Source organism: Spermophilus citellus (genome assembly GCF_964194105.1).
Source record: "Spermophilus citellus genome assembly, chromosome: 3".
NCBI lineage: Eukaryota > Metazoa > Chordata > Mammalia > Rodentia > Sciuridae > Spermophilus > Spermophilus citellus.
In genome coordinates, this window is record NC_138184.1 from 133,798,514 (window position 1) to 134,066,441 (window position 267,928).

The following is a 267,928-nucleotide window of genomic DNA, read 5'->3' on the forward strand; positions in this document are numbered from 1 at the left end:
AAGTTAAAAAATTAGTTTTGTGCTTTTCTGTCAAAAATATGAAAGAAGTTCAGTAAGTGGATTTCACATCAGCAGTCTATGTCTGGGGAAAACTCAAACAGATGGTCTTTGAAATATTAGTTAGTGAGACATATAATAGGAATCCAAAGGATGCATAATTTTTTTTTCTCAATTATTCAAAAATCATCACATTACAACATTTAATAGTTTTTTTTTTTAAATGGCATCTCTTGATATTTACAAAGACCTTTCATGACAATTTCAAAGGTTTCAATAGCCAAGCTATTTTATTTTAGCATATTTTTTCTAAGGAAATATTCACAAACCAGACAATGGTATGTTAATTAGATATATTTGAAGAATACTACAAAAGAATGATCAAATAAATTATGATTTTTTCATAGGATACATTTATATTATATACTATTAAAATAATGTCTTATTTTATAATGTTATTGGAAAATGATGTTGAAATGTGCATAACAGAAGAAAGCAGATGGCAACACTTAATGATGTGATTTTTTGTTTGGGAAAAATCCTTTAAACACAGAGAAAGATGGGAAAGAAAGGAGAGGAGAAGAAAAAAAACATGCAACAATGATGACTTAAATGGGGGCATTATTGATAACTTTTGAATTTCATTTTAAATATATAATATACAATTTGTATTTTTCTAATTGTATATCATTAACATGCCTTATTTTGGAATTAGGAAAAGTAATGTTTTTGTAATTAGGTCTGGTGGTGAATGCTTATAATCCCAGCAGCTCATGGGGAGGAGGCAGGAAGATTGCAGGTTCAAAGCCAGCCTCTGCAACTTAGGTTGTAAGCAACCTAGTAAGACCTTGTCTCAAAATAAAAAATAAAAATTGCTGGGATGTGGCTCAGTGCTTTTGCTCAGTTGGATCTTAATTGTTCCTTGTAGGCCCAGGTGTTAAAGGATTGGTCCCCAACAAGCACTAGTGAAAGGTGATGGAACCTTCCAGAGGGGTGGCCTAGTGTAAGGTTTTTGGGTCATTTAGGATTTACCCTTGAAGGGATAGGGGTACCTTGTCCCTTTCTTCTTCCTCTCTTTAGCTCCCTGGTGATGAGGTGAGGGGTTTGCTCTGCCACATACTTCTGCCATGGTGCGCTGCTCTGCCACAGGCCCAAAAGCAATGGGGCCAACTGGTCATGGGCTAGGACCTAGAAAACTGTGTGTCAAAATAACCCTTTTCTATTCATAAAATGATTAGCCTAGGCATTTTTTTTAATAGTGATGCAAGGCAAGTTTCCAACAAGCTGTGTCTTGAAGTAGCATTTAGAACACAAGAAGGTAACAGGTTTCAGTGGGTACAATTTTTGTAAAGCTAAGTTGAAAAATAAACTGAGGATTTCCAATATTGTTAAAGGTAACATTGTTATTATTTTTGCTATTCTGGAGAGAAAGCTAATTAAAGAAAGGCTAAGACTGAAACTTATAGTCAGTAGAATAATATGGCATAATTTTGTTTGTTACTGGCTGTTAGGAAAGACCTATAGGCTAAAATGGTAACAATCTAAGAAGGAATGAAAGTTAAAGATTGGGGGAAATAAAAAGTCCTAACTAATTAAAAGGGAGACAAGGCTATTTATTTTTAGCCTTGTCTTTCCAGTTTCCTGAATTTAGAAATGTTATTTTTAATGAAAAATATTGAATCCATTCATATTATTTAAAAATGAGATAAGGTTATTATTATGAACAAAAGGCTCTAATTTTTTGAGTTAGTGTATTTTTCAGTGCTGTGAACAAAGTATCTGACAACAACCACTTAGAGGAGGAAAGACTTATTTTGACTCACAGTTTCAGGAAATTCAGTCCATGGTCAACTTACTCCAAGGTGGAAACATTATGGTAGATGGGCATGGCTGTGCAGGACAGCAGGGAGTGGGAGGAGTAGAGAGAGAGGGAGAAGCCAAGGATAATATACAGTCCCTAAGGGTGTGCCCACAGTGACCCACTTCCTTCAGCCACACCTACCTTTCTCCAGTTACCACCCTGTATAGTCCATTCAAATTATCAATCTATCAAATGAATTAACCCATTGATGAAGTTACAGCTCTCCTGATCCGATCTTTGCCCAAAAGCCCTCCTCTGAACCTTGCTGCACTGGGGATGATGTTTTTTAACACACAAGCCTTTGTGGGGACAGTCCAGATCTAAATCACAACAATTAGTAAACTATTCACATCTATACAGCAAACTATGAGACAGATTTTTAATTTTTTTAATTGTAGATGGACACACTACCTTTATCTTGTTTACTTATTTTTATGTGGTGCTGAGGCTCGAACCCAGTGCCTCACACATGCTAGGCAAGCACTCTACCCCTGAGCCACAACCCAAGCCCCTTGAGACATATATTTAAAGCCAGCAAACCACTCTACAAATATAAGTCATTTGGTCTGGTTTCTGAAGTCTATTAACAATTTTAGGGTCTATAAACAGAATAAGAAGTTGAATCTTTGGGGCTGGGGTCGTGGTTCAGTGGTAGTGTGCTTGCCTAGCATGTGTGAGGCACTGGGTTTGATTCTCAGCACCACATATAAATAAATAAAATAAAGGTCCATCAACCACTAAAAAATATTTTTAAAAAAGAAGTTGAATCTTTATCTCCATAGCTTGCAGCTGGGTGAGGGTGAACTGATAGTGTGCATGAAAGAAGTAGGTGATTTAATATGGAAACAAGGACTGTTAGGATGTACATTTTCCAAACTTTATTCTATATACTTATCACCTGGAAATATTATTAAAATTCGGATACTTGTTCAACAGGTTTCTCAAAGTGCCCAGAATTATTCATTTCTAACAAGCTCTCTTGTGCTCTGTGAAGTGCACTTTGGGTTGCAGGAGGCTACAGATATCCTGGATAAGGATATCCCTTATTCACATGTGCATTTCATTTGCCTGCGGACCTAGCATGAACCTGCTAGTCTGTAGTTGGTAGGTTTCATCTTTACATACCTGGGACTCTTTTTACTTTTTCGGTCTGTCCAAAAGGAAACAACGAAAGACACAATGCTCATAATATCTTATTATAATCAAGATAGTACACTGAATGGGGGATAGACCCAGACTCTGGGTTGAATGAGTAGAGGAAAGTCTGCAGCAAACTTTGGCTGCCTCTTTAGTCATAAAAAGAAAGATCACTGAATATTCTTCATTCCAGAATGAAGACCAGGAGTACACAAATGGTCTCCAGCTTTGCTTGTTTGGGCTGCCACTGTGTGTTCTCCACCAGGTTTCCAAAGCACAAGCTGTGTTGCAAATGAAAGAGATGAGTCCTTTGGACAAGTCGTGGAGAAGACTCATCAAGGGAGTTCCAGTTGCCCAAAAGGAGACTAGAGCAAATTTAACAAAGACATCAGGAAGCAGCAGCCTTGGCAAGAGGCTGATTCACAGGAGATCTCTTTTTGAAGATTTTCAACTGGCCCCCATCCCAAATTCTAACATCAACACAGGGCCAGGTTGCAGGGGCCTTGGAGAAAAATACAGATCAGCTGGCCTCAGAGGTCAGGTGGGGGTTAAGAGCCCTGGCAGTTTAGAAGGAGACAGAAAGGTCAGGACCTGGTCAGACTCTGGAGTCCTCAAAACTTTAGGGACCACATACTGTTATGGGGCAAGAAAAACAAAATTGGGGGAGAATAAGAAAAAAAATCTTGTTCTGGATTTCAGTGGCTATTTTCTCAGTATTTAATCATTCTTTCTCTAGAGGTGCTGCAGCCTGACTTCTTACCAAAATAAAATTGAGCAATAAAACAAAAGCACCCTGGAGGGAAAACAGTGGTAATAATCTTTTTTTCCTTCCTTATCCCCATCACAGTTGTTTCACCAAAGCAGAGGAGATTGCCAATTTGAAGAAGCTGTAGTCCTAGAAGTTTCTGGGTGAGTCTAGCTCATAATGGAAAAGGGGAAAAATGACAGTTTGTGAATAAAGTCAGAAAAGTAGAATAGCCAGGCTTATTTGTATTTCCTGTGGAGAATGGACTGATGGATTCCACAGTATCTTTGGTTTATACAAAGGTCTTTCTGGGATTTGGAGTCCATTACGAGCAATGTTTGGTTCTGGACTATTTTGCAACAGATGTGGGAAATTCTTGGATTGGGCAGGTTGATGTTTAGGGCATTGGGTGATTACCCATGGATATCTAAATGCTTTGGGAGCATCCACCTTCATTCCCTTGTGGCTGATTAGCAGATGGGAAGATTGACCCCAGTAAGTTCTGGAGGATGTTTGGGCCCTTGGGAGAAGACACATGTTTGAAAGATGATATCATCCTGGCTCCTGAGCCATTGAGTAGTCATGAGTCAAACATGTGACAGGTAGAGATTTGGGGAAGTCAGAGTCAATGTGGCACAGGGAAAAAAGGATAATGAGGCATCCTCCACAAGCTGCTACTTGTGATGCCTTCTGCTAGTTATCAGTTTCTCAAGTGGATGGAAAGTAGAAAATGTGTGTCTTTGGATAAGATATTGCAGATTCTTGAGGATTAAGAAAGAGAGTTAATAATGTCCAAAAACACAAAGAGGAGAATCAGTTTTTCCACAAGATCAAAGTAATGCAATAGTTTTACAGATTTTACCAAGGACAAATTTATTTTCTTTAATATTTACCTATAAGTGGTACTCAACAAAAATTAAACAATAGTGATTAACTTTTTCCATTGTTCACCTGTCAGAAGATGTTTACTTAAAGTAGCAAACAGTAGGAACTAAATGTTTGTTGGAGTATACCTTGTTCTGACTTTCCTTTGCAAATATTACTTTATATTCACTTAAAATATTTAAAAACACTAGGGCAACAATTTTAGACTAATCATCATTTTATAATTACAGAGTATTTGACATCAGAAAAGGCCAAACTCTAACCCTAGTTCAGCCTCTTACTAGCTGTGGGACCACAGAGCTACAATGTTCTGCAAATGCAGTTAATGGTAGGGATTTTTAGAAGGATTAAATGAGATAATTCATGCAAAATCCAGGGTCTGATATATATGAAGTGCTTAGTAACCACAATAATAACCTCGGAAACTAGAACTACAGTAAAATAAATCATAGCATTAACAATGGTTCTGTACAGACTCTCCAAAGCAGGACTCCGCAGAGGTTGCATAGTTGAGGCCAAACCAGTTTTCCAAGTTAGATAGGCCGGCCAGGCGCCGGGCGGCTAGAACTACATTTCCCAGCAGGCCTCGAGGCCAGCGTCGGGGGTTTCCTCTCATTTCCGGGTCGGTCATGTGACCGTCCGGCGACACCATGGCGGAAGCAGAAGAGCAGGTAAAGGCTGCTGGTGCTACTTCAGGGCTCTAGGGAGCGAGAGACAAGAGTGAGGTGGTAGAGGGCGCGGAGTTGGGCGTGTTGGTTTGCTGGAGGGTGAGGCGGACCCCTGGCAAGGCGAGGAAGGGCGGCGAAAATTCCTTTCAGGGAGCAGAGTGAGGGGGTGGTCGCCTGTCCCTGGGAGGGCTCCTGGTGCGAGGTGAAGCGCGCGGACACACCCCCGCGTTTAGGAGGTGTTCTAGCCGTGGGCCTGTTCTCTGGCCTGTACTCCGGAAAATTTTGACATAATGGCAGGCCAGGCAGCCTCATGTGCCTGTGGGAGGCTTAAGAGATTTTTTTGAGGTCAGGTGACTGAAATTTAGATTGCTTTCTATTCGAATAGCACAGTGAAAGGTAGGAGAGAGTAGATGATAAGTTTTGTATGTACTGAGTTTAGGTAAAGAGTTGAGGCATTGTTGCGGTGCAGCAGGGATTAAAGGTACCTTTCTGGGGCAAAAATGCCCAGGCTCCAAATCTAGATCCTGTTCTTACTAAGTGTGTGACTTTAGGCTATTTAACTTTCAAATATACGATGGAGATAATAATTGCACCCTCCTTAGAACGTGGATTTAGGTGGAATGCGTTATTTCACAAAGTTAAAGTGCTTAGAACTGTTGGGCTAGTGGGATTATTTGTTGCCAGCAATGATAATCAGATGTTCAATCAACAGCTGGCAACATGGTACTGGAGTTTTGGGTATTTACTAATGATGAGAATATGCATTGTTTTCATAAAGCAATAGTGGTGGGTACACATTAGGTTAAAAGACAAAATCAAAATGACAGAAAAGAAAGATGACTTAGGCTAGAATTGGGAGCAGTCACTTAAATTTCCATTTCCAGTGTCCTTTCAGTTTCGTACTATTTTTCCTCACAAATTGACAGGGCCATCAATTGCTCTGATGCCTCTAAAAAGTAATGTAATGATGAGCTGTTTAGTACCATAAAATACATTGATATGGTTCACTAATTTTAACTGTTTGCCTCATACTTGCATTTCATAATGAAAAATTCTTACATTTGATATATCCCAATAACTAAGAAATTTTACTAGGAAGAAGTATGACTTGGTTGGTCATTGTGATAACAAGAGAATCTCTTACACTTAAACTTCCCTTTTCCATTCTGGGCAAGTCAGAAGAAAACACTTATTAAGAACATATCATTTCATGACTATCATTTTTCTGTTTGATTAGTGGTGTGATTGTTTTTCACCTTGTTAATCTTCATTTCATGTTGAAATATCTTTATTCCTTGGTTTGATATAAAAGCAAAAACAAGCAAACAAACAGATTCTTAATTTCTTAGATATGTGTAAGAGAAGTGGAGAGAATTGCCCATAGTATTTACCACTGTTGTGCAGAAGACAAGTTTGGTAATGCTATCTCATAAATATATATATATATATATATATATATATATATATGTATGTGTGTGTGTGTGTGTGTGTGTGTGTGTGTGTGTGTGTGTGAATGCTTCACATTTCTACATTACTTTCAAGTTTAAAAAAACCCTTAACATGGCCTTTGGTCTTTCTGATATATGCTAGAGCAAACACTTCCTATTTCAAGCCTTCTAATGGCTTCCCATTTCATGCTGAGGAAAAGACAATGCCCTTCCCCAGTAGACTTGATGTCTTGCAGGTCCTTGTCCTAGCCACTCCTTGCCTTCTTTCTCTGATTTCATTTTCCACTGTTTTTCCTTCCCTTCTATCACCTTGCACGAATCACATTGGCTTTCTTACTGTTCTTTCAACAAGCTAAGCATGTTCCTACCTCAGGGCCTTTGCTAATGCTCTTCCTTTAGGATTCCTGGTATTCACAGGACTTTCTTCTTCACTTCTTTGGGGACTTGGTCTAAGTGTTCTTTTTGACTGAGACCTTCCTCAACATTCTTTGAAACCTCCTCCCTGCATTATTTTTCTTTGTAATACTCATTATCATTTGACATGCTGAGTTTTAAAATTTCTATTTACTATTTCTGTACATTCACTATTAGAATATAAGCTATCTGACAATGATTAGTTCATGACTATATGCCTGAACTAGACTATTATTTGATATTTAATAAATAATGTGCTAACTGGTTAAACTTTACAGCTGAGCCAGTTGAAACTCAGTCAACTTGAGGAATTTTCTCAGATGAACTTTCTCATTATAGTAAATCCTTTGTGATCTTTAGTCATCTATCTCAAAAGTTCATGATGTTTTACTAGAGCACCCTGCTGTTTAAAATATATGCAAGAATCAAAATCTTTTAATCTTTTTAAGAATCATATGAAGTAGAATTTGCCTTTATTATCTTAGGGATTTTGCTTCAAGTCGTCATTCCACCTTGGATGCTTTAATAGAGTAACCACTGAAGTGGGTATTTGCTCCTCAGTGGTGTCACTGTTTTTCCTAAAAAGACAGTAGTCTATTGTCAGTGACAGAAGCAAGTATTCACAGATTTTTCTAGTTTTTAAACACAGCTAGCAAATAATTGTACCTGTACTGGCAATTCTTTACGGATTAAAAGTGGTTAGGCTTTTTGCACTGTGCATGATGGGTGTATTTTGTATTTCATTGTAGGGAATCACTGAAATCTGATAGAAGGTCTTTTTTATACAATTTTTGGAAGACTAAAATGTACCAAAATGGAACAATTTAAATTTAATAATTGTTTTATTCTGACACCTTGAAGAGCCTTTATGAAAATCCTGAATGTTTTTCCTCTTCCTGAATTCTTTAGGAATTAAATATGTATTAAGTGAATTATCATTGTAAGTTATAAAGGAGGGCAAAGGAAGGTATTTTTCTTGTTACTGTGCCCTATAAATGCAAACAGCTCTCCAAATGAGTAAGAAAACTGAACCTCTTGGCATTAACTTTCCTCAGTGTTTGCTGTATTCTTTGATTATTGTTCCCATCCTTAATTTTATGGATAACCAAAATAGTGGCATCTGTGCTGAGTGAGTTAAACAGTTCAGAGAGTCTAAAACTAAAATCACTTTTTGGGTATGAATGAACATATGTTTTTAAATCTTTGGGAAATTCTTGCTTTTGCTGATATAGTAAAGGTAGTTTGCAAAATAACCACGTTTTTATTTTACAGTTCACAGAAAGAACTAATATGCTGCACTCTGCCTGGAAATCTTCTAACCAGCAGTTTTGCTTGGCTCCAAAATGATTTATAGTTGGCCTTCATAATCACAGATGCCCACCAGAATTTGTCCATACCTCTCTTATGAATAACATTCTGCTTGAAGTCTGGTTGTTTGTGTATTTGTCTTATCTCTCCTACAGATTGCTGAGTCCTCAAGAACAGGAACAAGAGCTTACTCATGTCTGTATTTCCCATAGGGCTAGTATTTTCCAGATGCTGGGTGCTTAATAAAATGCTTAAATGAATTTACTAGGGGAAGATCCCTTTCCAATTGTCACATTGTAAATGAGGTTCAGTAGAATTTGTGTGAATATATTTTCTTACTGAGACTTTGGAATGCTATTAATACAGATACATTCTTTACTCTTGCCAGGTACCGTTTTTCATCTTCCCTACTCATCCAACCTGGAGGCTGGTCCATTAAAGTATTTAAGCAATCAAACCATCTATTTCTTGACTAGATTAGAGAGTTTGTACTTTGGATACTCCTTCTAAATCTTAGAAAGTAGGAAAATTCTGTCTTAATTGTGGACTGTTTATAGGTTATCACATTTCCACGATCATGAATGCTCTCATGTTTGAGTTTTCTTGTCTGTAAGTTGGGAATGTTATATAAGTGGAAGAAACGATTTATAGTAGAGGGGGTGGAGAGAGAAGGGGAGGGGAGGGCAGGGGAGGGGAGGGGGGATAGTGGAGAATGGGATAGACAGCAGAATACATCAGTCACTAGAATGGCAATATGTAAATCAATGGAAATGTAACTGATGTGACACAGCAATCTGTATACGGGGTAAAGGTGGGAGTTCATAACCCACTTGAATCAATCTGTGAAATATGGTATGTCAAGAACTATGTAATGTTTTGAACAACCAACAATAAAATAAAAAAAAACAACTATGCAACATCGAGAAGGAAGAGCATAAATGCATATATGAATGTATAAATATTTATAATATTTACTTAAATAAGGCAAAATTACTTTTACAAAAAAAAGATTCTTGTGAATATGAAATGAGATAAAAGTATGTTAAGGTGGCTGGGTTGAAAAGGTTACTGTACAAATAGGGTAAAATTAATCATTCAAACCTGGACTAGGCTCAATTTTTTTTTTCTTACAGTTTGGCCTAGATATATCTTTTAGAGGCAGCGTTACCAATAACTAAAGGAAAAGCAAAGCCTATACAAGAAGTTACAAAAGCACAAAATCAACACATCTTTAAGGGTCCACTCTTTACTATTGTATAACTAAAGTTTAGTCACTATCATATAACTAAACCTTAGCTGGATGTACTTATTGCCTAGTGTACTTTCCTGCTCATCTTCATCTGGGTTGGTTGGCTGGAGGCCTTGTCACCAGCTGAATATTAATGGTCTACCCAGCATCCTCCACATTACTGCCTTTCAGGAGGAATGCTTATCTAATCAGGGGCTTCTGTATCATGTAACTCCCCATTCATGGCTGCTCATTCATAGAGGCCTTGGTTTGTTCTTGATGCCAGATCCTCTGGAGTGTTATTTTCTTAACAAATCCAGGCTCTTATTTTTGATCTACTGAATCAGAACCTGGAATCTGGGTATATTAGTGGGTATTAGCTAACTTCCCAGACTGATGATTTGATGCAAAGTCAGATTGGAGCCTGGGTCACCGAGCTTGACCCTTTCTCCATGCTGCAGCATATATTATTGGTTTTTATTTGCAGAATAAGATGGGTGTGCTAGGTGAGCCCAGTGGACTGAACCCGGATGTAATCTAAGTCTCCATTCTTTTGACAGCTCCCTAGTTACTCTTTCCTTTTTCCTACATAAACAGCCCATTCTCTGGTTGCCCCACACTGGCTCTTTGAACTGTTGATATGAAGTACATATAACACAAACTATTTCCTCCTTCCTGTGCATGTCAGACATTGGGATCTATAACAGTCCTCTTTCTTGTTAAGCCCAGGTGGGGCACAGTCTTTGTTGGAAAGGGATAGAAAGTGACAGTACCTTGTTGAGTGTCTCATGTCTATTATCCAGGTGCAGTCTGATTTTTTGGGGTCAGATCTCTGCTCTGTTTCTTTGTAGAGCAGGTTAGTCCTTCTGCGCATTTGGAGCTGGCCTTTCTTATTCTTCAGCCTCTCGTGTCTCTTTCAAATTCTCTTATATTCTTTCCTAACAAACAGTATGTGTACACCCTTAAAATTCTGGGAATCCCATAAATCCCCCAGGGGTGGAGGTGTCCTGGTTTCTCTGTCTCTTGGACTTCCTCTTAATCCCTCCTAACTCTTAGGCCAGCTGTACTGTCTTCTCCCAGACCCCTGCTATTAGACTTGTGCTGATAGAAGATTAGTCTTGGGGTTGGTTGTAAGCTTTTCCTACAGGGGTCTTCTGAGAGCCCAGGGGGCTCTGCTTGGTTAACATTTTATTGGATGTGCTCTGTCATCAATGGCAAACATATGTTGAGCTGATATGTTGGGTAGCATAGTATGAGACAAAGAGGCCAAAGCTTTATGAATTATCTACAGTGTATTTAAAATAATTGCTATTTGAACAAGTCAGTTAATATTAGGGGCTAGCAGAGGATATGAGAAGAAACAGTGTAGGAGGCCAGATCTGGACTTGTGGCTTGGGTTTATTGGATGCAGTTATGTGAAGGAGGAGAGACCTTGGTTGGGTTGTGAAAGAAAGTAAAGATTTAAAAATAGCCAGTAATTTTAAAACCTTAAACCTCACCTTGGCAACATGAAAATATACTACATAAAAAACAAGTTTTGATGTTGAAATAAGAGTGAGGGTCCTTGGCTTGACTGCCTGGCATTCCTGAGATTCCCTCTGCTGGTTGCACTGAACTTTGAGAGGATACTGGGAATTAGGAAACTATTAGGATGAGTGCCAAGTTGGGCCAAGGGCTTTCTAAGTGGAGGATGGGCTGTAAGGAAAGCCTCAGCAAGGATCACAAATTCAGGGCAGAGAGGTGGTAATGACCAGAGTGGGGAGGATGGCAGTGGTCTGAGGTTTAAGTGCGTTCCATCTTAGATATTACTGTTCAGCTTCAACTGAGGTTATGTGGAAATATGGATACTATGTCGACATAGTCTGATTTCCATGAAACCATAAATACAGATTTTTCTATGAAAGTCTTTAAAACACATCACCAGTCCAAACAAAATACCTGTATTCCATATTCAGGCTTCATACAGTTTTGCCACTTCTCTCATTGAGATGTAAGCATGTGATATCTCAGCAAGAGGTCACCTAGTGTTGCTGGTGAGTGTAGCTTTTTGGAGGGAGTGGGAAGTGAGGCTAAAAGTCTCTTGGGGGTCAGACTGTAAAAAGCTTTGACTACCTTGCTGGAGAATCTGAATTCATTCTTTAGACTGGGAAACTACTGAGGGTTCTTTGAGAAGGACAGTGACACGCTGATCTGTGCTTTGGGAAGATAATATAGATGGCAGGTAAAGTATATTAGAGGGGTCAGAGGTCACAGAGAATTAAGATCAAGTTCTTGATGATTCAGTTTCAAGGGTTGCTTTGCAAATGAATGGTAAATTATTAAATTTAGCTTTCAGCCTGTTACTCAGAATTTGTCCAGCTATACATTTATGTCACTGGGAGTCTTTTAGCACATTACTTTTGCTTCAGCCAAAATAGCACAGTTTTTTTTTAAATTGTGGAAATTTATGTAGCACAAAAGTTGCCATTTTAACCATTTTTAAGTGTATGATTCAGTGGCATTAAGTGCATTTGTGTTTTTGTGCATCCATCACCACTTTCCTTCCCTAGAACTTTTCATCATTAGAAATTGAATCTGTACCCATTATACATTAACTCCCCATTACCCCTTCCTCGCACCCCTCTGCTTAACTTCTGTCTTATATTTGCAGAGTCAGAATTATATAATATTTGTTTTTTTGTGTGTGCCATATTCCACATAGAGAACAGAACAATTTTATAACATTTTCATGATTCATAGTTAAGATTCTTTGGAAGCTGAAACATATTTGAAAATCATGAACTCTTTCTAAATATATAACTTTTCTCAGGGTTCGGACTTGTTGCTTAGATCCCTTATTGGGGTACGTATTATGCTTTCTTGTTTACCTGTCTATAAGGACATTAAAGAGAGGATTGGTGAATGAAAGTAGCAGAGAAATAACAGGCCAGGATAATTTCTGAAATCACTCATGCATTGCTTTGGTAGGATTGTGGATAAAAGTGTAATTTTTTTTTTTTTTGAGGCCACATCTATGGCCTGGAGGTTTATGCTAATGCTAAGTGTAGGTCTTAGTTTGCCATAGAGTAAATCTTCGCTATTGATGCCACTTGCCACTGGAATCTCTCAGAGCCTGGTTTTCCCTGAAAATGCAGGTCTCCGAGAACTGCAAGCCTCGAAGTATTAGACTCTGGTATTGCATTCTTTCTGGTGTGTAGCAAGAGTGTAATTAGATTTTGAATCTCTGCGTTGACATTGCTGGTTGGGGATTTATGTTTTTTTATTTGATGAAGAATAGGAATTGACATTTACTCATTTACATTTTGTGCATATCTTAATTAATTCCAAATAAAAATTTCCTTGGGTTTAAAGAGAATTAAGTATCTTTTTAGAGTTCTAGATATGGGAAATGAGAATGTAGATGTAGGATGCTATGTTACAAAGGTGCAGATGGTTAAAACATTTAACATTATGAGAAATGCATAATAGATGTTCAATAAAGAAGTCAGAATAGCAACTGCTTTTTAAAAATCTTACAGTGCTTTTTTTTTTAAGTAGCAGGAATTAAACGAGGTGCTTAACCACTGAGCCACATTCCCGCCACTGCTCCCCCCTCCCTTTTTGTATTTTATTTAGAGTCTGGGTCTCACTGAGTTGTTTAGAGCCTTGCTAAGTTACTGAGGCTGGCTTTGAACTCATGATCCTTCTGCCTTTAAGGTGTACAACATGACATTAGAGATGCATATATAGTAAAATAGTTACTATAGTAAAACAAATTAATATGTTAATAATCTTACAGAGGTAATTCATTTTGTCCCCTGTAGCAAAAACAGCTATTAGCAAAAATCCTGAATACAATAATATACTATTACTATCTGTAGTCCTCATGTTGTATATTAGAGTTTTAGACTTGTTCATCCTGCATATCTGCTACTTTTTATCCTTTGATCTATATCTGTCCTTCCCCTGGTAACCACTGTTTTATTCTCTGTCTCTGTATATTTGCCTTTTTTTCCCCTTTAAGATTCCACACATAAGTGAGACCATGCAATATTTTTCTATTTCAGGCTTATTTCACTTAGCATAATGTCCTCCAGCTCTATCCATGCTTTAGCAAATGGCAGGATTTCTTCTTTCTTGAAGTCCTGAATAATATCACCTCCCCTCCCTCCCTCCCTCCCTCCCTCCCTCTCCCTCCCTCCCTCCCCCTCCCTCCCTCCCTCTCTCTCTCTCTCTCTCTCTCTCTCTCTCTTTCTGTGTGTGTGTGTGTGTGTGTGTGTGTGTTGCATATTACAGTTTCTTTATCCATTCATCTATTGGCAGACACAGATTGTTTCTTATCTTGGTTAGTGTGGATCATGCTATAATGAACATGGGATTGCAGATATCTTTATGAGGCAATGGATTTCATTTCCTTGGGTGTTTAAGCAAGATGAAATGCTGGGTTACACAGTAATTCTATTTTTAATTATTATTTTTTTTGGTACTGGAGACTGACTGCAGGGGTACTTAACCACTGAGATACCTCTCCATCCCCCTTTTTTTTAAGTTACTTTTTTTTTTTAGTTGTAGATGGATACAATTGCTTTGTTTTATTTATTTATTTTTATGTAGTGCTGAGGATAGAACCCAGTGCTTCACACATGCTAGGCACACTTTACCTCACACTTTGCCATTGAGCCACAACCCAGCCCCACTATCCTTTTAAAAAAATTATTTATTTATTCAAACTTGTTATATGTGACAGCAGAATGCATTTAAATTCTTAGTACACATATAGAGCACAATGTTTTATGTCTCTGGTTGTACACAAAGTAGAGTCACACCATTCGTGTCTTCATACATGTACTTAGGATAATGATGACAATCTCATTCCACCATCTTTCCTCCCCCATGCCCCTTCCCTTCCCTTTGCCATATCTAAAGTTCCTCCATTCCTCCCAAGTTCCCCCCCACCCCCTTTCCCATTATGGATCAGCATCCACATATCAGAGAAAACATTCAGCCTTTGGTTTTTTGGGATTGGCTTACTTCACTTAGCATGATATTCTCCAGCTCCATCAATTTACCTACGAATGTCATGATTTTATTCTCTTTTAATGCTGAATAATATTCCATTCATTAATATCTATTCATTTGTTGAAGGGCATCTATGTTGGTTCCACAATTTAGCCCCCATTCCTCTGTATTTTTTATTTTAAGACAGGGTCTTGCTAAGTTTCTTAGGGCCTCACTAAATTGCCGAGGCTGGCTTTGAACTTCTGATACTCCTGCCTTAGCCTCTCAAGCTGCTGGGCATTACAGGTGTGTACACTGCACCCGGCTGTTTTTAATTTCTTAATAATCAAATTCTCTTTCTTAATGGAACAGAATTTAATAATTTCTTAATGACCAAATTCTCTTCCATAATGGAAATCTCTATTTCCACCATCAGTATTTTCTCTACATCCTTGTCGACACTGATTATCTTTTGTCTTTCTAATAATAGTTGTCCCTTCTGGATGGGAGGTGATATCTCATAGTGGTTTTGATTTGTATTTCCCTTATAATTAGTAATTTTGAGGACCTTTTCATACACCTGTTGGCTGTTTTTATATCTTTGGAGAAATGTCTATAAATGTCCTCTTTTTAACTGGATTATGTTTTTGTTTTTGTTTTGCTGTTGAGTTGTATAGTTCTTTATAAAAATATGTGGCTTGCACATATTTTTTTCCAGTCCATAGGCTGCCTTTTTATTTTGTTGATTGTTTCCTTTTGCTGTGCAGAAGCTTTTTAGTTTGATGCAATCCCATTATTTTTAGTTTTGTAGCTTGAGCTTTTGGTATGATATCTAAGAAAGCATTGCCAAGGCCAACATCAGGGAGCTTTTCCCTGTGTTTTCTTCTGGTAGTTTAATGGATTTAGGTCTTGTTAATTTGATTTGATTTTTGGGAGGAGTGTAAGGTAAGGCTCCAATTTATCATTTTGCATGAGGAAGTCCAGTTTTTCTAGCACCATTATTGAAGAGACTGTCTTTTTCCTATTGTGTCTTCTTGGTGCCTTTGTGGAAAATTAGTTGACTGTGTGTGCTTGGATTTATTTCTGGGTTCTCTATTTTGTTAGAATAGTGACTATTAATATTAAAAATAGAATGTGCCCCAAAGAGAAGGACTAAGGTGACAAGAGGCCAAAAACCTGGAAGTGGATGGTTATTGCAGAGGATAAGAGGTAGAAATGTACATGTCATTATCTGGGGAACAGTCAAGTGGCAGAAGAGTTGGATTTTTCATGTGTCGTGGTGGTGCTAAGAACAAAAAGTTATTGTGTAGGATTGTAGCTCTAAATTAATAAGAACTTTTAAAGATTTCGATTAAATTAAACAGGCTGCATTGGGATTTAGAGGAGATTCCAATATTCATCATGGTTAACAAGATACCAGAAATACAATTCTTAATTTTATTATCTCATAATAGTAACATTTGTCCTATTTTACAGATGGTTTTCAAGTGCAGGGACTGTATTTTCTGTAAAATTGTATTCCAGAGGTTGCCTGCCACCAACCAAGCTCTTGCTGATTTTTGATGTATGAAATAAAAATGTTTCTAAACATCAGATCTGTATTTATCCTGCTGTCAAGCTTGAATTGAGTAATATATGCGCCTGACTTTAAAATGTTCTTTTTTTCTTGAAAAAATATTAGTTAGATGTGAAATGACCTTGCCCTTTTTTTTGTTTTTTCTTTGTTTATTTCATGGATTGTTGTAAAATGCTTACATTCGGTGTCAGCATATTAGTTGTAACCTTTTATTGCTATTGATATCTATAAGTACGTTAAGTAAATCTTCATTTTGCTGACCTCTTTGAGGATGCATGGCATCAGCAGATTCTCTCTTTCAGTGGACAGGTGAGAGATTAGCAGGATCAAGTCAATTTTTCCCTCTTTGCTTTGTTTCCTTCAGAGCAGCAAGATTCATTGTCTAGCAAGGAGGAAACTGTGCTAAATGGCAGAACTTGTCTTAGAGTTAATGGTTTAAAGAGTGCATGTAAATTACACACTGTCTGCTAGGTACCACTGCAGGGGGATTCTTTTTTAAATACTGTTTTAGCATTTTGATTCAGCCAGGTTAATAGCATCATAATTAATAACACAAGAGGTTTTCAGTGTAAGTAATTGGCTTGTAGATAATTTGAGATGAAGGTTTACTCTTCCCTTCCAAGATCAGTGAGGCACTTTTGCTGGATGGATTTCCATTGTTAGCTAGGGAAAGTGTCTTCCAGGTCCTCTGGTGACAGATTCTAGGGTAATTAGTTTACCTGCTGACTGCTTGAGGGAGGTCAACGGAAGTGTGGACCACTAGAACCCTTAAGTAAACCATCTTTGGCCTGCCTAGGTGTGAAGTTGAGGGGGGCATAGGGGAGTAGGAGCATGTCGAGGGTCTGTTAAAGTGTGGTTGCAAATACCCTTCCAAAAAGAGATTAGAGATGGGGATATGAAGACTCCTTCCCCTGACGAATGCTTTTTATTCTTTTGTCATGTCTTCTGATCATTTCCCTCTCTATCTTTGTAGGAAACTGGGTCTCTTGAAGAATCTACTGATGAGTCTGAGGTAAGGTGATAATTCAAGGAGCCCTAGGATTTGTCACTACCATGTCCTACCCTTGTGCTTGTTCTGCTTTGCTCAGTGGGACATTTCCTGGTGCTGGGGGTAGGGGTGATGAGGGCTATACAGTAGAGACTGGGGGAGAAGCATGCCTGTTGTCTTCAAAAGTCTAAATGGATTAGCTTAAGAAATAGACAGGGAAAGGAATAAAAAGTTTTTCTTTCATTGCAAAGCGTGTGGACAAAGCACAGAAGCATGTGGACACTGGGAAAATTGATGTCAGGCTTTAAAAACTAATTTCAACACTGTGACGTCTTTTTAAAAAAATTATCCAGTATAGGTTTTGCAGTATTCTGTTTTTTTCTTCTTTTTTTACATGGTGCTGGGGATTTAACCCAGGGCCTTGTACATGCTAGGTAAGCATTCTCCACGGAGCTACAGTCCTTGCTCTAATATTTATTTTTTACCTATTCTTTTGATGACTATGAGGTACTTATTGGTGTAATTCCTGAATCATTGAAATTATAGTTTATTTCTTAAAATAAAAAAGGAAACTATGAAGGAGTTATGTTAAAGATTATATCTTGAGAATAAAGTCATTCTTTTTAAAAAGTGAGAGTTTTTAAAAAATCCTTCCTTTTCAAAAATATGCATAAGAAGTAAGTTTAAGCATAATACAAATTAATTAGTGTATCAATTTTATAGGTGGACTAATATATTATTTTTAAATATAGTATTTTTTTTCCTTTCAATATTTCATTTAGTTCAGGGAAATGAAAAAGCATCCGTGTTGACCTGCTGGAAATTCACACTGACGTGACTATAGCTGCAATTGTTTATTAAATTGGGATTTTTGTTGCATATTGTTTTTATATGAGTTTTGTTTGCATTTTCAGGGAAAATGTGGGCTTATGCTTAATTTCTAGAAAACGTTATATATATTATACCATTTTCTAGCTATAGTTCTTAACATTATGTAGGATTTCTGTTCCTGTGGGGCTGCAGATAAGGTATTTCTGAGTGTGCTTATAGATAGGGTATAGCATTATTAATTACTGAAAGTACTGAAAACTTTTAAGATTACCGTTTTTAGATTTGGAAATCTGTAACTAACAACTAACCTTGTGTTCTTAGAACCATTGGTATAGAATCATGTGGTATTTGGGATCTGTCCAGGAATTTGATTTCATAGGTGAGGAGAATGGTGGCAGGAACCCAAATCTAAATCTTGCCACATGTTCTACAGATATGAAATGAATCAACAAGAACAAATAAGAGTACATGTAAGTCAGGCCTCTAGTATAATTAGGAAATAGGGAGTGTTACGGATTTTAATACAAGTGGGGGAATAAACCCCAGGAAACCAGCAGAGCCAGCTCTGGAGTTGATGCTGGAGCTGAGAGTCAGGTGGAGATGGGGTAGAAGTGCAGAGTGCAGCTGAGCACTCAGTGGTGGCAGAATACAGATAAAAATCACCCTTAGTGGGCTGAGGATGTGGCTCAAGCGGTAACATGCTCGCCTGGCATGCATGGGGTGCTGGGTTCGATCCTCAGCACCACATAAAATAAAATAAAGATGTTGTGTCCACCGAAAACTGAAAAATAAAAATATTAAAAATTCTCTCTCTCTCTCTCTCTCTCTCTCTCTCTCTCTCTCTCTCTCTGAGTGGGAAAATGTCCCAAAACATTGGAGATCTGAGATGTGGTGTACGTGGAAATTTGAAGGAAAGGGCTTGAAAGTGCTTGGAACTAAGTGCGGGATGGTGCTAATTCTGGGAGAGATGGAGGAGGTGTTCTTTAGAGGCTTGGTAGTTAAGGAAAAGGACAAAGCAGAGAGAATTAAGGGTGACTACAGATAGAGTATCCTAAGATCAGAACTACCTACTCTACTCCCACAAAAAACGAAAGTTCCATTTATTTAAAAGAAACTCTTCATTGTATCTACGTAACTCAGAAAACTAGTAAACCACCCAGAATCCTCATCCCCTTCTCAGGAGCATCTGTTGTTGCTGTCTAGGAACACCCGAGACTTTGAAAATGAACTGAAATTGTAGGTAACATCCATATGAAGTTCTTATAGGAAGAAGGCAAAGTGAGAATACAGCTTTTTTATGTAGCATAAAGCAGTAATGTGTTCCCCTTTTATAAAAGTTGAGTCTCATTAAACAGGCATTTCAAAATATGATCATTGACCTTAAATCTGAAATTAAAAAACTCAGAATAGAAATGGACAAAAAAAAACTAGGAAGTTAAGAAATGAGAGTTGACCCAACTGTGGAAAGAAATGAAACCAAGTTCAGACTTTATACATTTAGTAAGTCTGTTTGTGGCTGAACTGTGGGAGAAATTATCTTAGGTTTCTTTACTTAGTTTAAACCACTTTCCACTTCCAGAGGTGATATTTTTAAGATACCAGTTAATCTGCCAAAGAATCCTTCTCTATTCCTCTCTCTCTCTCTCTCCTTTCCAACATGTTTTATAACTTTTAGGTCAGGCATTTCCTCTATATACTTCTTTATTATTCAAGTACTTGGATAATTTTCAGTTCTGAGAGCAGTAATGTGTAGTGTTTTCAACCATGTGTTTTAACAATTTGTTTATCATTTTATGAACTGATGCATTTTATCTAAACTGGGCTTTTATATTAGGAAGACCATTGTTTTAGATTTATCTAAAGTTCTCATTTTAATGTATGTCTGAGAAGTATTTTCTGTCCCAAATTGTCCATATGTTTTTCACTAATCTTGAAAACTCCAACCAACTGAAATGAAATTGCTAAGAGTAGTGTAATTAATGTAATGAAAATGTGTATATGTCTGCATATAAAAATTTAAGAATTTTAACTTGCACTTTGCAGTTAAAGGAGAAATTCAGAACTGTATTATAAACATGATAGCTAAGCATGTCACTTAAGAGACTCCATAGTTAAGGGTCCTACATTTATCTTAATACTTTAATTAATTGTGGCAAATTTTGTAGGATAACTAAACAAGTCCTCCTATCTAGGCTTTTTTGAATATTAGATGGTGTACTGTTTCTTCCATCTTGATATGAGCCAATTTCTTAGATAGTGTTTTGTTTTTGAACAGCATAACAAAGAAGCATATTATCTTTAAAAGGATTTCTTTTCCATTTTGAAGCACTAAGATCTTTTTAATACTTAGGGATGATTGCTGTTAGTGGGACAAGGCAAGAGCAGAGAGGAGTGGATGGATATTCAGGAATGGTTTTAGTTGGAATATTTAAGAGTGAATATGCTGGGAACCTTGGAAGATGAGTCAGGGCAGGAGTCTTCAGGAAGGAGGAAAAGTATTTGCAGAGACAGTGTTGTGCCATTGTATGTATATTTGCCAACCATGAGGCACTCAGTGTGCCGGGAATGTAGGAGGAAGATGGAAATGAGACTGGTAGAATATATGAAGGTAAGATTTGAAAGCTCCTAATGGATCAAATCTGGCAGTGTGGACTTGATTCTATGGATATCAGGGAGCTATCCAAAGGCTTGATTTTTGGGGAGAGATGAAGGCTGGTAACAGGTGACCTAGAAGGAGAGACCATGGCAGGAAGACCATTTGGGTGGTTCTCATGGAAGTCCCGGTAAGAGGTAGGAGTGTGCAGGGCCTGGGCAAAAAGGTAGCAGAAGACAAAGAGGAGCTGCCTTCAAGGAGCTTCTTCTCAAGTTCAGTCAATAGGAAATTTAGGATGGTGTGTGAAAGGTGAGCTAGATCGAAGAGTCAAGAAGATTCCAAATATCCAGCTCAGCTGTGTTGTAGGGAACTGAATCTAATATTAGGCAGTTAAAGGAAAAATATATTCTCAGCCCAAATTTTAAACTTAAAGACTGATTTCTCAACATGTTAAAAGTGGTACTTTTTAATCCATTGGTATCTTTTTTTTTATAATGGTTTTGCTCATGCTGGAACAAATTAGAAGCTCTCATATTAAATATATTTTCAAACAAAAGGAAGTGAGCAAACTAATTTATGGAATTTTATTTTACTTTAAAAGCCTATAAGTCACTGCTTGTAGAGGCACTTTTTGAGCCCTATTTGGGGAAGAGATGATGTAGTGGAAGGGGTAATATGTTGGGAGTCTTTTCTGATAATGATGATCATTACAAAAATGATCATGTATTTAGTGTAGAAAACAGTGCTTGGCCCTTTGGTAGATTCTAGGTGTATCAATCAGCCCTGTGAGTTGGCCTTGATGATTGCTTTTGTATTACAGATTGCTGTGGTTTGAATGTGCTCCCCAAAGTTCATGTGTTAGAAACTTAATCCCCTGTGCACAGTGTTGATAGGTAAGACCTTTAAGCGGTCGTTAACGTTGTAAGGGCTCTGCCCTCTTGAATGGATATATCATTGCAGAGAGAGGATGTGCGGTAAAATTTTGTTTAAATCCTCTCTTGCTGTCTCTTGTTTGGGTGCTTGCCATGTGATGCCTTCTGTCATGTTATGGTGCATCAAGAAGGCCCACAGTAACATATATACCTAAATAAAATAAATTAAAAAAAAAAGAAGGCCCACAGCAGATGCAGCCCCTCTATCTTCGACTTCCCAGCCTCCAGAGCTGGGAGCCAAATAAACTTTGTGTACAAATTACCAAGTCTGGTATTCTGTTAATAGCAGCACAAAACAGACCAAGACACAGATGAAGAAACAGACTCAGAGTGTTAACTTGCTGAAAGTCCCTGGCTGGTAAGTGGATTCGAATCTAGCAGTCTTAATCGAAAGCCCGGGCTCCTAACCTCTAGTTATAGTAGGCTTACTGACTTCACTGTGATTCTATAATTTTATTCCAGACTATCTGTGTACCTTCATAGACATGGACAGGATTAAAACCCTGGAACTCCTGTCTGTATAAAGTGAAGTATTGTGGAGCATTTACTGTGTGCCACGTGTTGTACTGGGTGCTTTACATAAATTGTCTTATTTAATATGAACCAAGATGCCATCAGATAGTATATTTGACAGGAGAAGCTCGTTATGCTAAAGTAATCATCAGTTCCAAAATTGTCGTGACTTAACAGATTTATTTCTGAGTAGAATCAGTAGTACGAAGAGCTAACATTGAGGCACCAATAATATGGAAATGTCATTGTTGCCTGAAGGATCTTTTCTGTTTATGGAACATAGTGACCTGTATGATACATCAGTCATAGAGTCTGAAACTAAAGCATCGCTGCTTCATGGATATATGTATTTTAAAAAATCCTGATTACTTTGAATGACTTCTTGGTACATTATATATTTTAGAAGTATGTCCCATCTTAGAAGAATTTAGTGTGTTGTACAAACAACTTTGTTGTAGAAGCATCAGATTGTTAGCCTAACCTTTCAAGATTATGCTTGACCAGCAAAGGGAAGGATGAAAAGGGGAAACAATATTAGGCTAAAGAGAGGAAGGCAAGGAGAGAGAAGAGTACCAGATGGACACTGAAGTGTTTGAGATCCACATTGTACCAGGTAAGGATTCCAGGGACCTTTTATGATTCTTGAATGCAACTGGATGGCTAAACTAAGGCTTATAATGTCTACGATCGGTTCCATTGAAGCAAAAATTCACGTACATATGTTGCATTACCCAGCCCCTGGGCAAAGGCTTGTAATAACAAAACAGTTAATTAGTACCACTCTATCTTTATAATTTTTGTTATCCTTATTAATAAACATGCCTCCTTAACAGATTTCTATTTAGATCTGGTTTAGTCCTTCCAAATACCACAGTTTGGAGGCCATGAATATGTTCAGTATATAAATTTTACTAAAACCAAATGGACTGACAGCTGAAGCTATTAAAATAAACCCAGGTGCTATTTCTGTTGAATGAAAAATTAAATTTAAAATAAAATGCAGCTTCTAGGTACATCAGCCACTAGGAGAATCCTTTATCAGTTTTGTTAAAATGAAAATCAGTCATTGTGAGAAATCAGGAGAGAGCTTTTTTAATCAGAAAGTGCATCACACAAAAATAATTTATTTATCTCACCTGGTGGGTAGAACATTATGAATCATTTATTGAAACTTAAATTGATTCTTTACATGTATTAATTTTAATAAACAAATTTATAGCAACTAAAATGGTAATGTACCCTATTATGAGATCGATTGCTGAGAAAAATGGAGCATGGGGTTATAATGTTATAGCCTTCCAGATAGCTCTCAGATTAAAAACTTGCTCTTTTATTTAATGAGCTATTAATATTAACAGGTTCTGCTGCTTATTGCATCATTCAGGCATGGATAAACATTCCCTTTGAAGCATATATTATAAAAATTATCCATTTGGAAACTTAGTAGAAACTTTCTGGTTGTAAAATTTTTTGAATCTGTATTTCTGTCATTTGTTAGAGATTGAAAGGTGAATGTTTCCCTCTGTGATAGACCTTTGAACAAAATTCATAATTTCACTGCCTGGGAGAAAAATTATTTTAGACAATATAAGATTGATCCTTTGATTTATTCAACAAATATTCTTAATACTAGGATACTATGGTACATTAGTATTTGATAAGGAAAGTAGACAGTAAGCAAAAATATTTTACAGATAGATGAGGTGGTAATACATATTGTAGACTAAAAGAAATAACATTGATTAAGTGGTATATGGAGTAGGTTGAGAAGTTACAGTTTTTTCTTCAGTGGTTAGGGCTTCTCTGATAAGATACAGTTGTGTCCTTATTTTGAAGGTGGTGAAGCTGGAACTTTGAGAGGTCTTTTTTTCAAACAGGTCTGATTCAGATTGAGAATTGTTTGACTACAGACTGTGTCCTCAAAAGAATCATGCTTTAATTAGGAACCAGCAAATGAGAACTGTCTTTTACCTTTAGATTTGGCTTTGGGCATCTAACACAATAACCTACCAATTTTAGCCCCCCTAATCCTCATGTCATTAGTAACAGGTATAATTATGAATTTCCAATGATATTTGTGTCTTACCTTTGGAACCTGTGAATATGGCATGTTCCAAGGCAGGGAGGAAGTAAGGTTGCTGTCAGGTAACTCTTAAGATAGATTGTCCTGCATTATCTGGGCAAGATAATCCTCAGGGTAACAGCGAGGATCTTTACAGATGATAGAGGGAGACAGGAGAACAGTTCATATGATGTGGGAAGGATCTGGCCTGCCTTTGTTGGCTTTGAAGGTGGAGGGAGGACCCATAGCCAAGGTCAAGGTGGGCAGGTGGCCTTCCAGAACCTGGAAAAGGTAAGAAATGGTTTCTCTTCTAAAGCTTCTGGAGGAGTTTTACATAGCAGACATCCTGATGTTAGCCCCAGGCAGTCTTGTTAGACCAGCAACTACAGAATTGTAAGATAACAAATTTGTGTTTTTTCAAGCCACTAAGTTTGTGGTCAGTAATAGGAATCCAATGCAGTAAGTAATTTGATTGGCTCACCTTGTCCTCTTAGCAATTTCATTTGGCTTTATTTCTCAGAATTTGGGAAGTCAAATATATCAAAGCAAAGGAAAATAAGAGAAAATGATTGTAATGAAACTGGTAACCTTGTGGGGGAGCTATATTTATAAAAACATACATGTCTTTTCTGATGACTATTTATTGATGTTGTTTAAATGATGATCTCACTGACAATTAGTGCCTGATTCTGCACTGTAGATGTTTTAAGCCATTCTCTGCAGGTTCAAGAAATCCTGTGACACATCTAAATAGCATGTAGGACTCTTTTCTTCCATGAGCTGTTTGGTTTTTAGTGCAAGTGGCTTTAAAGACAGATAGTCCCAGACATCTGTGTCATCTCATTTCTTGCATTAAAATATGACTGTTTTCTTCAAAGACCTCAGTGGATTAAATAAATCTCTCAGAATAGTATCACAGAAAGACAGGAGTGAGGAAACTTCTGATAGAGCTTAAGGTTTTAGTCTGTGGTCATTTTTTCCTTCACCAGGGATTGGGCAGTTTTGAGGCATTTTGTCTAAGACTATTTTTAGTCTTTGCAAGGGTCCAGGATAGGCTCCAGGCTTAGTAAATAGACTAGTGTAATAGTCTCTTTCCCCTTGTTTATAACAAGGTTCACACTTAGATATGTTTGAAAACTTTATTTACTTATTGGTGCTAGGGATGGAAACCGGGGTTTTGTACATTCTAGGCAAGTACTTTATCTCTGAGCTACACTTGAGCTGAAAACATTCTTTTTAATGATGCAATAAAATCAAAGGCAACATGTCTTCATTTTTTGTAAGAAGTTTAAAACAAAGAGGTAATTATATTAGATGTGTTACTGTTTGTTCAATTTTGTGTTCTTGTAGTGTGATAGGAAATCAGTTTAGAAGGAAGGATATGAGTTCTGCAGTTTAAACTTTGGTCTACAACACATATAATAGTAATATTTTGGGGAACTGACATTCAGTGAATATTACCAGACACTGTGCTTTGTGCTTTGTGAACATTTGTTACATTTAATTCTTATAGCAATTCCCAGAAATACATATTATTTTTCCTTTTCATAAAAAGTGAGGTAACTCAGGCTTTAAGTAACTAGCTTAGTATATATAGGCTGCATGTGGTACAAATTGCATGTGGCATAGGAAAACATTATTTGAGTTAATTTTATGACTGGTACTTAGTTATTCACTTCATTTAATTTTTTACTATCTTAGTAGGCATTTGAATAATTTTTGCTTCCTTCTTTGCCTATCTCTGCTTTTCACTCTTCTTCCCTTCCTCTTTCTTTTTTAAAAAATGACATTAGTGAACTTTATCAAAATATTTGTTGTTCCTTACTTCTTATCTCTATTACAACATCTTCTGATTTTTTTCCTATTATTTTGAACGCTTTCTTGAAAAATGTGTTTCAGCATAGGAATCTGGGCAATGACTCTTCTTGAGCTCTGGTGAAGTGCCCTTTGCGGTACTCCATGGGGCAGTAGCCCTAGGAAGAAGTCAGAATAGAAGCTGGAGGAGTGAATGTAGCTGGTCATTCTCACCTCTTGTGAGAGCTGGGTGCTGCTGCCCATTGTGCTAGTGAATGAAGCAGCAGAACCTCCCTGAGAAACTTGTGGAAAGGTAAGCACAGCATCTAGCCAGCTGACCTTGCACCTGGCCCCCGCTGCCGCCTTTTCCCTGGATGCAGGCTCCCTGTTCCTTTTTCTGGGTGGTTTCATTTACCTTCAGAGTTTCTCACTTCGGGGTATGGAGTTTGAAATCTCTTTGCTCTCATTTTTATGCTGTCTTCAGGGCTGATTTGGGGGGAGGAAGCTCGCAGCTCAGGGTAGCTGTCTTGGCAGAACTGTGTTTTGTTCTTTCATTACTCATATCATCTTCGAATAAGACCATACAACAGTGATCTATTTATTATCTTTTCTGTTTTCTTGTCTTTTGACGTGGCTAAAATTTCTAAATTGGTTTTGAAAGAAGTGAAAGTGATAGTTGGCACCTCTGGGTTGTTTTCTGTGGATGATGGGAATGCTTCTCTTACTTCATTAAGTATCATATCTTGTTGGCTTTTGATTTCAAATTGCATTCCCAGCTCTTAATTCTAGGCTCTTTGAGAAGGAAACCTTTTTTTTTTAAACTTATTAAAAGCTTTTTTTTTTTTTTCAGAAGCAAGTGTTTCTGAAAGTGTTTATAAATGTTGCCCGAGTCTCTATCACATTGCCTTATGATTTTTGTTTTTTGAACTATCAAATTATAATGTCAGATAATTTAATATCTAGTGTTTTCATTTCTACAATACTTGATCTTAAATGTTTCCTATTAATATAGGTTCAGTTTGATTTTTGTGAGAGTCTATGTAAAGCATTTACATTTAAATTTTTACATGAGATGATTGAACCGTAAGTGTTTAGGAAATGTGTGCTTCTTTCCTTTGGTGTACTCCAAGAGTTGTGATATTAGGGTTATACCAAATTTTCCAAAATGAATTGAGAAGTTTTTATATGACCCTGTTATGGGACAGTTTAAGTAACTTGTGTTCTTTGAAGGTTTTTAATAGAACTGGTATCTAACACAGTCTGGGCAGGTTCCTTGCTGTAGGAGACAGGTAGTACTCTGATGACTTTCATTTTTCTCAGTTTATTCTGTGATTATCTTACTTGATTTGTCTTTGAAAAAGTACTGTTAGTCAACTTTCTATTACTGTGACAAAATACTCGAGATAATCAGTTTGTAAGCAGAACATTTTATTTTGGCTCATGATTTCACAGGTTTCAGCCCATGATTGCTCAACTCTGTTTCTTTTGTGCCTGTGGTGGCATAGTATATCATAGTGGGAACATGTGGCAGAGGGAGCTTGTTCATCTCATGGCAGCTGGAAGCATAAAGAGGGGGATGAGAAGGGGCCAGGGTGACAATATCCCCTTTAAAGGTACACTCCCAGTGATCTAACTTCCTTCTGTTAGTCCTCTCTCTAAAAGGTTACACAAACTCCTAAAGCACCACAGATTGGCAACCAAGCCACATGGCCTTTGGGGAACATTCAGGATCAAAATTATAGCAAGTACTAATGCTTGGAGACTTACTAATGTTTCTGTTATCTGGTTTATTAATTTACTTTTGCTTTTACCTTTATTATGTCTGCAGTGCCCACCTTACTGCCATCAGAGTTCCATTAATTTTGAAGCTCTTAAGGTTGGAAACCTAGGCCATAGATAATGCAGTGTCCAGTTGGTGTAGGGTTTAGAGTCTCTAATTGATGAAGAAAGTTGTAGAAAAGTGGTATGGAGATAAAGGGGGCAGAGGCTGCAGGCATAGTTCCTACTTCCTGGAGAATAGGCCTTAAGGGGTAGAATGGGTGTCTTCTGGTAGAATTGAGCAGGCTCTAAGTGTAGACACAGAGGGTTGGTAGGTTGGCTAGAAAGCAGCTGTCTTTTGTTCATGTAGTTTGTTTTCTTAAAACAAATCAGAGTGTGCAATGAATTCACATTCAACAAATGCATCACTTTCTCCTTGATTTGTTTGGCAGTGGTTTAATTTTTATTGCTATTGTAAGTTTTTGCCTATTTCTGTTTCTTCATGAAAAGTACTGAGAAATTCTAGAAGACTTTGGTGGGAGGGTCTAACAAGGTACTTCTTTGCACTTGGTATATGGAATGTGTAGTCAGACTTGCTTGAGAAGTATTTAAATCTCCTCTAAATAATTTCAAGAACTCTAATATTTTTCTTTTTCATATAACATTTTACAGATTAGAAATAAATATATTTTTTTCCTGAAGTTTGAGTTTGCAGGACTTCTATTTGCTTCTTCCACTGGAAGATGCTAGAGTTTCATTTTTGTAAATTTATCTATAGTTCCAATTTACACTACCCTTAGAATAGCCACCTGCTTCTGTTTGGTTGCCTCCACCTTCTCACCCCTCTTCTTGCAGTTCCTTTGGTTGACAGTCTCTGATTTGGAGTGTGGAAATCTAAATGAGAATGTCTTAGAAAAGCTGCTTACTAAAACACTGTGCTGTTACAACAGACGTTTGTTTTCACTGGTCTTTATTAGGTACCCACAGTTTTGTTAGGTGAAGTTCAGAACAATGAAAAGGCATAAACCCTGCTTCTAAGGATCTTGTGATCACCAAGGGATATTGGGAAGAAAGGAAAAGTGGGTTATGTTGGCTTTAGTGGCGGAAATTGTCCACCTGAATGGCATATCTTGAAGATTTGTGAGGTTATTCCATATGGCTGGAAGGAAATGAAAAGCTTATTTGCTTTTCTGATTTTTTTCCCCTCCTCTATATATTCTTATCGCTTTCCCAATATAAAATAAATGATGAGAGTTGATCTTGTTTATGGTATGTGGCTTAGGGCATGGGAATCTTCACCTTATTTTTTTCCTCCTTGAATTGAACATGAAATTCTGATACTACAGGGCAAAGGAGAGACCAGGGTTTATGAAGACTGCATATCTTGTGAATCTTAAGTAGAGCTCTTCAATTATTACAGGCTCAACTTTTTCTCACTTTTCGGGTCCAAGTGTTATGGTAAGGAAAGCAGCTCTGAGAGATAAGAATCATAGTTCACCCGATAAAAAGTTTTGAAGAAGATGTTGAAAAATACCTTCGAAAGTAGCATTTTTTTTAAATAACACATATGATGTATTTGTTTTAGAAAATTTAGGAAATATTGGCTATAGTTCAGAATAGTGAATTTTTATTTGTTGTTATCCTCTCTGTCTCCTTTAATGGTCCCTGTGATGTGTGTCCTATTATTATCATCCCTGTTCTACAGGTAAAGAACCTGAAGCATAGAGAGGTTACTGTTTTGGTGTTTATTATTCTAATTTCCTGCATGTATACACATAGATTTCTTTAGTAGAATTTGGATTATGCAAAACAGGTTTGTGACCTATTTTTCACCTAACAAGACATTATGAAACTCTTCCCTTTGCTATTAAATTATCCTTGGAAATAAGTTTTAATGTCTGTGTAATATTTTATTTTGTGAAGTTAATTTAACTCAAAGTTTCTAATTTTGGCACTATTGGCCTTTGGGCTGGATAATTTTGTATTCTGGGTCTTGTGTGTCATAGGTTGTTTAGCTTCATAATTGACCTCCATTCGTTGCACCTTTTCTCCACCCCCCCCACCCAGTTGTGACAACAAAAATAACTCTGGATGTTGTCAAATAAGCAATGTAAATGTTCTGGGGGACAGAATCACCTCCAGTTGAGAACCATTTAGACATATGTATTTTTCACTTTAAAAAGTAATATGTAGATATAAGTAAACTCATGGTGAATTTTCTATTGGAAAAAGTAGACTCGTGCCATTCAGATTACATTTATCAGCTAATTTATCTACTTTCTTAATAATATGTTTTTCCATAATAGCAATATTGTTTGAAAGTTGAAAGTTTAACAACATAATTTACATTCATATAAGAATGTAATTGCTTATCTGTCAGCAGTCTGATGGAATGGTATCCTGGGAGCTTTGACCACAGTTGTTTGATTGTAGATGAGTTCCATTATCTCCATGTCACTTTCCTAAAAAGTTTGGTCATTGAGGCAGCTATAATACCTTGTGTTATTAATGGAAACCAAAAGTTACTCCTTCAGCTTGTTTATGTAGTTTTCTTGATATGTTTTGACACTTTAGAAGGATTTATAAAGCTGTCTTTCCTAGCAGATACTCATCTTTTTGTATAAATAAAATGTCCTTTCTGTAATAGAACTATAGCATACAATAATTAATAGTCACAGAAAAACTAGTTGAAGTCATTAGTCCTCAAATTATTTTGAGCCTGACCTTCAGTGTTGTTTTCCGCATCTTGCAATCCCCCCCCCCCCCATGATGGATCATTTTTACCTTTTTTTTTTCCCTCCCACCATGGATATCTTAACCTCTCTGACTATGGGATATATTTGGAGATGTCCTATATTGTGCATATACATTAAATGGTAACATTATAATTTTAAATGTGTATATCCAATGTGTAGTTTTTGTCTAATTTGCCTTTGTTGATAATATCCTGTGGTAGTGATCAGATCTGTTGTTTACAATGTTGTTAGTTGTGTTTTCAAGATTCAGATTGTGCTTTGACTGACATATAGCATTAATTTCAACTATGCATTAAAAAAAACTTTCTTATTTGTATGTTGCACCAACTGATTTTATTTTTCTGTTCTTCTTTGGTTATCTCTAACAAATAGTAACTGAAAAGAAATGTTAGTATGTCATGGGGCTTTTGGGATGTGAATAATTTGCAAAGAGAATATTTAAAAATGCCAGTTTTCTAAAATTCAAATGTTCTGATAGTGGATTTTGATGGCTATTTTTATATATTAAACTTATAAGGTTGACTACCAATTTTGAGTATTTCATTCTCCTTAAGGTAATTACAGTTCTAGAGAGAATGTCCTAGAGGAAGAAAGCCTTTATTTTATACCTTCATACCCATGGTTGATTATTGATTTGCTTTTTATTAACACTTGGTTTTTTTTTTTTCCCCTTTTACTGAGGAAGTTCAAACTGCAGGAGTGCTTTTTTCCCCCCCTAAACAATGAGAATTTCTTTTGAGGATGTTAGTGTTTCCCTATTGTATCTAGCTTTAAAAATATTGGATATTTATTAAAAGGATTTGCCCCTAGTTAGATGTAGTTGATGACATGAAACCAAGTAAACCATTCATCTGATTAAAATTCCTGGTGGTTCAGCTGAGGTCTTTCTCCAAGGGGAGGCTGGTTTGGGAAAGGCCATCTCAGTGTAGTGAGATTGCCAATTGTCTTTGCTGTGCTCGACTGGTGGTGTTTCTACTGTCTTAATATAGGCTTTGTAGGACATCTTACTGTTTCCTTCAGTGCATTTGTATCATTTTATTTTGTCAAAATATGACTGAATTTATTGAAAAAGTAGTATCCAGAAATAAACATATAATTTCTACATAAATAGGAATAATAAAAAATGTAATAAAAAATGTAATGACCTTTGTTTTAACCTCTAGATTTCATATGCCATATGTTTTTTACAAGTAAAACTCAAGTCTTTATTTGAACTATGAACAGTGTTATTAAGTCGGGTAAATTGTACTGATGTGTGAAAGGAAGGTATTGGTAAAATTAAAACAAGACGAAAAATGTAGAATCCGTTGGTTATAAACACTAAAAAAGAAAAGAGACCTTTTTTTGGTACACAAACTTACAATTACTAGGTGAAAAGCAAAATGCAGTATTCTTTGTCATATACAAGTCCATGTTATGTAGCAAGACTTCCTCCATGAAAATTTACCCTGTGGGAACAAATTAACAACAGTAACAAATTGCTGAGCAGTTTTTCAGACAGAAATCTTTAATTGTTTTAATTTGTTAAGCTCCAAAGTAATTTTCCCCCCTATAAGTTCAAAACTCAGTAAGAGTGACAGTGATATGACATTTATTTTCAGATAGTGTTCTAGAACTTCATAGGAAGGTTTAAAGGATTTGTCTTTAATTAAAAGTGCTATACACTTAGTAAAAATCCATGTTAGTTGAGGAATTGATTCTTTTTAAAGGAAAGCTGCAAATTTTTCTTGTATGGGTAAATGTCACTCTGTTCATATCTTTGCTTAGCTGCAAGTCAGGACTTGTTCTATTCCACTAGGTTGTCATAGTAACGCAGTTAACTGTCATCTCAACTCAGACTGTTGATGGTTTTATTTGTAGGTTTGTAAGATTATTAAAATTTAACAAAAATTATTGATTTGCTTTTTATTAACACTGGGTTGTTTACCATGGAAGTTCAACTGCATGAAGGCTTTATTTCTGTTTAAAACTTTTTTAAAAAAATGAAAGTGAAACTCTATTAAATCTACTTAATTTAAAATTTTTATTTTATTGAAAATGTGGTATATAGGGTGGTGTAGCAGAATAACCTCTGTGAATTGTATTTTTGAATCACTTTGTTTTCTTTGTTTACAGCAAGGAGGAAAAAAAACTTTAAAAATTCACCTTTAGGTTGCTTTTAACTTAACATAAAGATACCTGTCAGAAAAGCATGAAATGGTACATCAAGTGCCTAATATTAGAATTTTCATTTTATTTATGGTTTTGAAACCTTGCAAGAATGCTTCAGTGAACTGTGTTGTGAAAGTATTTATTTTTGTATATTTATGTGAGAGAAATTATTTAGTTTTCACTTATAAATAAGACAGGCAAACCTTATTTACAGTAACTTTATCTAATGGTCCGTGGATGAGTGCTTTTATGCAAAATAGTCAAGAGGCTAGAATTAACTTTTCACATTGGATGCACATTTGATGTCCAGACATGAGCAACATGTGGCACCTTATTATAAAGACTAACATTTAGGATTCAATTTGTATTTAACACATTTGCTTCTGAATGCACACATCATCTGTGTCACATTTAATGTTAACTTTGTAATGATTTCTGTTTCTTCCTTGTAGACACATAAGTAGAAGTGTTTATTTGTTGCTTTTTGTTATTTTCCTTTTTCAGGTTGGTTTAGACTAGAGTAATTAGTGCTTTCATATTTTATATTAAAAACAGAAGTTTGGAATGGCATAGCTACTTGGGTTGTGTAGATTATCATGGGGTATCTTTTTATCAAATGTGAAGATCCTTTGGATAACTGTGTTTATAATACTTCCCTTTTGTTGCTGTTAGTTGTTCTTAGAGAGGCAATATATGTCTTTGATTGTAATAATCTGTTCCTAAATAAACAACTGTTGGCTTATAAATATTTCTATTATATTTATGACAGCTTATCAGAACACATGGAATAATGATTTCTTTTTTGAAACGGGTTTGTTGTTCTTAACATTTGATTACTGTTCTTGTAGCTAAACTCTGTGATAGCTCCCAGTGATCTTCAGCTCCTGTTATTCATGTCCTTGTGTCCTTCCCTCTCATACTGAATCATGGCTGACCTATATGATCAATAGAATAGTGTAGAAATGACAGTACATACCCTCTGAAGCTAGGCCATATAAAACACAAGACTTTCATTTTGTTCTTTGGGTCCACTCACTGGGATAGAAGCAGCCTGTCATGTTCTGATGACATTCAGGCAGACCTACCCAGAAGCCTGTAAGCAAGGAGCTGAGAAGCCTTGTTCTAACAGCCAGTGCCATTTTGCCAGACATTTAAGTGAGCCATCTTGGAAACAGATACTCTAACTTCAGTCAGGTCCTCCTGTGATTGTTGCCTCAGCTGACATCTTGCCTGCAACCTTTAGACAGATCTTGAGAGGACCAACCAGCTAAGCCACTGCTGAATTGCTTGCCCATAGAAACTGTAAAAATACATATTTATTACTGTTTTAAATCAGTAAGTTTTGGCATAAGTTGTGATGCAGTAATTGATAACTAATGCATCTGCTAAAGAAGCAATTTTAAAACATTTCTTTCCAGTCACATTGTTTATAGTTGTAAGCATGGCAATTACAGAAGCTTTTGTTGTGTATAGAGTCATCTTTGTAGGAGACTGGGTAGTATGTCATATAAGGCATTGACTTAGTATTTATAACTGAATTTGGTTTTCGGCTTTGTCTCTATCCACTGTTTTGAGGAAATTAAAACTTATGGTAGTCAGTTATTATTATTATTTTTTTTACTGAAACTCTGTCCATGGGATAATTCCACTTAATTTTATAGTGTTTTTTCCTCCCCCCCCCCTCTCTCTTTCTAGGATGAAATAGCTGATTTTAAACTTTTAGCATGATGCTTATTACCTATCCTTTCCAATTTTAAACAAATTAACCCCTTTCTAAGTAAAACTGCAGTTCTTTGCCACAGAGGTAAGGATTTCTGTGAGCACTGGAGTTTGCAGTTTCTCCCTAAGGTGTCATTTCTGTCTCATAATCTTCAATAGGCAGAGCAGTTATTACTCTAGAAGTCATTTTTCTTTTGCCTAGTCTTTTTTTTTTTTTTTTAATCATGTGTTTTAGGTGTGATTTCTTTCATGTTTATCCTGCTTGGGGTTGCAGAGTCTCTTGAATTTGTTGGTATATATCTTAGCAATTTGGAATATTCTCAGTTGATATATCTTTTAAGTGTTGCTCCTGCTCTTTGCAATTTTTCCTTATCCTTCTGAGACTATAATAAAAGTATATTATCAAATAATTATGTTTTTTAAAAGTCTTAATTTTGTAATATGTTAGACAAATTACATGCATTATATACTCTTTCAGACAATAAATGTTTTTAAAGTATTAGACATTTTTTGTTGTGTTTCACATGTCTCTTCCAGTATCTTTTTAAAAATCCATTTGTCCTCTGGACTTCCAAAGGAAACTACAAGTGGTTGGAAAATGCATTAAAGAATGTGTGACCCATGGAACACAACGAAAAGGTTTAACATACCCTTTAAAACATTTATTGTCTAAAAGAGCTTTATTTTTATGTTTCTGTGTCACTAATCTTTTCTGATTTGCTAAACTTCCATTAAACTGGTTAGTGACTCTTTAATTTCAGTTGTAAAATTTTCATTTCTCTTTTTAGAGATTACAGTTTTTGAAAATTTCTTTTTATCAGTTTTCTCATTTCTTCTGTTTTGTTTTTGTTTGTTTTGAACATACAATGACAAATACCCTTTTACTGCTAACTATAATATCTGGGTCTTACTCTTGGGTTTATTTATTTATTTATTTATTTATTTATTTATTTTCTCTCTCTCTCTCTTTCTTCCCCTCCCCCCCTCTCTCTCTTTTAACTTTAATTCTATGTAATGTGGTACTGAAGATCAAACCCAGTGCCTCACAGGTTGGGCAGGTGCTCTACCTTAGCCCTTTTGGGTTTATTTTTACATTGTGTTTTCTTCTTGATTTTTGGTTATTTTGTCTTGTGGCATGCCTGATAATTGAACCTTTGGAATTTTAAGTGAAAAACTGTAGAGGCATGCGTGCATGTGTGTGTGTGTGTGTGTGTGTGTGTGTGTGTGTGTGTGTTTAAATGAAAGTGGAGTCTCTCTTTCCTTTAGTCTGTAGATACATCTGTAGATAGGTTGGGAGTTATGTTCCCTGATTATAATCAGAGATTAAAGTAAGTCAGAGCTCCATGGATATTTTATTAGTTTTAAGGTCCCCTAAGGACCAGGATTTCCAACAGTGAGTGTGTGGTATTTATGAGGACCATTTCCTGATGATTCCAGACCTCTAATTCGTGTCTTCTTAGTACATCAAAGCAAATGGTTTGGCTTTTTAGCTTCACACCCTATATAGCTTTAGAAAATAAAAGTTGTCTTATAGGGAAAAGTGACTATGTAACAAGCTCAGTTCTCTCCCCTTCTCTTCCACTGGAATCATGGCCTCTCAAATCTCCAAACTTTTCCATGTATCCCATGAGCACCAAAAGATTTGCTGCTTTTCCTACCCCCAGCAGTGGCTATTTTCCCTGCCAGAGCTTGGGTTCATAGACCCTTTTCCTATACCCAGAATTGGTGAATGTTTCCAGGAAGATGGTGTCTATAGAATTCCAGCTCACCTCTCTGGTTTCTCCACCACCCTACAATCTTGACTCTTCTGGCAAGGTTGCCTCAGTAGGTTTTTGATTCCTGGAACAGTTAATATATATATTATCAAGACTTTGTAGTTATTCTGGGTGGGGGCATTGATGTATCTCAAGGTACTTTAATAGCAGCTGCATAATGAATACTCTGCAGTTATTTTCAAAGTAAATATCAGTGAATAGATTACTTTCATGAATTTCTATTTAGTCTGGCTTTATGCTGTCATAGTTTTTGATATGTGAACATTTTTTTGTTTGTCATTACTGAGGTAAAATTAATTTTTTTCTGGATCATTATTGTAATAATTTTTATGACTATCCTTGATTTATTATCCATGTTCATTATAGTCAATATTGATTACTAAATTTATTCCTTAACTATGAGGATGAAGAGTATCTCATGATGCTGTACCAAACAGTAAGCTTGAAAATAGAAAGTGACAATATCACTCTAAGTCTGTAATTCCTGTTTTCAGCTTTTGAACTTACTCTAGAGATGAAGTTGATACACCCAGTTGGCAAAAGGAAACATGAAGATCTTAACCTTCAGGTGTAGTTGTAGTTATTGATAAAATGGGTGAGGGGATTATCTCTTGTTTGCCCTTAGGAAGTGTGTGTTGAGAGTTTCAAAACAAACAAATCTGCAACAGCTGTCATTTTTCTCTGCTTTTTATGAAGGAAGAAGAGAGTGAAGAGGAACCCAAACTGAAGTATGAAAGGCTTTCCAATGGGGTAACTGAAATTCTTCAGAAGGATGCAGCTAGCTGCATGACAGTCCATGATAAGGTAAGGTGCACTTTCAGAGGATTCTTGTTTGTGTTGGTAGTTTGCACTTTGGAGTCCTGAAGTTTGTGGGGTGGTTTTTTACAGTGATTGTATCTCCCAGCTGCTCCTCCTCTCTTATTCTTCACTGACAACAAAACTAGCACCTAGGTATTTTAAACACACATACACACACACACACACACACACACACACACATTCTTATGGTGTATCAAGTAGAATTTAGAAAATGATGTGAAGATTTTATATGATTTTGAGAACTCCATCAGTCAGTTCCTGAAATCATAAAGATTAGATTAGGAACACATTAAGGGTAGAAACAGGGTGAATATTCATTCTCTTGTTTTATCAGTGTTTTTATAAAAGAAGAGTTTCCATTGGAGGTCTTAGGAATCAGTAGAAATGCCAGCGATTGCTCTTTATACATTATACAAACATATAAATATATCTTATATATGGATTCCTGGTATAACAAAATTCCCACCCACTTTTTCAGTTCAGACTAGATACTGGAGAGCACCTTTAGCCTATTCTTAGATTATAACAGTCTTTGTTTTGCTTGGAATAGGGCATACTATGGTATTGCAACCATTTGTTTTTTCCTGTGAGTTTATGAGTGGGTCTTCGCCTTTTTTTGCAAGGAAACTCCTGACCTCTGATCCATCTACTTACTTTTTTGCTGTTACCAGCAGTGTTGTCTCCTTCTCCTGCTTGCTGCATACCTAATTCCTTTTTGCTTCAGATTTTATAAGCCTGTATTCATTATATAGTGTACTAGACTCCCTCTTCTCTCTTGTTTTACCAGAAATCGCCTCCTCTGAGGTGCCTGCCATTTGGCTACAGCAACGGGGTTACCCCTTCCCCTTGCTTCTTTCCCCCAACTTCTTGTCCCTGTTATTCACTCATTAAAGACTGGACTTGCAGTTCTTCATCCTTATTTAATTCCATTGTTTTTCACCTCCTTCTATTTCATCCCCTTCTGTTAAGGCCACATTCTGCACGGTGTAGATACCTAGAACTTGAGCATCTGTAGTCTTCATTACACTCTCTGTTGACTCCTTTTGCCCTTCAGGCTTTCGCATTCATTTTCCTACCACCTTGTTCTGTGACTTTTAGAGTCCCAATTTTTAATCCCATTTTTTCTTTTTCGTTTCTGACTGCATGAAATGATTAATTATTCAAACTCTCAGTGTGTTCCCTTATCTCACATCCCATCTTCGCATTGTGCCCCTCAGCCATATTCTCAACACTGAATTAGTGCCATGACCAAGGCAGCTAGTATTCGTAGGGTCTCACATGGTGAGGTAAATTTGTCAAAATTTGTCACTGAAAATTGCTATTATTCCATCAGCTTATTTAGTTGTCAGTTCTCCTGTCCTTTCGCTCTCAGAAGATGATGTCACTTCTATTTAAGAAAATTGAAACCATGAGGCACAATTGGCCTCAGTTCCTGACTCCTTTCCCACCTCATCCAGGTCTATACCCCATCTTTACCCACAGGAGGTTTTCTTTCTCCAGTTCAAGGATCTTTTTATCTACTTTTCTTAGTTACTGCAGTTCATTTCCTCCCTTCAATACTAGCCTCAGGTAACCACTAATCTAATTTCAGTCTCTATAGATTTGCCTATTGTGGATATTTCAGATGAATGCCTTCATATATTATTTGGTCTCTCGTGTTGACTTGTTTCAGTTGGCATGTGTTTTTGAAGTTCATCCGTGATGTACCTTATTTAATTCTTATTTATATATTAGTCATACTTCATTCCTTTTTATTGCTGAATAGTATTCTGTTGTGTGGATGTACCAGTCTTGTCTATAAATTTACCAGTTGGTATACAGTTTACTGATTTTAAATTGTGACTCTCACCTCTTCTCAAAATGTCTTTAGCTTGACACCCCTCTTATTATTTTCTTGGTAATTTCTGATATTCCTTCTGTTTCTTTCATTCTCTTTTGCATCTACCTTTTCCCTGCATGTTGCTTTTTCCAAGATTTGGTTCATTATCCACATTTCTCATATTTTTATCTTCTCTTTGTTTTGAATTGCAAGACTTCTGTGGCTACCTGCACACTGACCTCACCAGAACAGCATGAGTATGTTATCTAGGTGCTTTCTAAACATTTCTGCCTTTTGTCTCTTTTTACTTGAACCTCAGCGTGTCTATAATGAATTCATCTTCTTTTCCTTCTAAACTTCCATCTAGTTTTTGTTCTCTGTACCATTTGGTGGCATCACCATTTCCTTTGTCACCTAAGCCAAAGGTGACTTCTCCCCCTTTCCTGAAGCCATTTTTTGAGTCATTCCCTAAGTCTGGCAATATTTTCTTTCCTGCTGTGTTATAGGCTCTCTTCTTTAACTGCCTGAACTTGGATAACAGGGAGATCTCTTGTACCTCTTATTTTACCTCTTTAAATACATCTGCCTCCTGGTTGCCAGGATGAAGTGTTAAAAATACAGATTTGTATGGTTTTCATCATTTACTAAATAAAATCAGAGCTTGGTGTGGAATGTAAGGCCTTCTGAGATCTTGTGCTCTGTGTTTAATTGGTCTTGTATCATCCCACTTTGTGCCATAAGTGTGGTGCTGTGGTAGCAACACTTGGGGATTTTTACTCACAATACCCTTTTGCCCAGCTCACTGGCTAGAATCCACTGCCTGAACCCTTTTCTTCCATCAGTCTAGGCATTTCTCATTTCTTCCTTGTTAATGTACATATATAAATGAATCTGTTTTCCTTCAGATTGCCTTTATTCCAGTTCACTCATAACACTTCTATAAAAGAAATCTTTTAGAAATTCCACTGTGATCATGTTGTCCTGCTCAAAATTCTTAATTGGCTTCCTGATGTCTTAATGTTTTTCACTAACACCTTGTTTTCCTCTACATATCTACCTTTTATCTCTATAAATATTCAAATGATTCTAGCCAACCATTCTATCCTTATCACCTCTCTATCTGGGCATGAGTTTGATGCTTCATCTATGTACAATGGCACATAATTTCTTGATTTTTGTCCTTTTATTGTGTGCTGTGCCTTTGAGTAGGTTGTATCTGTTCTGCCGAAAATGGTGTTTAGCACCATCCTACACTGTTGGCTTCTGTTATTTAATTTCTACTTCAGGTTTAGCACAGCTGATACTTCCTGTGTTCCATAAGGTCTTACAGATACTTCCATTTTAAGCATACTCATTAAATTTAATTGCAATTAATCAATTTTTATTTATATTTCCCTCAGTGTACCATAACCTTTAAGTCACATTGCTCGTTGTCTTAAGAACATTATAGTACTTTTTCTGTATTTGTTGAATGAACCATTGAATGACTGAGATGGAGAACACAGTTTGCCACTTTTTAACATCTTACTTACAAATCAACTTGGCCAGAGAGCTAATGGTTGGGAACAGTAATCAATGTTGACTTTTAGATTTTGAACTCTTAATCTGAGGTCCATGTGTCTATCAAGAGAATTCTGATCAAATTAAGAGCATTTTAGTATTATTTTTATTTTATTTTTGTGGTGCTAGAGACTGAACCTAGGGTCTTAAGCATGCTACACAATGCTTTATTGCTGAGTTACACCCCCAGCACCATATTTTAGCTTTCACTTCTCGCCCTAACTCTATAGTCCTTGCCTTAACTCTATAGTCCTTCACTATAGGATGGGAAATCTCAAGGGAAGTCAGAACTTACTTCCTCATGTGTAATTGAAGGCCCTTTCAGTTTTAAACTTTGAATACTATAAAACACTATGAGAAAGGTAGATGATATTATGGAACAGACCCAATTTGAAATGTTTCTTTTGTGACGTTCACAGGATGGCTTACCACCTCTTCTACTTGTTTACCTACATAGTTCAGTCTTGCAAAGTAAAAGCAGTTAGGCCTGGATTTTGGAGAATGGGATGCCCAATCTGATAACATATAAAGTGAATCAAGATTCTGTAATTAAACATTAAGGGGGCTAATGAAATTATATTTGTTCTTTGTTCATCCTAGATTTTAAGTGCTTTTGGTCTAAAAAGAAGGAAACAAACAAAACTCAATATATATAAAAGCTTAAGGCTTTTTAATGGCTAGAAAGAGTAAAATATGAAAGATTTGCATTTATTTTCTGTCACATTTGTATTCAATTTGCCATTTTGCATTTTTTTGTTTTATTTTATTGAAGGCATTAGCAGATGAATATGACTCTTTCATAATTTTAGTAATATGATCAGCCTATTAAACTTTTTTTGAAGAGCACATAGTTGTTTATTTCTAAAAGGAAGTAGCAAGATGATGATTAAATGTTTTCCTAAACAAAAAGTAGCTTGTCATAAAAAAATCACATTAAAAAATGTATTCTAAAGTAATTTTACTTTTAGGTTGAAACTATAAAATCAAAATAATTATTTTGTTTTCTTTGTATCTTAAGTATTAAATGAATAAAATTAGTAATTTGGGGAGATGGGGGAAGAATTAATATGTGAGTAAAATACTCCGTATAGAACCTCTTAAAACTTTCATAAAATAAAGTGCAATTAGAAGTTCAAAAATGGTCTTTACAATGGTGTCAGAGAATGACACAGTATTAAAGCATTTTAAGGATCCAACCTCCCTTAGTTTCCTAACAAACTAAATACAGTATTTATGAGGAGAATCAATACTGTGAGATACTTGGGGTGCGGGGAGCTTTTAAGACCCATTCTTTTACCACAGAGAGCCTTAGAATGGAGTATTGTTTGTTTTCAGTTAGTATTTTGTATAGTGGTTTTCTGTTCAAATATTGTCAGTAGTGTCACTGTAGAGATAAAATTATAACCATTTGCATCCTCTGTTTCTGGTTAGAATGTTGTTTTGCTTTGGAGAAAACATTCCTATTTGGTTTAAATATTCAGACTAATTTCCCCTCAGAATTACCTCTAACCCTTTTCCCTTCCAGTGCCCAAGCATCCTGTTTTCACCAGGCTCGCTGTCTGCCCTGGATGACTAATCGTCCTGGCACCTGGTGCATTCAGGCAGGCCTGTGCAGCGGAATCGTCATACCTAGTTATGTCTGCACACCTGATGTTTTATTAACCAGTATTGATTTTTTTACCCGGGGGACTTTTTTCTTCCTGAAAAAAGGCAACCTTGCAGGAGTGAAAGGCATTGCAGGGGATGAATTTCTAATGAACCCCTTCTTTCCCTTTTTGTGACTCTTCTTTAATGTAGCTTCATATTTTAAGTGCCTGAACTGAAATTTCATTTTAAGCAATTCCATTTTGATAAATCCTTTTAAATCTTGACTTTCTGTAAGGTTATTTTTTAAAGATTGTGCTGCTTGACTGAAATGCTTAGTAGTGCCTGTAAATTTGAGCATTTCATTATAGGCTGCAATGAAGCATGCTCACATGCAATGAAATACAGAGAATTTTGGACTTCTTGAGTAATGCTTAAAGAAATAAAAAGGAAGAGAAATCTCATGTCATATTTCAGGTAGTCCTCAAGTTTCTTCTAGATCATTTAGGATCAGTTCAAAGAAGTAAAGAAACAGTGCAAGTTATGAAGTAGCCTGATATCATAAAATGAATATGTAGCCCAACAGTTATTTAGTGACAGAAGAGGATTTTCTGCATTAGAATATAAACATTTATATTCAATATTTATAGTAATTCTTTTAGAGACATCCTAAAGCTAAGTGATAGTAAAGTACCTCTGAGGTTTTTCGTCCCTCAATATGGGATGGATTATCCATTCAAAAAATAAAATTTCGTTGTTTGTATGCATTTTTGTATTGAACTTATATGATAGCATAGATTTACACATTTGCCATAAATTAGGGGGAGTTTCTTAATCATTCCCTTCTGACTTTGTATTCAGCCATAGGTTGGTTGTGCTTTCACGGCTGCATTTTTAATTTACTGCCTCAGTCCATCAGGCATTGTGTACAGACTGCATACACACCATTAGTTGTCAGTAGATGAGGGTCCTCATGAGTCATTCTGACAGCTAGCTTGCACTATCACAATAAAATAGGTCCTGTTCTGTCATTTCTCTGAAACTGGAAACAAGCCTTCTCCAAGGAATGTATATCTTCTGAGATATTACAGATCATTTATGCATTAATCATCATCATTTTGAAAATGGTTTTATTACTAATTCTTTATTAATAATACATTAATTAACTGGCCCTTCTGTTCTATTTACAGTTTTTGGCACTGGGCACACATTATGGCAAGGTTTATTTACTTGATGTCCAGGGAAACATCACTCAGAAGTTTGATGTAGTAAGTATATGGTATAAAATAATGTATGTGTTAAACTTTATGCTCAAAATTTGTGCTCTAGAGTACTAGTTTTAGCATTTTGTTTTAAGAGCATAAAGAGGATCTTTATCAATTAAAACAGAGAGCTAAGAGTATAAATTTAAATTTTATAGTATATGCTAAAAATTTTATAATTGAACCTGTAGAGGAAAAGATCTGTATGTGTGTATATACATGTACACATATAAACACATTACATAATTTGACTGGGATTTCTTATGTATATTTTGACTGGGTATCTTTTATATGTTAACTCCATGTAAAATCTATTTGTATGAATATTATTAATTATTATTTTTTAATTAATTAAAGTCATTCATTTGACCGCAAATGGAACATTTAGAATACTCTGATGTGTGTTCTTTTAAAATTTTAACAAAGTGTCCAGGTGAATTGTTATTAGACCCAAAAAAATACTGCTATTGTTAGTTCATAGTGCTAGTTTATATACCCTGAGAGTTTGTGGAAGCCTTAAAGTATGAACTCCCTCAGTTGGTGACTGATATCACTTGGAAGCACATGATTTGTCATTTTATTGAGATACTACAAATAACTGAAAATTGATTGATCATCTTGCTAGATCAGTTTATCTCTTCTGAATATATAGAGCTAAAATATTTTGTGTGAGTGTTCTGAGGTTTGATCTTAAAAGTTTTGTAGATTGAAAGCAAAGCTTTTTATTTTTTTTAAATTATGATTTGGAATCATTGAGGATAAAGGAAATGTTGAATTTGAAGCTTGATGTTTAAAGTATACCTTAAAAGAATCTATAACTTCCATTTTTGTGTGAATATTAATATTTTGGGTTGAATAAGATGCTCATATTGGGGTCAGAAATTACTTTTTGAAAAAAAAAGGAGCACCTGTTGAAAGATTCATCCTAAGCTACTAATGTAATTTACAAAGAGGCTGCAGTTTCTAAAGGATCGTGTGTGGAAAGGAAAAGGAATGCCTTGTTTTGCTTAAAAGAAATGGAACCACAGAATGGTGATAGAATCTTTGGAGTAGCCCAGAAAGGGAAACAGGCCTACTAATCATACTGACACCTCAGGGAAATTGTGGCTTCTTCTTCTGCTTTCGCATCCCTTTCAGGCAATAGGCATATACTTTTGACCCTCTCTCATCTACCTCCTGCACAGTGTACATACCAGCATACATCTTGATATCCTAAACATCTGGTGTTTCAGTTACCAACCACTAAAATGTGTAACTGGGCCAGAGCGCGTGCGCGCGTGTGTGTGTGTGTGTGAGTGTGTGTGTGTGTGTGTGTGTGTGTGAGAGAGAGAGAGAGAGAGAGAGAGAGAGAGAGAGAGAAAGAGAAAGAGATGCTATGCTTGTTTCTTCATCTTTAAAAAAGAGTTTGCCTATATGATCTCTTAAATTTTCTGCTACAGTTTAATTATTTCTCAGAAGTTCTGCTGCCAAGTAAGTCTTTTTAAAAGTGTTGTATAGAAGTTGCAGTGCTTGCTTGCTAAGAGTTGAGGTACGTACTGTTGTTGTATTTCTGAAAAGCAATCCTTGTGTCTCTTCAGTGCATACTTTTAATTATAGCTTCTCTGAAGTAAGTTTTATGTCAGGTTATCCTATATGCATTTCTTTCAGATGATTTATGATATACGTAAATTTTCCCTAACCTTCAGTCCCTCGCCCCCACTCCCAGTCCTGCTTGTATGACATCTTTGAAATTAAGCTCTTTATAGCATTTCACCATTTTTTGTCAGGGGAGGATGACTGGTGCTATTTTTGTTTCTTTGTTTACCCAAGAAGTTGATAGTTCACTGTGGGAAAGTTTTACATAAGGCTAAGTCTTCTTGATGATCAGTATCATATTAAATGACTTTAAAGTGATGTTTCAGATTTCCATTGTCTTTTGAAAGAAGTCTAAATCTTGGGCTTCTTATCTATGAAAATTTCCCCTTTATTCCTTTTTCTCCCCCTGTTTCCGATGATGTGGTTGCTTTGTAGGCCTCTGTCTCATTACTCTTTTAAAAAGGAAATCTTTTCTAAAAACTGAATTTGTGAATTTTCTTTGAATTTAATGATTGCCATATTTAATCAAGAACTTCTGTCTTTATTGGAATAAACACAATGAAAAACAAGGATTTTAAAAAATTAATGAACAGACACTCCTGACTTTAGTTTTTAGTTCTAGGTAAAAAAAGTAATTTAAACTAATTAACAGTAGACAAAATAATAATACTTTACATTTGCACAACTTTTTCCCCAAGAAATATCATCCTAACTCATCCATTGTTTATATAGTTTAGATTCCAGTAATAGAATTATGAAGCAGTAGTTCCTAACCCTTGTTGATCAATAGGGTTTTGTTTTTACAGAAGGTACCATAAGTTTTGATAGAGGGTACTATTATTAAGGAATCACTATTTAAAAAGGTTTCCTAGGGGATTCTATTGTTTGAATGTGGATGAAATCATTGCACCAGAAAGTCTCTTAACTTTACATAAAATATATGTGATATAAAAAAAGAAATAACTAAACAAATCATTCTGCATGTTGAAGAAGGATATGTTTTTCTATTAAGATTTTGAGAGAAATGCTGTTTAGCAGAATCTGCTAAAAGTGAGCCTATGCACTTCTAGGTACATGTTCAAGAAAAATGCATGCCGTGCAGATGTCCACAAGAAACATAGAAGGTTAATGTGACTTATTTCATAACAGCTGCAAAGTAGAAACAACCCAAATGTCCATCAATAGTGGAATGGGTACATAAATTGTGATGTGTTCTTAGCATTCAAAAGAATAGACTATCTAGTCAGGCATGGTGGCACACGCCTATAATCCCCACTACTGGGAGACTGAGGCAGGCGTGTGGCAGGTTCAAAACTAGCCCTCACAACTTAGTGAGACCCTGTCTCAAAATAAGAGATAAATAAGTAAAAAGGGCTGGGAATATAGCTTAGTGGTAAAGCACCCTGGGGTTCAATCCCTAGTAATGTCAAAAAGAATATGTAATGACATGATATATTTCACAGATTTGACATAAACTGAACAAGCCAGACACTCATATGTATTTGTTATGTGATAACTTTTATATACTATGCTAGAAAAGGCAAAACTGACTCTAATGATAAGAGATCAGATAACAGTTTGACCTGGGAGAAGAGAGGATAGAGAGTGCTGAAAATACTGACTCAATGGCTTCCCAGATATATACAAATATAAAATACATAGGTATATTTGAGTTCTATCTCAGTAGCACACATACACGTGTACATATCACTGTGCATGTTTATGTGTCTTTGGCGGACCTTGGGCATGGCTCAAATTATCCCTGACTGTTGAAGTAACCCCTTCTACTACATGCTTATAAATACCATTGCCTTTCCTAGGTTTTTATCCTGTTCCAATATCTTTATGTAAATGAGTTATGCCACTGAGTTAGTCTGTATTCATCTGTGACTGTTCTCTTATTGATTATGATTAAGAATGACAACTTCTTTAACAAAAAAATGCCCAATAAACCTCTGACTCTGTTAGCATGAAGCTTTATTATGGATGTTATCATTCATGTTTCAGTGTATTTGAAAGAATATTTAGCATATATGTTAATTAAAATGCTATAGACATAATTTTTTGAGATTGACTAGATATAACTTAATGTTAATCCAAAATTACTTGATAAAGTTTTACTTAACTCACAGTAAAATTAAAATAAGCCTAACTGTCACATATAATAGCTCAAATTTCTAAGAAATTATATATAATAATACAGGTCAAGCTATATTCTCCTGGATAATTGTTGTCTTAATTGCTTATACAGAATATAATTATTACTTCAAAATTCTTAGAGAATCCCAAATTCCTTTAGAATTCCCATATGATATTTATGCCTATATAGTCTCATTAATTATAGTAGTTACTTTTTCTTTAAAAGCCTTCATTTTTCTTAAATATAAATGTATAGTTTTTAAAAGTTATTAATTAAAACTTAAGTAATTAGGAGTACTTACTTTGAACCAATGATAAAATTATTGTGCCATCTCTCTATTGAAATTTTGGAGCATTTTATCTTATGATTTAAATGTTAATTCCTTTAAGTATGCTCCTGGAAGAGCAAAGAGCTTCATTGATTAAGCCAAATTTCTGCCATTTACCTTTATGTCTTTTTCTTCCTTTGGTAGAAAGAGAAGATGACAAGCTTTGCTGTTATGACAGGAGATATTAAATGAATACTGTTAAACAGGATGATTACAAAAGGAAAGGGATAAGAGAAAAAATCGGCTTATTGGATATTTTATGTTAAGATAAATATCAAATATTTGAAATTAATCTCTTAAGAGGAGGGTTGAGGAGTTTCCTTGAACTCTAGGTTGCAGTCTATTGGTATTCCTATTTTTTAAAAAATTTAGGATTAAATTTACAGACTCCATTCCTTAGTTGTTAATTGATCTTTGTGTTCATATGCTAACAAAATTCCAGAATTCCTTAATTCATAGGATTTGTTTTAACTCACTCCTCCTAGGTCCCTTTGCTTCTGGTCACCCTTTCCAGCCCAGTCTTCAGCCTAATCATTGTGTCTCCAATATTCCATGGCTCCTCATGACTTCCCAGATACAGTCCTAATTAGCTAAGCATTCCAAACCCTGGTCATGGCCAGGAACTACCTTTCCAATATCCAATATCTAGTTTCGTCCCTCTCTAGTATTTATCTTCTGATTATTGCCCTCAGCATGCTTGCTCCTAAGCTTTTAATCATGTCTTTTTCCCTAGAATGCCCTTCTTCAGTTAAATTTTATTCTTTCTGTGAAGTTCTTTCCCTGGATTATTGTCCTGAGGTGTTTTCTTGCTCTGAACTCCTGTATAGTTATCATTTCACATGTAGTATTGCTCCTTGTCCTGTCAGTTGGAGCTTCCTGTTCAGGTCTTAGAGGGCAGGGGCTATGTCTTCTGCTATGCTCCTTCCCTCTTCTTCCTTCTTGTTTCTCTGGGGGAAACAAGATATTGGATAATATAATTTTGAATCATACCCATAAATGATGTGGGTTTTTTTTTTTTTTTTTTTGGTCATTATTCAGCCTTTCAGGAGGACCCATGGGAGCCAGGTCTTTGCTCTCTTATGTATTAGTCACTCAAGAGTTCCTTACGATATTTATAATTAGAAGCTTTTATATTGTTATAACATAACAATAATGTTATCTCCTGTAGACTGAATTGTGTCATCATCCCTTCTCCCTTCCTAATTCATATATTAAAGTCCTAACCTCTAATGTGATAACATTTGGAGATGGGACCTTTAAGATGTGATTAGGTTTAGATGAGGTCATTAGGGTGGGGTTTTCATGATGCTATTAATGTACTTATAGGAATAGATACCAGAATGCTCCTCCTACAAGCCCCAGGAGGCTGCAGTCTGTAAGCCATGAAGAGAGAGCCCTTACTGGAAACCACCATGGTCTAGGATTTTCAGCTTCTAGAACTATGAGAAAATAAATCTCCTTTGTTTAAGTCACCCTATTTTTGTTGTTGTTGCTGTTGTTGCTGTTGTTATGGAAGCTCAAGCTACTGTGAGATCTCAACCTTAAATTCTACTTTGGAAAGAGAACCCTCTTTTTCAGCAGTATACATAACAAGTTACTAATGAATACTCAGACCTTTCCTAGTTGCTATGAGTAATTCATGAAATCTTCAGAGTTTAGAAGCTGAGACTTTGAAAGATCATTCTGGATAGAAAATGTGCCAAGTAAGGAAGTCTGAGCTTGAGTTCTGGTTATGTGCTTCATGTCCACTCCCTCTCCCATCCTCCTCTCCTGGTGCACTCAACACCTCCTTGGCATGAGTTGGCATTCTTATTAAGTCACGACCCTAACCTGAGTAAAAGGATATTTTTGTGACTAGTGTGTGAATGACCATGGCTTCATTTTTCTCTGTGGACATTGGGACTCAGCCATTGTTCAAATTGCACCCTGACCTTTTGTTGCTTTATTTGGCTTAGAATTCATCTCTAATATAAATGAGTTCCTAGTATCTTTGTATTGATATATAAATATTTGGAGGATCACCCATTTTTTTCTTCAAATTTCATCAAGGAAATACTTTTATTCCCTAAAAGTTTAATGTTACCTTTAAGCTTCTTAAATTGCATTTTTAATATTCTTACACACCTCTTTTATATTTTGTATGACTTAATCGTCTCCTCTGTGTTACCTCCATTAGAGTATATGGTATATTTATTGAGATTCTTTCACTAATTTCATTCTCCTCATGGAAAGCTAGCTTCTTGAGGACAGTTGCTTAGTATAATTTGTCTTGCTGTCCTTAGTTCTCAGCATAAATGCTTGGTAGAATTAATAGAAGTGAATAATAGATAGAATTTGGCTAAACTGTTAAGTGTGAATTTGGCTAAACTGTTAAGTGCTTGGCGCATGCCTATAACTGCAGCAACTCAGGAGGCTGAGGCAGGAGGAGTGCAAATTCAAGGCTACCTTCAGCAACTTAGAAAGGCCTTAAGCAACTTAGTGATACCCTGTCTTAAAATTAAAAAAAAAAAAAAAGCACAGGTATGTGGCTGAGTGGTTAAGTGTCACTGGGTTTAATCCCTGATACCTCAATGCCCCCCAAAATAATTTGGTTGAACTAATACAGTCATATGCTACATAATGACATTTCAATTAATGATGGACTACATGTACTACCATGGTCCCATAAGATTATATCTCCCAGTGATGTTGTAATCAACTTAGTTTATGTAAATATACTCTGTAATGTTGGTCCAATCATGCAGTTTCATAACACATTTTTCAAAGTGAATCTCTGTTGTTAGCAGCAAAAGACTATAATCCCAAGTCTGAAAAATTCCATGTCTTTACAATTTTCCAGATAATCAAAGTTTTACATTTTCCTTTCTGACATTGTAGTTATTGTGTGTATGTTATGGGAAATCATATGGACATGACCAACTCTTTGAGAGTTAAGACAGATATCATGCAAAAATTATTCTCTGAACAGTCCAGCTTTTTCATAAAATTGTGGCCATTGTGATGTTGGAGTAACTGCTCATTGAAAGACTCTTTGGAACAGATCTAAAAACTTAAACTACCTATTCTTGAGCAAAGATATGCTGCATTACATTTGATCTAACAGTACTTGCTTATCAAACTCAAGCAAGTATCATCAATAGTGTGCTAGTCAAAATGTGGCATCATTAATTGGGAAGCATAGCCTGTATCTTTTGATATGATTAAAATGGTACATTGTTGGCCCAAATGTGCCAGTGCCTGTAATGCTTGTCTAAGACTGATTGACAGGTTTCAGATTCTCCTGTGGTTAAAGAACCTGTTTTCTATATTTGGGCACAGTATTTGAGTGATAAGAGATGTGTCAAATGAGTTGAGAATTACTTAAATGGGAATCATTCTAACTCTGATAAATGATGCCAAGGAAATTCATATTTCCAATTTCCTGCATTAAAAATAATCTCAAGTTTGTGGAATAAGTATTTATAAGTAGTTTGATAACTTTGGTAGCATCTATACATCTAAGTGGCTGTGAAAGCTTATTTAGAGTTAAGGATTCTTCTCTCATTTAAAGTGTCATACTTACTTTACAGAATATTGTATATCTCTGACCTTTTTGTGATAACTGCATTTGGACAAATCTCTCTTAAATAGCTAAAATGTAATATTTTTTCACTAAAGGAAATTACCCTGGTATTTCGCATATTTCAAAGTCAGGGTTGAAATAATTTTTAACTATTGAGAGCATGACTTTGAACAGAATGGTAGACTAAGGCTTATTGTCTGAAACATGTAGATTTATTTCCTTTTTCAGGACAGAGTGCTGTCAGTTCTGATAGTTCTTTTTGAGGATTCAGGCACTTTTGTCAAGTAAGACTATGAAAAGGCTTATGAACAAGGCTGAGACTGGGGAGAACCTATAGAAACTGAAATTTAAGGTGAATTTTGAAAGACGAATGCCTTCAGGAGTAGCTATTATATCTTAACACTTTAGCTTTTTTAAAAAATTTAATTGATAGGAAGAAGAAATATTAACATTGGGTAAAGTGGAATAATGTATACCACTAAATAGACTTGTTAGGATGGCTTTAATTACAAAAACTTACCGTATCATTAGTGGAGATACAGAGAGACTGGAACTCTTACACACTGCTGGTGAGTATGTAAAAATAGTATAACCACTTTGGAAAACAGTTTGGCACGTTTTTAACATAGTAAATATAAACCTGTCGTACATTCCAGCCTTTTCACACTTAGAAACTGAAAGCATATATATATATATTAACATGATATCAATATTCATATCAGTTTTATTCATAATAATCCTAAGCTGGAGACAATCTATGTGTCTACCTGTAGGTAAACAGAATGTGTTATATTCATATAATGGCATTGTACTCATCAATAGAAGGAATGAACTATTGATTCATGCAGTAACTTGGGTGAATTTCAACTTTATCATGATAAGTTAAAGAAACCAAATCATGCCACATATTATAAAATTACATTTATAGAATTATGGAAAATGCAAATAAATACATTGTGACAGAAAGCAGATCAATGGTTGCCTAGAGTTTCATCTCCGAGAAAGAATCAAGTGCTCTGAGTGGTAGTCTGAAAATCTTACTCCTTGTGGAAAAAATTATTTATATTAGGGCATTTTAGGTGGCTCCGTGACAGAAATGATGTGAGACCTACCATGATTATACAAGAAAAGTTTCTCAAAGTATAAAGTGTGTCTTTTATTGCTTGGAGTTGTCTAAGAACCAACTTTTCAGTGGTCTGTATACTTAATGAATGATCCTAAATCCTGTAATAAAACTAGGATGAGCATCCTTGGGTGAGTTGGGAAATCTTGTGACTGACTTTCTTTATGAGGTGAAGTCTCTAGGTCAGATGCTATCAAGGTTTTACTACAGATTGTTACATTTCCCTACAATTAGCTTATACTGAATTATATTCCTGTCAGCACTATTTGAAAGGGTATGCTATGTCTTGTCACCAACACTGGCTTCTGTCATTCAAAAATTCATTGCCAGTTAGAATTCTAGAAAATGAGAAATTTATTGATTTAGTTTGCATTTTTCTGGTTACTAATGAGACTGTTTACTTTTGAGAATTGTTCATATACTTTGTTTTAGTATATGTGTGAAGTTCTAAATTGATTTGTAAAAAATTCATTGCTTACAAGCAGAAACAACAACATTGAAAAAGTAACAACATTGATCAGGGTGACTCATATAATGGCTCAAAATTAGAAAAATTAAGTCACTAAGTCAAATTTAACCCTTGCCAATCTTTCTACTATAAATTAAAACATTCACAATTTACTTTTAGGAAAACATCCACTTTCACACTATATTAATATTTTAAATTTAAACGTTATTGTTTTCATATGCTTGTACACTTGTTTTGATTATTTAAGTTCTATAAAAGCTGTAATCATAAGATGTTTTACCAAGTTTTCAGAGTATATTTATTTTTGTTAAAATGTTACTTATATAATGAACTCCTACAGATCAATAAGGAAAACCCAAACAAAACCAGAATGAAATTGGGTAAACAATATGAACAGGCAGTTCTCAGAAGAACACTGAATGCCCAATAGCTACATGAAAAGATGTTCAGTTTCTGTAGTAATCACAGAATCATAAGGGAAACATGAAGTAAAACAATAAGATACCATTTTATACCTATCAGTTTGGCAAAGCTTTTAAATGTCTAATTAATACCAGATACTAGGATTGGGAGCTCTCCTCCAGGGCAGCATATGAAGTATGGATAATACTTTTCTTTGAAAAGTGAAAAATATCTTCTAGTCTGTGACTTTCTTTTTCATTTATGGCCTTTGCAATTCAGAAATTTTTAAATTTCAATGTAGTTGTTATGGTTTAGATCTATAAATGCTTCCCCTGCCCCAAACAAAAACTTGTTTTTTGAAACCATAATCCTCAAAGTGAGAATGTTCATAGGTTGGATGATTAGATTATGAGAGCTATAACCTCATCAGTGGATTAATTGGCTTGATGGATTAATAATTTGAATGGACTTCAAGGTGGTAACTATAGGCAGGTGGGGCGTGAGTGAAGGAATTAGGTCACTGGGGCATGCCCTTGGACTATATCTTGTCCTTGGCTCCTCTCTTACTTTCTCTGCTTTCTGGCTGCCATGAGCCAACAGCTTTCTTCTGCCACACCCTTCCACCATGATATTCTGTTTTACTTCAGGCCCAGAACAATGGAGTTGGCCCATGATAAGCTGAACCTCTGAAGCCATTTTTCCAAAATGAACTTTTCCTTCTCTCAGTTGTTCTTGTCATTTATTTTGATCACAGTGATGAAAAACTGACTAAAACATCTTATTTATAGTTTTTAATTTTTTATGTTTTCTGAGGGAAAATTGGGTTTTACTTTTATTAAAATATCCCATGTTGTGAAGTTATCTTTCTGGGTTTTCTTCTAAAATTTTTAAAGTTTTGCTTTTTATGTTAAGTTTTCACTTTTCCTCAAGCAAAATATTCTCACGGTACTATGAGAAATATTTTTGCTTGATATTATGACACAGAATAAAATTCTTGACTTGCTGGGAAAAGCTTACAGTAGTCCTCCCTTATACATGTGAGAAAGATTTCAAGACCTCCACTGTATGCCTGAACCTATGGATAGGACTAAATTCTATTTGTAGTATATTTTTTCTTTACATACATATCTGTGATAAAGTTTAACTTATGAATTAAGTACAGTAAGAGATTAGCAACAACAATAAAGTAACAATTATAGCAATACACTGTTAAGAAAATTACCAAATCACTACTCTTGTCCTTTGGAACTATTATTATTAAGTAAAATAAAGCTCATTTGAACACAGGCACTGTGATCTCTTAACCAAGATGGCTACTAAGTGACTAACAGGCTGGTAGTGTGTACAGTACAGTTGTGCTGGACAAAGGGATGATTCACATCCTGGGTGGGATGAGATTTTATCACCTTACTCAGAGCAGCATACAATATAAAACTTATGGATTATTTCTAGAATTTTCCCTTTAATAATTTCAGACTACAGTTGACTACAAGTGACTAAAACCTGTATAAGAGAGGACCAGTATATGCAAAAATTTGCAACTCATTGAGCATACTGATTTTCTGTTTTATTTCCTTACCTCCATTTCTTCCCTTTACTACATTGCCTTATTGGAAACCCACTAGCCAAAAATGGGTGTAGAAAGAGAGGTGTTGATGGAATGATTCCAGATGAAGTGCTGACAGGGCAATAATGTCCAGCAGAAGGGTGATCGGGCTCAGGTGGCAGGTGTAGACGTGCTGCTTAAGTTAGATAGCACAGGGTACAGGCCAGGCTTAGAGTCAGAATCCTGCTTTCCAGCCTTTGCCTTGTATTTGTTTAGTTTGGGCAAGTTAAGTAATAACCTCTTTTTTTTTTCATTTTCTTTATGTATATATGGATTACAGTCACACCTCTCATTTGTACGACAATTTGGGATATTATGAGAGCCAATACATGTTATATATGTAGTGCAAGACTTAGTAAGTTAATCGTTATCTGAGCCTCATTTACTGCAGGCATTTCCCATGGTTTCTGAAGAACTGTTAGTTTTTAATTCATTCATATGGTTGGTTTTAATAATGTCCATTTTATATAAAACAGGTAAAAGGGAAAAAAAGAGAAGTTTCTGTGATTCACTCACATTCACTGCCTGCTTCATTAGAGCCTGTGTTTATTTGGGAGGGGTAGGTAACCTGGCACAAATCACTTGGCACAAATAATGTTAAGAAAATGCTTACTTAAATCAGTAGTTTTTAAAAATCATTTGCACTGTAGATCTAGTGAGTCGACTTCAGGAATTTCTTCTAAATGTAGAGATGTTGAAACTTGGTTTACAAGAATTTTCTTTTGAGAATTTTTTGAGAGATGTTGGTCTTCTCAAGGAATGGTTTAAATGGGGGAATTGATAAAGCAGTGTTTTTATACCAGAGAGCATTATAACAATATGTTTTGTGGTAAATACTGCTGGATTTCCCGGGCATGGCGGCGCATGCCTGAATCCCAGCAGCCCAGGAGGCTGAGGCAGGGAGATCATGAGTTCAAAGCCAGCCTCAGCAAAAGCCGGGTGCCAAGCAACTCAGTGACACCCTGTCTCTAAATAAAATACAAAGTAGGGCTGGGGATGTGGCTCAATGGTTGAATGTCCCTGAGTTCAATGCCCTGTGTCACCCCACCCCCAAATTTAAAAATTATAGCTAAATTTGTGAAGTGTTATGTAACTTCCCTTCATCTTGTGTTGGAAAAATAAATAAGGGATTTTTTCCTTAACAACTTAATCTCAATTATTTAAATTGATGCATTGCCTGTTTAACTTTTAGATAAACAAAGTTCATTAGCATTGCAACTGCTGTTATTAAGTTAAAAATAGAAGTGAGAAAAATAAGAGAGACTGTGTTTACTGCAAACAGATTTTTTTTTTGGGAAGTGTTGGGCTTCTAAAACTCATTTTTAAAGAATAGTAATGTACTTTTTCCCCCCTTTCTACTTACCTGGTCTCAGGGGGTGACAACTCTATTTCTGTTGCCTTGCTTCTTATGGAAAGCACTTATTATTCTCTTTAGTGAGTTTTAAGTTCTGGAATTGTAGGATTAGATATCCTGTAGATTAGCAGTCTTGGGGCCATGTCCAACTGTAGAGGCTGCTGTATTTACCATGTCTGTCTGTCACTAAACCCATCAAAGTTTATTTTTATGCTTAATATTAAAAATAATTCAGATTTGTTGAGTTGTATGATATAAGAAAACATCTATGTTGTGAGTTACTGTTGTACCTTCTCTGTTGCGTTCTGGCTCCACAGGCTGACAGCACTAAGCTGCTCCCTACACAGTCCTGCCAAGGGACAATTCTTTTAATTAGACAGCATATCTTGTTTCTTTTCAGTGGGACCTAGGGGGACTACAAAGTAAAGTCTCCTATTCTTTTTTTCAACCTTATTACTTGAGCCAAGGAAAAAAATCACTGTGACTGATTGCAAAATCTATGTTTTCCAGATCCCTGATAAATATTATCTCTTCAGAAGGCCCTATTTTCTTTGCTTCTTAGTGTTTATTTCCATCTCTGTGACTTTTATCTTCTGACATCTGCCTCCCATCATTCCCTGTATTTCCTTCTGATGCTTTATTTAGCCTATTCTTTCCTTAGCTAGTTTTTTATATTGCCCTAACTCTTGTTCAATTCTTGATTGAATCTCACTTGGGGTATTATACTAAAACCCAGCTGATCTTCCTTCCTAATGTCTCTTCAAATATTTCCTGCCCAAGTAGTCTTCCTAAACAGTATTGAGATTTTGTCACTTCACCAAAGACAATCAAGTGATGCCTCTGCCTGTGGAATAGAGCAGCTCTTCTGTGCAGCGCTCAGGACTCCTGTCTTCAGCCTTGACAGTATTGTCCCTCCTCATGGCCTATACTGTGCCCATACTTTGTCCTTTAGCTCTGCTGGAATGTGCTTTCTGTCTCTACCCATGGAACTGCCCAGTATCCCGTCTTGTCTGTCACATCATCCTTAGTCCCTCCATGCAGAAGAATATGCATTTGGTGTTTGATAGTTGCTTCTTATTCCTTCAGGAAATATCTCAGAAGAAGATTTTCTAATGTTATAAAGATTATTTTCCCTTAAATTCTCTTTATATCATTTGGAGTGTTTTGGTAATATTAGTTGCTTTTTTCATTACATGCAGTTATTAGTGAATTTGTCTCCTTCCTTATTCTCTTGCAACAATCTGATAACTTAGTGACTGCCTTTCTTTTTGTCATTTTTTCCATCTTTGGTAGTTATATGTATAACTGAAGAGAATATTTGTGCAGTTTAAGAACAAATAATTTTCATCATATTTTACATATATCACAATTTTGAAAACTGTCAGTATTATTTTATTTCAGGTTATTTATATATGAAAAAAAGGTTTATTTTTAAACATCCTTTTAGCTTTGGTATTCTAGTAGAGTAGATTGTTTCACAATTACATCAAAACCAAGTGCAATGTTTTGGTATATTCTCAGAAATTTTTCATTGAAACTGAATATTAGGAAGAGAAATTTTTGTTCGTTCCTTATGCTGTTTTTGAGACTGATTTTGATTTTCATAGAAGGTCCTGTTAGTTTTCCTCTTATTTGCCAAACTTACTATTGTAGGAAAACATTCAAGGCATCATGGGGAAACCAGCATGCAACTTGTCCAAGATGTTCATCTGAACTGTTAAGGAAATTTACTTTCCTCTCATTTGCAACAGGATGTGGCTATCACAAGTTCAGGGGAAATGAGCTCTAACTCTGGATTCACTATTCATCCTCCTACTGCAGAGGACAACTGCAGGGTTTTAGCATCCCAGAAGGTCCCTGTCTCAACCTTGAGTAGTATTTCAGGGATTCATTAATGAGGGCAAGGCCTCTATTTATTTTGTTTACCTCTCAGTACCTGGTATCCAGTTCAGTCCCAGGCGTGTGAATAAAAGAGGAAACATTCACCAAAAGCCTGTTTTTGTTGTTGCTCTTTATTTTCTTGTAGTAATGCTTTGTAATCAGTGCCCAGCTTGTGAATAACTGTCTGGATATGTGTTTACTGTCTGGTGTCACATGCAAGGCCAGTTCCTACTATTGTTCACGGGGATGTGTCAGGCACAGGCAGAAGCAGATGAAGTTTAACAGAAGGAAAACACCTCTAGGAATCAGCAGTATGCCAGCTTCTTAGGAGGCAATCCCTTCCAAATCCTCACTGTGCTTTTAAAGGTTGTTAGGATTTAGAAAACGAACATCCATCTAATAAGTCTTCCATAGATGGAAAGGCTGTTTCTGTGCCCCTGCTGCTGCTGAGTTGTGTCGTTCTGGCAGGGCACAGCAGCAGGGTGAGTGTCTGAGCCTTTTACTAGTCAGCTGTACACACAGGGCTCTTGGTCTTGGGCTCCAGGTAGGGACAGCAACTTAGAGTATTAGGGGTCAAGGGAGGTTGTAAATGCCTGTAGTCTCATAAATTTACAGCATCTAAGTCAAACTCAGTGTGCCCTTATGGGGAGGTAGTTAAAATCTCTTGGTTAAAGGATATTTTTATTATATTTTAATTAATTAATTTATATATATTTATTTTTGTGGTTCTAGAGATTAAACCCAGCTATTCTAATGTTCTGCCACTGAGCTGGGAGTCCAGCCTGGAGGACATGTTTAAAGAATAAGAGAAGAAGCATTTAGGAGTATTTCAGTGATTAGCAAAAACTGATTTTAAGCATTCTTACAAATGCAGAAAAATTAAACTCAAATGTTAACTTAAAACAGTGATGACACAATGAATAGGCAAAATTACCTTATTTTTCTTTCCAAACAAGATGCCTCTTCTACAGAACTTGTTTCTAATCTTTCAATTCCCAAATGAGTTGATTTCGATTATTTGCAGGATATTAAAGTTTAAATCAAGGACATTTATTTTCTAGTAGTGTAATTTGATTTTTAGGTCATTAGAATGGAAGTTATACTTACGTAGCAAGTTAAAGTTATCTAATAATTAATTTTTTTCTTATCAAATAACATTCTTATAGTAGACATTAGAGAATATAAACAGGGCTACCTGGAGATACATATAAACAGTGTACCAGCGTACTTTGGTCATTTTGTATATTCACATCACCTTTGTAGCATTGGGGGAGAGTGCCAATGAACCATAAAGCTACTTTTCTTTAACTACCACAGCTTTGAAATCACAGGAAAGGAATCATCTACAGTTCAGTAGTTTGTAATATTTGGGGAGCATTTGTAAATTCCTGGACTACAATCACAGCAGACATCTCCTCAAATGATAGACAAGGAACTATTAAAATAGCAATATTGGTATGTTCAATTTTTAACTACCATATAACTTAGTCAAACAGTTTTCACTTAGAAATCAGTTTTGCTTTTAAAAATAGGGGTGGATTTCTGAAAGTATAAATTGATAATACTTGATGACTAGTAGAATAAAAGGATATTTCTGTCAGCTCATCATGTAGAATTTTATATGTAACATATAGCCAGCTGTGCTACATTTCATCACCTATATCTTCTGTTTGTTCAAAGCAGTAAATAAAGAATAAGCTGGCTGCTTTTCATATTTCCTAATTATTTCTCAGGTTGAAATGAATTGCTACGTATAAAGAAAGCATTTTTCCCCATCTGCATAAATAGCAGCTTCTGTTAAAAGTTGAAATATCACTTAAAGAGCCTCAAATTAATGTAGTTATTCAATCTTAAGAGAGGCAGAATCATGTGTAAAACCTTATAAGAAGATACATTTCTTGAATGTTTATGTTAATTTTGAAATATAGTTAGCATCCCAGGGACATGGTTGCCACAGTGGACTGTCAGCTTCTCTTCAGCTGTTCAAGCCTAATATTGAACATTGAAAACATTGGGTCCCAAGAGAGCAGAGGCATATCGGAAGTTAACTCTTTCCATTGAACTATTTTTGAGGCTTTACATTCTTTAAATTTTCTTATTTTTAAGAAAGTAACATGACAAATTTCCATTTCTGTTTTCATCTCTTCTACTCTTCAGTTGCCTTCTAACAGAGCTTTTGTTTATGTATTTATCTATTTTCTGGTTACATGAGGTGTACCTTAAATTTTGAAAGAATGATTCTCACCTCTTCAACTTCCTTGAGCTTTTCTTCTGCCAGCTGCTTAGTTTGAAGTAGAATTTTTCTCTTGTGGGGCTTACAGGGAGGTGGTAGAGATGGGCAACAAAGCGAGTTATTCTTCTGAAATGAGGAGAGAGGGTGATGTGGAAAAACATGAGAGGCATGTCCCAACCAGCAAAAAAGAAGTTAGATACCTTCCCAGAAGAGTGGATGCTTGCATTTAATCTTACAGGAAAAGAAGGACTTTTCTAGGTGGGGGAAGATGAAGAGGTGATTGTTCATTGCTTATTTTAGGCCAAAGAAATAGAGTTAAAGAGAACATTTCAAAAAATCAGATGGCTAGAATCTTCTGGATCCTTTGGTTCTGACTAGAAATGAGCCTGGTGAGGTAAGTGGAGTCAGATAATGAAGAACGATTTTATCAATATGATGACCATGTATTTTAATTACTCAAATTAGGATTTGAAGGCAAAAGGGTCTCTGTTAATAATTTTCCTTATGTCTGGTAGTATAGTTTAATGGTAGAGCACATACTTGGTATGTGAAAGGCCCTGGGTTCAATCCCCAGCACCAGAAAAGAAAAGAAATAAAATTACTCATAGATAGCAATCATGAGCAGACACTGCTAAAGGTAAATGTGATGTATAGTCTCTATTTGAAAGAGTTAAGAAGGTTCTTCTTTAAAAAGAGTAGTAACATATCTAATTTGTTTATAGAAGGATGACCTTGTGATTGGCAGTGTGGAGAAGGTGAAGATGAAGAGTATGTGGGGGGGGACATGCATGTGGGCTTGTTTGGGAAAGTGATATAAATTATGAGACCATCTGCCACAGCAGTAGTGAAAGGATAAATTTGAAAGACATTAAGACAGGTGGAATGGTAAGACTTGGTCATCTTGGATTGCTTGTGTGGTGTGTGAGGGAGGAAAATGGTTCTGGGATGCCTCTTAGTACTCTGACTTAAATGTCTTAAGTGGACTGACAGTTATTTGGTGAAACTGAGAGTACAGAAGACACAAAGCTGAAGAACATTTGTGGTATATGAAAATACATCCCTGCAGTGAGATCTGAGCTAAAGTGAAGTGAATACTGATAATTAAGAGGCAGGCTAAAGAAAGATTATAACTTAGAATGGTGACTGAGAAGTTGTGACTAAATGGCAGGAGGGAAATGAGAAATAGGTATGATGGAAGCCAGTGGAGAAGCGTTTCACATGCCAGAGAGTCATGAGAACTGAAGGACATTCATTGACTTTGAAACTAGGAAGGTGTTGGTGACCCTTCCCTAATAACTTTGGTGGCCTAATTTAGGCAGAAGACTGTTCATATTGTGTTATTTAACACACTTAAGGAATGAAGAGATAGTCAGTCAGTTCTTTGTATAGTTTATTGTGGTGTTGAAGATGTTTTTTCTATCTCCACTTATTTAACGTTTATAACATATAGAATTTAATACTGTTTTGAACTCAGACAAGGAATAAATCATTTTTTGTAGGATTTCCCCTCATCTCTTTCTGTAATATTTGTCATGCTTGTTAGTTTAAAATCTGAAGTCTCCCATCTCCATTTTTTAAGGAGAAACTTGTAGTAATTGTCTTTAATTTTCTCCCAAGCAATATACTGTGGGTTCATGTCTTCATAGCTTCTTGCAGGGATGGAACTGGTGTGCTAGGAAAATATGATGTATTTAAGTTTTTGTTATTTGGACCAAAAATAACAAAAAGTGTCCATATTGTGTGTTTCTTCTTTTGTTCAGCAGTGTTTATGTAGCTCATGGTGGTAAATTCAACAGTGAAGAGCAGTTGTTATTAATTACTAAGGGAAGAGAAAGTTGGTTAGCAAGGGAAGTTGTCACAAAGCAGTCAAGTCATGGAAGGCTGAATGAGTTCCCATTTCCCTGGGAATTTCTTGGCAACCTTGGGGAGAATAGTTGGCAATGAGGCAGGGACAGCCATTGGCTCTGGTACAATGAGTGACTCAGCACCCTGGGGCCCAGGGGCAGTGAGTGGGTAGCTCTCCTGAAGAACTGGTTAGAACCCATACATCTCCTTTTGCTTTTACTCAACCCATATTGGGACTTTCAGGAAAACTTCACAAAAGTTTTCTAGCTTTAAGATTGCTTGTTATTAAATTTATTCCCTTTCTTGAATCAAAGAAGGATTTAATGCCAGAGATGAAATCATATAGCAGCTGAGAAGGTTTGAGAGTTTAAAGGATGGGCTGTTTGGGCTTTAAAGTAAGTCAGTGAAAAATTAATATTTTGTTTTGTGGGTTTCTAGAATACCTGTGATCAGGTATATTTTTCATAGGCTAAGTCCAGATGGAGGTCTTGCCTATCTCTAGGGTGTATCATCAGTGGAGAGTAAAATAAGCAGTAAGATGGGCTTTTCCCAAGTATGAAAGAACAGACGTTTGCTTTTCACACATGGAATGTAAGTGCGGCTTGCTCGCTAACTGTGACTAAAGAGCATGAAGCTGCATTGGCAACCATGTGGGTGTTGGGATTGCTAACTAGTGGATCTCTGTGAGCAGAAAAATGAAATCCTATCTTCTGTTTCTTATTCATTCTACCCTGTGTCCATGGGGATGCAGCATTTGTGAAGGAATCAATTATCCATTTGTTAGTCAGAGGAGCCTTACAAATTATACATTAGCAGATTGATTTCTTAGGTTCACCATTGGGGGACTGATAGCTTAAGGTGGGATGATGAGGAGTGTCAGGGGAAAAGAAGTTGCCACAAAGAACACCATTAAAAGCAGCTTTTGAAATGACTGTGAATTTATTCCTAATTGAAGAGCTGGCATAATCCATACTAAGTGTATTTATTTCAAGCATTTTATATTAGGTAATTGATTATCACATGAGGTGTACATATTGGTAATTTTGCCTTTTCTTTAAATTTAAGATCTTGAGACCACCTGTAGTGGACTTGGGTTTAGAAGGTATGTGCTGGTTCTCACCCCCTCCTGCTTACTCGAACTTCTTCTTTTTTTTTTTTTATTCCATTAAGGAAACATTTTTGTATGTTCTATGGTGTCAGCTTGACATTATTGATTTTTGAACAGACTCTGTTGTATTGTCCAGAATTCCAAACATGGCTCCATTAGGAATAAAATTGTAGCTAATGGAAAATACAGCTGAGGCACTTCTCTCTGGTCTTCTTTGGTCCCTTTCCTTTTTCCACATCTACTCCAGTAACCCATTTTTGCAAACACATGCCCCAAATTGTATGTTTAGATGTGACATTTTCTGATTCTCAGCTGTTAGGCTGAAAGGTATAGGAAATCAGTCATTGAAGAAACACAAAATCCTGCACTGTCAAATTTCCTTCCAAGTTTATGGACATCCTACAGCCAGCCTTTCTGTTGTTTCTTTGTTTCCAGTATAGAGAAACAACTGCCCAAATATGTCAGGCATTTTGTTCCTGGCTATGGGAGGAATGATTACAGATGCCATGCCAGTTGCAAGTACCATTTACAGTAACAGTTGTAACATTGAAATCCTTTTGTTTATTTGTCCTTTATTAAATAATGTGGAGCTGTTATAAAAATGGAATATGCATAGTGATGGTACTCATATCATTCAAAATAAAAATTTGTGGAATAGTGCCCTAGAATGATGGTTTTAAAAATTAATATTGATATTGGGGTTTTTTTGTTTTTTAATTAATGAGTGTGCTCCTTAACCCTGTTTTAAAAATATTTATTTTCTGATTACACACACACAAAATACTTGTAGAAAGCTAACTAAAACATAGAGGGTAAAACCAATGCTAGTATTTTGGAGTATCTACTCCAGTCACATATGTGATATGCACATATCTATAAATAAGGTAATTCTGTAAACATTGGATCATATTTAAGTAGAGTTAGCCAGATTTCAAGGTTTGAGAGTACAGTTCTCCAGGTTGCCAAGTCTACCCAACTGCAATTTCTGAGGATTCCCGAAACCTTCCACATGTTTGTTTGGTAAAGGACACACCAAACTCACACACTCATGTGTCAGGATTTTTATTGAGACTTTGTTATGTGGGCATGATTGACACATTATCCATGTGGTTGATATCAGCTTCCAGGTTGACTGATAACCATGACTCAAAGTCCCAAACCTAAATCACACGATTGTTCTTTTCTGCATGGCCAGTCCTCATTCTAAGACTTTTGGAGGTAGGAAGGCCCCCTCTAATGTCAGGTGAGGCCAGCTATCTGACTTAAACCAAGACATTTCTATCAGTTATGACAGGGATTACTTCCTAGAAGCCAAGGGAAAGACCAGACTTCTCTCTGGACAAAGCCAAATATTTTATGACATAGTACCTTTTTTAAAAAAATACTTTTAATTAATTAATTAAATTTAATTAATTAATTTTTTAGAGAGAGTGAGAGAGACAGAATTTTTTAATGTTTATTTTTTAGTTTTCGGCGGACACAACATCAACATCTTTGTTTGTATGTGGTGCTGGAGGATCGAACCCGGGCCGCACACATGCCAGGCGAGCACGCTACCGCTTGAGCCACATCCCCAGCCCTTAATTTATTTATTTTTATGTGGTGCTGAGGATCAAATCCAGGGTCTCGCACGTGCAAGGCGAGCACTCTACCACTGAGCCACAATCCCAACCTGCTTTTTTAAATTATATTTTTTAATACTTAGATTCCTTGCTGTTAGAAATTTAGGTGGTTTTCATTTCTTAATATCTTATAAAAGAAAAGCACTTTTCCTTGGTTATGATATGTGATGTATATCTTTAAGAATTTGATACACTGCCAAATACCTTTCAGAAACTTTTCAAATTTGAATCACCATCATGAGCGTTAGAGTGTTATTTTTGCACTTCCTTGATTGAACTAGATGTGTAAAATTTCTTTGCTGATTCCATAAGTACAATATCTCATTTTTTAGTTTTTAGTTTTTGGTACATTATTTGTTATGAGTGAGTTCAACTCTTTGTAACGTACAATTTATATTAATTCTTTTGCAAGTTGAGTGTTTACTTGGTTTGATTTTAGTGAGTAAAAAATTCAGATTTCTTCAAAGGCCACTCTAAAGAAAAATTTAAGTTGTATAATAAATTATAAATCTTTTTCAGTTTACATGATAAAGGGTAAATATTTTTAATCTATGATAATTTTCTATGAATCAATTTAAAAGTTATAGACATCTCAGTAGGAAAATTGTCTCTTTATTCATGCCTAGAGCCTACAATTTAAGATTACAGTTTTTACTGATGTATTAACTAGCTTCTCTCTTCAGTTGGTTTAAAATAGTCTAAGAAATAGAAGATATTTGTACTTTGACTTCAAAATAGAGAAGGAAGTAGATATAGCACATAGTCTTCTGCTGAATAGCTCACTTTCTAAACGGGTCAATGTGATTGTATTGATTTTGTGAGAAACATAATTCAAGTGTGATTTATAATAATTTAAAGGTAATCACTAATAAAATAAAAGTAGAATGAATAGCATTTAATTCCTGCCTATAAAAAAGAAAAGAATTTGAGTATTATAGCAAAAGAATAAAAATGAAATGGGAAAACATAATTCTAAAATCTATGAAATAATGTAGTAACTAGAGCTGTGTTAAATAGGTCAGATATTCTTACAATAAAAAGCCTCAGCATTGGACATATTACATCAAAAAGATGTGAGGAAATATATATCATAAAAATCAAACAAAAATTAAGCCTGTTGGCAATAGAAACAGAATAAACGTAGAGTTTAAAGCAAAAGAACATTAACCAGTAGAAGGCATATTGTATTGATTTTGTTTACAAGTTAAAAGGAAAATATAACAGTTAAACCCTTTGATATGCCAAATTGTGTAGCATTTAGTATAAAAACCAAACTTCATTTTAAATTCAAGGAGAAATGGACAAAACTATAAGAAGTTTTTAAATTTAAAACGTTTTTAATTAGTCTGATCGATGAAGAAAACAGTAAAGAAATATATAGAGACATTAAATGATACAAATAACATGGTTTTTAAAATGTACATTTATCCAGAAGTAAAGAATATGAATTATTTTAAAGCTATGATATCTTCGGTTACAAAGAATGTTCTAGTCAGCTTTTTCACTGCTGTAATGTAAAGACTTGACAGGAACAGTTTTAAGAAGTAAAAGTTTATTTGGGGACTCATACTTTCAGAGGTCTTAGTTCATCCAAGGCCAGCTCAATTCCTTGGGGCTTTAGGTATGACAGAAGAGTTTGGCAGAGGAAAGCAACTAGGAACAAGGCACCAGAAAGCAGAGAGAGCTGTCTGCTCCACAAGGATAAAATATATACACCAAAGCACATCTCTAGGGATCCACCTCCTCTAGCCACACCCTGCCTACTTACATAGTTACTACTCAGTTAATCCCTGTCAGGCAATTGATTAATGGATTGATTAGGTTAAGGTTATTGTAACCCAGTCATAACCTCTAAATATTCTTGCATTGCTCATACAATAGCTTTTGGAGGATACCTCATATCTCCACCATAACAAAGAGACATCATTAAATTTTTGAAATATAAAAATTATATAACCACACTAGAATGTCCACCCCACCCTCCCGGCTCTCCACCGTTCTAGGGATCAAACTAAGGCCTTGCTAGCCAAGTGCTCTACAACTGAGCTATACTCCCAACCCTTAGAATTTATTAATGACATAGGTAAATAAGCAGCTATAGCAGCCCTCTGTTATTCATGTTTTTGTTCTTCTTTGGTCAGCTGTCCAAAAGAAAACATTAGATGGAATGTACTAGAAACAAATAATTTATAATTGATCGTTGTTCTGAGTTGTGTAATGAAATCTCTTGCTATCTTACCTGGAGTGTGAATCATTCCTTTATCTAGCATATCCTTGTTGTATATGCTACGTGCCTGTTAGTCACTTAGTAGCTGTTTTGGCATCAGATCTTCTGTTTCAGTACCAGCGTTTATAAATAGGATTTGGTATCCACTGGATGTCTTAGACTGAATCCTCTACAGATAAGGGGATTATAACATTGACATCCTTGGAAATGAAACTAAATAAAATGACTTCTCAAAGCAGAAGTGATTATTATAATTACACATTATTTTCTGGTCTTTGTTTTGTGGCCAGTGATAAATGGAAAAGTATTATGCACAAATTCTGCACAAATAGACCTGGCAGCCCTTCTGGATCACAGTTTTCTCCCTTCCCTAGAGGCAGTCACTGTGTTGACTTTTACAGTAAAAATTTTTAAATTTTCTTTTTTTGTTTTACACCCTGTGCGTGCTCCCCCACATGTGTAATATTGTTTTGTCTATTTGTGTTAATTGGATTGTGCATGTCAGGAAGGAGCCAAGAATGCTTACTGTCATTGCTGTACTTAGAATGAAATTGTCAAACAAGGTAAGACCTAAAGGGAAAAGTATAAAACTTTGTTCAACGACATTGAAGAAAATCTAAGTAAATAGAGGAATGCTGTGTGTTTATGGATTAGAAGAATCAGTACCATTAACAAAAGGTAAGGTCTCAACAGTCTACTATTAAGTGCAGTACAATTTATTTGCTAACCACTGATAAATACCCTTTATGAGACTGACAAATTTTTCTCCTTGTATGCTAGGAGTTTACTACTTTCTGCATTTATTGAGAGGACCTGTGATTTTTGTCTTTTATTAATGTAGAAAAGTATACTGACTTGAGCATATTTACACACATCTATAATCCCAGTGACCTGGGAGGCTGAGCAGGAAGATCCCATGTTTGAGCCAGCCTAGGTAACAGTGAGACCCTTTTTCAAAACAAAATTTTAAAATAAAGGGCTGGGAATGTAGTTCAGTGGTAGAGTGCTCCTGGGTTTAATTCCCAGTACCAACAAAACAAAATACACACACACACACACACACACACACACACACACACACAGATTGATATCTCTCTGTTAAACCAGCTTTTTATTTCTAGGATAAACTAGCTTTGTTAATAGTTTTTTTGGGAATTTTTCCTTTTGTTTTCTGAAGAGCAAATGTGAAATCATTACAAGCATAGGGTAAACAAATGCAAAGGCTGGTGAAACAACAAAAGGTCATCATAATTGTAATAGAGAGAAGGAGGGGGAAGAAGCAATAGGTCAGAAGTTGGAGGGAGGGCGGGAGCCAGATCATTTGTAACTACAGATCATACTAAAAAGTTTGGCTTTAATCTTGAGATGGGGGGGCCACTGGAGAGTTTTAAACAAAGTAGTAACATCTTCTGAACCAGTTAACAGTGTCACTTTGGGAAAGTTAGGGCAGGGCAAGGTCAACTATTGAGGAGACTCTTATGATAATCCATACAAGAATGATAGTGATTTGGACCAGGATGGCAACTTAGGGATAGTGAAATGTGGTTGAAGTCTTGATAAATTTTGTCTGAAGAGGTGATAGAATTTCTGACAGATATGATAGAGAGTGGGAAAGAAAGATATAGAAATGACTCCACGGTGTTTGCCTTGGGGAACTGGAAAATGTAGAAGTCATTAACTGAGATGGGGAGCACATCAGGAAGATCCCCTTCAGAAGGAAATATGAAGATCTTAGGTTTGGTTATACTTTAGATGAAATGCCTATTAGGCATCCAAATACAGTTATAAAATCACAGTCATATATTGTTCTGGAATAGGGAGAGATAAGGTCTGTAGATATAAATTTAGGAGTCATTTTATCGTCTGTAACAAAGAATACCAACATTGAGTACAGATGTAAAAGAGGAGAGACACAAAACTATTAGATATGGAAATCAGGAGAGGAAGAATATCCAGCAAAAGAGACAGAGCAGCCAGAAATTTAAAAGAAAACCAGACAAATGTGGTATCATGGAAGTAAAGAGAAGGGCATATCAGTACGTTAAATGCTCCTTTTGGATTAAGTAAGTTTCAATTGAATAGTGACCATTATCTTTAACAGTTTTGGGTCATTTTATCTTAAAATTTATATGGAAGAATGAATATTTGATAAAGCCAAGCAAAATAGTGGAAACTGAGACAGGAGCTTACCTTACTAGATGTCAGGACATACTATATGCAATCTGTTTAATTAAATCAGTGTTGAATTGGTATAAAAAATGGACAGAGAGATCATTCTTAAAAATGGAGAAGGGGGCTGGGGATGTGGCTCAAGCGGTAGCGCGCTCGCCTGGCATGCGTGCGGCCCGGGTTCGATCCTCAGCACCACATACCAACAAAGATGTTGTGTCCGCCGAGAACTGAAAAATAAATATTAAAAATCTCTCTCTCTCTCTCTCTCACTCTCTCTCCTCTCTCACTCTCTCTTTAAAAAAAATGGAGAAGGTTTTCTCTGTATATGAATATTTATTATATGATAAACATAGTTCTCTTCAGGAGTAGATCAGGATAGATTATTTAATAACTGGGGCTAGCCTAACTGGGTATCCATTTGGCAGAAAATAAAATGAATCCCAAAAGGATTTAAGGCATAAATATAATAAATAAAGCAGTAACCATCTTTGGAGAAAAGGAGAAAACAAATATAATGTCTGGGTGAATATAAAACAAGAAACATGTTAATAGAAAAATAATGAGCCAACATTTTAGAGGAGAGCAAATCAATTGACCAATAGACTAAGAAAAACACCTTAAGTATATTAGTAGTCAGGTAAATGAATCAATGAATATTGATCATTGGTAGAAAAATAAGTTTAAAAAATCTTCTGTTGCTAGCAGAGACAGGAGGGAAAGGGGATTTTCATACTTTAAATGGAGTTGAGTTTTTTTTCCCCTGTAATATTGCTAATGTGATGGTATAATTTTCTATCCAGGGAGAAACATGTGTTGTAATGAAGGTTCAGCCACTTAGTACCCTGGCTTTAGACCACCTACATAAAGTCTTTTAGCTTCATTTTCCTAGTGAGATGAAGGTCATCATCCTTAGCTGATCACTTCTAAAGCCGAATGTCAGATAATGTGTCATTCAGAACTTTGGATAGGACAAAGAGGAGAGAGGGGAAGAGAGGGACCAGGGGATAGGAAAGATGATGGAATGAGATGGACATCATTACCCCAAGTACATGTATGAAGACAGGAATGGTGTGATTCTACTTTATGTACAACCAGAGAAATGAAAAATTATGCTTCATAAGTGTACTATGAATTGAAATGCCTTCTGCTGTCATGTATAACAAATTAGAATAAGTAAATAAATTTTTAAAAATGTGATTCAGAGAATGTTAGGACAGGCCCTGAACCTTCAGTAATGGAGTCCAAGAACAAGTAGGTAACTTTTGACATGTGTAAGGAAAGAAAAGTTACTTATAACTTGCAGAAAGAAAAAAAAAAGTGGTGGGTGGGTGGGGGAGAAGATCTCATGATGAAGGCTTGATTTCTTGGTTGCATTCAGCACTAGGTCTCAGTTTTGTAGGTATAACAGCACTGCCCAATAGAATGCTCTTGTGATGAGGAAGATGTTGTGATCCATGTGTTTTCCAGTATGGTAGACACTGGTCACATGACTTTTGAGCAGTTAACATGTTACAACTAAGTAACTGAATTTTTAAATTTTAAGGAATTTAACGTACAATTTAAATTGTCACATGTAGATAGTATTATAGTGAAGAGGACAAAAAAAATCTAGTCTACATGCACCTATTGTAATTTGAAACAGATCATAAAAGGTTGCTGTTTAAAGTACAATCAGAGCTATATGGGATTTGTACTTGAAGAGAGTAAAAAGGATATTAAAATGTTGTTTGGACTCTCTGTTGTGAGTCTTTGCTGTGGGCTTCATAATGGACCACATACCTGTCTTCAAGGAGCTTTCCTTTTCTAACATTCTAGGAACTTTAAAAAAGTGAGCTTATTTTTCATGGACTGCATCACTAGAGTGTTGCTTGTGCCATGATTTAGGGATCCAGATGTGAAGGATTCTGTGCCAGCTGTCTCATCCTATACATGGGAATGTCTCTCAGCAGCATCTTTCAATGTGTAAGAAATAACATTTTGGCTGATACTTTAAATACACGAAACAGAAAATATGGAAAAAGTTGGGGTTTCTGCACTTATTACATGACTGTGAAACAAAGGTGTATTTTACTGTATTTATTTGCAAAATAGAATACATCTCTGACTCATGGATTAAACTAATAAACAACTTATATCACTTAAATTTTACAAAGAGCAAAGGTATTTGATTATTGATAGATGGTTTCCTGAAGTTTTATGTGTCCTTTTTGTTTGTTTTTTATAGAGTCCTGTGAAGATAAATCAGATTAGCCTGGATGAAAGCGGAGAACACATGGGCGTGTGTTCAGAGGATGGCAAGGTATGGTGAGGACAGGGTCCTGTCCCAAGTTCCTGGTCCAGCACTGAGTGCTTTGATTTTATCCGACCCCAGGTGATCGGAAATGCATTCTGCTTACTATATACCTGCATTAAGAGAACCCTGATTATTCTTTTGAATATTGGACTTGCTTCCGATTGCTTATTATTAAAGTAAAATATATTTTGCACAAATGTGCCTTAGGAAATGTAATTACAAGAATGTCAATAATATAACTAGTATTAAGCTGATTAACAGCTGTCGCAGGGTGACGTGTCACCTTAATCATTACTTCTATGCCACTTATACCTCAGTGACTAGTCTGCAGTTCCTGCAAGACAGTAGCTTAATGCCTTTCTGCCATAAATCCACAAAATTGGATTTTGTGGGCATGATTTCTGTAGGCTGGTGGTTTTCATTTTCACACACAAGTTATGAATGTTTCTCTTGAATTATAGAATCTTTTGATAAGCAATCATAGTTTATCAGAAGAATAAAGTGTCTTACAATGGCCACATTAAATAAATGTAAAATCAATATATGTACAGTTTTCTAAAAACCTGGCACCTACTTCCTTGACCGAGGACATACATCATTTGTGCAGTGTATAACTAACAATTATCAGTGCTTCTTGCTGATGTTGAGCTGTGACATTTAGTGGTTGCAGTGATTGATTTTTCACTTATAAGAATGTCTTTTTTGTTTTTAAGTCGATGGAAGTCTTTTCTAATGTTGGTTTGCAATGATAAAATTCTAATGCACAGTGTATTTAAGCTACTTTTCTACAATAACAGTTTAAGAAGAGACTGCATTAAGAATCATTATAGAACCTTACGTATTCCCTACTGAATAGAGATTTCCTAATCTAATTTTGTATTTTTATGGGCTTTAAATTCAGTGGGCCATTAAGATGAGTAAATTAAAAACAATATACTCAGTAAAAAGAGTTATAACCATTTGTATCTATTAACAATGTTATACTTATTAATCTATTAATAAAAGCAACGTGAAATCCTTTTGACATATGAGAATGCATTTTGTATATCGAAGTCTAATGTTGCCCAAAGAGTCTTTTGAAACAGTAATTGGAATACTAGTGCTTTTCAAAAAGCACTGTCAAATTTTCCAGTACTTTGTGAAATTCTGAGATGAACGTAGTTGTCAGAGGAGAGGAGGAAAGAGTTAGTTTGTGCAGAAATTGAGAAAAATCATCCACACTATTGAAACACTTTTATGTTCATGTATTTGCAAAGAAAGTTAATTTTCATGTTGTTTTGTTAAATGCAAAACATTTATTTCAGATTGATAACCAGTTTAATTTGATGAAAGAGAATATTTAAGGTTTTAATTGCATATAGAGTTTTCGCTAAGATATTTTAGGAATTTTCAGAAATGTTGAAGAATTACTGTGAAAATGGAATATTTTAACTACTTCATCTGCTGCATAGTGACATGACCCCAAGATATCTCATGGTACCCTTGTTAATAAACACCTTTGTTTGCCTATTTTAGTAAAGTTTATGACTGCCATATTTTCATATCTACCCATGATGTATTTTAAAAAATGGTTTTCTCACATTTTATTAGCATTAATAGAACGAAAAGTAAATCTTCAGAGTGCACATGTTTATTTTAGCCAGTCATTATCATAGGTTAATGAGTGTTGTGAAAATTGAGAAACTAATACAGAATGATACACTAATGTGAGTAATGATGATTAAAGCCAAGGATGTTTACAAAGATAAATCCCAGCTATCCAGTCTCAATGCATCTTTTGTTTAAAATATTTTGTTGTTGTTGTTGTAGTTGGACATAATACCTTTATTTTATTTATTTATTTTTATGTGATGCTGAGGATCAAACCTAGGGCCTTGCACATGCTAGGCAGGCACTCTACTGCTGAGTCACAAGTCCAGACACCCTAATGCATCTTTAAATGACTGTTGCGATCTTTGCTTTTTGAGTGTATTAAGATAAATAGTTATTTATCTTTATTTTGAAGATAACCTTTGATATTTGCATTTATTTTTGAAGTCATATTTCTAAGAGTTGGTTAAAATTTACCCTGTTTGCTCACAGGGACTCATTTCTGTTCTTTTTTCCCCATGACTTCTCTGTAGTTGTATTCTAAATTTTGAAATACACAAATGCATTTATCTTATGTGTATGTGTCTACATATATATTCAGTTTCATTTTACTGGCATATTATTATAGGTTTACTTTCAGGATGAAGACATACAGGGTTTCTCATCTCTTGCATATATTCCCTTTAGTATTATAAAATTCTGGGTCAAAATCTTTTCTTTCCAAATTTTGGAGATGTTACTCTAATTTTTCTGACACTTTGTAGGCCTTGGAGCTTGAATAATAATAATAATAATAATAATAATAATAATAATAATAGGCTTGTCTAATAATAACAATAAGAAGAAACAGCAATAATAAATGGTCCTAAAATTCATTTTGGCACTTTATGTCTAGTTTTGGTCTCTTTTCATTAATTTTGTCTGGAACTTTGTAAATCCTTTTGATCCATATACTAAAGTATTGTTTTCATTTCAGGAAAGTTTACCTCAGTTATAATTTTGATTATTACTTCAGTTCCATTTGTTTTCATTTCTTCAAAGAAATTCAATAATACAAGGCTGGAGGCAGTATTGCTTAGAGGCCAAGTGCAAAGCTGTGTTCAGCTTTTTGGGCTGGTATTCCTACTCTGCTGCCCTGAGGTGTGTGCATTGCTTGGCTTCCCAGTTCCTCCATTGCTTCAGCTGGACAGGGCGTGCAAAAGGAGACCTTCATGGAAATGTCATGAGGTGCCACTCAATTACAAATCACCTTTTTTTTTTTTTTTTTTTTGGCCATTTATTTCCTCTTTGTAGCCTACCTAGCCTGTTTCCCTTTTCTATTATGGTACTTAAATTTTTCCATGCAAAAGGTAGAATGGATAAGTACTGTTAACCCTCTCCCCCCCCTTTTCTTTTTTTGGAAAACACACAGATTGTAAGAAGAAGTGGTCATATTACATAATAAGTTAAATTCACACTTTGCTCTCTCATTGGTTTTATCCTTTGATTTCTCTGTAGTCAGAAACAGATTTTCTACTTATTACTTTGCTGTTTTGCTTTTCTTCCAGTGTCAATTTTGTTCCTTATTGCTTTGTGGAATATATTTTTATTCTATTTTGCATTTTTAATTTTCCTGGAATCTCTCTTCTGGCTCTATTTTCGTATCAACCTGATATGTAATTTAAAAAACAACAACAATTATGACTTCTTATATGCCTTCGAGTATTGGACAGTACTGCCTAGTGGTTAGGAATGGAATAATGTGGTCTCTTTTTAGTTGTATGACATCAGATAAGTGATTTATGTCTCTTTGTGCCTCACTCTCTTTCCTCCCCTATAAATAGGGATTATCACAATACCTACTTTATGATAATTTGGACGACTAAATGAGTTCATATCTGTAAATTACTTGGATATTACTGGTACAGAAGAAACAGTAATTGTTAGTTATCACTGAAGTTATCATTATCATCACCCTGTTTTTCTGTTGGGGTTTCCAAATAGTTTTCTAATTTTTCTTTGGCTAGTGGTTACCATTACATCATCTTTAAAAGCATAATTTTTCTCTGAGTCTTTGGAGTAGTGTTCTACAGTTTTTTAAATAGATTGTGTATTTTTTGTTTCTTTTGTTTTATCTATTTCATAACAGGGAGGAGAGCTCTTCCTGATTCCATGTTAGCAACAGATTCAGTGCCTGACTTTTTCTTGGCCCTGCCTGATTTATTTTGGGTGTTAGAGAATCACCTTCTTAGATTGACAACAGGGGTCTTCAAATGAGCCTGATTTCCTTTGACTGGAGTAATTCAGTGAAGGCAGCCCTCCCTGGAGAAGTGGAAGGCTCCCCTGTTATCACTCCCTGCTCCCTGATTTTCTACCTGGGCGGACTGTATGAAAACCAGCAATCTCTCCTGCGAGGGTCATGTTCACTACTGCTCAAGATGTAATGAAAGCTTGCATGGGCACCCCTGTTCTCATTCTTGACCTATTTTTATTTGGAAGCTGGGGTTTGAGAGAGGTTGTTAGGAGGAAATGTGAACCAGAGGGGTTGTATGGTGTTCTGGCCATTTTGGTCATAGTTCCTCTATGTCCAGTGGGGTATGGCATGGTTTTTTAGTTGACAAATATATAGAATTCCATGCTAAAGTAGAGAAAGACTATACATATTCCTTCCTGTTCCATTAGGGTTAGGTTTTATTTATTAAGGCAGTAAAACATATTACATACCCCCTGTGGTACTTATGTGGCTCTCTCTGTAGTTCATAAGAATTCTTCTAAGATTTTGCTAGAGATTTGCTATAAAGCCATTTGTCATTAATGTTTTTTCTTCATTAGGTATTTTTGTGGCAAATTGATAGGGCTGCTCTAGGGGATACCATTATCAAAAGGGTCCTCTATGTTGTAACCTTTAATTTTCTGATTCTTAGCTGAGATCTCCTGGAAGCCAAAACTGTCTGGGCTATCATTGAAGAGATTCCCTTCACAGAAAAGTTTGATTTTTGCCAACAAAATGGCCAAATAAATAAAGAAAGAGACAGAAAGGAAATGACTCAATCATTTTGGACTATGTTAACTTTAGTAGTCTAATTTGTGACCAGTTAGTTTGGGATATTACGTTAGTGAAGTGAACCACAACATTGACACTTTTATAAATCACCATAATACTGACACTGATTTTTTAAAATGAAATTTGTCTTGTGAAGTTGCAGTGTTTCCTTATGAAAATAGAATATAAGAGCAATGGAGGTAAATGTTATTCAGTTAAGCATAGTATTAGAAACTATCCTGTGTAGTTACTCCTCCAGTGGTGGCATTTTTGCTTCTGGCTAGTTCTCAAGAATAGTGATGAATAACAATTCCTGTTTTCTAAGAATGTCTTTGGCTTTGTTCTTTTCTCCTCTTCTCTCTCTCTCTATCCATACATATTTGTATCTTCAATATGGATTCATAATTTTTAAAAGGACATTTATCCCTAGGAATTCATGATACTGTTGGATCCACAATCCTAGTATTTATCTGCTTGTGTACTGATGTGTCAGTTTTCTTCAGTAGGCCTATGCATCATTTGTTTACATCTCATATTTTTCTGCACAATGGAAATTCCTTATTCTTGAAAATATCTTTACACATCTATAGGCAAAAGGAAGTTTATCCATTTGAATGAGTAGTCTTAATTTATTTTCAACTTCTTTGAGTTGCCTTAATTCAAATTCTGACATTCACACTCTCTATTTAAGGCTTTTGAATGTTGGTTTTTGTTGTTTTTGTTCTCTTCTGTTCTTCTAATACGGTGTGTGAAAAATTATCTTTATTTGCAAATTTTAAGCTATCTTATTAAGATATAAATATAATATAAAGATATCATGTAGAAGAATGGGCTTTAGAGTACTTGGGTTCTGGTCCCAACTCCTATGCTTATGATTGTTATAACCTTAGGCAAGTCATTTAATTTACTGAAGAATCATCTGTTAAACAAGCACATTGGTGTTTGATCTTATCCCTGGCAGTGTGGCTGTGAGGATCAAATGAGATAGAATAAGATCTCCAACCATAGCAATGTAGTGTCCATTATGAACCTTTAAAAATATAACTTTAGGGCTGGGGTTATGGCTCATTGGTAGAGCGTTCTCCAAGCATGTGAGAGGCCCAGGGTTCAGTCCTCAGTACCACATAAAAATACATAAGTAAAATAAAGGTATTGTATCCAACTACAACTAAAAAATAAATAAATAATGAGAAAAAAATCACTTTAAAAGTTTGATTTGCTATGGTGGGATCCAGCCATTTGTATCCATGGATTTTTACATGTTTAATCAGGTTTGAAAACCGTGGAAATAAAGCATATTAAAACATTTAGGGATGTAAGGTGGTAGGAGTATAAGGCTTGACATAAGACTGTGTTGTGACATTATTGTGCTGAGAAGGAATCAATTGTTAGAAGGGAAGTTCATCTTACAACTTCAGTAGTAGTTCATACTGAGGACACTTCACTAAGGGGGCCACTTGTTGATTCCCTTCACTAAGATTCAGGTGATACAAGACCTTCTTACCCAGTTTTCTTAGAGTTTTGGGGATCTGTCAAGTTAAATTTCCCATGGTGAAGTCAAACCCTGAATGCAAATCTTCCCTTTTCTTACTTCTTAACCACTATTTTGTAACAAATTCAGTATATCCTGTACTTGTACATTTATATAAAAACAATGACTTTATACACTCTGAACAATGAGACATAAAGTGGTAGTAGGCATATCTGTGTTTGCCATGTCAAGAATACATATTTACCCTGAGGTTTTCTCTTAGAATGTATTCTTGACATGGCAAAAAGAGACAACTTCAAGGTAAATCAAATTCCCTCTGGGTTACATTGTATCATATGCTATTACTGGAACTCAAATAACATACCTGCACAAATATATGAAAGCAATAGTCGCAAAATGAGTGGAACATCTTGAAGATTTTATCTGTTAATGCATGAAGCTTTCTCCAAAAATCATATAATATGAGTGAATTTTTTTGCTTGTGACTTGAAAGAATGAACCCCTTGCAATTTACTTAAAATTAAAACAAGAAGAAATTGAAAGCTTGGATAGTCTTATATCTATATAAAAATTAAATTTGTTAATAAAAACTTCATAGAGAACTCTTATTTAGCATGTTTGTGCTACTGTAACAGCATAGCTTAGACTGGGTTATTTTTAAATGACAAAAACTTATTCCTCACAGATCTGGAGGCTGGTGAGTCTAATATAAAGGTACTGATTCAGTGTTATGAGGGCTGCTTTCTCTGCTTCCAACGTGGTACCTTGTCACTGTGTTTTCATAGCAGAAGGATGAATATTCTATTGTTACATGGTAGAAGGCAGAAGGAATAAGGGTCTAGCTAATACCCTTGATTCCTTTTATAAAGGAACTAATAACCCACCCATGAGGGCACAGCCCTCCTGAAAGTAATACCTCTTAACACTATCACCTTGAGGGTTAGATTTCAGCATAAAAAATTTGGGCGGCACAAGCATTCAGACCTTGTTTGAAGCAAAGCCATTAGACACAAAGGACTTCACTGATGAATTCCTCCAAAATTTAAAGAAAAAAATAACAACATTACCCTGGAGACTAGAAGAACGAACATGTCTCAAGTATTGGGAAATAGTTCCCATTGGCCCTAATACTGTTACTTAGTTCCAGGTCTTTAAGATCTCCTGAAATTATCATCCTCTATTGGCAAGTACATAAATTGATTAAAATAAGTTTATGAAGTGGTTTGGCTGTCTATTATGTGAATGTGTTTGCAACCTATGATGTAGCATTTCCATCCCAAGTTATACACCCTTTATAGATGTGCACAAAAGTGTACCAAAGTATTTGTAATGAGTGTTCTTCAGCGTATTATTCATAATAGCCCCAATCTGGGAACGTCCCGAGTGGTCATTAGTGGAAGGGATACATGAATTATAGCCATACATTTAAATACCATACACCAATGACAGTGAACCAGCTACTACTATATGTAACAATATGGATAAATCCCATGGGGAAAATTTAAATGAAGAAGCCAGTGGAGTAGTTCATAATTCCACTTATATAAAATTCAAACACCAGCATGACTTATCCATGGTGATGTATTCTAGGATAGTGGTTAATTTGAAGGTAGTATTAGTCAGGAAAGGGCACAGAGGGTTTTCATGGGTTCTGTTTCTTGATTTGACTGATGGTTGGCAGGTTAGATTGATGTCATAAAAAAAATGTGTCAAGCTGTAAATTAATTTTTTGTATCCTTTACAGTGTATATATTATACCTCAGATTTCCTTTTCATTTTTTGTTGCTATGGTCTAATTAAAGGACTCATAAAAATCATAAAAATATGAACAAAGTAGTCTGAAACAACTTTAAGGTAGGCACTGATAAGTGGGAACTTAAATATTTCATTTATACACTCTAGATTTAGCATAAGATTGAAAATGAAGTGCAGTTCACCTAACCTTTTACCACATTGATCTACGTGGCTGATATATACCTGTATATGTATATGATATATATATGTATATATATATATACACACACATATGCACATGCTCCCTTTTCCTTTAAGGGATAAAATAATACTTCCTTTAGGATAACTTATGGGAAGTTCATAAAAGAATATCAGTAACCTGTTTATATCTACTTCATTTTTGAAGGTTGGCATCCATTTAATAAATTTGTAATGAGTGAAGGGAATTTTGTCCATAGGATGCTTATGAAAGCTTAATAGCAATAGAGTGCTCTCACCCTTATGGGATTGTTTACCCTGAGAATTTAATAGTGATGGTAGGGTATTAGAATTATTAAATGTTCTACTTTTGTTATTTTTAGTTGCTATTATAATTGAATAGTATGTATTCTCACTGACTCAGCAGTCTTTTCTATTGTCATGTTGAACTAACATGATCTATTTAATTTTTAGGTTCAGGTATTTGGATTATATTCTGGAGAAGAATTTCATGAGACTTTTGACTGTCCTATTAAAGTAAGTTTTTAATCTTTCTGAGGTTTTCTCATCATGATATGCTGATACCATTTGGATGTTGTGAAACGAGAGCAGGATGTACATTAAGAGACTGTTATGTGTCTATCTTCAGGGAGTTTTTATTTTGGTGGTTATATTGACATGCATGCACATACATGGACACCCACTGACACAGATACCCAATCTGTGCTTAAAAACTTAGGTAAAATAGCACTACAGTTCAAAGATAAAAAGTCATTATTTGCAATTCTTTTAAGTGATGGCTTCATAGATGGAGCAATATTTGACTGGGCTTTAATAGATGGACAGGGGCAGATAGAAAAGCTGGCTTTCCATGTGGAAGAATAACAAAATAGAAACGGAGGTGTTAGAAAGTTCACATTGTGTTCAGGAAGAGTCTAGTTTAGGTGATGCATAAAAGACTGATTTGTCCAGAGAAGTATACAGACTGACTGACTAGAGCTAGCTCAGTCTGAAAGCTAAGGAATTGGTCTCTCTCTGATAAAAGGAAATTATTGAATGTTTAAAGGAGTGACATTAATTAAGCTAATTTTTAGGAAAATTAATACAGTCCCTGTATACTATATAGATTGCTGGTCTGATAGACAAGAGGCAAGAAGACCAGTTTTAGATAACAATTATGGTAAAGTGTGCTTGTTAAAAAAGAAGAGGTCATTCTTTTTTTTTACCCATTTGTTTATTCAAACACTTATTGACCATTAGGTAAAGGAGAGATAAGATCTGACATGTGTTTTATAAAGGCAAATTTACCATAAGGAAGGGTGATTTAAACAGGAGAGTGGTGATGAGAGACAATTCAGCAGGCTAATGGAATACTCTGGGAACGATATCAGGAGCTTGGTAAAAAAAGTGATCATGAGTATTTAAGATAGAGTAGAAAAAATGAATTTAGGCTGCCCATGGGAGGTAGACTTTTTAGCTTTAGTGATACATTCGATGAGAATGATCAAAAATAGAGGAGCTGAAGGTAAATTCAGGTTCTTGCTTTGATAATGGCGTGAGAATGCATTAAGGGATGGTTTGAGTAAGGACATTGCTAGTTTGGTCTTGGATTTAGATAACTGTAGTACATTGTATTACAGAGGTTTTAGAAACATGAGTATGGACTTTAGGATAGATTCTGGCCCTTAAATACGGAGATGGTACACGCAATTGAGTAAGAAAAACCCATTTTAAAAGATATTATTCCATTTAAAGTATAAAGTGAGAAGAGAAGACCAATCTTGAAATTCTGGAGCATCCTAAATTTAAAGATTCAGGTGGTAGAAGCAAAAATAGTAAAGGAGTGGTCTGAGAAGCAGATACCAGAAGAGCTAGACACCAGAAGAATGGTGTCAGGCACACCAAACAGACAGGGCTTCCAGGGGAAAGAAGTAGGTCGCAGTGCCAAAGGCAGCTGGGGTTTTAAATGGTGGGAAGACTAAATCAAGTATACTTTATTTTGGTAATTATGACGTTTTTGGTGATCACAGTGAGAACAACTTCAAGAGGAAATTGGAGGTGAGGGTGTCAAAACAACAGTAATATTATTTCTCATTCAGGAAATTTGGTAATAAAGAAGATAGATTATGTGGCAGACAAATCAGGCAATGTCTAGAGAACGTTTCTGCAGATCACATTTTGGCTGATGGTAAGAATTGGTAGAGAGGGAAAGATTGAAAATAGAAAAAAATACTGGAGCAGCACTAAGCAGTGAGATTGACCGTTTAGGGTAGATAATTTTGGAAAAAGCCTTCTCTATCTGTGTGTGAGAAAGGGACAAGGTGAGGCTCAGCCCAACTATGGCAAAAGTAGGGCAGTGAAAGAGGAGCAGTTTATGGCAGTGGCCCTAGTGGCTCTATTTTCTTATACTTGAAGGGGAGGAAGCAGGGAAAATGATGTTTTTCATTTGCAAAGATGTCTGTTTTGCCTTAAGAGAGAACTAGAAGGACTCTTCAGAGATTTTAAGAATGTAAAACAATACAATCCCTGTAAATGCTTCTATATTAGTGTTTTGGATCGATTAGGAATGTGTTGAAGGGAAAGCTAACTTGAGAGGTAGGAGTGGTTAAAAAAAATGAAGGGCCCTATGCTAAGCCCTAAAAATGACAGTGTGAAAGAAATCTGTTAACATATTCTGTTGAAGAAGGGAAATATATTAGTCCATTAATATATGTTTTTAGTCGAATGTTAGAAAAGATCAAAATTAATTAAATTGCTGGTTTTATGGATCGTCTGGCGTTTAAAAGGCAGAATATATGCAGGCTTAGAGCCGTAACAAATGAGCCCCAAAAGAGGGAGTTGTGCTAATTGGAGCCACTAGAGTATCATTATTGCCTTCATTGTCCGCCCCCTACACACTGTATGTCAATGATATTATATAATCGTAAAGCCACTAGCAGTAACAAGGAGTGGTAACAAGAGCAGCCTTGGGAGAAACCTGTATAACAAGGGACTGAGGAGAGATTTGAATGGAAAGCTAATGAGAATCATAGGGACAGGAACTTAGGTTTTGGGCCAGGGGTGAGGACCCTAATGATTAGTTCCATACCTCTTAGGTCCTCTACCTCTATTGCCTGAACCTCTGATGGGGCCTTGGTATAACTGGAAATTGTGTGGGAGGCTGTATTGACTCACCTCTTCCACTTGGTGCCATTCATCGTGGAAGCCATCTTGAACAAGGAGGTAGTCAGGTTCTCTCAGTGGGTTTTTTCTATGAATTGTATTTAGTTACCAATAGTTTTGACACCCGGCTACCTTAAAGACCTTCTTTGTTGCCTCTGAAGAGGAGGTATCTGCTTATAGGGGGTCTTCACTTAGTGAAAATTAGAACTAATCATTTTTATCCTTAGAGTTTTGACCTGACTTCAGAGAATTTTCACTTAAGAGCAAAACTCATAGGGAAGAATTACAGAGCTTTGGTTTGTGTAGAGGGCAGTCAAGGGAGTGGGAGGTTGTGGGAATGGGAAGGGCAGTAGAAAAAGACAGATATTATACCCTATATACATGTATGATTACACTAGTGGAGTGACTCTAAACCATGTACAGCCAGAGGAATGAGAAGTTGTGCTCCATTTGTGTGCTATATGTCAAAATACATTCTACTGTAAAATAAATAATTAATTTTAAAAAGAGCAAAACTCAGTCTCAGAATATTACTGCATGTATTACTTCGTACCAAGGTATTAGGACAGCTTTTAGGTCATGCTGCTCTTTAGGGTTTTCATTCAGTGCTTTAACTGTGACTCTTATACTAGGCTTGGATTCTTTTCTCTTGTAGATCATTGCTGTACACCCACATTTTGTGAGATCCAGTTGCAAGCAGTTTGTGACTGGAGGGAAGAAGGTAAATATTTTGTCTCTCTCTCGTGATGTGGAGCTGTTGAGGGTGTTTCATTTGATCTGTAATTTGTCTTTAATGTCTTTAATGTCTAACTATTCTTCAGGAGAAATTTTGAGAAAGAAAAATGTAATGAAATTGTAAGAACATTATCTCTTGGGGTTGTTGTGACCTCAGTGTTTTTCACTACCTTCCTTTGAAGTAGGTACAGGACAAGATTAAAAGAGATGTTACTCCATCTACCACCTAGAGATTTGATATATTGTCTCTTCCACAAAAAAAAGAGGCAGCATTTAAAAATTTAAAAAAGCAATTAAATTAGTGATGTTTTTCCCCTTTACAGAAAATCTCTTTCAGGCTTTGATAACATTTTAGGATAATTATTGGTACTCTGTATTATCTTGTTCCTGGCACATTTTATTATCTCGGTGAAACCTTTCTCTACATGATTATCTTTGTAATTATAATAAGTTCTCAAATCAAAGCATCATTCTGCTGATAGTATAAGTCAATTTTTATCTATTAACCAGAAATATTTTCAAAGCCATTTTTATAGCAAAACACTATCCATACTGCAACTATAAATATTATTGCTTATTCGCTTTAGAGCCAGTGAAAAGCAAGTAGTCTGTGCATTTTTCCCCCTCTTTAAAGTAGTATATAGATACAGTATGTATATACTATATTTTTTGAGGTCCAGCTACTCAATTATTTTGAATGTTATAGTTATCCTTTGTTTCCCCATGGTCTGGTAGTTCATGGAATGATGGCAGAAAAGTATACTGGTCATTCCCTAAGTCACTGTAATGCGTATGGGGCAGGTCTGGGGAATCCTGATTTGAGCCCAAGGCATGAAGCCAAGATTGCACTAACTATGATTTCTGCTTGCGAGGTAGCTCCTTTCCTTCCACCTCATAACCCATTGTTATTCTTTGGTTCTAGTCTGATTTGCCTTATGTAAAAATATTTGTGGTACTAGTTAATTGCAGACTTACTGTCACATTCTCTATTGTGGACCTATACCTCATGTACTCCTATAAAAGTAATTCCCTTCCTTGCCCTTTTCAGCCTTAGGAAAGAGTAGCTTTAAAACTCCACATATATTTCTTTATTAAACACATTTTTGGAGAATTTTGTGTGTGATAGAGCATAAACTCACTTAGCTGTGATTTGAGCTTTTGCATTTTCATTTAAAACTCAGTGAGGATAAAGCTTTGGTGGAGTTTAAACAACAAATGCTTATTATTTCATAATCTGAAAATTAAAGAGTGGCTTAGCAATTAAGTTCAGCTAAGGGTCTGTTGAGAGGCTGTATTCAAAATATTGGCTCGGACTGCAATTATCAGAGGCTTTATTGGTTCTGTAGGGTCTGCTTTGAAGATGTTTACTGTCTTCTTACAGGTAATCTACATTGTACTTAAAATATTGATGAATCACTTTGGTTTAAATATTTCCCTATAGTTTAATGCAGTTTTGACTTCTGGTTTCCAATTTTAGGAGTTAGAGATTTTACCATCCGCTATTTCTTAAAGGTATTAGAAATAAGAAACATAATAGGAGTGTTACTCTCCAGGTAGGACTCAGAATCTGAAGATGAGATTCTCCTGTGTTAGTTTGGTTCTTAACAATTTATGTATCTGTGAAGTTTAATAATTTTCACTTTTTGTGTGAGGGATAACAGTAATCTCATCAAATTTTCATTAATTTTGCTACACACCTCTACCTGCAGAATGCCTGGGTTACATAATAACATATTCTTCACCCTTATATTTAGTATTTGATAACATTTACAGGAAGAATAGTGTGAACTTGGCAGTTTGGGTCAGATTTTTTGAGTAAAGTAAGTGAGCATTGTGGAAACAGCGGTTACCTAGCATCTCAGTGTTGGCAAGGTTATATAGGAAGAACTTGGAGTTTATGGGATACAGACATGATAAACAGTAAAATAAGTAGAATTCAAGTAAGAACATCAGAGTTTTGATTCATCTTTTCACTTATTGACTATTTGATAGGTGATTCTATGTTCAGTTTTCTCTAAGAAAGAATTCTGACTTCCCCTTTCCTTATTCAATTCTCCAGGAATGCATCTGTGCATTTCTTTTTCGACGCACAAGAAGATGTTAATGTGTAAATAAAATGAGACTAAGTAAAAACGATTCAGCTCATCTGGTAAAAAAGAATTTAAAAATGATGTTATTACCAAATTAGAATTTCTAAATTAAAATAATTTTTTAAAATACAGTAAGTTTTAAACATTATTGTATATAAGACTTAGTACTGGGCCTGATAAATGTACATGTGTAATATTTTGAAGTGAAAAAACATGTGATTACACATGTTGGTTTCAATATGTTAAGTAATTTTTCTTTTAGATTTTTTTTGTTTTATTGATAGATAATTCATATACCATAAGATTCACTAATTTAAAGTATACTATTCAATAGTTTTTAGTGATATTTATAGTGTTGTGCAGCCAGAAATATGATTTTAGAACATTTTTATCCCCCTTTAAAAAAATCCTTTTGCCACATCATCTTTCCTTCTTTCCTTCCAAGGCTAGGTAACCACTAATCTACTTTATCTGTAAATTTGCCCATGCTGGACATTTCATATAAATGGAATTATACATAATCTTAGAGCTGGCTTTTTTTTTTTTATTAGTGTTTTTGGTGCACGTGTGTTGTAGCATGTATCAGTACTTCATTTCTTGAGATGACGAAATATTATTTTACTTTATGGGTATATCTTATCATTTATCTGCTTTATCAATTGATGAACATGTGGGGTCTTCCTTTTGGTAATTATGAGGAATGCTGCTGTGAACATTTTATACAACTTCTTGTGGCTATGTGTTTTCATTTCTCAATTGCAAGGTTTTTGAATCATATGGTAACTCTATTAGCATCTTGAGGTACTGTCAAACTGTTTTTCTAAAGTGACTGTACCATTTTACATCTTCTGCAGAAATACCTAAGGGTTTCAGGTTTTCCACTTTGTCCCTAACATTCATTTTTGTCTGTCTTTTTGATTGTAACCATCCTGGTGCATGTTAAATGGTATCCCATTGTGATGCTCATTTTTGTTTCCCTAATGACTTAATTATGTCACATATCTCTTTTCATGTCCTCATTGACCATTTGCATATTTTCTCTGAAGTAATGTCCACTTAAGTTCTTTGCCGATTTCTAAACTGGGTTATTATACAGTTGTAAACATTTTTTATGTATTCTGAATGCATGTTTCTTATCAGTTATATGATTTGCAAATATTTTTTCCCAGCCTCTGAGCTGTATTTTCCCTTTATTGATGACATCTTTAGAAGCACAAAGTTGCATCTAAGATACCCAAATCCAAGATCATAAATATTAATGCTTATATTTTCTTCGAAGAGTTTGCAGTTTTACCTCTTAAATTCAGTCAAGGATCTACTTTAAGTTCATGTTTGTGAGTGATGTAAGGTAGGGTTCTAAATTCATTCTTCTGCATGTGGCTATCCATTTGTCCCACCACATGTTGAAACAACTCTTCTTGTGTTGGCCCCTTTGTTGAAAAATCAGTTAACCATAAATGTCAGGTTTTACTTCTGGACTTTCAGTTCTGTTGATCTGTATGTTTATCCTTGTGCCAGCACCCCTTTTAGGTTTTATGTATTTATTCATTTTTGTGGTTCTGAAGATCAAACCCAGGGCCTATGCAAGCTAGGTAGATGCTCTACTGAAGGACATTTTCAGCTTCACCTTTTGGGTTTTAGAGCCACTAAGTTTGCTATAGTTACTATTAGGATGACAAACAAGTTAATGATTACTCTTATAACATTTTGAATTTCAGTTCTTTCCTTTTCAAAAGCCAGTATAATTTCTCTGACTTATATTAGAGGCTTTAAAAATTTAAGGGTGTCCTCTAAGGATTTGTAGCATACAAACTTTGAACTCATGTCTATTATGTAAATGTGTACGTCATAGTAAAAAGTAACATTTATTTGATAAACTATAATGACATCTTTGTATACAGTACACCCTCTTGGTGTGCTCACAGTATCTTCTCTGTATACACTTTTAAAGATCACTGATACTACATGCTTTTGACATTATTGTGTTCTGCTTCTTTTGTTGAAGGTATTTCAGGAAGTGTTTTTTCTAATTTCATTATAAATATGTCTTTGATTTTAAAACCAAAGATTTTAGAAGATGACATTAAGAAGGGAGGACTATTATGCAATGATTTGTTTCATTTAGAAAGTGCTAGCAAAGAGGAGGTACTCATCTATAACTAAGTTATGGAAGTTTATACCTTTGAAAAATGAGAAAAGCAAAAACACTATTGGCCCAATTGCGATGCGTATTGCTTCAATTACAATTTTAAAGTAGCACCATAAGCAGAACAAGTTTGAAAAAGCCAGCATTCAGCAAATGGTGGTAAACCTTGCAATAATCATAGTTGTGGATGCTAAGACTCCTCTACTTGGAATAGGTTGCAGATCACATAGAGGGAAATGAGAATGAAGACAGATATTATGTGACTGAGAGGTTGTGACCATCTGCCTTTAGGAAACAATTTAATCTTCAAACAAATTAGAGCAAAGACTAGCCAGATAAAAATGTAGTGTGGAATAAAGGCATTCTTAACCCTTAAGAACACTACTGTACAGTTTGATCATCTGTTCTCTGATTCTTGGAACTGTATGCAAATTTCTGTAAACAGTGGGTTAGTACAACAGAGACGAGAAGAGCTAAGTAGGAAAATGGAGGTCCTATAATGAGGTATTCATTTCATTCAAAGAACAGTTGAGAGATGTCCCAGTTAATATTTTACTCGTTTTAATGTTATTAATATTTTTGATTCCTGTAAAAAAATTGAAGTAATTAGAACATCGATTTTAAAATAGTGCTGCAAAATAGCCGTGTGGCAGGGAAAAAAAAAAAAACCTGAAACTGTCATTTGACACATTTATTGATATTTCCTTTTTAAGGTTCTAGCAGCTTAGGTCTTTAGAGAGAGCTTCTTATCCACAAGGTACTGAGAATAGGAGGCTCTAGTTCTGTTTGGCATAAACTTTTATTTTAGGTTTTCAAGGTAACTTCTTAGTAGTTGAATGCCAGAGCTGGATTTATGGATTCCACTGCTTGACACATGAGCATAAAAAGCTTATTCTAAATTCTGTTTTGTTTCCATGTTGGAGGGGCAAAAAAGGAAAAAGCCCTTAAAAGTGCCAAAGTGCCATTGGAGAGAGGTTTCAAATGCATGAACCATTTTAAGTGTAGCCTTCATGTGTCGCAAGAATTCTAATAAATGAACATAGCAAATGAAATTTCTGTTTTAGAAATAAATCTTCCACGTAGACCTTGTATGTTTTTATTTTTAATTGTACAACTCTCTCTGTCCACAAGATAAACCTCATATTCATGTGACCTTAACCTTTGAACTCCAAAGTACCCTTCATAATGACTGTTTTTACTACTGTGACAAATTATTAAATTGTTGTGATACTGTTTGCAGTGGAGTTCATTTTTAGAAATGAGATAGTCAGCTGTTTGGTGGTGTTGTAGGATAGAATAAAGGGACCTGGCCAAAGGGACAAGTTGCTTTGTAAGCTGGAAAATATCAGTCAGCAAGTGAGAGGACCTGCGTGAATGAAATGAGAAGCACTTGACTGTTGGGGGCTGAAGGCTGGTGGGAAATTCTACCTGAAGGACATGGTAGCATAAGCCAGCTTCTTTTAAAAATATAAATTTTAAAAAAGTATTTCAAAATTATTTTCCCAGCTTTATTGAGGTATATTTAACAAATAAAAATTGCATATTTTTAATGTGTACAGCATGATGAGTTAATATGTATATGTTGTGAAATCATGACCACAATCAGTGTCAGTAACATATCCATTACCTCACATAGTTACCTTTTTGACTGTTATGAGAACACTCTAGGTCTATTCTTTTACCAAATTTCAGTTTTCCAATACAGTGTTATTAACTGTAGTCCCCACACTGAGTGTTAGATCCCTATAAGTTGCCTTAAAACTGAAAATCTCTACCCTTTGACCAAAATCTCTCCATTTCCCCCAGCCCCTGCTGAATATTTTTAGAATTGAGATTGATCAAGCATTGTTTTCCTACTTCTGTGATCACTAAACATGAAATGTCAAGGTGCTTCTTTGTGTGTTTGCTTATTTTCTAGTCAGTTTGGAGTTGGGAGTTCTTAGAGTTAGAAGGATTTTAACATTATTCCTTTCTAAAAGTCTACTGTGCACAACATTTGACTCTCCAGGATATTTCTGCAAGTTCAGTTGCTTTGGTCATGGGCACTCGTATATATGCACACTTTAATCACACAGATCTTCTGATGGTAGCTTTCAAATGAAGTCACTGCATATTTTTATAAATTAAAAATTTTTGTGTTAAGGCTTTTTAGTCAATTTATGTTAAACTGCAGGCAAGTACCAAATTTCTGTCCTATTGGTTACATGTTGAACAATTATAAAATAAATACCTTTATTTCTTCTACATTCTATTGTAAATTGTCGTTCCATTCCTAGAAATTCATTTCATGTCTCAATGTACCAAAACTGATTAACCTTCAATTAATAGAAAATAAAACCCAAACATAACTTTCACAAACCCTTTTTTAGGTATGTGGAACCAGATTGTAAAATAATTATATTGTTAAGGTATATTTTTGCAGGGATTTCTGTGTATTCTAGACTGGCTGAGCCTAAAAATAGAAATCTTTTGCTTAAAATAGTTGTCAGTCTGAAAAACAGGCATTCTCCTTGCTTTCATAATTTTTCATTTGTCTCAAATATCAGTTGCTTATTTTTGATGACTTTATGTAGGATGTTCAGTTTCTTTGGTGCCTATCAGGGATGGTGTGAGGGAAATGTATCCATGGAAAATTTGTTTTCTTTTACATTCCCCTTGAATCATACACATCAAATTCTTGTTGACATTTTCTGTTTAATAAATTCAGCTAATTTTTTCATGTGTAATGTTAACTACATTCATCGCAGCTTTTACCTGAACTCCAATGTTAAGCCCACTGTCTCTTCCTGGAGCAATCAAATCATCTTTTAATACTAATTGATTATTCTTAATACTAAGAGGTTCCCTCCTTCCCTCACACTACTCTTTCTTTTCTTTCTTTCCGGTGTTGGGGATCAAACCCAGAGCCTTATGCATGCTAGGCAAGCACTCTGTCACTGTGCCACTTCCCCAGCCCTCTCTTTCTTTCTTAAATGATGCTCTGTATAAAACAAAGTGTTAGGATTATAACCATTTTTAATTGGCATCACTAGTATAAACTAAATCATCATTTCACAGAAATATTTGGCTTGTATCTGCTTCTTGAACACAAATTTGTATCAAGGTCCACATTAGGTGCTATACACATATAGTATCTTGCTTTCAGGAATGGTGGGTGGTAGGTTTCCAAAAGAATATTAAATAGGACAGTATTGATAGAATGTAGTTATAAAATTATTAATTAATCAAAATGGGGTTGGTAGAAAAATGAATATTCTGAGGCATTTAAGAGTGAAAAATGTGTACATGTGTATTTATATGTTAGTTTCACTATGAGGTTATTTTGTAATTTTTCTTTGTCTTTAAGCATTTTGGAATCACCTCACCTTGGTTGGGTTGGCTTTGTTTTGTTTTTCCTTCTAATTTTCAGCCAGCATTCCTCTGATGTTTGTAACAGTGAGAATCGGAATAAACCAAATGTCTAATAATTGTGAATTAGCTGTGTAAATGACCCACAGCCAAAGATCTCCAGGACCCCTGTAGGTATTATGAAGAGGATGCTAAGGAAAAGGGATTGTAGGATTGAGCTGGTGGGAGATGATTTGGGGGGCATTTAAGGAAGCAGGAATTTGCTCCAGATTGCATATTGTCAGGAAGCAAGAGTAATTGTATACCTGGGTATTTTAATAAATCTTATGCAGAAGACTAAGAAAAGCCGGCATGATGGCACATGCCTATAATCCTGGAGGCTCAGGAGGCTGAGGCAGGAGATCACAAGTTCAAAACCAGCTTCAGCAACTGGCGAGACCCTGTCTCTAAATAAAAAATTAAAAAGGGCTGGGGATATTGCTCAGTGTTTAAGCACCCCTTGGTTCATTCCCTCAACCTTCACCACCAAAAAAAAAAAAAAAAAAAAAGACCAAGAAAAGACTAAGCCAAGGCTGAAGTCATAATTGGCAAAGCAGCAGCAATTTCTCCTTTTAGCCAGGATGGCTGTGTGGTTATTTTGGGAAAATATTCATTTAGACATGATTATGAATTGGTCTTATTTTGTCTTGATCCTTCTTGTTCACAGAGTGGCCTTGTCTGATATTGGTGTTCCATTAAATTGTTTACATTCATCAGGAAAATATCAAGGCCTATCTCTGAATGCCAGGGCAACTTCTGGATGTCAGCTTTTCTTTTTCTCAGAGGGAACAAATCAAATGCCCAACATTTGATAGATTGCTTCTATCCAGGTTACTTTACCAAAATATATATAGGGTCTGATTATAATTTTTGCACACACGCGTGTGTGTGTGTGTGTGTGTGAATACGATTATCTTTGTGGGTATATTCATGAAAGGCTATACACCAAACCAATAGTATTTGTGTCTGGTAACCTCAACTATTTTAGATCTTCTTTTAACTTAATATTGGGTAATATATGAAATTTCCTACCTTATTGAAGTCTGCTCTTAGTTCAGTGTTGTTTAATAGTTGAATAATATTTTATCCTGTGGATCTAGTTAATTTTCTTAGTATTCTGTTATTTTTGGACATATAGGTTATAGCCAGTGTTTGATTGTCAAAAATCATACTGCAAAAAAAAAAAAAATGACACTAGAAATCTTGGGGCATGAACTTTCATCTGCTCTTATGAATGTTTTTTGTAGCATTGATTCCTAGAATTAGAATTAATAAGTCAAAGATTATGATTATTTTTTAGGCACTTAATGCTTACTTCCAAGTAAAATTGCATTCCAGAAAAGTATCAGCTGTGTGTGAGTACTTGTTTCACCATATCCTCTTTGCCAGTATTTTCAATGTCTTTTAATTATTACAGATTTTGAACACTTTTATTTATTAGCAACATGTGTATCTTCTTTTGTGATTTTTTTTTCTGATTATATTCTTTGCTCAGGGAAATTTTTAATACTACCATAGAAGCCAGGATGATGAAGGTGGTCTACTTGATATTTATTGTCAGTTTGAGCACAAATTATTGCTGCTTACTAAATAGCCTGCAGCCTTTTCTTCAGTTTTGACTAAATCTGAAATAATTATTTGTGTTCTCAGGGAAACATTAGGAGACTAAATGAGACTTTAGACACTGAGGTGTGTAGGGAGAGGATGACTATACGTGACCCTGTGGAGAGGCCCAGAACCCATCAGTTCTGCCACTCCCATGGAAGCTCTCAGTGACTAACCATTGCACTCAATTAATCCCTGTTTTTCATCAGGATGACACGAGTGGATTATAAAGTGTGAGGGCAGGTTTTTTTGACTTGTTTTCTTCTGTAGATAGTGTTCTGATCTTTATTTTTTCTCTTTTCATTTTGAGCTGAGTGAAGGGCTTATTCAAGTACATAAACCAATGTGTTCAGATAACTTTTTATGTTATTTAAGATTTAGCAGTTTTGCATTTCTTTTTCATATAATAACTGTGCAAGTATCTCCCTTTGATCATTCATCTATAATAGTGATAATATATAGTTAAAATTAGAGATACTTGTTTATTGCACAGAACATTAATTCAAGTTTAATCATCCAGTGGATGATATTGTGTTTTCTCCACCCTACTACTGAAAGGGTTTGACCTTGAGCCTAGCCCTGGCAGACTGAAAGACAAACCCAGAGTGTTTGGCATTAATAACCAGCTATTTTAAACCTGTAGCATCCATATAGAAGATTGTTCTTTAAAATGGTGAAATTATTAATACACATTCCAATAATTTTTGAAATTATATTTGTAAATGTGAGTTTGAATATGCAGAAACTGTAGATTATTAGTTTAAATAGGACCCTACTTCACATATTGGATATAGTTGATTGCTTAACCCATATACATGGATAAGTAGATATATGTCTGTTATCTGTATTTTTTAATATAAAGGAAACTGCTCATAAATGGCACCCCTTGTATTTAGTTTATTTTGTTCACATTGAACCTGTGGCTTGGATTGCTTGGGTGATAAATTAGCTATTACCTTACATTGTACAGTGTTTTTTAAATTTCACGGTATTGGTCTGGCTATGTAGTTTTCTCAAGATTAGTTAAGGGGCTGGGGCTGGGGCTCAGTGGTAGAGCACTTGTCTAGCATGTGTGGAGGCCCTGGGTTCAATTCTCAGCACAACATACAAACAAATAAATAAATAAATAAAGGTCCATCAATAACTAATGAAAATATTTTTTAAAAAAGACTAGTTAACTTTAAGCACTTGTCCAAAGTCTGTATTGCATTGGAAAAATGTTTACTCAAATATTGGTTATAAGCAAGTGGCCAGTCAACGGAGCTCTCAGAATCCTTCTGTGTACCTAGACTTTCCATGGTATAAATATTTGCTCTGTATTTAACTTCTTTTAAACATGTTAAATTACCTTAGGAAAGGGAAATTGAAGGATTATAACATGTCCAGAAAATAACCACTGAATTTAAAGCTATAATATATTTGAGAAATTCCCTCTTTCTTCCTATGTTTTATGTTCTATCTTGATGGAGACAGTAAAACTGTTGGTGATGTTTAAAAATGCCATTCATTTTAAATTTTGATCCTGAGCCAAAGCAGGAAGAAAAATGTGCTTATCTGTTCCCGTAGGTTCATGGTTACTCCTTCCTTTCTCAGGATTCCAAGATTTCTCTTTGCTGTGAGCAGCCAACCACCATCTGGGTCTTATCCACAGTGTCTGTTTTTCTCATTCATCTTCATCACTTTTTAAATTTCTTTCATAATCTTCAAATTTTGGATATTTAAGTCGTTCTGTGACAGGCCATCCCCATCATTATGACCTTTGTCTGTTTTTACCAAGACTGTCTTACTGGGTGTGTTCTAATTTGCTGGGTTTTCCATTTCTTCATTTCTCTACTTGATTTTATTATCTTGAGAATCAACTCCAACCTAGCAGAGGTTCTCTGTAATGAAGTTTCTTTCTTCCAAGCCCCTTAGTCCTTTCTATATTAACGTATCTGGGTATCCCACATTCTCCCTAGTTTGGTGCCCCTGCCCAGTCTTTCTTCCTTTCTTTTGTGCCTCAAAACATGCAGTGTTACCAATATTGAGAAAGCCTGAAGGAACCAAGTGGTTCATAAACTTGAAAGAATACAGGATGATTAAAACAGGGCCAGTCATGCTCCTTTCCTCCATCAAAGGGTGGATGAGGATAAAGGCTATCATAATTGGTGGCTTTATTACAACCTGATAGATTCTTGCTACACATGTGGGAGATTTTGGAATGTGCTTCCTTATACTTCTGTGTAGTGTAGGAAAGCACTAGACAGATTTATCAGCACAAAACATAGGAGAATAAAGTGTATTTCTGGGATGTGAGGGCTCCTATTGAAATATAAGTACAGAGAGTGCTGACTGCTAGAATGTGGATTTATGGGAAATAAAGCCCTAAAATACTTTCTCCATCATCAACAACAACAAAAAACCCAAACCTCTTGGAAACAGCTTTTCCTCTCTGTGTACTTAGCTCCCATTGAGCTTAAATTGCTCTCAGTATTGTGATAATGACAATTCAATATTACAGGATGTGGAAGATGAACCAAATAAATTAACCAGCTGCTTTTAAGGGTAGTTCGCTCAATGGCTTACCCCCTAAAATGCTTTGTAGAACATTCATGCTCAGTAGGTCTCTAGGCAGTTTTATGACTACAAGAAAGAAATGGATTTTATTAAATGTCAGTGAAATAGAGGCAGATAGCTTTGTGGTAGTTAATTCAGTGTAGAATGTTTGTAAGAAAAGTAGTTTATCTTTCCTTAAATTACCAAAGGAGAATTTTCCTTGCCATTCTTGCCAGAAAATGTGTTTTGCTTGAAATTCCCATAGATTAGGATTTAAAAAACAAATGGATAGTGGGTCATTTGGTCTTTTTCTCTCATATGTGAAGTTCTGTATTATTTTGTGGAGTAAATATTACAAATCCTGCATGAAAATGCCAATGGAATGATTCCATAATTATTAGTCTATAATCCTATGTAAAGATTGGAAAATTGGACTTGTGAGTAAATAATAAAAAGTAGGGTGGAGAGGAAGGGCAGAAATCAATGCTCTAGGAGGCCGGCAGGTGATGTAGAGGAGAGAAGCAGGTTAGGTGCCATAGAGGCAGAAGAAATAATTATGATGGCAATCCAGAGAACCTTCTGCAGTCAGGCACATCATCACTGTCCACACCAAGTCTCTGGCCTGATTGTGTCCCTGGAATAGAGCTACTAATTACTTAAAACGAATAGGGGAAGATTGACCTTAAAAGCAGTTTTCAGTTTTTTGACAAGTTGTACTACAGTTGTGCCTATGGCCTTGAACAAAGGGTATATAGACTGACATTAGAGGAGTTGGATGTAGGATCATTATAAGAAAACCCTTTCTGAAAGCAAAGATGTGTTAGTTATATGAATCATTCCCAGGTTCTTTCCTTTAAATTTTTGAGATTAGGTTAGATTCCAGTATGTTCAAAATAGTTTGGGGACATTTACTAACTAAAGATGGACTAGGTAACTAACTGAAGTGTTTGGGATAATTACATAGATTTTCCTAGAGTGAACACATTGTATGTATAGACCAAGATTAAGATGAGTAGACACAGGAAAGCCCAATTAGCATCTAAAATTTATTATGTATCTAGAAAAATATAAAATATAGTTTCTTTTTCCAATGCGTTTACAGTTTGTTGGGGAAAGACAAAGAAATAGGAATGGCTCACCAACCTCAGTGAAAAGGTAGTAACATGATACTCACTGTGCTATAATAAAACCAGCATACCATAAAACATATAGAAACAAGAAATTGGAAAATTATTTGACATCCAAAAGAATTCTCCTAAATGATGACATACTCTAACATATTAAACTTTTTTACAAATAATTTATTTTTCATCCATTAAAAATGAAGATAAAGTCTTGAAAAATATTACCATTCAAAAGACATCAGAAAATAATATGAATGATGTTTAAACTGTAATGTTAGTTAAAATTTGACCCATTCACAGAAGTTGGTATATTATACCTTTTTTCTAGACATCTGTCAGTTATATAGAATGGCATTTGCCTGTTTGTACTATAAACTATCCTTAAAGGAGAAGCTTGTTTGCTTCTGTATTAGAGCAGGGTCCACAAGGTTATTGGAACTGACCCTGAGATGGACTGATTTCAGAATTCTGTCCTTGTTTTCTTCCTGCCCTCTGCTGGAAGTATTCCTTGGAGCTCTGGTGGACACAAAGGAAAGCCAGGGCCCTGACAGCCTCAGCCTCTTCCTATACCAGAAGCACTCCAAGTACAGCAGAACTGACTCATTAGAGGAAGTTTGGATTTTGTCTGGAATTGTTTGTTTGGAAGATTTTATGGACAGTTTTTCAAAGTCAGTATAGTTTGTGTAGGTTAATTCTGTACATGTTCAGTATGCCTCGAATATTCCTTCTTTCTTAAGTTCCATTGAATTTCTAATATTATCTTCATTTTAATTTTTTCCCTCTATTAACCTGATTGTAAAATAAAAGAATGGATTCTCATTCTCATTAATGTATTAACATTGTAAAAATAATTCACATGTTCAGTGAAGAATAATTATAAAATAGAAATAGTGAAAATTTCCTGTTACCCATTGCTAGGAGTTATGACTTTGTGTAATGTATCTTCCATATTTTATCATATTAATCTACATATGGATACATATTCATATTTTACTTAAGGAACATCATAGGCAATACCTTTTTGGAATCTGCCTGTCTATTTAATATGCCCTGATGTTTTGTAAGTTAGTGGATATACACACATGAAATAATTAAGAATGGATGCTTTCTCCTCAGTTGTTCAGCTTTACCACTTTGTATTCAATCACTACCCAGTTGTCAGTGCATTTCTAGTCTTTATAGGTAGCTTCTTTACTCACTCTAATAATTTCTTAGCATAAATTCCAAGATGTGGTCATTTTGAAAGTTTTGTGTCCATAATGCCAAAAGATCCTCCAGGAAGAAGTGCTCAGTAGTTTCTCTTCCCCTACACACACCTCATGCCCACTCCCTGCCTAACTGTGTCACTTTGATTCGTCTTTGTTATTTCTTTCTTTTCTTTTTCCTTCATTTGTCAATTCTACAATCAATGTGGTGCTTTTTTTTTTTTTTTGACGTGGGGTGGGGAGGGTTGATTGTACTTTTTGGATATTAATTTTATAAAACATCTCATTATCTGTCAGCAAATTCACCCCTACCACCAAATTGCTTAATTAAAAAAAAAAAAAATCTCCTGTTGTTCTCATATCTTTTTTTTTTTCAAATGTATTTTTAGCACTTTCAGAATTTCAAGAAATAATTCCTTTGAAATTTTTGGGAAACTTACATTAAAAAAGAAGTTAACTTAATGAGACTTAAGCTTTTCAGTGAGAATCTTGGGCATTATTATCCAGAAACATAATGGTATTTTTTCCCATTTATTTAGTTCTCTGTTTACATAGCTTATGAAGGGTTTTTGTTTTGTTTCATGAGGCCAGTGCATGCACGTGTGGAAGTTGTGAAGCCACCTTGCTTTTCCATGGATAATAGAGAACTTCAGTTCATTATTAATTTTCAGATCTATGAACTTTTTGCTGTTTACAAATTTTGATTACATCCCCTGACATTTAGGTTTATATGTGTGTTCTTATACTCAGAGTACTTTGATTATTATTTAATTTTGTTGTTATCTGAGAATAATAATGAGAACCAATTTTTTAGTCCTTTTCTGTTTTTTTTTTTTTTTTTTTTTTTGTGATGTCTTGTTGCTGTGGAGTCAGGAATGGGAGATTTGTTTTATTCTCTGGATAATTCCCATTATTGTCAAATACTGAATCTTTCCATTGATGCCCTTCTTGTGCTAGCATGCCTTCTTTTTTTTCTCCCAGCTGTGCTCCCCAAGTGACCCTGGAGTGCTGGAGTGCTGGTGGGTGGCATGCTTTAACAGAGATTTGCTCAGTGACTATTCTACCTCCACATTCCCCCTTACCCTGAGAAGGGGCCAAAGAGAGGGTTGGGGACATTTGGCATCCCAATATCTAACTGACTGACTACTACTTAGGCTTTTTCTGGAAACAAGTTAAATCATGGCCTTCACTGAGATATTATTTTTAGCATATTTTTCAGATGTTTTTTAAAATTTGGTGTGCATTTAATTTTCCCAAATACAGCTGTAATCACTTCTTCTCTTAACACTGTGTTAATCATTTAGGTGAGGATTGGTAAGGGAGAGGAATTTGATATTGGGTTCTGCCAGGTTTTTCTCCTGGTCATTCGGCTGACCCTTTCTTTTAACAGATGATTAGTGACTGCTGGCTGTGTCCACCCCTTTTTTATAATTACCTCCATGCTATCTATGCTGTAGATGAAAGATAGATGATATGTTCTTATTAGTTCCTCATGTTTAAAATAAATCTTATTAGTTGCTTACTGTTAGTAGAGTGTGATTTTCTCTTTAGTGGGAACTTTATCCTTAGCCTTTTCCCTCATTTCTTGAATTTCAAACCTATCTTCTGACAAAATACTGAACCATTCATCATCCTTCTGCATTGGTTGGATGTAGTGGACTTTCTGACTCTTTCTCTGCATCATGGCACAAGAAGAGGTTGAATCACAGACAGATGACATACCCAGTTAAGGGGTCTCTTAACTAGGTTCTTAACTAGGTCACAGGGTGGTATTTTAGTGATGGTGGTATTTTAGTGAATTACTAAAACTGTATATTCAGTAGTGATGATTTTTTTCCCCCAGTACTGGGGATTGAACCCATTGCTATGCTAGGCAAGTACTCTTCCACTGTGCTATACCCCCAACCCTGTAGCTATGATTTTTTTAATTAGAACTTGAGAAGGGTGAGGTTGAGATGGGTTAGAGGATCTTTGAAAATGTATAGGATATATCTCATGGGAAGGAGGACTGAAGAGCTTCAGTAAAATCGCTGCTTCCCATTACCACTGTGGAAGTTGTGAAGCCACCTTGCTTTTCCATGGATAATAGAGAACTTCAGGTGTTTATAGCATGTTAAAGTGGCTGTACTCAGCTTGTAAAGAGGGCCTCTAATTAAAAGCAAAATTTCTTTTGTGCCTCTTATGTCTATAGGAACCTAACTATTGAGAAAGATATACAAATACAAATAGAATGTGAATTTATTCTTTGACTTATTGTGTCCACTTGTGCTGTTGTGGAGTGAGGAAGGATTCAGAATACACTGAGGTGAACTGAAATTGCCTCTAATAGTAGGAATTCTGAAAACTTTTGGAATCTGTTATCAGCTTTTAAGGGATCTACATGTATTTCAGGATTACATGCATTGAGTATATTGTATAGTTATCTTAAAGAATTTAAATTGGATATATCAAGAAAAATATTTTTATGTCCTTAATATAATGCATGAATTACTAAAACTGTATATTCAGTAGTAGAAGTTTTTGACGAGTTATACGTTGTACTAAAATTTTTCCGCAGATTCTTTTTTCAGTTACAGATTTTTTTCCCTTTAAAATAAAGGCTCTTGCTACTGAACTTTTTAAAGAAGCTTAATCCTAAAGCAAATTTCCCTTATTTCATAACATGAATTACTGCTTAAAAGTAATTGTCAAATTATTTATCTTGGGAAATACATAAGACTGCCCCTAATTTCTACAGTTTAATTTGTGACAATCTTATTTTCAGTGAAAAACTGTGAGATTTTGATTTCCTAATTTACAAAATAAATTAGTTCTTTAGCCATTACTTGAAGAACTTTCAGGGATACAAATCTTTTGATTAGATGTGCATTATTTTCCATGAACCTTGATATTTTGGTGCCATCTTGTGGTTTGGCTCTGTAGTCACAGGAACACTAAATCTGTTTTAAAACAATGTCCCAGACAGTGTAAGATGTGTGGGAAATGCTTTCCAAAATGGAAATCGTCTACTGTAAGTACATAAAAATAAAAATTAAAAATAAATCCATAGAGTGTTGGTTATTTGGTAACATTATGGACAAGAATGGTAAGTAAGGTCTCTATTATATTATTCTCCATTTCTGAAAGTCTGTGTTTATGCTGTGTGCCCTAGTTGCTGCTCTTTGAACGGTCCTGGATGAACAGATGGAAGTCTTCGGTTCTGCATGAAGGGGAAGGGAACATACGGAGTGTGAAATGGAGAGGCCATCTGATCGCTTGGGCCAATAATATGGTAAGCACAGTCTCTACCTTCCTAAGCATCTTCCTTGTTTGGTGGCAGAAGAGTGGCCAAATTGATAGGACTGTGTCAAAGGGAGATGCCACTTGCTCCAGTGATCATTTGTAAAAGATAACAAATGGTAAGTGATATCTTACCTGGGAAGTTAAAGAAATTAGATTGCTTTTGGCTTTTATAATATAGTAATTCCCAGCATATTCTGGACTCTATTTTAGGATAAGAAACCTGAGGCATGAAGAGTAACCAAGAAAATGAAAAGCCATCTTAATAATTGAAGGGTTGCATTGGGAATGTGGTCTTGAAAATACTATTTGCCTATTGGCCGAGGGCAAGAAACACTTGATATGAAACAAGAGCAGAATATTGCTGATTTCTATTTTACTCCCAATATAATCATAGGCAAAAATCTAGGGCTGCTTTTAAGAAAGGATCATAATATTTGGTGCTGCAAAATTTACTTGATATGAATTGGGTCCAGTACAAAGTTTTAAGAGTAGACTTTTTCTCATCTGGCATGTCTTTTGAAATTTTAAGTTATCTATGAGTAGTCAGTTCCATTCCGCTTAATGGTAGAAATCTCCTCAGAATCCACCTTGTTACTCAGGATTTTTTTTCTTTTGGGTCACAAGAAAGGGAAGCAAACCTATGGTCTCTTGGCTCACTTGTAGTGATCTGCTTACTGAGGTTTGTGTTTGAGAACTTTGAAATGTCAAGTGTAGTTTTCTTTATATAGATGGTTTTTCAGAATTAAAATCTTTCCAAAAACCAAACCTCATTTTTTATTGGGACAATACACTTAGAAATGTTACTTGTCTGTCATTTTGAAAATGTAGTTGTTGGTATCTAAACATTTCCCCATTATTTTAGGTTAGAATCACCCATGCCACCCACTAGTAAAACAAAATTCCTTTGCCCAATAAGAAGGATGAAGGTATTTTTATAGGATTTGTGTGGAGAAGGAACATTTTCTTTTCTTTTTATGTGGGTGTGTGTGTTTTAATTTATTTATTTTATTCTAATTTGTTATACATGATAGCAGAATACATTTCAATTTATAGTACATATAAAAGCACAATTTTTCATGTCTCTGGTTGTACATAGAGCAGAGTCATACCATTTTTGTCTTCATACATGTACTTGGGATAATGATGTCCATCTTGTTCCACTGTCTTTCCTACCCCCGGGAACATTTTCTTTACATGGCTTCTAACTTTGCTCTGCAAACACTGTCAATACTTTGCAGCATTGGTTATTGGTGGTATGTAGCTGGGCCTGTTCATAGATTTTCCTTCTCCCAAGTAGAGAATTCCTAATGCCATTTCCTTTTCCAGGGTGTGAAGATTTTTGACATTACCTCAAAACAAAGAATCACCAATGTGCCCCGGGATGATATAAGTCTTCGCCCAGATATGTATCCCTGCAGCCTCTGCTGGAAGGACAATGTGACACTGATTATTGGCTGGGGAACTTCTGTCAAGGTGATTTTGCTTGTCCTTATAATAAGTCCATAATGTTACAGATCCATTGAGGTGGTCTAAAGGAATATGAGTTCATAAATTGCCTCCTGAAACACAAATATTTTTGCCTGAATATTATTGTGATATGTTAACAATTTAAGACTGAACTTATTTCACGTGTATAGATTTTATGAGCTATCCTTTCTTTTCTCTACCATGCAAAACAGTTTGTAAACTTTTCCTTTCTCAGGCTGGTGCTGCCTTATTTTATCTTTTTTAAAAATTTCCCACAACCCAGTTGGCTGTAGCTATTTATAGACCACTTGATTGGCATCTTCATTTGTGTTGGAGGTGGAAAGAGAAGGTTAAAACTACATCTTCCAACTTACTTGCTAATAATTTTGTGGAGTAGAAGCCCATACTTATTATCAGTAATAAGATTTGGGAATATTTTCTAGTGTATAATTATCTGATCCTATGAGGCTCAGTAAATGTAATTTAGTTGTTCTACAAAATGGAGCTCAAATGAATTCACATTTATTTCATGCCTGGTAGTGATTCTGTTACAGTAGATACTTCAAAGCCAAAAGTTGTTTCCTTTTGAAAATATATTAAATAATTTAATCAAAATAACTAAAAATTAGCTAAAAATGCTATGAGGGAGTATCCCAACACTAATCTAATGGACGAGCTCAGTCTTTGGAGTCAGAGAGACATTGAGATTAATTCCATCTTTTCCATTTGCTTTCTTCTGTATGACTCTAAGCCTGACATTTTCTGCAAAATGGCAGAAAAATAATTCCCAATTTACAAATTTTGGGAGAAAAAAATGAAGTAATAACTGTAAAGAGCTTGGCATAGAAACTGACTTACTGCAGTTTCTTAGCTGCTATTATTGTTAGTCCATAAAATTCTAGAGGAGTCATGAAAGAGACATAGCTATTTAAAATTTATTCTCCTCTGGAAATGTAAAGCATAAAAATTACTAATGCAATTATTATTATTATTACCAAACTCAGCACTGTTATACTTGAGATAAGGTCCTCCTGGCCCTTACATTGATAGGATTCAGGTTTTCTTTTTCTTCTTCTTTTTAGATTGAACATCAAGTAATTGTTTTAATGTGTTTTGTGAACACAAACTGGTTCATATTCAGGATAGCAAGAAAGAAACTGCCTAGTAACCTAAGATTTAAAAACAAACAAACAAACAAAAAATGTGGTTCTCTCTCCCTATCCCACATGTGTAGTTCCAAATCCAGTAAACATACTCTTGGTATTTTAACCATTCCTTAAATGGACAGTGTGACTTTTTCCTTTGTTTTATAGTTGTAATTTTCTTAAAAGGAAAGACCAGGAAATTTAGCCTACAGGGCCATGTTACAAGTTCACTGATTGTTTCTGTAAATGCTTTCTCTGTTAGGCTGAATAGTGGACCCCAAAGAGAGAGGTCCTAATCCCTGAAACCTGTAACTGTTTGTTTACATGGCAAAAGATGCACTTCACTTAAGGATCATGAAATTGGGAGATTACCCTGAATTATGTATTTAGACCCTAAATGCAATCCTGTGTGTCGCAGTGGGAGGGAGAAACTACTGTTGATGAGGCAGGGCAGTGCTGCCACAGAGGTAGAAGTAGAGTGGTGATAAGGACACCGAAGCCAGCAGGACTTGGAGGAGGCCAAGAGCAATTTCTCCCCTAGAGCTTTCTGAAGAAATGTTTCCCTGCACCTGATTTCAGCCCAGTGAAGCTGATTTCAGACATCTAGCCTACAGAACTATAAAAGAATATATTTCTGTTGTTTCAAACCACCAGGTCTCTAGCAACCATAGGAAAGAAATACATTTTCACTGTGCCTAAATTAAGATCCATAAAATTTACATCCAATACTTTAATTTCTTGGGGATTCTTTTTCTTTGGACTCATTCAGCTGTTCAGAATCTAGGTGAGTTCTGAAAGAAGAGAAGGTGAAGACTTGGTCTTTCTTCAGAGAACAATTAACATTTGCCTGGTGTGTACCAGGGTTTTATCCCCAGCACCACTATATAAATAAATAGTAAGATTTTCCCAATGAACATTTACCAAGTGCCTGAAATATTCTGAGCGATGTTCTAATGTTGCAGAAACATGAAAGACAAATGAATAAATTTCTTCCCTTGTAAAATTTATGCTCTAATGAGAGTAGATGAGCAAAATTAAACAAGCATGTTGTTGATAGTAAATTACCAAGAAGAGCATTTAAAAAGGGTAATGATGAAGGGATGGGGGTAGGTACTCTGTAATATAGGTGGTCCCATGGTGGCCTCTCTAATAGCTAACTTGTCATTTGGTGAGAGATCTGGGAAGGGGTAGCCCTGTGGGGGTACTGGGTTGGAGGTGGGGAAATCCTTGAGGTAAGGGAATGATTGGGCTGTTTTTGAGGCACAGCAGGAAAATTGTTGTCAGAGTAGAGCAGGTGTGGAGGAGAGGGTAGAGGATGAAGATAGTAGAGAGAAATATGTGGGGATTGGAGGTAGAGGAGCAGATCATGTTGTAGTTCATGGGCCTTTGGGAAGTCTTTGGACTTTGAGTGAGGAGGGAAGCCAGTACAGAATTTTGAGTGAGGAGGGAAGCCAGTACAGAGTTTTGAGTGAGGAGGGAAGCCAGTACAGAGTTTTGAGCAATGATATTAGTTAATGACCTTATTTGTATTTTAGAAGGACCACTAGTTGCCGTGTAGAGCTAGAAGCAGAGGGACACTGAAAGAGGGAGACCAGGAAGGAGGCTACTGCAGCATCACTCAGTAAAATGTTTTCTCAGATCAACATAATGGAGCTGGTGAGAAAGATGGGCTTTTGGACATATTTTGAGAGTAGACCCTATAGTATTTGTTAATAATTAGATATGGGGTATAATTTAAAGAGAAAAAAGTCAATGGTCACCTAAGAAAATAAAAGATGAATTTTCTAACCTTTACTGAGATGAAAAAGACTGCTGATCAGGCATGTTTCAATGGAAAAAGGCAGAAGTTGTTTTGGAATGAGCACTTTAAGATGCCTGTTACCCACTCATGCAGAGAAGTGGAGGAGACAGTTGGATAAAGATTAGTATTCCTGGGTGAGAGTCCACCTATCAATGCAGAGTACTCTTAAAATTATTGATCTGCTCTATGTAGGGCATGAACTTAGGGTAGAATTTTTTTATATAAATTTTTTTAGTTGTAGAAGGGAACATAATATTTTTTTTCATTTATTTATTTTTTAGATGGTGCTGAGGATTAAACCAGTGCTTCACACATGCTAGGCAAGCACTCTGCCACTGAACTACATCCCCAGCCCTTAGGGTAGCATTTATCTACAGAACCCCAATACTTGCTGCTTTCTACCTATGAAATAGGTGCTGGAATAAAATCTCAGACTACAGAACTGATAAGAGATGGGAGTAGAGCAATGGCCCACCCACCAATTGTGTCATATGTCCTGTCTGCAGAGAGATTGTGTCATGGCCAGAGGGATACATTCAGGCCTTCCTGTTAGTTCCAACCGTAGCCAGATGGTCTTGGATCACCCTCATAGTGTCAGTGTTCTTGTCTCTAGACATGGTAATGTTGCTTTTCAGGGTTACTCAAGAGTTGAAAGAGGCCCATTGACTTCCTGGGTTTGGTCAGCATCCCTCAAATCTCTCCACTTCTCATCTTTCTAGGAAGTCTTCATGGCTTTGATTTTATGCCTTCCCTTAATTCTGTGTTAAACGGTGCAGGTAGAATAATCTGTCCAGAATACAGAGCAGATAATTTCACTCTCCTTTATAAGTCACTTATAGAGGAGTGACTGATCTTTAACATGGTTTCCAAGTTTTTGTATGATCCAAGCTCTGTATTTCTCTCCAGCCTCAACTTTCCCTTTGTTTGCCCTGTCTGATTGATTTCCTAGCTGATGGCTCCAGGTTATGACATTGTTTTGTAAATTTGTCCTATCTTTCCTGCTTCACCTCCATATCACAAATTTCAGGAAGTGTTCCTGCCCTGCCAATGCATGCTTCTGCTTTCCCATCATACTTTGGCAAAATTACCTTACTTCTGTGTCTTCACCACTGCTCGGTAATCTCAAGAAAATAACCCTAATTTAGCACTGGTGCCTAGTCGTTGCTCAAAAAGTACTAATATTACTATTATATTTACCTTATTATTGTGAACCATCTGAGACACTTCTGTATGTATTTTTTTCAGCACATTAAAATAGTTATTTGGCATTGTGGAGTGTGCCTGTTAGACCTTTTAGTAGTTTTCTTAGTGAGTGTGGAAAAAAGCTCAGAAGTCTACCAAAAAGAGAAGGAATTGGGGAAAATTGGGGAAGTGGTCAGAAAATTATAGGAAATGGACAGAAGACAGATGTCAAAAAGCATTCAAGGGAAAAGAGAGCCAATGATTCCTAAATGGGGGCTTAGACTTCCAAAGCCATAGGTTTTTGTTGTATATGAGGGAAAGTGAGTTTTTGTAGGTACAGAGTTGCTGCAGTATTTCTGGATAGCAATTTAGACATGTTTATTAAACTAAACAGAAAAAAAAAAAAAAACCCTAAAGTGAGTGTACTCATTAATCTGTTGGTTCAGCATCTAGGAATTTATTTCCTAAGGAAACATATATGTTCAAGTATGTTGATTGCACTTTTGCTTATAACAATAGATATAAAATCTAATGGCCAAAAAGGAGATCGACCACATAAATTATAGTACATTCTTAAAATAAAATGCTATAAATCACATTAAAGAATTGTGTTGTGGAAGAATATTTAAATAATACATTAAATTATTTGTAGTAAATGGCTAAGTTAGTAAAAGTAGCTTCCATAAAAAATAAGTATGTTAATGATGATATTTTGGGGCTGGGATAAGAAATAATGCTTTTTTTCCTCTTTGAGTTTTTCTCTAATTTAGAATATTCCTTAGTGTAGCTCTACTTTAGGGGAGCAGCTATAAAAGATCACTATCTGAAAGATTTAGGATTAGTACTTGACTTCAGGTTCAGTCTTAACTGAATGGCAGAACTTATATAAATTTTTCTTGTTTCTTGTTATAAATTTGAATATATTCACTTCAGAAAGCAAAACAAGTATAAAAGGTTCATAGTCTTATCAACCTAAAACAGTTATCATCAACATTCATATGTGTTATCTGTTGTATTTGAGAGAGATAAAAATATAGATTGAGATATACTGTAATTGTTTACCCACAAACACACACACATACATATAAACTATATAGATATGATTTAATATGAATTTTGGCAAACTTTCTATAAATACCTGGTAGTAAAAGTTGAGATTTCAGGCCACATACTGTTGCTGCTGCTCCTTCCTTTCTTTTTTCCTTCCCTTTCTCCCCAACATCTCCCTCCCCATCTTTGTTGCTCCCTTTATAAACTGTGAAAAACCTATCTTACAGGCCATAACAAAACAGGCTTGGGATTTGGGCATGATTACCAATCCCTGAATTAGATTATGTAGTAACTGATTATAATGTACTTGAGATAAGAAGAGTATGTGCCACTTTTGCCAAGTATTATTTAACAACAGTGAAGTGAGTTACAGATGTTATCAGAAATACAAGATGTAATGTGAATATTGGTCAGATTAGCCATGGAGCATTTTACTCCCGCCATGACTGTATTTGGTATGGTCATAGGCCACTTAGCAACAGGGATGCATTCTGAGAGATGCATCACAGGCAATTTCATCATTGTGTGAACATAATAGAGTACTGAACAGGCTAGGATGGCCATAATACCACTAGGCAATATAATATTATGGGAGCACCATGGTATATGTATTGCTTTAGACCAAAATGTCATTATGTAGTACATGACTGTAGTTTTTAAGTAGACTTTCAGAGGATGCATCATTAGAAAAATATTAGAACTATCTTAAAGGGCTAGGATTGTAGCTCAGTGATAGAGTGATTGCCTAGCGTGTGTGAGGCACTGGGTTTGAGTCTGAGCACCACATACAAATAAATAAAATAAAGGGGAAAAAAAACTATCTTAAAGTTTTCTCTCTTTCTTTGCCCTTGAATCAGACTTTATTAAAAGAATAATGTTGGAGAATATAAGTAATGGTTGCTATATGTCATTCAAATTAATTTTTCTTATTTAAGTCATAAGATAGATTGCGCTTCATCTTCAGGGATACATGGTTAATTTAACACAAGTATATATTGAATAAAATATTGTGAAGAATTTTCCATTAAATGAATAGAATTCATAGTGAGGTTTTTTTTTTCCCCCCCAGATATGCTCAGTGAAGGAACGGCATGCCAGTGAAATGAGGGATTTGCCAAGTCGATATGTTGAAATAGGTATGGTTCACTCAGCGTCTGCTATGAGTGTAAACGTTCAAAAGAATGTCTGTTTTATTAAGTGTAAATCTAAAGCCATGTTCCTCATCAGGACACATTTCTGGGTGATTTGATGAAATATATCAGAAGCTTCTAGGTTTTGCAACTTTACTATGGAAACCCTTTTTTAAGAAACTATTCTTTTTTTTTTCACACAATAATTTTGTAAATTGCCTTTGAAGTCAAAGAACCATGGTTTTGGGTTCTGGTTTTGTTGCATACCACCTGGACTTGAGACAATTATCTGCCTTTTTCAGTATTTTTGTCTGTAAAATTTGGAAGAGAATCTTTCTCAGGAGTTAGTTGCAAGAAGTACAAGAATTAATTCATTCATTTCCCTAGTACAGTACTGATACCTCATCCTGCCAATTTGAACCTTCTAAATACTTGATTTTGTCATCATTGGTCCAGCTTAGACTGCCACAGTCTGGACTGCCATTTACCTGTACTTCTGCAGCAGCCTCTTAACTCCTTCCACTATGAATGACTCTAACTTATTCCACTGCAGTCAGAACTTGGATTGGATCACATCATCATCCTTCAATTCCTTCCTGTTCCTTTTAGAATAAAGAGAAACTCATCATTAGTACCTGACTGTCACCTCCTTGCAAGACTACAGGGGTCTGTGGTGGCTGTGTCTGCCTCTCCAGCTGCAGACATTCTCCTGAGTCTTTATGCTGTTGTCAAACTGACTTTCTTCTACCTACCTCCTCTTCCATCTAGAATGTTCTTCCTGCTTCTTTTCACCTTAGTAGTTCCAAATTATTCCTCAGCTCACGTGTTTTTTTTTTTTTTTTTTCTCAGCTCACGTGTTGTAGAGAAAGTCCACTAGATCTTCCTAATGAAGCCAAGTCCTCCTTTGGGAGCATGTATAACACTGGCTACCATCCTTTGCCTTATAGATGTAGTGATCACTTGATAAATTTAATGCATTTCTGTGTCTTCCACCAGACTATCGCCTCATTCATTACAAGCATACACTGGTCTGCATTTGCTCTCTTTATATCAAGGGCCTGGAACAGTGCTTGGCACATAGTAGAATGAAATGAATCGGTGACTCTGGGAAACAACTCTTGAAGAAAAGTGTGCTAAGGATGATCTGCCATTTTTATTTTTATAATTCTTAGGAGAAAAAAGTTTTGCCATATTATAAGTCAGCTATAAAATTAATTTGCCCATTTGGATGGTGGATGGGGAATATAAATTTGATGGGTCATTATAACAAGGCAAAACTGTCATAAATCATTTACTCCACATTACCCACATGACAAATGTGAGTAGGATTTACTTCTGGGCTGTTTTGAACTTGAAGTCAGAAGTTGGTGGTAGAGTTTTAATCTTTGTTTTTTAATCTTAGAGAATACATAGTTTAGGTTGCTAAGAGTATGGGTAAATAGGTGTCTACAGAACATAACAGTACTGAGAAAAGTTGAGAAACAAGATAATAGAGAAGACAGGTAACTAGAAGATAAAGGCAATTGTTTCAGTATCTCTCACTCTTCTTTCCTGTCAGGGGGGAAAAAACAACAACAGAACTCTGAAAATCTCAGTGCACAGTGTCCTTAGAGATAATATTTGAATATTTTAAATAGAGACAAGTATTAAAATAACAAATCTGAGAATTTTTAAGAATGTAAAAATTTCCAGGAAAGTATAAAAATGTAGCGATTGTCATCTTCTCTCCTTAGTTGATATTTATTGCTCTCATTCTAGGTAGAGATGTCGTACTGTGTGCATTACCTGTATTCATTCATTCTCACCACAACCCTTTGAAGTTACTCAGTATGCTTCTCATTCTGTAGATTGAGAAATTGACCTTCAGAGATGTAAATACCTTGTTTAAGATCTGAAACCTGTGGTAATAAAATGGATAGAATCCAACTCTGCAGAATCACCAGAAGGCTTCCAGGTAGACAAGGCAGTGTGGTGAAGTATATGATCTTGGTAGGATTCCTTAACCTCCCTGAGCCATACTTTCCCACTGTGATAGGCAGATGATAACACCTACCTCTCAGGGTAGTTGTGAGAATTAAGACATAACACAAGTAATGTGCCTTGCATGGCTTGGCAGTAGTAAATACTCACTGAATCATGCATGTTATTATCACTTGCACATGTCCATCCAAACACGTGACTGCTAAGTTTCCTCTGTGGTGGCTTTATTAATCCAGAGCCCTGGGATCACATTACTGAAGGGTAGTGGATCTGTACTGTAATTTATGTGAAATAGTCTGTGTGGGTACTAACAGTATCACATTACTGACATTTCACTATTATGGTTAGTGGTTAAGTACCATTTTTCCCCCTCATGAGAGCAAACCCTTAAGAATGTAAACCATTTCCACAGCAGGAAGCAAAGTGGTGTGGATAAGAGTCCTTGAGTAGGATAAAGGAAAGGAGAAATATTAGGAGGTCAGGATTACAATGTACTTTAGCCCTGAACAGTGTGAGCCACTGTTCTTTAATAAATGAGGTGAAGTGGCACTGAGATTAAAGAACTATCTGTGGCTACACATTTCTTAGAAGCCAGATGTTTCTAACTCTTCCTTACAAGCTAGAATCAGAAAAACGAAAGTTATTTCTGCCAACAGGATATTGATATACTCTTGTAAATGAAAGAAAAATAATCATGATAAAGAGTCGGCCAGTCACCATGAAGACAGTCTCTGTTCATAGAGATTTTGGATGTTATTTTTTGTTCCAGAATGTATTGCTAAAATTACAGTGTGGTCCATGCCTATTGTTTTTAATCTCACTTGACGCTCTTTATTCCCACAAGACTCCCTAACCCCCTGATACTTTTCACCAAAGTTTCCCATGGTCTTTGTGGAATAGGAATTGGAGAGCTGATACATTTTTAGTTAATGAAGCCAATGTTTGCCATTTTCTGGAAGTTGCTGCCAAGGACTGAGAATTTTCATGCAAGGAATTAATTATTGACTTTCTAGTCTTTATTTCATATAGAATCTTGTTTAAAAAAATAACTGAGATAAGCCAACTACAACGGACTCTATAGAATGACAGAGAAACCGGGAGGAACGAAAAGGTGATAAAAGAAGGTACCATCTCTTGATGTTAATTAAGTAGGGTCAGTACCTTTGATTGGTCATATACTATGATCTTAACAGTTTAGTACATCACACTGTTTTCAGCCTCTCAATTTATTGGGAATGTGATGATCTGGATGATGAAGGTCTGTTTGCTTGATGCAGGAGAGCTGTGAGATCATTCTTTCATACATCTATGTATTTCTCTTTCATCTATCTGTTATCATTTTGACTTTGACATACAACACAGCTGTGATAGTTTTCTTGTACACATATGTGACATTGTTTTCCCATAATTGCTACTAAGTCTCAGTAGCAATTATGACAGTCACTGGTATCATCCAATGCTTTTATTTATTTATTTATTTATTTATTTATTTATTTATTTATTTATTTTTTAGATGGCATCCAACATGTTTTTATTTAAGGAGCTAGCGACATGTGGTTTTGTGTTCTGCTGTAGTTCAGCTTAACTATTTAGTAGATGAAATAATCATATCAACTTAAGAGTTGTCACTTAATTGACAGTAGTGTGCTGAATTTTGATTAGAAAATATAGAATGAAATTGTAAACTAAACTTGCTTTAAGTGGTTTGTGACCTGTGTACTGCTGGCTTCTGTCTGATTTGAATGTTTTGTTATTTTGCCCATTAGCCATACTCTTCAATTTCACTTTCTTGTACCAGGTCTTCTCGGTGACTTGCTGTCACGCATCGTAAAGTCGCTTTTACTTTAATATATTTGCTTCATAGCACAGCCCTGAAGCTGTTGAAATGTCGTGATTTCCAAATGTATTTTCATTGATCACTAGTCAGGTTGACAAAGCGTCTAAACTTATTGAAAATAAGTTCTGTGAGCATTATTTCCAGTTGATTATGAAATACTACTGTCTGTTAACTAAGAGGTTAGAATTTTATGGTGACATGGCACTATCATAAAAAGCTTATCAGTGAATATAAAACAATGAAAGGAACCTGTTCCTATTTATAAATTGCTCGACATACTTCCTTTTTGTTTCTTTAAGAATCATAAATAACAAGATCTGTAGGATATCACATTATTTAACTCCAATGAAGAATCCAAATCCTTCTGGGTCACATTTAGCTATTGGGCATTTGGGGATGAGCAAAGGGATAACAAGTATTTAAAACCAGCAATACAAGTTATGTTCTGCAGCACTTTTACCCTCATGGTAGCATGATGGATTCAAGAAAAGGGCAGGTGGCACCCTGACAACATTGTGCTGAATCACCAGAGAGTTGTCAAGCCCTTAACTTCTATTTTTGGTAACCCCCAGTACACTTTTAATCTGAGTGTCTGTCTCAGTGTTTTTACTTATGTGTTGTAGTGTGACTTGTTTAAGACCTAAACTTACTGCTTCTGCTGCCGTCTATTTCAGAGACATATTAGTGAAGATACTTAACTTCTCTTAGCTTCAGCTGTTCTAAAATAAAGATGATGTTGTTATGGTGAAAAGAGATATTGAATGTAAAACACTTAGCATACTGCCTCTCAGCATAGTCATATTCATTAAATGGAAGCATTAAATTAAGGTTGCTATTATTTAGTTACTCAGTGAGAAAGAAGAAGAGTGGTTTTCTTGAGAAATCAGAAGACTCAATTATTGTGTATCAAAAAACTAACTGCAAGAAAATTTTGGGAAAAATATAAGGGTTTACTGAATTATTGAGAACAGATCAATATATTTCATAATTGCATTTCTCAGTAAAATATATGAATCTACAAATGAACAGAAATACAGTAATAATTAAGAACATTGCTTTAAAATCATGTTTTTTAGGTCATATACACAGATAGTAAAATCACCTAGTTCTGAATTATTTGGAGAAAGATCTTATTATTTAAGTAAAATTTTGTGTGTGTGTGTGTGTGTGTGTGTGTGTCTGTGTGTTTAAGTGAGATGAAGAGGTTGTTTTTCTTATGTTATATAGACTGTTCTTATAGTCATGATTATTGCCACTATTTCCATCCTCATACATATTTCTCTCTAACCTAAATTTTCCTGCTTTTTACTGTTTCTTGTTTTATATCTATTTCCATTTTTTTGATATGGCAGGCAGTACCTTAATTATTTTTTTAAATAATAAATGCACAAGCTCCCTTAAGTCAGGGTCAAGGTCTTAGTCTCTGGGTATTTCTAGAAGAGAGTCTTATGCACAGCTAGTACTTGGTCAAGTTGTTGATAACCCTCAGAGATCTCAGACCCATGGCACAAGAAAGTTCTTTCTTATTAATTCTTATTTCAATCACATGGTGCTCATTCTGAAACTGTTAGTATGTGCCATTGATGGCCCAACTTTGCTTACGTGTTATGGCTCTAACCCTAACCCCATTTCCCTGGGTAAAATAAAGTTGATATAAAACACTGATCTTGGGAAGATGATACAGTGTCAGCATTATTTTTCAATCTGCCTGAGTCCTCACATAAAAATGGAACAAGTAGATCGCAAAACAACACACAGACCACATTTACAACAAAACAAGGTAGCCCCAAGAACCCCAAGACACAAATAGATATGGAAAAAACACTAGTGGTAGCCCGGTGCCTTGCTATGGTCATAGCCTTCTGTGTGACACAGAGTAGAGAGGAATAGGGGTTCTCTGGCAGGCTGAGGCCAGGAGAACTTCAAAGTAGTCAGTCAGTGTTCACCAGAAAGGACAGTAGGCTACCCCGAGAGCATCTGCAGTGGGTGTGGGGATCACCCCTATGTGTGAAGGGCCAGATTCCAGCTTCCCTTATGCACTTCACAGTTGAGCAGCCAGGGTTTCCTGACAGATACAGGATATCTGAGGAGAAGAGCAGGGAGGGAGCCTGTCAGTGCAAGACAGGGACATTAGAAACAAACAAAAGAACTAGGGGATCTCAGAAAGAAAGTGACCAGATTTTTATTTTTTTAAGCACCAAATTATCATAGCAGAAGAGGGAGCTCTACAAGGTTGGAAGATCTTTCCCAGTCCCTGTCTCCTAAGAGTTCAGTGACAATGACTTTACCTCATAATGAACACTAGGAAAATACTGAGATCAAATCCCTACTAAAGTTTAAGAAAAATAAGGAGATCAGTGGTGTCCTTCATAATGCACATCTGAAAGACATAACCATAACACAGATTGCAACTGAATATAAAAGCAAATAGAACCAAAAAGTTATGCTGAGAGAGGGACAGAGAGGAAAAGAGGAATAAAAAAAAAAGAAGACAGTGTTTATCTGGTAAAGAACAAATTGTTCTTTACCAGATAAACACTTTTATCTGTCTGTTTATCTGACATCAAGATATATTCTAGTAAAATCACTGGACTTAAAGAAGAAAAAAATTGGGAGGCCTTCTAGACCTATAGTCACCAGTATGGTAGCCAATAACCACTTGTGGTGAGACTTTGTAATGTTGCTCTCTCTAGTGGTGGCAGATTGATGTGTACCATGTACCAGATTCCAGATGTTTTAGCATGAAAATAAAAAAGTAAAAGACCTCATTAATGATTTTGTATGTTGTTACATATTGAAATAATAATTTGGGTATATTGCATTAAAGAAAATACATCATTAAAATTTCACCTCTTTCATGAAGGAACTTTGGTTTGTGTAGAGGGGAGTCAGGGAAGAGGTGGGGTCATGGGGATGGAAAAACAATAGAAAGAGAAAGACATTATTGCCCTATATAATGTATGATTACATTAGTGGAGTAACTCTGAACCATGTTCAGCCAGAGGAATGAGAAGTTGTGCTCCATTTGTATACTATATGTCAAAACACATTCTACTGTAAAATAAATTAATTAAAAATTTTTTAGCTCTTTCAAAGCTTTTGCTCCTTATTGTGGCTCATAGAAAATTTTACAAATTAGATATGCAACTGTGCTTTTGACTTGCATTGTGTATCTGTTGGGCAGCAATGATCAAGAATTCCAGCCTCCCTTCTGTATCAGTCCTACCAGCAAAATTGCATTCATTATCCTTACTGTGGATCTAGAAAACTTTGCTGAATAGAATTTTCATGTGAACAGCCCTTTTGAAACTCACCCTCTCTTAATCTACTTTGGATCTCTATGTAAAGGTCTTGTATTACTTCTTCTATCATGTCTAGGAATGCTTTATCCTCCTGAATAAACCAGAGTGCAGAAGCTCTTTCATCTCCATCAGGATAAGGAAGGCTTTTGCTGCCTTAATGCCCACCATTGCTGATGTTCATCAGCACACTGTTGTGTGAACACAGCATATTCCCTGCCTTGGCCTGGAATCATTCCCTCACTTTCTTGATCTTCTTGATCTGAAGGATAGCTTCTGTTTTGTGGTTTTCTCTGGGAACTTCATTTTTGTTTCTTCCTCCTCTGTCTTTTGCTTCAGTTTTGTGTTTTGCAAACAAATCAGAATTTGTTTTCATTTTCTTTGTGATTTATCTTCTCCAGATAATCTACTTAAAGATGAGTTTCTAGAGCATTAAACCTGTCAGCCATCTGTATTCAAATTGGGTTTATTTTAGGGGGAAAAGATTTTTTATTAAAAGTATTAAACTCATTGTTACATGAAATGTAGTAGGATTTCAGGAGAAACAAGTAATTTGAAATTTCCATTGGCCCACTTTGAAATATAAAGCCCACAATTATTTGGGGATATTTTACAAAATAAGTTCATAAACTTTTGCATATCTTTAGAAGAATAAATATTATCATTCAGTATTTCATTCTCTAAAAATTGGGAAAACTATTCGTTATATTTCTATATTCATTCTGATACCACTGTGTCCAGGCAGCCCTTCTTGGATTCAGTGTTAATATGAAAAATAAATTGTATCATGTTAGATCTAAAAACATTCATGTTCATTGAATTAGTTATGAAAAAGCAAGACCCCAGCATCCTTTCTGTAATGTTTTAAGCAGAATTGCTACAGACATTTTCATAAACCAGCAACTCAAATTAGGAATGAGTTCTTTTTTAACATGATATCATTACTAGTGGGTATTAATGGAGAGGAATTGTTGAGTGATAAAGTGGGAGAGTACTCGCAACTAAGAGAAATAGCCATTTAGAACTCTTATTTTGTGAATAATAGTATTTCAGTAACAATTTTTTCTTTAAGATGATTTTGATACTAATAAGTTATTTTAACAAAATGTTTTAGTTTCAGTTTTATCTGTATATGGATAACTTGCCGAGTGTCTCTGGAAATCTCATCAGTATTTTTGTGTACCATATCTTTTCTTTATAAGTAACTTTGTGTTAGTTTGTAATTTGCCCCTTCATGTAGTCTCTGTCTAAATTATTATTAATTCTCAATTACTAAAGTCTGATAAATTAAGTACTTAACAAATACACATTTATTACAATATCCAGAATTGAGACTGTGTGTCTTTATAATCTTTCCTCATTTTCTTTAAGCACCCATTGGAGTTTCTGTCATGTTCTTAATTAGAGAACTGGAAATTTTCTCTCTTATTCATGTAAGCTATTATACACAGACTATTGTAGGCAGATCGTAAGGAGGAGGAGGAGGGCTTTGGATAAGATCATTTTCTAGCTTCTCTGTTCTGTATTTTAAGGCTCATTCATAAAAACTCAGACATCTATATATATTTGGTTACCTTTAGGATAAACTCTGACATTGCCCATTAGTGAGGCTAGGCAGCCTATTTGGCATCTCAGATGAGGAAAATACCTCATTCACGCACTGCTTCTTTTGTGTTTAAGGGGATGTTTTTTTGGGGGGTGTCTCTGGCAAATGAGCACAGAAAAGCCTCCTTGTGATGTCATCAGTACAGCTTCTGTGGCTTGAATTTGTTCTTTACCAGAGTTGCTGATAAAGGAATGCATAGCATTTCAAACATGAAGTCTGATTTAGTGGAACAACTCAGGTCCATTTTTTGCCAACGTGGAGTGTTCACTACCAAAAACTCTTGTCAGTTGTCCGTATAGCTTAAGAGAAGGTGAAACTGCCACGTTTTCAATCACAGTGTCCTGTATGGCCCCATACTGTTCAGTACTGTCTGTACATTTCAACTCCAACCTCTCTGTTCCCCACCTGCATGCACAGTAGGATGAGAGTCTCTAGATTGTCCAGCCTGAGTACACTGGAAGTATTTGTCTCTGCCCTGTGGTTGAGGTGGAGGTGGCTGTCTCACACGCTCTTAACAGCTGAATAAGGAGAAACTGTAAAGACTGGCAAAAGGAGAAGAGGAAGAAGAAAAATTCAGTAGCCCCTGTTCTTTCTGTATTATGGATTTTATTTCTGCTCTCATTTTTTTATCTTATAGAAAGGGTAATTTATATCCACAGAAGTTAAAATGACTTGTCCAAGTTCAATTTAGTGGAAGTTATAGCCCAGATTTCCCAATTCAACATTCAATATTGTTTCCAGCATGATGCACTGAGTTCCCTTACTTGGGAAAAGAGAGTAATTTCATGACAGACATTTGCTAGATCTGCAGCTAATACCCACAACTGTGAAGAAGATCTGAATCGAGAAACTCTTTGAAAATGAGATGCGCTTGCATGAGAGTTTATTCCCAAATGAATCCTTAAGTGATTCATTTAATGATTCCTGGAAGACTCTTCCAGTCCCACTGCTCTGTCAGCTCTTACCCTTTAAGAAGCCACCTCAAAACTTCACTTGTTAAAACAACAATCATTTGTATTTTATACAGCAAGCATTTATCATTAGAATCATATTTTGATAATGTTTGTACTCTGTTCATGGAACTCTCTTCAAATCTTTGGGATCCAAAGTTATTAAATTCACATACTTCTTAAACAAAGTAATATTTTTTCTAAATTTTAAGTAGTCCATTTTCAGGAAGGAAAAAGAAGCTTTTTATTTTTCTTTCACCTCTATTTCACTTGAAAAATAATAATGTTTGATCATAATGCAGTCTGTATTTGCATACTTTCTTTAACTTAAAGTTCTTTTAATAATGCCAAAAAAAGAGTGTTTTATAATCACAAACAGCAGCCCTTGTGATGTTTGTACCTCTGTGATGCCCCAGTTGTCAAAAACTTAAAATTAGGCATATGAAAAAATTAGTGTTGTTATTAATAATAGTTTACATTGAGTTTTATGGGCTTCATATTGTCTTCAAGTGATTTAACTATGTCATTTTAAACTGCCTGGGCACATATTACTCTTGACATTCATGGTGCTATTATTCTTGGGTGCATTTTTTTTAAATTTTTTTTTCTGTTGTAGTTGGACACATTATCTTTATTCATTTATTTTTATGTGGTGCTGAGGATCGAACTCTGCACCTCGCACATGCTAGGCTAGTGCTCTACTGCTGAGCCACAACCCCAGCTCCTTGGGTGTATTTTTGTTGCTGATAGAAATTTCAAGTTTAAGTTCTTACATAGCCATCTAGTACTGATTATTGTGAAGCATTTTCAGTGCTCAGAGTTGAAAGTATGTTTAATTATGCCCCTTCATGTTAGCTTTTTTAAAAAATTGGCACATAGTATTATACATATTTATGGAGCACACTGTGATAATTTGCTACTTGTATTCAATGTGTAATGAACAAATTAAGGTAATTAGCATTTGCATCGCCTTAAACATTTATCATTTCTTTTTAAAATGAATCTGGCTGGTAGTTGATATGTCATTGTGTGTTGATTTTTCCTCCTTTTAATGGTGAATCTTTTGTTCACAGTGTCTCAGTTTGAAACTGAATTCCACATCAGTGGACTCGCCCCTCTCTGTGATCAGCTTGTTGTACTTTCCTACGTAAAAGAGGTTTCAGAAAAAACGGTAATTATTTTCTCCACAATTTCAAAGGGATGTGGGGGTTCATTTTTAGCATTATACCCGGATCAGGTTGCCTGTCAGAGGAGTCTTCTATAAGCTGAGTAGAACTTTCTTGATCTACAAGACTAGCAGAGACTATGCTGTAGACCCTAACATATTTACCTGAAGAAGGTCCACTCATTGCCTGCCTTTGTTCTTTTTTTCTGAGCAAAGAAAAGTCATTTCCCCCCCTTTTTCATCAGTCTCTTGGTATTTTAGTCGAAAGGAATGAAGTATCCCTCTTGCGGAAAGGCGAAGAAACTAAGCTGACACTGTGCATTAGCAGAAATGACAGCAATGAAGTTGATCGGCTGCAACAACAGGGGTCCCTGTGGTCAGAGGGAGTTATGGAAAGGGCAGTTCATTATTTCCTGTGTCCAGACATATTTGTTTACTTCCCAGTGGCCTGGTGAATCTGAGTAGTTTGAGTGTTGTAACTTTGAGTTACCAATTATGGATTGTTGTAACTTTCAGTTACCAGTGCAAATGATAGTATAGTGAAATGTGTGGCTAATAGAAAGCAGTAGGTAGTCTAAATTTCATTGTAATGATGTTAGAATGAAGCTTACATCTGGGATCCAGTGGAGGGGCCGGCACACCCAGTTCTCCCTTTGAAGCCCAGGCCAGCACCATTCCCAGCTTGTTGTTATTGTTAGAGTCTAGGGGTCCTACCTAGAAGGGGATGGGAAGGCTTCAAGGCACAAACAAGGAGAGTTTATTGTAAGGGATTTTCTTTTGGATGCTGTATATAAAAGAAATTGCAATTGATTCTCTACCCCTTTAGAGTAAGTAGGCAAGTGGACCCTCCTTGTTTGTGTCCTCCTCCTTTTCTTCTTAAATGGCAAGGAATAAAATGGGGGAGGAAAAACCCTGGGAGCCCTTGTTTTGAAGTGGTAACTGCACTTGAGCTTTTCTCTGAGCTAGCACTTGCATTAGGAAGCCATCACTATAGTAACTGAAGCTCTGGGTGCCCATGTTGCTAGGCAATGGAATGCTGTAGACTTAAGTGAGCACTCAGACCTTCTAAAATCAATAGGGGTGGCTTCTAGCCCTATTGCAGGACATCAGTTTATTATTATTTTATTTATTTATTTTTTGAAAATAAAGAAAAGCAGTCGCTCCTGAGGGAGTAAATTCAGTGCTTTTTGATGAGGAATGTGGGGAGGATTGAGATTGTGATTGAAAGAAATAAGGAAAGAAGCAGTAAAATGAAAAAGGAAGGCTTAATAAACAATTGACCAAAAGAAAGAATGAAAGAAAAGAAGCCTTTATTAATAAAAGAGTATTGAAAATAAATAAATCCAAAGAAAGGCCAACCTTACAGAATAAATTAGAAAATGGAATTTATTTCAAAGGAAGAAGGAAGGGTCTTGGAGATGACTTAAAACATTTGTGTCAGTGTACACGGAGACTCACTTTATTGAACATCAAAGTGTGCCTTAAATCCTTAAATAAATTATTAAGGCAAAAGGAATAAAGAGATCATCTTTAGGCCATCTTCTACCTCCACCCAGCTTTTCTTTTTATCCATATTGAACAATGTTTAATAAACAATATTTAATAAAATTTATTTTCAGTATTTTTCCCAAAATATTTCCCATGTGATGCCTTTGACATAGTTTGTTTTCACATAATTGCATTCAGTGGCACTTGCTCCTTAATATTGCCCTATTTTTATGCATATTAATCCTCCCCATACGTATATGTGGTTTCTTTCCATTATTAGCATGTTTGGTAGTCATATACTATCCTGTCTGATTGACATAACTTAATTTATTAAGTGGTTTCTTAACGTTTGGTTTTTCTTTCATTAGTTAGTAAAGCACAAATGTGATAAGTGTTGGCTAAGCACTGGAGGTCAGAGATCAACAAAGCCAAATTCCTGACCTTGGCGAGCTAGATAAGCAGGCTGGTTAGCCAGAGAGCAAGAGTTGTAAAATGACGTGAGTCACCTTACTGGTACTTTTCTTACACATAGAAAGGCACTTTTGGTATTGTCTGGTGAGGTGGTTTAATGTGTTTTTTTGTTGAAATATTTTTTCTACTTTGCTATTCTAATGTTGACATCTTTTATTATTTTTATAGAAGTCAATTTTTTGTGGTTTTTATTAGTGCACTATGGTTATACATAATAGCTGGATTCATTGTGACATATTCACACATACACATAACATGATTCGATCAGTCTTATTCCTCAGTACCTCCCTATTCCCTCCCTTCCTTGCTACCCCTAGCCCTTTTCCTCAACTGGTCTCTCTTTTATCATTATTTTTAAAAGAGTACATTTATGTGTGTGTGTGTGTGTGTGTGTGTGAGAGAGAGAGAGAGAGAGAGACACTCTCATTGTGATATGTTAATTACATGGATTTAGCATAATTTGATCAATTTCATTCCTTAGTGCTCCCTCTGTCATTCCTTAGTACTTTCCTCCCTGTCAGTCCCCTTCCTCTGCTCTATTAATCTCCCTTCTATTTTTGTGAAATCCCCTTTTTTATTTCTTATTTTTCCTCTCCATATTACAAGAGAAAACATTCAACCCTTGACTTTCTGAGTCTGGTTTATATGACATTCAGTTTTTTAAATATGCAAATCTTTTCATTTTCTTTGATTTTTTTTCTGTTTCAAATTTATCTGATAAATTATGCTGTGTGTTCATACTCACTCTTTTTGTTGATCTTGTGTAGTTGCTATTTTATTTTTGGAATGTTTTCAGTATATGAGATGGAAGGCTAATGTAATTACTTCCCAGTTTCTGAACAAGATTTGTCAAATTCAGGTTTACTATTTTATTTGGGAAACTTAGAGGGCCAGGTCTAGTTCTGGAGGGTATTTTGTTTTGGTTGTTTGTTTTTTTCCCATTTCATTTCTCTCATCTGTGTCTTCTCTGTACCGATTTCAAAGTGCTTCAGGTATTGTTGGTTTGTAAAATGAATTCAAGTGTCTGTTTTGTACATAAAGTTCACAAAGCATGAACTTTAAATTAGAAAAAACTTGACTTCAAGTCTAAAGTTGGCTGATTCTCCACATAACCCACTTTTATAATTGGCTTATATAACTTTAACCTTAACTTTTTTGATTCTCTGTTTTCTCCATCTATAAAATTAGAAATTATAATTCTTCACTTTCTAGGGCTCATTTAAGAACTTAGAGTAATATATGTATATTCACTTGCTAGATTTATTGAACTGCCACAGGTCCTCAGCAAATATTCTCTCATCATTCCCTTTTTGTCCTAATCTTGTGATTCATCATCCAAAACTGAAGTCACCAGCTATGTATGGCTGTTTGTATTTAAACTAATTAAAATCAAATAAAATTTAAATTCTTATTCATATTAATAGCATTTTATGTGTGCAGTAGCCACCTGTGACTAACATCTGCAATATTGGGTTGTACAAATATAGAATATCTCCGTCATCTTAACAATGTCTGATTTAGAGGCAACTCCTAAATCTTCGGCTTTTTAACACTACTAGTAACTTTACTAGTATTATCATTGATTTGGATAATGGAACAGTTTATACATTATTTTACTTTTCCACACATATTTGTAGAAGAGATGTAATAAAAGGGCCAAATTCACTGTCTTGGGCCACTCCTGAGATTGGATGGGCTGCAGTGGTAGAGTGCCCGCCCATGTCACACAGTGCTGTTTATCTTACACAAAAGGTCAAGAAATAAGACATTGTTAGGATGCTGTCTACTATAGGCTGTTGGGAATGGCTTATGTGTGCAAAATGATAAAATCAAAGCAAGTGGGCTGGAGTGCTGTTCAGTGGTAAAGCATTTGCTTGGTGTGCATCCCTGGGTTCTGTCCACAGCACTGCAAAAAAAATGAATAAAACAAAACCAAAGCAAGTATGGTTACCTTGAATTAGTTTGCATAACTGGAAATGTATTTAAAACATGACTTTTCCTTTCTCCTTGCTCCCCCAGGAAAGAGAATATTGTGCCAGACCTAGATTGGATATCATCCAGCCACTTTCTGAGACTTGTGAAGAGATCTCTTCTGATGCTTTGACAGTCAGAGGTTTTCAGGAGAATGAATGTAGAGATTATCATTTAGGTGAGAGAGAGCAAAGGTCTTGTTCATGTGATTTCCTGTGTTATTTTCCCTTCTACTTTATTTGGACAAAAGGAAACTTAAATTGAGTTGCTGAGAGGATCTTAGAGAATATGTAGGCAGGCCTCTTCTTTTGAAAACCAGAGCGTTCAGGCTCAGAAATATCCCAGAGCTTTTCTAAGCTCTCATTGCAAAAGGAAGTAGAAACCAGGACTGATGAGGAATAGGCTCCTTGTTTGTTGTTTTATTATTACTTTTTTCCATCGTGCTAAGTAACAGTTAACTTGATGTCAAGCAACTCTCTGGTTCTAACATCCCTCCAACTTTATGTCCCTGTAAGGTTTGCTCTGGGATGGCAGAGAAATTGTCTTTCTGTGAGTTACTGAGTGCTCACGGCTGAGAAGAGTCCTACCATATCACTAGGCATTAGGTGAATATTTGTGGAGTGGATGGATGAGCATACTTAGTCATTCACTGTGCAGACACAAAAGGAACACCATTATTATTTAGTCATACCGAGGCCATCTGTGTTTGAGTGTCATCATATCCTCATAAAATACATTGAGGAAAATAGAACAGTTAGGCTTTTTAAAAAATTTGTTTCCTGCTTTAAAAACATTTGACACTTTGTGAGAATATTTTCATTTCCTACGTTGGCTGAAGAAATGAAGAAATATTCTCTACATGTTTGAGCTTTCTTATGTGAAGCTCCAAATCAGTTGAAAAATGGGAGTATATTCTGGACTTGGCAAAAAGCAACTGTGATTCACAACTGAAAGCGTCCAATCTAGGTATTTTGCTCAGAGCAAACTCTGCTGCACACTTAGAAACCATTCAGAACAGGTTTTATAATTGAATTCTGCAGGAAACCCTCACCATTGGCATTGTGCACAACATGCTGAAATGATAGATTATGTCCCCAGGGCTTGGGCGTCTGTCATTTATGCTTTAGATGGCCTTGACCTTGATGAGGAGGAAACATTTATCGCAGACTGTGGGGTGTAATTGTTCTGTAAAAATAGAACAGTGTCATAAGTGGCCATAAATAAAGTTTATATACAGTAGATGAATTCTAATATGCAATGGATGTGAAGAATTTTGAACATTGTTTTTTATATGGAGTCAGAATGTTAATGTATTTAAACACAGAATTTTGAACCTGTTAAGTTTTATAGTACTTGTTTTCTCCCTGTTTCCCTTTTCTCTTTTCTTGCTTCTTTCTTTCCCTTTCAGATCTGAAATACATTCTGTTATGCTCTACCCTATTTCCTTCCTTTACCTTTCAACAAAGTGAAGCACATTTGCAAGTGTAGAAAAGTTTTCTCTTTACTCTGAAATTGGGTGGGCTCACCCAAACTGTTGCAACACTTTTTGTACTGTTGAATCACTCTAGTTGTTCCTCTCTTCTCTCACTTCTAGAATACTCTGAAGGGGAATCACTCTTCTACATCGTGAGTCCAAGAGATGTTGTAGTAGCCAAGGAACGAGACCAAGATGATCACATCGACTGGCTCCTTGAAAAGAAGAAATATGAAGTAGTTTTGATTTTAATTTCTTGGAAGTATTGACTTGTCTGTAACAGAGGATAATAGATCTTTGTTGTAAATCTTCTGTGTGGTTGAATTAGAGTGCTCCAAACCAAAAAAAAAAAAAAAATATGTAGGAGGATAATAACTTTCCAATACCCCTCTCAGAAATTCGGGAACAAAAAGATTGCAATGATGTTGACTGGCTTTACTAAGTTAAATTGGGGAGGAGTCCGTGGTAAAGGGAGGGAGAGGTTTAGATCTAACCTATTGAAATTTTATTTTGTGATTTATTTTTTTCCACCCAAGGAATTAAAAGAGAGCTAATTCCTCAGAGTTGTCTATTTGGACATTTTAATGAAATCACTCATTTTATCCTTATTGTTTTTGTAAAGATAAAGCTACTAAATTTTTTCAAACCAACCTCAGTTATCAGATAATCAGATATCTTTGTAGTCCAGGTAGGAAGTGATGAGACCTACTAGCTTGGATAGAATGATACTGTCCACTTTAGTAAATCTTGGTTTAGACAGATTTGATTAGAGAATGCCCCAATAGGACTTTATTTTAAAAATGTATTTTTCAATTTTAATAGCTGAAATGTATCATGTTGGTTTAGTTAGACTGTGGATGGGCTTATGTATTAATCATCAGAAAACAATAGCAATTAATCCAACTTTTTGTTCCTCTAAATTTGTAACTACCTGGAAGGATAGGAAAAATCATTTTAATCTAAAAACTCTTTAGAGTCTAGATATAGTTGAGTAGTTGCTAAAAGAAATTTTTTTTTTAATTATTTATGTTAGACTAATACTTATAAACTTTCTAAAGTAAAAAACAAAATCAGAGATTTTCAAATGCTTAATTATAGATATACAAAAACGTGTACAATTTATCTATGTTGAAACCTAAAGAAAAGTGCCTTTTTCCTTCTCTCCCTCCCTCCTTGCTCTCTTCTTTCCTTCCCTTCCTCTGTCCCTCAATATGCCCCTCAGTATCTGTCACACCAATTTAGAATGACAGCTGCCTTATTTTGCTTGGAGTCTAGGAGATTTTGTTGTATTTTGATTTGTGTATGAAATGTGATTCCAATATCCTAATGCGTAAATGAATTCAAATGGAAATGAAAGAAGTCTTCATTTTGGTTGACTGCCTTTGTTTGAGTTTGAATTCAGTGAAGTTCATTCAACCATGGCATTAAAAATTCCAGTGCTTCAAGCAAAAGCCACAGAAAAATGGGGCTTTATTCATGTAGTTCAGAATGTTAAAACATAATAAATATAGTGTTTATAACCACAACATCTTTCTCTCCCACTCTCCCATTTTCTTTCCCTTTTTTGTTTCTTTTATCATGCCTATGTAAATATAGGAAGCTTTGATGGCAGCTGAAATTAGCCAAAGGAACATAAAAAGACATAAGATTCTGGTAAGTATGCCTTTTTTTTATTATATTAGAATAACTTTACCTTTTAATAAGTTGAAAAGACCATGTTCTACCTATCTTTTCAGAATTTATTTTAAACTAATTCTCTTTGGTCTGTGAGGTCAAAATATTTCATTTTATCAAATCAATTTCTTCTTGTAAACAAGACACTTGAACAGCTGCGAGGAGGTATAATTTGAAAACGATATTTGTAAAATACACTTTAAATACAAAGCTTTCCAGTTATGTATGTGGAAGTTTCTTTAAATTATAGATGAAATCACATTATCTCAAAATTTATTGAAAAAGTGCTTTTGTAAAACCAGATTGCTTTGGTGTCTCCATAATAACAAACTCAATTGATTTTGTTTTGGAGACTTATCTAGGACTTCAAATACATTTTTATTTCATTTTGAATTCAGGAAAAATGTAGAGACTGAAGGCCCATTTCTTTGCTGACTATGACAGAGAATGTGCAGATAAGAAATCATATCCTTTGCAGGTCCTAAGAGAACATCTAGCCTGGTACCTGTGTTTTGCAGGTGAAAACTACAAACTTAGTCTTTTATAGCTAATTGAGTTTCTACACAAATTTCTTTTGCTTATGCTTTCCCTACCTTAAACTCTTTGGTCCCCATAAGGCTTTAATTCCCAGAATGTACAAGCAGGATAATTTAGGATTAAGAGGAAAAGAGAAAACCAGAGCATCTTTTAGTTTTAAGTTAAAAATGTAGGGGATAGGCAAGAATTCTTTAGAAATAGGAGAGAACTGAAAAGGCTTGTTTTGCTTGGTTATGCAGAGCAGTTAAAGGAATTTCTACCTAGAAAGCAAGAACCAGATCTTGAAGAGATTTCCATAATTAGAAGCTTGGTTCTATTTTAGAACCCTTAAAAGACAATCTGAGCTTTTAGGCACATATCAGATTTCCCTATTACTGAGATTTTCTGGTGGAGACAAGGTCAGCTGAGATGGAGATCAGTTATCAGATATCTTTGTAGTCCAGGTAGGAAGTGATGAGACCTGCTCAGAGTCAGCAAGAATAGGGACATCTTATGGGACATCCTCGTGGAGTGCAGGAAAGAAATTTGAACTCAAAAATAGATTCAGAAGTTATCAGTCAGAAAATATCAGTTGAGTGCTTGAGTTTGGATTAGCCCACTTAGGGTGGGTACATAGTATCACAGAGGAATGGGAATGGAACCATAAGGAACACTGTCATTCAAGTAATATCTGTAAAACAGATTTGGAACAGCCAGAGGAATTTTATGTCAAAGGAGTTGAAAGAGGAGAGCATTGAGGGTAAAGAGAGTTACATACTTATGGGCCTGAGGTAAACAGGTCAAAAAGGCTAGACAAGCTGAGTTGGTCAGGTGTATAGTGGATTTGGTAATGTGAAAGTAACTAGGGAAATTTCTGCATATATATAATTTATTTTCAACGTGGTATAGGGATTAAAAGTTAATAGTTAAAGTTAATAGTTAAAAGGAGTTTGTAGAGTCAGCTGAGCGATGAATGAGAGACTAGAGACTGTAGGTGGCGGCTGTGGCATCATGGGATAGTTGTTGTTGCTGTTTTTTGTAACAGAGACATTTAAACATGCTTGTGCTAAATGGGAAAGTGAGAAAATAGGGTATATAGAAAAAGAGGAAAGGTTCAGAATGAGCTCCGCAACCTGGCAGCATGGACGTGTGGTGGAGGGACTGGTACTGAAATCTCACAAAATGACCCTCTGTAGATATTGTGATATATGGTCTGTTTTCACTCTCATTCTGTGGGTCTGAAATGATTTCTCACATAATAGTCATTAAAGAAAAAAATTTAAATAAATTAAAAACTTTATTGTTTATCTCCCTTCTTGAAAAGAGCCTGTCCTGTATATTAAGTATGCATAGATTTCTTTTTCTCCTGGCATGAAATGTTTCCATATCAGGCATGCAGAGAAAAAATGGGCTCCTCTCATTTCTGCCATATTGAAAAAAATTCCACATGTATCTTTTTGTACATGAAGTAGAAGTTAAAGCCAAGTTTTGTTATATATAATAAATTTTAGCTTCTAATGAAAATGCTTTCAGGTGAGGATAATATTTCATAAAAAGAGTCATGGGGAGATCAAGCAAAAGCTGTTCTCCCATGCCTGTGGTGACACTGGCCACTCCAGATTCTTTCAGAACCAGTGAATATTCTGAAGACACTCGGTTCCCTGCTTTCATGCCAGTTTCCTTCATCTGTAAATTTATGGATTTGAATTTCTTGTTTTTCTCAGCTCATTTTCACTTTAGGATTAAGTTTAATATTTCATATTTCCTTTTAATCTGATAGTCTGTCATTTCATTTTTCTTAACATTTCAGACTTGAGGTAGAGGAGACATGTAGTTCACATTTTACAGATGAAAGCACAAGAAACAAAATTTTATATCCATTGACAACATGGAATTGTTGGATCATGTTTCTAATATTAGAGATTCCTTTGCAGAAAATCTCTTAGAGGGGATCATATTAGAAGCCTTTAAAATAGTAACATTATTTATTTTTTAAAAATTGAATTTCAGAGCCAGGCTTGGTGATACATGACTGTAATCCCAGTGATAGGAGTCAGAGACAGGAGGATCACAAGTTCAAGGCCAGCCTGGACAACTTGGGAAACCCTGGCTGGGAATGTAGCTCAGTGGTAAAGAGGCCTGGGTTCACACCCCAGCACCACCACCCCCCCAAAAAAATTAATATACATATAAAAACAAATACATGTACTTTTAAATATGAATATACTAAAGAAAGAAGCAAGCATAACTGCATAAAGCAAACTGCAATATCACTATTGTCGATAGGACCCTAATATCATGGCCTGCTTACAAACAGATTCGGCTTTTCAGTTGTTCCTTTTGAATTTTGAAATTCCTCCATTTTCTCTAGGATATCGGCTTGGCATATATAAATCACTTGATGGAGAGAGGAGAATATGACATAGCAGCACGGTAATAAACACATTTTCACAATTTTTACTAATACAAATAGAACAGGTCAGTGTTAACAACAGCAATCAGTCATTCTTCTATTTAACAGACATTTTGGTGTTTTTTTTAAACATCTTTCTAACAGGAGTAATTTTGAATATTAGTGGTTTCAATCACAGAATACATTAATATCTATTATTTCTGCAACTTCTGTTGCACTTTTACCAAAAGGAGAATTGTTTCTCATATATTTAATGAGAAAAGTGTCAAGATCCATGAAGAATGTGGGATTTTCCCATTTATAAGCTAGCAAGTTATCCTGCCACAGTTTCATTGTTAAGCAGAAGACATGATATGAGACTCCTGGGTTAGAGCTAAAGAACTATCTCAATGGTTTTAGTAACCAATGTATCATCTTTTAACCTAGGTCCCCAATCCTCAATCCCCATTCCCATAGAACAACATGGAGGTGGCCCAGTGACTCTGCCTATGCAGTGGGTTGTGTTATTCGGGTGGAGTGCTGAGCCTGGGATATCTTTTCTAGGGCAATGACCCAGAAAAAAGACTTTGCCTTCATTGTACTGGACAGTAAGCAGAGCTGCCCTCTACTCTGGAGGGAGATACTGTCTTTGTCTAGGGCCGTTGAAAGATAGCCCAGAAGAAAATGCCTCTGCTTACAATTTCAGGAGAATTGTTTCCCAAGGAGAAACTGGCTACTAAATGGAAATGGTCAAACCATAGGATCCCAGGTTGCTGGGACCTTTGGTGGGCGGAAAGCATGCATGTATATAGTGGTCATGTGATCCTTTTGGAATTTTGCAGTGCCCATCTCTGTGACCATGCAGTATCCTTGGAAGGTAGCCTTTAGTTCCCTGAGATTATTTAAGAAACTGTGTTTCTCTAATATGTTAATAAAAACAATAAATTTCATTCATACATAAATAATCTTCTAGATTACATTCTAAGATGGGACTCTAGTTTTTTAAAGTCTCATTTTGTAGCCTATTATTTAAATCAGTTCAGGAGGAACTGATACTTTTGGATATGGTGAATTTTCTTCAAGGCAAAAAAGGGCCCCAAACCAGCAGTGTTGATCCAGACAAATAGTACACTTAAAACAGGAAAATCATTGGGGAAACCCCTAATGTAATCTTCTGAAAGAGATTTATCTGGATTTATAACTATTTTGTGTAATTTTCATGATTTGTGGCAACCTGTATATGCAACCAAGTAACAGTAATAACTTCATGTTAATTAGCATACGAGAAAGAAATTTGTCAAAACCTTCAAAGAGAGATTTATCTAAACCACAGGGGAAAATGTCTACTTATTCCATCTATTTATTTATTTAATTTATTTATTTGTAATTTGTTTCTCTCTGGAATGTTTTTACTGCAGCAAATGCCAAAAAATCCTTGGGAAAAATGCAGCCCTCTGGGAATACGAAGTTTATAAATTTAAAGAAATTGGACAGCTTAAGGTAAACAAAGATTTATTTTTAACTCTTAGTTTCTGCATGTTAAATGAAAATAAAATAATAATAATCACTTTTTTATTGGGAAGTATTTTATCAGCTGGAAAGAAAAATAAAAAAATCAAACTTGGCACTTAGTTTCAAAACATAAAGCATAGTTTGTAATTTTGGGTGTGTGTATACTATGTATATTTACATATATGAGATGGTCTCTCTAACCTTTTACCGCTACAGTTTTCTCTCTGTTTAGATGAAGTTTTCATGTTCTTTTTAAATAATGGCTTTGGAAGCCAGGTGTAATTTTATTTGGTGAATTGTAAAACATAAGACCTTTTTCAAATTTACTGAAGAATTAATGTATTTTTCAAATATCTTACCTGTGAAAAGGTGAAATTTGACCATGTAGCTCAAATAAATTATTTTGCTGCTTCATTTTTTAATCTTTAAACTTAGTATACAGCATTCAAATCAGTAAAGGTTCTTATGTTTGTTTAAAACATTTTTTAATTTTTCTGAGCCTGTTGAATGCTCTAATGGAGATATGAATGTATTTTTTAGATGTCCCAATTATGTTGGCTTATCAATTTCATGACTACTTACTCTTGTGCTTGCCCCATAAAGATTACTCTAAGTACATGTATGAAAAGACGAATGGTGTGACTCTACTTTGTGTACAATCAGAGATATGAAAAATCATGCTCTATATGTATAATATGAATTGTAATGCATTCTGCTCTCATATATAACAAATTAGAATTAAAAAAAGAAAAGAATGCTCCAATTAAAAAAAAAAAGAAAAGGATTATTCTTCTGTAGTTGGACCCTAGCTCCATTTCTTTTCTCTCTCTTTTTTTTTTTTCCGTGTGTGTGTATATGTGGTACTGGGGATCGAACCCAGGGCCTTGTGCATGCGAGGCAAGCAATCTATCAACTGAGCTTTATCCCCAGCACCCCAGCTCCATTTCTTATTGGGCTTTTCCTAGAAGGTTTCATCCAGAGTTTCATGGGCCTGCTTACGTATAACCCAGACAATTCTTTTGAATTGTTATGATGGCTAATTCTCTTCATATATATTGCTAATAATGATAATGCAAATTAAGGTAAATCTACATCCTTCCCAAATTTGGTCATTTTCCTTTGAATGTGTGTTTATAACACACAGTATTTTCATTCTCATTCTTAATGGCTCAAGAGCCACTATCCTATTGAGAATATTTTCCTCAATTTACCTCTTCATTCCATTTAATCTCTGGTTTTTGTCAGTTTTATCAAATCAACTAATTGGGCCTTTTCACTTCCATTTCAGTGCCATTTCCTTAACTCTTGCCTGACATTACAAGGACCTTATGATAGATCTAGAGGCAGCCCTTGCTAAAGTTTTGTTCTAGGGGCAGTCCTGGTTAAAAGATATCTATTTAAAAAATAAATCTGGACTCTCACTTCCCTATTATCTGTTGCTTCCCTCCTCCCCATAGAATAAAATTGAGTTCCTTTCATGACCCCACCTCCCTTCCTCCCCACCTTCGGGGACCTAATTCTCCCATCTCTGGGCCCCTGTGTCTTCCTTGAACACAAATGTTTGTGGTTGCATGCCTTTGTTCATGTTGTTCCCTGCCAGATCTGCTTCCCCTTCTGCCTTTGTCTGATAAATTCAGGACCATAACATACAAGATTCTCCTCTGTGGAGTTGGGGGTATGGTTCATTGGTAGAGTGCCTGGCATGCACAAGACTTTAGGTTAGATCCAGCACTTCCATAAATAAATACAGACAGACATAAGATTCCCCACTGTGTCCACAGCCCTTTGTTAATCCCTTTCTCATAATATTTACCACACAGTATCACCAGTATCTGTTTATTTCTCTTCACATCTTCCTTCTTGGACACTAAGCTTCTTGGGGATACTGTCCCTAGTACAAAGCATGGTAATGGGTGAGTAGAAGGAAATTGAACTATATTTGGAAATATCCGAAGAATGCAAGATGCATTTTTCCTGTTTCAAAATATGATTGTGAGTTGTTTGGTGCACTTCAGTTTCAGGAAGGAAAGATGTATAGGTGACTTATACTTTAGATTATTTAACAAGTTGATTTTATAATTTTATACTTTTGAAAATGTATCATTATTTGTTGTTAGAAAGTATAGTTCATTTGCAACTTTTCAGAATAATATTCCAGAGTACTCTTATTCCTGAGTCTTAAAATTTTAAAATAAAAAATATATTTTTATATTATCTGTGTAATGGGAATACAGTTTTGTTTTGCCACCTTTTAAAGAATTCTTGTTTCCCTTTCCTTCCACAGGCTGTTAGTCCTTATTTGCCAAGAGGAGATCCAGTTCTGAAGCCACTCATATATGAAATGGTCTTACATGAGTTTTTGGAAAGTGATTATGAGGTACGGCATTCTGACATGAACAGATTTGTTTGTATTCAATAGAAAATTTTAAGAAGTCTTGAAAGTTTATCTTTATGATCCTGTTGTAATTCTTTCACGTATATCAACTCTTAAATTATTTTAAATTTTTTATCATCAAAGTTATCCCATTAATTCATGTTATGTCTGGGAAACTTTTGGTTGAGACTGAAATAAGCATGACTTAAATCTCAAGCTTGCAAATATTTTCTCCTCAATGTTTTAAGATGTCTGCCAGATCAGTAGTATTGAGAAAATTATAACTAATTTTTTGTTACAAGCTCTATGCATAATTCCTATTCTAGCTTACATTATTTTCAACTTAATGTTTAAATTTTGAATTAAATTGTCACATAATAGTAGTGATCCGTAACAACTTTTGTATGAAAATTTTGTGCTGTCAACAGAGCATTAACAATCATATCCCCCACCCAATGTACTTCTCTGAAATATTGACTTCTCAATTTTCTTTTCTTCCTAAAAAGATATGAAGTAATATGATTTTCTTTGAGGTAATGATGCGCTTCATGACATGTTTCTAGTCTCATAGAGTTTCTAGTCCTATGCTTATAGCTTTGCCTGTTATTTTATAACCTAATAGAATTGTTTTAAATAGGTCTTATTATAATACTGACTAGTTAATATTACTGTATAAGCATGTTAAAAGTGGTACAATTTCTGTGGCATTTTATTTAATGAATACTTCTTAACCTTTTACTTCTATGTAATGGGCACTGAGGTGTTCTATACCTTTGTTCACTCTATCCCAACAGTTCTTCACTGACTGTGTCCTCTAATTAATCATTGTGGTCACTGGGTTGAATTTATCAGTATTTCTTAGGTAACACATTTATTCCAGAGTGTGTGAAGCCAGTTATGCAGGAAGAAGCCTAACGTGAAATGTAGTAAGTGTTTATGTCAGTTTACAGTGGGGCCATCTTGCTTTTATCACACAATATGACTAGTCCTTTTTCTTTGTTAGAAGTGGGCAGTACTGCAAGGCTATTGCATGGCTAGGGAAAGGAGGAAATGGAGCCAAACTTTCTTCTTCCTTTGAACAGTATTATTTCTGGTCTCAAGGCTACTGACTTCTGCCATTATTAAGGTGGAATTCTTTACAGACTCTTTTATCTTAAATATTGCACGGTCTTAAGAAAAGAGAAGCTTAATCCATAGTGTCATTTTGATTCAGAAACATTTTGTGTTCTGATTGAATTCCCTCCCTAAAATCTCTAAAGTCAAATTACTTTATGTGCTAATATGAAGGTTGCAATTTGGAGGGAAAATGTGTGGTCTATTGCTCTGCTCTCTTGCCATCCTTACTAGGGGGGTTACTTTAGTCAAAACTGGATGAAACTTTAGTGGGAGCGATATTCCTGATTTTTCTGCGGTTTTTCTCCTTACCAAATCCTGGCGCTTTATAGAAACACCTTGTACCAGTCTGTTTTTACTTCTAAATAACTTTCTTCTAATGGAGATTGAACTCAGTGCTCTCTAACACAGAACTACATCCCCAACTCCTTTTTTGTAGACAGAGTCTCAGTATGTTGATGCAGCTTACCTCGAACTTAGGATCCTCCTGCCTTAGTCTCCATTGGCACTGGGATTATAGATGTGCACCACCATACCTGGCTCTAAATAACATTTAAATAAATTTAAAGTAGTTCATTAAAGCATTAATAGTGTTATCATGTAATATTTAATATCAATTTTTTCTAGTAATATGGATGTTTTTACTTCTCTTTTTCTGTCTTTTGAGTATGTCTAATCCACCCCTTCCCAAGTTGTCAAAGATCAATAAGTAAACTCAACTTACTTAGGATTATAAAACATGAACGTTAACATTGGAGGCAGGTACTATATAGGCTACTGGCCAAGATCAGCTGTCAGGGAGAACAGAATTAAATCAGGATATCTGGGGTTTCTCTCAGAACCACGAATTTTGAGATCCAGATATAACCAGAGTAAGGGCTAGGGGATAAGACTTTAATCAAAATTCTAATTCCCACATAAACGTGGGTCAGAAGCCAGACTGGAAGGAGGTCAGACATGGTAACTTTTAAAGTTATTATGCCAGATGATTTTATTTGTGGAAGCAGCTTTGTCCTCCACAGAGCCACCATGTACAGTTGTACTTGCTATGCAGTGCATAACAGTGTGCCCAGACCTAAATAAAGTGCATAGAAGGTGTTGGGGAAAGTAGTTGACTTTGATACTGTTAGATGTTAACAATTTCATCCATGTGTTATAGCTGTCCAAAATGAGTATAGAACAAGTCAAAGCTAAACCTTGCTTGTACAACGGTACTTTATGTAAAGAACAGGGTGCCTTACCTAGTTGTACATTTCATAAAAATAGGAACAGAAATGGATAGCACAACCTACTTCCCAAGAATAATAAATGGAGATTGTGGTAGTTATATTCTCCATATTTTACTTTGCACCCTGAAACCCATAGTTAGAATATTGATGAAAAGTTTATGAATGAAATTTTATTTTTATTTGTTATTTTTAGTTCTGCATCACAGTAGAATATATTTTGAGAGATCATACATACTGGAGTATAACTTCCCATTTTTGTGGTTGTACACGATGTGGAGTTAGACTGGTCATGTATTCATACAAGAACCTAGGAAAATTATGTCCAATTTCTATTCCCTCCTCCCCTTCCATCTAATCCAGTCAACTTCTATTCTCACCCACCCACCCATTCCCCCAGTTATTGTGAATTAGCATCCACATATCAGAGACAACATTTGGCCTTTGGATTTGAGGGATTGGCTTATTACACCTAGCATAATAGTCTCCAGTTCCATCCATTTAGAAAATGTAACACATTTTCTTTATCTGTTCATCTTTTGAAGGGCACCTAGGTTGGTTCCATAGCTTAGCTATTGTGAATTGAGCTGCTGTAAACATTGATATGGCTGTGTCACTGTGGTATGCTGATTTTGAATCCTCTAGGTAATATGCCGAGGAGTGGGATAACTTTATCAAATGGTGGTTTGACTCAAGTTTTAATCATAAAATCACTGTCTAGTGTATATATATCTGTTAAGTATTTTTGAAACTGGATTGTAATCCTATTTTTATGTTTGAAAACCAAACTATTTCCCTGTGTTCTTACCCCACAATCCACACAGAGGCTTCTGTGACTTCAAGAAATGTAGGGACTTCTCCCCACCAGCAAGCAGTTCTGCAGTGGCACTAGCTGTTGTCCTCTAATCCAGTATCATTCTGACACTGTCCACTTGGACACAATGTCTGATACCACAAGTTAAGAGCTCATTTCCCAAGATTCCCTCTCCTACCCTCCTGATTTGCCAGTTGCACACTGTGCTTCTGACCAATTGGTTATAAACCAGGGCATCCATAAACCCCCTCCTCAGGTTCAAGTGATTTGTCCTAGCTGCTCACAAAACTCTGGCCAGCCTATTTACCCTTCATTGTAAAGGATGTTAACAAGGATATAGATGAAGAGACGCATAGGATGAGGTGTGTGGGAGGGGACATAGACCTTCTGTGCCTTCTCCATGCATACCACCCTCAAGGAATTTTTACAGTGTTTGGCTCTCTGGAAGCTCTTCAAACCCTGCCCTTTTGGATTTTAGAGAGATGCCATTGCATAGGCATGATTGCTAATGGACTGAGTGTAGAAACGCAGTGAGGCCTGCAGGGTCAAATTGTTCAACATTTCTTCCTGGAGGGTGTGGAGCAGAACCACTCTGGAAGGAGGAGGGTCTTAAGTTTCCATGGCCTGCTTTGGGGAGGAGATTATGAGCCAAGAACCATGGACCAAAACCAAACTGTATATCACAGTGTTACACTTGTTTAAAGAGTATTGTTCTTTTTCTGCTGTTTCTCTTTGGTTAGGGTTTTGCTACACTGATCCGAGAATGGCCTGGAGATCTGTACAACAATTCAGTAATAGTTCAAGCAGTTCGAGACCACCTGAAGAAAGATAGTCAGAACAAGACTTTACTCAAAACCCTGGCTGAATTGTGAGTTTTTTGTTTTGTTTTACCTTTGCAAATCACTCTATATATTTTAGACTTCTGCAAACTCTGAGTGAAGAAGATGCTTTCTAATGTCATTTTCCCACATTCACTCTTAATAAAAATAAAACCTTGCATAAATGTCAAATGAACAAGTAGAAGGTAAGGTCAGTATGTAAAACTGTTCAGTTATAATATGATCTGTTTCCCAAAGGAGAGGGTACTCTGGGGCAATGGGTAGGAGGTGGGAAGGCTGTCAGGTGTTAGACCTCTCAAGTAAAACAGTTTTCCATTGAGCCAGGCTCTGGATTCTGTTATTCCCAGATTTTCCAGTCAGTCTCTCAAACATCAGACTCCAAATATATAAAATCACAGGTTCCCTTTAGGAACTAACAGCAAAATAAGAGCAGTGCAAGACACCAAATCAAGGCTCAGCAAATGGGAGCTTCATTAACCTTTTTCATATTTATTGGGCACTTTGATTGGGCTTTGTGCCAGATGCCTCTGATACAAAGATAAGATATTGTCTCATGGAGCCTCAGTCTAGGGAAACATGTAGAATTGTGCAGGTCTGTCTAGGGGACAGTTCCTGTGGGCTTCAGACTCTCTTCAAAACCCTACCACCTCAGACCTCTCCTCTCCCATCTTTGTCCGGGACCAGGAAAAGACTGTGTTAAACTTTTTCACAAAAGAAGTTATGTTTGTGGCATTCTGACTTGGAACACTAATCATTTTCTCTTGGAAATATTGTTCCAGATGCCCCTTGGACTCTGTAGCATTGTTAATAAGGAACTGACGTCTAATTTTTGTTCAGTTGGCTTTCAGGAGCTGGCTGAGGGACTTAATCAATGTGAAAAAAAAAAAAAAAACTGTTTCAATGGAAAAACATTTCAATTTTATATAACCCCTTAGAGATAAGGTTTTGGAATATAAACAATTTGTCAGCTGAATACTGCTTGTAAGAATTTTATCTGATTTTTCTGTTTCTGAAATGAATATGTCCTTCATTCTGGATCATAGCTTCATTGTCTGGTATATGGATTTCTGTAAAACGATTTCTGTAAAAATTTTTGAGGCTGAGCCCCCAATGAAAATTTTTTATTCATGAGTGTTATAAATTTTCTGGAATTCTAGTAGGGTGAAAGCAGGGTTATGAGGAAAAAGCACTTACTGGTCATGAATTGTTAAATCCCAAGGAATATTTCTCAAAAATTAAGTTATCTTTCTTATCTGAACAAATGTTTTTTTAATATTATAAAAACATAATTTCTGTGCAAGTGTATTTTTATTATAACTGCTGATGAACATTAATGTAAAAAAATTTTCTTACCAGGTATACCTATGACAAAAACTATGGCAATGCTCTGGAAATATACTTAACATTAAGACATAAAGACGTTTTCCAACTGATACACAAGCATAATCTTTTCAGTTCAATCAAGGATAAAATAGTTTTATTAATGGATTTTGATTCAGAGGTAATGTATTTTTTATTTGTACTGATATTTTCCCTTTTCCAACTGTTTAATCATTAGACATCTGTCTAAATGCTCAATAGGTTGGCCATGTACTGATTATGCTTGAATATTCTGACCCTTTTCATTGGATGTTGTTATTTTAGTAATCAACATTCAGGAATCCTTTCTTTGGTGTGGTGATTCTGTAAAAGCAATTGTAATTTGATGTAGAACTCAAAAGGGTGTGTGTGTGTAAAGTAACTTTTTTAGTAAAAAAAATGATATAATTCATAGAAACAAACTATGTACGTGTATACTTTGGCTCATTTAACCCTCTTAATCTATGTCCTAGAACTAAAATTTAAGTGAACGTCTGTTTAGATCCATTTATTGCTGTTTTATTCATTGATATTCACAGATCCAGCATGTGCAGTTTTTACTGATTTTGGTGATATTCAGGTTCAGGACGTGTGGAATGTGTTATTTACTGTAGCTCACATTTGAAGAGTGGTTTGCTTGACTAATGACAGGACCAGCCTCCATGGCTCACATTCGCTTTATAACATGATAAAATCCTCCTCTATGTAAAAAAGAATCTAATTACAAATGTTTATGAGAAAAATAATGAGGTTCATGAAACATAATGATCTCATTCAGAAAATTGAAATTTTAGATAAATGAAAAAGTAGGATTCTAAAAGCTCTTAAATTTTAATGCATTATATTATAATGCATTTAATTGTATTTTTCTGTATTTAGGGGTATTATATGCTATATTAATCTCCATCAACTTAATCTTATTTAGATAAGATCTACATATACCTCTTTTTCTCAAAGATAATTTATTTTTTATACTGATTCAAGTCTATTAAGGCTATAGATCTTATAGAATGAAGTTCAGGTAGAGGGGCTCTATTTCTCTGGCAAAGGATGATTAAGACGATGGCATGCATATATAAAAATTAATTACATTTTCCCCATACCCATTCTTCCCTCATGCCCACCCATCATCCCAGGTGTCTTGAGTCTAATTTTGTATGTAGAGCTGTGGGAAAAGATGACAGGGCTGAGAGTAATTGCTATTCAAGAGTTTGGGCCAAAGTTAAGAATCCGAGTTTTCTAGTTAGAAGAGACCTTAGGAATAATCTATTCCAACACCTCATATTTTAGAGAACAAAAATAAAGTTTGGATGGCAAGGTGGTAGCCAGTTCAAGAACAGAACCTGGGTATTCTTCATGACACTCAGTCTGATGAGTTTTCTTCTCACTCTCTTATCATAAACTCATTTATGTTTCATGAATTTTAAAGGTGGCTAAAGTAAATTCCAAAAGTCTGTAAGCTTCATACACTGTGAAACTTTTGGTGTCTTATTCTTTTTCCAACTCTTACCTTCTTCTCTATACAAGACTGATTCTATATCTCTGTGAAATCTCATAGGGAGGCATTGGCAATTTTCAGATACTAAGAAAAGCTCATTTTTGAGGTTTTGGTAATGAGATGCTCTCCATCACTCCCCAGAGTCACATGAAAATTTGTGAGGATAATTGAGACATCATTGGGGGCTAGAATATGTCAGGATAGTTTGTGCTTGGTAAGTTACAGCAAGGCACCATCTTATTAGTGTGCAAAATACATAGGCCTCAGACTGAGACACATTTGAAAATGCATTCCTCTATGGTTATTATTTTGCATAAGAGCCATTGTAAAACTTAAACATAGAAAATAAGCCCTTCACCTTTACTGTAGCAGTGTGTACACTATGTTGTGTTTAGTGTTCTTATGTGGCAGATTTCAGTGACTGTGGCTAATTTTTGTATTTTAGAAAGCTGTTGACATGCTTTTGGACAATGAAGATAAAATTTCAGTGAGTAGCTTTTTATATGTGTAAGTCCATTTGTTAATAACACAATAACAAAACACTGGGTAAATTACAAAGATGTTTATTTGGGCTTGTGGTTCTGGTCCAAGGTCGAGAGGCTGTGTTTAATGAATGCCTTCTCATAGGCAGAGTCCTGAGCTGGCACAGGGCATCACATGGCGAGAGACAGGGAACACGTGGGAGAGGCCAGCAGTGCACATGTGGGAGAATGAAGACAAATGCACCAGAAGCAGCAAGACCACTGGGAGGGGCCGCACTTGCTCTTTAATAACAGCCAGAGAGGCAGCCTATCCCTTCACTGGGGCAGTCATGCCAACCTTGCGCTAGTCCCCACCACTTTTCCAGACGGTTACATTGGGGAATCAATCCTCAGCATGAGTTCTGGCCAGAAAACAAACCACAGTCACCCCATCGCAGCAGATTACTAGATAAGTGTCTAGAACTACTTTAACTAGAAGGACGAGAGGTGTTTATCAGATAATTTTGCAGCTGTGTTTGTGTCCTCATAACTCTATTTAAAATTTTCTATGTTTTTCCTTAGATTAAAAAGGTAGTGGAAGAATTAGAAGACAGACCGGAGTTACAGCATGTGGTGAGCTTTGAAGTCTTCTTTTCCCCTTTTGTTTAAATAGTGGGATGGAACACCTTTCAGTGTCAGGGACCTCTTTATGGAGATTAATACCTAAACTGGAGGTTTGACTACAGACAATACTCTGAAATTACTAAAATGTGGTGTGAAATGTTTTGAATCCAGGGCTAGGGTTAATGCAGAACAGGCCCTTGAACTTTGACTTACAATTGAATTGAGATTTAAAAGTTGTATTCATTTCTGTGTTGTCCACTGCGCCTAGGAGTAAGCTCCTTCTCTCTTTAATTGCCTTTAAATGTAACTATAGCAAAGTACAGCAAAAGCAGAAGGTGCAGTGTAGAGACCAAGTTCTCCGTCAAAGAAATAGCATACAACCATTCTAACCACGGGGTGATCAGAGCAGGGCTTCATTTTTTGGCCCCTCACCCTGGCAGTAGCTATCTCATCTCTTTTTAGTAGCCTTGGTATTTGTAGTATTCCACCTGTTGGTCTTGATTTCTTTTGGGGGGTACTTTTATTCCATGCTTTGCATTATTAAGGGAGTAGATATTTTCTGTGTCCTTTAAAAAATTATAAAACCTTTCAGTAGGACCACGGGCATCAAATATAGTATCTTTGCTCATCTTCTTGTACCCCAGGAAGAGGCCTAGGGAGCAATATCTTTCTTTCAAGCTAGTTTTATACATTGAAGCTTTTGAAAACAGAATAGAAATGTAAGGTATGTTTTTTTGGCTCAGGAGTTGTGCAGATGCTATTGCTATATTGTTCACAATCGGAAATCTCAAGATATCTGCTTACCCAAGGAAGGCTCCACTCTTCTGGCCACCTTGGGAATTTGTTTATAAAGCATTCTGGCTTTCTTAAGCTATGAGACAGGGTTGTAGGCGGTGGCTCTGTGACAGTAATCAGTGTAATGGTGGAAGAATCCACATTAAAATGGTTCATCTTCCTTGCCAGATGATACAGTGTCTATAAATTTGGCTTAGCACATGGGGCAAAGCCTCCCTGTCTTGTTTGAGCTTCTGGGAAATAACACTAGCTATCCCAGCCCACATAACACTGACCCTACTGTCAATGCCTGGTGGTTTACCTCATCACACCTCAGGCCAGAAGATGAGTTCAGTCTGCTGCTACTCTTTTCTGCCCTTCTTGCCTTATTTATGGAGATGTGAACAGTTAGCCCAAGGAGTGGGTTCTTTAGTGCATACGTATGTCATGGTTACATGCAACAGCTAATATCAAACATCAGCTCACCCATTTAGAGTCACAGCTTTACAGGCAGACTGATGATCTGTGTCAATTTTGAACCAACTCACCTGTTTACAATCACTATAGGTGTGAATGCCCTGTGTGTGATTGGTTTGATCGAGTCTTCTATCTCTAGTGGGTTGTGGGCTTTTTATTTACACTTAACTAAATATTGAACATTGATTTCTGAGTAGTGTATTGATAGACAATCTTGCATGTAAGAAGAAAGTGAATTATTCACTTCCTTTGAAGTTCACTAGCTTTTTCAAACAATTAGGGTAAACAATCAGTTTTAAAAAATGGTTCTGAACCTCTTTACTCCTCTTGATTTTTACTTTTGTTTTTTGATGTTCCCAATAGAGGCAGCTTTTCATTACAACCACACATCTTACTAAGATTCAAAAAGGAAAACAGGGAATGAATGAGAGTTAATTTTGCTCCCACTACTGGGGTTTTAAAGAACATGTTCTTTTTTTCCTGTGATAAAAAAAGAGTTTTTATCTTCTAGAAAGAACACTAATCAAACATTTTATATCTGAGGTAAAGCAGAGAATGACAGGTGATATTAACAGATACTATTGTTAGCAATTCTATAGTGTTTAGCATATACCAGGCATAGTTTTGAGTGACTTACAAATGGTAACTCATTTAATCCTCACAGCAACCCAGTAAGCTCTTTTGTGGGTAAAGAAACAGTCTCAGAGAGGATAGTGACTTGTTTAAGGTCACAAGGTTATGGCAGAGCCAGTTCACTCAGAAACCTTCTAGAAGTATCAGAATCACCTTGCTCACTAGGAGGCATTCTCCTCCCCACTTCTACATCATCTGGGTTACTTTCCTAAACACTGCTTCTCTCCCACCTCTTTATGGGAGCTGTTTATAACCAAAAGTAGCAATGTTGACTGTTATTGTGTTTTTCTTATTTTAATATTCATGGTTTATTTTTGTTCCTTGTAGTATTTGCATAAACTCTTCAAGAGAGACCATCATAAAGGGCAGCGATACCATGAAAAACAGATCAGTCTTTATGCTGAATATGATCGACCAAACTTACTACCTTTTCTCCGAGATAGTACCCATTGCCCACTTGAAAAGGTAAGGTACAGACTACCTGACTAGTACAGTTCAGAAGGAGTTGTCATTGTTGCTAAGCCATTTGTCATTCTTCCCACCTCTGTATATCCCTGTTCAAGGGAAAGACTATTGCTACCAAAGCTTAGGTTTTGTCAGACTGCTCTGATGAGAACAGGAGGTCCTTCTGAATTTGATTTTGGTGAGGAGCTAAGGCATTTCTGTGACAGGCTTAATTGACATAAAGGTTTAATGTACATTCCAGGACTCAGTCAACCATCAAACTAAATTGAAATTAAGAGTCTTAGTCGGTGTCCCAAGAGTAGGGTGGCACCTTGGAGTCAGAGCTGGGGCGTCAGAGCTGCTTCTGTCCATAGTCAAAAGTAGTTGCTCTAGTGAGGAATCCAGTTTAATAAGCCAAAATTGATATCTTAGATCCTACCACATTTGCTCTAAACATCCACCTCTGTTCCTATATTTCACTAACACTGCTATGTTCCATTATTACCTCTTTTTTTTATTTCTTTCCCATTCACCTATAAATTCTTATAAGGCAAGGAGTGTGTCATTACTTTTAGAAAAGAACAAAGTCAATAATCTACATTTGTAAAACTCTCTGAAGGGCTTCAGTGTTACTGGTCATTGGGTTGTCTTCATTAGAGAAAACTTGTCAGTATCTATTGTGGGAACCCTGTGTATTTTACATTACTCTTGTCCAGGTACCCAAAACTATCTTAAAGGAGATAGTCATGATTTATTAATAAAGGATATCATTCTTTTTTCTTAAAAATAAGAATGCTATATATACTTAATCACCTCATATACTATTTCCATATATGTTTACTTATAACATGAAAAAGTTACTGTATGTACTAGAGTAGGTTCCCCAATTAAACGGGTCGTAAGCATGCTAGTAGTGAATGAAGACATGTAATATAGGTTTACCTATTTTGTCTGAAGAGAGACTCATAGAAAGTATGGTCTTTCTCCTGAATATAAAATTAAAAACTTAATCCTGACACTTCCCACCAAAAAATCAATTTCTTGCTCAGTTTAGGTTGTTTTCTTTTGTTGAGAGGGCAGCTGATATCAAATTGAAGTCTTTAAGAATCCAGGTCAACTTTATTTTGAATTGATTGAAGTCCTTAATCAGTAGTATTTAGCCAGAATTTTGTAGATACCCTGTTAGCACATCAAAAGCCCTTTGGGGGCCTAGTGTTCCAACTCAAAGAGTTTGCAGATTTAAAATTACCACATCTTTTAAATACAAAAATTTATCAAAAGTTTTGTATGGAATTGTTCATTCTGAAGGACAGATAGTTTGTTTAGAACATCTGCATCAGTTTTAAAAAAAAACAATAAAAAACTTTATATTTCTGTCATGCTTCATAGTATGTGCTGTGCTTTGTTACATTTAATCTCTACAGACATGCTGCTAGATGGATAGAATTGCTTTATACATAACTTGCTGAGTCTTGAGCTGAAAGAAACATCCCAAAGCCCAGAGCTAAAATGTCAAGGGCCAAGACTTGGAACATGGATTTTTAAACTTTAGGCTGTCTATCCTTCTACTATGATGAGGAATCATCTTTCATGTTTAAAATGTTAATTAAAATTACAGCTTAGGTATTCCTTAATATTGTAGGCATCATGAAAAATACAGTCCTTTAAACTTCCAGCCTATCCTTTTTTCTGTATTATTACATGTGATTATTAGGCACTGGTCCTGATTTTGCAAATCTGATTTGATTATAGTTAAAAGCAGAGCATCAGCTTTATAGAGTTGGCAGATTTATACCTGAAATTATGCTTTCTCTCATATCTAATAGCACTCACAAGGTGGCAGTATTTGTGAATTTGGAGGAATAAGCTGGGAGACAAAGTTCATAGATTTTTACTAAAAAGGATTTAAATAGTGAATAAAAGATGACAGGGTCAAGGTTAGGTAGAAGTCATTATTTAATTTACAGTTGATAAATTTCTATTATTACTCTCAAATTTCTAATTTCCTTACCTTTACTAATAAGAAAAAGGAGAGTTAAAAATTACTTTTGCATCATTTTTTTCTCAATTTGTCAATTTTCTACCTTTTCACTTTTATTTTATACCACTTTCCCTTTACATCTGTATATCCATGTTTCACTACATAGTCATCACAGATTTTTATGCCAAAATCTTTTGCAAGATAGTGGGATGTGACCATTATGTAGAAGCTTAAAAAAAAGTGCTGGTATTGCTTAAAAATCTGTCTTTGGTACAAGATGAGTATACACAGAATACTCATGAATGTACATTAACACATGGCAATGATCATGTAGTGAATGAAATACAGTGCCTTTATGTATTCCTGTCTCCCACTTTAGAAATCTTAGATTCCCTACTCTTTCCTCTAGAGGGAGCACTATGATCCAGAAACATTTAAGAATCAAAGATGCTCTTAGGCCATATTTGTATTAATAGAAAAATAGTGTGTACTAGAAATACCTTTTTTAATATTTAAAATTTCTAGAGATTTTCAGATTCTCTTATCATTTATGAAGAGGAGAATTTAAATACTTTTCTAGTAACAAACATTTAATTATTTATGAAATTCACATTTCAGATTATCTTTGAATTTGGTGATACACATCTTCTTGAATTCCTTTCCATTGGTAATTTCAGCTTGCCTTCAAACATTTCTTTCCACATGAATTTTCATTTTTGATAATATATAATAAATGAATTTTGGCATCACTTTTGCTTGAAATGTTCAGTAGAGTTGAAAAAGTTCTGTAATCTACTCTGTCCAACCTGGCACTAGCCACACATCAGTATTAAGTATTTAAAACATGACAGGTGCAAAGGACCCAACTTTTAATTTAAATCGATTTAGATTTAAATAACCACATAGAACAAGTGGCTGTTTTTTTGGGCAACTTGGGCAAGCCTTGAAGCTGCAAACTCCGATTTGAGACAAATACATTCTCCTAGTTGAGGAGGCTGGGAGATGTTTCCCTAAGTCCAGGTGGTCATACACCCATGTGAGAAAGTAACAAAATTCCTCCATTAGTGTGGAAGAAATAGGAGGAGGATACTAGAGGACAACTAGTGCTCTCTGCCACCTAATTTGAAAGGAATCTTGTGAGTCATTGAATTGTATGCTTCCTTCTCATTGTGACCTTCAGTTATTCTGACTTCTTATTTAAGTGGTGTGTGTACCTTAAAATACCATCCTTGTTTCATTGCAGTTCTTGAGAAGGTGATGCTTGTTTTTTTCTTTTTGTTTTCCCTTTCTTGCTACATTAATCTCTGTGATCATTTTTTTCCTGCCCCTTAGCTGGTTTAAAATATATCGCCTACAGAAAAATTTTAAGTCAAAAATCAAAATATCAAAAACTAGCTCCTGCTGTTATTTCCCAGGATAGATCACTGAGCAGAAAGAGCTAATTAACTTGAACTGTTCTTTTTATTTCCTGGATTCTTGTTTATAAAACAACCTCGGCTGGTTGTTTTTAAATAACCATTTTAAATATACAGCCCAGTAAACTTACTCCTGAAATCTTTACTGCCTGCTCACTTCTTAAAAATCTGTTTTGCACACCCCATGTGTGTCAGGCTTTGTGCAAAGCATAGGACTTAGAGCACACATGACCCTAGTGAATAGAAATTAAATGAATAATTGGTAAAGAATTGTGAAGCCATGCTTGAAGTGAATGCCTAGGAACTGGCCTGATGTGAGGGCCATAGAAATATTTGTCTGAGGTCCTTGCCAGGATAGAAAGTGATGAGTGAGGGAAACAGTTCAGCAGAGGGGACACATTGGAGAGGTAAGCAGAGGAAAGGAACCTGCTCTAGGAGAGCAGAGAGAGCTGTTGGATGCCTTGTAGGATACCAGAAAGACTCTTCCCTCTGAGTATGAGCAGAGCAGTGCAGCAAGAAGGTTTTATAGGAGGGCTATGAAATAAGGTTTCCCTGTTGAACTGTACCTGGTTCAAATGCTCTCTCTTCTCTGAAGTTTTTCAGAATGGAACCACATGAATTCAGCATCCCTCCTTCATGCACATAGCTGTCCTTTCATGTTCTGCTAGTTGTGGAATAACATGTCACATCTATCACTTCTCCCTGTACTCCAAGTTCCCATGGTATACTCATGCTGCCTCTACTCCTCCTAAACCTCTTCCTTTCTCCTCGTCTCACAGGTCGTCATTAACATTTTAATTATTGTCATCATCTTTGTATCTTCTCTAACTCAGCCTTCTAGCAACCTACACAAAACATAGTAAATGTGTGCCAGTTTATTTAGAATTATTTATCAGCGTGTGTGCGCGCGCGCACACACACACGGAAATGCTATTATCTGTAAAGTCCCTCATTTCTTCATCTCCTCTTTCTGATCCTTATCAGATGTTTTTCTCTCTCATTTTGGACAAATTCTTGAGCAGAGTTCTCTTTCAAACACTGTGAGCTGCAATTATTTACATTCACTCATTCATTCAGACAACAAATGTTTAGTGGGCATATGGTAAGCTCAATGCTAGGAAAAAGTAACAATGAACAACTTTCCTGAAGCTTGTATTCTAGAGAAAATAAACAGTTTAAACAAATGACTATAGATTTGATGGGAAGCAGTGCTGTAAAGAAACTTGAAGTAGCATAGAGATACTACTAGGAACAGTCCTTGTTTTCAGCATCATATTTTCTGCCTTTGCTCATAGAATGTTCTGAGTTACTTCAAGTATTTTGTCAGTGAAATTGTGTAGGATTCAGTAACTCTGAGAGACAAATGAGTCTGCCAGTAAGACCTAGGAGATTTGTATTTTGTTTATTTTGTTGCAAAGAAAAGCAGTGGAAAAATTCTTTCAAGTTTATAAGTTTAAGTGACTATCAATATTTATTTTTGTCTGCTAGCCCCATAGTGACATTTTTACTCTGCTTTAATTGAAGGCTCTTGAGATCTGTCAGCAGAGAAACTTTGTAGAAGAGACAGTGTATCTTCTAAGTAAGTAACTTTTATTCATTTTGGTCCCCATAAGCAAAGAAATGGGGTGCAACCTGATGTAAATTGTGTATGAATGGACAGAGATATTAGAACAAAATAACAGAAGTTCAAGCCTATTTTGTACAAGAATTCTATATATGAAAAAATAATTCACAGAATAATAAAAGGGAAGTTAATGAATAAAGATATTGAAAGAACATACTAGCAATATATAATAAACAACAAACAATTAAAACTGTCATACCACAACATAGATTAAAATTGTAGATGGGTTAACTTTTTTAATATTACCACTATAATGGTAAAAAATAATCTTCATTTTCAAAACCCATATCCTAAAAGGAAATGCAATTGAATATAGTTTTTTTGAGCGAAAGGAGAACTTTTTAATAGACTGTAGTTGTGTCATTTGTCCCTGGTCTTCAGGTTCCCACTTCTACAAGTGTCATAGCTCTTATACCCTGTATACTAAGACACAAAACTTCTTGTCTATTCATGTTCCTCCAGAATGCATCAGGGCAATGCAGGTTTCACTGAAAGGCTCACAGGGAACCCCTGTGCAGGAATTGGTGGCATACAGCAGAGTTCATGTGAGCTGCCTCTCTAGTGTTACTTCCCAGCCCACCCCATTAGTGTTTTACCACTTCACATCTTTCTCTCATACCACACTCACTGCCTTTGGCCTTTGTTGGAAAATGATCCATATCTTCTGTTTCCTTTTGTGCACAGGCAGCTGCATGGGTGCTCAGCAATAGACATGGAACTATCTAGTTATGGGACCTACCTTCCTTAGAAGTGCTTATGTGGCTATATTTTGTTACTTAAGTGTGTATTTGGGATTCTGATCATAATCTCAAGTAACTCATTGTTTTAGTCAGCTTTTTCACTGTGACTAAAAGACCTGACAGGAACAATTGTAGAGGAGGAAAAGTTTGAGGGCTCATGGTTTTAGAGGTCTCAGCCCACGGACAGCAGGCTCCATTCCTCAGGGCTTGAGGTGAGGCAAAACATCATGATGGAAGAGTGTGCGGTGGGAAGCAGCTCACATGACAATCAGAAGCGCAGAGAAAGAGAGAGACCCCACTCACCAGATATATGTGCCCATAGGTGCACCCCCAATGACCTACCTCTTCTTCCTACACCCTACCCATCTTCAGTTACCACTAAGTTAATCCCTGTTAGGGGATTAATTCACTGAGTGGGTTAAGGCTCTCCTAACCCCGTAATTTCACTTCTGAATATGCCTGCATAGTTTCAAACATGAGGTTTTGGGGGTTACCTCACATCCAAACCATAACATGAGGGGACAAAGCCAAGGCAGAGGCCTGATCACCCTCCACTGAGTAAGGCTTTCAACATGAACTGTAGTTAAAAACTGATCTAAATTATTAAAACAATTGAAATACCAGTGAACAAAGTGTATAAAGATCAGTAATTAGCTAATAGAAGCATAGCTGATAAATACTTTTCCCTCATGAAGGTTATTGAATGGCTTTTCCTAGAACCTGGAAAAGAAAGAAATGAAGTAACCCACTAAAAATTGAGTCACACTTTTACCCAATAAGCAAAATGCAGAACCACCTTAAAGAGGCAGAATGATTTCCAAGGTCTCTCAATGTGTAAATTGTATCTGAATGTGAAGGTATTAACATTGACTAAAAAAGTACAGGTCTGTCAAAAGGCAGGCAAAATCTGGCATCCCTGAGCTCAAATTTCACCTGTATTATTTAGTAGCTGTATGATCTTGGCAAGTGCCTAACATATCTACTCTTCTTCTGTAAAATAAGATCATTAGTAGAACATCCATCATAGTATTATGTAATGACTAAATGATTAATTTATGCAAGTACTTAAATATTTGAGTACTCTGCATGAACACTTAACAAAATATATTTACTATGTTGTGGGTAGTAAATGCTAATGTCATGTAAGAAAATATGCTTTTGTCTTAGCTTTCAAACTGTGTAAACAAATTAAGAAATATGCTGTTTCTCTTTAACATAAATGAAGTCTTTCTCACTTCCTTACCCCTCTAGGCAGGATGGGCAATAGCCGAAGTGCCCTGAAGATGATTATGGAGGAGTTGCATGATGTTGATAAAGCGATTGAATTTGCCAAGGAGCAAGATGATGGAGAACTCTGGGAAGATCTAATTTTATATTCCATTGACAAACCACGTAAGTAGAAAAGTCATCTGTGATTATAATTGCTTTCTAGTTATTTTTTAATAAGAATTATCTCAGGATACATTGAGTCAAAAATATGGCAAGATCTCTACAATAAAAGCAGACCTATTGTAAAGGATTCCTAAGACCCCTGTGCAGAAAAGGCTGGAGCCTCATCACTTTGCATCACCCAGGTGTGACATGGAACAAGTGGTTTACAGCTTATTTAACTGTATCCCCAGGAGGCACATTTCTGGGTTGGGTTTTGGTTTTAGTTTGTGTATAGGGGGCATTTATTATGAAAGTACATAACCTTTGCCACTCTCTCTGTTATGGTACTGTTTCTTGATGCTGGTCATATTTTGATGTTTGCATGATAGTATTCAGACTTTCTTCTACCCCATTTTATTAGTGCAGCACCAGGAGCTTTTATTTGTTGGCCCTCAGATTGATCATTTGCATTGGTTCTCCTCCCATTTTGGAAAAAAACAGTCACCTAACAGTAACCCAAGTCCTCTTTTGAAGATGTAGAAATGATTCAGAAACTAGCAATGCAGTTTAAAATCTTTTGTTTGTTTTGTTTTGATGGGGAGTGGTAAGGAAGGCTTTATGTTCCTACGCCATAATCTGAAATTGGCTTGATGACTATGTCTTGAAAATACAAGGAATCTAATTGAACATGATAAAGTAGTAGTTTAAGGACCTTAGGAGGCCAGATGAATAGCATAGACCATATCATGAACTTGGGTCTGGCCTGGGTTTGAATTTGGGCTCATTACTTGCTAATTTTGTGACCTGGGTAAATTTAACACCCTATTTCCTTTGTATGTAAAATAGAGACACTCAATATTCTACTTTATAAGATACCAAGGCATATTATATAATATTATATAATAGCTGAGCCACAGAAAGTTCTCAAAAATATTAGTTGCATCCCTTTGACAGTACTGGTTATATTTTGAAGACAAAGATTTGAATAGAGGTGATCATTTGTTCAACTGTTTTTAAACTGTTCTCATTTAGTTTCTCTTTTATGTTTTAAGTTCTTGAAAATTTAAACTTTAAAGGAAAACTGGTTCTTGAGAGCTTAGAAATTCAATTTTTTTCCATATTTATTAGTGCATTATAATTGTACATAATGGTAGAATTTGTTGTTATGTGTGTACATGCACAATATAATTTTGCCAATGTCATTTCCCAATATTTCCCATTTCTCTCCTGATTTTTCACAAGATTCTCCCACACCTTTCTTTTCCCTTTTTCCTCTCTAGCTTCTACATATAAGAAAAAAACACAATAGCCCTCAACTTTCCAAGTTTGGTTTATTTTGCTTAATGTAATATTCTCAAATTCCATCCATTTTCCTACAAATGACATAAAAAAATCCAAGTGGTTTTAACACATACTTGGAAAGAAACAATCTTTTTAAGTTACTTTTGGTCGAAAGTTGCATTTTGTGTAATAAAATACATTGTAACATTGCTTATGTGTTGTTTTGTGTGGTATTCTGTAGCATTTATTACTGGCTTGTTGAACAATATTGGCACCCATGTTGATCCAATTCTGCTGATTCACCGTATTAAGGAAGGAATGGAGATTCCCAATCTGAGAGATTCCTTAGTTAAAATATTACAAGACTACAATTTGCAAGTAAGTATCCTTTTTTTGGCTTAATTAGGGGCTTGCTTCAAGATGAACATTTCTAAGGTTTATGTTAGATATCAGTGAGGTTTAAATTTCACAGTGACATTTTATTTAGGCCCAGATAATTGGAAAACTTCAAATAGATTAACTGAAAACATCACCCCTTCAGGAAGCCATTTGATTCCTTAGCCATTCTCAGATTTTCTCTTCACATTGAGAAGGCATTTTTACATTTATGTATGAAATCAGGCCACCCAAACATCATTAGGGAGAATAAATATTGTGTCCTTTTTGGAGAAATAAAAAAATATTTTTCAGTAGTTAATAATTTTTGTTGAAGCCATTTAGTAATCCATTGTCCGAAAAGATTGAAATACAGGATTCTGTTTAATCTTTGTCTGTTTGCTAGAATAGCACAACTTTATTATCCCTGTTAATTCAGAATTTGTGATAAGAAAAGTGAAACCCATTATTTTCATATAAATTAATATGCTAATTACAAAGCATCCTGATGTTTTCCAGAACACTGGTAGTTTCCTTAATATTCGAAACTGTTTAAAACACATAACTTTAAACGTTCACACTGTATTCTTTCTCTAATTCACTTTAAAATGCGTTTTTGTTATAATGGATAATTCCTGGAATTTGGTAAGAGGAGCATTATAGGGAGAATTTGTTGGACAGTAATCTCTAGAAAGAGTGAAGAGTACCGAGCCATCTGCTGGAACTCAGGTGACAGCCTTAGGTAGGAGGCTAGGTGAAGAGAAAAATTTGAAGGAAATTTAATGTCAGAGAATGGATATGAGAGATGTGAAGGAATGACAGAGCTAGAGAAACAAGAGGTTATAGCTAGGGAGTGTTGATACTGTTACTATTGCAATTTTAAAAAGTGGGGCAAAGGTAAAGGTCACTGAAGTAAAATTAATCAAGAAACAGAGATCACAGCCTTGACTGAGGCATCCAAATGGATATTGAAGAGTAGTGGGAGGAGGCAGGGTGCTATTAGACAGGCTTCAGCATCCTCAGTGAACTAGAATGTTACCCATGTGGCCCACAGGCAGCTTTGATGACTAGATGACACATCTTTAAGAGGAGACATTTTTCTTGCAGCTGGGGATATGAGAGATCAGGAACCCTGCATGCTAGGAAATGGGATTAGTTGGAGAGAAACTGGTATTCAGTTAAGCCAAAGAGAGGAACTGTTCTGCAAAATGCTGAACAATATGAAGGTCTTTATTTCCAGTGGGATTGGAGGTTTGCAGATGACCCAAGGGAAATATTAATAGGGGAGGAAACAGGGAAGAAGGAAATAGAACATAGGATGGGTTCGTAGGCGAGGAGAGGGACTACAAGGTGCTCCCACCATGTGCAGTGCCTTACGAATGCAGAACAGTGATTCAGGCAGGACATTCAGTAGCGCCAAGGATTGGTTGAAAATGAGTTCAGTGCCCAGCCTTATAAACCTCTGGAAGTGAGGTTTGACAGTGATCTGCACTTTGCCAGTCCTTACAAACTCCCCTGGGAGTTTGTAACTCAAAGTTCCAAGTCAAGTTTATTGAGAAGACATGCAGGCATCTTTGAACAACTATACCCAAGAACGAGATCCTTCAACTGTAGTGCATGAAGCTTAGCCTTTGGTGAAAAATGTGCCCTTCTCTTTTCCCATCTCCACGCTGCCTGCAAAACCACCTGATAAACCCCTCTTATTAGGCTCTTATTCCAGAGAACCAAGTGCATGATACCACTGTAATCTCACTGCTCTTTCAGTTTTTATGAACAAATTTGCATAGTTGTGAGTCAACTGGAAATAATTATTACTAACTGCAAAATGAATTCTGAACATAAAAATTACCCACTAAAACATCTGCTAAATCAATATTTTATCCTTTTAATTATATTTTAAGATATTCTGAGAGCTTTTCCTTGAGCTGTGTAAATATGCAGTTGGGGTAATATGTTTGAGGCTCAAAATTATTTAGCCAGTGGGTCCAAAGAGCTGCTGTTGCCTAAAATTCCCCAAAGAGCAGCTTCTCAACAGGAGAGGAAGGGACCCACCCAGAGGCAAAGCATGTGGAAAATGCCATATCTTTTGTCTCCACAGGAGCTCAGAGGTTTTATTGGAGGATATAGAGAAAACATGGTCTACTGGAGAGGTTTTTCAGAGAATCCCAGGGAATACTTCTTACTCATGGATAAAGAAAGGATTTAGGATTTTTTTTTTTCCTATGGGAAAAGGCTGCTCTTTGAAACAATAAGAGAGGTAAATAGGGAGCCTACATCATGGGAACACATTTTTACTCCTCACACTTTAGATAGAGCCCTAATATCCAGAGTATACAAAGAACTCAAAAAATTAGACAATAAGATAACAAATCACCCAATCAACAAATGGGCCAAGGACCTGAACAGACACTTCTCAGAGGAGGATATACAATCAATCAACAAGTACATGAAAAAATGCTCACCATCTCTAGCAGTCAGAGAAATGCAAATCAAAACCACCCTAAGATAGCATCTCACTCCAGTAAGATTGGCAGCCACTATGAAGTCAAACAACAACAAGTGCTGGCGAAGATGTGGAGAAAAGGGTACACTGGTACATTGCTGGTGGGACTGCAAATTGGTGCGGCCAATTTAGAAAGCAGTATGGAGATTCCTGGGGAAGCTGGGAATGGAACCACCATTTGACCCAGCTATTGCCCTTCTCAGACTATTCCCTGAAGACCTTAAAAGTGCATACTACAGGGATACTGCCACATCGATGTTCATAGCAGCACAATTCACAATAGCTAGACTGTGGAACCAACCCAGATGCCCTTCAATAGATGAATGGATAAAAAAAATGTGGCATCTATACACAATGGAGTACTATGCAGCAATAAAAAATGACAAAATCATAGAATTTGCAGGGAAATGGATGGCACTAGAGCAGATTATGCTTAGTGAAGCTAGCCAATCCCTAAAAAACAAATACCAAATGTCTTCTTTGATATAATGAGAGCAACTATGAACAGAGCAGGGAGGAAGAGCAGGAAGAAAAGATTAACATTAAACAGAGACATGAGATGGGAGGGAAAGGGAGAGAAAAGGGAAATTGCATGGAAATGAAGGGAGACCCTCATTGCTATACAAAATTACATTATAAGAGGTTGTGAGGGGAATGGGAAAATAAACAAGGAGAGAAATGAATTATAGTAGATGGGGTAGAGAGAGAAGATGTAAGGGAAGGGGAGGGGGGATTGTAGGGGATAGGAAAGGTAGCAGAATACAACAGTTACTAATAGGGCATTATGTAAAATTGTGGATGTGTAACCAACGTGATTCTGCAATCTGCATTTGGGGTAAAAATTGGGAGTTCATAACCCACTTCAATCTAATGTATGAAATATGATATGTCAAGAGCTTTGTAATGTTGTGAATAACCAGTAAAAAAAAATTTTCGAAAATTAAAAAAAAAAATTTAAAAAATGGCCATACTACTAAAAAAAAAAAAAAAAGGCTGCTCTTTTTCATTAGTGGCCATTTATTTATTTTCTTTCCCTAGGCAACCTACTAGGGTTCATTGTAAAAATAACTTAACATCTCTTTATAGAGCCTTTTGCACTTTTCAGAAGAGTTTCACATACATGTCTTTTACTTGATTCTACTTAGCCTTGTTTTTTATGTTGCATAAAACTATAGTTGATTTTTTTTACAAGTTCTCACTTAGCAAAATAAAAACTTGACAATTATGTTAATCCCAAAAATTGGAGAGAAATTTTGCATGTCTGTGAATTGCCAAGAATTTTTGACAAAACCAGCCCCAGTAAACAGAGATCCAGGGTCATATGTTAGAGAAATACTGTTGCTAATATACAGTGGGAATAGCTAAGGGGAGATGTACAATCAAGTATGAGCATTTGAAATTATTTGGGCATTGAAAATGCTTTGGGAGATTATTCCATTAGCTAGTTGTTCATTGGAAAGAGGATAGAGAAAGTTATGGGGGAGAAACTTGAACAACTCTTCTGATTTTAAAGTTTGGTATTTTCTAAAATATAACATCTCTCTTCAGCCTAGGTTTAGCATCATTAGGCAAGTTAGATGCCTTTGACAAAGTTAAACTACATCATCAATTTAGTTTAATTTATAGCAGCCTCCTGTTACCTTGTAAGTGTAATTACCCTATTTATTTTTATTTTTTTGGTACTGGGGATTGAACCCAGGAGCACTATTCTATTGAACTATATTCCCAGTCCTTTCTATTTTGTATCTTGAGACATGGTCTCACTAAATTGCCTGAATCTGGTCTTGAATTTACGATCCTCCTGGCTTAGCATTTCAGGTTGCTAGAATTACAGATGTGCACCACCATGCCTTACTGTCCAACTTAATTTTAAAAATTTCATGAAGTCAGTAAAAAGAAAGTAGCTTGTATTTCATAAACTTAAAATGTTCCTAAGCTTGATTTCAAGAACAAATTACATTCATCTTGACACAAATGGTTTCCAAAATATGTAGTATAAATAATATTTTTATATTTTCTATTTTTAAAACATTTAATTTATAAATTAAGCATTTTTTATTTAGCATTTATATTGTTTCCTGTTGTTGAAGACATTTTTTTCCTTAACAATTTCAGCATCTTTGTTTTAAAACACCTTTTGGCAGTCTTCTTTGACAAATATTTTATCTTTACAACAGTCCTGTATGAGCTGTCATCTCCATTTCACAGAGTAGAAGACAAAGTGTCAAAAAGGGTAAATGACTTATCAGTCTGGGAAGGTGACTAGCTAGGTTTGAGCCCAGATCTCTTTGCCTTTTTCATCCAAAATTGTATTAGTTTTTTTTTTTTAAAGAGAATTTTTTAATATTTATTTTTTAGTTTTTCGGCAGACACAACATCGTGGTTTGTATGTGGTGCTGAGGATCCAACCCGGGCCGCACGCATGCCAGGCGAGTGCACTACCGCTTGAGCCACATCCCCAGCCCTGCATTAGTTTTTATAGCCACCAATCTACCAATTGCAGTCCATCCTTAATTTTTCATTATGGGTATTGCAGGCAGGGAGGTGATGGTAGTAGCAAACCTGTTTTAACTTGTCCTGAAGAGGGAGCTGATGTGGAGAAACCAGCACTTGCCCGAGTCTGAGCTTTCACAAACCAGGGAATGATCCTGAGCAAGTCATTGCATATCCCTGGGCCTCTGTTTCCCCATACTTACTCTAGACATCTCCATGCCTGCCAGAGTTATTTTCCTATACATTGGCTTCAACCCCTAATTTCTTATTTTTTACATCTTTACTTTGAAATCCACAGAAAATAGTGACTTTCTTCTCATGTGCCTTTTGGTGGGAGCATGTGGGTTTTTTACTCATAGGAAAAAAGTTAATAGTTATATACTAAGTTTTTAAACTTTAAATCCCTGAAATAAACTTTCTTCTCAAATTTTTAGCTTTGCCATTTCAGGATGACACAGAAGGTCTATGACGTCCAACCAGATTCTTTAATCAGTTTTCTGCATGCATACTTTGTGCTGTTGTAAATTTAAATACAATTGTAAGATAGTTTTTGAACTAACTGTGAAACCTGAGAGTCTATATTTTCCATCTTATTTCTGCTGTTCATCATCTTTGATTATAATGCCAACCAAAAGCAAAGCTTTTTCAACTAGAATTCAAGTCCCATAACATTGGTCTAAAGGATTAATTAGAAAGGAGGGACAAAGTTTCTCAGTCCAGCTCTCTATCATTCTGGGACTTGCCAAGCCATGTGACTGTCTGTCATTTGCAATTCTAGTGATAAGTATTGTGGTATGAACAAGGCAATTTCAGCAAAAAGTCAATGTTCAAAAACTTCTAAAATAAAGATTTTGGTGCATTGGCACACGCCTGTAATCCCAGCAACTCAGGAGGCTGAGGCAGGAGGATCACAAGTTCAAAGCTAATCTCAGCAACTTAGCAAGACCCTGTCTCAAATAAAAAGATTTTTTAAAAAGGCTAGAGATGTGCCTGAGTAGTAGAGCACCCCTGGGTTCAAAAAATAAAGATTTCAAAAACCCAAGCTATTTTTGGATGGCATTTTTTTCCCCATAGTAGCTGATTCTCTTGAACCATACCTTCATTTATGTACAGTTCTTTCATTGCTTTATAAAATGTCTATGAATCTAGTGTTCTGCTTTTGATTGGAATTATTATGGATGATGAACTGAAGAGAAACCAGAAGGAAAAGATAGAGTGCATTCAAGGTTTCATGTTGATTTTCAGCTGTCTTAGAAATACGTTTTTATTTAAATTTATAGCTGGACAGAATATACAAGTAAATTGCATATAGAAACTATAGTTGATTGTCTTGAAAAGTATGAAGAGGAAGGAGAGAATAAAGGTCATGTTACTAAAGAATGTAGAAAAACTTAGAACCATGAAGAGTAATTAAGAACGATGTGGGAACAAGTTGGCTCAAATATTTGGATAATCTTGGAAAAAAAAGAGTTAAGTCTCATAAGGAAAATAAGTCTCTGAAAGATATTATACTTCATAAGAAATGTTAAATATTTTTTAAATGGAAACAATGTTATTACAAAGTTGAGTAAAGAGAAGACAGTAATTTATCTTTGGTGAAATTTTTACAAGCAATAAGGATAACAAAGATTAGTAGTGGTGCTGTTTATGTACCAGACAGAGATGTTTCAAAGATCACAAGGTGTTTCACACTGATTTTAATTTCTGAAAGTGACATCAGAAGCTTTGAACAGAATAAGAAATTATGGGAAAACAGGAGGAAACAGGCAAGGAAGATTTTCCTGGTTAAAAGTGACTTCATCTTGCAGTCAGCATGTTTTTGAAAATAAGAACTACCTAGGTAAGAAAAGGGACATGATCCTTAAAACTGAATAAATTTTTTTTTTTAATTACCCCAAAGTAATGGGAGCACTGTAGTACTCAGAGAAAGAACAGCAGTGATTGTTTCATTCTGGTCATTGAAAACTTGGTAACAGGTGAGCTTGCATGTGCCCTAAATATGTAAAGAACACCAAACTTTCAAGGATAGAAGGAGACAAGTAGGAGATGATGACCCACAGTGGGAAAACAGGCAACAGTCAGAACTCAGCAGTGTGAAGGTCAGAAAAGCAGGAAGATGACCCTAAGCCAGCTGCTGCAGCATCTGACTTTTAACCAGAAAGGATTTTATAATAAAGACATGCATGGTAATTGCCACATATGAACTTCTAGGGGTGAAATCAGTGTCAGCAGCACCTTTTTCATGAATTACTAATAGAATTGCTGCTGGAAATGCCTTGTCATGTGTCAAATAATGGAAAACAATGCCTGAATAATATTGCATATAATCTTCCACTTAACCATCTTTGCTTGCCTTCAAATTATTGTAGATGTTGCGGAGTGAATGACTACTTTCTACAATTTATTTTTTTAAATATACCTACCTGGCATCATATCAAAGAAACAAAATTTTTTATATTTCTCAGACTTGGAGCCTTGGATTTTGATCAGATAAAGGAGGAATATAATAAGCTATATTTTTATACTTTTCCTTCTCATGGCTGTTTTCCTCTGAATACTGAAATTTTTCCTAAAAAATACCTTTTGCAGGCAGACACAGTATACCTGTTTAGAAAATGTAATCCTGCTGAGGAGACGGTTCCTTGTCAGTTTGCAGTTTTTGCTGTTTTCTTTTTAGATTGCAGACCCAGTGGCCTCTGTCTAGACTGCTGGCTCGTCCTTTCACCTGAATTATTTATACAGTAGGCTCTGAACACCCCCTGAGGGTTGGAGCCAATTCTTTTTGAAACATTTCACCGAAGATATTGTAACTGACACTATTTTTCTGAAGTTTTTTATTTTTGTGACAGGCTGAGCAGCTTTGTATGTTTGCTTATCAATTTTCTTTGAGTTTTCTGACATCAATATTTCTTAGATGTTTTTCTTGGTATATTTTTCTCTTTCTGTGTGCTTTAATGATGTCTTAAAATCTTGATGTTTTTAGATGAATTAAAAGCTTCATTTGTAGAATTTTAAAGAAAACTTCATAAACAATTTCCAATTAACATAATACTAGAATGTAATCTCTTCCTCATCAGTACTAGTAATCTAGACATGTAGAAATATAATTTAGGCATTAGTTCTATTTTCTTGAATGTTTGCTTTTATAAATGAGAAAGGCCTTTGACTAGATTCACCCAAATCCAGCACTCTTGTTGATTTTTAAGAGTACACACGGCTATTGTAGATGGCCACTTCCTTGCTTGTCTTCCCCAGTGGCATGAATTTAAGCCTCTGGGAAGTAAAGTGCCCTTCTAGGGTTAGAGTTGATGTTGATGTCAGGATGAAGAAAGTCAAAAGTTCATCCCTGCCAGGAGACTTGCTGGGACCCACAGCCACGTAAAGTCACCTGCTTCTGATCGGCATATTATCCACATCCAGTGCCTTGTGATAGGAACTCAGTACACCTTTGTGAGTGAATATATGGATTTATGAAGTATATAATTTTGGAATAGCAGGTTTACCATTTGGGGCAAAGATCTGAAGATGGAAGGAGCAAGTCATGTAGGGGCTAGAGTGCCAGAGAATCTGTATGAAGAAGCCTTATAAGATAACATTAGGATTTGTTACTACAGGGCCTTCTTTGCCAGACTTTGGAATGTGTAGTTGATTTTAAAAATGCTACAGGAGCCAGGGGTTGGTGGTTTACATGCCTGTAGTAATCCCAACCACTCTGGAGACTTGAGTCAGAGGATCACAAGTTTCAGGCCAATTTGGGCAACTTAGTGAGACCCTTTCTAGGGGAGGAGGGGAAAAACTGGGGGGTGGGGAGCAGCAGCCAGTAATGTCTGATTTATGGATCACAGCCACAGAGCTCCATCTAGCAGTAGTTTGGAGGAAAGAGGGTACTAAGGACAGGAGAACCAGTAAGTACCTCTTTGGAGTATTTGAGGCACATGAATTTCCTGAACCCTAATAAGACATTCCACCCCTCACACACAACATTTGAATCTATTTAAGATGGCTTTTCTTTTTAAATGTGTACATTAGATTCTGCTTCGTGAAGGCTGCAAGAAGATTCTCGTAGCCGACTCCTTGTCCTTACTGAAGAAAATGCACCGAACTCAAATGAAAGGTGTTCTGGTTGATGGTGGGTAAAGTTGAAACAATCATATGGAACTGTATGCCCGGCTTTTGGAAGCCCAGCAGAGATAAACAGTGCATAATCCAAATTCTGTGTGTTTTCTTACAGAGGAGAATATCTGTGAGTCGTGTCTTTCCCCCATCCTTCCTACTGGTAAGGTGGTTGGGAGGGAAGACAAATTTCCCAAATGTGTATTAATGATAAATGGAATTAAAATGTTGAAGTTAGGTAATTACTGTTTATAAAATTATATGACTCATAATAATCCAGTTTAGGAAAGCATTTTAGCCCACAGCCCAACTTAGTTGAATGCTGGTGTTGCCATCTGCACAGCTAAGGTTCCTGAGTTCTAGGGTACACCAGCATCAGCTGGCAGCCTGGGAAGAACCCACAGTGCCAGCCTAGGGGCTGAGAACGTTCTGACAAGCTCCCAGATAATATCAGTGCTGCTGATTGAGGGGCTCTTCTTTGAGAACTACTGTTCTAGAGTTAAATCAGACCAAATTAAAAATCCATATTTTAAATTCCAAGGTGGAAGAACCATGTATCTCTGCAAACAATTTATAGGTAGATTTCCCTTAGTTTTTTTCTCTGATGTGTATCTCCAGGTTATTTCACATTTCAGTGGAAACATAATATCTGATTGGAACTGTGACTTTTTAAAAAGGTATAAGCTTTTGCTTATTTCCTTTTCTTGGTTTTGTATATATTTAGGTTTCTATTACATATCTTCATGTATAATAAGAAACTCCTTACTTAAGGATCACTACGACTTGAGAAAAGGAAAATCACTTCATTTGAAGGTAGAAATTAAAGCATGGTTGTCAGGATTCTAAAAAATACTTCATGGAAATATCCTAAAGATGTAGTTGACCTCACATTTACTTAGCATTAAGGGATTATTTAACAGAGCAGTAGCATGAGAAGTCAATTCACCTAGGTTCTTTTTTAGAGGAAGCAGGTTTGGATTTTTAAATGCTTCTGCTAAAACTTGCAATGGACTTAGGGGAAGAAGTGAGCTTTGATAGTGATTTAGGCAGCATTTCAACAAAGCAGCCTCAACACCCTCACTGTACAGTTCAATTCCCGACTCCATCTGCTAAGGGCTGTAAATCTTACTAGAAACAAGACCACCACACTGAGCAGGAACAGGAGAATGGATGTGCCCAAAAAGGAGTTTAGTAAAACCCAGGGTCACAGTCATGGGATGTTCTAACCCAGTCTGCCTCTGACACTGGGGAGGGATCTTGGCCACAGGTCAACTAGGAAAGCATTTCAATAAAACCACAAACCTGACTTCGGTGTGTGGCGCACCAAATTATGCAGGTGTTGGAATGATGGGAGGGTTTGGGCACACACAGGCACATACACGTGCTGATTCTAGTTTTTATAATAAATATTGCTGCATTTGCTATGAAATTGTTCCATTTATAGTTTTGGTATCTGATACAGAAGCCAAGCAAGTAACCATGAATCACATAGCAGCACGATTATAATTCATGCATTGCATTGGGGCACACCACTCCTCAGGAACACTTTGTCAATAAGCCATCCTCCAGAGGCAGTCTGTTGATGAAAAACTACAGCTGAACTTATAGTCAGGCTTGGTTTAATAATTTCCTGGTCTGTTTGTTGCACTGAGTTCTTTCTTCTGCCCCAGATGCAGCGAAGCCCTTCAGTGTGGTAGTCTTCCATTGCCGGCACATGTTCCACAAAGAGTGCTTGCCTGTCCCTAGCATGGTGAGTGGCAGCTGGGCAACTATTCTCTAAAGAGCTATTGATGGGATCGGAGGATGTGCTCAGAATCACAACCTGTCATCCTGATGGCTCTGTTAGTTTTTTAAAATCATAATACAGAGTCAGGCCTGTGTATACATGGGTTCTGCATTCATGGACTCAACTAACTGCAGATCAGAAATATTTGGCGGGGGTGGGGGGGGTAATTGCACCCATGTCGAAGGTGTGCAGATTTTTTTGTCATTATTCCTTGAACACCACACTGGAATAACTATTTATATATCATTTACATGTTATATAAATAACATTAGATATTATAAGTAATCTCCATTAAGTCATATGCAAGTACTGTGCCTGTGCTATTTTACATGAGGGGCTTGAGCATGTGTGTAGGATTTGGTGTCAGAATGGGATTCTAGAACCAAACTCTCAGATACCAGGGGACAACTGTAGTTTATATCATAATAAATTATCTATTTTTCAAATGTATAGAAGGTTGCAGTAAACATTATAAAAGCATACCTAATTAATACATTCAGCTAAAATCTATGACTGCTGAGTTATAGAGCTGTGCAGTAAAAAACCAAGTATCTCCTAGGACTTTTCTTAGCCCGAGTCGTATGCTGTGATACCATTATCCTTTATCACATCATGTCCCCCAGGCCACCTTATACCCCACATTCTGCTGCGGGATAACAGGGTGAATCCTATGTAAACCAGAATTAATCTCCAGAGAAAGAAGTGACATTTCATCTCTTCCTGTCTATCTCTTACTAATGCTACAATATTTTTTGAACATGAAAGTCTAAAGATTTTTTAATCTGCTTTTTAATTATATTTTTAGAACTCTCTTGCACAATACTGCAACATCTGCAGCGCAAAGAACCGTGGACCAGGAAGTGCAATTTTGGAGATGAAAAAATAGCACAGCTCTGCTTGTCAGTCTCTTCTCGCTGCTCTTTTTAATACTGTTCTTGAAACAAGTGTGTGTTAGCACCAGTGCTGATGAAATTTATTTATGTGTATAACAGTTTCTACATCCATGCCTGTCTTCTAGAGATTTTTCTTTGTAGTTGATAAAGAAGTTGGGTTCATAGTCATTATTTCGTCATTTGTTTAGCTCAGTGTTTAACAATGAAAATGTAAGTCTCAAAGGTAGAAATGAATGTTTTAGAATGTAGTAACACTGTTCAACCATAGAGTGGACTACTGAGAATTGCCCCAGCTATCAGAGAACATTGCCAACTGTGATTATCCAGCAAACTCCTACCCACAACTTGGACCCTGTTTCCACATGCTTTGCTGGTAACAGTTACTGCATTCTAGGGTTGGCTTTCTTTATGCGTCATCAGCTGTAGTTATTGTCCTAATAAGCATTTAATGAAACATGTGCAAACTATCATTCATTGACATCTGGGAATATCAGCAGCCTAATGTCCTGCAGCTTTATGTTAACTAATCACATGTTCTGTGTGTTCTTACAACCATTAGAGTATCTGGCTCTTTCAGTCACTCGGCATTTGTTGACTGAATAAATGTTACGTGTTTTTCATTGTGAAAGACTCATTTTTACTGGGTTGAACTGCAATTGAGAAGTCAAGCACCTTGGTAAAGAATAGAAGAGAGGTTCAGCATCTTATTATCTGAGGAATTGTGATTAGTTTTTTCTAGTAGGGAGGAAAGGAGTGACCCTGTCAAACCAGGGAGGGAGTCTCAGGAGAAATAGTATTGGTCTAATACCAGAGGATGGGCATAATTATGACATTCCTTTTCAAAGCCTTCCATGGAGCCTCCTCAAAGAACAAAGAATATAATGGAGAGAATTCAAACTTGTCATTGTGTGTTATAGTTATTGTCTTGTTATATGGATACATCTGCTTTCATCACTTTGGTGGGAAGATGGATACTGATCACCTGCAGACATCCAAACTTCACCTGGCCATTATCATGAGTGATATCTTGCCCACTTCTCATGGCATCTCCAGGAGGAAGACATGGTATCTCCAGGTTACAAGAGAAAACCAGAACACAGATGTTGCCAAGGTTGCAGCAGACTGCCCGACTTCAGACAGGCCTCCCCATCCCTTCAAGAAATCCTAGGCCAGGTTCTGAGAACACAGCGCAACTCTTCATCGCTGGACTTAAAATCCCCTAGTAGACAGCAAATTTATTTGTTAGTCATAAATATTTAGAACTGTTAAGTTTGTTGTTTTTGAATGTACCTCTCAGCCTTCTTAGTATTATACCATATTTCAAATCTAGCATTCTTTCTGCTACACTGAGTTTCCAGTGTTTGTTTTTACCAGAGAAACCCATCCTTTACAAAACAAAAAACTTATAAGCCGAATTTATTGTTTTCAAATTACTTATTTAATGTAAAGATTTAGCATGTTAAATTTTTATTAATCCCTTATTTATGATTTCAGCAGGCTCATTCAAGCAAAGTTCTATAACAAAACCATCAACAAGATTTGTTGATTTCAATAAATCATTTTGCTTCTGGGGAAAATTGTACTAATTAGTAACTCCATTTGAACATGAAACTGTAGGTACAAAAAAGGAGATAATTACCAAACATTGTTCATTTTGAATAACTGATTTAAGAGGAAAATAATAAAGTATGTTCACTCCCCAATAAATAATAAAATATGTTCATTCAGAAATAACTGAAACATCAGAAAATTCCAAAACAAAATAGGTTTTATTGTTAATTGCACTAACTCCTCCTCCTTGGAATCACTTTCCATATGAAAAAGAAATCATGCCCTATGGTTATACTAAAGGACATCCGAACCTTATTTTTAATCATTTAAATACAGCAAATAATCAGAATGCTAGTCAATTAATTTTTTTCATGCATGAGTAGCCCAATTTAAAATGGATTTAATGCAAAAGCGAACCTTGATGAGAAATGCTGTGCAGGGTGTGCATTTTGGATCTTCTCCTTAAAGAAAGCTGTTCTGAGTGTGAAACTGCCAATTTCAAAGTTATTTTGTGATATCTTTATTTTGCTTTTGTTTTTAACCAGAATTGTGAGTTAGTTGATGTTCATCCTTGAAATTCTCGGTAAATTTTTAGTTAATTTGGTCATTTTTAATAGTGTTAAGGAGAATATTTTGATATAAAGACAAATATTGATTGAATATGTGGCAGGCACTGTTTAAAAGCACTATGTGCCAGGCACTGTTAAAAGCACTTTGCAGGGGCTGGGTTGTGGCTCAGTGGTAGAGTGCTCGCCTAGCACGTGCAGGGCGCTGGGTTTGATCCTCCGCACCACATAAAAATAAATAAATAAAATAATGGTACTGTGTCCGACTACACCTAAAAAAAAAAAAATTATGAAAAAGCACTATGCATATGTCATTTTGTTTAAGACATCCTGAGACCCTCTGAGGTAAGTGTTCTATCACTGTTGTTTTACCTATTAGAAAACTAAGCACAGGAAGGTGAAACAGCTTGTTCAGATTGAATAGCTGGTTGCAGCTGGGATCCAGGCAGCTTGCCCTTGTGGTGCCTGACCTTAACCAGCCACTGCATAGTTGACCCCCGGTTTGTTTGTTTGTATTTTTTGTTGTTGTTGTTTTTTAAATACTCATTTGACCTGTTTTGATCATTGTATAGAAAGTAAAACTTACCATACTATAAAGAGTGACTGATTATAAAGTGTCCAATGGCTTACAGAAGCATTGATGGGGCTAAAGAAACAAACTAGGAAAGATTTCATAAAGATGCAACCAAGCCACCTCGCAGAACTGGACTTTCCAGAGTCCAGTGCCTCATCTCTATTGCAGAGTTGCACCCAGCAGGGTAAGTCTTCCTTGTGAAGTAAACACTGTAAATAAAAATACACTCACTTCTCAGTTTCTTCTGAAGCTCTATCTCAGTAACATTAAAGGATATTATGTATATAGCTAGGTGTGGGGAGATTTTTTTTTTTTTTTTTTTTTTTTGGTACTGGGATTGAACTCCTGGATACTCGACCATTGAGCCACATCCCCAGCCCTGTTTTGTATTTTATTTAGAGACAGGGTCTCACTGAGTTGCTTAGTGCCTTGCTGTTGCTGAGGCTGGCTTTGAACTCACAGTCCTCCTGTCTCAGCCTCCCGAGCTGCTGGGATTACAGGCATGTGCCACTTTATGAGAGACATTTCTGTTATCAGTCTGTTCTAGTTTCTATGATCAACACTCACACTATTAAAATCCCCAGGAATTTTGATACTAAACTGTAACTTTCACTTCTGATTCCTGAACTGTTAAGCAAAATGCCAAGTTACCAAATCTGGATTAAAGTCCTTTCTCTTTTCTCATGCATTGTAAGTCTGGGAGTGAGTAGGAGTGATGTAAATATTAGGAAGAGTAACAGGAAAGAAAAGGAACGTGCAGGAGCAGGTCTCCCAGAATTAGCCATCACTCAGGCTTTCCTTCATGTTCACCCAGATGGAAGTTGTGAAATTAAAATATCGTCACTGCATTGAGGTAGTAAACCATGAAGGTTACTGCCACTTCCATGGAATGGATCTTGTTCATCTCTATCTGTAGCCCGTGGTAGAATGACTCAAAAGACTTGGAATCTTTGTTGAATGAAGGGAAGCTTAGTATTTACCTGATGGATAGATATTGATGTATGTAAATAGGTGTATATATTTTTATATAACATGAATGATGTAACGTCATTGTGGCCCTCCTGGTAGATGTTCTCATCTGCAGTCATTTCTATCTCCCTGTTCTATTCCTCCCTTTTGAATCTCACTGCCCATAACAAAAAGGTCTTACATGCTTTCATTTTTAATGGCACAATTTATTCGCACGCTCAACTCATCCAGAACCACCCCATCTGTCAGTGAATGATCCTTTCAAGATCCCAAGTATTGGACTGGGGCTGTAGCTTGGTGGTAGAGCATTTGCCTAGTATGTGTGAGGCACTAGGTTCTATCCTCAGCACCATAAAAAATAAAATAAAGGTATTATGTTCCTCTCTTAAAATAAGTTTAAAAAAATAAAGATTCCAGATATTTTGCTATTCTTAATGCTTAAAATCTCTCTTAATCTATTTCTTCTGTGTCTTCAATTCTGTTCTCCCAGCTCCTCTTCAATTTAAAGCCCACCTAGGCTTCACAGTGCAAGGTAAGGTCTTCACATCTCCAAGTCTTCTTCCCCAGTATATTCTGCCTGACTAAAGAAGTTCACACTGCAACCTCCCAGTACTATAGAACAATAAAGTTATTTATGTGATGGGTATTCTCTCTAAATGGTTTGTCCCCTCAAATTGTTTCTCAAAAAAAAAAAAAAAGCCTCAGAATTCCCAGAGGTATGATACAGAAAGGGCATCATTGAACTTCCCTTAGCAGACTGAGAAGGCTTTACTCTCCCTCTGGGTACAGGGTTCTTTCCTTGGGAATGTCATGGCAAAAAGAGAAAGGTGAAGTAACTCCTGATTGTTTGGGTAGCAATTATGTTTGTCTTTGCTGATACCTGATAGTCAGACAGGTGTGTCTGCTATCCTTGGTTTCTGCTCCATGTTGTGGCTGTCTCAAAGTGAACCTCTTTATTCACTGCCAAAACCCCAGACATATTGGTCAGGGCCTTAGCTCAAGACAGTAAAGGAACCAGAATAGACCAGTCAGTATATCCAAATGAGTTAGTAAGCTAAAGTCATTTTTCCCCAAAAAAAATCTAAATTTGTACCCAGTTATTCCAACTGCTGTCTTGTCTTCCCTTTTGCTTTGATGTTGACATGTCTACAATACATTTTCAAGGTCACATCTATGTTTGCTTGACTAGAGTAATCATGATTTGTGGTGTAAGCCAGAGCATTTTGAAAGGTAAAGGGGTATTTTAATCAGCTTTTTAGCTGCTGGGACAAACAGAACAATTTTTGAAGAGGAAAAGTTTATTTTGAGGCTCACGGTTTCAGAGGTCTCAGTCCCTAGACCTCTGATTCCATTGCTCGAGGCCCGAGGTAAGGCAGGACATCATGGCGGAAGGGCATGAAGGAGGAAAGCAGCTCAGACCATGGCAACCAGGAAGCAAAGAGATTTCCCTCATCAGGGACAAAATATTTATACAAAGGCACACCCCTCAATGACCCACCTCCTCCAATCACTTTGCTTGCCTATAGTTACCACCTAGTTAATCCCTATCAGGTGATTAATGTATTGATTAAGTTATAACCCCAATAACCCAAACATTTCAGCTCCAAACTTTACTGCATTTTCTCACACATGAGCTTTTGAGGAATACCTCATCTAAGCCATAGTAGGGAGCACTATGAAAGATTACTCCAAGCGAACAGGTGAAACCAGGACTGTCCCAACCCAAGAAGTATGTCACCCCCTCTGACTTGTAGCACACTATTGGTGTAACAGAATGAGGAAAACAATGTTTCTTCAAACGAAAACCTACTTGTTCCTTCCTTATGAAGACTGTGGGACACACAGAGATGGAAGCTGAAGGAGGAGAGGAAGCAAAACCTTTTCAGATCCCACGCTGCTAAGCAGAGGAGATGTACTGAGGCTTCAGATAAGCAAGATTCACCCAGAGAGGAATTGAGAAGTGAGGGTTTTAGGGAAAGAGTCAACCAACCAACCTGGGTGATCAAAGGACTTTTTAAGAAAAGATAGGTTAATATTCAAGTTCTTACTGCATTGATGCTAAATCCTTACATGTCCCCTCAAATGTTTAACAAAATCTGATATAAAAATAGTATCAATATGCAAGTAGTTTTTAGAGGAAACTGAGGAGGTGTGTTCCACTCCTAGACTCTAAAGAGCAAAAAGGAGTGAACAGCAGCAGCAAGAGGCAGGAGCTGGAGTTGAGTAGAAACAGGTGCTCAGACCTACAGTGTCAGCAAGAAAATAAAAATCTTGAAATTTTCAGAAATGTTGAGAGACCAGTCTTCCTGAAGCACAAGGATAAGAACAAAAGCTTTGAGCCAACTGTATAGGAATATCAAAGGACTGCAGCTACATCCAATTACATATTCATATCTATATTTACAAAATTTGATGAGGAGGTGTAAATTTAACCTTAAGTTTTAAAAATAATTTTAGTTCAAAAACTACATAAATTTTGTCACCAGGATTTTATTCTAATTGTGTGGTTTATAGACACATCTATACATCCCGATTTCTTCATGGTTGGTTCACATCAAGTCATATGCACAAATGGGAAGATTTATAGATGATGTGAATATAGATAAGAGGAATTCACAAATAATAGAATCAAGAGTGAAATTACTTTATAATGTTTAACAATACAACAGAGGTGAAATGTAAAAATTTGCAAGTATATTGAAAACATTGCTTGCACAAGAATGGAATGGGGATATCGGATTAGTAAAAAGGAAAGGCCATAGGTAAGAAAATGGTCATCTTGCTCTGAAATTACACTGAAGTATTCTCTGCTCTATCATTTACTAAGCAACACCTTCAGTAAGTTACTTAACATTTCTAGGCATCCTTTGCCTTAAATGTAAGATGGAGTGATGACGGTAGCTTGCATGGGAATGCTTTAGTTAGTACTAGCACAGGAAGAATAATAAGCCTGTAGCAAATGCTTAATGAATATCTGCCTGAAATGGTCCCCACAGCCCCCAAATCTACCCCAATATTGAATATGGCAGAATAATTAATGTATCACTCCCAATGTTAGGTAATAAAACATGCTGGGACCAGGTCATAATGGAGTGGCCCACTTGGTAAGGAATCAAAGTCCCACCTGTAGCCATGTCAGTCATATCTTACAAGTGACTCTCCAGTCCCAGTGAAACCTTCAGGGCCTGCATTCTCAGCCACGACTTTACTGCAATCTCATGAAAGACCGAGGTGGAATTATCAATTTAAGTCTCTCCTAGATATCTGATCCTCAGAAACTGAGATAATGCTTATTGTTTTAAGTTATTAAGTTCTGGGGTAATTTGTTAGCATTAGGAAACTAATACAAGTGCTTAGTAATTATTACTCTTGCTGCTCTTACTTGACCATAAATATGGACCATAGTGACTGCTTAAAAAATATAATGCCACATTTTAATAGACTATTTTGCCTATTTGTAAAATGTAATGCTGGGCATGGAGGCATATGCCTGTAATCTCAGCCACTCAGGAGGCTGAGGCAGGAGAATTTTAAGTTTAAACCCAGCCTCAGCAATTTAGCAAGATCCTAAGCAATTTAGTGAGACCCTGTCACAAAATTAAAAAAAAAAAAAAAAGGACTGAGAATGTGGCAGTGGTTAAGCACCCCTGGGTCCAATCCCCGATACCCAAAAAAAAAAGTGTTCTCCATTCTGCAAGTGAAACCATGTATGTCTATGTAGGTTAGGGCATTTTTAAAACTAATTTTGACACAATAGGAATAACTAGGAAAAGGATAGAATTTGAAACCATTTCCTGTAAGAAACAGGTGAATGAACTAGTACAATATTTCAGTCATGAAAACCGAGGGGCATACTGAATTTGCAAAGCTTAAAATTATGTTGTATACAATGGGGAAAGGGAAGATAGGTTTCACATTGCTTCGGGAGTCCAGTGAGATTCATTGATGAAAATTAAGGCAAGGAAGATGCAAGTTCAACATAAGAGAACTTTCTAACATCTAGAAATGTCCACCTAGAGATAAGTATGCCCCTATAGGTCTGAGCTCCATAAAGAGAGGGCTGGTTTGAACCAAGGTTGATAAACATCTGTCAGGCTGCTGCAGACTGACCTCTGAGCAGCCCAAAAAGTAGTTGGTCTCTAAGGCTCCTACCCACTGGAAACATGTCTAAATCCCTCTGAAAATAGCAAATTTAATCAGAAACAGCAAAATTAATCAGTTACTCTCATACTGTTATTTTTGTACTCAGATCCTCTGCCCATCTGTTGTGTGTCTGGATACCCACATCTTTGGCCAGCTTATTAACTCATTGTTACTACAAGGTCCTTTTTTCCATCTTCCTCAGTAAGACCCACTTGTCTCTTCTCTCTGATCACTTTTCAACTTCCTTTTCTTTTTAATTAATGTATATTAATATTATATAATGTATATATTAATGTATGTTAAATAATGTACATATTAATGTATAGTCTTCAGTTTATAATAATTGCTAGTTCTTAACCAAGTTGCCACATAACTCTTTAAGATTCTTTTTTCTAAAGGAAAAATGAATCATTTTTCTAAAACAAAAAGTGAATATGTTCCTACAGGTGTTATGGATAAATTGTGTTCCCCCAAAACTTGTATGTTGAAGTCCTAACTCCAGTACTTCAAAATGGGACTACATCTAGATAAGGGGCTTTCAAATAAAGTAATTACAGTACAATAAGGTCTTGTAAGTGGGCCCTACTCTAATAGGTACCTTTACAAGAATAAAAAAAGTTGTATGCAGACATGCATTAACACAGAGGAAAGAACTATGAGGACTAAGGAAGAAGGCAGCCATCTGAAAACCAAACAGTGAGGTCTCTGAAGAAATAAAATCTGTCTTTATCTTGACTTTGGACTTCTAGCCTCCAAAATTCCTAGAATACACATTTACATTTTTTAAGCCACCCAGTTTGTATGTTATTATGGCAGGCCTAGCAAACTAATACAGCACAGTCATTTCTTATTCTTTCAATAGACTGTTTAAGCAATAGGAACAGACCCACTTTCTGCCCAATGGACCAGGAGCCACCTGAGTCCATTCACACATTGGATATATTTCCAAAATGCTGTCTTTATCCATTTTCCAGGTACTACCTGTATTTTTTTTTTATTTTGTGGTATCTAGGCTTCCTCACCAAAATGTAATTTAAAACATAGCCATTACTGTCATTTCATTTAAACAACATTAAAAGGTTAAGAATATAGATTTCTAACTCCAAAAATCTGGAAGGACTCTTAGAACTTAGTAAAATATATAGATGATGGCACCCTTAAATAAATAAATAAATAAATATATTTTAGTTGTAGTTCTAGTTAAAATACCTTTATTTTATTTATTTATTTTTATGTAGTGCTGGTGATCAAACCCAGTGCTTCACCCATACTAGGAAATCTCTGTACCACTGAGCCACAAACCCAGCCCTGAAGTTCATTTTAACATAGGTTTTTAAACTTTCTTTTTGCTTTCAGTTTTTAAAATGGCTTATGCTAAGATTCAGGTTGCAAATATATACTATACAAAAAAAGCAAACATTCATTCAATTACATGTTTGTAATAGTCAGGACATAATTACAGTACAATAAGGTCTTACAGGTGGGCCCTACTCTAATAGTTATAAGTGACAACACCAAAATTCAAACTAAGCTTGAATTAGAATTGCAATAAAGAGGGATGCTATAGTTTGAATCTAGATAGTGTCTCCCTTAGGTCCGTGAGTTAAAGATTTGGTCTCCATAGGTAGATGATGACATCTTTACGAGATGAGGCTTTAGGTCCTTAGGGGGTATGCCCATGAACAGGATTAAGGCCCAGTCTCTCTAATGCTCTGGTTTCAGATGTGAACAATTTGCTCCAATACATGCTCCCCACCATTGACATCCAGGACCCTCACCAAAGGACAAAACCAGTGCAATTACCCAATCTTGGACTCAGTTGTCTAGAACCATAAGCCAAAATAAGTCTCTCTATATAAGTAACCCATGCTGAGGAGTATTCTATTATAGTGACACAAAGCTGCTTAACATAATGGAGTAGTGCCTGAGCATTCTCTGGGACTCTGGTGAAGCCAGGACTCCATCTCTCTGAGAATATATGACCCTTGCCCACCCTGAGGATTGACTTCCTGGAAGGCTTGTCACCCACTATGCCCAATACAAAGAAATAAACCGATGAGCCTAAGGAACCAATGGTAGTCAGGAGGAGTTTTACCACAAGAATGAGCAATTCATCAATATCTGAGCTTTAAGCTGTGTTCTCACATACTGCTTCTCAGTGGTGAATAGTTTAAGCTAAAAAGCAAGGGCTGCTGTCCTCCATGAGTAGGGACAGAGTCTGGGCTTGAATGGTGGCAGAAGTGATGACAAGTAGGAAAGGGGACTATTCCCTCTGTCTTCTAGCTAATTCTAATGCATCCTCCAGCTTAAACACTGCTTCCCACGTTGCCCTCTTTGCCTTTCCAGATAAGGCTAGTCACTCCATTAAGAGCATCCATTACCACCTGGACTTTGCCAAAGACTTTTGAACCCCTGGAATAATTTATTAGTTTCAACCCCACTCTATCGTTATTTCCCAGAGATCATTAATTCTGTCTATTCCCAGTGCCCAGGGAATATATATAAAAGACATTCGAGTATGTGTTCACTGACTAGTGGGATAATGGTGGAGCTAACTTCATCAGTGCCAGTTTATGCAAATCCAAATCTAGAAACTGAAGGCAAGACAGAGAGGAATGTTACCCTCCATAGAAGCCTAATCCTGGGCCAACTGTCATTTCTCCCCTTCTCTGTTCAAGGGCCAAGCATAATGAATGCCATTCCCATTGTGGGATGTTAAATGATGAGGGAAGGAAAAGAGGAGGAGGAGGAGATAATATTGGTCTTAGAATGAGGAGGTCAAGGAGTTTCATATGTACCATGAAAAGAATATTTTATGACTTTTTTGATGATAGACCAGTTATGTTAAGGAGCTCATTTTTTTAAGAAGGTCATTTTCAGGCTTTCCTAGGTTCACAATATAGCAGCATTTTTCTGTCACTTTTCTGGACTCACCTAGCACCTTGCATATTTCAGTGGCACAGCATGTCACAATTATCATAGTATCAATCTGCTCCAGTGGCCTGTTAACAAAGGGTGTGTGTGTGTGTGTGTGTGTGTGTGTGTGTGTATGTATGTATGTGTGACCATCCCTTAGGGCACATCTAAATGGTCTGTCACATTTTCAAGACCTGATAAATGTTTTACTGATAATACTGTGAAGGGAAAGAGCAACCCTAGAGACCATGGTACCACAGTGAGCTGGGTGTATTCTGCCTGCTTTTGATGATTTTTTTATTCAAGGCAGTACCTTCATGGCAGAGTTAGGACGCTTCTTCACATTCACTTCTTCTTCCAGTTGTACCTATTGTCTCATTGTTATAATAATCCCATGAGACAAGCATTATTACACTTATTCACAAAGATAAAAACTAAGACCCAAAGAGGTGAAATGATTTGCTCAGGTGGCAGACTCAGGAGATGGGAGCTGATCTATGGTAACTTTTACCCCTCCAATCCCTACATTTTCATACTAAATTTTTCAAATCCACATTGTATTCTGTTACAGGAACAAAATGAAGAATAAAAGCTAAAGAATATTCTGTGCTTCATCTTCTAGCAAAGTTATTTACACACAGAAGGTTCTCAATATGCATTTCTTGATTTAAGTGCTCCCAAAAGGAGATGGACATAACTTTGCTAAGAACTGTTTTTTTCTAATCCTCCCGTTTTGCTAATCAAATCTGGAGCAGAACCAGACAGTGGAAGAACGACTTGGCCTCTTAGTCATCCAAAAAGTACTCATGAAATTGGCAGTTTCCCAAGGGGTGGCATTTTGTTTGATGCACAGTTTAGAAGACCCACAGAGGAACTAAATTATTGCTTGATTTTTGGTTTGATTTCTTTCCTACACCTCAATAGCAACCTCTGTCCCATCTGAAATATCTTTGATTCTCTGCTATGTAACCTTTTGATGACCCTCTATTCCAGGTTGCAACCTTAATACATAGTTAGGATACTCCTTTCAAGATCACATGAAACACATTAGATTGTAGGTTTTTTCCCCAAAGTGCCTACAATTTCTTATATTCATTTAATATAGAAAAATGACTTTAATAACCTTAGCAGCCTGATCATAAGCAGTATCCACAGCTAAGGTTTTATGAATATAATTTTTCTTTGTGACCACAAAAATAATGGAAACTTCATTTTTCAGTAACAAATAGTGAAGTTTCTGAATAGAAAAGACATATTGACCTCAAGAGACTTGAACAAAGGCTTTTTCAAGAAACACATTTACAGTCCATCTGAGGCATAGCTTAGAGGAAAAGAAGTCCCTTTTCCAATAGTTCCAGAAAATTCCCGATATTAACAGTGATTGGAGCAGTGTGGTTCATATCCACATACTTGGAGTTACTGGGTAGGAATCAGTCTCATCCAAACCACAGAGATTAAGAGTGGGGAGGAGGCTGGGATAGGAATGGGAGGAAGATAAAGTGAATATATTTTTTAACGCATTTAGTTCATACAGACATATTTACCAAGGGGATAAAAAGTGTCCCAAGAATTCCTCTTCATTCTCTGCATCCTCACATTGACAAGACTATTATGTTCTAGGTATTATGCTGGGCAGTTGGATTAAAAGACGAATAGGACAGTCCCTCCCTTTGAGAAACTAAGTAGTATCACTGAGGTGGGCACTGGCCAGTTAAAGAGAAAGCCCCATTATGTATTTTGAACAGGAAACTTAGAATAGGCAAGTCATGACAAATGCTCCAAAGGAAGAAATAAAGGAAGCTGGGAAGAGAATAGGAAGAAGGGGTGATACCCAAACATAATAAGCAGCTAATGCTGAGTCCCTGAATCAGACGTGACCTGCCATTTTGCTATGACATTTGCATTCAGTTTTGGGTTTATTGCCTTGACTGGGGATGGAAGTTCTAAAAGGTGCCACTGGAGTCTGCCATCACCCCCTGCCTATTATCACTACAGCAACACAGGCAGCCACCAGCAAGTAAGTAACAGCTAGCTGCTAGCAACTGCCACACTGTTTGGAGCCAGACATTGGAAGATTTCTCCTTTCTCCTGTCTTCTGATCTCTCCCAAGAGTATTTTTGATTGTCAGGATAAAATAAGAACCTGGTGGGCAAGGGAGCCTAGGAAATGTAGTTTGCAGACTACTAGGTCCAACAGAATAAGGTACAGAATGGCAAATGTGGAGATGAGAGATAATAGGCAAATATACCGTGGAGCAAGCAAGACCATTATAAAACAGTAATGCATCAAATGCTAAAGGAGCAAATAAACAAACCATCTAACTCAGATATGTGCTGGGTAAAACTTCCTGAGCCAATTCTGAAAAGATACATATAAATTAGCCATTTATTCATTCCTTCATTCAGCAAGTATTCAATTGCCTGTCATCTACCAAAGGAATGGGACCAGAAATACAGAGAAACGGCTTATGTGAGAAAGGAAGATGTTTGTCACACTGGGTAAAAACAAGATTCGAAGTAGGAGACATAAAAGGGTCAAGTCATGAAGGACATAACAGACATTTTTGAGGCATATGGACTTTAGTCCCAAAAAAGAATGGTAGGGGTGGCTGGTCACTGGACGATGTTAGGCAAATAATGGGATGTTTAGACCATTCTGGGGAGATCCCTTTGGTTGACATGGAGAAAGTATTTTAGAGGGATTAGAACATGAGGACTCCCCAACCATGAAGTCACTAGTAACAGAGGCATGACAAAGATATTTGGGACTGGATCCTTCTGAGTGTCAAAGCATTCTTCATAGGAAGATGTCCAGCTTACACATGAGTTAGGTTTCCCTAGAGGAACTATTGTCCAGCTCAGTCCGACACTGAAGATGGAAGATATTTTGGAGATGCTACACTTAAGAAAATTCATAAATAGACAATTCAACATATTGAGGAAGAAATATGGGGGACATTTTAAAAACTGTCATTGCTAGTGACACAGCATATTTAGTAAAATACAAGAAATGAGACAAAGTTCTGCCCTCACTCCCATCCCTACATCTCCACATGTCTACCAATTTCTCATTTGTGATGATTTTTTAAAGGAATAAAATAGCAAAAACTAAAAAAAATGTGTTAAAGAAAAACACATTGCTTATTTCTGATGGAGAAACATGGACCTTATTCAGGTCTACACTTGAACTAAGATCCTTGGGTGAGCCCAAGAATCCCAAGATATAGTTTTTGTGTTCAAAAGTAATGTTTTCCTTTAAAAGAATGACATTCCCCTTTGGGTCACACAAACATGCACTAACTGTGAGGCAGACACAGCAAGAGAACTGAGAAAGCAACTGAGGCTAACATTGCTAGTAGAATTTCTGGGCAAGCAATATTGATTTTGCTGTCTTAGGACTAAGGGAAAAGATCCTGTGAGCCTGGTTTATGCTCAGTCAAGACTGTCCATGAGGCTAGAGAAGGAGATGAGGATGAGGGTCCCAAGACCCTGCCAGGGCGAATATTTTTCTGGTTATCAAGGCCATAAACCCTAAGCCAAGACAGAGAAGTCATTTTAAGCCCATGACACAAGTAAGAAGGATGAGAACCAGGGGATTAAAGTGCTTCCAGTTTGAGGTGAAAGAAGCACCAGAGGAATGGAGAGTGACAGAAGCCAGAGAGGAGGAGAGAGGGGAAGTAACATTGGCTTTTGGAGAACTAATTTCAAAAGTGCAATCTTCAAAGTACATTGACCTATATAAACTATTTTTAAAAATTTATTATGGAAAATTCCAAACCTACACAAAAATAGGATATAATGAACCAACTTTGATAGTCAATCTTGCTTCCTCTTTGTCCTTCCCCTCCTTCTCAGATTCCAGATAATTTTTTCTTTTTTCTTTTTTTGTGAGGGGTACCAGGGATTGAACTCAGGGGCACTCGACCACTGAGCCACATCCCCAGCACTATTTTGTATTTTATTTGGAGACAGGGTCTCACTGAGTTGCTTAGTGCCTTGCTTTTGCTGAGGCTGGCTTTGAAATAGTGATCCTCTGGTCTCAGCCTCCCAAGCTGCTGGGATTACAGGTGTGTGCCACCATGCCCAGCCCAGATTTTAGATAACTTTAAAGCAAATTTAAACTTTAAATGTCATGTTTAAGTACATGACATTTAAGTACATGTCATGTACTTAAACATGTACTTAAATGTTTAAGTACATGACATGAAAAGACAATTTTATTGTCATAAATTTAAAATAATAATTCTTAATATCAAATATCGAGTCAGTAGTCACATTAGCCCAGTTCTCTTATTTTTTATTTTATTTTTTTACAAGTCAGTTTGTTTAAATCAGAAGCCAAATTTGTCATACCAATATGTATTATATTTGGATCTCAAATGTTCCAAAGTCTCATGTGTTCAGAGGTGGGGCTTTTTCGAAATGATCAGATCACAGAGGAGCTTCCCTTGGAAAGAATTAGTGTAGTTCTCATGGGGTCCCTACTGGTCCTCATGAAAGTGAATAAACCTGACCCCTGTATCACTTGGGCTTCCTGCCTCACCTTGTAATCTGTCATGCCAAGATCTCATCCACCATATCGCGACATAGTCAAGGGGGACCGCACCAGAGGCTGAACCAATGGAACTTCCCAATCTTGGACTTTCAACCTCCAAAATTGTGACTCTTTTCTTTAGAAAGTTCCAGCTTTAGATATTTTGTTATAGAAACAGAAAATAGATGAATGAATATAGAAGGCTTTGGGGTCTAGAGATGCCAAAGGAAGAGGGCATTAGGAGAAATGGTCAGGAAGGGAGATAGACTATGATGTGAGGACCGCAGGAAGGTAAATTTGAGGAAGGGGTAAGTTGTACTCAGGTGGTAGGGTGGGGTCTAGTACTAGAGCCTGAATCAGACAGCAATATGGAAACAGACTACTGAGTAAGGAGAAAAACAGTCAGAGATCTCTGTAAATAGTGGGAGGAGAACTGTTTAAGACTTCTGCCGACGCTGCTATTGGAATAGAGTTGTCATGCTAACTAAGAATGAATGCCCTTCTGGTTGGCACAAGCCCATTCATCCAAGAGTCTTCCTGATGATGCAAACCTACCTGCAAGTCTGTCCTTTAACACAGCTACCGCTTGTGGTTCCCCCTCCCCTTTTTTCCTGCTTTCATTTCTAACAACAACAACAAAAATGATGTGACAGTTTCCTAATAAAAATGTCTCCAAACCTTTTTTGCTTTATGACCAGATATTTTTATACGTTGCTAATCCCTTCTAGGACATCAACTGTTAGTGTAGTTATTATGTCTATTTTGCTTTGGTGTCAGTTTTTAATCTCACACATAGTTGAGGCATAACCAAAACTAGTCTTTAGTTTTGTAAAGGCCACAAAAATAAGTTAGCATGGTGGTAAGTCCAAACGGATAGAAATAAGACATGATTCCTGCCTTCCTGAAGTTTAGAAATCTCTTAATATCTACAGCATATAAGCAATTAAGATAATTTTTTTAAAAAAAGGAAGAGCAAGCGAGTCAAATAACCCAACTAATAAATGGGAAATTCTCTGAAAAACAAAAACAAATGGCAAAATGACAGAAAAACTCAATCTCACTAATACCTACGGAAATGCAATAAAATATGCCAAGGCTGTTGGCAGGGGAACAGAGAACAGACACATTTCTACAGTGTAGGTTGGAGGTGTAAATTGGTCACAGTTTTTCCGAAGGTAATTCGGTAACATTAATTAACATTAAAAATATGCATGCCTCATCCAAGTAATTCTTCCTGTAGATATCTTGTAGAGAAGTTCTCACACTTATGCATAAAAAGCATGACCAATGATGGTCACTGTACATGTCAATCAGTAGAGACCTGCAAAGCTATGAAATTCTGAAGAGCATCCCAAGTACCAGAATGAACCAAGGCACTGTAAAGTACAAATAAGCAAGTTATAAAATAGTACATGCAAAATGGTCCCAGGTAGGTACAATAAAATAAAGCAATCATAAAGTACATAGACTAGTATATAGGCTTAGAGATAACGTGGGTAAGTTACCATGGGGTGGAGAGCAGGAATGGGGAAGAACTGGGACAGAGAGGAGTTTTGTTGTTTGATTTGGTTTGGTTTTTTGGTGCCAGGGGGCTTTATCACTGAGACATATTCCCAATATGCCCAGCATATATATTTTGAGACAGAATCTCACTAAGTTGCTTAAGGCCTTGCTAAATTGCTGAGGCTAGCATTGAACTTGCAATCCTTCTGCCTCAGCCTCCCTAGTTGTTGGGATTACAGAAGTGCACCACCATGCCCACAAGGTGTTTTATTGTTTCATTTTGTTTTGTCTCTGCCTATATTGTTTTTAAAAGAATATGTTTATACATTTGAATAGCTAAAAATAATATAAATGTTAAAAGGATGATCAGTAGAAGAATAAGGTTTTTACAGTTATCAGTGTTATTCTAGCAATAAAGAGGTTGTCTCTGACCCTTTCCTCCTTGAAAGTAAATACCACTTATGGCTACATATCTTCTAATTGATAGCTGTTCCCTATGTTTTGCTTGACTAAGAAATGAAACCGTCTTGCCAATTCTTTTAACAGTTCAATCTCAAGTTCATCCTGACCTGGAAAGAACTCTGTGTGGAGTGGCATTGGTTGATACATTTCTTAATGACACCAAAAATGCTCATATCAATTACTATATTGATGTCTTCATGTTTTCCTGTGACTTTGTGGTCTTAATAAGGTCAAGATACACTTGTAGAATGAATCTTCTAAGGCGTTTTCTCAGAGCTAGCTCAAGCTGCGCACTTGCCAGATCATCAGGCTTGTGGGTGATGTACTTTTTTAAGAAGGCGGCAAAACTTGGCTTGCTTCCTTTTAAAAAGCATGATTTTATTTTCTCAATCTGTGCATTTTGGGACCAGTGTTAGCATGTTGGGAAAGTAGCTAGGATCAATAATTTAAAGATTAACTTTTAATTTTAAGCTAAATTAACAGGAAGTAGAAATCACATTTTTTAATGTAGTCTTTTAATGAAGATAATCTAGAAGATTTAATCAGCCAGAAAAAGATCATGATGGGGGCTGGGGTTGTGGCTTAGCAGTCGAGTGTTTGCCTAGCCCATGCGAGGCCCTAGGTTCGATCCTCAGCACCACATATAAATAAATAAAGGTATTATGTCCAACTACAACTAAAAAATAAATATTACAAAAAAAAGAAAGAAAGGATCATGATCTAAACAATGGCCTTGGGCTGGAGGTGTAGCCCAGTGGTAGGTAGAGCACTTGCCTAGGATGCATGATACTCTTTTTTTTAAATTAGAAAATATAAACAAAAATCATATTTTTCTGGAAAAAAAAATGCACTAAAATATGTACAGACAGTGTGATAAAAGTGGAGAGGAAAAAACGTCGATTCCAGAATGCTGATCATGGATAAAAGAGTGTTGGGTAAAAGAACATTATGCACTGGTTTTGGGGAAAATATCCTCAGCAGGTCTTCAGTGTCAGCATGTGGGAAGGTAAAGATATGTCTAAGGTCCATTTATCTGTCCCAACTACAGAAATCCGAAGTTGCTTTATCCTTTTGCGATGTTTGCCTCTTGTGTACATGCCCACAATTGATAGCCAAAAAAAATAGAACACAGGCTCATTGAAACATACAAAATAGAAATGGCGGGCAGTGTTATACTTAGGACAATTTGTGCTATATGAAAACCCCTTTTCTCTACCTTCAAGTATTTGGGTAAAAGAACTTATAGTAGAGGAATAAAAAAGAATTACTAGTAAATAGCCGTGACAATATATCTCATATGCTTTCCTTATAATATTACTGTCTTGACCACAAGAGTGTGGCAGAGGTGACCAAGGCTAGATTATAAAAACACCATGCAGGTCCACTTTATTCCATTAGGATGGTCACTTTTAGAATCCACACACCATGCTCCAAAAATCCCAGGCCATGTGCCACAGAGGCTTTGTAAAGGTGCTCCAAGGACAGCCCCAACTAAGGTCTTGGCAGCAAGCCAGCTTCAACCATCATACATGTGATGTATGGTTGAAGTCATACATCTTGAGGTCACCCAGCTGGGGATGGGCAGGCTGAGGTTCCGAATGCAGGTAAGTCTGGGGCTGTACCTCTTGCCCTCCTCCTAACAGCCTGTCTCTTGGGAAGCTGTTTGCCCAGCTGGATTGGGAGATACCTAGACAAGACCCTGGTCATCCCAACACTTGAGTTTCCCTCAGTCACTCCAGCAAGACAGTATACTGAGAACAGTAGTAGTATCACTAGATCTTTGCTCATTGCTCAGGCAGCCACGAGTGTTTCCCTACTGAATCATGAGGCTGGTTAAAAACAGCAGTTTGTTCTGATTCCTTCTCATAGGAGCATTAAAATTTACATGACATAAATTTGCCATTTCAATTGTTTTAAGTATAAAATTCTCTTAAATATATTCATTTTTATGTACCTATTGCCACCATCTATCTCCCAAACCTTTTTCTCATCTCATAAAAACTTAGTACCCATTGAGCAATACTGCCCATCCCCCCTTCCCACCCCCTAGTAACCATCATTCTTTTAGTCTCCATGAATTTGACTTCTTTGATACCTTATGTAAGTGGTTTCATACATTCTTTGGTCTTTCATGACTTATTTCATGTAGCCTGATGACCTTGGGGTTCATCCATGTTGTGACATGCCTCAGTTTTTCCTTCTTTTTTGAGGCTGAATAATATTCATATAATCCTATATCTTATATATTTTATTCCCATCGAATACTTGGGTTATCCACCTTTGGGCTATTATGAATAATGCTATGAACACTAGTGTACAAACATCTGTTCAAGACTCGGCTTTCTTTTTTTTTGGCGGGGGGTGGGGGGTGTTTACTAGGGATTGAATTTAGGAGCACTTGACCACTGAACCACATCCCAGCCCTATTTTGTATTTTATTTAGAGACAGGGTCTTACTGAGTTGCTTAACACCTTGCTTCTGCTGAGGCTGGCTTTGAACTCTCAATCCTCCCGCCTCAGCCTCCCAAGCCACTGGGATTACAGAAATTGCCACTGCACCCAGCCCAGCTTTAAGTTCTTTTTGAGTATTATACACAGAAATAGAATTGTTAGATTACATATAAGTCCATTTTTAAATTTTTTTATACCAGGGATTGAACCCAGAAATGCTTATTCCTGCCCCCCAACTTTTAAATTTTCTTAGTTGTTAATAGACCTTTATTTAATTACTTATTTATACATGGTGCTGAGAATCGAACCCAGTGCCTCACACATGCCAGGCAAGTGTGCTACTGCTGAGCCCCAGCCCCAGCCCTTATCCCATTTAAAATTTTTTTTTTCTACTTTGAAACAGGGTCTCGCTATGTTGCTGAGGCTGCTTTGAATTTACAATCCTCCAGCCCCAGCCTCCAAAGCTGCTGGGATTACCACCATGCTTGTCCTCTTTTTAATTTTTGAGAATTGCCATCTTATACTCTTTTACATTTCTATGACAGTGCTCCAACTGATGCACATCCTTGCCAATCTTATTATTTCTGAGAGCTTGAGAGTTTTTTTTTTTTTTTTGGTCATTTGTTCTATTTGTTTTATAGTAATCATCCTAATGGGTATAATGTGGTATCTCATTGCGGTTTTGATTTGCATGTTTCTAATGAGCCACTAAGTTTTTGTATGATTAGTTTCATAGCAGTTAATCATGTTTCTCTGAGCACTGCCAAAGCTAGAGATCCCTGTCTGTACAGAAATAGTTTACCTGGTCATTCTAGAGGAATCTCTTACTCCTCACGTCCCTTGGCATATGTTTTATGCTCTTCTCTACCTCCAAAGAAATGCTAAATCCACCCATCTTTTATAACGCTACACCACTGCTCTAGTTCAGTTCACTGACTTTTCACTTGGATTTATTGTTTTTGTGCAGAAATTCTCCCTCTGGTTTGATTGCTATATTTATATTTTTGCCAATAATTCCCTCCCGCAAATCAGTCAAGAAATTGGGAAAGTGGGAAAAAGACTAAAATTCTGCGATGATGGAAGCTTAACAATCAACATAGAGACATTGTTGTTTTGATACTGTTATTGTCAGAGAGCCCTATATGGGAATTGAAGGTTAAGGTCAACATTTTCAAGAATGAAGAAGGGAGTACAAAGGAGGGAAATTGTAACCATGTAATCACAGTCTTGCTCATTGTGGTTACCATGTAATAGGTGTGTGCTTGTGGTCCTGTCACCTGCTAACAATGAGACAACCTTGCAAATAAGAGAAATATTAAGAAACTTATACACGTTCTATAATTTGGATCTCAAATGTCCCCCACAGGCCCACGTGTTAAGGTCTTGATTGCTAGCCTGTGGTACTGTTAGGAAGTGGTGGAACTTTTAGGAGGCGGGGCCTAGGAGAAGGAAGTTAGATCATTGAGGAACAGCCCTTGAAGGGTGATATTGGGACCCCAGCCTCTCTCTTTTTTGCTTTCTGGCTACCATAAGGTGAACAGATCCTGTAACTTGTGCTCCCAACATGACGTACATGGCTCTACAGGCCCAAAACAAGGCAAAGTGACCATACACTGACATCATGAGCCAAAAAAACCTTTATTCCTTATAAACTTATCTCAGTTATTTTCTCACAGTGATGAGAGCTGACTAAAACAAAAGAATACACTTACAAATCCCACAATTGGGATTCTAATAAATAACAATTTTTGGATGCCATAATAAGTCTTTAAATTAGTAATTTGGAAACTTGATTCTGTTTAATGTTAACCTTGCTAGAAAATCCAAATATTGTTTTTCAAATGCTACTTAATTGTGTTTACTAGTGCTTCCCAGTGTTTGAATATTTGTTATGTGCTATAGTGCTTTATAAACACATTAGAAGAAAACATACAGAGAAGAAGATATGAATGTTGTAGAATACTACAATGGGAAATCAAAAATGGAAAAAAAAAATCTCAAATGACAAAGCAATATAAATTATAAACTACAGTAGCAAAAACAAAATCAAGTCAATAGATAAAATATTTTCTTTGGACTGAAAGCAGGGTAGCTACTGCTTCTTATAAGTTTTTTTCTTTCTGATAATGTTTTTGGGTACATTACTAATTCAACCAACATTGATGTAATATGAAAGAAATTTTTTACATCTGATAATGTCTCATGTAACAAAAATTAAGGCTATATGGGCAATTGGTGCCAGGTCTATTTAAATTTTTTAAATAACCAGAATAACTTTTAAACATGAAAATGATATTTCAAGTTGTTAAAGTGATTTTAATGGGTATTTGGCATTGATTTCTCATCTTGTGTTTTCATGTGAGACGCCTATATTGGATAGATCATTTTTACATATCATTGCAACACGTTATCTTTGCAATATATTGGTTGGAAAATTTTAAAACTATGTATCTTTTAGCAGAAATTAAAATTAAGTATATAACCCATCACATAAAATAATTTACATAAGATTGTGGTCATTGATTAAAGACAGAATATTTTTTTAAAAGGGTATATTATGATTTAAGAAATTAATGAAAATTCTAGTTCTTGTTAAAAATCCCAAAGGTTGTTCTATTGGGAATTTCAGTACTTTGCCTTTCATAAACATCTCCTGGCAAGACTTGCCTTTATTTTTGCTACATTCTGTCTTTGCTTCACGCTATTTAGAAAGATCCAGTAGACATTCAAGAGTGTATATATTATTTCCCTGCTAAGAACTCCTCAGTGACTTCCTATGATCCTTTTATTTACATACCCTTCTGTCTGCATGAAATTTTTTAAGACTCTACCCCAATACATTTGTTGTTTACAACTTGCATAGACATACTACTATGCAAAATAGATAGGTTTATCTTAAAACATACAAAATGTAAAATTTTAATAGATGAAAAATCTTATACACTCACAGTATCTTTGCCAAATAAGGGAATCATTTTGGTAACTTCTAAGAGGGCATGCATGCTCCTTACTTCAGAATACACTAATTTGAAGGATAAACATTTAAATTCTTTAGCAAGGGTTAGGTCATTTCTCCATGCTCTCTGCCACTGTTTGTGCCATGTAAGTTGCAGGTCCCTTATGTAAAATGTTCTGTCATTGAAAAGTAGCCTCTTGCCAGTTCTGTACCAGGCAGTGCCCTGGGAGCTGTGTGCATCATTCCCCATGATTTCTGCAACAACCTTTTGAGAATTAATATTTCTTCCTTCTTTTAGAATGAAAAAAAACTAAGGCTCTATCCACCTGGCTTTAGAACCAAAGCACAAGACTGTCTTCTAGCAACTTCTTTTATGGCCCTTTCCCCATTGTGACAAGCATTGTCACAGCTAGATCTCTTACAAGTCAGTGAGCCTCTGGAAATCTGGGACCGTTTTAACCACCTTTGCATTCATGCTAACCAGAATTGCTATAGTTTGGATAAGTGTTTCCCAAAGCCTCATATGTTAAAGGCTTGTTCCCATCCCATAGTACTACTGGGAGATGGCGAAACATAAGACATAGGTTCTTAAGTTATTGTGGGCTGTGCCCTTGAAAGGGACTATGGGATTGTCCCTTCCTCTTTTTTGCTTCTTGGCAGAAAAATACAAGTTGAGTGGTTTTGCTCTGCTAAGTGCTCCCCACTGCCAGTCAGCACTCCCACCAGATACCTAAAAGCAATGAATCCACCTGATCATAGACTGAAACCTCTAAAACCATGAGCCAAAATAAAAACAGTCATCTCAGGGGTATTTATTAGAGTGAGGGAAAGCTAACCCAAGCATTACTCCTGGCATAAGTAAAATACTCAATAAGTGATGGCAAATGAATTTGTAAACAATTTAAAAAATCATCTCAGCACATGCGCTAGTTCATATATTGATGGAATTCTTGATAAATTCCTATAAACCTTTGTTATACTTTATTATTAATTCTGTCTAGAGGTATATAAAGTTTACTGCACAAGTTAGATAAAATCTCTCCTGACCATCCACATAATTTCTATTCTTTATTGAGGAGTTATGATGTAAAATATGATTGAACAAGCAGATTTTAGAATGCTCTGTGATAGGTCCCATCTTTGCTTAGCTGAAATTTTTTTCAAAGTTATACAACCTCTCTGAACCACAATTTTCCCCCTCTTTAAAATGGAGTTGTTGTAATAACTGCCTCTCATAATTGTGAAGATTTTAGAGCATTTAGAACAATGATGGCATATAGCTATTGCTCATGTGTTAGCTATTATAATTTTTAGGGATTTCAGAAATCTCTAAAAATCTACTGAGGGTGACTCCTAAGTTATAGCATCTCAGGTGTTCCTCTACTTAGACCTTGTCTCTTTGTCACCCTGAGCCCTGGGCAATTACCCCTGCTACCACAGTATCAACGATCTCAAATCCACACCTTAATCCCATGCCTTTAGCCCAGGTAGCTCCCCAGACCTCAGGCTCACATATCGAAAAGCCCTGACCTTCTCCAGTCACTTGAAACTCACAAAGTCAAAAACATGAAAAATAGTACGAGGACAGAGATAGGTGACACCTAGAAGAGGGTACACACATGAAAGAGCCCATTTCAGGTGGGAGAGGCTACAGCATTTTTTTTTTTTTTGGTGTGTGTGTGTATGGGTGGGTGGGAGTATTGGGCATTGCACTCAGGGGCACTCAACCACTGAGCCACACCCCCAGCCCTATATTTTATTTTATTTAGAGACAGCGTCTGAGTTGCTTAGCGTCTCACCATTGCTGAGGCTGGCTTTGACTTGTGATCCCCCTGCCTCAGCCTCCCGAGCTGCTGGGATGACAGGCGTGTGCCACTGTGCCCCGCAAGGCTAGAGCATCTCTAATGTGCAATGAATAGAAACAGGCAGAAGGAGTGACTGGAGACCGAGGGGACAAAGGGATGCTGTGAGAGTCTGAGGTGGTGAGAGTGAGGGCTGTCCAGAGGATGGGTGGAACAGGCAAGTCTTCCACTGGGGTCTCCATGGGGGATACTGATCACTGGACAGAGAGGGTTCAGGAAGGCTAGCTCTACCTAGAGACTGCTAGTTGCTCTAAAAAATAAAGACAAAAACTCCCCCTAGGAGTTCTCTTCAGGTTGTAAGGATTTTAAACTGCTGCCCAGGAACAGACGATGAGCTGCCACACAAGGTTTTGTGGAGATTGATTACCCAAGTGTTCCCATGCATCTGTGGACTGTGTGGCTGACTCTGGTGGTGTGGACTAGAGTACAGGGACCAAAGGGAAGGGCAAACATGCGGAGTCTGTATGTGTGGGACAGTCCTCTCACCTGATATGGCATCTGGTATCACCTGAAATAAAGCTAGAGAGCGAGCTAAAACTGGGGAAAGAAAGTCTAAAACATTTAGTTTATGAACTGACATATGTATAAAGTCTTCTGTCTCTTTCAGAAATACATCCAATATTGGGGAGAAAGCCCTTCGGTTTCCATCCTGGCAGCTGCCCCTTGGAATGGCCACATGTGCATGTGTTCATAGTGTTCCAGGCAAAGACACCACATCCTTCCTCTGCCTGCTCTTCTTATTTTACTACTTAAAAACTAAATATAAAGTAATTTGCCTCTTTCCTGTTTTCCCTGGAAACTTCTTTAGGCTGAAATGGATATATCATTTACTGTCTTAGCCATAGTTAACAAATACTGGAATAAACAGATGTTTAATAAACTGATATTAAAGCATAGCTGTTTTTTATTTTAAATTAGTTTTCTCCAACCATGTTATGCACGTTCATAAATAATTAAAAAATAAAATCATAAAATATTCCCATAATTACAACATTTAGCGATAACCAGTGTTCATACCTTGGAGGAAATTTTTCAAGTTTCCCTGAATATGTAAATGGTTTTCCTGCCCTATAGTTAGGCATTCTGGATGTTTTTTTTTTTCGGTTGTTGGTTTTGTTTTTGGCCAGCATTAAATTATTGACATACCATTCACTGCTACTCACCCCAATGTAAATCCTTCAAAGCAAAGGCTTTGGACTGAAAGTCTCAGGACTCCACAGAAATTGCAGTTGGCAAATTGACTCCAACACACCTCCAATTGCTTGTCTTCTCCATAATCCAACCCTGGGACAGTGGCCCTTAGTAGACACTTAATGTTTGCTGAGGACTGAAAAGTTTTCCTATGCTTCCTGTATAGTACAGGATGAATGTTTCAAAACATAAATCACCTTTATAAAAAATCTAGAACATTAGAATTAAGTCTTTAAAACTCATGCTTGCCCAGTATTTCCCAACAGTGTTCCACAAACATCAATCCCCATGGGAAATACTATACAATCAGTGGGAAATACTATAAACTCTTCTCCCTCATGGAGATTTTTAAAAAACTAATGCAGTAAAATTCCATATGGTCCAGGAATAAAGATATTCGCATCACATAACTTATTTTACAGACAAGAAAAATTCAAAATGGAAAGGTGATGTGACTCATTCCAGCCACATGGTTAACAATGACCAAACCTGGGCCCACTGAGTCTCTCTCACTTGTGGATCATGGCTTCTTCCTATTCCTTCCTACAGCCTCCTCCTCTCTGGGTCACTTCTAAAACCATTCAGAGGGAAAGTTCTAAATTTGGACCAATGAGACATTTATTTATAGCTCATAGTGGGCAGATTTTTTCCACAGAGCATGAGAAAGTTTGTGCAGTTCATTTGCTTCCGTGAGTCACAGGGCTTATTGCCAGGTGGTTCCTATACTGATTGTTAAATACGGACCATGTAAAGCATACAGGGGACAGTGCTTAAAGCCAAAAATTAAGATTTTTCAATTGACCATGGATGCTAGTAAATGCGGGCTCCCCCTTCCATAATTATGGCTGCAATATACTTTATATAAAATGTCACTATGTATGTGTGCATATATTCACATAACTATAGAGTATTCTTCACAAAGAATGAAGTTATCTACACACATTAATTTTAAAAGTTGTTCCCTACAAGTATAACCATTTTTTTAAATCCAGCAGAAATCTTTCTATATATGAGACATCCACTTGCCACACACATCTGTTTTAACTGTCATAAATACTAACAATGAAAAGTGAAACTCTCCAACCATTGAGGTCAACAGCAAAAAGGAAACACAGGATGGTGCAGTGTGAGGAGCTCAGGTTTTGGAGGAAGACTCTAGTGGCTAATAGTTTTGTCACATGACAACTTGTGGGGCCTGGAACTGTTAGCTTCACCTTTTGATTCCTCTACATATTCCTCTGTGAAAGAGGGATAAGAATGCTTACCTCAAAGGGTTATGGTAAAGATTTAAAAGAACTGGCAAAGAATGACCCTTCAGTGACTTATACATGCTATTGCATTATCTGTTTCTGGATGTGTTTCGGATTTTTTTTTTTAAGCTCAGGAGCAATACTTTTGTTTTTCATCCTTGGGGGTCTCCATCTGAAGGTGTACCTGTCGTTCTTGAGTGCTCCAAATCTTCCGATTTCCAATTTTGAATATATCCCCACTGTGAAAAGCCTAATTTCCCAATTTGAAAAAAAAAATAGCCTAACTGTCAGATGCACCTGTGTAATTGCTTGATTCAGAACCCAGGCTATTCTTTTCCAAAGCCATATGGTTACATTCAAAGCCAGTCTTGCTACACAGTATACACAAAATACACACTTTCACTTTGAATTCAGTTGGCATATGGCAGCCCATGCAGAGTTCACAGTGCTGATGAGATGTGGAAGTGGCATCTCTAATTGGTCTCCCCAGGTCTCCTAATTAGTTTATAATAGTTAAATTCCCCCAAACCTTGCTAGAGCTAATCCCTTCAGTGTCACACACGGCCATTTTATCCTCTCAGTACAGAAACTCTAGCCTCTTTCTGCCTTCCCCATAGGACCTCATTTGAACCTTCCTCATATCACCTATACCTTGGTGTCTCAAGCAAAACTTCTGTCAGCTGCTTGGCTCAACCAGCATGCTCCTGAGAAAAAAAGAACAGCTAGGTATCCAACACCAGCTGCCAAGGTCTGCCCCAAGGCACATCTCTGGTGCACCACCTTATGAGAAACATTAAAAAGACTGGGCCTTTCTTCACTATCAGAGGCTCCTTTCTATTCTCCTAGCCTTGGTAATTGCAGGGCTGTGGGGCAGAAAAAAAAAAAAAGAAGATTTGGTGAGGGAGGGCAACAGATACCTACACCAGAATGCTGGATTTTCAATCAGAAAATATCCTTTAAAATCCTAAATTCTTAGAATAAATATCTGGCTGGTCATTCAAACTTAAGCATATTATCTGGACTTCATGCTTTAGAATAATTTATTTCTTCAATTTCCCACTTGATAAAATAATGATCAAAATTGTGATATTGAATGAAAACAGTGTAGTTTAATTAAAAGCTATGGGAGGGGCTTGTGCTTGGTCATGAAAGACTGATATCTAGTTCATTCAACTCTAAAGAAGTGGGAAAAAAGTCTATAGTCATTTTCACCACTGTGACCAAAAGATCTGAAAAGAACAGAGGCCTCAGTCCAAACACAGCTGTCCACGTTCCTCGGGGACTGAGACAGGGCAGATCATCACGGCAGAAGTGTGTGATGGAAGAAAGTGGCTCAGGACATAGGACTCCAAGAAGCAAAGAGATCATTTGCTCAGCAGGGACAAAATAGCTCAAAGGAATGCTCCCAGAGACTTACCTCTTCCAGTCACAACCTACCTGCCTATAGTTACCACCCAGTTAATCCATTCAAGTGGATTAATACTCTTAACTCTATCAAGTTTCCCTCTGACATTTCTTGCATTGTCTCACATGTGAGCCTTTGGAGTACACCTAATAACCCAACCATCAAAAAACAAAACTATGAAGGTAGCAGAACCACCAAGTTAGTTAGAAGAGAAAGCAAACTCACACAGGTGAGATGAGTTCTTTCTAGAGCTTTTTATTTGCATGGTGCTAATTCATAATGCAGGTAGGTGTAGAGGCCCAACAGAATCCAGCAAGACTACAGGTTGACACAGACTGGGAAAACTCAGACTGGAGTTCAAAACTATCGTGACAAGTAAGGATTGGAGCCAAGGTCCTAGACAGGAGGAACTGTGGAGAAAGGACTCACATCGAGGCACTGAGAATCAGTCAGGGTGCATGTTGTAGAGTGAGACCAGAAAGGCCAAGAGCCATGAGACCATTCTTGGGAGCACTGCCTCCCCTAATGACATATATGCAACCCCAGTGGCACAGAAACTAACAACTAAACAAATCAACAGAAAGTACAAGTGATTAAGCCAGAGACTAGAGGGCCCGCCCTAGCACGCCTGCCTCCCAGGAGACTGGAGGGCACCAGCTACTATGCCCATGTGGGGAGGACTCTACCACGCGGCCTGCGCAGTGGTTTCATTAATGAGGTTCTGGCATTCAGTTAGTTAGAAGAGATCAAAATAAAACACACAGACAGTACCTTATTTTAATGCTAGGTCCGAGACGGCTCGGTCTCCCTGTTTCCCTGCCTCCAGCCGCCCAGCAGGGCAGCGAGGATTACTCTGGGCTAGCAGGAGAGAGAGAGAGCGAACACGCCGGGGATCAGCCTTTTATTTGGGGGGACAAGAGATTCAGGGGAGAATTCCATCCAATGAAGGTTGAGGGGGGGCTGTACTCCAAGGTCAGGGTCAGTGATTGGGTCTCCAGGGTCAGTGGTTACGCACACCCCCACACGGATGGGCTCTCTCATCAGGAAAGGGTCGGGATAACTCCGACACAGCCAGAGTGCCTCAGGCCCTTAACGGGAGTCACCCAATCACGTGTCAGAATGGCTCCCCACATATTCCCCCTTTTTATTCTTAACAATGAGGCGGCGGTTCACTCTCTGGAGTCCCCGGATTCTTGATTGGAGGACTCGCCATCCTATAGTTACAATACAAAAGAGAATTAACAGCAAAGAGAATAATCCAATAATGTACCAAGCGGAGTGCTTAAGAATATTTCCAGGGTTGAATCCATTTAATTCCTTCAATATTTGGTTAGCCAAAGAAGAAGGATCTGAAAAATCAGCTCTATTATTCTGAATGTCTTGGATATGGTGATGAAGTTCCAGAATATCCAAGCTATTATTACTATTTTGCCAAATGCCTAATAAATGGTTTTTAACCTTCTCCCAATCCCAGAGAGAAGCATTGTACTTGGCAGCTGTAACACATACATACTTATAATTAGCATGGCATTTAAGCCTTTCCTTAAATTTTAAGGCTGAAAGTTCATTACCAATGTTAATAACAGTCGCCTCTAAGGCGTTTAACTTAGTCTCAATCCTTTCATCAATATTTACTTGATTACGCAGAGCCTTGGAAGTATTTTGAGCTAAATTATTAAGAAATTTTGCATGCTGAATATTCTGAGACAATGTCAGAGATGCAGAGACGGTTGAGGCAATAAATGAGACCAGTGCTAGGACACCAACAATTATGACTCCAATAGCACGTTTAGGTCTTGTTAGCTGGGTATGAATTTGCTGCAGGACTTGTAAACCAGCATCAGCATACCATGGCTCTGAAATATTAGCAGGTAATAAAACAAAAGAGGGCTGATGAAGTATCAGCACTCCTTTTCCTCCATTATACCTAGAAATACAATTGGTTAGGTTGCACTTATTACAAGTAACAAAATATCTATCATCTATCCATCTAACTTTTACATTTCCAATAATTAAAACATAAGGAGATTGGACACAGGCTCTTAAGCCATAGCAAGATCCCTCTTTACAGTTCTTGCCAACAAATTTTGGTAAAGGTTTATCTGTAAAATGTAAATATTCTGAGGCAGCAATTAAACGCCAAATATCTCTTTGAATGCCTCCTTCACTATAAGTCAAAATATTACTAACAAATCCTGCAGGTGTCATAGCAGAATTTCTTCGTAATTGTCTCTTATCAATTTTTGGAGACCAGTCTAATATATACCCACTAGCTTTAGACACCTTATGTTGTACAGGAAAGGTATTTACACAATCCATCCATTTAGGAAAGGTGCCAATTTCAATTATAGAACTATTTGGACAGTGGGGTACTGGTGGAGGTTTTGCAGAAATGACTGGCTTGTTATGGGAAAGTCCCATCTTAATTATTGATCTAGTATTAGGTTTTAAGTCTCCATAAATAGAATTATTTGTCAGTCTAGGTTTACCAATCGCTGTCTTTTCTTCAAATGATACTTTCAGACAGCCAGCATGTTTATCATGTGACCAACATAAAGGCAATTGGGCACTGTAGCCAGAATAATTAAATCTAGTCACATGATTGGGAGTAATATGAGCATCTGTAAATCCTCCCATCATGAATGAGTCATTAGTAAATACTGGAATAGATTCTCCAGTCCACATAGCTGGGTGTACCAGGGGTGGATCTGGGAAATATGTCCAATAAGTGTCTACTTGATTCCCTTTTACCTGACAGCCCAGTAGGGCAATTACTGTCGCTACCATCAAGACTGGTGTCCTGTTCTTTCCTAGGCGTCGAAGTATTTGGGAAGCCTGGGTTGTCAATTTCTTCACATCTTTCCACGAAATCAGCTTCTCGGCTGGTTCAATCTGGTCTTTCTTCATCTTTTTCCGATATTTCCTCCTTCTGGGTTGTGGCTCCTCCGTGTCTATCCTCAGTCGCTTGAGTCTGGGTTCTATTTCCTCCATGTCTGATAGCACGTTTAGGCACCCAGATAGGACGAAAAGCACCTTCTGGAAAAATACAAGCATGCCCTCGGCCCCATGATATTACCGGATTTGGGCCCTTCCACTGACCAGTCTGTAAATCTTTCCACAGAACTCTGCCTAATGGGCCTGTCACCGAGGGAGACATTTGCCTCTCAGCAGCAATGTGACCTTCTGTGTCACAGTTTAAAAAATTTAAAACAAATAAGGCATGATTAAGGCTATTTTGGGGAGTCATTATCTTATTCCCCCTTTTTAATTTTTGTAATTGAAGTTTAATAAATAAATGAGCTCGTTCTACAATGGCTTGACCTTGGGGGTTATAAGGAATTCCTGTTTTATGATTAATTTGAAACTCTTGGCAAAATTGTTGAAAAGCAGAGCTTACATAAGCTGGAGCATTATCTGTTTTAATCTGCATAGGACACCCTAAAACAGAAAAAGCTGCTAAGCAATGAGAAATTACATGTTGAGTATTTTCCTTAGTACGTGCTGTGGCAAAAATAAATCTAGAATAAGTGTCCACTATGACATGCACATAACATTGCTTACCAAATTGAGGAATATGAGTTACATCCATTTGCCATATTTGATTTGGTTTTAAACCACGGGGATTTACCCCTGATGGCAGAGATGGAGTGTAAATAACACACTTAGGGCATTGGCTTACAATCTGACGAGCCTGTTCTCTGGTAATACTAAATTTTTTACGTAAGCTAGAAGCATTTTGATGATGCAAGGAATGGGAAGCTAGGGCACAGTCATATGAAGACATCTGTTGACAAAAGGCTACTAATTTATCAATATTATCATTACCTGCAACCAAAGGTTCAGGGAGGCTAGAATGTGCTCGGATATGTCCAATAAAACATGGGTACTTCCTCATTAGCACTGTCTTTTGTAAATTATGAAATAATTTAAATAACTCCTGTGATGAAGTAAACCCAATAACTGAGGTTTCAATATTTTTGGTAACTCTGACTGCATATAAGCTGTCAGAATAGATATTAATAGGCTCATTTGAAAAATAATTTAAGGCAAAAATCAGAGCTTGGAGTTCTGCCCTTTGAGCTGAAGTATAAGAAGTTTGTATTACCTCTGTGTGAACACGGCTGAAGAAACCTGCCTTACCAGAGCTGGAACCATCTGTGAACACCGATAAAGCTCCCTCTATTGGATGGGAAAGTACAATCTTTGGAAAAATAAGTGATGTTAATGATGCAAATTGTACAATCTTATCACGAGGATAATGGCTATCTATCTGGCCAGGGAAATCTGCAAAAGCTATCTGCCATGAACTAGAAGTTTGAAAAAGCCAATTAGTCTGTTGAACAGAAAATGGAATAATTATGATATCAGGCTCAGATCCAATTAATTGTAAAATCCTAGTTCTACCCTTAATCACTAATTGAGCTGTAGAATCATGAAAAAGTGTTAATGTTTTTTGAGGGGAATGAGATAAGTAGATCCATTCAATAACTCCTAATTTTTGCCATATGGCTCCTGTTGGGGTATGTTCAGTTGGAAATATTAATAAATACAGTATTTCTTTAGGATCTATTCTAGTAAGCTGTGCATTTTTAATTGCAATTTCCACTTTCCTTAAGGCTGCTTTGGCCTCCAAAGTTAGTTGACGTGGAGAGGTTGGAGAAGGATTTCCTTGTAATATCTGAAATAAAGGACTTAACTCAGAAGTAGTTAACTTTAAGGATGGTCTTAGCCAGTTAATATCTCCTAATAGTTTTTGAAAATCATTAAGGGTACGTAACTCCTTGACTCTTATCTGAAGATTTTGAGGACGGATTGTACTCCCTTGAATTATCTGACCTAGATATTGAAAAGGAGATACCTTTTGAATTTTTTGAGGAGCTATACTTAAACCCATAGTTGTAAGTGAGGTCTCTAACTGAGTAAAAATTTCTGAAAGTACTTCTGAATTAGCATGGGCCAATAATATATCATCCATAAAATGAATAATGTATGCACCAGGGAAGCTATTTCTAATGGGATCTATTGCCTGATCAACATATTTTTGACACAGGGTAGGGCTATTATGCATTCCCTGAGGAAGGACTTTCCAGCAGTATCTTTTAACAGGTTCCTTAAAATTAACTGCTGGGACAGTGAAAGCAAATTTTTCACAATCTTCAGGATGTAACCTTATAGAGAAAAAACAGTCTTTTAAATCTATTACCATCAAGCTATAATCTAAAGGAATGGCTGTGGGGGAGGGAAGTCCTGGCTGTAATGATCCCATAGGCTGAATTGTCTGGTTTATTGCTCTTAAATCCTGCAGTAATCTCCAATTTCCTGACTTTTTCTTAATAACAAAAATAGGTGTATTCCAAGGGCTAAGTGTTGGTTCAATATGACCAGCCTGAAGTTGTTCCTCAACTAATCTATGAATTATTTTAAGTTTTTCCCCTGAGATGGGCCACTGAGAAATCCAAATAGGCTCTTCTGTGAGCCATGTAATTTTTTCAGTTGTCTTAAGGATCGGGGAAGTACTCAGTGCCCCTAATAAAAATTTTGTCCTGAAGTATTTACTAATCCTTGCCGTGGAGACTGGCTTGTAAACAGATATTCTTCCTGAAAGTTTTCCCTATCATCTCCAGGAAAATACCTCTGATTAATTTCTTCAACTGACCTTATAGAATTTGGGGTGACTAGTAGCAGTCCCATTCTGGGTAAAATATCTCTCTTAAAAGCCTTGAAAATCATTAGGGGTTTGTACGGAAACTGTGGTTCCGTTCTGGTAAAATTAAAGATGGCGGCCCCCATGGTCGGCATGGAAACTGTTTTGCTCCGGTAAATCTAAAGATGGCGGCCCCCATGGCCGGCGCGATGACGTCACATTGTGTGACCGTTCCTGGAATTCCCGGGCTCCCACTAGGAGGGAATGCCGCGGGCTGATCCGCGCCATTTAAATTCTCCGCATGGGGCTGCGACTTTAAGTTCACATTTCTAACCTTGGTCCCTAGTGCTTTTGTTCTCAAGGGAAAGGTAATTAACTTAGCCTCAGGCTGATTTTCCATTTGAATAGACTTAATGGCTCTTTGAATACCTCTCAGAAGCTCTTCTGGCGGCCACGGACTCTGGTCTAGGGCCGTCCAAGTTTTTTGTATATTCTTTATGCCTCCAGGTATTTCAGTAGAAAGACAAACTCTCTGTAACTTTCTTCCTAATTTCTCCCAAGTAAGTAAATTTGGAGACTCTTGGTCACAAAACCAAGGACAATATTCACCTACAATCTTTAAGAATTGCAATAACTGAGTTTTCTTTATCTGTTTTCCTTTCTGATTAATTATACTGTCTAAAATAGTTAGATACATTTCCTTATCCGAAGAAGTAGAATTTCCCATTTTAAGTAAATTAACGTCTCTTTCCTTCAATATTTTCCGGTACTTTTGTGACTCAAATGTCATTTTTTCCTTTCTCTTATCTTATTTCTTATTTTCCTTATCCTCTTTATTACTTTTGTGACCCAAATGTCACCTCTTTCTTTTCTTTATTCTTTATTCCTTACTTTCCTTTATTTTCTCTTTATTTCTTTTCCTTATCTTCCTTTTTATTTTTTCCCTTAATCTTTTTAGCGCGCGCTCCCACTCAATCTAACTAATTCAGAATGCCCCCCTCTTGGGCGCCAATTCTACCACGCGGCCTGCGCAGTGGTTTCATTAATGAGGTTCTGGCATTCAGTTAGTTAGAAGAGATCAAAATAAAACACACAGACAGTACCTTATTTTAATGCTAGGTCCGAGACGGCTCGGTCTCCCTGTTTCCCTGCCTCCAGCCGCCCAGCAGGGCAGCGAGGATTACTCTGGGCTAGCAGGAGAGAGAGAGAGCGAACACGCCGGGGATCAGCCTTTTATTTGGGGGGACAAGAGATTCAGGGGAGAATTCCATCCAATGAAGGTTGAGGGGGGGCTGTACTCCAAGGTCAGGGTCAGTGATTGGGTCTCCAGGGTCAGTGGTTACGCACACCCCCACACGGATGGGCTCTCTCATCAGGAAAGGGTCGGGATAACTCCGACACAGCCAGAGTGCCTCAGGCCCTTAACGGGAGTCACCCAATCACGTGTCAGAATGGCTCCCCACAGAGGACAGAAAGGAAACTGGCTCAGGATCAATCACACAAACACAAAAGCAGATTTATTGTCAGAAACCCGACAGGCTGTCCTATGCAGAGAGAAAGAGAGTAGCAGAACACCACCCCCACCTCCCGACCCCCACTCCTTGTGCATGACCTTTAATAGGCAAACTCCTGGCCCTGTGTTAGGGATGGCCTTAGCCCTTGCAACTGGCATGGAAACCATCACCTGCTTGTATGGAAGGCAAGTTTTTACTCCTCAAGGATAGGCAAGTCATTTCTTAAGAATAAGAACTGTGTTTATAAAGGGGGAGGGGAGGAAGATGGCTGTAGTTATGCCAACATTCCTTTCTTCTTGTTTTAACATTGGGGTTTAGGATGTTATTGGGGTTCAGGGGGCTTATGGATGAAGGTCTTTTCTTATGGCTACTTCCTCCTGGCATGGGGGCAATGACAGGGGCAGAGGCATGTCCTAGAGCGGGTTTCTTCTGACAGGTGAGTATATTCTCCTGTAAGCATCTGATTGACCATTTGGTTGGTGAAGGTCTTAGTTCTTTCCATGATGGTTTCCTGTAGACACTTGAAAGCACATGGTAACAAAAAAGCCAGGCAGAGAATGGCAGTGAGGGGTCCTAGTAAGGACAGGGTTCCACAGGCTGGTGAGAGAGGAAGAGAGGGAGTGGCCAGAGAACTTTTGTTGGAGTTCAGCTGTTAGAACAAAACATACAAACCTTACAGAATCTATCTTTCCTGACTGGTTGATATAGTAATGACATTGATTTCCTAGGAAAAGGCAAGTACCTCCATTTTCTGCTGTAATTAGGTCTATTGTTCTCCTGTTTTGTAGGGTGACTTCTTCTACAGAGACAAACTGAGTTTGTAGGAGGTAAATGGCCTCAGGTGAAGTGTTCATGGATCTGCTACTTCCTTGCCAAGTTAAGGCCATGTTCAAGGTCTCCTCTTGCCATCCCCAAGGCTAACAGGGAGGATGTTAGATTAATGCCTAGGAGGACTGGAAGAATGACTGCCAGCTTATATCCTGCTGAAAGGGTGGAATGAGTACAGCCATCTCAGCCAAACTGTAGGGTCTGGGGTAGAAGCATTGATACATGTCATGAGGGAACTATTTTGGCATGAGAAGTTAGTTCCTGGGAAGACTCATAAGAGTCTGACCCCATGATGGAATGGTGTAGAGAGCAAGTGGGGTCCATGTGGTATTGGACTGAGTGTTCCATCAAGACCCATTTAGCCCTGCTGTAAGAAGGGGCAGCTGTCGAGATCATTTTTCTAAGATGGGGGTATAAGAGTTGATGGGTAGGGACACATTGGATAGGAGAATGGCCGATATAGGTGGATCATCCACTGGGGCACATATGAAGCAGTCCTGTTTATAAAAGGACTGGTTTAACTATATGGTATAAAAGGGAGAGAGAATAATCTATGATTTGTATCCAGGAAGTTTGAGGGTGGCTCTTGTTTTTGGAGATTTGGTGGGAATCATCTTTTACTATATCAATGACTACATCTAATGGGGTGTGTGGGGCTTGGTCATAGCTTCACATTATCTGGATAGATCCACGAGGGTCTGAGCTTCCTACATAAAGGTTTATAGAATGAGCTATTCCTTTGTCCCATTTTGTGTCCCAAGGATCATAAGTAGAGGTGGGACCTTACTGTACAAGTTTGGACAGGGAGGAGGCTTAGAGTCTGTATGGTGGTAATTGCAAGACCATTAGGAAAAGCCGTTCCAATAGAGGTTGTTACAAGTGTTGGGGTTATCATCAGAGGTTAAGCAGAGATAGAAATTATGGAAAGGGAAGCTTTCTTGAGTATATCTGGCCCAGTCAAAACAGTTGTGGGTAATGCACATCTGGGCAAAGTTGAAAGTGAGGGAGAGGGCCTTTTGGCAGCCCTCAACAGGACAGAAGGTGGAGTTAATTAAAAGCGGAGGACTTTTGTCCATTGCAGATAAAACTGCCAAGCATAGTGAGTTCCAGGAGGATTTTTGGGAGCCATAGGAGGGAAACAAAGAAGGAAGAGGAGTAGGGTGATCATAGTGTGTTGAAGAAGTAAAGGGAGTGGAGGGCAATGTGGAAAAAATGCTGAATTTCAGTTGGGGTGAAGTCGGGAAAGGATCCCTGAAAATCATTCAGGAGAATGAGCTGGAAGAGGAGAGTGGTAGTGATGAGATGTGGAAGCTCTGAGTCAGAGGTCAACTTCACCCATAAAATGAGAAGAAATTGATAGTAATGACAAGCGAGGGATTCACACATCTGGAATTACTTGATCTTCAAGTTGTTCCAGTATCGGGTGAAGTTTGGAGGCTTGTGTTCGCTTGAGCCATAAGGCCCTGTGGGAGCTGCAGTGAAGTGAGGGAGCAATTTTTTTTTTTTAATACCGTGGATTGAACTCAGGAGCACTCAACCACTGAGCCACATCCCAGCCCTATTTTGTATTTTATTTAGAGACAGGGTCCGAGTTGCTTAGTGACTCACTTTTTTCTGAAGCTGGCTTTAAAATTGCAATCCTCCTATCTCAGCCTCCCAAGCCACTGGGATTACAGGTGTGTGCCATGGCACCTGGCTTGTGGGAACAGATTTTGAGAGCTGAATTATATATCCAGTTGGGGAAACCCTTGAGCTTGGGAGCAGTTTGAGTGGTAAGAGTGACTTCATATGGTCCCATCCATTTAGGGGACAAGCCATTAGGTGGGGCAACTGCATTGGGATGGGAGGACAAGAGGAATACCATGTCTCCCACTTGAATAGGGGAGGGAAGTGTTGTCTGTAGGGAGTGATTAAGATCTGTGTATTTCCAAAGCAGTGCTCAGAGATGGCTCAGAAGAGGGGTGCAAAGATGGGGGGAATAGCTGGGGGCTGCAGGCATAGAGTAGGGGGTATCACTAGGTACCGATACATAAACTTGAATGGAAAGACAGGTAGGGGCTTTTTAGGGAGGGCTTGTAACCTAAGGAGTGCCAGAGAGAGAAGTTTTTCCCAAGTCAAGATGTAATTTGAGAGAGTTTGGTGAGAATGTTTTTGATGGTTCGATTGGTGTGTTCAACTTTGCCTGATGATTGAGGTCGATATGGTATGTGAAAATACCAGGGTATGTTAAATGCTTGTGTTAATTGTTGGGTTACTTGAAAGATAAATTTTGGCCCATTATGAGATTGGAAGGAGGAAGGGAGGCTGAAACGAGGAAAGAGGTCCTTAAGGAGGATGTTAGAAATGGTTTGTGCCTTCTTGTTAGTGGTGGGAAGTCCTCTACCCATCCAGAGAATGTGTCAACCAGGACCAGGAGATATTAAAAATGCTTTACAGTGGGCATATGGGTGAAGTCAATTTGCCAGTCACTGGCAGGTAAATGTTCTCTTGCCTGGTGAGTTGGAAAGGAGGGAGGACAAATGTTAGAGGAAGGATTAGTTTTTTGACATATCTTACAGGAAGCAGAGAAGTCCTGGAGGAATTTGATATGGTTCTGGGTGAGGGTTAGAGATTGTTTGAAAGTCCCTTAGAGAAGACAGGTTTGGATGAAATAAGTTGTGTATATAGGTGAGGCTGTGATAGGTATCTTGGGTAGTGTTGCGGGGGTGTAGATGTGTTATTGAGCAGAGTCTGGGGGTATAGAAAAGAGAATGGTGTTGGATTTTTTTTTGTTGGGGAGGAAAGTTAAAGCCACCTGTTGGGCTATTTAGTCCGCCAGGTTGTTGCCTTCTGTAATAATGGAATTATCTGTCTGAAGGGCTTTACAATGTACTATGACAATAGAAGGTAGGAGGGAGGCTTCTAGGAGGGTATTGGAGTATGAAATGTTGCTGATGGAAAAAACTTTCGAAGTCATGTGTCCCCACTCTTTCCATATTGCTGCATGAGCTAATGACACATGGAAGAGGTATTTACAATCTGGGTAAATGGTTAGAGATTTACTCTTAGCTAGGGTTAGAGCTATTAGTTTTGCTTCTTGATTGGTGGTGTTGGGGCGGGGGTAAGGGGTTAGCCTCTTATCACTTCTAAAGCCTTGGTGATGGTGTATCCTGCTATTTGAAGACCTTCATGTCTAAAGGCGCTTCCATCTGTAAACCAGGTGTGTGAGGGAGCTGAAAAAGGTCCTTCCTGAATGTGGGAGGGATGGGGGAGTAATTGTTCTAAGGTTTCTACACGAGAACGGAGAGGTTGATGAGAATCAGAGCCATTGGGAGGAGGAAGTAGAGGAGCGAGATTGAGGGGTAGACAAGTTTAGAAGGTTAGAGTGGAGTCCTCCATCAGTGAGATTTGGAGGGAAAGAATGTGGGAAGGGGGCAGGGTCTGAAGACCCTTATAGAGAGTAACTCAATTAAGTGGCGAGGGGGGTACTGTTAGAGGTGATCTAATGTTGATTTTTTTCCCCCTGGATTAGAATGGCTGAGGAGGCTAGTACCCAAAGGCAAGGTGTTTTGAGAGAAATGTCACTGCTACAAAGGATGGTCCCAACTGGTGACCTCATGCTCCTAGGGCAAATCCTTGTTTTTTTTGCTACATATAGAAGAAAGGGGCAAGACAGGTCAGGCAAGTGAAGGGCTTAGGTCTGCAGGAGGGCTTGTTGTAGGGCCTGAAAGGGAGTGTTGATGGGTGTGATGAAGGGCTCTTCAAGGGGGCCCTTTGTAGCATCATAAAGGGGTTGGACCAGCAAAGAGTAATTGGGTATCCATGTCCTAAAGTATCTGCCAATTCCAGGAATGAGAGTATTTCAGCCTTGGTAGTGGGAATATAAAGATGAGAAATGAGGTTTTTTCGATGTACTAGAATGGCCTTATGGGATGGAGTTAGTAAGAGGCCCAAAGAGTGTCTGTGGGAAGAGAAAGCTGAGCCTTAGAGGGGGAGACGTGATATCCTTGCAAGGCCAAGAAGTTTAGTGATTTGGCATGTGGGCTTTACTATGGTATAGGGAAAGACTGGAGAGAAGAAGGTCATCTACCTATGGGAGGAGGAATGATGGTGACAAGGATAGGTGGGTGAGGTCTCAGGCCAAGTCTTTTATGAAAAGGTGGGGCTCTCCCTAACGCCCCGAGGAAGGGCTGTCCATATAAGTTGGGTGGATAACCTGAGTGTCTGGGTCAGTCCAAGTAAAAGCAAAGAGGTCTTGAGAATCTTTGTGTAAGGAATTGGAGAAGGCATTTTTAAGGTCTAAAACAGAAAAATGTGTTGTGGAGGCAGGGATGGAGGACAAGAGAGTGTATAGATTTGGAACAATGTGGTGCAAAGGGACTACTATTATGTTGATGATGTGGAGGTCTTGGACCAGATGGAAAGCACCTGAGGGTTGTTTGATGGTGAGAATGGGTGTGTTTTAAGGGGGGTCTGTACAGTGCCATAGGCCTTTGGCTAGGAGGTCAAAAATGATGGGTTTGAATCCCTTGAGGCTCTTTAAAGATAGTGGGTACTGGGCTTGAGATGGAAAGAGAGATGGGGTTCTAAGTGTGATGTGGATGGATCTTGGTATGTGGCTATAGAGGGGTTGTGTATGTCCCATACCTGGGGATTAACTAAGGATGGGGGCAAGGGTGTTGATAAAGGGGCTGGTTGTAGGTGATAGGAGGAGGGGGGTGGGGACAAGTCTGGGAGAGAGCCCTGCATGGGATATTAAAGGAAAACAGATGAGCCAAATTTACTTAGGAGGTTCTGACCTACTAAGGGAGTGGGGCATTGGGGAATAATAAGGAAAGCGTGAGAGAAAGGGATCTCGTGAATGGAATATGTGAGAAGTGGGGGTTTTAGTGGTTGATATGGTTTGCTTTCCACTGCTACAATAGAGGTCATGGAGGTAGAAGTGTGTCCCCCAAAATGGACAAGTACTGAGTATGTAGCCCTCATATCCAAAAGTAAAGAGATGGGCCTTCCTGCTACCACAATGATCACCCTGGGTTCCCACATTGTAATGGTGGTTGTCAGGTGTTGAGAGCCTGGGCATTCTTAGTCGTCTGTAGCTAGTCCCAGAAGATCTTCCTGTGATGTGGTAGAGTCATATGACCTTCTGCCTCTCTGGGCAAAAGGGCAATCAACACCCTAGTGGCCCACCTGGTAGCATTTGGGACAGGGAATGGGAGGTTGGTGAGGATTAGGACAGGTGTGAACCAATGGACCACATTTAAAACATGGTCTGGGTGGTTCCCTGTGAGTTGTAGGGCCAAAGGTTGTAGTGATAGGTTAGGGAAAGGTTGTAGTAGTAGGTTGTGGAAATGCTTTAGCCAGCATCTGATATTTAACTTTGTGGGCCTTTTCATCTCTACCATTGTACACCTTGAAGGCTACCTCCAGTACTTGGGCCTGTGGGCTGAGGGGACTCCGCTCCAGCTACTTAAGTTTTGCTTTAATATCAGGGAAGCTTCTGGAGAAGTAGGTCATGGGTAAGTTTTGACCATCAGGTGACTCACGATCTAAATTGGCATATTGGGGCAGGGCCTGAATTAGGTGGTTTAAAAAGGAAGAGGAAGGGTTTTCATTTTTTATCCTGAATGACCTCTTAGAGTTTATCATACTTGATGGATTTATGAGCTGCCCTTTTTAAACCTGTCAGTAAGCAGGTAATGAATTGGTCTCTTCTTGTCTGGCCCCCAGAGGAATTACAGTTCTAATTAGAGACTTGGTCAAGGACTGCTTTGGTGCCCATGGGGTGGGTGGGAGTAATTTGGTGGACTTCACTGGCATAATTGTGGGCTTGTTCCCAGGCTCCTCCTCTGGGAGGACAGTATCGGATTGAATCATGTGCATGTCATGAAAGTTAAGGTTATAGGCCTGGATTACGTACTGTAGCTCCTTGGTATATGTGGCAGGGTTGGAGGTAAAGGACCCTAGGTAAGTCTCTGGATTTGAGAGAGATCACTGACAGAGAGGGGCACATGGACTCTGACTACCCCCTCTGACCTGGTGACATCATGGAGAGGGAGTAGAGGGGCAGATTCCTGAGTGGCTAGGTGAGATTGGGTGACAGGAGGGTCAGAGGGCCCCAATTTGGCCAGTGGGTGGGATGCAGGGAAGTGAGGGCAGCTGGGATGGTGGTGTGGAGAGAGTGGGTGGGAAAGGAGCTTGGAAAGGAGGGGGATCGTCAGTGGGTTTAAAGAGGGTTCAGGGGTCCCTTATTTGTGTAGCAGTAGGGTCTCTGGAAGAATCCAGAGTCTTAGTGGTGAGTAAAAGCTGGGCAGGGGAGCAAGAAGAGCAAAGTGAAGGCTTAGAGCAGAGAAAGGTGAAAGCTTGCACTTAAGAGATTTCTTCCATTTACCTGAGCGCTTGCAAAAATTATAAAGACCCTGCAAAATATTGGGGTCAAAGGTGCGATTAGATGGCCATTTAGATCCATTGTCCAGATCATAGAAGGGCCATGACTGAGTGGAAAGTTGAAGTAGTCAATGGGCTTTTAGATCTGGTGGCAAATGGAGGGGCACTAAGTGTGCAAGGAGAACACAAAGAGGTGAATCAAATATGATGTTGGATTGAGAGTTCCCCAGGGAGAGTGCTGGAGTGGCTAGAGGCAGATGTCCCTGGCTCTAGACCAAACCAGAGGAGAGTGAAAGGGGACAACAGTGAAGTGGGGGAGGGTCATCACCACACGATGCTCTGGCCCTGGACTTAAGTAGAAAGTCTTGGTACCTGGTACCAGGGCTTTGTAGACAGTAGGCAGTAGTAGTCAAGACCTAAGAATAGAGAGTAGACTCACCAGGGGGAAGGGATGGGAATGTAGTGTCATTTGTAGTGAGTCTTGGTGCTGAGCCAAGACTTTAGTTGTAGCGTCTCTCAGTGCGGAGCCAAGATTTAAGTTGTAGTGAGTCTTCAGAGTGGAGACTTGTGAGGAAGAGAGGAGGGGAAGGGCAAGGTCACTTACCCAAATGAGGACCATGTAGGGATATAGGAGAATACTCAGTGGATGGAAGGAAGGGGTGTGTAGTGATCGTCCTGGGCCCTCAGGCCAGGATCCAGAAGCAGCTCAAACAGGCGAGCCTGTATTAGAGTAAGGGCACCATAGAAAGGAAACTGGCCCAGGACTGATCACACAAACACACCACCACCAAAGACAAAAGCAGATTTATTGTTCAAAGCCTGACAGGCTGTCCTGTGCAGAGAAACAGCACCAGCAACACCCCCATTGAGTGTGACCTTTAATAGGCCAAATCATGGCAGCCTATTAGATGTGGGGTTATCCTTTGCAATTGGCATGGCAACCATCACCTGATTTTATGGAAGGCAAATTTTTACTCAAGGCCGGGAAGTAATTTCTTAAGAATCAGGACTGTATTCATAAAGTGAGGGTGGGGGAAAAGAAGATGGCTGTAGTTATGCCAACAAGGACCACTGCACCCATGTGGAGAGGACCACTACTGTGGTTCCCCAACCACCAACAGGTGGCTCAACCCAAACCGGCTCCATCTTGGGAAACTTTAGCCACCACCATGGCCCTCCCCACATGGTAATCTGCACCATGGGACAGTGTACAGGACCAGGAAGAAGCTACCCACTGTAGCACCGCACGCCACAGTGTGGAATCCCCAAACAGGATGTCCAATAGCATCACACAGCCCATCCTCCCAGAATCCTCTCTGAAAGTGGTTACCTCCATCTTGGGACATCTCTACTGTCATCATGGTTATCTCTCCACTGCTGCCTCTGCTATCGTTAGTTGGGGCAGCTTCCATCTTGGGACACTGACTGGGGCCTGGAAGCCCAAAATCAAGGTACCTATAGGCTTAACACTACTGCTGCCACCAATAGGAATGTGGCCACTTCCATCTGGGGAAAACAAGAAGGACCTGGAAGAACATCACCAAGGTCCCTGTGGGCCCAGATGCACCAGAAGTATCCCTACTAGGTGTGCTAACACACACCATCCTGTTGCAGAAGTGAAAGGGAGCCTTGCACGGGGTTGCCTCACTCTCTTTTTTCTCCTACTAACAGCCAACTTCTTTTGATTCCTCTTTCACAATCTAATACCTCTATATTCTCACATCCTACCTCATAAACACCACATTTTATCCACTCTCCTCATTCTCTCTCTGTCCACCATTAGAAACTGTAAACACTTATGCAAATCTACTGGCTACATGATACACGATAACCAAAGTCACCATTTCTGTTTATAGTGACAAAACTGTAAAGTCTAAATAGGATCTAATTAATTTATGGCTGCATATTGGTTGCATTGGGTGATGTAAACATTGATCTTCCCCTTTAAGGTGAGGTATTGGTAACCTGCAGGGACACTAAAAGATTATAGTGTTGAAACTGCAATACTTCAGATCCACACTGCAAGAGAGGAAGACATATAAACATGAAAAAAAAAAACAAAGTTCCCCAAACAAACCAAGATACTACAATAATAGAAGCCATTGACAGCACAGTAGACAAAATGTCAGAGAAGGAGTTTAGAATGTACATAATTAAAATAATCTGTGAATTAAAGAAGGACCTAAGAGAGCAAATTCAGGCAATCACTTATCATACCAACATAGACATAAGAGAACAAATACAGGTAGTAAAAGATTATTTCAAGTAAGAGGTAGAAGTTGGGTATGGTGGTGCATGCCTATAATCCCAGCAGCTCAGGAGGCTAAGACAGGAAGATCAGGAAGTCAAAGCCAAGCCTCAGCAAAAGCAAGGCATTAAGCAACTCAGTGAGACCCTGTCTCTAAATAAAATACAAAATAGGGCGGGGATGTGGCTCAGTGGTCGAGTGGCCCCTGAATTCAATCCCTGGTACAACAAAAAAGATTATATATATATATAAACAAATATAAAAAGATATATATCTTTATATTCCTTGAAATGAATGAAATGATAAACCAAATTAAAAAGTCAATAGAAAGCATCACCAACAGACTAGATCACTTGGATGACAAACCTCAATGAAAACAAAATATACACTCTTGAAAATAAAGTTGACCACATGGTGAAGAAATGATGAACAGAACTTCCAAGAATTATGGGATAACATCAAAAGACTAAATCTAAGTTTTATTGGGAAAGAGGAAGGCACAGATATTCAAACCAAAGGAATGCACAATCTCTTCAATGAAATAGTATTAGAAAATTTCCCAAACATGAAGAATGAATTGGAAAATCAAATACAAGAGTCTTACAGAACACCAAATGTACAAAATTAATACAGATATACACTAAGGCTCATTATAATGAAAATGCCCAGCATAAAGAATACGTATAGAATTTTAAAGGCCAAAAGAGAGAAAATTAGATTACATATAGGGGGAGACCAATTTGCATCTCAGATTTTTCAACCCACCCTCAAGACCAGGAGATCTTAGAACAACATATACCAAGCTCTGAGAGAAAATGGATGCCAACCAAGAATCTTATATCCAGCAAAATTAAGCTTCAGGTATGATGATGAAATAAAAATCTTCCACGATAAACAAAAGTTAAAAGAATTTACACCAAGAAAGCCTGCACTAAAGAATATTCTTGGCAAAATATTCCATAAGGATGAAATGAAAAATAACCATCAGCAAAGGGAGGTATTACACTAAAGGAAAAAACCGATCAAAGGAGAAACCAAGTTAAATACCAAAAATAAGCAAAAATGACCAGGAAAACAAATCATGTTTCAATAAGAACCCTGAATGTTAATGGCCTAAACTCACCAATCAAAAGACAGACTGGCAGATTGGATTAAAAAAAGGCCTAACTATGTGTTCAAGAGGCTCATAGGAAAAGATATCCACAGATTGAAGGTGAAAGGATGGGAAAAACGTACCACTCACATGGATCTTTAAAACAAGCATGTGTTTCCAATCAGATATAGTAGACTTCAAACCAATGTTAGTGAAAAGGGATAAAGAAGGTCATTTAATACTATTTAAGGGATTCGTACATCAACAAGAACATAACAATCTTAAATATCTATGCATCAAACAATGGGGCATCTTTATATATCAAACAATCCCTTCTCCTACAAGAATCAAACAAACATAACACAATACCACTGAGTGATTTAACACACCTCTCTCACTACTTCTAAACAAAAACCAAAAGAAACTATAGAACTCAATAAAACAATAATTTAAACTTAACAGACTTATGTACAATATTCCATCCATCAACAAGTGAATCCACTTTCTCAGCAGCACATGGATCCTTCTACAAAATAGACCACATGTTATACCACAAAGAAAGTCTTAGCAAATTCAAAAAACTAGATACTACCTTGCATTCTATCTGACAATAATGGAATGAAATTGGGTATCAATGATAACATTAAAAAAATAGAAGCTACTCCAACACCTGGAAACTAAAAAAGTATGCTATTGAATGATGTGTGGATAACAGAAGATATTAGAGAGGAGATAAAAAAATGTTAGAGGTAAATGAGAACTCCAATACAACTTATCAAAATCTCTGGGAACTATTAAGGCTGTGCTAAGAGGAAAGTTCATTGCATCAAGTTCACTCATTAAAAGAAGAAAAAGTCAACAAATAAACAACCTTATACTACATCTCAAAGGCCTAGAAAAAGAACAAACCAACAAGAAAAGTAGAAGACAGTAAACAATTAAAATTAGGGCTGAAATCAATGAAATTGAAACAAAATAAACAATTAAAAAATTGACAAAACAAAAAACTGGTACTTTGAAAAATAAAATTGATAAAATCTTAGTCAACCTAACGAAAAGAAAAAAATTCAAATTGCCAAAATTCATGATTCTTCCAAACTCATTCTATGAGGCTACTATCATTCTGATACCAAAACCAGACAGACACACATCAAGGAAAGAAAACCTCAGACCAATAACCCTAATGAACATAGATGCAAAAATTCAATAAAATTTTGGCAAATCATACAAAAACATATTTTAAAAATAGTGCATCATGATCAAGTGGGGTTTATCCCAGGGATGCAAGGTTGGTTCAACATATGGAAATCCATAAACATAATTCATCACATCAATAGACTTAAATAATCATATGATTATCTCAATGGATTGAGAGAAAGCATTTGACAAAGTACAACACCCTTTCATGTTCAAAATACTAGCAAAACTAGGGATAGTAGAAACATACTTGAAAAAGCTATCTATGCTAAACCCAAGACCAACATCATTCTAAATGAAGAAAAATTGGAAGCATTTCCTCTACAAACTGAACAAGACAGGGATGCCCTCTTTCACCACTGCTATTCAACACAGTCCTTGAAACTCTAGTCAAGCAATTAGATAAGATAAATTAAAGGGATACAAATAGGAAAAGAACTCAACAATCATTATTTGCCCAAATGACATGTTTCTGTACTTAAAGTATCCAAATAATTCAAGAAAGCTTCTAGAATAAATGAATTTCATCAAAGTAGCAGATATAAAATCAATACCAACAAATCAAATGCATTTCTATATGTCAATGATGAATCCTCTGAAAGAGAAATTAGGAAAACAATAGTCTCAAAAAAAAATACTTGGGAGTCAATCTAACAAAAGAGGTGAATGACTTCTACAATGAAAACCACAGAACACTAAAGAGAGAAATTGAATAAGACCTTAGTAGATGGAAAGATCTCCCATGTTCTTGGATGGGCAGAATTAATATTGTCAAAATGGCCATACTACCCAAATTGCTATACAGATTCAATGTAATTGCAATTGAAATCCCAATGTCATTCCTTATAGAAATAGAAAAAGCAATCATGAAATTTATTTGAAAAAATAAGAGACTCAGAATAGCCAAAGCAATACTTAGTAGGAAGAGTGAAGCAGGAAGCATCATAATACCAGACATTAAACTATACTACAAAGCTGTAGTAACAAAAACAGCATGGTATTAGCACCAAAATAGATATGTAGACCAATGGTACAGAATAGAATACAGAGACAAAAACCACATAAATATAGTTATTGCATACTAGACAAAGGTGCCAGAAACATACATTGAAGAAAAGATAGCCTCTTCAATAAATGGTGCTAGAAAAATTAAAAAATCCATATACAGAAAAACGAAACTAAGCCCCTATCTCTCATCATATTCAACTCAAAAGTGAATCAAGGACCTGGAGTTAGACTAGAGACCCGATGCCTAATAGAAGAAAAAGAAGGCCCAAGTCTTCATCATGTCATATTAGGTCCTGGCTTCCTTAATAAGACTCTTAGAGTGCAAGAAAGAAAATCAAGAATCAATAAATCGGATGGATTCAAAATAAAATGCTTCTTAGCAAAAGAATCAATGAGGTGAACAGAGAGCCTACAGAATGGGAGCAAATTTTTGCCACATGTACATCAGATAGAGCACTAACCTCCATGATATATAAAGAACTCAAAAAAAACCTTAACACCAAAGAAACAAATAACCCAATCATAAATGGGTAAAGGAGATAAACAGACACTACTCAGAAGAAGATATGCAATTGATCATCAAATATATGAAAAAATGTTCAACATCTCTAGTAATTAGAGAAATGCAAATAAAAACTAAGATTTCATCTCACTCCAGTCAGAATGGCAATTATCAAGAATACAAACAACAATAAGCATTGGCAAGAATGTGGGGGGAAAGGCACACTCATACATTGCTGGTGGGAAAGCAAATTGGTGCAACCAATCTGGAAAGCTGTATGGAGATTCCTTAGAAAACTTAGAAAACCATTTGACCCAGCTATCCCACTCCTTGTTCTATACCCTAAAGATTTAAAAATCAGTATACTACAGTGACACAGCCATTTCAATGTTTATAGCAGCACAATTCACAATTGCTAAGCTGTGGAAGACACCTAGATGCCCTTCAGTAGATGAATGGATATAGAAACTGTCGTACATATACACAATGGAATATTACTCAGCATTAAAAGAGAATAAAATTATGGCATTTTCAGGTAAATGGAGTTGGAGAATATGCCAAGCTAAATAAGCCAATCCCAAAATACCACTCTGATAAGTGGATGCTAATCCATAAGAGGGGCACATGGAATGAGTGGAGGAAATTTGGATGGGGCAAAGGGGAGGAAGGAAGGGGCATGGGGGTAGAAAAATGGTGGAACGAGACGGACATCATTACCTAGGTACATGTATGTTTGCACGAATGGTGTGACTACTTCATGTACAACCAGAGAGGTAAAAAATTTTGCTCCATTTGTGTACAATGAATCACAGAATTCTGTGCTGTCATGTATAACTGATTAGAACTCAAAAAAAAGTACAAGTGATTAGATTAGAAAACCAAGGAGTATGATTAATTCAAACCTCTGCAACCATGCTTCAGGAAGAAGGAAAACTTGGCACAAACAGAAGCAAAGACAAGTAGAAGCAAATATAAATAGAAATGTTTACAGTCTCTGATGAAAACAACTATACTTACAGAAATACAATAATTGAATAAATGTAGAGATAGTACTAATTTATGGAGGAATTAGAAATGTACCTATTCTTCCCACATAATTCCAGTCAAAATCCCCCCAAATTGCTTGTAAAATTGGATAAAAGTGGAATGAAATTGACTAAATTATGATATGTACAAATATGAATATTCCACAGTGAATTTAACCTTTATATCTATAAAGCAATAATTTTTAAAAACCTATAAAAACAAATTATGAAATATAGAATAAGTCTAAGAGGAAAAACCAAAACTAAGAATATTAAGGAAATGTCTGAAAACAAAAATGAGGTGAGTTTTCCTTAGCAGATATTAAAATACATTATAAGGCTATAATAACAGAGATAGTCTTATTGCTGGAAAAGACTAGATTGTAGATAGATTAAAAATCTAAAAACCCACTAAATGCAAACCATAATAGTAATGCAATCTGATAGACATGCACATAGACACACTTTTAATATAATCACACATATATACACATCTATGTGTGTTTATATATGTATACTTTTTATGATATAATCTTTGATCCATTCTGAATTTTTGTTGGGTTTAAAGTGTGGGGTAAGAACTAAACTGTATTTTTTCCAAGTAGTTTGCCATTGACTGAATTCCCATACTGATTGCAAACAATGCTTTATCATATACCAATTTCCTGTAATTCACTGTGTAGTCCTTAACCTCTATTTTAATTTCTATAGTTCTGTATGGTTTTATGTGCAAAGGACAAACCTACTCTATTAATTGTTTTTAGAATTTCTTCTAGCTATTCTCATTATACCTTATTTTATGTGAACTTTTAAACTTTAAGTAACAAAAATAAGTTTTGGTTTATAAGTACATTGAATTTATTGGTAGATTTAAGAAAATGTGACTTTTAACAATGTTGAATCTTTACACCAACGAGAAGATATATGTGTAGTTTTCTTTAAAAAGTTATATTTTCAATATATGGAAGAAAATAGACATACATATATGTATTTTATTTATGTGTATATAATATTCATCTACAATATAACTTTTTCTAATAGTCTATGACTGCAGGAGACTTATGTCTATGATTCTGTTTTTATCATTTTCTATATTTTCAAGTTTTTTGTTTTATAGAAAATCCTTGCTTTTACATTCAATTTTCATAAAAGTCAATTTTTTTTTAATGATGAAAACTATTTTATTAAATATATTTTTGTTTAAATAAGATGTGGCTGATATTTTTACAGTAAAATTGTAGAAAAAAGCTGGATGCATTTTGAAAAGGCTGTTGCTGTTTCTCGGAAAAGTTCTGATGTGCTGCATTCAGAATTTCCTACATGAACTGACCCCAAACTCCCACAGTGGTTTTCCCCCTGGTGGTGGGTCCCGTCAGCCAGGTAACAATCCACTTTTTATATTTTTTCTGTTTTGTATTGTGAAGTTATCTGAATATTAATTTTATTTCCTCATTATTTTAAAATGATTGAACTATAAATGTGTTGGTGCTAATGATAAAATTAACTTTTTCATAAGCTTAATTATCTCATAATAAAGACAGAATTTATCAGCTATGCTTAAAGCAGCAAATCTTCAGCCACAAGCAGGCATTTGTTATGAAAGTAAGCAAAAATTAAAGAAATTTTTGGGAATAATATTTGATTGTTGATTATCCAATGGAATAGTTCAGTGGCATATACAGCCACACAGGTTATTTTCTGTAGCTGCATTAAAAAGGTAAAAAGCTACAAATGGAATTAATTAATATTTTATTTAAGCCAATATATCCAAGTCATTATCACTTCAGCATATGATAGATTAAAAATTCCTATATTGACAATTAAGATGCTTTTAACACTATAAGTATATTATACTTATAGCACATCTCACCTTAAATCCAGATTTTCAAGTACTCCACAGTGCCCATGTGTTGCTAGTGGCTACTTTAATAGATGGTGCAGATCTAAATGTAATTAGAAATCTTACTATAAATTAGCTCTCTTGGAATGAATTTTCTTTATAACTTAAAAGTTTTCAGTTTTGTCATATTACCTTTTCATCAACATGTCCAAGAACATCTTATACAAAAAATTATTTACATATTTTGATGCTATGTCTTCATGGCAGTTAGGACGCTCTTAGATACTTTATTCATATAAATGGACACTCTTAGGCAAGTTTAATATTCTTTGTTTGCCTTCAGTTTAAAGCTTAGCCTGCCTCAACCACCTGGAAGGCTTATTAAAGGACTGATTTCTGGACACCCACAGAGAACTGAAATGCCAGGGGTAAGGCTCTAGAATTTGGAGTTGTAACAAGATCCTGGCGATGCTAAAGCTGCCAATCTGCAGACCATGTTTGAGTATCATTACTATGAAAGTTGTCTCCATATTTATTATACAGTGCTACTTAGAAGATGCCTGCGTTCACCCTCAGTTTTTTTTTCCCCCTGTGGTGCTGGGAATCAAACCCAGGGCCTTGATCATATTAAGCAAGTACTCTACCACTGAGCTACACCCCAATCCCCACCCTCAGTTTTTAAGTTTAATAATTAATATAATTACTTATAAGACTCCATCTTTAACTTGTGGTTCACCAAATTCACCAGAATACATTCATTCTTATAAGGGACATGGGGCATTGGTTTCAGATCACCCCAAGGATACCAAAATCTGTGGATGTTCAAATCCTCCAAATACGGAGGGCCAACTGCATGTCATGGCACTAGTTACTCATTGTAAATGTTCTCTTAGATTTGATAACTGCTTTCCTTAATTTTAGAGAAAGTTTTTTTCTGAAAGTATTTTAAGTATGCTTTTCTATTTCATTTGCTGTCCTCTACTTTAGGCAGTAACATCAAACTATCCACATCTTGGTCTTCACTGTGGATCTCTTATGCAGGGTACTTCTAAGTTATTACGTACCTTGGGAAGAAGCCCTCCTAGGCCCAGATCCTCAGATAATTGATAGATTGAAAATGAAACTAGGTAGTCTGGTAACATTATCCTTGCACATTTTCATCTGTTGACAACCTAATACAAAGCAGCTTGGCCGGCCACAATGCAGACCACTTAGGGAAACCAAGTCTATACAATGGAAACACAGAGATACGTGTAACTTCCTGATCCTGCCGCCAGTGATATTCTGTGGTGAGGGACATTAAAGTAAATCAAATTAAAGTTGTTCTAATCAAAACAAGTAAACCCTTATGTCTCAAGACACCAAAAGGAAAGTTTCATATAATTTAGCTTAAAATTTGAGAAGGATCAGAGAAGGATGAGGAGAAGTGTTGAGTTAAATTCTTATCTTGGAAGTTACCCAGCCTTCCAAGAATAATAATGCCCAGCTACTCTATGAAGTTGTTCCTATGGAAACTCCACAGCCACCTCACTATCACTTGGCACTTTTGATGCTGATAACTAGAATCTAATCTACACTGAGACCAAAGAACCTCTGCCACAGCTACTGTAAAATAACAAACTTCTCTACCTGCAGATGTGCCAGAATATGCCATCATCTCAAATTGCTAACTTCTTTCTAATGTCTACATGCAGTATGTTTGCTTGGTGAAAACTAGGTCACATGTGTTCCCAGCAACAAGAGAGGCTGGGAAATGTAGGGTTTATTTTTTTACTTTTTTAAAAGTTTTGTAGCTTTAAAAGTATAAGAACGAAACAGAATAGAAGCTGTTGGAATTTGTGCTAAGTGAGCCAATTTGCAGAATTTGCTATAATCTACCAGCCTAAATAACATTTGTTGACAGTATATTGAAGAGTAAATATAATACATATAAAATTTTTAAATTTATGCAGCACAGCAGGCATAAAATAAAAGGTAAAAGCTGCTTTTTATCACTTTTTCACACTCTCTTCCTGTATTAGTTATCTATTTCTGGGTAACAAACTTAGCACCTTAGCATAATAAAGCATTTATCATGTCACAGTTCCTGCAGATCAGCAGTCTAGGCACTGCTTATCTCAAAGAACTTCATGAGGTGTATTCATGGGGCTGCAGTCTCATGTAATTATTAGTTATGGGAGAATCTTCTTTCAAGATCATTCACTTGGTTGTTGAAATTCAGTTCATCATAGACAACGGACTGAGGGCCCCAGTTCCACGCAACATGGTAGATCACAACATGGCAACCAGCTTTCCTCTAGTGAGCAGATGAGAGAGAAAGCAACAGAGAACACTCAAGATGGAAGCCACAGTCCTTCTACAACCCAATCTTGGGAACATCTGCGGAGTTGTACTCATTAGAGGTAAGTCAGAGAGGAAGAGATTTCACAATGGTGTGAATACTAGACATGGGGTCATTGGGACCACTGGGACCATTGTATAGGCTGCCTGTCATACCTCCTCTTCCTCCAGGTTTCTCTCCAAAGGTAACCATTGTTAATTGTTTCTTACGGGAGTAAAAAAAAAAAAAATTGGATTTAAATCAATTTTCCATGATTAACCTGGAAGTTTTCCAACAGTTACTGCTAAGATTTAAATGTCAACCACTTCTAAGTGGTATAAATGTCATCTTCTTAGCCAAGTAGACCAGATGAGCATTGAAACTCACAGCTTGTGCTCAAGTAAAAAAGGTAAGTAGTACAGCAATGGTAATGTGGTAAAAGTGCCCAGATGTCTGTTTATGTTTCCACAAAAGAAAAAAAAAAAATCAACCATAGAACATATGGGCAATGCCTCAGAAGGAGTTTCTGGAAAATAAAATTGCTCAAAAAATGCTTCTAGTCTGTTCTCCAGAAGAGTTGACAGAAGCAGGGTTGCTGCTCTGTGACACTGAATGCTGTTAGCCTGATGTACAAATGACTGGTGTCTGCTTGCCCAGGTACCACACCTGGCCTCACTCAATAATCACGTGAACTCTGCAGAAGTGATATTAACTCCCCTTCTCATAGGAAGAAACTATGGTTCTAAGATGTAAATGACTTGACCTTTTCCCACTCCAATGATTTCAATGCCTTTATCTTCTCATTTCATTCTTGGATTCCTAGCATCCATTATAGCCTCTCCCCACCTTTACTGATTTTTAAACTATTCCACAACTTGACTAGCTAAGGCAGAAGGAACTTGACAGTTTCTCTCTACCAGCTTTATAGAAGGATACTTTTCTGTTGTTATTTACCAATCCCTTTCATATGTGCAGGCTTCTGGAAATAAGAATCATATGCTTCTTGTCTGGTTCCAAACAATCTAGATATGTAACACCTTGCAAGGTCATTTTCTTTTAAAGAAGCCAGCAAATATTTAGACACCATTCTTAAGATGTGTTCATAGCAGCAGGACATAGGATGCTGGCTTTTGTCTTGTTTGCATTTAAATTAAGAAAACAACTAAAAATAGAAGACTCAGCTGGGAAAATTCTACAACAAATAACTCTTGTAGACAATGGCCAAAAAAAATCAATAAACCAAGTAATTATGTTAGACTGCTGGAATTGAGAAGCTACTAGTGGCTCTTGGATTTAGAAATTTGAACTATAACTATTTTTAAAATTTATAGTGTTGAATAGCACTTCAGGATTAAACATTCATTTAACAAATATTTATTGAACTTAATACCAGGCAAAGGAAATGCAAAAGTAAACAGAAGCTTTCTCGGGATTCTAAGAGCTTAGGGAGCAGAATGAGAGAGGATCATATAAAAATATAGTATATTAGAAAGGTGTATTTATTCCAAAATTCATGTTTCTATTGGACAATACTATGCTTCCCATACTATTCTCTCTTATGTCCTTCACTGGTCACCAGATTGAGTGAATGCATCTGATGGAGAACTTGGAAAAGACAAAAGGACCTATTTGCTGGTCTCTCCTTCTACCCCACCCCTATTCTTAAGCTCTCTGCCACTCTAACAGGAAGCACAGTAGGACAGGTTCTGCTCGTAAATAGTTTAAGACAGAAAATCATGATAGCAAGTCACAATTACTACACATTTAAGTCACTTTCCACTTTGCAGTCTATCAGTATTGGAGCTGATATTTTTATCTCCATATGATATCTCCTAAGTTTTTCTTAGGATTAGACAAGAGAAGTTATTTACTGTGTCTCTTGAAACTCCAAGAAAAAATAGGACTTGTGTTAAATATGAGTTCTGAAAGACACTGAGGAGAGGCCAATTCTTCACAATGGATATATAAGGACTTCACAGAGTAGATGTAATTGGGACTAGATATTGAAGCATCTGGAAGAATAAAGATGGAAGTGGGTAGGTAAAACTATTCTAGAGAATATAAAAAACTACTCTGCATGAAAGTATGTGTTATGGTAGATAAATGGAAAAAAGTCTATGTAGTTATAAGATATGGTGGGGCCAGTTGTGGTGGCACATGTCTGTAATTCCAGAGGCTTGGGAGGCTGAAACAGGAGGATTGAGAGCTCAAAGCCAGCCTCAGCAAAAGTGAGGAGCTAAGCAACTCAGTGAGATCCCGTCTCTAAATAAAATACAAAACAGGGCTGGGGATGGGGCTCGGTGGTCGAGTGGCCCCAAGTTCAGTCCCTGTACCACCGCCCCCCCCCCAAAAAAAAAAAGATATGATGGGTTGCAGGAAAAGACAAAGTGAGATTGGGGCCACAATGTGAAGCCCCTTGTATGGAAAGCACTCTACAAGAGTCTTGTATCTCACCACCACAGATTCAGCAAGGTTGAGATGGAGTCCATTCTTTGTTGGTCTTCAGCACTACTCTAGATAACTTGGATGCTCAACTGATTGCAGAAATCACTGCCTTCCAGGCCAAGGAGTTTGAACGTCATCCCATTATTAATGAAAGGCCATTAGAGGGAGGAGACTTCACAAATCTGTAGGAAGATATCTCTGGTGGTGAGTGAGGAGGCAAAAAACTAGTAAGCAGACTTTGTTGTAGGAGTTCAGGCTGAAGAAAATGAAGCTGGGACAGTGGCTGGAAAGAAGGGATTTGAGTCTAGTTATGTTTTAGAGGAAGGAGAGGTTGGACACTGGAATTGGGTGTTGGTATAAAGGGTGTGGGTAGTGAAGGAGGAGGGTAAAGTAGATGTGCCCTAGAGGACCTTACATGGCTAAATGGGGCAGAGGTAAGGTGCAGAGTCAGGAGTATTTTGTCCTTTGATGTCTCTCTCTCTCTCTCCATACCTCCACTCACCCATATCCATGAAGGGAGGAGTGGCTGATCTGATCAGTCTGAATCTGGCATTCTTTGGGCCATGTTTCACTACTGGGTTAGGCCACTGCACTGAACCCTGCTGCAAGCCTGTTCTGCCCATGGCCCACTCTGCCTGGATGAGAAAAGTAGACCTGCCCTGCCCTCTGCAACCTGTTTGAATTCAGACAAGGAGGACAGATGGGAGATCTATCTTGCTTGGTGATCCTGATCTAAGCTGAAGTCTCCAATTCAGCTTTATAGCATTTCTGGTGTGGAATTAGTGGGAAAACTATTCATCCCAAATTATCTGGGAGAGACCTGGCAAATGTACAACCAGTCTATCCTCTGTCCTTAAAGTACTTCCTCAGTAACTATTGGGAGTTGGTTCCAGGAGCTCCCCCAGACACTAAAATCCATGGATACTCAATTTTCTTACATAAAATGGGTTATTTGTCTACAATCTATATATAGCCTCCTGTATACTTTTACTCATCTCTAAATAACGTATAATACCCAACACAATGTAAATGCTTTGTAAAGAATTGTTATACAGTATTGTTCAGGTAATAGCAACAAAAACGTAAGTGTTCAATACAAGTGCAATTTATATTTAAATATTTTCCACCTGTGGTTGGGTGAATCCACAATACAGAATGTATATGGAGGGTTGGCTGTATTTTTTTTAAAGTAGTAGTATTAGTAGTCACACTGAAAGACCTTGGGATAGATTTGGTAGAGCCACACTTTGTCCTTCTGTCTGTTGTGCTGGTCTCATCTAAGAGTGGGTGATTTGCCTATGCACTGAGCAATGTTTTCACATTAACAAGTGAAAACAGATAACATGATCACTCTTTCCCAATTAGTATACATCCATATATCTTTTTAATTATAGTACCACTTTCATTGATAAAAACAAAGTGATATCAACTGTAGGCAGCTAGCAATAGCTTCCCCTTTTCTTTCTGGGGTGGTAGAGAAATATTGGATGCTACTACCCATGATGGCCCCTTGGTGTAGCTACCAGCAAACTACATCCTGGCCTGTGTTTTGTGGTGCATGATGAACAAAAGCTCCCAGGTGACAAATCAAAGTAAATAGAAAATGGTTAGGAAATAGAAGCTGAGTTACCCTACTGGAGAACATGTAGAATAAAGTCCATGTGGTGTTGCTACCCTGGCTTTATTTTATATTTATAATACTTGTTTATTTAAAATTGGCATCAGTAACAGACTTTAAAGTATATGTTTAATGAAAAAATTAAGTACTGAATTTCAATTTTTTTTCCAGGAAGTTGATGAACATAAATTTTCACAAATATTTGTTGATATGGGATTGTGGTGATAACAGTGATTGGGAAACCAGAAGGTACATCAAACTTGTGTTGCTTGTCAGCTTGCTGATTCTGGATTCCAGATTCAACCTTTTTGCCTACTCTGTGATGATGGATCTGGGCTATTATATATTTTTCCTTGTTAGCTGGCACAATGTTAAGCTTTATAAAATAGAAACCCCTGGACAGAAAGGAGGAAGGGGGCTCCCTTCTTGGAACTACTGTGGTTTACTTCTGGAGAATACACTTTTTCCTTAGTTTCTCCAACACTAATGTTACTACAAAGTGCAGCTTTCCCTAATATGTGTCTTGTGCTTTCTGCATCCCTCAACTCAGGTAGTCGCAGTATAACCAGGAGTTCCAGATAACATAGGCCTGTGGCCCATAATCAATGAGTCCTGCACTGTCTCCTCAGCCCCAATTATGTGCACATGTATAGTCCCACAGAGATGGTCCTCTAGTGAGCTGGCTGCCTGACCTTTATCACACCCAGAGAGCCAGGTACTCCAACCCAAGCCAGGTACGTTGCTTCTTCCCCTAGTTACAGTAGCACTTGAAGCAGTGCTCTGACTCCTGGTGCCTGACTCCGTGTGTGTGTGTGTGTGTGTGTGTGTGTGTGTGTGTGTGTGTGTATGTGTGTGTGTGTGCCCACCACCTTGGCCTGCCTTTGACCCAGAGAGTTCTTTCTGTGCCCTCCCGACTGAAACATGATGTGCACCAGGCCTCACTACTGTTTTGGTACTCACTCTGCCCACCAACTTTGACTCTTCTGTGCTCCGACTTGCCCAGCAATCTGGGCTAGCTGTGGTTGGGGAACCCAGCAACTTCTCCACCATTCCTATCTTCTTCATTCAATTATGAGCTCATCCTTGGGGAATAATCTGATTGCCAGTTTGTTCTTCCTTTATGTATTTTCTCTCAGCTCTCAGAATTTTCTTTGTATCTCCATAGCTACTTTCTTATCATAGCTTAATAATTCTTTACATTAAATCATGGGGAGGCATGTATTTTCTATAAAGGGACAAATCGTAAATATTTTAAACTCCATAGGGCATATATCTTGTCACAACTCCTCACCTCTAGCAGCCACAGACAATATGTCAACAAATGGGCATGTCTGTGTTACAATAATGCTTTATTTACAAAATCAGGCCATGAATTTGGCCCATGGGTACTGTTTCCTGAGCTTTGTATATCAAACTTCTTTTCAATACTGGTTTGGTTCTGTCTTCTGATTGGACCAGACTGATGAGTTCAATATACAAAAAAAAAAAAAAAAAAAAAAGAAGCAAAAGCCGTCATTGTTCTGTTCAAAACTTAGCATATTTGTCAGTGGACTGCTGCTGAAAGCTGCTCTAACTCACTTTGCCACACAATTAACTCCAGAAGTGCTTGGGACACTACTCTCAGTGGCATCCCTTAATTAAAAGGAATCAGGATATAAATACCTCAGCTCCTTGGCCCCTTGCCTGAGATAATTCTGGGTGTGCATTTCACAGGGACATCCAGAACTTCCTTTAAGGCTAAGTAAGCCCACCATGTTAAATTAGAAGCAACCCATTTTGTGCCAGCTTTCCTTACCCATCTCACTTACTGATTCACTGGATGGGCTCCTGAAACTCCAAATAGAAATGTGCACTCAGGCAGCCTAAGTGTTCACTTTTGAGAGAAATTCAACTTAAAAAAAAAACAAAACTCCATTTCTAACTGGAGATTGAACCCAGGGTCACTCAACAACTGAGCCACATCCCCAGCCCTTTTTATATTTTATTCAGAGACAAGGTCTAAGTTGCTGAGGCTGGCTTTGAACTGTTGATCCACCTGTCTCAGCCTCCTCAGCCACTGGGATCACAGGTGTGTGTCACTGTACCCAGCAAGGTATTGTTTTTTTTTTTTTTTTGGACTATTATAAACACATACTTTGATGCAGCAGAATCAGAAAAAAAACAAGGTTCTTGCTAAATTAAGAAACCTGTGGAGCATGTAATTCATACATGCAGCAACGAAAATAGCAGCTATATTTGTCATTTTTTCAAGTGCTTTGTATAAACCAGTACAATTTAACTGTGCTCTGTGTATGTGTAAGCTGAGAGTGAAAACCAAAACAGTGACCAAGGACAATGTAGGTCTTTATCTCTTTGCAGATTTAAATTGATTGTAGTTGAGAAATGTTTGAATCTTTAAAGAATTACTTTGTATACCAAGCTAGGTGTCCTACATGTGGGACTTTTGTGTAATTGAGTAATCTAAAGTTTACTTGCATTTGGTTCAAGATATTCAACAAATGTAGTCCCCAGTACTTCAGCATTTGAACTTTACCAAAAAACAAAACAAAACAAACAAAACAAAACAAAACAAAAAAACCCACAGCTGGGCTGGGTGTGGTGGCACATGTCCCTAATTGCAGAGGCTCAGGAGTCTGAGACAGGAGGATCAAGAGAGTTCACAGCCAACCTCAGCAAAAGCAAGGCACTAAGTAACTCAGTGAGACCCTGTCTCTAAATAAGATACAAAATAGGACTGGGGATATGGCTCAAGGTCAAGTGCCCCAGAGTTCAATCTCCAGTATTCTACCTATCCTCCGCCCCCACAAAAATAAAAGTGCATCTGCAAAACACTTGTAGATAAGATGTTGACATGCGTCTCTTCTAAAATGGAGGAAATGGAACAAATTTTGTTAGATCAACAGGGTTTAAGGTTAATTTTGAAGTTCTATAATTGCACTTTTGAATACCTTGATTTGTACATGGAATCTACCAATTTTGCAACATCTGAATTTATTATCACTTAAAAAATCAAATACATTACAAATGCTTCTTGACTTACAGTGAGATCATGTTCCAGTAAATAGTCATAAGTTGAAAATAACATAAGTCAAAATTGCTCTTATACTGTAAAGTGTTGCTGATTTCCCTTGTGATCATGTGGCTTACTGAGAACTGTGATAACACTTCCCAGCTTCAGAGAGGATATTTTCCTACACATTAGTAGCTAATAAAGAGATCAAAATTCAAAATTTGGTGTATCAATTCTACTGAATGTGTATTACTTTTGCATCACCATAAAGTCTAAAATCATGTGAAACCATCATTAAGTAGGACACAATCTGTATTTATTGAGTTTATAAAAAATTTTGACAGGCAACAAAAGAAAAAAAAATCAGGCTACATCAAATTTAAAAAAACAATCAACAGAGTGAAAGAGATAACCCATAGAAAATATTCACAAATCATATCTGATTAGGAATATCCAAAATATATAAATAACTCCTATAATTTAAACAGCAATAAAAGCCCAACTAAAAATTGGGCAAACACTTAAACAAATGTTTCTCCAAAGATACATGAATAGCCAATAAGTACATAAAATCATGCTCAATATCACTAATCATAGGTGAAATGCAAACTCAAATCAGAATGGAATATAATTTCATACCCATTATGATACCTTCTATCAACCACAGAAACAAAAGGTATTGCTTAGTATGTGGGGAAAGTGGAATTCTTGTGTACTCCTGAAAGACATGTAAAATGGTGGGGAAAAAAGTGAAGTAGAAACTAAAATAATTAAGAATAGAATTACCATATGATTCATCAATTTCACTGTAAACCCCCAAAGAATTAACATCAAGGATTCAAAGAGATTTGTTTGCCCATCTACATTGCAACATTATTCACAATAGCCAGAAAATGGAAGCAACCCAAGTATCCACTGATGGATGAACGGATAAACAAAATGTGGTATCACATACAATTAAACATTATTCAGCTTTAAAAGGAAGAAACTTCTGATATATGCTACATCCTAGATAAACATTGAGGACATTCTATTAACAGAAATAAGCCCAGAAACAAAAGCACAAATACTGTATCGGCTCCCGTGTAAAAGGTATCTAGGGTAGTCAGATTCAGACACAGAAGGTAGAATGAGGGCAGCCAAAGGTTGGGGACAGAGAGGAATGTGGAGTTATTGTTTAATGGGCACAGAATTTTAGGTTTTGCAAGGAGAGACAAAATTCTGTGGATAGATGATGGTGATGGTTACAGAACATTGTGAATGTAATTAATGCCATGAAACTCTGCCCATAAAAATGGCTTTTTATGTTCATTTTGCCACAACTTAAAAGACTGGAATCAGACATAACTTTCCTATGTTCATATATGAATATACCACCAGCGAAGCTCCATGTACAACCACAAGATGGGATCCTTTATAAAATCAACACCAATAAATCAAAGGTGTTCCTATACATTAGTGATGAATCCACTGCAAGAGAAATTAGGAAAACTACCCCATTCACAATAATCCAAAACATATAAAATACTTGGGGATCAATCTAACAAAAGAAGTGAAAAACCCTCTACAATGAAAACTACAGAACAAAGAAATTGAAGAAGACCTTGGAGGGGGGAACGATTTCCCATGCTCTTGGATAGGCAGAATATTGTCAAAATGGCTGCACTACCAAAAGCATTATACAGATTTAAAGCAATTCCTATTAAAATCTCAACATTCTTCATAGAAATAGAAAAGACAGTCATAAAATTCATTTGGAGAAATGAGACCCAAAATGGCCAAAGCAATCCTTAGCAAGGAAAGTGAAGCAGGAGGCATCACAACATCAGACATTAAACCCAGAGCCACAGAAACAAAAACAGCATGGTACTGGCATCAAAACAGACATGCAGACCAATGGTACAGAATAGGAGAGACAGAGATAAACTCACTTAAATACAATTCTCATACAGAAAAAACACACTGGAAAAAAAGAGCCTCTTCAACAAATGGTGCTGGGAAAACTGGAAATCCATATGCAGCAGAATGAAATTGAACCCCTATCTCTTACCCTGCACAAAACTCAAAGTGGATCAAAGACTTAAGCACTAGAACAGAGTCCCTGTACCTAATAGATGAAAAATAGGCCCAAATCTTTACCTTGCTGACCTAGAATCTGAATTCCTTAACAAGACTCCTAAAGTACAAGGAGTAAAATCAAGAATCAATAAATGGAATGGATTCAAACTAAAAAGATTGTTCTCAGCAAAGGAATCAATAATGTGGAGATCCTACAGAATGGGAGAAAATCTTTACTACATGCACCTCAGAGCACTGATCTTCAGGAATATAAAGAACTCAAAACATCCAGTACCAAAAAACCAAATAACCCAATCAATAAATGAACTAAGGAACCAGATACTTCAAAGAAATCCAATCAATATATGAAAAAATGTTTAATGTCTCTAGCAATTAGAGAAATGCAAATTAAAACTACAGAGATTCCATCTCATTCCAGTCAGAATAGCAATTATCAAGAATACAAGCAATAGTAAGTGTTGGAAAGGATGTGGGGGAAAGGCACACTCGGTACATAGCTGGTGGGACTGCAAATTGGCGCAACCACTTTGCAATGGAACCACCATTTGACCCAGTTATCCCACTCCTCAGTTTATACCCAAAGGACTTAAAATCAGCATACTACAGTGATGCAGCCACATCAATGTTTATAGCAGCTCAATTCACAATAGCCAAACTATGGAACCAACCTAACTTCAACAGATGGATGGATAAAGAAATTGTAGTATACATACACAATGGAATATTACTCCATCTTGAAGAGTGAAATTATGGCATTTGCAGGTAAATGGATGGACCTGAAGAATATCATGCTAAGTGAAATAAGCCAATCCCCCCAAACCAAAGGCTGATATGCAGGTGCTAATTCATAAGAAGCAGGGGTGGGGAAGAATGGAGATACTTGGATTAGGCAGAGGGGAATGAAGGGAGGAGAGGGGGTATGGAGGTAGGAATGATAGAATGAACTGGACATTACCACCATATGTACATATATGATTACATGACTGGTATGATCTTAAATCATGTATGACCAGAAGAATGAGAAGTTATACTCCATTTATGTATGATGTGTCAAAATGTATTCTACTGTCATGTATAACTAATTAGAACAAATTAAAAAAAAATTAAGAAATAATTAACAGCTAGTAGTAAACCAAGATGAAAGTACAAGTAGTAGCATGAAGAAAGAAAAAAGAATGGGATCCTTATTAAAATAAGTTATACTCATGTATGCGTGTCAAAATATACTCCATCATGTATATTGAAAAAGAAGAAAAGTCCAAAAGAGATTTAAAGATATTTTGAATGGAATCAAAGCAAGACCTGTGAAAATATTTAGGCTGAATATTTACACATTTCAGTTAAAAATAACTACAGTTAAGCACATTCTCCGTTTAGCAGAATTTGTTCTGGACTTGCCTGTCACTTTAGTACCTATAAAGAATTTTCTCAACTCAAATAGATTACAGTATACAGAGAAGAATCAAGAGATAGCAGGGATAATTTAAGCTTATAAACCATAAAATGCACATTTGAAAATGATTAGTGATTTTTTTAGAAGTTCAATCATTTAAAAAACTTGCTTAGGAAATTATCAGTGCCAGTTGAACAGCTGTAGCTGAGAAACGGATTACAGTAAGTGAATATGTACCTAGAATAATTATTTTGCTCACGTTATTTCAAATGCTTAGATAATATAAAGAAGGTTTTAGTTTTAAAATATAAGGGAGGAAGGAAGAGAAAGGGGGAAGAAAAATGGAATGAATTTAACAAAATTATATCTATTTATAAAGATACCACAGGGTATTTCACCTTTATATAAGAAGAAGAAATGCAGTTTAGTTAATGAGAGGAGAAAGAACATAGGAGGAAGAAGGGGAGAAAAAGTGGGGGGGGGGAGGTCGAGGAAGGAGACTGAAATTAAATTCCGTGCATATATATTTCTGCCCAAATGAACCCAAATGCTATGTATAATTATAATGCTCTGACAAAAAAGTGGACTGGAAATATTTTTGAAGTTAATATGTTATTTTTAGAACATATTTTATATGTGAAAATGGTTTTCATAGATTATATAAGCTTATGCAACAAAACCATTTGAGTCAATAAAAATTTCAAAATTATATATTGCATTTAATTAAGCAAAAGTTTTCAATCCAAAAACAAATTCTTGTTCAGACAATTTTATGCTTATCTATTTATACAACTGGCACATTCCTCATTGGGTTATTGATCCTTAGTCCCTCAGCAGAGAGGCCAGGGGAATAGTGGGTTGCGAATCATGATGTACTGGTGCCTGATCCAGTGAGGACCTCAGCAAAAACCAGCTTTTGAGGACGAGAGTATGTCAGGGGACCCCATGTCTCATTGCACAGCTGCAGAAGCTGATGAGTTGGGATGAGATTACTGGGAAATGAGATGCTTTTAGTTCCATTTAATGCCGACTTTGAAACAAGCAGAGCTTCTGACAGACCTTTAGGCAGGCAGCTGTGGGGAGGATGCCGTTTTACTATTACAGCTTGTTTTCCCCTTGAATCCGTTTCTCAGCCAGGACAGCACACAGGGACATTAAACTGCCCAAAGCAGCTACATTCCACAGACGCCTTGGAGTTCCAGTGTGTGACATTCAGAGCCTTTGGCTCATTAGTGCTGGGTGTAGGCAGGTGGCCTTGGTTCAGTATCCTCAGACTGTGTATCCAGTGCCAGTAAAGGAACCACAGTGAGACTGACTTCTTGGATCGTGTGGCTTGTGCAATCTCTTGGATTTGCCACCTCCTCCTCCTCCTCCTTCCCCCATGTATCTACTTTACTTCGATTACTAATTATTTAACCCTTTTCTGTGTTCAGGATTTCATGACCAAAACTGATTTCAATCTTAGTGGGTGATGGAATTTGTTTTATCAATAAACAGATAAAGCAGCCCGAGAGTTATTATCCCTGCCACAAATCATCTCTGTCAGCTCCCTATTTATTCCGGCTGTGCCTTGGATCTCTCCAGTTATGTGCCTGTTTCTTGGAAAGTTGCCTTTAAGACACAACAATCACTCCTGCTCACCCCTCTAATCCTTTGGTCAGTTGAAATACATTGTGTGTGTGTGTGTGTGTGTGTGTGTGTGTGTGTGTGTGTGTATTCAGTTATATGCATGTAGTATACCAAAGGACCAGACATAGGTACTATGACAAGAAAAGCAGATTTGGGACATTCTATCTCCCCCGCAAAAAACCACGTGCTGAAATCGAACCCATAGGAAGAGAACTCGAAGAGCATTTTGCTAATAGAAGTGAGGCAGGGGGACAGTATTATAAACCCAGTAAATGTGTTTGGTTTCCTATTCTGTCATATGCCTGATGCTACCCATTCAGGTGCCTGGATGAAGAAGGGGAGCAGTAGATGGGCTTCGAAAAAGGGAACACTCTTGCTTTGTGATAATAGACGAACTGATAATTTCAGAACAATGGCAAGTTCATGATTTCCTGATTCCCATGACGAATGCTTTTGTGCAAGCACATGTGTGTGTACAAACATGTGTACACACAAATATAAAACCAAAGACTAACATGTTGGAGTTGGCAATGACAAACCAGCCAGTTTTGAAATGGACGGGAGAGGGTGAATGGGATGGAAGAACTGCTTGCTGGCCCTGCTAGAAGGCTTGGCGGAGCTGGCAGAGGAGGATGTGTTTGGGGAACAGGATTTGTGAGGGAGGAAGGAAGAACACATGGTACCCCTTGCTCTGCCTGGTCCCTGGGATTGTTGGACTTTATCCTCCAAAGCTCCATACCTGTGAGGGTTTTCTCAGCTTCTTGAAGTTGCCTTATCTGCAGGAACATACAACTTCCTTGAAAGCAGGATTTGGTATCCAACTCCGATATAGAAGGATGGGAGGTTGGGAGGATGACTGCCTGCCCCTGCCCCATTTCAGGTCCAGACATTTCTGAGACTTCTTTGCACTCTAGAATTTTCCTGAAGGCAGGCTGCAGCTATTCCTCAGGAATCTGCCCCCAAACTTGCTTGCCTTCTTCCCCTTCACCTCCTATTTCCCCTTCCCCATTCCCATACTATTTTTCTTTCCGTGAAAGCACTTCCTTAATCACTGCACCCAAATCTTTGCTCCAGATTGTTCTGGACAGTGGGTCTCAAGGCAACGGAGGACTGGTGCTTGCTTCTCTCTGCAGTTTGCTGAGAAAGATGATGTGCAGGCAGCCCAAGCTACTCAGGCAGAATACCTTCGGAGTGCGAGAGGAAGAAGTCCTGACTTCTTAGGATCACCTGATGATGAAGCTAGGCATCCCAAAATCATCTAATTTCCATATAAAAAGTTAATGTTGGGCATATCCAGGAGGAGGGAGCTGGGAGGACCTAAAGTTACGGGTGAGCACTGTTAAAGTTTAGAGATGACGTGTCCCCCCAAAGCTCATGTGAGAGACAATGCAAGTGTGTTCATGTGAAGTGATTAGATTATGAAAACTGTAGCCTAATCATTGGATTAATCCACTAATATGGGTTAACTGGGTGTTAACTCTAAGCAGGTAGGGTCTGGCTGAAAGAGGTAGGTCACTGTGGGGGTGGTTACGGGGGTTTCTATGTTGTCCCTGGTGAGCAGAGCTCTCTCTCCTCTTCCTGGCTGTCATAAACTGAACTGCTTTCCTGTACCACACACTTCCACCAGGATGTTCTGCCTCGTCTCAGGCCTAGAGCTATCGAATTGTCTGACAGGAACGGAACCTCCGAAACCATATGCCAGAATAAACTTTTCCGAGTTGTTCTTGTCAGGTCTTTTCATCACAGCAACACAAAGCTGACAAAAACAGGCACCAATGCCAAGAAAATGTGGATAAGAAAATGAGGAGGTGTGTGATATGTGACTCTCCCAGATAGCCACCCAGTGCACCAGCCTGTGGGAGAGGAACATGTTCTCCTTCCCAGATGGGGACACCAAAGGCAGTGGAAATACAAATGGGATCAGTAGGTGGTCAGAAGACCTTAGGAAAGGGTTTGGGCAAGGAAGCTATGCCTGAGGCCATACTTCAGTGGATTATTTACCTCAGTGAGATGAAGTTTTAAAATAGGAGTGACTAGAGTAGCTGCAAGAGACAAGATAAATATCTAGTTATTCACTGCTGAGAAGGAATGGGAATTTATGCCAGGAAATTGAATTTGGTAGAAAAATTATGTTATTCCTTTACATGCATCTGTTTTGTCACCCACCTGGCACTACTCTGTTCCATGATGGGGAGAAGATAGTGAAACTGGCCATTGGCCTGATATTCTCAGCTCACTTTAAAACATTAGATGCCCTGACACTAGAAATCAGCTGTGTTGGTCTGTACGGTCTCATTGAAGACTCATCAAAAAGAAATGGGAACTAAGATGGATAATGATCTTAAATCCGTTTTGGCTTCCGATTTTTTTTTAATATTTATTTTTTAGTTGTAGATGGACACAACACAGTGCCTTTATTTTTATGTGGGGCTGAGGATTGAACCTAGGTCCCACCCATGATAGGGAAGTGCTCTACCGCTGAGCCACAATCCCAGCCCAAGCTTATGATTTTTTAAAAAAAATCCTTCTAATTGCTGTGTGTAGGGACATAGGTAAGAATATCTGCAGTGGGGGGAGCAGGTCTTCACAATGGGGGGTTGAGGAGGATTGGGTACAGCCTGCTTCATGAGCTTCTAGCCACAGAGCTTACCTCCAACTACGAGTCTGTGGACCCCTCCCCACATCACACAGTTGGCTTGAAATCTTCAGGGAAAACTGAACAAACACAAAGACTATGAACTTTTAGGTTGGTTAAAACCCCAGTTCACATGAGTAGGGACTGAAATTGCCAGAAATGAGTCCTTTCACCTTCTCATTCAAGGCTGAGGGTGCTAAACGTCACTTCTCAAAGAAACTAGGCTAATTCAACCCTGCCTCAAATCACTGCTTTTGTCCCTCAGTGCCAAGATGTAAGCTCAACTGGATGTTCATCTTCCACTATGCCTTTTCCCTGTGTTGTTCCATGATTTGGTCTTGGCCCACTTGTAGGCATGGAGTTGGTATCCTCTTCACTTCATATTGCCACTTCCAATTCCAAACATAAGACACCACCTTTCCCCCAAATAAAGTTAAAAATTAAAAAAAGAAAATAACTCTGCTTCTTAGAGGTTCACACCATTGAATTTACCATATCCTTGGCCTGATCACATGATCAGTCATCCATATGGATAAAGAATTTTGAAACCTGGTTTCTAATCTTTTCTGGTCCCAAGTTCTGCATCCTGGGTGACTTCAACACCTACCGAGAAAACCCACCCAACACAACAAATTCTCTGTTCTTTGATCACTTCATCTCTCATAACCTTCTCTCTCTTCTCAAGCTACTGTCTTCCAAAGTAATGGTGTTGGATAGGAGAGGGGCCAATAAATAGTCCCATTCCTTTCTCTAATTTCTAAACCAAATAAAAGAGGGAAGGTGAAAGAGACGAAATACTCAATTATTACAGATGGTGACCGAACTGTGTGGCCAAAAATCTTCCTAATCATGAGCTGCAGAATTAACTGGCTGAACAGATACAGGCTTCCTCATGAGGAAGTCAGGGGAGCAGAGCAAAATGCATTTCCCAGGGCAGCACAGGAGATAAGCAAAAGGGACCTGGATGCTCCTGAGTAACTTCTGCCCAACCTACCAATCAGAAGCTGTCCATCCCACAGGACAGAAGTAAATGAAGGACATCATCTGAAAAGTGATGTCCAAGACTGGAGGTCAGGTGATTATTACAAACCACAGGTTAGACCTGTTTTACCATCCAAACTTGTTTTACCTCCAAAATCATTAATTTTTGACAAAGGCTCTTTACCCTTTATATTCACTGGGACTCCAGGTCTTGTTACTTCCTTTGGTTCATCTCTATGATAGTATAAATTCTATTTAAACTCTAGATAATAGTCCCTATTACCATAATCTTCAGTACTTTCCTGTAGTTCCTTGCAGAACTACAACCCTACAGATTTTTTGTGCTTGCATTTAAACATCCAAATGCTCCTGCAGAAAGGTATCTAATTGAGCAGATTGATGGCATTCAAAATCCATGTCTTGCAAGACAAGATCGTTGAATAGAGGTGCCCTGCTTACAACTCTGCCACAAAAATTGAGGGCAATAAATGGAAAAAACTGTGTTTCAAGGAGTATTGGAGGGTGAATTCTGAAAGTAAGAAACCAACAAGAACCCTAAACAGCACAGAGTCAGAAAGTCAACCTAGAGGGCAAATCAAGGGAACAACATTGCCAGGGAAAGATAGATGGGAAAGTGCCATCGACCCCAGTCATAGCAGAATGGCAATCCTAACTTCAAGAGAACTCCGTGGTCTTATAAGATTTAAATTCAGTTGGGGACCTGTCTGGTATAAGAGTGACTGCTATTCTCCAAAGAAGGAAACCACTTTGGGCCTCCTCCAATCTCCTAGAACCCAAGCTACAACAATACACCCTTTTAGACACCATCTTGCTTTAGAAGCCCACAGTTAGCATCCTGATGCCACAAGAAGCCTTGGACTGATGCACATCTCACTGGGAAGAAGACCGTCCCCTCAACATCCTGAAGCTTCAGGACCAGCCGCTACTGTAACTACAAACCTGAATCCCAGCTACAGGAAATAAGGAAGCTTCTCAGGAAATAAGGAGGGTTCTCCACAACCTAGGGACCACAGTTATTGTTGCAAAGTCTCAGGTTTACCTGTTCCTATCCACAGGAAACTGGGAAAAGGTCCCAAACATTTCCTACATCATCAGGAACAGCTATTAGTAGCTCCAATCACTGCCACCACCACCTGTACTCACCCTGTAGGAACTGGTCACTTAAGAACTAGGGAAAGTCTCCTCCCTGATCCACAGCCTTATAATTGTAACTATTGGTGTAAGTCCCAACTTCAATTGTTATCTGTCCATCAGGAGCTGGGAAAGGTGCAACCCACTTCCCACAGCTCCAAGAATTGCCCAACCCCTAATAGCATGTATTTATCTGGCAGGAACTAGGGAAGGTGTCATTCCTAGCCCATGATTTTGGGACTGCTGATGATCATTTTAAAAGGCTTTGGCATCACTTAAGCTTGTTCCTGTGGACCAGGGAAAAGTCCCACCCATATCCTGCAATTCCAGGACTGTGGCTACCAATGCCACAAGACGTATCCCCACCAGAGCTTGCTCCACATGACCTAGGTACATTCACATCCATATTATGCAGCTTCACAAATCCCAAAGCCACAAGCTCCAGCACTACCCATGCTCAAACCTGTGAAAAGTAAGGACATCTCCCTCATTGTCCTACTCCTTTAGGAACATGGATATAAGAACAAGTATGAATGTCACCTGTACATATTCCTGGGTACTTAGTGAGGGTATCCTGCACTTGCACTATACTTCTGCAAGTATAGACTTCAGACCATAGCTGCTGGTGCCCAAATTCCTGGTATCACTGGTACTTGTCCCTTGGGCCCTGGAAAAGTTAGTATTTGAGTCCCATGGCGTGAAAGTGGCTTATAGTGCTACAGGGCCCAACACTAAATACAGTCACCCTTGGGATCTATAATTGGTAATCTTTCTGTTTCAAAACCTTGATTCTATGGTAACTGCTGTCACAGACCCCAGAATCACCAGTGCTAATACTGTGGTACTTGGTGAAGATCCCATCTCATCCTGTGGCTCTAGAACTATTGGTGTTAGTGCTGCAGACCCAGGAATCTTCTACATTCATCCTGAGAGGACTGCTTCACATCCTGTAGCTCAGAAAACATGTCAAGTGATGCCGCAACCTTGACACCAGCAATGCTTGCCCAGAGTACATGGGGACAGTCCTCTCCACATCCTGACCACTGAGATTATCAGCTGATACTATAAGTTAGAGTATCATCGGGGCTCAACTCTGTGAAGTCTGAGGAAACCATGTCCATTGTGAAGTGGTTGAGCTCCCTGCATGAACTGCTGCAGTCTAGGCTATTGAGGCATTCATAGATATTACTGGTATCAAAGATAAAGAAATTAAACAGACCGAGTTTCCAAATAATCAAACCCTCCCCCAACCCTATCCAAAGGACCTTCTATATTACAGCATGTTATGTTTTAGATTCGTGGTATTCCCCAACAGCCCATGTGTGAGGCAATGCAAGAATTTAACTTAATGGATTAGTCCACTGATACGGATTAACTGGGAGGTAAATATAGGCAGGTAGGGTGTGGTTGGAGAAGTCACAGAGAGTGAGTGCCTACATTGTTCATATTTTGTCCCTGGTGAACAAAGCTGTCTTTCCTTTCCATTTGCAGCGTCCTGAGCTTTCCTCAGCCACACCCTTCCATTCTAATATTCTGCCTTACCTTGGGTGTGGAGCTATGGATTCAGCCAACCATGGACTGAACCCCTGAAACCATGAGCCAAAATAAACTTTTCCTTCTCTACATTGTTCCTTTCAGGTATTTTGTGACAAAGAAAATCTGACTAAAACAGAGCAGAAATAAAACCAAAACAAAAAAATAAATAAATCAGTGAAACAGTTTGGTTTGTTGAAAAGATAAACAAAACTGATAAACCTTTAGCTAGACCAACCAAGAATGATAATGATGACCCAATAAATATAATCAGAGGGAATGGTATAACAACCAATACCATAGAAATACAACAGATCATAAGAAACCAATAGAACAGTTAAATACTTTAAAACTGCAAAATCTAGAAGAAATGGGTAAATTCCTGAACACATACAACCTATCAAGACTGAATCAAGAAATAGAAAATCTAAACAGATCAATAATGAATAATGAGATTGGTAGACTAGTTAAAAAAATTATCATCTATAAAAAGTATAGGATCTTATGGCCAGAATTCATATTGAATTCTATTAAAAAAACATTTAAAAATAAGTCTAATTATTCTTAAATTATTCCCAAAACTTGAAATGGAAGGAACTCTGCCAAAATATTTATGAGGCCAACATTTCCTTCACAGGAAAAAAAAAAAAAACAGAATAATGTAGAAGAAAGAAATCTATAGATCCAGGCTGAAGGGGTTAAGAGAGTCGCTTTCCTGGCTGCTCTGTGATGTGAAACAAAGAAAGCAGACAGCTTCTCAGCAAGGTAGATGAATAAAAAGAAAAAGGGGTGGGGACTTTATGGGAATTTGATACTGGACACTCAAAGCAGTTCAAGGATTGAACTGGATATAATAGGAGGTTGGATATAATAAGGAAAAAATTCCCAGTGCCACAGCTGCTGCTGTGGCCAGAGACACCAGCCAGAGTGGTCCCTCTGCAAGCACAGTGGAGGGATAAGAAAATTAAAGGAATCTGCATGTCATAGTCGGGAGAGTTTATAGATCAAAGACACCGCCAGACTCAACTGAAAGGTGGGCTGCACAATATCCTTGTATGGGAAAGAAACTGCATCTATCCCACTGTGCAAAGGGCAGAAGAATGAACCATTTTGCAGCCATTGCATGGGGGCCAACAGCTGGGAGAGCCCATTCCTGGCAAACCTGAGTTTGGCCAAAAATACAGGTCTGGTTAACCCACACTGCACAACATAGTGTGCCTAAGTAACTAGAAGAAAATCAAATGTGGAGAGAGGTTTACACAGGGGAATATTGGTCATGGAAACCCACTGGCTCTCCCACTCCCTCTCTAATCTAGCTGCTTAGAGGACCAGCTTGGAGAAACACCCTGGCCTGGCTGTTTCAAAAGGACATTGGTGGGAGAGATTGAGTTTGGAGACTAAACTGAAACCAGGAAATGTGGGATGAAGAACTGGCTTCTCTATCACATGAGTGGAACCTAGGAGAGATCCATGCAGTGCAGTCTTTCAGGGTGGACCAGCAATTTCTGGGTCCTGGAGGTATGCCAATTTAAAATCTCCAAGCCAATTGGCATTCAGTGAAGAGCTTGGAGCTTACCTAAGCCTAAACCTTGCCTCCAGGAGTTCCACCTACAGGATTACCTCTCTCACTCTAGCAACCCCTCCCTGAGATGGAGCAAGCATCATACTCCAGACAATCCCACCTAAATGCTGAGAAGGGAGCTGAGAATTTTTTGAACTCCAACAGAAACATTTTTTTAACTTTTCATTGAGATAATTTTTTCTTTTTCTTTTCTCTACTTAATTCTGACCTTAATTATTCATGGACATTTATATATATTCTTATGTTTTTTCTCATTTCTAGCATTTTTGAAACCAGTTATTTTTCATTGATCAGGTTATGAGGACTAGGATGTTTGATTAGTATATTTTTATTTGTTTTACATTCTTTTATTTTTATTTAATTTTAAAAATTTTACTTTGTATATATTTTTTCTCTCACTTATGTTTTCCTGGATTCTTTCTTTCCTTTGGCTAACAGCCAATGTCTATTATTCTTTCACTCTTCCTTTAATTTTTTACTTTTATCTTCTTTCCTTCTCCCTCATAATCATCATGTCCTATATCACTTTTGTTTTCTCCCTATTCACCATTTGAAATTGTAAATGCTTTTGCAAACTTACTATTTTTGTTATAGGCAATAACTGATATAATTTGTTTATTTTGACAGCATTGTAGACATCATAGCAGGAACTATTTGATTTAATGCTGTATATCATTTGCATTGCTTGTTATTATTTGTCTCCCCTAAATTGTGAGGTACTGGAAGTGTTCAAGGACGCTATAAGTCTACAGGGCAGAAACTCTACTGCCTCAGATACATATGGTTAGATGAGTAGACACACAAACATCATGAAAAAACAAGGGAACAAATCACCTCAAACAAACCAAGTTACTTCAATAAGAATCCATTGACACCACAATGGAAGAAATGTCAGAGAAAAAGTTTAAAATATACATAGTAAAACTAATTGGAAAGGGAAAGGATGATATAAGGAATGAAATCAGAAAATACAGGAAGTAAAAGATTAAGAGAGAGGTTCTGAAAAAAAATCAAGCAGAAAATTCTCAAAATGAAGGAATCTATAAACCAAATTAAAAATCCAATGGAAAACATCACAAACAGATTAGACCACTTGGAAGACCAAGTTTCATGCAATGAAGACAAAATGTATAATCTTGAAAATAAAGTTGACCATGGAGAAAAGATGTTAAGAGATCATAAACAAAACTTCCAATAAATATGGGATAACCTGAAAAGACCAAATTTAAAATTTATTGGTTTAGATGAAGGCTCAGAGATACAAATTAAAGGAATGCAGAATCTTTTCAATAAAGTAAGAAAGTTTCCTAAACCTAAAGAATAAAATGGAAAAATTAGACATAGGAAGCTTATAGAACCTCAAATATACAAAATTACCACAGACCCACACCAAGCTACATTATTATGAAAATGCCTTACAGAATGATAGAATTTTAAGAGCTTCCATGGAAAAATGACAAGTGACATTTAGAGGGAAACCAATGCAGATCACTACTGATTTCTCAAAGACCTTCAAAGCTAGGTGGTCTTGGAATAATATATATTAAGCTCTGAAAGAGAATGGACACTAAGAATATTATACTCAGCAAAATTAAGCTTCAGGATTAATGACATAAAACCTTCCATGATAAACAAAAATTAAAAGAATTCATCACTAGAAAGCCTGCTCTAAAAATACTCAATAAAATATGTCATGAAGAAATGAAAAATTGAAGTGAAAACCAGCAAAGAGAGGAACTACACTAGAATAGTCAAAGGAGAAAATAATTCAATTTAAAAACCAGAAATAAATCAAAATGACAGGGTATAAAAATAATTTCTTAATAATGAAATTGAATGTAAATGGCCTAAACTCATCAACCAAAGACAGGCAGATTGGATTAGGGCTGGAGTTTTGGCTTAGTGGTATAGCACTTACCTGGCATGTGTGAGGCCCTGGGTTTGAGCCTCAGTACTGCATATGAATAAACAAAAGATAAAAGATTCATTGACAAAATAAACTAAAAAAAGAGACCTAACAATATGCTGTCTCCAAGAGACTCACCTAAGAAGCAAAGATATTCACAGATGAAGGTAAAAGGATGTGGGGGAAATCATCATTCACAAGGATCTTGTAAACAAGCAGGAGTTTCTATCCTCTATGAGATAATGTGGACTTCAAGCCAAAGTTAATCAGAAGGGACAAAGAACATTTCATACTGATTAATGGAATTATATTCCAATAAGACATATCATAAATATTTATAACCCCCTGAATAGAGCATCTATATACATCAACTAAAAGGGTTAATTTTCTATGAAATACAATTTTATACATGATCTACTCTTTTTAAAATCAGGTTGTGGTAAATTTATTGAATTTTAGTATATGCAAATATAATTATTGATTGGTTAATTGATCAAGTGACCAGAAATGCAAATAATACAAATAAAAGGGCCAGTGTTTGGGCTGTGGCCAGTGTTTGCTTAATTACCCAGACTTTACCTGTATATCTTCTCATAACTAAGTGAATTGCTGACACAAACTCAGCCTTCCCCTCATCATTAGGATGATGTTTTACCTTAGTCTGGATAAACTCACCCAATATTGTGTTTCAATGTCGACAAGGCCAGATGTGTGGTGTCAATATAATTCATACTTTTCCCTGTGTGGTGAGATGAATTCTCACTCTGATGTCTTAGATCCAAATCCTTGCTTTGTGCTATAAATTAAATATTTGTGTTTTAAAATTCAGATGTTGGAATCTATTCCCCAGTGAGATGGTATTTGGAGGTAGGGCCTTTATTCAGAGGTTGGGTCTTGAGTGGAATTCTCATGATTGGGATTTGTGCCTTTATTAAAGAGGAACCCTTTACCCCTCAGGCCCTTGAAGAAACAGCAAAAAGACGGCCATCTGTGAACCTGGAAGTGAGGGTTCTCTAGACACTGAATGTGCTGACATCTTGGTTTTGGATTCCCCAGTCCCAGAACTGAGAGAATTCGATTTCCATTGTTTATGAGTCACCTGGTAGGTGATATCTAATATAACAACCTGAGCAAACTAAGGTACCTTGATAATATATACTTAATAAAAATATGAATAAAAAGAAATCTATAGATTCATAGATGCACAACTTCAATAAAATATTAACAAATTCAATATTATATCAAAAAGATCACTTACCATGATCAAGTGATTCATTCCAGAAATCTAAGCAAGATTCAACATATGCAAATTAATAAATGCTATATATTAACAGAATGAAGGAAAAAACCATAGATTGTATCAACAGATAAGAAAATATCATTGAATTGGTGCATGCTTGTAATTCTAGTGACTCAGAAGGCTGAAGCAGGAGGAGCTCCAGCTTGAGGACAGCCTCAGTAACAGTGAGGCCCTGTCTCAAAACAATAAAAAGGGATGGGAATGTAGCTGAGTGGTAAAGCACCTCTGTGTTCAATTCCTAGTATTTAAAATAAATAAATAAAAAGGACCAAAGCCATTTTCACTAAAAGGAAAAAGCACTTAATAAGATTCAATATCCCTTCTTGATGGAACTCTCAACAAATTAGGATAAGAGGAATATACCTCAAAATACTAAAGACTATATATGTAAAACCCATAACCAATATACCAAATGGGGAAAAACTGATAGTGTTTCTTCTATGAACAGGAACAAGCCAATAATGTTCACTTTCATCACTTTTGATATAATAGTTGGAAGTCTTAGCAAGAGCAATTTGGCAATTAGAGAAATAAAGGTCATCCAAGTTGGAAAAGCTAAATTATCCATGTTTGTAGATTATGTAATTTTTATATACAGGAAATCCTAAATACTTCAAAATACTTCATAAAGCTGTTAGAGCTTATAGATTAATTCAATAAAGTTGCAGGATACAGAAAAATAGCATTTTATAAACCAATTAATTTGCTGAAAAGAAATTTAGAATGCAATCCCATTCACAATAGTTACAAATAATTAAAATACTTAGGAATACACTTAATCAAGATGTGAAACATCTCTACAATGAAAATTATAAAATGCTGATGAAAGAAATTATAGGAGACTTACAAAAATGAAAAATATTCCATGTTCATGGATCAGAAGTATTAGTATTTTTAAAATGACCACGCTATCTAAAGCAATCTCTAGATTAAATGCAATTCCATTAACAAATGACTTTCTTTACAGAATTAAAATTCTAAATTTCATGTAGAACCATAAAAAGCCCAGTTACTAAAGCAATCCTGATAAACAGAAGTTATGCCAGGAGTATTACAATAACTGACTTCAAAACACTCAGTAAAGCTACAGAAACCAAAGCAGTGTGTTACAGGCATGAAAACAGACACATAGACAAACAAATAGAAATTTGTCCATGTTCCTATAGCCATTTGATATTTTTTCCAAGGCACCAAGAACACGTTGTAGAGAAAAGGCCATCTCTTCACTAAATGGTGCTGTAGAACCTTGTAATGTAGAAGAAATTAGGTCCCGTCTTCTCACTGTACACAAGTCAACTCAATATAAGACTTAAATGTAAAAGCTCAAACCATGGAATTACTATAAGAAAACAGAGGAAATACTATAAGACAATATTGAAGGCAGTTAGTTTTTGGATAGGACCCAAAGGTCATGGTGACAAAAGTAAAAAGAGACAAAGGGGCTTTTATTGAACTAAGAAGGAAGTAACAGAAGGACTAACCTACAGAATGGGAGAAAATATTTGTAAACTGTTCATCTAATAATGGATTGATATACAGAATGTGTGTGGAACTCAAAACTTCTGGATAACGAAAACAGAAAAAATTCAATAAATGGGCTAAAGATCTAAACACTTCTCTAAAGAAGATATACAATTAACCAACACATATGGAAAAAATGCTTACCCTCACACAGAGATAGTATTCTAATTGGGGTAAGATGCTATCATCAGAAAGACAATAAATACCACATGCTGGCAAGGATGTGGAGGAAGAGGATCTGAATGCGAATTAGAATAGCTATTATGGAAAACAGTACAGAGATTCCTCTAAACCTAAAAGTAGAACAATTATATGATCCAGCAATTCCATTACAGGATATATATACAAAGGAGATGAAATCATTACACTCCCATGTTTACTGTAGCACTATTCACAAGAGCTAAAATATGGAATGAACCCAGATGCCTTTCGGGAGATGGATAAAGAAAATGTACTATATATACACAATGGAATATTATTCAGCCATAAAAAGAATGAAATCCTATCATTTGTAGCACATGGATGGAACTGGAGGTCATTATGTTAAAGTGAAAGATGCCATGAAAGAAATCCTATGTGTTCTTACTCATTTGTAAAAGTAATAAGTCAACCTCATGGAAGAATGGAATAAAATTGTAGTTACTAGAAACTGGGAAGGGCAGTGAGAGGGAAAGAGAAGGAACTTCAATAAGGGCACTGAAAAATGGAGAGTTAGTTCTGGTTTTTCTTTAGCACAGTAGAGTAACTGTTGGTTAACCTAATCTATGATTTATTTCAAAATGACAGTACAAAATCCCAAACACATCAGTGATTAATTTTTGAAGAGATGGAAAGGCTTTTACTGATTCGAGTATTACCTATTGTGTATACGCATTGAATTATCATAATTTATCCCACAAAGATGTATAAAAAGGCTTAATAAATACACAACCAGTCAGAAATAGACCAATTACATTTCTCTGAGCAATTCACTTTCCATGTTATTGATGACTACTTTAAATCTTCCTTCTTTGAAAATTTTGTTTTCAGTACATGAGCTCATTTTCTGCTTCACTGAGAAATGAGGCTATCAGTAGGAACTCCCTCAGCAATCTCATTCCTAAATTACCTAATCTTCAGAGCTCTCTCCACCTCTCTATGTGGTCCACACCTCCTGTGCCTTGGATTCTATTTGCTCCTGCTATTCAAAGTAATCTATCAAATGTGCTTTCTTCTCCCTTGCAAATTCAACCAGTCCTTCCTAACTAGATCCTTCCCCAATCGCCTTTTAAACATGGTTGAATCTTCTGCAACTTACAAAAATTCTTCCTTCATCAGGTTGCCACTGGGGAGGGACCACAAGGACTTTTAAACTTCTAGTATTGTTTTTTCCTAAAGCTGGGTGTAGATTCATACTATACACTCACACATATATACACATGAATACATGCACATATACTCATATACATATTATGCATCACCTTTCATATTTATAACTTTTCACAATTAAAAAGGTAAACAAAACCTATCTCAAATCATGTTCTCATGTCACCCATTTCCTTCACAACCAGACTTTTTAAAAGAAGTCTAACTTCAATCTCCATTTTCTTAATCACCAATCTTTCAACCTATTTCAGGCTTAATGTCCTGAACTGCCTGCTACTTCCTGTCTTCCTCCTCTGTCGAAGCTCTGATAAGATTGACAGTGATCTTCCGGTTCTCAAATACATCTGATGCTGTTCAGATCGTATCTTACTACACAGTTCGGCAGCTTTTCAAGTTATTATGTGCTTCCAACTCTTATAACTCTTCCTGTTGAAATGCATGTTCTTTAGACCAAGTAAATTTAGTAGCATCTATTTGAATAAAGCAAAGCAAAACAAACAAACAAACAAAAAAAAACAACAAATTAGGCATTTCCCTGAACCTGAGCAGGTTCTGAGAACTCCAGCCAACAATATGATCAGGCAGCATTCATAGAAAATTGGAAGCGACACAAAACAACTTAATTGGCCACCACTTAGTCAACCACTCAATTGGTTATAACTTAATTGGCTACAGGGCTCAGTTATTGGGATTAAACTCTAGATTGGTGTGATCTGTTGGACCACGTGCAGGAGTCTAGTCCAAATAAATGGGCTTTACAATTTTATTTAAAATTGTAAAAAAAAAAATCCCCCCCCTTTTGGTCAGACTCTCATCTACACAACAATGTGACAGATATTTAGGGTGATGGCCCCACTCTCAGTCATTATTTTCCTGGGTTTCTGGTCTTAACATGTGTAAGTCCATAGCTTATACTCCCCTCGTGATCATGCATTTCTTTAAGTTCTTGTCATTCTAGCTGAAGAGAGAGCACTTAGCTTTCAACAGATGACTACACACATAAATTTGAGGCTTTTTCAGAAAATATAGCACATCAGGGAGATTTCTCTTAATGACTATTGAAAGAATAATAGCAAGAATTTGGAACATGCTCCTTAGCTTTGCCATGAACCAAACCAACCAAATGTGAATGATGAGAGCAAATGAGATGAAGAGTATCAATTTTAATAGCCTGCTCATTAATATTTTGCACCTGAGTCTTCAATATATAATGTATTTGTCTGCATGAAACATAATTTACTATTAACTGCAGACACCTCCTTGATCAGCTAGAATCCCACAATTAGGTTGAACTAAGGTGGCAAGTAAAAACTAGTGACTAGAGGAGTCTAGATAAAAGGACATCTAGTATTATTTAAAACATTATATGTCAAGGATGTTCCTAAAGTCATCCACTGAGTGGACCAAAGATCCTTTAGGTTGTATAAAGATCCTGGCTTAGCATGAAAGATCTACCAACCCATCAAGTCACCTTCAAAAGTCATCGACTATGAAATTCTAGTTATGGCAAACAAAAGAGGCATAAGCAGAGAATAATTAAGAGGGATAAGAGTGTGGTTATGATAGAGTGTCTTGTTATGATCTTAGGAAAAGCATTCTATATATAAGATGTTGTGTACTCCCGGGCAAGACTTTTCTTAGTGTTGCCCTAGTGTGTCCAACAGGTGTATAGTTCCAGGAGTCTGGCTGGGCCCCCTGAAGTTGAAAGGGTTAGACAATGAAGCTTGACTGTAGGGCAGGTGGTAATAACTTGGTATAGTCTTTTCTGAGACAGTTTAAGAGCAGTTTAAAAGTTTCATTTCTAGAACATTTAGTCTTCAGTTTCTAAATTATGAAATGTCTGGTTATCATCAGTTGATGGATCATGAAGAGATTCCTTGGCCTGGTAAAAATATGCTTTGGCACAGTACATTAAAGCTTTCCAGAATTTAGTCATAATTTAGGAGAGGAGATATAAAAGATTCCATTACTAATAACATAGACCTTTCTGTAACTATTCCATTTATTAAAACTAATGACAGTAACTTTGGTCAAAGCAGTGCAGTTGATCTTGCCAATTTAAATGTTCTTCATCCTTTCAACGGTCCAAGAGGATTGAGGATGATTGAGATAATGGCAATACCACTATGTTCATGACATCCTATGCTTTTTAAAATTTGCCCAATAAAATATGTACTTTTGTTGCTGAGATGTCTCCAGAGGTGCTCAAAGAGTGTTGAAGAATCAAACCCAGGGTTTAATGCATGCTAATCATGTACCCTACCACAAGCTACATCTACCATCCCCCATAACTTTTTTTTTTAACTATTAATACAACAGTAGTCCTACATGGAGAGCTTCTACATGAGAACAGATTATTTCAAGAACAAATTCATATATCATTAAAGGTAGCACTTAAACAAAATCCCTTTGTAAACATTCAAATTGTCCATCAAGTAGCAGAAATACCACCTGAAGTTTTAATTGTTTTCCCTGGATTATTCATCTGGCAAACCAAATTGGCCATAAACCATGTTAGCAATTTTTGAACAGTCACCAAGCCAAAATTTTTCCAGAATTTGTATCATCTTTTCATTACATGATGAGTTCAGGAGGGAACTTTTGATAATGGAAACAAACTCAATAATGACAAGTTAAGCTGATCAGGCCTTCCGTGGCTTGAGCTTATGCTTAACATTGAATTTACATCTTTTTATATACCAGTTTTCTTTCTCCCACTCTATATAGCACTTTAGTAAATCAATCTTCAGGAGATCATTCAAATTGCATATCCTAACCATCTCAGCATTGGCTGACTTAGCATGAAATTCTGCTGAAACATTTCCCTGCTGTTCAATCAATTCCTATTGATCCTGATGTTGGAATAACAGTTTTATGAACCAATCAGTCTTTCTATTCGAATTCTAGGAACTTCAGTGATAGGATATCAATGTTATCAAAAGCCTACTTTTCAGAGATTTTTTTCTGGAAACTTCTTGAAGATTAAACATTTCAAAATCCATTACAATAATAAAATTGACAGGTAAATTTGATTATTTCTGTTGCATACATAAGATAATATCTGATATTATGGTGTTAGTATTTTATCAGGACTATCAGACTTCTATGAACTTCATACAATTTTTGGAAATCATAACACTATTCCTACAACTCAATGATTTAGCATTATTTTAGAATGGCTGCTCTGAAATATCCCAAAGTTAGTTCAAAGTCAAAAGACCTAATCTAGAACTTGATTTTTGGGAGTTTGTCTCAAATATCAAAGGTTTGAAACTCTTGATCAAGAGACAGGTCATCATGAACAAGTCATTCAGTCAAACAGAATGACAATCAAAATGCTCTAAAGGCAAATACAGAAAGCCACATAGCCATAGGACCAATCCTAGCTCTTTAGTGAGGACTACTGAATATGATTTCCTAAGTAATCCAAAGACCTAATAAAGTTCTGTTTCCAATTAAGAACTGATCAATTCTTCAATAAATTTTTTAACATAGGGAACAAAATTCCAAATTTTATATTAATTTTTAATTCTTATAAATAATTCCCTTCTAATGTATCCAGTTTGATCACACATAAAATTCATCTTTCACAAATTTTCTATAAGGTTATCAATTCCCTTATTTGTCTTTGGTTGTTCCAAAATAAGCGAGGAAAAGCATATCATTCTACTTTTAGGTCAAAGGAAAAAAGTTACTTTTTTCCCCCTTAAAAAACACATCTTTCATGCTTTGTAGCTTCACTAACCCAAAACATATGTTAACTTTCCTTGCCTAAGTAATTGTTATTATTTCTAGTTTTAATTACCATTTATTGGAATTTAACTTTTAGTAACCTTAATTTCTAGTAAAAACTTGGCAATTTTGAACTGTAATATATAGCAGCATTATGTCAATAAGCACCATTTCATTATTTTTAGCAACATATTTTCTCATTAAGACAATATTTTTAATGTATACTGGGACAACCAAACATACCTAAGTTATCTTATACCACATACAATCTGCTCCACAGGCAGAATTATCAAATATTAAACTATGAGACCAGCTCTATTTTTAGTATTAAAGTCAACAAAAATCACTGACATGAGGAGCTCAACCCAATCATTCTTCTATTTGAAAATACTAGTGAATGGACAGCCCTCTTTGTTGACAGTACTTGACGTGATTACTAATTTATTTTTCGTTACTTGTACAGTGTGTATGCATCCGTTTCCCCTGTGACATTCCACTAGGGAAGGAGCTACATCTGCCTTGCTTGCCATTTGTTGCTAGCAAACGTATATAATAAAATGTATTAGGAATGTTCAAGTATCTGTTAACTGCCAGGTGTTGATTATTGGTCTCAACCAACTCATCATTCATTACTTAATGTTTCAAATTAGTCAGGACAGTCCTCATTTTCTCAATAAAAGCAGTAAACAACTGTTTTCAGACAATTTCGAATAGCTCATTCCAATCAATAAAGGCAATTAGGAAATCTTTCACTGGTCAGAATCACACATTTATCCTCTGTAAAAGTTTTCAGTATTTTAACTTACTTGAAAATGACTCAGACATTTCATAAATATTTACCACCAATTCACTGCAACATGGCTCTAAAACTTAAAACAACTCCTGCCAAGTTCATCCATGAATTGCCTCCCACTTACTTTCACCTGGTTTACTCATTTTTCATTAGGCTTGAATTGCCTGTTAAACAAAATAAGCCATTTAAGTAGTTCAGGAAAATAACACCCTCAAAATATATTGCCTTACTATATTAATTACCAGTTGGTAAACAGGGCAGGGCTTTCTGAAATGCCTTCATCTGTGAAAGCCAATGGTCAAAACAATGTTTTCTTCTGCAAATGAACTCATCACAGGAGAGGGGACTTCACCACACCCAGACAAACCTCATTATCAACCATCTAGTTTATACTATTGGTCTATTCTCTTTAAAAACTACTCACTCTGAGGATATTTTCTTTACATCCTGACTATTTAATTCATTTCAGCAAGGGTGTTGAGTGAAAGAATTCTTGCTTTTCTCTTGATCTACCTGCCCAATTATGTCCCTGACTGGTTTTTTAGCTAGGTTGCTTCTTGCCATTAGATTTCAGGCCTAACTATCATTATCTGCCAAGACAAACGTAAGTAGAAAGCCTAGTTCAAATGGTCATAAGCAAGGCTTGTTATATTGACCCGAATCTTTCTGCCTTGTCCACTTGTAAATACCTATAATAGCAGTCCTTCCTTTCTTCCCAGTGTCCAGTGAGATCCTCTATAAATGGAGTCTCCCTTCATAGATAAAGAGTTTCCTTCACACAATAGGAAGATAGTCTCACAATAACAAAAAAGCAGATTCCCACCTTGGTTGGACTAAATTGCTGAGTTCAGGGTGTGGCCCATTAACTAACAGATCAGTCACAGTATCTTCCAGGAGGACTATGATATCTTAATGTTCTGAGCTTAAAATCTTAACCAAGACACAAAGGTGCTTAAAGAAGCAACCCCACCCCCCCAGCCAAACCAAGGGCTCAATTTTTATAGAGAACTCTCCACCATCAGTCTTTTAAGAGCCTCTTGGTACCAATGTAAAAATGCACCTCATCATTTCCCACTGTTTCTGTTGGGGCTTATGAGACTTTCTTTCTAATGTATCCCACAAATAAACAACTTGACACAAATTAAAAGTTTCTAATTGTGACCACTGTAATTCTAAAATATTTCTAGTAAGGTTCACTCATTTCTCTAAAGTAGGTACAGGTTCTAATAATTTTATCCATAAAATTGGCAGGGATTTCAAATAGACCTGGGCCAAGCTAGTTTCTGTTGGACCCAGGAGATACCACAAACAACAAATAGGGAGTTTGTTTCTCATAGCAACCTAAGCCCATTAGTCTCAGGGCATAAACCAATCCTGGATGGAGCTCTAGAAGTTTGAGTTCCAGACTCCTAGGATCCAGATGAACTCACGATTCTGTCTTCTAGTAACCAAACCCACCTACAGAACTCAGTTTGTATTGTTTGTGGTTTTTTTTTTTTTGTTGTTGTTGTTGTTGTTTGTCTGACTTGGACAGACACCGAGTCTTGCCTATAGGACCCAGTCCAGCCAGTCATGACTTGGAAACACAGTCTGGACCATTAAACTTGCTCAGACAAACTCAGATAACCCCAAACTCCAATTCATGAAACTTTGAATTGGGGGTGGGGGGGGGAGGGGTGGGAGAGAGAGAGAGAGAGAGAGAGAGGGAGGGAGAGAGGGAGGGAGGGAGAGGGAGGGAGGGAGGGAGGGAGGGAGGGAGAGAGAGAGAGAGAGAGAGAGAGAGAGAGAGAGAGAGAGAGAGAGAGAGAGAGAGAGAGAGAGAGGGAGGGAGGGAGGGAATTGTGTGTGTGTGTGTGTGTGTGTGTGTGTGTGTGTGTGTGTGTAGGGAGAGAGAGTATACCCACAGGAAAATAGGGAGCACAGGGATTTGGGGGAACTTACCTCTGGGTACTCAGTGTTCCTGGGGACTGCTGGAGGTCTGTTTTGGATCCTGCTGACTACCCCAAAACTGTTAAAAGGAAAACAATAAATAAAATAAAATATGGTTCACAAACTGGGCAGCTCCCAAAACAAGGAAAGGGCTTGAAATCTTCTCAAACAGCATTTATAGTAAAATGGAAGTGAGGTAAAGAAAACAACTTAATTGGCCACAGCCTTGTCAAGCAATCAGTCAATTGCTTCTAGCTTAGTTAATTGGTTACAGGGCCTCTTGCAACCAATCAAAGTTTAGTGATTGTGATTGAACTCTATATTGATTTTGTCTGTTGGGCCCAGTGCAGGAAACCAGCCCAAATCAAAGGCCTCTTAGGATTTTACTTAGCACTCTCTTTTGGTTTTGGTTTCCCAGCTACCTTCAGGCCCCATTTACCTGCTTTGTGGAGTTCATCTGCTACTCAAATATTAAACTTGAAGCTTGTTAAGGCCCAAGTTTTTTCTTTTTTTTTTTCCCAGTACATGCTTTTATTTTCTAGGCAACTGTATCCAAGATCATTAGTTTTAACTGCTGTATATAAGCTATTTATATCTGCAGTTATTGTTTTTGGCTTCGACATTTCCTTTGAGCTCCAAATGCATATATTCAATAACCTACTTAGTATTGTCTCTTTATTTGTCTCAAAGGCACTTTAGACTATTTATAACCAAGTAAGTAGTCTGTACCAAGTTCATCTGGATCCTGGGAGTCAGAACTTGAACTTACAAACACAGATGCTCCTCCACAAATCTTCTGTCAGTGATTCTTGTCTCCCAAATATCTTATGTATCTCCTACTGGCTATCTTCTTTCCCACCACAGGACCTTTCTGTGTCCTGATCTAGCTGCATGGAATATTCTTCCTTTTCTTTCCCTAGGTAACGCCAGACATAATTTAGGTATCAAATGTCATTTCTTCAGACAATATTTCATATTCTGCAAGCTTAGGTCATCTTTCTATACTACATTGCTTTTTTTCTGGAACACTTACCTAAGTAAGAATATTTGCATTTTTGATTAGTGTGCTTATTTAGAAAATTTCTGGGTAGTCTGTCGTAGCTACCTCCCCACAGAACTGTGCCTGTTATTGTTCCAATATGTTGCCAGTGCCCAGCATGACATACATGCATAGGCTCAATAACCACTTATTTAAATATGTGTATATAGTCATAATGAATTAATTATTCACTTATAGCATAATACAACTACATGGTTTTAGCCATCTTTTTTTTTTATCACTGTGATCAAAAGACCTGACAAGAACAATTTTAGAGAAGGAAATGTTTACAGTTTCAGAAGTCTCAGTCCATAGATGGCTGACTCCTCAGGGAGTTCTGATCACCTCAGATCCTGACTGTGGGGTCATGGCACCAGAAAGCAAAGAGAGAGACTTCTCAGCTCAGCAAGGACAAAGTATATACCTCAAAGATATGTCCCAGTGACCCACATCTTACCTGCCTATAGTTACCAGTTAATTCCTACCAGGGGATTAATGCACTGAAGAGGTTAAAACTGTCATAACCCAATCATTTTACCTCTAAACTTTCTTGCATTGTCTCATATATGAGTTTTTGGAGGACATGTCATATCTAAACCATAACATACATACTACTCACTCTCTCTGTAGGATTTAAGTCTAATAGTTCTAGTACTCCCTGTAGATAACAAAATCTGCAGACCCTCAAGTCCCTACTATAAAATGGAATAATATTTGGATACAGCCCTCACACTGCCTTCCACATATATTAAATCATCTCTAGATTACTTCTGATACAGAAAGTAATGTAAATGATACATAATAGTTGTTGTGTTGTCTTGTTTAGAGAATAATGATGAAGAAAAAAGCAAGCATGTGTTCAGTCCAGATGCAAGTTTTTTTTTCCGTGAATTTTTTTGCTGCATAACTGGTTGAATTCACAGATGGGTACCTTTGGTACAACAGTATTTTTAATAATTTTTCTGTTTTGGAGTGTGGGTTGGTTTATTTTTTGCTGCTTTTATTTTGATGTGGCTAATGTCAGTTTCAGAGGCACATTGGATACTCTGATGTGCCTGGAATTGTCAAAAAAACTTAAGAGCAGGTGCTGCAGAACAAGATGCCAGGTACCCACAGGAGGAAGATAAGGAGAGCTGTTCATGAAGAGGATCTTCAAATGCCACCCATTGCCTTCCTCTCTTGCATAAAAGCCAATCAAGATGAAAGTTGAAGCTTTCTCATGGGATGTGGATTATTGTGCCAATGTGAGGGTCAGGAGCTGATTTGAGAAGAAGATGTTATGGGTCTTAGTTTGTATAAACTTGGATGAAAGTCTCCTCCTATAGGATAGGCTTTTGTGGTGCCTCTTCTTCTGAATAGGAAGGACCTCAGGAGGACCATGAGAATGTTTTAAGGTTCAACAAACTGACTCACCTTTTTTTTCCTTTATATTCCCCAAAGATGCAGAGAGACCACCAAAGAAGAGTCCTGGCAATGGCAACAGAGAGGAAACAAAAACCAGAGTTAGGAGGCTCACCAAATAATTCTACATTGAATAGAAAGAGTGGGAGGAAACCTCAGTGATAAGTAGGCTGAGGATAACAACCATTTGTATGACACTAACCATGGTGCTTTCCCCAGGGCCTAACATTTATCAGCTATTTTAACCCCCAACAGAACTTCATGAAAGGAATACTATTTTTATTCCTATTTTAGAGACAAGAAAACAGGGACAGAAAGGAGCTATGTAACTGACATAGATTATTAATGTTGTACCATAGTTATGAACTTTTCAACATAAAAAAGAATTTAGCCATGAAAAAAAGCAGCATAGCATACTCCATAAGATGGGCAAATGATAGCAGGTAGGAGGAAACCTGTCGATGTCTCCAGAATTAAGATACACTCTTAATTCTGGTTGTTGACTTAGAACTGGCAGGTCTACCATTCTTGGTTTATAAAGATGCCTTTTCTGAAAATTTACTTACATCTTAGGTGAATATTTTCATCTATGTATGTGGGTCAACATTCCGCAGATTTGACACATTACAAATACAAAGAAAATCTTTCAGAATGACACTGATGGATCCTTGTGGGACTGAAAGTTTTTAAATTCAAACACTGGGGTAAGGCGGAATCTGGCAGCATGGAGAGATTGAGACCATCAATCCTTGATCCATCCAAATGTGGCTCTTAACCATTTTGCCTGGATTCAAGCACCATTTAGATCATCATCTTAGGTGTGTCTTAGAAGACATGCCAGTAGAGAAGACCAGTCTTCCCTTTTCAAAAAGAGAGCACGAAAAAGGCATTCTTTGCTTAGTTTGATTCACTTCTGGAGTGACAGAGATATCCAAAATTGAAGCACTTTGAAAGGAGTCAAAATTGTGAATGTTAGTGACAAGAAAAACATAGTCAGAAAATGAATTAGTGTTACAAAGGTTGGGGGACAAATGTTCAAGCCTCAGAATCAGTCAATGACAGCTGAAAGTTTCCTATGGCATCTCAGTAAACAGGGTCTATGAGATCCGGATAATAATTACCAAATGAGAGCACTGGGGGACAGCAGCAAGAATAATGTGCAGATGAGGGGTTCCTCTGAAAATCTCCAGGCAGAGTCACCCCACTTCCTGAGTTTCTTGTAGGTCTGGGTTATTAGTAGCTTACTACAATGAAGAACTGCTAGGATGGTGATGGTTCCCTCACAGGGGAAACTAGGATGTGTGAGCAGGTGCAGGTCTTGAAGAACACACTAGAGGGAGCTGTGGAGTAGATTGTGTTGTCCATATGTCAAAAACCAGGAGAGGTTTTAGCAAATTTTGAAGATTAGGAGCAGAAAGGAAGACATGCCCAAAGAAACAATGAAAGTGAAAATGAATAGGAGTGTCTTCAAAGAAACAAGAGAGTGTGAGATGACGTCAGACTCACTGTGAGGGGCACCACATGGCAGATGCAAAAGATACTCTAAGATTTTCTCCTATTACAGGGTAGACTTAAGAAGAAAGGGTTTTGGCAAGCCTACGGTTCAAGGCTCCATATGAAAGCATAGGTGGTCATTTCCCTATGAGGGCATAATGTAAAACAGGAATAAACAGGAAGATGCACCACATTCCTGAATGAGAAAATTTAATATCATGAAAATATGAATTTTTCCATTAATATAGAAGTTGAAGACAATCCAAAATAGAAATCTGATGCACATGTTTAAATTGGATTAAATGAGCTTAAGTTTTAATGGAAGAATAAAGTTCAAGAATAATAAAGGAAATTGTGAGAAAGAGAAATCTATGAGATATTAAAATAGATGAAGTCTCTGTAATAAAAGCAGCATAGTATTATCATAGGAATATGCAAGAAGAGGAGTGGAACTTTATATAATAGGATGCCCCAGAATAGATTCTGCTGCCTGTGGGAATATAATACGTGGAAAATTCATTTTAATTCAGTAGGGAACCATGGTTTATTTAATAAATAATAGTAGCAAACTTGGCTATGCTTTGGGAAAGAAAGAATTTGATGTCTCTCACCTGGCACTCAAATGTATTTCAGATGTATTAAAAACTTTAACGTAAATAATATAAAGCAAAACCATAAAATCTTAGAAGAAAATGTAGGAGACCAAATGTATATGTTGGGAGGTTGGTAAGGCAAGAAACTGCTAAAGGCTATTACAGAAATTAGTCATGTTTCTATAAATATTAGGATATTTTAAAAGGTAAAATGTAACAAATACAAATGTGGACTACAAGTAATGGATTGAAAAAAACTTTGCAGTGAACATAGCATCAAAATATGCACAAAGCACTATGACTTACTATAACAACAACAAAACGATGACAATAGAAAATTGGGTGGAGTTACGAACAGGCAAGTCACAGAAGGGCAAATTCGAATGTCCTGGGAGAACAATGACAACAACAAAAGATCTTTAAGCTTCCTAGAAGTTGGGGGGTGGGGTACAAATTAAAGTAAAATGAATTATTAGTGCAAGCCAATGATATCTGCAAAAATAAAAAATGAATTTCACATCCTGCTGGTGAGACTCTCAGGAAAAGAGGATGTTCATTTACTGCTAATAAATATGTGCATTCTTCAGTTTTCTGTGAAAATAATCTGGCAAAATTTGTTAAAAAAAACAAAAATGAATGATATATTTCATGGAAGTCTCTAAGTATGGAAGTACCAATGCAAAAAGAAATAGATACTCAGGTGTTTATTTCAGCACAATCGTGGCAGCCAAAATCATGGAAACAAGGTGAGTAAAGATCCGTAGGGGAGGGCTGGGTGGTGGCTCAGTGGTAGAGCACTTTCCTAGCCTGTGTGAAGCACTGGGCTTGATTTAAAAAAAATACAATAAAGTTTTAAAACAAGAGATCAATAGGGGAACAATTAAGTAAATTAAGATCTGTCTGATCAAGGAATATCATGAAAACATTGAAGAATCAAGTAGAGCCACACTGATTGATTTGGAGGAATTTTATGAGACTGGTAAACTAAAAATGCAAGTGCAGAGGAGTGTATATGATCTTATTTGTCATTGAAAGCCAATGACAAAAAAACAGCTCTTGATTTTATGTATGTATATAATATATATAGGCATGTATATTTATTTATATATTTATGCCTACATAAATATATATGTATATTATATATGTATATGATACATGTATTATATATAATTTGTTGAATATAAAAATGTATGTATATATTTATGTATATTTTATATATCTATATGTAAAATACATATATCATGTATTTTATATATATATGTATTTTATATGTGTACGTATATACATATTTATATTTTATATATAAATTCATATTTATTATGCACATATACACATTTATATATGTACATATATATGTATGCAAATGTATATATGTACATATGAACAATAGACATATGTATATCCAATGTTGTGTATACATATGTTTTTGTATATATTTATTTTATATAGTACATATATTTTTATATTTATGTAGTACATATATTTGTATATAAAATGTGTTTGTTCATGAATATATGCACAAAAAGACGTTCATCTTTGGTCATTGGTGGTTGGTTACTGTAGGATGTTAGGTTTCTTAGTGCCTCTGGAATCATTTGGATCTGGAACAGGTCACAGAGTATAGTAAGCTCTAGAGCCAAACAGAATAAGTCTGGTCCATCTCCCTTTTAGTGGTGCCATTTACTTAACCTCCTTGTGCCTCAGTTGTCTCATTGGTGAAATGAATTTGCAACTCTTATCTCACAGGCTTCTCATGAGAATTTAGCTGAATGAGTCAGTATTTAAAGCACCTAGAACAAGGTCTGGCACAAAGTAAGCTGTGTGTCTTTATTAATTAAGCACTCACACACTATATTATTTTCATGTGATAAAAAGGTATTACTTATATAATCTGAAAAATTTATAGAAATAGACCCAAGTATTTTTATAGTAGAATTCCTTCTGTTAAAAAAAAGACATACACTTAAAAATTGTTGTTGTTGTTGTTGTTTTTTCCTGTGCAAAAGTCTGTGTGAAAAAAAAAAAACCCAAACTTCTCTTTCTGGGAAGAAAGTAAGAAAGAATAGAAGAAAGGGAGGATTGGAGGCAAAATGGGAATAAGGGATGAAAGAACACGAGAAAGATGGAAGGATGATCTCTTACTTGCAAAGGTTTAATTTTTGTACTTTCTTATTGTACAAACTGTCAGTATAAAAATAGAGTCACTTGGGTCAAAAATAAGTAAATAAAACCTGAGGGCTATGAAGGAGTGTGTCTTATGCACATATATCTATTAACATGCTCAACCAAGAACCACAACCTTAACAAAAGCCACTGCAACCTCACACAAAAATACTTCCACAAGGACCTCAGTTCTTGAAACTGTCTGTCCAAACCTGGACTGATGCCATCCTTGTTACTGACCTTTGTTTCTAAACCACTTAAGTAACCCTCCTTATTTTACCTTTAAAAACCCTTGTTTTTCTTTTCTATAAGGTGCAAGGTCTCTGTTCTAGTGCCTAAGTCTTTGATCCATTTTGAGTTTTGTGCAGGGTGAGAGATAGGGGTTTGGTTTCATTTTGCTACATATGGATTTCTAGTTTTCCCAACACCTTTTGTTGAAAAGGCTATCTTTTCTCCAATGAATATTTTTTTTTGTGCCTTTGTCTAGTGTGAGATAACTGTATTATGTGGGTTTGTCTCTGTATCTTAGAAAAAGTAGGTCCAGATCTTCATCATGTCAGCTTAGAGACTAACTTCCTTAACAAGACTCCTAAAGCACAAAATATAAAATCAAGAATCAATAAATGGGATGGATTCAAACTAAGAAGCTTCTTCTCAGCAAAGGAAACAATCAATAACATGAACAGAGAGCCTACAGAATGGGAGAAAATCTTTATCTCACACACCTCAGATAGAGCATTAATCTCCATGATATATAAAAAACTAAACAATAGCAACAACAACAACAACAAAAACCCAAATAACCCAATCAATAAATGGGCTAGGGAACTGAACAGATACTTCACAGAAGAAGAAATACAATCAATCAACAATTATATGAAAAAATGTTCAATATCTCTAGCAATTAGAGAAATGCACTTCAGTTAGAATGGCAATTATTAAGAATACAAGCAACAATAGATCTTGGCCAGGATGTGGGGAAAATGATACACTCATACTTTGTTGGTGGAACTGCAAACTGGTGCAAACATTATGGAAAGCAGTATGGAGATTCCTCAGAAAACTTGGAAGGAAATCACTATTTTACCCAGCTGTACCACTCTTCAGTTTATACCCAAAGGACTTAAAATCAGCATCTACAGTGACACAGCCACATCAATGTTTATAACAGCTCAATCTACAGTAGCCAAACTATGGAACCAATCTAGATGCCCTTCAATAGATGAATGGATAAAGAAAATGTGCTATATATTCACAAAGGAATATTATTCAGCCTTAAACAAAAATGAAATTATGGCATTTTCAGGTAAATGGATGGAGCTAGAGAATATTATGCTCAGCAAAATAAGCCAATCCCAAAGAACCAAAGGCCGAATGTTTTCTCTAATATGCAGATGCAGATGGTGGGGGGTGGCCAGCTAGGAAATAACAGAGCTATTTTGGATTAGGCAGAGGGGAGCAAATGGAGGGGAGGGATTATAGGGTAGGAAGGACAATAGAATAAATCTGATATTATTAACTAATGTACATAAATGATTACACAACCAGTGTGATTCTACAATAAGTACAACCAGAAGAATGAGAATGTATGATGTGTCAAAATGCCCTCTACTATCATGTATAACTAATTAGGAAAAATAATTATTATGTCTTTATTTGCCTCCCTCAAATATGTCCATAATTTACTATGGCATACATGTTCCCATTGCAGTTCTCTGCTATTCCCAATTAAATTAATTGTCTTTGGAGAATCTCTGTTTGTTATTTAGGTTGACACAGTACACAGTCAATAGAAATTGTATTTTGAGTTATGATCTTTTTCACAACCACTGATATTCAAGAAGATAAATGTCTTGCTATTGTAGGACAGCAGCCACCGCTTCAAACCAGCCACATGACAATGGAGAGAAACAATGAATGACACTTTACAGTGTATTGTGTTGCCAGCATTTTTTGGGATACAGGTATTCAATAATTTGCATGAGATAGTCAATACTTTGTTAAAAAATAGGCTTTGTATTGGGAAATTTTGCAGAACTGCAGGCTAATTTAAATGTTTTGAGATTGTTTAAGGTGGGTGAGGCTGAGGTATAACATTCAGTAGTTAGTTCATTAACTATAGTTTTGAATTAAGATATTTTCAATTTATAATGGATTTATCAGGATGTAACCCCCTCCCCCTGCAAGTCAAGGAGTGTCTGCATCTGTGCCTCAGTGAAAAAGTGTCTAAGCAATACGAAGTGGAAAGTGCCAGTTGCAGAGCAGTGTGAATAGTGTGATTCTTTGTGTTAAGTCAAAATAAAGATGATATGCACTAGGTATATGTCAGGATATGTATAAAATGCTTTCTGAAAAGAACCTGAACTCTATCTCAATAGGACAGGTTGAGAATCCCTAATCCAAAAATCTGAAACCCCAAATGCTCCAAATCCAACTTTTTGAGTGCCAACATGATGGCAGAGTGGAAAATTCTACACCTGACCGCACGTGACAGGTTGCAGTCAAAATGCAGGCACACTAAAAATACCGTATCAAACTACGTTTAGGCCACAGATATAAGTTATATGTAAAAGATAGATAAGTTTTATGTTTAGACTTGGGTCCCATCCCAAAGGTATTTCATTATGTATGTGCAAACAATCCAAAATCTGCAGAAAAAAAAAAGGAATCAGAAATACTTCTGATCCAAACCATTTTGGATAAGGGATCCTTAGCCTGAGTTATTTTCAAGGACTTTGTGGGAGGAGAGGTATATACAGTTCTCAGTATTTTGTGCCTTTCTCTAATAACATTTGATTAGAGCCAACACATATGTATTATTTCACTTTTTAAGAACATCATCAGGAGTTGTAGGGACTGATTATGGACCATTTTGTATGTTTATTTTTCTGCATTAAATGTTATAAAGTTTGTTGTTGTTTTTGGTAACAGTTTGAGAAAATTCACGTACTACACAACTCAATCAAATCAATGTTTTTTTTTAATACAAATCAATGTTTTTTTTAATAGTCACACAGTTATGCAACCATTGCCACCATTAATTTTTGAACATTTTCATCACCTCAAAAAGAAACACTTTACTCTTTTGCTGTCTCCCACTTATCCTCCCATCCTCTCCTCCCCTAGTCCTAAGCAATCACTAACACACTTCTGAAATGTCTCTGTAAATGTACCTTTTCTGGGTATTCCATTTAAGGGGAACAATAACGTATGTAGCTTTTTGCATCTGGCTCCTTTGGTCTTGTTTTCAAGACTTATCCCTGTTACATGAAGTCAGCCTTTCTATGACAGAGTAATATTCCATGGCATAAATATATTACGTTTTATTTATCCTTTCATGTGAAGATGGAACATTTGGATTATTTCCATCTTTAGGCTATTATGAATAGTTGTACATATTTTTGTACAGATTGTTTTGTGTGAGCATGTGTTTTCATTTCTCTTTGGTATATACCTAAATTGTTTTGTGTGAGCATGTGTTTTCATTTCTCTTTGGTATATACCTAGAAGTATAACTACTTTATGATAATTCTATGTTTTACTTTTTGAGAAACAGGCTGTTTTCCAAAGTGACTGCACCACTTTACATTCCCCACAGCCATGTATGGGGATCCTAATGTCTACATCCTTCCCAACACTTGTTATCTGACTTTTTAATTATAGCCATCTTAGTGGGTATAAAAATGTTCTCTTTTGAAAAAAATGAGTTCTGGTTAAAGAGTGAATGTAAATATTTTCTCTTCTCCCAATATATGACAGAGTGATCAATGACAGTGAAAACCCTTCCCAAATGCCTTTTATAATAAAATAAGAAAAGGACCCTAAATGAATTCCATAAACTTCAAAACCTAATGTTCAAAGAAAGAAATAAAAGTTCCATTAGGAACACATTAGCCTGAACTCTTAATTCTACCTCTATCTTTCACCCATGAAATTCACACTGGTAAAATCACCAAAGTCCTGTGAACTTTAGCCAGTGTTTTCCACACTGGAGAGAAGCTACCTCTTTGGACATCCCTGTCTTTGCTCTCCTTTGACTCCACTGAGGGCTCTCTTGTTACCTTCATTCTACCACCTGGTCTACCATCTTTATTCTACCATCTTCAATTCCTGGGTCATTACAATGACTCCTGTTGGTTCCTCTATTGAATCCTTGATACTTTCATCTATGCTCAATGAATATTTTAAAATCAAGTCAGATAGTATCACTACTTTATGCAAAAAAGGCTTCATTTCCACTCCTGGGGAGATATCCAAAATGAGTGAGTACAACAATGGTTCAAAAATAGAAAGGAAAAAAACCCTGATCTTTGAACATAATAGTCAGAATAGTAGTTTCCCCGGGGGAGGATGTAGACGTAGGGAAACAATGCAAAGCTACTGGGGTGCTGCTGACGTTCAATAACTATGTTTTTGTTTATGTTGGTAAATACATATTAAGCTATACAATTAATATCTGTGGATTTTATGTGTGATAATACAGTATAAAGATCAGGAAAGCAAGAAGAATGAATGAAGGAAGGAAGGAAGGAAGGGACAAGGAGGGAAGGGAGGGAGGGAGGGAGACTGGCTTCCCTATTCATTCATAGTAAAAATCACAGTCCTTGCAATGGCCTCAGTGTCCTGTCGGATCTGCTTCCTGTTCCATTTTTTTTGCATCCTCCTTCTATTCATTGCCTTGGTTGATGCATTCATACACCAATGACCTCCATATTATGCCTGGAACTCATCCGGCATCTCCTGATTTAGGGCCTCCTTACTAGCCATTTCTGCTGCCTACAATACTTTTCCTCCATTGGTCCATATGGCTCCTTCTTCATATCCTTGCCCTAATTTCACCTGCTGAGTGACACTTACACCGTCTACCCAATTTTAAATGGAAACTGCAAGTGTCTCTACCTTGAGCATTCCCAGTCTTTATTGTCTTTCATATATCCACAGCACTCATCATCTTCTAAGATGATATCTACTATTTTATTGCTTAGTGTGTTGTCTGCTTCCCCCACTAAGACTAAGACTTAAGATACAGAGAGAATTTTGTGTTTTGTTCTCTCATGGATCTCAAGTGCTTAGATTAGTACATGGAGCATTTTATACAATGAAAAAATATTTGTTAATGAACGAGTAAGTGAAGAGCTGAAACATTTGCACAAAAATGTTTCTACCCCTTGAGACTTCTTCAACTTTGAAAAAGCAGAGAGAACATGAACTTCTCAGCTTTCAAATTGGCCTTGGAAGAAAGCAAGCAAGCTGGGCCCAGATACAGCAGGAAGAAAGTCCAGAAATCATTCAGATTATATCACAGCAAACAAAATGTCAGGGAAGGGCCAAGGAAGCATAATTAAGATGGAATGAAATAGGACTGTGGCCTGTAAACATATCACACACACAAAAAATAAGGTACAGTGAGAACTCCTCAATGCAAAAGACAGAGGACGACATAAATAAAAATACAATGCAAGGAACAGAAGGAAATTCTTTAGAGCTGCTTTTTACTATATAGAAATATACTGAAGACATGAATCGATAAAACAAGACTTGGAATTGTGCTTTCTGCAAGTGATGGAATATTTTGCTGAGAATGTGTAGAAAAGCTGAGCGGAATGTAACATGAATATGTGCCTCAAGTGTGCACATGTGTGTGCACAGGTGAACATACACACACACACACACACACACACACACACACACACACACCCTATCTGAAGGCTTCCAAGAGCTACTAAGGTGATGAGGACTTGAGAAGGCAAGATTCCACATAAGAGGGAAAAGTGGTAGCTGAGGCTGATATTTGGCACAATTATTTGTTCTCTAGGGTTTTGTTTGTTTGTTTTATACTAGGGATTGAGCCCAGAGGTACTTAACCACTGAGCCACATCCCCAGCACTTTTTTTATATTTTATTTTTTTAGAGACAGGGTCTCGCTCAGTTGCTTAGGGCCTCACTGAGTTGCTGAGGCTGGCTTTGAATTGTGATCCTCCTGCTTTATCATCCTGTACTGCTGGGATTATAGGCAACTGCAAGGCTAGAAAGTTGAGGATAATATTGAAACTTAGGAAGAACAAGGATGAACAGAACTTCTGGAAGTCCCATGGGGCTGAGACATAGCAAAAGAGGACAGACCTTCAAAGAAAGAAGAGACCCCTGAACATCTGGAGCATTCATTTTGTATCACCAAAGGGCAGATATACCAAATAGAGCAAATCATAAATTGCCCAATTTCAAGAATTGAAAGAACGTGGGGAGGGGGATTAAAGTGAATTTAGTCTGTATTGAAATAAAGGTGATCTTTATTCTTCTAACTGCTCACTAAAAGCAAAAGTAAATCCTATTTGGAAGAAGATGTCATCATTGAAAAACTTCAATTTCTCTTAACAGTATATTACATAATATGTCTGGTATGAAATAAAAAATAAGTTGGAATGCAAAGAAAGAGAAGAAAGGAAAGAGGGAAGGAAAGAAAAGAGGAGGAAAAAAAGAGGAATAAAAAGGAAAACATTTGGACAAGAAATTTACATATTAAAATTATCAGATGAGAATATTAAAACAGTTGTGATTAATTAACTGAAGCAATTAAATGACAAGATGGTGATTTTAGAATAGACTGAATGTTATAAAGAAGAATGGTGTAATGTTTTGAACAACCAACAATAAAATAATTAAAAAAAAAAAAAAGAAGAATCAAATGGGAAATTCTGGAACATTCATCATTTCAGCTCTGTTAAATGGTTTCAATTTTGAATATCAATAGGCACATGGTAAGTGAATCAAGCTAAGAATACTCTTTTCCTTGGTGCTCCAAAACCCCACTTGAATCAGCATCTACAGAAGGAAGAGAAAAGAGGAGACCAGTATTCTATAGTATCATGCTTTTTGGAACTGAAAGATAACTGAATTTAAGAATTCAAAGTTTAGGACTGGAATTATAGCTCAGTGGTAAAATATTTGCTTAGCACATATGAGGCAACTGGATTCCATCCTCAGCACCACATAAAAATAAATTAATAAAATAAAAGTATTTTTATCCATGTACAACTAAAAATAAAAAAGAAAATAATTCAAAGTTTGGAGGGGTTTCAGTACTGGTCAGGCTGTTGAGATTATGAAAAATTTTTGTTCCTTTCTAACAACAACATGTAAGCTAAAATATCTTCCTTTTCTTTAGTGCCATTGAAAAGCTGTGGATACAACATGGTCTAAATGAAATACATTGCAGAGCACAGCAAGCCCTTTCTGGATGAGGAATGGCTCATGTTCATTTCCACATGTGGGAATAGTTTGGCAGTATGGATGTGACAGTCAAAAACTCCTTCAGAGAAGGGCCTGTTGGGAATGCTGTCAGAGAGAGATTTTTAGCTGTTAATCCCTTCAAAGATGGCTTTAGCTATAGATGCAATTTACTCAAAGTCAGGCCATTCTGGGGATGGCACCTATTCAGTGACTGGCTGAGACATTTTTGGCCCAATTTGGAGAAATGGTGACTGGTTATTTTATTTCAGAACTACTTGGGAAGTTGGCTAAGGCTATTGGTTCTGTATTGCAGGGTGGCGTATTTCTGCCTGGATCTGCTTCTTTTCTCTCCCTTCCATAGATGTTTGTTACTGAATAAACCTCCTATTAGACCCCAACTAGAGACACTGCCTGGAGAACTCCACCTAGGAAGTTAATGCCAGGGGCATCTCAGAAATGTGAACATTCAAGTGGAGGTTTGGTGCCCCCTGGCCACCTGGCAGTGAGGACCTTGTCAGGGGTGATAAGTGGTACACAGTTAGTCTGGCATGAGGTGAGAGTCCAGCCATGAAAACTTTCATTTGTGATGACTACTGATTACAATCAGCGTGGAAAGCAAGGCCGCAGGTGGTGAAACTCATCAGCTGGACCTTGAAAAGTACTGGTAAGTAGGAAAAAGATGCCTATTGTTAACCTCATTTGACATTCTAGAAAAAGATAAGGAAAGACAGGAAGCCATTAACTGGCACTTGAAAGACCAGTGTGAACATCAGAGTATCCTCCTGGTAGAAAGCAAACAAGCTCTGCAAAGTGTCCTACCATGAGAGAACAGAAAAGGCAGAAGGTCATTTCATCCTCAGAGGAGGAGAACCCTGACCTCCTGGCCACACAGACCAGCGACACCAAGGTCAGGGAAGAATGAGAGACTGACACATGGCTAGGAATATCTGTGTCAAAATCCCTGACAATTTTAAGTATGTGATTTTTTTTTGAAAGTTCTGAATCTTCATCAGTAGCCCATCCTTCCCTAACAAGCACAGTGCACCCCTTCCCTTGAAGACAATCCAAAATCTCTCCACTGAAAGGTAGGAATGTGCCTAGGGATGTACACCTCCCCACCATGTCCTTCCTTGTTACTCAGCCTATAACTGGGGAGAAGTCACAGGATGTCTCAATCAGGCACGTGCAGGGTCTGAAAAAAGAGAGAGGCCTACATTACAAAGGAGCTGCGAGTTCCAGATAGCATGTACTGATGGGAACTGGGAGAGCATGTGCAGGACTGAATGCTGAGCATGTTTGATAAAAGGGGCCCCCAAAGAGAAGTCTGGATGAGGAGAGTTTATGATTTAGTTGTACTTCCCTAACATACAGGGCTTAACAGCTTGGCAAGGATACTACCCTGGTTAGCATGGGCAAAGTAATGGCCTATGCTGAGTGACAAAAAATACTGGAACTACTATTGCAGATGGTAGAGGAAGGGATTGCTCGGTGCTGGGAAGGTCATGCTGAACTGGATGTACTATGTAAGGCCAGAGAGCTCAAAAGATGATCCTGTTCAGTGGGAAAATCCTAGAAGTGACATTTGCTGAGGTTATCAGGGAAGCACTGACATCACTAAGGGGCTCAGGGTGGCTCTTCTCTATAGACCATGGCTGATGTGAAGCCATTATAGGACTAGGCCACTTATTGCAATGGGGATGACAAGGGTCCAGAACAACAGAAGCCAGGTCAGAAGCTGGAGAGTTTTACTATAATGAGAGGCAGGTTTGTTCCCCAGCTGCATATGGAGAAGTGAATCTGAGCAGCACGTGTCATGTCCAGATTCCCTTACAAAGGAGGACTGTTGGCTCAGCTGTGGGAATGCTGTCAGCCCTACAGGGATTGCTTCAGCTGCAGAATAGAGGCCTTTCATTTTATGAATCAGGTGTAGAAAGTTCTGGAAATTTCTAGAAATTGGATGGGCTATTTCAGTTCCAGATCTTTCTGTGTGTCTTGCTGAGGCAGTTGGGCCTTAATTGCAGCTCAAATTCTCCATCTGTCCATCTGCCTTCTCCCTTCCTGTACTGGATTGAATGATGCCTCTCCTCTTCCCTTGGGGGGAAAAATATGTCTACTGCCTAATATTCAGAATCTGTGATGTTAACTTATGTGAACAAATAGTCTTTACAGATGTAATTGAGTTGAGGGTTCTAGATTAAAATTATCCTAGATTATCTAAGTGGGAATAATAAGATCTGATAGGGGATATATATCTCTCCCCTATCAGGTAGAGTTGAGCTGGGTGGCTGTTAAGGCCTGTAAACAAGTCTGGATGGCGCCTGGCATTTTGCCAGAGGGAGTGGTTTGTGAAGTAATGCCAGCGAGAGCTATTAAGTGTGGAGATTCCTTATTGGTTGACTGCTGTATCTATTTTATGTTAATTAGATAAGCTGTGTGGAATATATATATACCACTCCTGTCCTACAATAAACGGCTTCCACTCCTGCTGTATCAATGTACACAAGTTCCTCATCACCTCCTGGTTAGTTTGCCCAGCCAGCCGGGCTGCAGCAGATGGTGGCCCATTATGGGGAGCCCAGGGACACTCCGGGGTAAGTTGAGGAGAAAAAGCTGCCTGTCCATAGATAGGATGGGAGCAAATCTACTCGTCCCTAGGCAGATAGGGCGAGAGGAAAAATGGCCATTTCGAGAAAATGGAGAGGATTGATACAGTATGTTTGTGTCTTGTTTTGTCTCAGTGTATTGTATTGTCTTTGTGATGAAAATATGGAAGGGGTGTTAGGTAAATTGATAAAGGAAAGAGGCACCCCAGAGGAACCAAGAATAGTTAGGGCATATGTTGATGGAAGCCCAGGAACTCTAGTCAGAAAGAAGAAAGTTCAGAAGAAGAAGGATTATCAGGAAAAAAGTTGCAGTAAAAGGCTATTACTGAATACTTTTCGTTACCAGAGGGTGCTTGAATGGGCGTGGCTGCTGCCACGTGCACCAGCTGGTCATGGCGCAGCAAGGACTTTTCAAGCGGCAGCCGGCTCTTCCCTGCTGGAAGAGCTGGACGCCACTGCGAGAGCCCAAATCCAAACCTGACCCCGGAGGCACAGTTGGAGGCACAGTTTCGCAGGCTCTTGCTCCCTGTGCCCAGTGGCAGTTTGAGTCCAGGACACTCCCCGGACTCTCCCGGGGCCATCTGGGGCTGCCCAGGAAGCTGCAGGCGGAAGACTGCCTATGTCCCTGAAGTTTAATCATTTTCAATGCCAATAACTAAGCTACAATGGTTCTCCCACACCTGAAGGCTGATGAGTAATGAGCACCATTAAGGCCTGTTTCAAATGTAAAAAAAAAACCTTGAGATAATGTACTAAATTGTTCAGAAGGTTGTTTTCTTAGTGGAATGCTACAGGATTTACTTTAGCCATCAGAGTTCCTGCCTTCTCCCCAGTCCTGGTGAAGACGAAGTTGGAAGAATTTCCAGTGTTGCTGAAAATGGACGAGACTTCGGATCAAGCTAGCTGCCTGCAGAACTTACCTGGACTATGATTTAAGCTATCTGCCTGCAGAACTTACCTTGACTGTGATTTACCTGGACTGTGAGTTAATCTATTGAGACACTGCTTTAGACAACAAACTGGACTGAGACAACAAATTGTAATCTACAACAAATTGTAACTCGGTATCTTTGCTAACGATGTCATTGCTGGTATAATTTTTCCAAGGGCTTCTTGCATGGAGCCATCAATTGGCTTGGAATTGTGGCATTTTGTAT

The 267,928-nt window shown here is 36.9% G+C and overlaps 1 protein-coding gene across 2 annotated transcripts; it reads left to right on the forward strand.

Moving 5' to 3' along the window:
- The first annotated feature begins 5,227 nt into the window (after positions 1-5,227).
- VPS41 (VPS41 subunit of HOPS complex) lies at positions 5,228-165,964 on the forward strand. 2 transcript variants are annotated; one of them, XM_081288528.1, is made up of 29 exons: positions 5,228-5,296; positions 17,218-17,256; positions 36,813-36,920; positions 43,089-43,166; positions 71,032-71,106; positions 79,611-79,673; positions 82,954-83,019; positions 100,277-100,396; positions 101,734-101,880; positions 108,122-108,188; positions 118,928-119,025; positions 122,998-123,127; positions 124,544-124,659; positions 126,020-126,076; positions 128,985-129,046; positions 130,424-130,505; positions 132,802-132,894; positions 136,785-136,912; positions 138,240-138,384; positions 140,186-140,227; positions 140,784-140,834; positions 143,037-143,174; positions 148,074-148,128; positions 150,165-150,305; positions 151,807-151,943; positions 160,966-161,065; positions 161,168-161,212; positions 162,720-162,799; positions 163,641-165,964. In XM_081288528.1, the coding sequence occupies exons 1-29, from the start codon at positions 5,276-5,278 to the stop codon at positions 163,719-163,721; spliced, it is 2,565 nt and encodes an 854-aa protein (XP_081144654.1). In that variant the 5' UTR covers positions 5,228-5,275; the 3' UTR covers positions 163,722-165,964. The 2 variants fall into 2 exon arrangements, with proteins under 2 accessions (XP_081144654.1, XP_081144655.1); XM_081288529.1 differs by lacking the exons at positions 108,122-108,188; positions 118,928-119,025.
- The last annotated feature ends 101,964 nt before the right edge of the window (positions 165,965-267,928 follow it).

Coding starts and splice junctions, on each gene's coding strand:
- VPS41 (XM_081288528.1), top strand. CDS start 5,276: ATGGCGGAAGCAGAAGAGCAG. Junction 119,026..122,997: donor AAGAGGTTTCAGAAAAAACG/GTAATTATTTTC, acceptor TTGCTCCCCCAG/GAAAGAGAATATTGTGCCAG. Junction 124,660..126,019: donor TTGAAAAGAAGAAATATGAA/GTAGTTTTGATT, acceptor ATGTAAATATAG/GAAGCTTTGATGGCAGCTGA.